The sequence below is a fragment of the Sphaerodactylus townsendi genome, linkage group LG04 (genome assembly GCF_021028975.2).
Source record: "Sphaerodactylus townsendi isolate TG3544 linkage group LG04, MPM_Stown_v2.3, whole genome shotgun sequence".
Taxonomy (NCBI): Eukaryota; Metazoa; Chordata; class Lepidosauria; order Squamata; family Sphaerodactylidae; genus Sphaerodactylus; species Sphaerodactylus townsendi.
In genome coordinates, this window is record NC_059428.1 from 151,803,734 (window position 1) to 152,048,717 (window position 244,984).

The following is a 244,984-nucleotide window of genomic DNA, read 5'->3' on the forward strand; positions in this document are numbered from 1 at the left end:
TTTAATTTTGTATTAACTTTTTCTCATTTTACACAAAAAGCAAACCAACAGATAACTAAAACATCAGAAATTCAAGAAACAGCCAGAGATCTTGCCCTAATACAAGTGACAACTCTTAACCAAAATTTAAAACCACAGCGTTGCCAGGAGAACCATGCAGGCATCTTTGGGTCCCCACTAGGGATAGAACTTAAGTTATTAAATAAATATACAAACAAACAAACAATCAAACAAATAAATAAGCCAGCCAGCCAGCCAGCCTTCATTGGGTGAATGTGATTTGAAACTAACAAATTCTGCTGGTTTGAAAGTCGAGCTGCCTCCTTTGTTCTCAGATTTTAACTTCATGAATTAGAACCTATCGTGCTTTCTCACCTTATGCCATGGCTGGCAAAAGCTCACAGCCTATCTCACGGTTGGGCTGGTGACTGTGGCATTCAGTCCCTGGCAACCAGGTAAAAGTTTCGTATGCAAGGGGGAAAAATGCATTAAATGGGTAGGAAACAGAAACTTCTCCCCACTTTATTGTTAACATCTTTCTTTTTGATTTTGTATATAACACTCATATGACACTACGCTGTCTGCCATAGCTGTGAAGCATTTCCTGCTGCTTCGGTCAACATTGCATGGCCTGACCACTTTTAGGACTGTAGAGAACAGGCATTCGTGCGCCTGGATTTCACCCTGGCTGCCCCGACCTGGATGGTCCAAGATAATCCAGTCTCATCGGATCATGCACCAGCTCTAATTAGTATTTTGGTTTAGATTCCATTCCACAACACACTGACAGAAGAAGAAGAAAAAGGAGGAGGAGGAGGAGGAGTTTCGATTGATATCCCACCTTTCTCTCCTGTAAGGAGACTCAAGGTGGCTTACAAGCTCCTTTCCCTTGTGAGACACTTTGTGAGGTAGGTGGGGCTGAGAGAGTTCCACAGAACTGTGACTGGCCCAAGGTCACCCAGCAGGAGTATAGGAGTGAGGAAACACATCTGATTCACCAGATCAGCCTCTGTCACTCAGGTGCAGGAGTGGGGAACCAAACCCGGTTCTCCAGATTAGAATCCACCTGCTCTTAACCACTATACCAGTGTAATGTGCAACATGTAGGCACATGAAACTACTTCCTATCCTAAACCCCAATGTCACGAGCATTCAGACATTATTGCTGATCAATAGGTCACTCATACATCCAGTCCTGAGCCACAATAAGCGGTCAAGGCTTTATGAACAAGAACCTGGGCAGCCTCTGCTGAAAATGAGTGCAATCCGCCAAAGATAGTTCTGTTTCTTCAGTCAAAACATTCATTCCGCTCCGGTGCGGCTGCAGAGATATAGATTGTGGATTCCTCTGTAAATAAATAATAAGCCCAGCTCTAATGGACTAGGCCTCTCGACAACACACCGTGCCATCTGCCTTGTGCAGGGAAGAAACCTCATTTGTCTGTGCGGTTATTAAGTTAAAATCTATTAGGCTCGCTTACATCAGCTCCTGCCCAGGACAAAGACCTCCCCTTTTTTGCCCAGAGAAAAAAGCCTAGGGAAGATGGTTCAGAGGGACAATTTGTGGTTGCCATAGCAATGACGTTGTCACTGGAAAGGCACATGTCAGTGACAGAAACACGTGAGGACCTGACTGAGAAACACAGACGCTTTCTTCTTCCACGATGGCTGCTCTCCTGAGCAAGCTCACAAATGGCAGAGCTCAAAAATCACAGAAAGGAGTGGAGAGGAGCAGCACCGATTACGCTTCGCCTTTGCTAGGATGCCGGGGCTGTTGCTAGGGGAAGTGGTTGCTAGGAGAGGCCCTGGGCCACACCTACGGGGTATTCAACTATGCTCTCCTCCACAGTGCTGACAGACAGACTTTTTGACTTATTTACCACTAAACGAAGAGGCAAAAATGTGCTTGGATAATTACAGTTTCGGTCCAACAGCTCAGTTTTGAGCTTGTCACTCATATTTGAGTCATCAGATCTACAAGTCAAGAGGAAGAGACGTTCCCCCAACATCTTTCATTTTAATAAACAAGAGGCAGAGAAGAAAAGTCTCTGTCAGTGTTCTTCCCCCCCCCTTTAGTTGGCAGTATCCGTGTTTCTGCTTTTAAATAAATTGGCCTCTTTGAAGGCACATTCTATTAAGAGCTCGGGCCAGCCTGCCGTTTCTAGCATTTTGGATTATTCTGCTCGAACTCAACTCTGATATAGGTGCGTATTTAAGAGTCTAGTCAGCAATCTTATATCAGACCATTAATCTTGTAGTAAAAGGCACAAGTCGGCAGTGTTTTGGGTTGGTTTTAGTTACGGCACACAAGTAAAAACATTCCCGGAGAATCTTGCTTCCCTGCCATCCTTGTTTAAATTAAAACATACTTATTTACAAACCTAACACAGATTCACTTGTTAAAAAAGGATAATACCATCCACTATTATTACATAGATTGTTAAAGGACAGCAGTTATTTGATCCTATTCCGATGACCTATCAAAAGTCAATGGGTTACAGGCAGATCAGTTTCCCATATTTATAGGTTTTCAAAACAGGTTTTTCCTAAAAATTTGGGGTTGGGACTTCAGCAGGCCATGCTGCCACCGAGTTCACCCTCCAAAGGAGGAATTTTCTCCAAGGGAACAGATCTCTCTAGCTGGGAAATCTCCCAAAATTACAACTGATCGCCAGCCACCAGATGAAGGTTTCGGAACCTGCCACTCAGCACCAAGCTTTTTTAAAAGTATGAAATAGTCTCTATTGCCCATACTTTTACGGATTCTGTCCTTGTCTGCATCTGAAAATGCTGACATATTTAAAGAAGTCGAGGCCCCAATCTATGAATCCACCATCGTATGAATAATGGAGGTTGGTGCGTGTTCCCAAACCTTAAGGTTCGCCTACCCCCTGACAGCTCTAATTCTATGGTCTTATACCCCATTGAAACCCCTCCCCTCCTGAAGCTCCAACCCCAAAATCTCTAGGCATCTCCCAACTTGGAACTGGCAATCTCTTCACTGCTCTTACAGGGCAAATGGGAGAAAGGTTGCGCAGTTTCCGTGGGCCACCAGGGGGACATGCAGGCTGTCCTCCATACATGCTCCAGCCAGCTCTTAGCAGCCGGAGTCGAGACAGAGGTCAGTCGCTGAATTCAATCACAGCCTTGGCCCTGCTATGCAGTCTAAGTGATGAGAGGGCCTGCTTCGTCCGTTCTCCGTCTCGCTTTGCACCGCCTGACATTGATTTTCCAAAGCTGGACCAACGCCCACAGACTGCTGCAGAAATCCCATTTCTTACGTCTGGCTCAGAGATGGGCATGGTAATAAACACTGACATCTCTAATAATTGTGAGAATCATTATGCAGCACTTTGCACATCTGAAGTGCACAAAATCAGCTTGGTGGTCGTCACAGCGACGCTGTAAGGTGGATAACGATGTTGTCTAGAGATAATTTTAACTCCTGGAAATCTCCAGGTCTCACCTGGGGATTATCAACTCTCATTCCTCACCTTGTCTGAAACGGGGGGAAATATTGCTGTGCATTATGAAAATGCCCATGATCATGGAAGCTTTTTGAATACTGGGCTCTAAGAATAAATGCTATTTGTTTGGAAGTACATGGAATTGCAGCTCTGACTTTGTAACCTCCCAATCCGTCCTGTTTGCTAGTTTTGTGTTTGGTGCTGACCGAACCTGATTTGTGCTGAACATTAAACAGCAACTGTTTGATTGCTTCTATCAGCTCTTCCCCATTAATAGCAACATGTTCTGTTCCTCTGTGGGCCAACTGTTTGTTCATTTCACAGGATCACAGGGTCGAGATGGTTTCAAGCTGATGATTTCAGTGCTGGAAGGCGGGGGCGGGGCGTTCTCACCTTGCTTAAATGAGACACACCACCCGGCAGAAACTGGGATGGGACATCTAATTAGGGGGAAACTATAGCATAGAAGAAGAAGAAGAGTTTGGATTTATACCCCACCTTTCTCTCCTGTATGAAGACTCAAGGTGGTTTACAAGCTCCTTTCCCTCCCACTCCCCACAACAGACACCTTGTGAGGCAGGTGGGGCTGAGAGAGTCCCAAAGAGCTATGACTAGCCAAAGGCCACCCAGCAGGAATGTAGGAGTGCGGAAACGCATCTGGTTCACCAGATAAGCCTCTGCCACTCAGGTGGAGGAGTGGGGCATCAAACCTAGTACTCCAGATTAGAATCCACCTGGTCTTAACCACTACACCATGCTGGAGTGCCTTCCCCTTTCACTGGTCCAAGGTAGGGGCAGACAGTGATCTAGGTAGGCCAGTGGTGGCGAACCTTTGGCACTCCAGATGTTATGGACCACAATTCCCATCAGCCCCTTCCAGCATGGCCAATTGGCCATGCTGGAAGGGGCTGATGGGAATTGTAGTCCATAACATCTGGAGTGCCAAAGGTTCGCCACCACTGAGGTAGGCCAATGCAGAACAGAGAGAGTCCATCATGTCTGCAGACTCCACTCTACCACAATTATGCCATGCATGCAAAAAAAATTCTTATCTGGCCCCCAAACCTTGGTCTTCTCAGGCTCCCCTCATCCCCCCAAAAATCTCCAGGTATTTCCCAACCTGGTGCTGGTAACTCCAGATCCTGTGCAGAGAGACAGCCCCACTGTCTCCCACAGTTTCTGTACAGAAGCCCTTTGATTGATCTTCCACATGAGTTCACTTCTGGCTTGAAAACTGCGGCTTAAAATAAACATCCAGACACCTTGCAAAATAGGTTCCCCCGGGGACGGCTTCCTCCAGGGCAGCTCAGGAGAGAAAGCAGAGCAAGGAGAAAAGGAGATTGGGGGTGGTTGGAGGAGGAGGAGAGGCTTTGCTGCAAAGCCAGATTCCCCAGCGAAGCTAGCTCGAGATGCAAAGAGGCCCAGCAGCTCAGATATTCATGAATTACTGATGCCTGCGAGGAAACGAACGCGTCGGAGGATTTGACCAACGCGGCTCGCTTGTCTCCCCAGGGGGTGGCCCAAAGTTAAGCTTAGGAAAGTTTCAAACCAGGACCTTAATCAATCGCTTGGTTTCCGATGCTAAACAGCCTAGCCCCATTCCCTTGCGTTTCAAGCTGACGTCCCCCTCACCCCCCATTGTGGCCATGAGGGTCTCTGCAGGCATATGGTTGCCAGCTCTGGTTTGGGAAATTCCTGGAGATTTTTGGGAGGAGGATCCTGAAGGGGGCGGGGCTTGGGATGGCCCCCAGCAGGGTATAATACCATACACCTTCCAAAGTAGCCATTTTCTCCAAGGGAACTGATCTCTGCAGTCTACGGTTGCCAGCTCTGGCTTGGGAAATTGCTGGAGATTTGGGAGTAGAGTCTAGGGAACGGGGGGGGATTTGGAGAGGGTCCCCCACAGAGTATAATCCCATAGAGTCCAGCCTCTAAAATTGCCATTTTCTCTAGAGAAAGTTATCTGTGGCTCATTCCGCACATGCAGAATAATGCACTTTCAAACTGCTTTCAATGCTCTTTGAAGCTGTGTGGAATGGCAAAATCCACTTGCAAACAGTTGTGAAAATGGTTTGAAAACGCATTATTTTGCGTGTGTGGAAGGGGCCTGTGTGGTCCCCTGTAATTCCAGGGGATCTCCAATTCAGCCTGGAGGTTGCCAACTCTACTGTAACCCAAAGACCAGTTATAATTTTGGGAGATCGCCAGTCGCCGCCTGGAGGCTCACAAAGGTGAAATCTATCCAACACTATGCTAGGATTGTACTGGGCACGGCTAGAAAGGGGAGAAAAAGAAAGCTTATTTGCTAAAAAAAAGTTTCTTAGCACACCCTTTTCTGCCAAAAATCTGCACACGGGCCAGGTCACACCAATGTTAAAAGAAAAAGCGACAGTGTCAAACATACAAGCACACAAGGATAACTATACACAAATAAAAACTGTTTAAAAAGCAGTAAAAACGTGAAACAGACGGGAGGGGCGTGCCATTCGCTCATGACTCAGTCCCAGCGTTTTCCTGAATTTGCCCAGAAGCCACAGCAAACAATACAGTTGTTACATAGTAAATACTATTAACTCACCAGAGGAAATTAAGTGTATGCATCAGTGATTCTAAATGTGATGCCTGGGGCGTCCTGGTCCCTGCCAATGTGTTTCAAGGCAGCTGGTTCTTTCTTCACTGAAGTATCAAGGTAACCCTGGCTTTCCTTACCTTACTGGTGTGGAGACGACGCTTCAGACACACGTCCATTTTCTCAGGGAATGAGGTTGTCCATAAATCTGACAGTAACTCATCCACATTTCTGGCAGAAACTCCGATTAAAAGGACTTTTCAGCATGTGCGTGTATCTCTACGTGGAACGCCCACATCGCCCATCAACTGAGGAGCAGAAGGACATCCTGTGGGATGTAGGACAGGTAAATGCATGAATTAATGCACACACACACACTCACACACACACCCGGTAGATATTTTCCTGCTTCTACCATAAATCTCATCAATTCGACACCAAATTAGTATCTCCCTCCCCTGGGACAAAGGCAACGAAATCACGAATCTTACACTCTTCAAAGTAGCCCGAAGTCTGAAATCATTGCGAAGCACAAATATGCAGTGACAATGTCTGGTTAACAACTAGAAATTACACTCGGGCGAAAACGTTATTTTTTTAAGTATTCCACCTCAGAATTCTGAGGGCAACGCTTCCTCTTTGTGCAAAGACAAAAACGTCAAAAACATTTCATTCCTTCCTTTCTTTCTGGGTGGGTGGAGAACAGAGCAACCCTGCTGGAGGCCAAGATTCATTGCGTGGGAGAGGTGAACTTACGTGGGGTTTGTTGGCAATTAAATTCCGAGAGCCTGCAAGTGTCTACAGCAGTTCTGTGTCTCTCTGCTTCGCTGGCTGCTCAATTCATTTCTAATCTCATCTAAAAACAGATATTTCCTCCCCCTTACCTCTGCTGTTACATTCCTCTGTCTTCCTCTTGCTCCTTCTCGCTGCTCATATTATGCATTTATTTAGGAGGAGCAGTGGCACAGTGGTTAAGAGCAGGTGCACTCTAATCTGGAGAACCAGGTTGGATTCCCCACTCTGCCACTTGAGCTGTGGAGGCTTATCTGTGGAGGCAAACTTCTCAAGTAGAACTCCTCACCCGTCCTGGTCAAATGTCCTGACTGAACTGAGACCAGAAGTTCCCAGTCTTTTGCAACTGGCGGGCATCTTTGGTATCCTGACAGTGCAGCGGGCACAGCACCAAAACGGCTACTGTTGAAGGCGCAGCCAACCACAAAATGGCTACCCCCCAGGGGGGAAACACAAGACAGGGTGTAGTGGGAAAATATCAGGACCTGAGATAACCTATGCAACAATACAACAATAAAATCACAACAGTAAAATCCAGCAACAGTAAAACCATGATAAAACCCCATCCTAAAAACCCCAAAACAATTTAAAAACTCTTAAAAAGTATGTGGGATACTCTGAACTCAATGGGGCCACAGTGGTTCTAGCAACCATTTAAGAAACCACTGGATCTTGTATGAAATCATAAACTCTGCCTCCTTCGTTAACATACAAAGAAAACAATGCAGCGTCTACCCCCCCTTCTCCTAAAAGGCAGGTCTCGCACATTCAAACTGAGTTTATTAAACCATTTGAGCTTTGGCCTGTCACTTTGTACAACGCACCCCAAAAAGTGTTGGTTTCTTTGGGGACGTTTCTTCCCATCCATATTCTTTTTGCTTACCATTTTCTCTTGGGAGAAACTCCACCCCACCCTCCCACCCCGGAAATGCTTATGTCCGTACACATTAATATGTCCAGCCATAGATCCTTGCTGTCTTCCCAGCACTGGAGTGACAAACCGAGAAACAGATTGCGACACGGCTGGCTCCAAATTCCTCATTCAAATGCCTTGATGAATCTGTAAGATTACAGTATGGCTGTCAGAAAGTTTAGGGCATTAGCTGTATGTCAATGGAAGAAGCTAGCCATAAAAGGGTGGGGTGGGGCATTTCAGGAGGTCTAACTGGTCAAAGTCTCCAGCGAAAGCAGCCAGGGCAGAGCAGAGAGGCCACGTCAGTCTCCCGAAGTTGAGTCTTTACCTCCATCCCTAATTAGCGTGAAGGCTAATTCCATAGTGTAAAGATTCAGCGCTCTCTGCAACCAACTCAGCTCCTTAAACGTCTTACTGGGGATTTGCATAAACGGCAGCGAGAGGGGAAAGAGGCTTTGAGAAATGGCTCTGCGATATCAGGAGGGGGAAATATGTAAATGCGTTAAAGAGCTTAGTGGAGAGGAAGGGGGGGGGGGGAAGGAATCTGATAAAGGAATAAACCAGTTAAGAGAATGCATTCCTGAATGCGCTCCTCTATTTAAATCTCAACTTATGGAAAATCCTCCTAAGCCATCGCCAAATCACGTGGTGAGATTCCTAATTGAATAGCGTATTCATTACAAACATATACATCCTTCTGATGCGCGTCAAACGGATTAGCAGGGGAAAGAGCAGGCAGGAAAGATTAAGGTCTGTAGGTATCTATGATTTTGCTGGCATGAACAACCGCAGAGAAAATGACAGGAATTCAGACCTCTGCAGCCGACGCCAGCCGGTTATCGACAGAACCCCTAAAGCCTGTCTATTACGGAAAAAGGTCCCTCTTTGCCCTGCGATGCGTAGTTAAGGCATTGTAACCTCCGCATAAGGTGATGAGAGGTTGTTGTTATTGTTTTAAAAAACCTGGAGGCAAATTTGGGTGGCGGGGCCCCCGCGAATAGGCTAAGAACAACATCAGTGAGCAAATAGCTGAAAGATGTTTAATCAGTCCCGGAGCCCATGTGGAGAATGGTTGTCAGTTCCAGGCTGGGAAACTGTTGGAGATTTGGAAGGCACAGACTGGGAAGGCAAAGGAGCTCAGCCGGATAAAATGGCATGGAGTTCTCCCTCCACAGCAACCATGTTCTTTTGGACCGCTGCTCTCTGTCACTCGGAGACCAAGTGTAAATCTGGGAGCTGTGGAGGCCCCGCCTGGAAATTGACAAGCTTAGGGAGTTCCCTGTAAACCACTCCATCCGTTCCCTTGGTCCATCATAGAATCCTAGAGTGGGAAGAGACCAGAAGGGCCATCGAGTCCAGCCCCCTGCAATGCAGGGACACACAATCAAAGCACTCCCGACAGTGGGCCATCCAGGCTCTGCTTCGAGCCTCCAACGAACAACCTCAGAGGCAGCGCACTCCACTGTTGAAGCCAGAATGGTCTACTCAGGCTAGCAGCAACTCTCCAGGGTCTCAGGTGGAGTTCTTCCCCACCTCTTCCTACCAGATCCTTTTAGCTGGAGATACCAGGAAGGATCTGCATGCATGGAAACAGATGCTTCCAGTCAGGCCTGCTGTTTGCAAGTCTTATGCGTCAGGAAATCCACCCCCGCCCCTCCCCAAAAAACCCCAGCCCTCTCTTTCCACAACGTAATGCCAGAGAGACAGCCTAATGCAAATATCCCTAAATATTAAGTACCCAAAAAATGTTCCGGCATTCAGTCAGAAAAAGATCTTGATCGGACAGCTGCTCAAGCTGAAAACACACATGCGGCTGCGTATGCCAACCTGCTGACAGGGCCACCGGAACAACAGCAGTGAGCCAAAGAGTACACTGAGCTGTGCTCACAGATAACGCTGCAGCTCGACAACAGGACATCCATCTTCTAATCTGCGGCACCCACGGGTCACTCTGGAAGACAGCTTTTGTAGAAACGATCTCGTTCGAGAGCTGGACTCCCATTTGCAAATCAGCAACTAACAAGAAAGGTTCAGTGTTAAGGGGGGTCTGTTTGTGTGTGCCCGGGAAACCCAACAGCACCATCCAAACAATTATGGCTTATTTTATCAGCTGCATTATTTTTTCTCTCCCCCTTTTCTTCTCTGATTTGTTGTTAATTTTACGCTTTAGGTTGTAAATCGTGCCGTCCCACGTTATTCCCGAAGAGAGGTTGCCAGAGCAGAAATTCAGTAATAAACACAGGCGTGGAAACAACGACAGGTGAAACACAGAGAGTTTTTGCAAATCAGGGTTTGGAACCTCAGGATGACTCCTGTGCAGCCTGCAGAGATCAAATTAACCTCGCAAGGGCCACTGAAGGATTATGGTGGGCCCGGGACCCAGTTATTCCGCCCTTACATGCTACACAGGACAAGTGGAATGAGAGGGCATGGAGGAGGACAATTCAAGGTATTTTGTCACTCAAAGTGAGGGACAGCCATCACCTTCTGGCCTCCTGTCTCCACCAGCAGGTTCAAGTCAAGCCCCCGCATCAATATAACAGGCGGCCAGAAGAGATGCAAGCCCAGATGTGATGCTAGCTCCCTGCCATGCTGATAATGGTTAGGAATGAGTAGGGAAATTCCTGGGTAGGGAAATTCCTGGCAATTTAAGGGTACAGCCTGGGGATAGAAGGATTTGGGAGGGGAATTACCCCATTGTGACTTAATGCTACAGAGTCCACTCACCAAAACAATAATTTCCTCCAGGGGAACCGATTTCCATTGTCTGGAGAACAGTTATAATTCTGGGAGATCTCCAGCCCTCACCTAGAAGTTGGCAACCCTTACAGTATACCAGTGCCCCAAGTGGGTAGATTGAGTGCCCTGGCTAGACTGCAGATGCTAGATATGTCCTGTTTACTCTGTGCCTATAACACATTGACACCTGCAGGTCCATAGAGCAGCAACGGTCAAAATACGCAGGATGAATGACAAAATGGAAGAAGAAGAAGAAGAAGAAGAACAACAACAACAACAACAACAACAACAACAAGAACAAGAACAAGAACAAGAAGAACAAGAAGAAGAACAAGAACAAGAACAAGAACAAGAAGAACAAGAACAAGAAGGAGGAGGAGGTGGAGGAGGAGGAGGAGGAGAAGTAGTTTGGATTTATATCCTCCCTTTCTCTCCTGCAGGAGACTCAAGGGGGCTGACAATCTCCTTTCCTTTCCCCCCTCACAACAAACACCCTGTGAGGTAGGTGGGGCTGAGAGAGCTCAGAAGAACTGTGACTAGCCCAAGGTCACCAGCTGGCATGTGCTGGAGTGCACAGGCTAATCTGAATTTCCCAGATGAGCCTCCCACAGCCTCAGAAGAAGCCGGTAGAGCTGAGGGAATCCAAACTCCGGAGTCCCCTCAGATTAGAATGTACCCTGCTCCTAAAGAACATAAGAACAAAGCCAGCTGGATCCAGACCAGAAGTCCCATCCTGAGTCCAGCTCTCTACTGCACTACTTGGTGGCCCACCAGGTACGCCTTTGGGGGCTCACATGGTGGGATGGTGAGCATAATGGCCCTTCTGCTTGGCTGTTGCTCCCGATCACCTGGTCTGTTATGATGAGGCATTTTGCAATCTCAGATCAAAGAGAAGGGATCCAAGATTGGTAGCCATAAATCCAACTTCTCCCTCCATAAATCTGTCAGAAGTACCTTTTAAAAGAAGCTATCCAGGTTAGCAGTGGCCATCACCACCTCCTGTGGCAGCATATTTCCAAACACCAATCCTGCGTTTAGCATTGAAAGAAGTGCTTTCCACTTTTATTGAATCCCTAATTCTTCCCCTAGCATTTTTCAGTAAGATGCCCCCCCTGGTTCTAATATTGTGTGAAAGAGAGAAAAATTTCTCTCTGTCAAGCGGCTCTACCCATGCATAATTTTGTAGACTTCAAAGTCCTTATCCCCCCCCTCAGCCCGCCTCCTCCTCCAAAACTAAAGAGTCCCCAAGCGGCTGCAGCCTTACTCTCCCTCATAGGGAAGGTGCTCCAGTCCCTCAATCATCCCTTGTTTGCCCTTCTCTGCACTTTTTTCTATCTCCATCAATATCCATTTTGCACAGATGGTCACGGTGACCGAGAACTGGACACAATTACTCCAAGTGCCTGATTAGCACCACTGCTTTATATAAAGGGGCAGCAGCCAATCTTTGCAGTTTTATTATCAATTCCGCTTTTCCTAATGATCCCCAGCATAGAGTTTGCCCTTCCTTCGCAGCTGCCATGCATTGAGTTGGTATTCCCACATGGAACTATCGCTTCGACGCCCTCAAATCCACTTTTCCTGGTGCTGTGACTGATAGCACTTCCCTGTAAGCGATAGCCTTCGTGAAGTTTGGATTTTTTGCCCCTATATGCATCACTTTACATTTTGCTACATTGAACTGCATTTGCCATTTCTGAGCCCACTCACCTAATTTATCAAGGTCCGCTTGGAGCTCTTCGCAATCCTTTGTGGTTCTCACCACCCTCTTAACTATCCGCCACCACTGCTCCCTAAGGTTATCAAAACACTGCTCCCAAACGGTTGCGTACAGGCTCAGTCATGTGACGGCCCATCACCCTAACTAAGTCAGGAAAATTAATTAAACACGAGTGCGACAAGGAAAAAAAAACACACCCCAATCAATCAGAAGTCCTCAAGAGCAGGCAGGCGACAAACTCATTTGGTACAATTCATCAAAGCTGCACAAAGAACGCTAATATTATTCATGAACTCTAAAGGCCCAGTATGGTTCCAGTATGGTTGAAAGTCTCTATAATTATTTTGCAATTTAAAAAAAAGGGGGGGGGGTTGAGAAACAAGTTTCACCCCACCACCACCAAGCCGGAAGGCTTCGGGGTTTTTTATCCCCGACATCTGTCTGGCGCGAGTGTCATATTTGACAAAGTTCAGAGAAGAGGGACGCAAACCCACTGGAGGGTTTGGCGCGTGACACAGAATTCCTCCCTTGAAGTTCAGTGGCAGCTTTCCTTTTTGTACCTGAGCGAGGCTGAGCGCACTCTCCAAAGGCTGGCGAAGTTGCACCTGGGACAGGTGCACACGGGCTAAATAATTAATGCCATTCCAGAGCAAGGGCTTTTCAGTTGACTCAGCCGGCACTTCGGCGGCTCAAAGGAAGCGAAGAGAGACAGCTGTTCTCTTATGGCTGGATCCCCCCCAGCACATCCCCACTGGCTTATTGTTTGAATTATCGCTGCAAACACCCGCCAGCCACCGGTGGACTCCGTGCTGCACTTGACAGTACATCCCACATAATTAAGAGACGGGGCTGCCGCAACTCAAACAGCAGCGGAGCAACCGGTGGAGCTTTTCCTAAGATGCGAAAACATCCGAACACGGGTGGGGAAGCGCGCCGCATTTATCTGTCACGCAGCGGCTTATTTGCAAGCCAAGAGTTCGGAACAACCGACCTACAGTGCGCCAGATGCCAGTTCGGGCGATCTGGTCAGGATCCGGCCACAATGTAGCTCAAGACTCGACTCACAATGTGAGGTAGGGGAAAAGTGCCTTCACAATCACGCCTGTGTAAGAGATACAAGACCTATTGTGTCGTGGAGGCCTTGTCGACTTTGCAGATTAGAAACTGTATTTCAGATCTGTATTATAGGGGTGGCCAACTCTGGGTTGGGAAATTCTTGGGAGATTTTGGGGGTGTAGCTGGGGGAAGGTAGGATTTGGGGAGGGCTCTCAGCTGTATATATTCACACAGAATCCACCCTCCACAACAGCCATTTCCCCAAGGGAAACAGGTCTTTGTTAGCTGGACATCAGTTGTAATTCGGGCACATCCCAAGGCCTGGTCAGGAGGTTGACAGGCCTGGGACAAACGGATCTCTGTCAACTGGGATCACTTATCAATAATACAGAGAGATTTCCAGGCAGGCCCTGGAGGTTGGCAAAATTAACAACAAACTGGCTGCCACCACAAAATGGCTCCCATGGACAGGAGTAACAAAATGGCTGCCAAGAATACTGGGATGGGTCTTGACACCTTTTCAAGCCGCCAACCAAGCATTTGGAGACTGGGACATTCCCCTGGAGTCTTATGAAGCATCCTCAGACCCAACAAAGGGAAGGAACACAAGGACTGGCTCTTTGCTTTGGGGAAGAAAAGCCCCTCAGTCTGGCGACCCCCTGACCGCAGTGACTTACCCAGAGGGTTTCAACATGGAAGGCAATTGATGGGCGGAGTCATAGCAGCACCAGCGAGCCACACCCCACTTGCCTCTTGAGAAGCTCTGGCAGCAGGTTCAGGTGAAAGGGTAACCAGGTGTTGCCAGGCCCTGTTTGTCTTCAGGGCAGGAATGTGTTTGAAACAACAGAGAGATAAAAGGGTGGTCGGAGAAGAGAAGGGAAAACAAAGGCAAGAGGGGAGGAGGGGAGAGGAGGAGGACGAATTAGACTTTACGCTCCCCCCCCCACCCCGTCTCAGCCAGGGAAACCCGCCCTATCCTCCTCACACCTGCCAAGATCCAGAAAATCTATCTCAGGGGTTCCCAACACCTGCCGACACACTTCCTGTTGCTTGCCAAGCAAGTGGGGTTTTTGCTCAGTCAGACTTCTGATGGACCACTGGAGGCCTGAGCAACTGTCCAGATGTTTGTTTTAAACAACCCACAGCTCAGCCAGCAGCTGCCCCCATAGCCCAAGGATCTTCACTGCCTGACTGAAGGTACCAGAAGAAAATATTGCAACACAACTGTGTGCATTTTCAAAGGCTTCCTGTTCAGCAGAGCTTCTGCCTGAAACGCTGAAGAGTGACAGCGATGCATGCTCTTCCTCCTTGACATTTTGTGGTCAGCTCCGCCTTCTGTGGCATCTATTCCGAGGCTGGCTCCATCACCTGAAGCAACAGTTTTGTGGCCGCAGCCTGCCACTTACGCGGAGGAGTGGGGAATCGAAACTCGGTTCTCCGGATTAGAGTCCGCCGCTCTTAACCACTAGGCCGCGCAAGCAAACTAAATAACACAAGAGGAGTGATTCTGCACCAATACACTTCATCTGCCCCTACACGCAATTGGCAAGCACTGCTATTTATTTCAGAACATTTCTATGCTGCTTCTCCAGGAACCTGCCTGAGGAGGCTTACAAATTAAAAACAATAATTAAAAGATGTCCATTAAAACCCAGCATTTATTTTTTTTCCCCCCCTTAATGCCCATTTTTGTACAGGGCGACTTTCCAGTTCTGCTCGGTTGCACCGCTAAGCTTTCCTTTCCTTTTTGATGTCTCGCTATAAATATTAAATCTCACCTGCAGGGCACTCCAGAGGTGAGCAAAGCACTCTCTGAAATACCCTGACCGCTGCTGAAGAAAACACTAAAAATAACTACAAGCCTTTCTCGCGTCCCCTCCTCCGCCTCTTACCACATCCCTCTCTGCAGATAATTTTTTTTTACCAGGAAGGTTTGCTTCTTAGCGTAGGATTCCACCCACCCCCTCTTCCTAAGGCAATGAACGTTCCCTGGCGCTTTATCTCTCCCTGGCTTCGGTTTTGCTTCTTGTATTTTTACAGCAAATCAAAACAGCCTCATTATTACAGCAACAGCTTGCACGTCGCCACGGCGCACAGCGGGCAACTGAGCAGTTGAGAGTGCATCTGTTAATGCCGTGCTCTGATCTAGCAAACGTGCAGCAATATGGCAGGAGGGGAGGTTTTACGGCTGTGCGGAAGGGGCTGGGTGGCTTCCAGAGTCAAGCATCTCTGGAGAACGCGCCCGCATTCGACTGTTCTTATTTTGAATATTCTGGCTTCCGAGATTTCATTTCCTGCATTCCCTTGTGGGAAAGTCCAACAGCACATCTCTGAGCGGGCACAAATGTCATGTTCTGAACAGCAGTTACGGGATTGTGATCCTCCCCAACCTAACTTGCGTGCGTGCATGTGCAAAGTGTCAATTTGCAGATGACGTATGATGATGTCGTAGGGTTCTCAAAGCAAGAGACTAACAGAGGTAGTTTGCTATAGCCTGACTCTGTCGTAGCCACCCTGGTCTTCCTTGGTGGATCCCCGTCCATGGGTTTTGGCAGGGATAAGGCAAAGCTCTGGATTTGACCTCTGACATATAGCCAGCATGGTGGCGCATCCCCCGTGGCTCATGTACAGAGAAAAGAGCCAGGATCACTCATGTTCTCTTGCTCTTCTTTCTTGCCACAGGAAGTCAGATTATCCTCCTCCAGGGCAAGTTCTGGGTTTTGAAGGGCCCTGTGAAGAGAGCTGCCCTCTCTTCCTTTCCTACCACACCCCCTACATGCCCACCTTCCCTTCCCCCACATGCCTGTGTGTTCTTCCCTTGCCCATTTGTGAACTCCAAACTGCCCATGGTCATCCCTGCCTGCAGCCCTTTTCCCAGTAGTACTGGGGAGTGTGTGTGAGTAGCTGGAAACATGGTGGACTTGACAGCAAATCCCTAGCCCTTTTTGAACTGCAATCTTCTGATTGGTGGAAAACTACAGAAGCCAAAAAAAAAATCTTCTTTAGGCCTCTCCTTAGAATCCTTCTCTATGCACTCTGCAAATGAAATATGGCAATTCCTGACAAGGAGGCTATTAGACCAGGAATGCCGGCTGCTGCTGAGTGCAGCTAGGACATCTTGTTCCCCTTTGTACTCTGCAATTTATCCTGAAATTAGCTTGACAGCCAAATATTTATCCCAACTACCCGAGACTGGGCAGAGACGGGCCATTACTGGTGCTAGATGCAACGTATTCCCTTCTGCCAGTCTCCAGGGTCAACAGCTGAACATCCTGCTCAAAGATAGAAGCTGTGCATGCTGTCGGGACAGATTGAGGCCCCTGAGCACATCATGCATTCTTGTCCAAGGTATGCATTACCTGGACTTTCATTGCTTGTCCCTGCACTAGGGAATAAAATAGGTTGTTTGGAGCGTATGAAGACTATACACCAGCTGAATAACAGTGACAGTGGGATAACTGGCAAAACAGCTCAATTTCTGTTAGAGGCGGTCAAGATAAGATCATCAGGGAAACTCGTTCACCTTTTCTTTTCTGGCCTGATGTGATTTGTCCTGGTTGCAAGTTTTGCTTCAAGAACCATGTAGTTTTTTTCCCCTTGCTCTGTTTTGTACTTTGTTTTATTTCTCGTGGGTATGCCTAATAAAGGACAGTTGAAGTTGAGTAACTGAGGGGGGTTGACAACCATTAGCCTTGCTGGAAGCCCTGAGTACTGACGGTTAGTTGCCCCACCTCAGGGTATGGCGACCCTGTTCTTATCAGCCAACCTACTTGGCACTCTTAAAGGCAGCACGACAATCGGCAGTTGTTGCGCTGTGGCTTTCATTCCCTCGTGAGGCAGGCTGGCAGCCTTGCAGGAAGAAATGAAATAAATGGGCGTGGCTGAACCCTTGCCAGGGCTACTATACAGACAGCAACCTCCTGCCACACAGGACCCCTGCCTGAATTTGTGGTCTTCCCTGCTTTTATTTATGTTGCCCTGGGAAAATAAATTACAGAACAGAGTTTATCCCTGTTTCAATTGAGGTAGTGAGATAAAGCTATCTTGAATAATATGTTCATTTTGTTAGGGCATACATGGCGGCACTTGCAAGCCATGTCTGGACTATCCCTGTTTGGCACCTATGGGCACTGACGGAATTTTTAAGAATGGGTAACAGGTTCCACCACCAAATGGCCCCAGGTGGTGGCGCCAGTCGCAAATGGCTGACAGAGACATTAAAAAATGGTGGTAAATTCTAGGCCAAACCACCTTCTACAGCCGTGGTGGCGAACCTATGGCACTCTAGATGTTCATGAACTACAATTCCCATCAGCCCCTGCCAGAATGGCCAATTGGGCTGATGGGAATTGTGGACCATGAATTTATCCTGGAGTGCCATATGGGTCACTTCCTACTGTCCCTACTGTCAATCGACAGCAGATACTTTTAAATGGGCCCTTCCTAAAGGCCCAAACCATCCTCCTCAGAAACTGTAGAAGAAAGGCAGGATGGGTTCTTTGGTTTGGGGAAGACACACTGTTTGGTTTCATTTCCAAGGAAAGTGGAGAGCTTTCAGCCAGCAGGGAGGGAGAGGCTGCCAAGAATAATGAACTTTCAATCCACTTTGCAGCTGTGCGGAATAGCGAAACCCACTTGCAAACAATGGTGAAAGTGTATTGAAAGGGCATTATTCTGCATGTGCGGAAGGGGCAGGGGCGAATCTAGGCAAACTGGAGCCCGGGGACAAAATCTGAGTTTGGTGCCCCCGCCCCAGGTATGGACGACCACCCTCCCCCACAACGACCAAACAATGATTTTTTTGTACCAGCTCACAAAACACCTCCCACCACCAGCAAAGGCATACATGGCTCTCCCCCACCAGCAACTCTGCTTTCCCTAGTTTTGTCCCTCACACCAACCCCTATGAGGGTAGGTTGTTAGCTTACTCAGAAACTAGCTCCAAGCCAGTGCAAGTGGGAGTGCTTTTAATGTAAAATCTCTCACAAATCCACCGCCCCATCCAGAGTTGGGGCCTTCCCCAAAGGCCGAGAAGTTTGAACAAAGAAAGAAAATCAGAGGGGAACAACTGTGAGTTGGCTGAAGTACTATGGATAGCAGGCTTTCCCCATTTATCTTTGTGGATCCTGATGTGGGGTAAAATCTCCTGCCACATTGAAGTGCCTCTACCTATACTCTACTCATTTTAAAACAAGTGTCAAGGGTTCCAGTGTTCTTTGTTACCAGACAAACCTGTGAGTAGAAGGGGGTGGGTGGAGGTATTTTTTAGAAACAGTGTTTATCATTCCACACGCAAACTCCCATGGCATTTGGGTAGGGGCGACCAGCAGAGATGCAGAGGACCTTCTAAGGAGTTAAAGCGCGTAAGGGGACTGGGCGGCCCTACCCCAAAGCCCCAGAGTCTGGGTGTGGGAGCCATGGCTTCTGAGAGCATGGATGGCCCCACAGCTGACAGGGAAACCATAAAGTGGGGGCTTGATGGGGGTGGAAAAAGGAAAACCAGGTCTTGCCCCCCAGTGCTGGCTGGAGGCATGTGGGGCAGGGGTGGAAGAAACTCTTGTCTTACCCTGGGCATCATTTTTTCTGCCAGTGTAATGCCTCACTAGAGTTTTTTTCACTTGACAGTATGCTGAGGAATGGGACTGCTGTAGCGCTCACAAAGGTCTGCTCAGGGGAGTTGGTCTGATGTATTTGGCACAGCTAATTTTGGAAACTAATTGCTGGACTAGATGGAGATAGGTCCCCTCTTGAAGGCCAGAAGAGTGGGCTCCACCACCACATGATGCAAGAAGATGAGACCTCGTACTTTTTTTGTCAAAGAAACCAAAGCAGCTTCGAGGAAGGGAAAAGCAATGGATGTTTGACCAGATTCCTAAAATATTTTTTGCACTACAAAATTGACTTTCTATCAGAGCTTCTATTTTGCTTTGTTGACCAACCCTGTCCCCTCCAAAATTAAGCAACCAGCCACTGCTCTGGAGAGGGACCTGCTCCCAACACCCATTGGCAACAATCTGTCTAAAACAAACATTCAAAGAGGAATCTAGGGGCCACTCCATAATTGATGTTATAGGTAATTTGAGTGCTAAGAATTAATACGGCAAAGAGATGAATGAATGTGCCCTTTTTCCCAGCCTGAGTGGCATCTAATATTATGGAAAACTGGGTTTTGATTCCCTTACTCCTCCACATGAGTGGTGGACCCGTATCTGATGAACTGGATTTGTTTTTTTCCCCCTCCTACACATGAAGCCTGATTGAGGTGACCTTGAACTGGTTCTCTTTTAGGACTCTCTCAGCTACACCTACTTTACAAGGTGTCTGTTGTGGAGAAAGGAAGGAAGGGGAGTTTTACCAGAAGCTAACAAGTACCTTCCAGCACCTCTCCCACTTTCTTCCTCTCCCTCTTTTCCTGCCTCACAGCTTGGGGTGAGGTGGGAACGAACAAAGGGGTGGGGCATCAAATTCACTCCTGCAGATTGTGCAGCCCACAGCAACAAAGTTAAAGCCAGGCTCCACTTTACCCCATATTAGGGCTAAATTCACAATTTGCAAAACAAGATTTGGGAATAGAAGGAACAGATTTGGATTCATACATTGCCTACAAGGAGTCTCCAAACAGCTAACAAGAGCACCCCTTTCCCTCTCCCTTGTGGGGCAGACAAAGTAGGGCATCAAACTCACTCTGCAGATTACAGCCCAACCCACAGCAAAGGGATTAAGAACCAGGCAGCTCCATCCCCCACCCAATGTGGGAGCTATTCACAATTTGCAAACAAAATTTTAGGAATAGAAGAAGAACAATTTGGATTCATACATTTGCCTATAAGGAGTCTCCAGAGCAGCTAACCAAAACCACCCCTCCTTTCCCTCTCCCCACAGCAAGCACCTTGTGGGGCAGAGAGAGTGGAGGCATCAAACTCAGCTCACAGATTACATCCTCAGCCCCACAGCAAAAGTTAAGAAGCCAGGCTACCCCATACACACTTAATCCAAGACCATTCACTATTGCAAACAAGATTTTATGGATAGAGAAATGCAGTTTGGATTTACATTACCTTTAAGGAGTCTCCAAACGGTTCACAAACGCCTCCCTTCCTCTACCCACAACAAACACCTTATTAGGGCAGGGATTGCCTTCCTAGCCAGCCTATGGACTTCTCCTGTGCTGGCTGGCTGCCCGATCTGCTAGGGAGAGAGGCTTGAGAGCAACATCAAGGACTTACTGGAGAATAAGGCACTGCACTCACAAGAGGGAGGAAGCGGAGAGCTCTCCCGTCCCTCCTCCTGGAGACACAATGGTGTTCTCCCTTCCCTCTGGACACTCAGGGCCACCTGCGTGGCAGTGAAGTGGGGCTATATCAAACTTCCTTAATTTTTTCAGCAGCAGCTTCCTACCAGATGCCGAGACTTGCTTGGAGGCTTCCAAAATCGAAGTCCTAACGTGAGGATGTTTAGAGCTACGTGACACAATGGTCACTTTCCAAGGGGACAAGAGGGGTACCCCACTTGTCCCACTAGGCAGAAATCATGATGGGGAAGGGGGCAGAATCTAGGCAAACTGGAGCCAGGGGACCAAAATCTGAGTTTGGTGCCCCGCTTGGGTATGGGCAGCCACCCACCTCCCCACAACGACCAAACAATGATTTTTTGTACCAGCTCCCAAAACACCTCCACCACCAGCAAAGGCATACATGGCTCTCCCCCACCAGCAACTCTGCTTTCCTAGTTTTGTCCCTCACACCAACCCCTATGAGGGTAGGTTGTTAGCCTCAGAAACAGCTCCAAGCCAGTGCAAGTGGGAGTGCTTTTAATGTAAATCTCTCACAAATCCACCGCCCCATCCAGAGTTGGGGCCTTCCCAAGGCCGAGAAGTTTGAACAAAGAAAATCAGAGGGGAACAACTGTGAGTTGGCTGAAGTACTATGGATAGCAGGCTTTCCCCATTTATCTTTGTGGATCCTGATGTGGGGTAAAATCTCCTGCCCATTAGTGCCTCTACCTATACTCTACTCATTTTAAAACAAGTGTCAAGGGTTCCATTCTTTGTTACCAGACAAACCTGTGAGTAGAAGGGGGTGGGTGGGTATTTTTTAGAAACAGTGTTTATCATTCCACCGCAAACTCCAGGCATTTGGGTAGGGGCCCAGCAGAATGCAGAGACCTTCTGAGTTAAACGTGGGGACTGGGCGGCCCTACCCCAAAGCCCCAGAGTCTGGGTGGGGAGCCATGGCTTCTGAGAGCATGGATGGCCCAGCTGACAGGGAAACCATAAGTGGGGGCTTGATGGGGTGGAGAAAACCAGGTCTTGCCCCCCAGTGCTGGCTGGGCATGGGGCAGGGGTGGAAGAAACTCTTGTCTTACCCTGGGCATCATTTTTTCTGCCAGTGTACTCTAGGTTTCACTTGACAGTATGCTGAGAATGGGACTGCTGTAGCCTCACAAGGTCTGCTCAGGGGAGTTGGTCTGATGTATTTGGCACAGCTATTTTGGAAACTAATTGCTGGACTAGATGGAGATAGGTCCCCTCTTGAAGGCCAGAGAGTGGGCTCCACCACCACATGATGCAGAAGATGAGACCTCGTACTTTTTTTGTCAAAGAAACCAAAGCAGCTTCGAGGAAGGGAAAAGCAATGGATGTTTGACCCTAAATATTTTGCACTACAAATTGACTTTCTATCAGAGCTTCTATTTTGCTTTGTTGACCAACCCTGTCCCCTCCAAAATTAAGCAACCAGCCACTGCTCTGGAGGACCTGCTCCCAACACCCATTGGCAACAATCTGTAAAACAAACATTCAAAAGAATCTAGGGGCCTCATAATTGATGTTATAGGTAATTTGAGTGCTAAGAATTAATACGGCAAAGAGATGAATGAATGTGCCCTTTTTCAGCCTGAGTGGCATCTAATATTATGGAAAACTGGGTTTTGATTCCCTTACTCTCCACATGAGTGGTGGACCCGTATCTGATGAACTGGATTTGTTTTTTCCCCCTCCTACACATGAAGCCTGATTGAGGTGACCTTGAACTGGTTCTCTTTTAGACTCTCTCAGCTACACCTACTTTACAAGGTGTCTGTTGTGGAGAAAGGAAGGAAGGGGAGTTTTGAAGCTAACAGTACCTTCCAGCACCTCTCCCACTTTCTTCTCTCCCTCTTTCCCACACTTGGGGTGAGGTGGGAACGAACAAAGTGGGGCATCAAATTCACTCCTGCAGATTGTGCAGCCCACAGCAACAAAGTTAAAGCCAGGCTCCACTTTACCCTATTAGGGCTATTCACAATTGCAAAACAAGATTTGGGAATAGAAGGAACAATTTGGATTCATACATTGCCTACAAGGAGTCTCCAAACAGCTAACAAGAGCACCCCTTTCCCTCTCCCTTGTGGGGCAGACAAAGTGGGCATCAAACTCACTCTGAGATTACAGCCCAACCCACAGCAAAGTTAAAACCAGGCAGCTCCATCCCCCACCCAATGTGGGAGCTATTCACAATTTGCAAACAAAATTTTGAATAGAAGAACAATTTGGATTCATACATTTGCCTATAAGGAGTCTCCAGAGCAGCTAACAAACACCCCTCCTTTCCCTCTCCCCACAGCAAGCACCTTGTGGGGCAGGAGATGGGGCATCAAACTCAGCTCACAGATTACATCTCAGCCCACAGCAAAAGTTAAGAGCCAGGCTACCCCATACACACTTAATCCAAGACCATTCACTATTGCAAACAAGATTTTATGGATAGGTGCAGTTTGGATTTACATTACCTTTAAGGAGTCAAACGGTTCACAAACGCCTCCCTTCCTCTACCCACAACAAACACCTTATTAGGGCAGGTTGCCTTCCTAGCCAGCCTATGGACTTCTCCTGTGCTGGCTGGCTGCCCGATCTGCTAGGGAGAGAGGCTTGAGAGCAACATCAAGGACTTACTGGAGAATAAGGCACTGCACTCACAAGAGGGAGGGCGGAGACTCTCCCGTCCCTCCTCCTGGAGACACAATGGTGTTCTCCCTTCCCTCTGGACACTCAGGGCCACCGTGGCAGTGGTGGGGCTATATCAAACTTCTAATTTTTTCAGCAGCAGCTTCCTGAATGCAGACTTGTGACCAAAATCAGTCTGCATTGAGGATGTTTTAGAAACCCCCGCATTGACTACAATGGATGCACCCGGGGGACAAGGGGGTACCTTGTCCCTGACAGAGAAATCGCCAGTGGGAAGGGGCCTTAGAGATGTAAAAAAGACTGCTTTTATGGTTACAAAGAGCGCACACAGCCGTGACTCAAGTGCCCGAGATAAACTCATGCACTTACTCGGTCAGTCAGCTGGTAGGGAACAACTCCAAGTCCTCCACTTCCACTGAAGATTTTATCCCCGAGGCTCAAGAAGTAGGTTGAAGTATGTCCCGTGGAAACTACGCTAGAAGGTCCTGCTCCGTTGTATAAGACAATGTTGTTTCCTTGTGCTAAATATCACAAATACAACTTTGAAATCTATTGTATGGGATTCCAGACTGAGAACCCAGCTCTCTAAGAATGGAATGGTAGGCCAAACATAACCACAGCAGGTTAGTCTCCCCCAATTAAAAGTGACATGAGAATTAAGAGGCCCTTTACCTAGTTGCTGCAATTTTTTCCTGAAAAGTGGACTCACAGAAAAAAAAGTATATGTTACCTATATACCAAGACTCATCATTATGATTCATCCCTTTATTTATTGACTTTTACTAAAGTTATTAATTGCCTCTCTGTTAAAAAGCACTCAGGTTGCAGTTTGCAACCAATAAAAACGTAAAAGAACCCAGACAATAAAAAAATATCGATAGTGTGCTAATAGCCAGCCAAAGTGGTACTCCGCTTGTGGTAGAAAATGCTAGTTTTTGGTCTTCTAGGTGGAAGAGGTACAAAACATAGGTGGCTGCCCTATAAATGCCAAGCAACACCACTGAACCATATGTCCAGTTTAGCACTTTGGCTACCAGCATCTCTGGGTCCCACAGTGAGAAGGGTCTCTGCTTGCAATCGGAAATCTTTTCCTTAAGTGAATGGGCGCTAAGATTTGCTCACCTCTGGAGTGCCTTGCAGGTGAGATGCAAAGCATGTAATCAGTCCACCGCTGAACCAAATTAGAGGAGAAAGCTTTAGAGAACAGGGTCCCTAATGTGATCCCCCACCCCCCGTGGTGTTTCCAAAAAGTGGGCATGGCCAGTAAAGGTAATCTGGGTATGCATTTTAGTGACCTTAAACGAAGAAGAGGAGTTTGGATTTATATCCCCACCTTTCTCTCCTGTAAGGAGGCACAGAGGGGCTTACAATATCCTTTCCCTTCCCTCCCCCCCACAAACACCCTGTGAGGTGGGTGGGACTGAGAGAGCTCCAAAGAGCTGTGACTAGCCCAAGGTCACCCAGCTGGCATGTGTTGGAGTGCACAAGCCAATCTGGTTCACCAGATAAGCCTCCACAACTCAAGTGGCAGAGCAGAGAATCAAACCCGGTTCTCTAGATTAGCATGCACCTGCTCTTAACCACTACACCATACTGAGGCCACCTTGAACTGGCTACCTGAAACAGACTTCCCTAGAGATCAAATTCAGGCCGTGAGTAGAGATTTTACTGCAGCACCGCAGTTTACCGCTCTGTGCCACGGGGCTGTTTTCTAATACATATGAAGGCCTTGAATTCATTCTAATGCGCCTACTTTTTTTGTTTACCACTAAATATGTACAAATGCATACATGGAGGTTTTTTAATTTCTTCATTCCCTGCTACAGAACATCTCGACCCGCTGAGCTTCTGTTTCCCTCCTCTGTTAAAGTATTTAAGCCTGGACGTGTCTTTGAACGAGCCTTATGAAGACAGCATTATATTATAAATCCATTTATACCGATTTGATTCTTGTGCCGTTTCTCAGAGTTGGAATGATTTTTAAGCTGGCCACTTCTGCTTTTATATACGTATATTTTTAACTGCTGGTTTCATTCTGCTTGTGTTTGATTTTCTGCAGGGTCCACTCTGCTGAATGGAGTGCATCTTCCTGGGCATAACGCAGCATTCTAACCCATTATTTTCCATAATCATCACCCACACCTCCCTCCCCCCAAACAAACCAATATCAACCATCCTTTTAGTAATATGTAGGTAGGTGCGCACTCCACTGCACCCAGGCTCCCACTGAGAAAATTGGCACTACAGGTCACGGTATGCGTTTAAGTAATAATTAAAAACCACCACAATGACACCGAGTGATCCCTAATTAAAAAAGCAAAATAGCAAACATAATGGAAATAGATCGGAACATAAGAAGGGGGAGTGGGGGGAAACGGGGGGAAATCAATTCATTTCTCTGCGCACATTTCCAGTTTCAAACGTTATTTCACAACTGAGGGGCGGACAAAAGCGATTGTTTGCACGCTGACCTCTTGAAATGCAAATCGCCACTCTTCTGGGAACACATGAAAGGCTGCTTCAAAATATGAAGTTTTAAAAGCCTTCCAGTTTTCTCCCTCCCACTATGTTAAGCAGCTTCCTCGGAAAGAGGAGTGGCAAGAGAGAGGAGACGGCAGCCATTTCCCTTGGCTTGCTGCGAGGCCTCTTCGTTTCTGCTCTGCTCTTCAGTTGCCTAGGCTGCTCCACGTAACGGCACTAAGTTGGCACGTGGGGCTCACATTGGGTGGGAAACCTCTGGCCAAGCACTTTGGGTCTTTTGTAACATGCAACTGAAATGTCACATGTGGCACCTTCAGCTTTTACAACCTGGAGTAGGAAGACCAAAGGGTTACCAACTCAGGGCAAAGAAAACATCTCCACAAAAGAAAAATTAGTTACCCAACCGTGGCCAGGCTGACCTAACCTTACACTGTTCTGAACGACCGGTTGATTTAGGTCCAATATATCCCAGAAGCCACCCAATCTACAATGCTGACGAACGCTGTTGAAGAAGCAAGTAGAGGCAAAAACAGCATTCTACCAACTCTACTTTAACTCAACTTATCTATGTAGATCTATACTATGGTTACCTCAAGACTGGACTACTGTAATGCTTTCGGCAGGGGTCTGCCTTTATAGTGCAGAGTTAAGATGGCCGCTCTTGTGGAATTTGAAACTCCTGATGTTATTCTCACTCGCTTCCACGGAAGAGCAATCTGGCTCGAACACAAATCTCTCCTGCAGCTGATACTGATTAGCTTGCAAGGACCTGGCGTTTGGCAGAGACCTTTACTGCCCGTGGTGCAACTGGATCCTAGATGTTAAGAGAATAAGGGATAAGACATGAGCTCTACGCTCCTTGAAGCAGCGAGAAAGAAAGGGGGCAGTGTCGAAGAGCAGACTTCTCCTCAGTTCAGTTATTTACTGTGCATTTGTTTTTGGAGCTGGTGTCAAGAGAAGGCAGGAGTCCAGGGTAATGCCTGAAAGGTGCTTTAGTCTTTGGCAATATTCTGTACGGGGCAGGATCTGCGCCTCAAGGGACTAGAACGCTGGGAGCAGGAGATGCCTTTCGTTCTCTCTTAGCAGTCAGGAGCAGAGGCTGCAAGGGAGAGTTTGAAAGGGCAGCAAGGAAAGATGGAGGACGCAGAGAGGAGAGATAAATAACGGCCCGGGGGTGAAGGAGCCTGAAAGGTTTGCATATTGATTTGCAATGGCCAGCCTGCCCTTTTGGCTGCAAGCCTCCATTCCAATTTCAAAACATCCTATTAAACGCATCCTAATTTTAGATAGCTGATGCTAGCAGAAACAACTTGAAGAGGACCGGATTTGGCGGTGAGTTCTGTAACCCCCAAGGTTGTGGCGAAGTTAACCAAAGCTGTGGATTTCTCCCCTGCCCCCTAATTTGTTCTAGGTCCTGCTCCTGCCTCACAATTTAAGTTAGGGCAACGATGCGTGTTTCTGTAAACCCTGGATGACAACGGAGGTTCAGCGACTTTTGCATGACAGGAATATTGCTTTCAGATCTGGTGATGAGGCAAAATACAGTGCGGCGAGAGCCAGTCTCAAGAGAGGTATTAGACAAGCCAAGATGAGTTATAAGAGAAAAATTGAGGATTATTTTAATAATAACAACATGAGGCAGGTGTGGCAGGGGATTCAACAAATCACCAATCATAAACCTAAACCAGGCTGACATCTCTAGTAGATGGGGATTGCTTCTTCTCTGGCAGAGCAGCTAAATCACTTTTTTGCCCGCTTTGAAACAGGTTTATCAGAAGGAGATGACACACAGCCACTAGGTGATTGCAGCTCACACCTCACTGTGGAGGAACATGAGGTGGGGAGGCAAGTTTTGAGGGCTGTGAATCCAAGGAAGGCTGCTGGACGGATGGTATTCCCGGTCGAGGTGTTAAAAGGAATGCAGCTAACCAACTGGCTGGTGTTTTACTGGGATCTTTAATGCGATCTCTATCCCAGTCCCACCCATCCATCATCTTGTTTACGAAAGCTTCCACCATTGTTCCACTACCAAAGAGATTTCCTGCTGACCGTCTTCAGGATTATAGACCAGTGGCACTCACCCCCATCATCATGAAGTGTTTTGAAAAACTGGTCCATAGGCATATTAGTTCTTGCCTTCCAGATACATTTTGATAAACATCCAGTTAGCATACTCGGACTAATAGATCTCACAGGAGGGGCATGCCATTTGCCATTTAGCCTCCCACACTGCTTTGACGCATCTGGAACATCAGGGGAATTGTAATGTGCGAATGCTTTGCGGACTTTAGTTCCGCGTTACAATACAATCTCGCCACAAGAGGCTAACTGGTGGCTTCGTGGATCTTGGACTCTCACATTCAATCTGTTTTGTGGATTAGGGACTTCTTGTCTGGGCCCGTTCCCAGAGGGTTAGCGACTGGGAAATCCCGAGGGTTTCCCTCAGTTCTTACTCCTAAATATGGGCGCCACAGGGCTGTGTGTTGAGTCCTTTACTGTTCACCAGCTATACATATGACTGTACTCCTGTCTATCCTTAAGTAACACCATTATCAAATTTGCTGATGACACAGCCCGGTGGTGGGGCTCATCTCTGGAGGATAGGTCTGCCTATCCGGAATAGAAGTAGGACCGACTGCTCTCCATGGTGCAGGGGAGAAAATAACCTGGTTCTGTAACACTAACAAGACAAAGGAGCTCATAGTGGACTATAGAAGGAATAGCTCAGAAATTCAGCCCTTGACTATAAATGAAGATCCAAGTGGAAGCGGGTGGCTAGTTTTAAATTTCTAGGCGTTATGATTAAAGAAGGACTTGACCTGGGGCGTACAGACTGCGGTGGTTAAGAAAGCCCAGCAAAGACTGTACTTTCTGAGACTTTTAAGGAAGCAACAACTAGATGGAAAACTTCTGGTGTCCTTTTACCGCTGTGCTATAGAGAGTGTCTTAACCTACTGCATCTGTGTATGGTTCTCCAGTTGCACAGTGGCGAATAGGAAGGCGCTCCAAGGGGTGATCACTACTGCACAAAGGATTATCGAGCTGCCCTCTTCCCTCCTTGCAGAAGAAATCTATAATTCCCGAAGCCTAAATAAAGCCCAAAATATTCTGAGGGACTCGTCTCATCAGCAGCACTCTCTTTTCAAACTGTTACCATCTGGCAGACGATACAGGGCTCTCAGAACTAGGACAAAGAGGCTTAGAGACAGCTTCTACTCTAGAGCTGTGGCTATGCTAAACTCCGCTGCTTCATATTGATGTATTTGGGGCTGTGTAGGGATGGGTGGAGGAAGGGGAAGTGAGGATGATGTATGAGTCTGAAATTGTGTGCATCGAGGAATGCTGCTGTAAATTTCGTTGTGCGTGCACAATGACAATAAAAATGCTTATGTTTACCTCCCCACTCCATTCTCTCGTACCAGCATTAGGCAAAACCTCCTTTCCTTCAGATTGCCCCACCCCACCCCCACACTCTCTACCTTTTTCTCCAGACCCCTCTTTCCTCTAAGCGGCATTTCTCAGAGGTGCCTGGATTAATTTAGCTGCATTCCCCCCCCAACGCAAGAAGCCAGAAGACGATTACCATCTAGTGGCTGCAAAATGAACACCAAGGATTAAGTCTGGCAGGTTCGGCCTGCTTAATACGACCAGAAAAATACTCTTCGCTCTTCATAAAGAACTCGACGGGCCCTTGCCAATCAGCAGGGCAGTGAAAACGGAGCTTCCCCAGCAATGAGATTTCCGCATAAGTGAAGGCACCCATTGGAAAAGAAACCCTATACATACGTTAAGAAGAGCCCTTTAATCAAATGGCCCCAAAATCACTGAACGATGTTGTTGCCTTCCCAAAACCACAGGATGTTGAGGGATAAAATGCATTTTGGAGAGGACCCCCCCCCCCCAATGATATTCCCATTGGGGAACCCCAAATAAACTTCCAGAAAATTCCACAGCTCCCCAGAGCACACTATCCCAACACAATCTACATGCCCAAGGACCATCTCTCTCTCTCTCTCTCCCATGGCTCACCCACTCCCCTTGGTTTAGATTCAAATTCTTTTAAGTTTGTCACAAAGTTTATTTCTTTTTTTCCTTTTGGGGGGAAGAGAATGCCACAAAAAAAGGGACAGTGAGTAATAATTTAATTGGGAAAAAAAACAGATGGCTAACAATCTAAGGAAACAAGAGGTTCATACTCAAAAGGGTTTACACATCATTGTTTTTGTTCAACAAAACAGATCTAAAAGGTTAAAAAAAAACACAAACTCCCCAAAAAGGCACATTACAGCTCTGTAAAAGCGGGTGGCAGTTTCGCCCAACTTTGGTCACTCTTTTCCAGAGTCCAGGCAGTTCCAGGAAAGGATCCGTCCCTTCTACGATGATCAAGAACCGCCGCTCGAGGCTGCTGACGTGGGAAGGGACGCAACACGTACAACAGAGAGACCTCAGGAGAGGTGGAGCAAGAGAAGGTGGGGAGCGAACAGCTCGAAACGGGGACACGCGGTGGCTCAACCTGGCACTCAGAATTCCAAAGGACAATGCTTGGCTCTTGAACAAGGGCGGAGTTACGTACCGTGAGGAATATAAGATTGCCCCCTTCCTCCCTGGGAGCAGCAGACCGGCATCTAATTCTCCCCCTCATTATGGACAACTTTTAAAAAATCCAGACTCTCACCCTACATTATCCTGTTCTGCACTTCCTCTTAGCAGCAGCCAATCACGGGCAGTGGAGAGGAGAACTGCCTCAGCTGTCACCAGAGGGTCAACATTTACCACCCTGGAAGAACTTGGCGGGGTGGGGTGGGGAATGCTGCTCACCTGCAAAACCTAACAGCAGATCTACAGATTCTGAAGGGACTGCTGACTAGCTGTTAGCACGGACGCCTGGCTTTTCGAGGATTTAAGTGAGCTCTCAGGCAGGATGGCGGTTAAGGAGGAGCATGCTTTCAGGTTAGTAATGCGATGTCTTCGACGCCCGACACGCCGGCTCGGTCCGTTGATGGGCGGCAAAGTTGACACAGCCGACAAAGAGAAGGCTTTTCTTCCTGATCCCCCTACCAAAGCATACGCTTGGTGCTGCGCCATCTGTCCGTCTCCTTAAGGAAAGAAAAAGCAGGCACAGTAGCCAGAGCAGAGACTTCTCCCAGCTCCGGAGAACACAACGACAAGTCCAACAAAAGAGGCAACGTTCAGAAGGAGTTTTAATTAACAAAGTGGTCCAGGAAAAGAAGGAGGGGGTGGCAGTGACCGGAAAGAGGTTGGGAGGGAGGGGTGCCAGCGGCGGGGGAAAGCCCAAAAGAATACAAAGGTCCTAAAGATTGCATTCTCTCACCATGTGCGCCCGCAAGGCCATGCACGAAGACCTGAATGTCTGAGCAGAACAAACCGCGGATCCCGGAACCGAAACCTCCCTGCTCCCGGATGGGCGGCCGGCCGAGTGTTATATGCACATATATTTATCTTTTTGTTTTGTTTTTAATGGAAAACGTTTATTATAAAGTGAATCTGCTCGCTTGGCACAAAGAAGGCATGCAAACCCAGGAAGTGTTCAGAGAAAGCGCAAGCCGCAGGTTTTGGCAACAGGAAGAGCAAAAAATATATATATATGTAGGTAGAGATATATCCTCACAGCTAAAAGAGAAAGCAGGCTTCAAAAGCCACCCAAGCGAAACCATGAATTCCCCACCCCCGCCCCGCCCCTCTCCTCGAATCGACATTGACAGCTAGGATGGGGTTATTTCCACGGATGTTAGAACTATCTGAGAGTCTGTCGCCCTCTCTCTCGTCTCTGTCGAGCCAGGTCGGAGTTTGTAGCAGCACAGGTGCGAGCATCCTCCAGAAAGGCTGGGCTGGCACTCGCTCCCCGCCTCTGGAGCTGGGCTTACAAGTCCGAGCTCAGTCTGTCCGGAGAATCATCGGCGGGTGCTCGCTGTCTTCGTCCAATCGCAGGGTGCTGGAGTCGTCTTCGAGGCAAGCACCACCCACTGCACCTAGGTCCTCGGTGTAGGCTGGGGAAATATAAAAAGGAGGGTGGGATAAGAAGAGAAGTCCCAAATGATCTTACGGCCAACTGACATGTGCAGAGAACATGCTTCCTTGAACAGCATCAGCAGACCATGAAGAAGAAGGAGGAAGAGGAGGTGGAGGAGGAGGAGGAGAGTTTGGATTTATACCCCACCTTTCTCTCCTGTAAGGAGACTCAAGGTGGCCTACAAGCTCCTTTCCCTTCCTCTCCACACAACAGACACCTTGTGAGGTAGGTGGGGCTGACAGAGTTCAGAGAGAACTGTGACTAGCCCAAGGTCACCAAGCAGGAATGTAGTAGTGCGAAAACACATCTGATAAGCCTCTGCCACTCAGGTGGAGGAGTGGGGAATCAAACCCGGTTTTCCAGATTAGAATCCACCTGCTCTTAACCACTACACCACGCTGGCTCTCTGGGGTTGTGTATTTGAATGTCTACCCGTGGTTTAAAAAAAAACAAAATACATATAAAAACCCAAAGACTCTTCAGACTACCAGAAAGCAGACACGAAAACAAGATTCTAGCACAGGACGACATAACATTAAAACGCAGGATGTCTAACAAAGTGAATGTCTAACAAAGGGGCAAGGATGTCTAACAAAGGGGCAAGTTGAAGTTAGGCATTCTGAAAAAGCCTTCACTTATGGTACTCGCTGCCACAGGATACAGCAACAGCTAGTAGCACAGAAAGCTTTCAAAGTACATAAGAACATAAGAACATAAGAACTAGCCTGCTGGATCAGACCAGAGTCCATCTAGTCCAGCATTCTGCTACTCGCAGTGGCCCATCAGGTGCCTTTGGGTGCTCACATGCAGGAGGTGAAAGCAAGGGCCTTCTGCTGCTGCTGCTCCTGAGCACTTGGTCTGCTAAGGCATTTGAAATCTGAGATCAAGGAGGATCAAGATTGGTAGCCATAGATCGACTTCTCCTCCATAAATCTGTCCAAGCCCTTTTTAAAGCTATCCAGGTTAGTGGCCATCACCACCTCCTGTGGCAGCATATTCCAAACACCAATCACAAGTTGTGTGAAGAAGTGTTTCCTTTTATTAGTCCTAATTCTTCCCCCCAGCATTTTCAATGAATGCCCCGACTTTTCAATGAAAGTAGAATGTGCGCTGCCATGTAAGGCAGGTGGTGACCAACTAAGAGAGCTACGCCAGATCGCCAGATTCAGAGAGGGAGTGTCATTGAATGCCAGTTACTAGGGTGGAGAAAGATTAATTGCCTTCAGTTTACTGGGGGGCTCCTCGCACTGGGTGAGGAATCTGTCAGTCGATGTCAGGAAACAGGACCTTTGGCCTCACCCCACAGGGCTGCTCTTCTAGTCTTCATACATCTCAGGCTGGACCACATGGGCAGGAGAAGGACAAGAGCGGACCGCACCATTTCGAAGTGCAGGTGGAAGATCACATTTGGGACTGCTTGCCCCCACTTGTGGACAGATCCCTGCAAATAGGAAGCTAGCACAGGAAGGAAAGGTGGGTAGAACTTTTCACCTTACTGTGCTAGGTTTCCCTTTTTTCTGTACAGAGCTTTTAATACTAATGAACATTCAGAACCGGAGTCCCCCAATTGATGTCAACAGTGGCGCGATCTGCTCACTCCCAATTCCTTCTTCCTTTACATGCAACCCAGTCACCAATCCAATTCTAACCATGCCAAAGAAACAGATCTAGAAGCTTGTGGTCAAGGCAGAGAATGCACCTCGGAAGTCATCTCTTAGGACCTTTCCTTCACGAGACTTCCGCCGTGCACCACTCAGCGACTCTGGCTGAACTCTTACCATGTCTTGTAGGGGAAGAAGGCACATAAGTACCTTTAGTCACTGTGAGACATGTAAGTCACAATGCTACCAGCTGACGGATCATCGCGGCGCCCGATTCTAAAATCTCGTGTGGCTGGCTCCGTAACGCTGCCCGTCCAGCCGCTCTGGGAAAAAACCAAACAGCGGGTGACCAATGAAAGTGGAATCGTTATAAAGCATGTTACTACTGCACTGACTGCTCGGGTCTGCTTGCAAGTGTGTGTATACACAAGAGCAAAAGCCGTGGCAGAAAATGCTGTGAGAATCCAAAGCCCACAGACACTGAATTGTAGTAGCTGTTCACACTTTTGGATATCCATTCAGGACCAGCCAACCATGGGTACAGAATGCTGCAAGGACACTTCATTAATGGGGAACGTGCTCTGGGTACAATATGCTACCTTGTGATTTATGAGCCAATCATAGTTCAGCAAAGGTGCAAAGAGCGGTGAAACAGAATGGTCAGAAGTGGACAGGCAAACTCTGATTCAGAGCTAGCCCAGAGCTCACCATAGCCATAACACGCAAACATGGTTAGCTCTGCACATGAAAGGGGATTTGAACACAAGGAAGGATGAGAAAAAGTAGAAGAAGAGTTTTGGATTTATACCCCACCTTTCTCTCCTGTAAGGAGACTCAAGGTGGCTTACAAGCTCCTTTCCCTTCCTCACCCCACAACAGACCCCTTGTGAGGTAGGCGGGGCTGAGAGAGTCTCAAAGAACTGTGACTAGCCCAAAGTCACCCAGCAGGAATGTAGGAGCGGGGAAACAACCCCAGTTCACCAGATTAGAATCCACCTGCTCTTAACCATGACACCACACTGGATCCTGGATGAGGAAGGAGCCTGAAGTTCATGAGGGGACACCTAGTCTTCCAATTGGGGATGAAATCCAAAAGCACTCTCCTTCTGCACAAGGCTACGCACATCTGGACATGTGCAGCAGCGGGGCCCAATGCGTGCTCATTCCAAAGTTCAAAACGACTCACTGGGGTAAAAGGGATGCATGATTTTAGCTGGAATTCCTGATACTATTTACTTTCGAGCCATGCTAAGTCATTGAAAGGCAGCGTCAGTTCCGACCACTGCTGGGGATCAAACCAGCCTGTGCTCCAACGGTTGCTTCTATTTCCAGACCTCCCCCCAAAACAGGGGCAACGAAAGCGAGGGCAGTACACGGGGAAGCCAGCCACGTGCTTACTTGTGCTGTTTCATCAGTGTGCATTCCCCTCCTTCCTGGGGGTCCAGGTTGTACATGTAAAGATATCCATCTGCGGCTCCCACTAACAGACGAGGGATCTTCTGAATCCTGGAAATTGCAGAATGGCATGGTTTAAGAAGCGCAAAGCAGAAACTCTTCCTGTCTTTGGTAGACTGGTAGCACATGCCACAAAACAGTGAGAACGCAGCTGGGTCAGAGCTTGGGGCGCCCGTTTCCAAAAGAGGCCAGAAAAATGCCTCTGGGAAGCTTAAGGGCCTCAAAAGATGTTGGCAGTTTCCCGTTTGATCCCAACACTAAGTATTTAGAGCAGGGGTAGGGAACCTGCGGCTCTCCAGATGTTCAGGAACTGCAATTCCCATCAGCCTCTGTCAGCATGGCCAATTGGCCATGCTGGTAGAACTTATTAAGGAGTAATTCTGAAACATCTGAAGCGATTCCTGACCAAAGTGTGGCTTCTTCTGTACACTGCGGCAGCCATTTTGTAGCCCTCTGCAGCTGCGCCAGAATTCCACAGGTGCCCAAAGGCTCAAAGAGATCGGGGACCCCGAAATTAGGCCCTGCAGTCCGGACGTCCAGAACCCGCCAAATAAATAACGTCCATCCTCTGCTAGGTTTCGCAGAGAAAACCCCCGCGACCATGAAAAGGAGACGAGTTCCAAGCACCCCTTATCGGTTCCCGTTTTCTCTCTAGCGACCTGTGGGTTAAAAAAAAAACACAGGGGCATTTCACAGTCCCGCCCCGACGCCCATACTCACGTGGCCAACGCGCAGATGTTCTTGTGCCCACAGAAGGGGAGCCGAACCGTCGCGAAAGCTCGGCCTTGGTTGAACATCTCCGTGACCTGGGCGGGCAGGTAGTTTGTGGAGACCATTAGCACTTTCCCGAAATAACCTGTCCAGGTTGTGGGCTCCTCCTGGGGTCTGGAAGTGAGGATGGAGAGGAGAATTTCAGTCAGACACCTGGTTACCGTTCACTGGCACTAAGAGCCCCTCTTGACCGCAGTCTGGCCCCACAGTAAAAGGCCATGCTTCAAATTACAGGGGGGGGGATAAAAATCAGAGGGTGAGTAAAGCTCCCAAATATTTTTCTTTGAAAGTGGAGCTGCGGGCAACCTTCTCCCTGCATGATAATTTAAGCTTGATGAAGCCATCATTGGGGCAAGTCTCCTCATCTAAACGATAGCATATGGCTCCTTGGGGCTTCTAGGGACTTACTTCTCTTTCACAGTCTCTAGTTTGAAAATGTGCACAGTCTCCGTGTTGCTGGACGCCGACAGAAACATGCCGTCCATGCTGAAGGCTAAGGAGGAGATGCTGACGCACCTGGAGGGAGGAAACAGGAGGACCCTCTGTCAGTTCCCACACTGCTGCAAGTAAGAAAGCACTAAGACAAAAATGAGTTTGTGCGGAGAAAACAAAGGTGACGGAGGTTAGCTCCTGCATGACTAAAGCGGGGCTTGAGAACTCTGGGGAGGAGACAGAGGAAACCTCTCCTAATAGCAAGGCAGTAGCCAGTTTGGGTTTGAACCCCTGTTGTTAGCTAGGCCTGATTTACAAAAGAACAGAGATAAGAAACAGCCTTCCAGTAGGAACCAAGTTTAATGAGGATCTGACCCTGCACCCAACAAGCAGGGTGAAGCAGAACAGTAAAATGGCTCAGAAGCTTCACAAAGTTGAGACCCCTGTGCCACAGGCCAAGCACAAAAATCAGAGAACAAGGCAGTGGCGTGGAGTTGGGAGTCCTGAGTTCTCTCGTTGTCTCTGGGCAGCAAGATCCTTTCACATAGGGAAGCATCCAAGAGAATAGAAGCTAGTGGAGTTGGCAGAGAGAGGTATAATAAAGCCCTTGAATGTGTGTGAGCTGCAGGCTTGAGATGATCGGGCAACATCGTGAAGGAGAAAGCTGGCTATTGGAACACCACCACAGTCACCAGAGAGCTAGCATAGTATAGTAATTAAGAGCACGATGGGGTTTTGAGATTTTGTATGGTTTTTATTGAACCCCACCCTGAGATCATGGCAAAGGGTGGGGAAGAAATGCAGATAAATAAATACCAGAGAACAAATGGATGCTTGTAAACGATGCACAGTTATCAAACACGAGGTCAGCCACAGAATACAGAGGCAACACACAGTAAAGCAGAAAGGGCTTCAGAGATGTGAAAGTTTACTGCACCTCTTCACTCCTCTTCGGAATTCAAAGAGCTTCTGCCCCTCTGGAATGGAAAAGACCCGGATCACTGTCCCCTAACAGAACAAACAGGAGGCAAGAGAGGTCACAGGGTTCAGTGTAAAGCAGCTGCTGGGGAACTCTTCACATTATCATGTATCTATCTGTCTTATCTATTCAAACATGATCGCATGCATACATGTATCTATGGCCCTTTCCGCACTGCAAAGGTGCGAGGGTGCGTCGGCATAAACAATGCCGACACACACACCCAGGACTGTTCGCATGGAGGCCCGGTCCCCAGGAGGCGGCGGCGGCGAAGCAGCCTTTCACACGAGCTCGCGATATGCTTAACGCCTACTTTCAACTGTACCGCAGCCTGGAGTGCTTTGCTCGACAAGGCGGAAGTCGGGGAAGGGGAGGGGGGGATGGTGCCTTCCAGCTGCTGCTGTTCGCATGGCAGCGGTTGGAAGCCGCTGTTTCTGAAATACCAGCTCAGGGGAGCCGAGGTTTGCGGAAAAACAACAGCAGGCGCATCCCACTTCGAGGGGTTGCTGGGCACTCAGCGCCGTGCAAACCCCTCCCCAGGGATGCTGTTTTTAGCATCCCTGGGACACTGTATTCTGCCCATGCGGAAACAGCCTTTCTATCTATATAACTATCTCTTTCTCTCTCTCTCTCTCCCTCCCTCTCTATCAATCTATATTTGTATCGATTAGAAGGTGCATGCATGCATATGTATGTATGTATGTATGTATGTATGTATGTATGTTTCTTTCTTTCTTTCTTTCTTTCTTTCTTTCTTTCTTTCTTTCTTTCTTTCTTTCTTTCTTTCTTTCTTTCTTTCTTTCTTTCTTTCTTTCTTTCATGTACGTAATATTGTATCTGTCTGTCTTTCCCTCTTTCTATCCATCTATATATGAATGAATGAATGAATGAATGAATGAATGAATGAATGAATGAATCCCCCCCCCACCCCCCCCCCCCCCCACCCCCCCCCCCCCCCACCCCCCCCCCCCCCCACCCCCCCCCCCCCCCACCCCCCCCCCCCCCCACCCCCCCCCCCCCCCACCCCCCCCCCCCCCCACCCCCCCCCCCCCCCACCCCCCCCCCCCCCCACCCCCCCCCCCCCCCACCCCCCCCCCCCCCCACCCCCCCCCCCCCCCACCCCCCCCCCCCCCCACCCCCCCCCCCCCCCACCCCCCCCCCCCCCCACCCCCCCCCCCCCCCACCCCCCCCCCCCCCCACCCCCCCCCCCCCCCACCCCCCCCCCCCCCCACCCCCCCCCCCCCCCACCCCCCCCCCCCCCCACCCCCCCCCCCCCCCACCCCCCCCCCCCCCCACCCCCCCCCCCCCCCACCCCCCCCCCCCCCCACCCCCCCCCCCCCCCACCCCCCCCCCCCCCCACCCCCCCCCCCCCCCACCCCCCCCCCCCCCCACCCCCCCCCCCCCCCACCCCCCCCCCCCCCCACCCCCCCCCCCCCCCACCCCCCCCCCCCCCCACCCCCCCCCCCCCCCACCCCCCCCCCCCCCCACCCCCCCCCCCCCCCACCCCCCCCCCCCCCCACCCCCCCCCCCCCCCACCCCCCCCCCCCCCCACCCCCCCCCCCCCCCACCCCCCCCCCCCCCCACCCCCCCCCCCCCCCACCCCCCCCCCCCCCCACCCCCCCCCCCCCCCACCCCCCCCCCCCCCCACCCCCCCCCCCCCCCACCCCCCCCCCCCCCCACCCCCCCCCCCCCCCACCCCCCCCCCCCCCCACCCCCCCCCCCCCCCACCCCCCCCCCCCCCCACCCCCCCCCCCCCCCACCCCCCCCCCCCCCCACCCCCCCCCCCCCCCACCCCCCCCCCCCCCCACCCCCCCCCCCCCCCACCCCCCCCCCCCCCCACCCCCCCCCCCCCCCACCCCCCCCCCCCCCCACCCCCCCCCCCCCCCACCCCCCCCCCCCCCCACCCCCCCCCCCCCCCACCCCCCCCCCCCCCCACCCCCCCCCCCCCCCACCCCCCCCCCCCCCCACCCCCCCCCCCCCCCACCCCCCCCCCCCCCCACCCCCCCCCCCCCCCACCCCCCCCCCCCCCCACCCCCCCCCCCCCCCACCCCCCCCCCCCCCCACCCCCCCCCCCCCCCACCCCCCCCCCCCCCCACCCCCCCCCCCCCCCACCCCCCCCCCCCCCCACCCCCCCCCCCCCCCACCCCCCCCCCCCCCCACCCCCCCCCCCCCCCACCCCCCCCCCCCCCCACCCCCCCCCCCCCCCACCCCCCCCCCCCCCCACCCCCCCCCCCCCCCACCCCCCCCCCCCCCCACCCCCCCCCCCCCCCACCCCCCCCCCCCCCCACCCCCCCCCCCCCCCACCCCCCCCCCCCCCCACCCCCCCCCCCCCCCACCCCCCCCCCCCCCCACCCCCCCCCCCCCCCACCCCCCCCCCCCCCCACCCCCCCCCCCCCCCACCCCCCCCCCCCCCCACCCCCCCCCCCCCCCACCCCCCCCCCCCCCCACCCCCCCCCCCCCCCACCCCCCCCCCCCCCCACCCCCCCCCCCCCCCACCCCCCCCCCCCCCCACCCCCCCCCCCCCCCACCCCCCCCCCCCCCCACCCCCCCCCCCCCCCACCCCCCCCCCCCCCCACCCCCCCCCCCCCCCACCCCCCCCCCCCCCCACCCCCCCCCCCCCCCACCCCCCCCCCCCCCCACCCCCCCCCCCCCCCACCCCCCCCCCCCCCCACCCCCCCCCCCCCCCACCCCCCCCCCCCCCCACCCCCCCCCCCCCCCACCCCCCCCCCCCCCCACCCCCCCCCCCCCCCACCCCCCCCCCCCCCCACCCCCCCCCCCCCCCACCCCCCCCCCCCCCCACCCCCCCCCCCCCCCACCCCCCCCCCCCCCCACCCCCCCCCCCCCCCACCCCCCCCCCCCCCCACCCCCCCCCCCCCCCACCCCCCCCCCCCCCCACCCCCCCCCCCCCCCACCCCCCCCCCCCCCCACCCCCCCCCCCCCCCACCCCCCCCCCCCCCCACCCCCCCCCCCCCCCACCCCCCCCCCCCCCCACCCCCCCCCCCCCCCACCCCCCCCCCCCCCCACCCCCCCCCCCCCCCACCCCCCCCCCCCCCCACCCCCCCCCCCCCCCACCCCCCCCCCCCCCCACCCCCCCCCCCCCCCACCCCCCCCCCCCCCCACCCCCCCCCCCCCCCACCCCCCCCCCCCCCCACCCCCCCCCCCCCCCACCCCCCCCCCCCCCCACCCCCCCCCCCCCCCACCCCCCCCCCCCCCCACCCCCCCCCCCCCCCACCCCCCCCCCCCCCCACCCCCCCCCCCCCCCACCCCCCCCCCCCCCCACCCCCCCCCCCCCCCACCCCCCCCCCCCCCCACCCCCCCCCCCCCCCACCCCCCCCCCCCCCCACCCCCCCCCCCCCCCACCCCCCCCCCCCCCCACCCCCCCCCCCCCCCACCCCCCCCCCCCCCCACCCCCCCCCCCCCCCACCCCCCCCCCCCCCCACCCCCCCCCCCCCCCACCCCCCCCCCCCCCCACCCCCCCCCCCCCCCACCCCCCCCCCCCCCCACCCCCCCCCCCCCCCACCCCCCCCCCCCCCCACCCCCCCCCCCCCCCACCCCCCCCCCCCCCCACCCCCCCCCCCCCCCACCCCCCCCCCCCCCCACCCCCCCCCCCCCCCACCCCCCCCCCCCCCCACCCCCCCCCCCCCCCACCCCCCCCCCCCCCCACCCCCCCCCCCCCCCACCCCCCCCCCCCCCCACCCCCCCCCCCCCCCACCCCCCCCCCCCCCCACCCCCCCCCCCCCCCACCCCCCCCCCCCCCCACCCCCCCCCCCCCCCACCCCCCCCCCCCCCCACCCCCCCCCCCCCCCACCCCCCCCCCCCCCCACCCCCCCCCCCCCCCACCCCCCCCCCCCCCCACCCCCCCCCCCCCCCACCCCCCCCCCCCCCCACCCCCCCCCCCCCCCACCCCCCCCCCCCCCCACCCCCCCCCCCCCCCACCCCCCCCCCCCCCCACCCCCCCCCCCCCCCACCCCCCCCCCCCCCCACCCCCCCCCCCCCCCACCCCCCCCCCCCCCCACCCCCCCCCCCCCCCACCCCCCCCCCCCCCCACCCCCCCCCCCCCCCACCCCCCCCCCCCCCCACCCCCCCCCCCCCCCACCCCCCCCCCCCCCCACCCCCCCCCCCCCCCACCCCCCCCCCCCCCCACCCCCCCCCCCCCCCACCCCCCCCCCCCCCCACCCCCCCCCCCCCCCACCCCCCCCCCCCCCCACCCCCCCCCCCCCCCACCCCCCCCCCCCCCCACCCCCCCCCCCCCCCACCCCCCCCCCCCCCCACCCCCCCCCCCCCCCACCCCCCCCCCCCCCCACCCCCCCCCCCCCCCACCCCCCCCCCCCCCCACCCCCCCCCCCCCCCACCCCCCCCCCCCCCCACCCCCCCCCCCCCCCACCCCCCCCCCCCCCCACCCCCCCCCCCCCCCACCCCCCCCCCCCCCCACCCCCCCCCCCCCCCACCCCCCCCCCCCCCCACCCCCCCCCCCCCCCACCCCCCCCCCCCCCCACCCCCCCCCCCCCCCACCCCCCCCCCCCCCCACCCCCCCCCCCCCCCACCCCCCCCCCCCCCCACCCCCCCCCCCCCCCACCCCCCCCCCCCCCCACCCCCCCCCCCCCCCACCCCCCCCCCCCCCCACCCCCCCCCCCCCCCACCCCCCCCCCCCCCCACCCCCCCCCCCCCCCACCCCCCCCCCCCCCCACCCCCCCCCCCCCCCACCCCCCCCCCCCCCCACCCCCCCCCCCCCCCACCCCCCCCCCCCCCCACCCCCCCCCCCCCCCACCCCCCCCCCCCCCCACCCCCCCCCCCCCCCACCCCCCCCCCCCCCCACCCCCCCCCCCCCCCACCCCCCCCCCCCCCCACCCCCCCCCCCCCCCACCCCCCCCCCCCCCCACCCCCCCCCCCCCCCACCCCCCCCCCCCCCCACCCCCCCCCCCCCCCACCCCCCCCCCCCCCCACCCCCCCCCCCCCCCACCCCCCCCCCCCCCCACCCCCCCCCCCCCCCACCCCCCCCCCCCCCCACCCCCCCCCCCCCCCACCCCCCCCCCCCCCCACCCCCCCCCCCCCCCACCCCCCCCCCCCCCCACCCCCCCCCCCCCCCACCCCCCCCCCCCCCCACCCCCCCCCCCCCCCACCCCCCCCCCCCCCCACCCCCCCCCCCCCCCACCCCCCCCCCCCCCCACCCCCCCCCCCCCCCACCCCCCCCCCCCCCCACCCCCCCCCCCCCCCACCCCCCCCCCCCCCCACCCCCCCCCCCCCCCACCCCCCCCCCCCCCCACCCCCCCCCCCCCCCACCCCCCCCCCCCCCCACCCCCCCCCCCCCCCACCCCCCCCCCCCCCCACCCCCCCCCCCCCCCACCCCCCCCCCCCCCCACCCCCCCCCCCCCCCACCCCCCCCCCCCCCCACCCCCCCCCCCCCCCACCCCCCCCCCCCCCCACCCCCCCCCCCCCCCACCCCCCCCCCCCCCCACCCCCCCCCCCCCCCACCCCCCCCCCCCCCCACCCCCCCCCCCCCCCACCCCCCCCCCCCCCCACCCCCCCCCCCCCCCACCCCCCCCCCCCCCCACCCCCCCCCCCCCCCACCCCCCCCCCCCCCCACCCCCCCCCCCCCCCACCCCCCCCCCCCCCCACCCCCCCCCCCCCCCACCCCCCCCCCCCCCCACCCCCCCCCCCCCCCACCCCCCCCCCCCCCCACCCCCCCCCCCCCCCACCCCCCCCCCCCCCCACCCCCCCCCCCCCCCACCCCCCCCCCCCCCCACCCCCCCCCCCCCCCACCCCCCCCCCCCCCCACCCCCCCCCCCCCCCACCCCCCCCCCCCCCCACCCCCCCCCCCCCCCACCCCCCCCCCCCCCCACCCCCCCCCCCCCCCACCCCCCCCCCCCCCCACCCCCCCCCCCCCCCACCCCCCCTCCCCCCCACCCCCCCCCCCCCATTTTTTTTTTTACCCACTTTCTGTATTGTTCTCTGCCTTCAACAGTTTTTTGCCCATTCCGTTTTCTGGTTCTGCAATCCTATTGCATTGTATGGATGTCTGATGGCACATTTTAACCTGCCTTCAGTCTCAGTGAAAAGGCGGGCTAGAAATAATATAAATACATCTGGATTACCCATAGTTGGTTGCCCTCTTTGGAAAAGACAACAGTTCCTTTGCGTTCTGCATGCCCATTTCCATAAAAGCTATTTCTACATGAGCAGTTGGGAGAAGGTGGGTGAGCGTCTAAGGAAAGAAACTGAGAACAGACCCCCGAGACAGGAAGAGTCTAGTCAGCCAAAACTGTTTGCATGTCAGCAAGAGGGCAGGAGAATTACAGAACAATCCATTTTTGCCCCTTGAAAAGAACCATGTAGCTTTGTATGAACACTGGAACGCTTAGCCACGCCAAGCCAAAAAGGAGATTATTTTACACTAGCTGCCCGTGCTGAGATTTATATGACCACCGGTTATTCAAGAATGGTTATCAACTCTAACAGATGCTACGCCAAGCGAATGGGCCAGCCCGCAATCCCTCGTGTCAATGGCCTAGCAAATGTGACTGCCTCTCAGCAAGCAAAGCAGATTAATAATAATCCTTCAGCTCGGCAGCCAGGGATCGCCAGTGGAAGGGCAGAATCATTTTTTATTACCTGCAAAGCAAATCATCTGTTGTGAGCCTACATCCACACTACATTTCATATATTAGAGGCCCCCAAATAAATTGTGACACGTACTTTTGACCGACAAGTCAGCCGAGGAAATAAAAGGGGATACAAGGTGGAAATTCAAATATTTTGCAAAAAAGCCTCCCTAGTCCAACGCCAAGCCTACAGTCCTCCTGGGGCAGAGAAAGGGACTGGACCTGACCCCCTTCCTCTCCACTCTCAAAAGAAGAGTTTGGGGATTGTGTAGGTGACACTCCCCCCCCACACACATTATTTATTTCATGGGGCTCAGGGTGGCTTCCAATAACCAGAGGAACTAATCAAACACCAGCATGAACAAAACGGTCTCCAGGGGACTCCTAAAGATCAAAAGTGAAAGGGCCAGGCACACCCCCACCCCCACCCGAGGAGGTTGCTCCGTAACCGTGGGGCTGCCACCAAAAAGGCCCTTTCCAACCAGATGAGCCCCTTCAGTCGATAGGACAGTCAGGAGGACCTCTCTGCAGGGATCTTAGTTACCAGGAAGGAATGTGTGAGAGAAGATTGTCCTCCGCTTAGCTGCATCAAGGCACACCCCTGGGCTCTGCAGATCTTTACGGACTTGGAAGGAGGGCACTCACCCAGCCTTCTGCTTTTGCACCTTAGAATCCTAGAGTTAGCCACACCACGAAACCCGTGTCAGCAAGATTGTATGAAATCCCGCGAGGTCTTGCAGCAACTGAGATAATCAAGCTGGGATTACTCCGATAATATGAATGTTACCGCTGCTGCCGCAATCTTGACAGGGCATGGAAGTGGAGGGAGACATCTTCCTGCTTCTCTGCCATGTGATCTTGCCCTCCATTACTCCAGCCATGCTCCCCAAACACCAGCGGGGATCAATTATTGACACGCTGAGAGATACCACCATTAATAATTAAAACAACATTTGTCGGAAAACCAGAACGCACTCCAGTTTGCAAGATGCTTCCTCGAAGCATCCTCCTCATGGCCAAATACAGCTCCTCAGGCGGAAGAATCGCCTGCCCGCAAGCAGACCCTTCCCACATTCGCTGTCCTCAGCACTGTCAACAGATCTTGGGGGCTTTTTTAAGCTGAAAGGCACCTCGTTCCTGCTCTTGTGTGTTGGTTACGTCCAGCGCTGTGACTGGAATTCATGGCCGCTTGGCATGTAAATAATAACCAAATGCATTTAAAAATCATCAGTCATAAGAAGAAGAGTTTGGATTTATACCCCACCTCCATTTCTCTCCTGCAAGGAGTCTCAAAGGGATGCACAAACTCCTTTCCCTTCCTCTCCCCATAACAGACGCCTTGGGAGGCGGGTGGGTCTGAGAGAGTTCTGAACAAACTGTGACTAGCCCAAGGCCACCCAGCAGGAATGTAGGAGTGGGGAAACAAATCCGGTTCACCAGATAAGACTCCACCGGTCAGGTGGAGGAGTAGGGAATCAAACCCGGTTCTCCAGATTGGAATCCACCTGCTCTTAACCACTATCCCACGCTGAGAGATTCATGGTAGAATTCACACTAAGCCCCTCGACTCTCCTCCTACCTCCCCAGTAATCTCCCCCATAAGAAGAATTCCCTCTATTGTCTTCCTTCCCATATCTATCTGACTTGGCTGTGACACCCTGACTATGGCTCATTCTGAAATGAGTATGTTTAGCCTTTCAATTGCCACTGTGAAAAAGGTCCTCTGGGCTGCCCAGATCCCCACGCCCACCTCCAAAGGGGGCAGGGCAGCCAGGAAGGCCGCACCCTGCAATCTCAGGGCCTGGGCAGGAATATATGGGAAGAGGTGCTCTCTCAGGGAAACAGGACCAATGCGGCTCAGATGGCCAAATACGGCTCTTATCTCTCTCCACTGTTCTGTTTGCCAAAACACTGACAGCAGCAGATGAGGGTTTTTTTCCCTAGCTCTTGAGAGAGGAAAGTGGGGTACTGCTGCATAGAGATGATGTGCTCAGACTGACATGCTGAATTCATCTGAGGCACAGGTCTCTTGGGCATTGCCTGAACCACTGGCATGACCAGGGAGACACCCAGCTGACAATCACTCACAATGGCACGCTCCAAGGGGAGAGAAGAAGCAATAGGCCCATTTTTCAGCCAAAGTCTGTCACTGCCGATCTGTCTCCTTGAGGAATCCCTGAAGCTCCCCGGAACACGTTGGAAAAATCGCTGCCAGTAATCTGTGATGAGCACGCAGGCCTTCCTCAGCAGGCAGAAGGGCACAGAGAGAGCTACTGAAGGCAGAAGTTTGAAAGCCCTTGGTTCGTGTCCTTACTTACCCAGCACAGAGACAAGTCTAGGTTCCACGCATGACGTTTCAGGATCGCTATGAGATCATTCCTGTCCCAATGCTATAGACTCAATCCCTCATATCCTGCTTTATTGTTCGAGATATAATGATATTAGAACCGATCTGGGCGCTTTACTACCTCTAGAATTTATGTTTCTCTCAGACAAACAAAAAATGTCTAAGCTATTGAACAGCCCTAATGTAGAAATTTCTGAAGCAGTTGCTACATTTTTAATCCATGTTCTACATGATATGTAACAATGATCCTGTTTTTGTATTTGGAATATACGGTACTTCTGGTTTATGCCTAGTAAAGGTTTTTGGATTGGATTGGATTGGAGATAATTCGGTTTACCCACTGAAGCCTCCAGCACAGAACAAATCACCTCTATCTCTGTAAAACCACTCCTGTGAACCAAACTTCACACACATGCATATGCTAAAAAAGCTGAAAGGGTTGTTTTTTTACCCGCCACCCCAAGAAGAGAGATTGTTGGCCATTCCCCGCCCCCTGCTAAAACACTGTCAAAGAACAAAACATGTTACAATTAACAATGCCGCTAACGATGTCGCTGCTGCAGAGAAAACATCAAGATAAAACATCTGCAGAACATGTTGCAGATAACTTGACTTCAATCCACAAAACCGACGAATATCAACACTACAGAAGCCACAAAGCTTACATCATCAGTGTTAAACTGTGGCTGCTCTGCCTGCCCTGGTTCTGAGCTTTTTAAAAGGCGCCAAAGAAGAGGGGAAAGAAAACCAAACGCTGATATTATTTCCATGAGGAGGCCCAGTGGTAGGATGGCCAGTGCAGTGGTTAAGAGCAGGTGGACTTCTAATCGGGAGAACTGGGTTTGATTCCCCACTCCTCGACATTACCCTGTTTCTCCGAAAATAAGACCTACCCCGAAAATAAGACCTAGCATGATTTTTGGGGATTTTTGGAGTGTGCTTGAAATATAAGCCCTACTCCAAAAATAAGCCCTAGTTACAGATTCCCCAGCACAGCTGATCTGGTCATGTGGGGGAGGAGGGGGGCAAAATCATGGGAAAAAATAAGACATCCCTTGAAAATAAGCCCTAACGCATCTTTTGAAGCAAAAATTTATATAAGACCCTGTCTTATTTTCAGGGAAACACGGTGACAGCAGACTCTAACCTGGTGAACTGGATTTGTTTCCCTGCTCCTCCGGATGAAACCTGCTGGGTGACCTTGGGCTAGTCACAGATCTCTCAGATTTCTCTGAGCCCGGGAGAAGGAGAGGAGTTTGTAAGCCACCTTGGGACTCCTTACAATTGAGATAAGCGGGGTATAAATCCAAACTCTTCTTCTTCAAAGCAGGGACCGTGCGGAAGTGCCTGCTTGGTAATAGTTTGCTTCTGAGAAAACTGTGCAAAACTAGAAACTTAGGATACCATCACTTTTCCCACTTTTGAATACAAACTGGATGGGGAGCCAAAAACCATTAGTTCTGATCTTTACTATGCAGTGGACAGAATTATGGCAAGCTGGCTCAGTTGTACAGCAGGAAACTAAAAATGCTTAGAGAAAGGGTAAGATTTTGAAACAGAGAAAGAAAAGAAAACCTGCCTCCCCCTACTCAAAGTAGCAGGGCTACCAAGTGCCCAGTTAGGAAAGGAAGGCACAACCCCCATCTTTATTGACAGCTAATGTTTAAGATTCTCTTAGTCTGGCTTTCACCCGCAGAAAAGCTACTTCAACTCTGTATTGTCAAAGGCTTTCACGGCCGGATTCGACTGGTTGTGGTGGGTTTTCCGGACTTCTCTCTGTGATACACCTCTGAAGATGCCAGCCACAGATGCAGGCGAAACGTTAGGAACAAGATCTACCAGACCACGGCCACACAGCCCGGAAAACCCACCACAACTACTTCAACTCTGGTTTACGGAGCAGACATTGTGTAATTTTTGTAGGAAAAAAAATCTAAGTCACACCCATTCAGGATGGGACAGAGATTTGCCTTCTTCAGTGGCAGGGCTATCAGTTGCTACTAGTCTGACAAGGTTCAGTTGCCTAATCAGTGTGTTTCAACTCCTGTACACAAGCAGCTGCCCACAAACCACCTGACTGCTTTTAGAAACCAAAGCGTGACCCTACGCTTAAGGCCTACGTTGCAAAAATACACATTTACGTGCCGTTATTAGTTTTAATGCTGCGATACTTGAAAATGTCACTGTACTCCTACTTTGGCCCTGAGGCGGCCAAGAAATTTAATGCAATTGCTCCAATTTTGGCTCAAGTGGTACCTTATTTTACTGTAAGCAGTTATTTGACGCCACTGCTTTTTAATTGCACATATAGTCTTTGTCATCCGCAAACTGCCACAAGTGACTTTTAGGGAGAGTGGGTTATAAGTGACTTGACAAAACAGATACTCAACAGTGATACAGAAACAATGAGAATACATTCAGTACTGCCTATTTTCCATGTCCCTTGCTCCAACACATGCCACAACCTCCAAAAGACCCTGGAGGGTGATTTCAAGGAGAATCTATGACAGCTGATCTCCCATCAGTTCCCAATACTAGTCCCAAAGGATCTCAAAAGATCTTATTACTAGCCTCAAAGGATCTTTGCTTGGCTATGTGCCATGCTGTTTCATTCCACTTATCCTCCACTAACTTAGATGCTCCCTTCTAATATACCAGTGGCAACCTTCAAGATCCCTGAATGTAGATTGGTTCATACACTGAAAACTGTAACCTCAAATAATACTGAATCCTTAGCATCATTCATTACTCCTGCTGTACTCACGAGACAAAAGCTTGAAGGAGGACAAATGCCCGCAACCTGAATAACTTGGAATCTTGTAACACCTAAGCCAAGTGTATATCAGCTATATGCCTGGGAGTGGAGTCAGATTTATGTGCCCATTTTAGTTATGTATTAATATTAGGAGTTACATATTATACTGTTTGCCATTTTGTGATGCAGTAACACTGTTTTACCTCTTTTGCACAAGTGTATGTTTAAATAACGCTGCGCGTTGATTTATCTTTTTATGTATCGCTTCATGCTCAAGAACTTTGGTCATATAAAGAAAAATAATAAGGAATAATAAAAGGAAAGGAATGTTCCAAACCTTAGCTGGCAACCCTGACTTTGGCCATTTATACACGCACTACTGACCCCCACGGCTATTTGCTTCAAAGTCGGGTTTCTCCACTATTTTTGTTTGGGATTCTCCTCCAGTTAAGTGTCTCTAGCTGAGCCATTTTGCCCACCTGCTGCTTTCTTGTTCTCTCTGTGCAACCTCCATTTGCCTGCTGCTTTTGTGTGTGTGTGAGACAGAGAGTGTGTGTGTGTGTGTGTGAGAGAGAGAGAGAGAGAGAGAGAGAGAGAGACAGACACACACACACACACACACACCCTTTGGTCTAGTATTACTTTACTAGACCGTGTCAATTTCATGTCAATTTCAAGGGTCTCTCACTACAGTGAAAGGCCTTTGAAGTTAAAATAAAATTTAAAAAGCCGTTCTGATCATTTTGAAATGACGGCCTGAAGAATGAGAGCAACTGCTGTCCTGCAGGCAGGCAGGAGTGAGAAAACCAGATCTCCTCTCCAAAAGGAGAGGGAAAAGTCACACTTCATTAGGTTTACAAAACTGCAGGGATTCTTTGATCTGTGAGTGCAGTGAGTTCCCAAGAGGGGGAAAACCTGTGCATAACAAGAATCAAACCCGAAGGAAATTAGATGCTCTATGTGAAGGAGACCACAAATGCATAGATGGTTCTTGAGAGATCAATAATCAAATTCAGGAGAAGGCAGCAGCACATATCACTCAGGGATGCACTGCCTCCGAAGGTTGAGCCATCATAAGTAACAGCCCCCAACAGACTTATCTAACACTCCCATATTCCTCCTCTAGTAAAGAAGTCCTACAGAATGAGTTTCACAACCCTGGAAACAATAACAACTTGCTCATGGTCCCGGGCCTGAAAGAGGTCCAGCTGACCTCAACCAGGGCCAGAGAATTTTTGCCCCAGGACCCAGCCTGGTGGAACGCTCTGTCAGATGAGACCCGGCCTTGCAGGACCTGATGCAGTTCTGCAGGACCTGTGAGCTGCTCCACCAGCCCTATGGTTATGGCAGCAACAATGTACCATCAAACAGCCTCCCTCTCCTCCTTCTTCTCATCACTTCCCCTCCTATATTGCAGCAACAAGAATAAGAATTTTAAAGCACAGTGCTAGTCGCCATCAGGTTTTACTATAATTTACTGATGATGATATGGATTTCAGTTCTTATTTTGTTGTATTTACATTGTATCTGCATATTACTGGAAGCCACTCTGTGCCCACTAGGAAAATGTAATAAATATTTGGAAGCGTGCAAGTCTCTTTATCACACTGGACACCAACACATAATTCAAAGCCGCCATTGCATGACCGGTCAGGGATCCCTTCTGCCCGCTCAACCCGTTTGTGTTTGATCAGTTGCGACCCACAATCGCTGAGCTCTTGGGGGATGTTGCAGGCGTATGTATTTGATCAGGATCTATTTGACAGAGTCAGATAGACAGATGCACACTGATGGACATGTCGTGCTTAATTTTATTGTAGCCACTGCATGTGAACAGGGAACAAAACAGATGACCTGAAGCACACTGAGGACTAGTGTGGTGCACAGGCAGGGAACTAATTGTCCAGCAAACCAATCACCAAGCGGTGCAAATCCACAGCTCCAAGTGGCCATTGAAAAAGGGGGGGGGGGGGTGCTTTGGAACGCAGTCATGACGTCACTGGCCGCCCTCCAGTCCTGCCCCACACCTGCCACCCCTCCCCCACGCCGGCTCCTCTGGCCACGCCCCCTCTTACGTGTTGTCCTGGTTGAAGTTGGCGAAGAGCAGTTGGCCGGCGCCGGCCTCGCCGCTCTGACTGGCCAAGTTCATGGCGCTTCCTCGGGCCCCCGGCCGGCCGGGGAAGGAGAGAGGCTCAGCCTCGGCGGCTCCCGGCCCCGCTCGGCTCCGGCCGCCTCCTCATCCCTCACGGCAGCGCCTTGTTTACGCTCCGGGAGCCTCTGGGTCCCGAAAGCGCCTGCGCCATCCCGCCCCTTCCCAGAAGCCTCCTCGGCTGAACGCTGGCCACCGTAGCGGTGTTGCGCCGGCGCAGCGCCCTCGCACGCATGCGCCCTAAGCCTTCTCCCCCCCCTTGGCGGGCTGCAATAGAGTTAGGTGGGTAGGAGGTCTCAAGAGAGTCAAGATGTGATATTTCAAAAGCTGAGCTGGAAAAATTAAATTAAAAATGAATCACTGGGTTGTTTTAACAGCTGCCAGACAGGTAGAAATTAAACAGGTGAGAGTGCAGGAGGGGTTGAAAGAAAGGAGGCTTTACCTGTTGACTGTACGCCTTTTGACAGGCTGCTATTCAATAGGTGAAGTCCCCTCCCTGGACGAGATTTTTCTGCACTCCAAAACTTCTACTGAATTTCTACTTGGCTGGCAGCTGTTAAAACATCTAGGTGGTTAAATTTCTGTTGATTTTAATTTTAAAAAAATTCATTTGGTAGGGAGCAAAATGGATTCCATGTTCAGCTGTCAGCGTAGCTCATATTTTAACACATGATTTCTCCGTTAATTTATTCTTTTCGTATTGATCTGATGGAAACAATGGAATCAGCATTTGGCTGTTGGGTATATTGCACACAATTGTGTGGAAGCGCTGCATAGAACAAGCCTAAACTCATGAATTGCTTCTAGAGTTGGGTACCTGGTAGGGCGCCTCTTGTTCTGTTTCTATGTTTTATCAGTCGCCAAAATCACATGAATCATCTTCCATTTATTCTCCATAATCCCTGCATCAGACTAACTGAGATTGAAATATAGCTGACCTGAGAGAAGGATACAACACAGAGATCACTTATAATCTATTGTCTTTTAAAAACTCACTCCCTGGACTGTAGGGGATTTATTCAGCACACTGCAGTCTAGAATTAAATATTTACTATCTACAATATTCTGTTTTCTAAATGGTAATACCTCTGTCCGGCAAAAGGTCCCAAACAACATTCACATTCATTTCCAGTAACTCTCAGACATTCAGAACATTCTAATTTAATTTACTGTTGAGCTGAATTGAATTATACAACAGCCAGAGTGAAAAAGAAGGGGTGGAGTGATTTAAAACAGACTCAACAAATTGCTCCTGGGAAAGGTTGCCTCAACCGGCTTCATCATTAGCTGATAAGCAAAAGGGACTTTACCCATGATCCTCTTCTGAGGACGTCAGGATCAGTTTTCATGAGCAAGAACAGACTTCAAAGGAAGAACTGAGCCCTCCGGGGATCGGGCGGTATATAAATTGAAAAAAAAAAATAAATAAAATAAATAAATAAATAAATATTAGTGCCCTGAACTCAGGGCACTGGAGAGGACTCCATTGGAAGACAGTTATGGATCAAGCTTTGCAAGCCCTGAACTATTTACTTTCTGCTCACTTTGCAAGGCCAGTCTCTTTGTGAGGGAGGGTTTTTTTTAAATCCCACATTTATTTATGTTTATTGTGCATATTATTTTACTTACAACGACCTTATCAGGTAGGCTAAGAGTGGTGACTGCCCCAAAGTCACCCAGCAAACTTTCATGGCAGAGCAGGAACTCAAACCTGGGTCACCCAGATCCTAGTCAATCACTCTAGCTAGCCACTACATCGCAATGGAAAATGAATTGGGGATGTAATTTGAGGGTGGGAAGTGTTATCTGTAACTGTAGAAAGGAAATTGCCCTATGTCTATAATAGACTGTTTCCCCATCTGATTACCTGAGGAGTGTTTCTAGCCCAGTACCCAGTCTTTCTCTCCAATGGGATCCCAAGAAACGTCGTTCTCCTGCCCTCCATTTTATCCCGACAACAACCCTGTGAGATAGATCTGGTTGACAATGTGTCATCCAGCAACCTTCCATGGCAGACTGTGAATTTGGGTATTAAAGAGATGTGATGGGTTGTTTAAAAGGTCTCTGATAACATGTTGCCCACCGTGACAACTTGGTGCAGGATTTTTTTGGTTTGCTTTGCCCATTTCAACTGTCATCGTCACTCTGGGGTTGGAGGCCAGTTTTCAAGGAAGTAGCATTAATTTCTGACATGTTGTGCCTGTGTTAGGTCTTGAACCTTGAAGCAATAAACACTCTGTATTGTCGATCAGGAGCGTTTATTGATAGGCATCAAAGCACTCAGCTTGGCAAAGCCAGTTCTGGCGAACCTGGCATTTGCCACCCCCTTCATTCCGGTTAGTTCCCCCCATCCCATTTTCCCAAGCAATGTGAGAAATAGTTAGTTTGGAGCAGAGGCACCCAAAGGTCAGCAAAAGAGATAATGGAAACAATCCAAGCCCAGTTATCTATTCAGTGCGTAAAGCCACAAAGTAAAGATCAAGGAAAGAATGTCTTAGAATGGCAGAGGAAATATATAGCAGGCTGGTTACATATATCTTGTAGCAATTACATTGAGTTAGGAATGCATCTCAATCGCGTAGATACAACCCCGCTGAAAGCCTGCCACAAACAAAGACCCTCGTCATCCTTTGGAAATAGCCCTGGAGAGTATTCCCAAGCCTCTCAGTTTTCGCCATGAAACTCTCATAACAATCCTGAATGTGGTAGCCAATTTTCAGCCTCCTTGTGTTACCGCTGCTGCTCGGGTAACGTTAAGTGATTTCAGCTCAGGCAACGTAGTGAGGAGCAGGAGGCCGGTGTTCTTCAAAAGCAAAGTATTTTATTCAGAAGTGGTTGCTACAGCTCAGGCAGGGGAATCGCCCCCTCGTGGCCAAGCGCAAGAACTTTTATACACACAGATCAAAGGGGGCAAGTAAGGGGGCAGGTCCCTTACCTTACAACAATAAAGAAAACATCAATACAAAAAAGAAAAAGGTACAATTACAACTTTGTGAATGGGATCCTGAGATCTTGCTGTCAGGCGTCTTCCCGCGAGACTTTACGATAGAGCAGAAGGGGTTGAAGAGTGTCCATTCATAAAACTGGGTGAGGCTGTTAACGCACCCAGGTATCTGGTTATCAGATGGGTTGCTTCCTTGGGTTATGTCCTGAGGCTCCCGCGCCTCAGTCCTGCAACAAAAGAAAGTTCAAATGGTCCAATGGCGATCTTGGCACATTCTTCAACGGCTGGGATACCTGGGCTGCCATCATCAGATTCAATTTGTAATCCAAAAAGGGTCTTTGTTCTTGCTAAAGAGATCTACCGGATGTTGGCCCAAACTGAATTCCAAGGCTAGCTTCCTTGGCTCTTAATATCAGCTGCTACAAGCTATTGCTTCTACTAACCGATACAAATATCTAAAATAACATTTCTAATTTAAACATTAGATGTAATCATACAGAACTTGTAATAAAAGAGCACAAACAAGAATATCCTAAATCACCATTAATAAACCTTTAATCAACTGGAAAACCTAGTTAAAATGTATGATTGACATAAGCATACATATTTAGGAAATACAATAAATCCAACACTGAGGGGCTTATACTAAGTTTTAACAGAAATAAAAGCAGGAAGAAAACCATGTAAAACATTGGCACACTCATATATATATTTTGTATATATATATATATATATATACACACTCATATATATATATATATATATATTCTTTCCAGGCCTTATGGAGAATTTTGGATAACACTGGTCTCTTTGTTCTGGGGCTATCCAGTGCAGCAGAGGCGTTCCTCCCATTGGGCAAAGTGGGCAGTTGCCCAGGGCACCCCCTTGTGGGGGGCGCAAAAACTGCAGGTTTGTGGGATTTTTTGTATTTTCAGTGTTTTTCTCTTTTTGGCCTGCAGAGGGTGCAGTTTTTAGGATAACAGCACCAAAATTTCAGGGATGTTTCGGGAGACTCTCCTGGTGCTATCACCCAGGTTTGGTGAGGTTTGGTTCAGGGAGTCCAAAGTTATGGACTGCCAAAGGGGGTGCCCCATCACCCATTGTTTCCAATGGGAGCTAACAGAAGATGGGGGCTACACCTTTGAGGGTCCATAACTTTGGACCCCCTAAACCAAACTTCACCAAACCTGGATGGTATCATTAGGAGAGTCTCCTAAAGATACCCTGAAGGTTTGGTGTTGCTAGCTTAACAATTGCACCCCTGACATCAGGCACCCCCCAAATTTCCCCAGATTTTCCTTTTAAATCCCCCTTCTTTGGCATGGATTTAAAGGGAGAATCTGAGGTCCCCAGTTTAAACATTGAAAGTGATGCTGTTTCAGGGTAGGGGAGAATCCACCCCAAAATAGCATCACTTTCAATGTTGTTTAAACTGGCACCGCCAGATTCTCCCTTTAAGGTGGATTTAAAAGGAGAATCTGGGCTCCCTAGTTTAAACACCATTGAAAATGATGCTGTTTGGGGGTGGATTCCAGCATCACTTGTTTAAACTAGATTAGTCCAGATTCTCCTTTTAAATCCACCTTAAAGGGAGAATCTGGGGTTCCCAGTTTAAATAACATTGAAAGTGATGCTGTTTCCCCCAACTGGGGGGACTGGATACAACACCATAAAATGTTTTCATAGCAGTAATAAAACATTTTGAAAGCATTTTGAAAATGTTTTCAAAAAATTATTTCTGCTGTGTGGCATGGCCTATTGCTGTGTTCAGATTTGTGAGTTGGGGCATGTTCTATAATGTGATGGTGACTTTGAAACGATCTGGTGTAAAAAATCATTGCTTGGTCACAGTGGGGGAGGGAGGCTGCCCATGGGGGGGCGCCAAACTCCAGTTTGCCTAGATACGCCACTGGGCGTAGCTACAAGGGGGCCATGGGGTGCACGTTGCAGTGGGCACGCACTTGGGGGGGGCATCAAACTCAGGTTTTGCCCAGAGCTCCAGTTTGCCTAGTTCCGCCACTGCAGTGCAGTCTGGCGATAGGTTTAGGAAAAATATTTTTATAATTTCCTGGCGGTAACACTAGCTTTATTCTCTGCCCTGAATTGACAGATGGACAGGCAGTCCGGATCTTTTAGCACTATTGACTCACAATAGCAACAAGCCAAGTGATTTGTTTTGTTATGATGTTTAGTTTGGCTCAGAATCATACAAGGGAGTAGGTGGAATCATTATCTGGGGGCCATGGTGGATCGTGGCAGCCACATATAAGGGGGTCTTTTCTGTCCTGCTTCAGATACATGAAAGGAAGGAATGCAGATCAAGAGGCAATCAGAGGCATTTATTCATTCTAAATCCTTTGAGGGTGGTCCTCCTGCCCCCAGTAGTTTCGAAAGAAATGCATATCCCCAACCGACAACTTCCCGCCTCTTGCTTTGTACCATGTGCGCTGTTTGTACAGTTCTGTGTGGAACCACTAGAGGTCAGTAACACTGAAGAAATATACTTTTTCAACGAGCATCAAGAAGTTATTAGCTTTTACAGATTTTGTTATGTTACGTCCATTGGAACATATTCTTGCACCCATTCCCCCTCGCAACTTTACACCTTTAGCACACTTGACCCCCCCCACCCCCCCCCCCCCACCCGCCCCCCCCCCCCCCCCCCCCCCACCCCCCCCCCGCCCGACCCGCCCACCCACGCCCCACACCCCCCCCCGCCCCACCCCCCCCCCCCCCCCCCCCCCCCCCCCCCCCCCCCCCCCCCCCCCCACCCCCCCCCCCCCCCACCCCCCCCCCCCCCCACCCCCCCCCCCCCCCACCCCCCCCCCCCCCCACCCCCCCCCCCCCCCACCCCCCCCCCCCCCCACCCCCCCCCCCCCCCACCCCCCCCCCCCCCCACCCCCCCCCCCCCCCACCCCCCCCCCCCCCCACCCCCCCCCCCCCCCACCCCCCCCCCCCCCCACCCCCCCCCCCCCCCACCCCCCCCCCCCCCCACCCCCCCCCCCCCCCACCCCCCCCCCCCCCCACCCCCCCCCCCCCCCACCCCCCCCCCCCCCCACCCCCCCCCCCCCCCACCCCCCCCCCCCCCCACCCCCCCCCCCCCCCACCCCCCCCCCCCCCCACCCCCCCCCCCCCCCACCCCCCCCCCCCCCCACCCCCCCCCCCCCCCACCCCCCCCCCCCCCCACCCCCCCCCCCCCCCACCCCCCCCCCCCCCCACCCCCCCCCCCCCCCACCCCCCCCCCCCCCCACCCCCCCCCCCCCCCACCCCCCCCCCCCCCCACCCCCCCCCCCCCCCACCCCCCCCCCCCCCCACCCCCCCCCCCCCCCACCCCCCCCCCCCCCCACCCCCCCCCCCCCCCACCCCCCCCCCCCCCCACCCCCCCCCCCCCCCACCCCCCCCCCCCCCCACCCCCCCCCCCCCCCACCCCCCCCCCCCCCCACCCCCCCCCCCCCCCACCCCCCCCCCCCCCCACCCCCCCCCCCCCCCACCCCCCCCCCCCCCCACCCCCCCCCCCCCCCACCCCCCCCCCCCCCCACCCCCCCCCCCCCCCACCCCCCCCCCCCCCCACCCCCCCCCCCCCCCACCCCCCCCCCCCCCCACCCCCCCCCCCCCCCACCCCCCCCCCCCCCCACCCCCCCCCCCCCCCACCCCCCCCCCCCCCCACCCCCCCCCCCCCCCACCCCCCCCCCCCCCCACCCCCCCCCCCCCCCACCCCCCCCCCCCCCCACCCCCCCCCCCCCCCACCCCCCCCCCCCCCCACCCCCCCCCCCCCCCACCCCCCCCCCCCCCCACCCCCCCCCCCCCCCACCCCCCCCCCCCCCCACCCCCCCCCCCCCCCACCCCCCCCCCCCCCCACCCCCCCCCCCCCCCACCCCCCCCCCCCCCCACCCCCCCCCCCCCCCACCCCCCCCCCCCCCCACCCCCCCCCCCCCCCACCCCCCCCCCCCCCCACCCCCCCCCCCCCCCACCCCCCCCCCCCCCCACCCCCCCCCCCCCCCACCCCCCCCCCCCCCCACCCCCCCCCCCCCCCACCCCCCCCCCCCCCCACCCCCCCCCCCCCCCACCCCCCCCCCCCCCCACCCCCCCCCCCCCCCACCCCCCCCCCCCCCCACCCCCCCCCCCCCCCACCCCCCCCCCCCCCCACCCCCCCCCCCCCCCACCCCCCCCCCCCCCCACCCCCCCCCCCCCCCACCCCCCCCCCCCCCCACCCCCCCCCCCCCCCACCCCCCCCCCCCCCCACCCCCCCCCCCCCCCACCCCCCCCCCCCCCCACCCCCCCCCCCCCCCACCCCCCCCCCCCCCCACCCCCCCCCCCCCCCACCCCCCCCCCCCCCCACCCCCCCCCCCCCCCACCCCCCCCCCCCCCCACCCCCCCCCCCCCCCACCCCCCCCCCCCCCCACCCCCCCCCCCCCCCACCCCCCCCCCCCCCCACCCCCCCCCCCCCCCACCCCCCCCCCCCCCCACCCCCCCCCCCCCCCACCCCCCCCCCCCCCCACCCCCCCCCCCCCCCACCCCCCCCCCCCCCCACCCCCCCCCCCCCCCACCCCCCCCCCCCCCCACCCCCCCCCCCCCCCACCCCCCCCCCCCCCCACCCCCCCCCCCCCCCACCCCCCCCCCCCCCCACCCCCCCCCCCCCCCACCCCCCCCCCCCCCCACCCCCCCCCCCCCCCACCCCCCCCCCCCCCCACCCCCCCCCCCCCCCACCCCCCCCCCCCCCCACCCCCCCCCCCCCCCACCCCCCCCCCCCCCCACCCCCCCCCCCCCCCACCCCCCCCCCCCCCCACCCCCCCCCCCCCCCACCCCCCCCCCCCCCCACCCCCCCCCCCCCCCACCCCCCCCCCCCCCCACCCCCCCCCCCCCCCACCCCCCCCCCCCCCCACCCCCCCCCCCCCCCACCCCCCCCCCCCCCCACCCCCCCCCCCCCCCACCCCCCCCCCCCCCCACCCCCCCCCCCCCCCACCCCCCCCCCCCCCCACCCCCCCCCCCCCCCACCCCCCCCCCCCCCCACCCCCCCCCCCCCCCACCCCCCCCCCCCCCCACCCCCCCCCCCCCCCACCCCCCCCCCCCCCCACCCCCCCCCCCCCCCACCCCCCCCCCCCCCCACCCCCCCCCCCCCCCACCCCCCCCCCCCCCCACCCCCCCCCCCCCCCACCCCCCCCCCCCCCCACCCCCCCCCCCCCCCACCCCCCCCCCCCCCCACCCCCCCCCCCCCCCACCCCCCCCCCCCCCCACCCCCCCCCCCCCCCACCCCCCCCCCCCCCCACCCCCCCCCCCCCCCACCCCCCCCCCCCCCCACCCCCCCCCCCCCCCACCCCCCCCCCCCCCCACCCCCCCCCCCCCCCACCCCCCCCCCCCCCCACCCCCCCCCCCCCCCACCCCCCCCCCCCCCCACCCCCCCCCCCCCCCACCCCCCCCCCCCCCCACCCCCCCCCCCCCCCACCCCCCCCCCCCCCCACCCCCCCCCCCCCCCACCCCCCCCCCCCCCCACCCCCCCCCCCCCCCACCCCCCCCCCCCCCCACCCCCCCCCCCCCCCACCCCCCCCCCCCCCCACCCCCCCCCCCCCCCACCCCCCCCCCCCCCCACCCCCCCCCCCCCCCACCCCCCCCCCCCCCCACCCCCCCCCCCCCCCACCCCCCCCCCCCCCCACCCCCCCCCCCCCCCACCCCCCCCCCCCCCCACCCCCCCCCCCCCCCACCCCCCCCCCCCCCCACCCCCCCCCCCCCCCACCCCCCCCCCCCCCCACCCCCCCCCCCCCCCACCCCCCCCCCCCCCCACCCCCCCCCCCCCCCACCCCCCCCCCCCCCCACCCCCCCCCCCCCCCACCCCCCCCCCCCCCCACCCCCCCCCCCCCCCACCCCCCCCCCCCCCCACCCCCCCCCCCCCCCACCCCCCCCCCCCCCCACCCCCCCCCCCCCCCACCCCCCCCCCCCCCCACCCCCCCCCCCCCCCACCCCCCCCCCCCCCCACCCCCCCCCCCCCCCACCCCCCCCCCCCCCCACCCCCCCCCCCCCCCACCCCCCCCCCCCCCCACCCCCCCCCCCCCCCACCCCCCCCCCCCCCCACCCCCCCCCCCCCCCACCCCCCCCCCCCCCCACCCCCCCCCCCCCCCACCCCCCCCCCCCCCCACCCCCCCCCCCCCCCACCCCCCCCCCCCCCCACCCCCCCCCCCCCCCACCCCCCCCCCCCCCCACCCCCCCCCCCCCCCACCCCCCCCCCCCCCCACCCCCCCCCCCCCCCACCCCCCCCCCCCCCCACCCCCCCCCCCCCCCACCCCCCCCCCCCCCCACCCCCCCCCCCCCCCACCCCCCCCCCCCCCCACCCCCCCCCCCCCCCACCCCCCCCCCCCCCCACCCCCCCCCCCCCCCACCCCCCCCCCCCCCCACCCCCCCCCCCCCCCACCCCCCCCCCCCCCCACCCCCCCCCCCCCCCACCCCCCCCCCCCCCCACCCCCCCCCCCCCCCACCCCCCCCCCCCCCCACCCCCCCCCCCCCCCACCCCCCCCCCCCCCCACCCCCCCCCCCCCCCACCCCCCCCCCCCCCCACCCCCCCCCCCCCCCACCCCCCCCCCCCCCCACCCCCCCCCCCCCCCACCCCCCCCCCCCCCCACCCCCCCCCCCCCCCACCCCCCCCCCCCCCCACCCCCCCCCCCCCCCACCCCCCCCCCCCCCCACCCCCCCCCCCCCCCACCCCCCCCCCCCCCCACCCCCCCCCCCCCCCACCCCCCCCCCCCCCCACCCCCCCCCCCCCCCACCCCCCCCCCCCCCCACCCCCCCCCCCCCCCACCCCCCCCCCCCCCCACCCCCCCCCCCCCCCACCCCCCCCCCCCCCCACCCCCCCCCCCCCCCACCCCCCCCCCCCCCCACCCCCCCCCCCCCCCACCCCCCCCCCCCCCCACCCCCCCCCCCCCCCACCCCCCCCCCCCCCCACCCCCCCCCCCCCCCACCCCCCCCCCCCCCCACCCCCCCCCCCCCCCACCCCCCCCCCCCCCCACCCCCCCCCCCCCCCACCCCCCCCCCCCCCCACCCCCCCCCCCCCCCACCCCCCCCCCCCCCCACCCCCCCCCCCCCCCACCCCCCCCCCCCCCCACCCCCCCCCCCCCCCACCCCCCCCCCCCCCCACCCCCCCCCCCCCCCACCCCCCCCCCCCCCCACCCCCCCCCCCCCCCACCCCCCCCCCCCCCCACCCCCCCCCCCCCCCACCCCCCCCCCCCCCCACCCCCCCCCCCCCCCACCCCCCCCCCCCCCCACCCCCCCCCCCCCCCACCCCCCCCCCCCCCCACCCCCCCCCCCCCCCACCCCCCCCCCCCCCCACCCCCCCCCCCCCCCACCCCCCCCCCCCCCCACCCCCCCCCCCCCCCACCCCCCCCCCCCCCCACCCCCCCCCCCCCCCACCCCCCCCCCCCCCCACCCCCCCCCCCCCCCACCCCCCCCCCCCCCCACCCCCCCCCCCCCCCACCCCCCCCCCCCCCCACCCCCCCCCCCCCCCACCCCCCCCCCCCCCCACCCCCCCCCCCCCCCACCCCCCCCCCCCCCCACCCCCCCCCCCCCCCACCCCCCCCCCCCCCCACCCCCCCCCCCCCCCACCCCCCCCCCCCCCCACCCCCCCCCCCCCCCACCCCCCCCCCCCCCCACCCCCCCCCCCCCCCACCCCCCCCCCCCCCCACCCCCCCCCCCCCCCACCCCCCCCCCCCCCCACCCCCCCCCCCCCCCACCCCCCCCCCCCCCCACCCCCCCCCCCCCCCACCCCCCCCCCCCCCCACCCCCCCCCCCCCCCACCCCCCCCCCCCCCCACCCCCCCCCCCCCCCACCCCCCCCCCCCCCCACCCCCCCCCCCCCCCACCCCCCCCCCCCCCCACCCCCCCCCCCCCCCACCCCCCCCCCCCCCCACCCCCCCCCCCCCCCACCCCCCCCCCCCCCCACCCCCCCCCCCCCCCACCCCCCCCCCCCCCCACCCCCCCCCCCCCCCACCCCCCCCCCCCCCCACCCCCCCCCCCCCCCACCCCCCCCCCCCCCCACCCCCCCCCCCCCCCACCCCCCCCCCCCCCCACCCCCCCCCCCCCCCACCCCCCCCCCCCCCCACCCCCCCCCCCCCCCACCCCCCCCCCCCCCCACCCCCCCCCCCCCCCACCCCCCCCCCCCCCCACCCCCCCCCCCCCCCACCCCCCCCCCCCCCCACCCCCCCCCCCCCCCACCCCCCCCCCCCCCCACCCCCCCCCCCCCCCACCCCCCCCCCCCCCCACCCCCCCCCCCCCCCACCCCCCCCCCCCCCCACCCCCCCCCCCCCCCACCCCCCCCCCCCCCCACCCCCCCCCCCCCCCACCCCCCCCCCCCCCCACCCCCCCCCCCCCCCACCCCCCCCCCCCCCCACCCCCCCCCCCCCCCACCCCCCCCCCCCCCCACCCCCCCCCCCCCCCACCCCCCCCCCCCCCCACCCCCCCCCCCCCCCACCCCCCCCCCCCCCCACCCCCCCCCCCCCCCACCCCCCCCCCCCCCCACCCCCCCCCCCCCCCACCCCCCCCCCCCCCCACCCCCCCCCCCCCCCACCCCCCCCCCCCCCCACCCCCCCCCCCCCCCACCCCCCCCCCCCCCCACCCCCCCCCCCCCCCACCCCCCCCCCCCCCCACCCCCCCCCCCCCCCACCCCCCCCCCCCCCCACCCCCCCCCCCCCCCACCCCCCCCCCCCCCCACCCCCCCCCCCCCCCACCCCCCCCCCCCCCCACCCCCCCCCCCCCCCACCCCCCCCCCCCCCCACCCCCCCCCCCCCCCACCCCCCCCCCCCCCCACCCCCCCCCCCCCCCACCCCCCCCCCCCCCCACCCCCCCCCCCCCCCACCCCCCCCCCCCCCCACCCCCCCCCCCCCCCACCCCCCCCCCCCCCCACCCCCCCCCCCCCCCACCCCCCCCCCCCCCCACCCCCCCCCCCCCCCACCCCCCCCCCCCCCCACCCCCCCCCCCCCCCACCCCCCCCCCCCCCCACCCCCCCCCCCCCCCACCCCCCCCCCCCCCCACCCCCCCCCCCCCCCACCCCCCCCCCCCCCCACCCCCCCCCCCCCCCACCCCCCCCCCCCCCCACCCCCCCCCCCCCCCACCCCCCCCCCCCCCCACCCCCCCCCCCCCCCACCCCCCCCCCCCCCCACCCCCCCCCCCCCCCACCCCCCCCCCCCCCCACCCCCCCCCCCCCCCACCCCCCCCCCCCCCCACCCCCCCCCCCCCCCACCCCCCCCCCCCCCCACCCCCCCCCCCCCCCACCCCCCCCCCCCCCCACCCCCCCCCCCCCCCACCCCCCCCCCCCCCCACCCCCCCCCCCCCCCACCCCCCCCCCCCCCCACCCCCCCCCCCCCCCACCCCCCCCCCCCCCCACCCCCCCCCCCCCCCACCCCCCCCCCCCCCCACCCCCCCCCCCCCCCACCCCCCCCCCCCCCCACCCCCCCCCCCCCCCACCCCCCCCCCCCCCCACCCCCCCCCCCCCCCACCCCCCCCCCCCCCCACCCCCCCCCCCCCCCACCCCCCCCCCCCCCCACCCCCCCCCCCCCCCACCCCCCCCCCCCCCCACCCCCCCCCCCCCCCACCCCCCCCCCCCCCCACCCCCCCCCCCCCCCACCCCCCCCCCCCCCCACCCCCCCCCCCCCCCACCCCCCCCCCCCCCCACCCCCCCCCCCCCCCACCCCCCCCCCCCCCCACCCCCCCCCCCCCCCACCCCCCCCCCCCCCCACCCCCCCCCCCCCCCACCCCCCCCCCCCCCCACCCCCCCCCCCCCCCACCCCCCCCCCCCCCCACCCCCCCCCCCCCCCACCCCCCCCCCCCCCCACCCCCCCCCCCCCCCACCCCCCCCCCCCCCCACCCCCCCCCCCCCCCACCCCCCCCCCCCCCCACCCCCCCCCCCCCCCACCCCCCCCCCCCCCCACCCCCCCCCCCCCCCACCCCCCCCCCCCCCCACCCCCCCCCCCCCCCACCCCCCCCCCCCCCCACCCCCCCCCCCCCCCACCCCCCCCCCCCCCCACCCCCCCCCCCCCCCACCCCCCCCCCCCCCCACCCCCCCCCCCCCCCACCCCCCCCCCCCCCCACCCCCCCCCCCCCCCACCCCCCCCCCCCCCCACCCCCCCCCCCCCCCACCCCCCCCCCCCCCCACCCCCCCCCCCCCCCACCCCCCCCCCCCCCCACCCCCCCCCCCCCCCACCCCCCCCCCCCCCCACCCCCCCCCCCCCCCACCCCCCCCCCCCCCCACCCCCCCCCCCCCCCACCCCCCCCCCCCCCCACCCCCCCCCCCCCCCACCCCCCCCCCCCCCCACCCCCCCCCCCCCCCACCCCCCCCCCCCCCCACCCCCCCCCCCCCCCACCCCCCCCCCCCCCCACCCCCCCCCCCCCCCACCCCCCCCCCCCCCCACCCCCCCCCCCCCCCACCCCCCCCCCCCCCCACCCCCCCCCCCCCCCACCCCCCCCCCCCCCCACCCCCCCCCCCCCCCACCCCCCCCCCCCCCCACCCCCCCCCCCCCCCACCCCCCCCCCCCCCCACCCCCCCCCCCCCCCACCCCCCCCCCCCCCCACCCCCCCCCCCCCCCACCCCCCCCCCCCCCCACCCCCCCCCCCCCCCACCCCCCCCCCCCCCCACCCCCCCCCCCCCCCACCCCCCCCCCCCCCCACCCCCCCCCCCCCCCACCCCCCCCCCCCCCCACCCCCCCCCCCCCCCACCCCCCCCCCCCCCCACCCCCCCCCCCCCCCACCCCCCCCCCCCCCCACCCCCCCCCCCCCCCACCCCCCCCCCCCCCCACCCCCCCCCCCCCCCACCCCCCCCCCCCCCCACCCCCCCCCCCCCCCACCCCCCCCCCCCCCCACCCCCCCCCCCCCCCACCCCCCCCCCCCCCCACCCCCCCCCCCCCCCACCCCCCCCCCCCCCCACCCCCCCCCCCCCCCACCCCCCCCCCCCCCCACCCCCCCCCCCCCCCACCCCCCCCCCCCCCCACCCCCCCCCCCCCCCACCCCCCCCCCCCCCCACCCCCCCCCCCCCCCACCCCCCCCCCCCCCCACCCCCCCCCCCCCCCACCCCCCCCCCCCCCCACCCCCCCCCCCCCCCACCCCCCCCCCCCCCCACCCCCCCCCCCCCCCACCCCCCCCCCCCCCCACCCCCCCCCCCCCCCACCCCCCCCCCCCCCCACCCCCCCCCCCCCCCACCCCCCCCCCCCCCCACCCCCCCCCCCCCCCACCCCCCCCCCCCCCCACCCCCCCCCCCCCCCACCCCCCCCCCCCCCCACCCCCCCCCCCCCCCACCCCCCCCCCCCCCCACCCCCCCCCCCCCCCACCCCCCCCCCCCCCCACCCCCCCCCCCCCCCACCCCCCCCCCCCCCCACCCCCCCCCCCCCCCACCCCCCCCCCCCCCCACCCCCCCCCCCCCCCACCCCCCCCCCCCCCCACCCCCCCCCCCCCCCACCCCCCCCCCCCCCCACCCCCCCCCCCCCCCACCCCCCCCCCCCCCCACCCCCCCCCCCCCCCACCCCCCCCCCCCCCCACCCCCCCCCCCCCCCACCCCCCCCCCCCCCCACCCCCCCCCCCCCCCACCCCCCCCCCCCCCCACCCCCCCCCCCCCCCACCCCCCCCCCCCCCCACCCCCCCCCCCCCCCACCCCCCCCCCCCCCCACCCCCCCCCCCCCCCACCCCCCCCCCCCCCCACCCCCCCCCCCCCCCACCCCCCCCCCCCCCCACCCCCCCCCCCCCCCACCCCCCCCCCCCCCCACCCCCCCCCCCCCCCACCCCCCCCCCCCCCCACCCCCCCCCCCCCCCACCCCCCCCCCCCCCCACCCCCCCCCCCCCCCACCCCCCCCCCCCCCCACCCCCCCCCCCCCCCACCCCCCCCCCCCCCCACCCCCCCCCCCCCCCACCCCCCCCCCCCCCCACCCCCCCCCCCCCCCACCCCCCCCCCCCCCCACCCCCCCCCCCCCCCACCCCCCCCCCCCCCCACCCCCCCCCCCCCCCACCCCCCCCCCCCCCCACCCCCCCCCCCCCCCACCCCCCCCCCCCCCCACCCCCCCCCCCCCCCACCCCCCCCCCCCCCCACCCCCCCCCCCCCCCACCCCCCCCCCCCCCCACCCCCCCCCCCCCCCACCCCCCCCCCCCCCCACCCCCCCCCCCCCCCACCCCCCCCCCCCCCCACCCCCCCCCCCCCCCACCCCCCCCCCCCCCCACCCCCCCCCCCCCCCACCCCCCCCCCCCCCCACCCCCCCCCCCCCCCACCCCCCCCCCCCCCCACCCCCCCCCCCCCCCACCCCCCCCCCCCCCCACCCCCCCCCCCCCCCACCCCCCCCCCCCCCCACCCCCCCCCCCCCCCACCCCCCCCCCCCCCCACCCCCCCCCCCCCCCACCCCCCCCCCCCCCCACCCCCCCCCCCCCCCACCCCCCCCCCCCCCCACCCCCCCCCCCCCCCACCCCCCCCCCCCCCCACCCCCCCCCCCCCCCACCCCCCCCCCCCCCCACCCCCCCCCCCCCCCACCCCCCCCCCCCCCCACCCCCCCCCCCCCCCACCCCCCCCCCCCCCCACCCCCCCCCCCCCCCACCCCCCCCCCCCCCCACCCCCCCCCCCCCCCACCCCCCCCCCCCCCCACCCCCCCCCCCCCCCACCCCCCCCCCCCCCCACCCCCCCCCCCCCCCACCCCCCCCCCCCCCCACCCCCCCCCCCCCCCACCCCCCCCCCCCCCCACCCCCCCCCCCCCCCACCCCCCCCCCCCCCCACCCCCCCCCCCCCCCACCCCCCCCCCCCCCCACCCCCCCCCCCCCCCACCCCCCCCCCCCCCCACCCCCCCCCCCCCCCACCCCCCCCCCCCCCCACCCCCCCCCCCCCCCACCCCCCCCCCCCCCCACCCCCCCCCCCCCCCACCCCCCCCCCCCCCCACCCCCCCCCCCCCCCACCCCCCCCCCCCCCCACCCCCCCCCCCCCCCACCCCCCCCCCCCCCCACCCCCCCCCCCCCCCACCCCCCCCCCCCCCCACCCCCCCCCCCCCCCACCCCCCCCCCCCCCCACCCCCCCCCCCCCCCACCCCCCCCCCCCCCCACCCCCCCCCCCCCCCACCCCCCCCCCCCCCCACCCCCCCCCCCCCCCACCCCCCCCCCCCCCCACCCCCCCCCCCCCCCACCCCCCCCCCCCCCCACCCCCCCCCCCCCCCACCCCCCCCCCCCCCCACCCCCCCCCCCCCCCACCCCCCCCCCCCCCCACCCCCCCCCCCCCCCACCCCCCCCCCCCCCCACCCCCCCCCCCCCCCACCCCCCCCCCCCCCCACCCCCCCCCCCCCCCACCCCCCCCCCCCCCCACCCCCCCCCCCCCCCACCCCCCCCCCCCCCCACCCCCCCCCCCCCCCACCCCCCCCCCCCCCCACCCCCCCCCCCCCCCACCCCCCCCCCCCCCCACCCCCCCCCCCCCCCACCCCCCCCCCCCCCCACCCCCCCCCCCCCCCACCCCCCCCCCCCCCCACCCCCCCCCCCCCCCACCCCCCCCCCCCCCCACCCCCCCCCCCCCCCACCCCCCCCCCCCCCCACCCCCCCCCCCCCCCACCCCCCCCCCCCCCCACCCCCCCCCCCCCCCACCCCCCCCCCCCCCCACCCCCCCCCCCCCCCACCCCCCCCCCCCCCCACCCCCCCCCCCCCCCACCCCCCCCCCCCCCCACCCCCCCCCCCCCCCACCCCCCCCCCCCCCCACCCCCCCCCCCCCCCACCCCCCCCCCCCCCCACCCCCCCCCCCCCCCACCCCCCCCCCCCCCCACCCCCCCCCCCCCCCACCCCCCCCCCCCCCCACCCCCCCCCCCCCCCACCCCCCCCCCCCCCCACCCCCCCCCCCCCCCACCCCCCCCCCCCCCCACCCCCCCCCCCCCCCACCCCCCCCCCCCCCCACCCCCCCCCCCCCCCACCCCCCCCCCCCCCCACCCCCCCCCCCCCCCACCCCCCCCCCCCCCCACCCCCCCCCCCCCCCACCCCCCCCCCCCCCCACCCCCCCCCCCCCCCACCCCCCCCCCCCCCCACCCCCCCCCCCCCCCACCCCCCCCCCCCCCCACCCCCCCCCCCCCCCACCCCCCCCCCCCCCCACCCCCCCCCCCCCCCACCCCCCCCCCCCCCCACCCCCCCCCCCCCCCACCCCCCCCCCCCCCCACCCCCCCCCCCCCCCACCCCCCCCCCCCCCCACCCCCCCCCCCCCCCACCCCCCCCCCCCCCCACCCCCCCCCCCCCCCACCCCCCCCCCCCCCCACCCCCCCCCCCCCCCACCCCCCCCCCCCCCCACCCCCCCCCCCCCCCACCCCCCCCCCCCCCCACCCCCCCCCCCCCCCACCCCCCCCCCCCCCCACCCCCCCCCCCCCCCACCCCCCCCCCCCCCCACCCCCCCCCCCCCCCACCCCCCCCCCCCCCCACCCCCCCCCCCCCCCACCCCCCCCCCCCCCCACCCCCCCCCCCCCCCACCCCCCCCCCCCCCCACCCCCCCCCCCCCCCACCCCCCCCCCCCCCCACCCCCCCCCCCCCCCACCCCCCCCCCCCCCCACCCCCCCCCCCCCCCACCCCCCCCCCCCCCCACCCCCCCCCCCCCCCACCCCCCCCCCCCCCCACCCCCCCCCCCCCCCACCCCCCCCCCCCCCCACCCCCCCCCCCCCCCACCCCCCCCCCCCCCCACCCCCCCCCCCCCCCACCCCCCCCCCCCCCCACCCCCCCCCCCCCCCACCCCCCCCCCCCCCCACCCCCCCCCCCCCCCACCCCCCCCCCCCCCCACCCCCCCCCCCCCCCACCCCCCCCCCCCCCCACCCCCCCCCCCCCCCACCCCCCCCCCCCCCCACCCCCCCCCCCCCCCACCCCCCCCCCCCCCCACCCCCCCCCCCCCCCACCCCCCCCCCCCCCCACCCCCCCCCCCCCCCACCCCCCCCCCCCCCCACCCCCCCCCCCCCCCACCCCCCCCCCCCCCCACCCCCCCCCCCCCCCACCCCCCCCCCCCCCCACCCCCCCCCCCCCCCACCCCCCCCCCCCCCCACCCCCCCCCCCCCCCACCCCCCCCCCCCCCCACCCCCCCCCCCCCCCACCCCCCCCCCCCCCCACCCCCCCCCCCCCCCACCCCCCCCCCCCCCCACCCCCCCCCCCCCCCACCCCCCCCCCCCCCCACCCCCCCCCCCCCCCACCCCCCCCCCCCCCCACCCCCCCCCCCCCCCACCCCCCCCCCCCCCCACCCCCCCCCCCCCCCACCCCCCCCCCCCCCCACCCCCCCCCCCCCCCACCCCCCCCCCCCCCCACCCCCCCCCCCCCCCACCCCCCCCCCCCCCCACCCCCCCCCCCCCCCACCCCCCCCCCCCCCCACCCCCCCCCCCCCCCACCCCCCCCCCCCCCCACCCCCCCCCCCCCCCACCCCCCCCCCCCCCCACCCCCCCCCCCCCCCACCCCCCCCCCCCCCCACCCCCCCCCCCCCCCACCCCCCCCCCCCCCCACCCCCCCCCCCCCCCACCCCCCCCCCCCCCCACCCCCCCCCCCCCCCACCCCCCCCCCCCCCCACCCCCCCCCCCCCCCACCCCCCCCCCCCCCCACCCCCCCCCCCCCCCACCCCCCCCCCCCCCCACCCCCCCCCCCCCCCACCCCCCCCCCCCCCCACCCCCCCCCCCCCCCACCCCCCCCCCCCCCCACCCCCCCCCCCCCCCACCCCCCCCCCCCCCCACCCCCCCCCCCCCCCACCCCCCCCCCCCCCCACCCCCCCCCCCCCCCACCCCCCCCCCCCCCCACCCCCCCCCCCCCCCACCCCCCCCCCCCCCCACCCCCCCCCCCCCCCACCCCCCCCCCCCCCCACCCCCCCCCCCCCCCACCCCCCCCCCCCCCCACCCCCCCCCCCCCCCACCCCCCCCCCCCCCCACCCCCCCCCCCCCCCACCCCCCCCCCCCCCCACCCCCCCCCCCCCCCACCCCCCCCCCCCCCCACCCCCCCCCCCCCCCACCCCCCCCCCCCCCCACCCCCCCCCCCCCCCACCCCCCCCCCCCCCCACCCCCCCCCCCCCCCACCCCCCCCCCCCCCCACCCCCCCCCCCCCCCACCCCCCCCCCCCCCCACCCCCCCCCCCCCCCACCCCCCCCCCCCCCCACCCCCCCCCCCCCCCACCCCCCCCCCCCCCCACCCCCCCCCCCCCCCACCCCCCCCCCCCCCCACCCCCCCCCCCCCCCACCCCCCCCCCCCCCCACCCCCCCCCCCCCCCACCCCCCCCCCCCCCCACCCCCCCCCCCCCCCACCCCCCCCCCCCCCCACCCCCCCCCCCCCCCACCCCCCCCCCCCCCCACCCCCCCCCCCCCCCACCCCCCCCCCCCCCCACCCCCCCCCCCCCCCACCCCCCCCCCCCCCCACCCCCCCCCCCCCCCACCCCCCCCCCCCCCCACCCCCCCCCCCCCCCACCCCCCCCCCCCCCCACCCCCCCCCCCCCCCACCCCCCCCCCCCCCCACCCCCCCCCCCCCCCACCCCCCCCCCCCCCCACCCCCCCCCCCCCCCACCCCCCCCCCCCCCCACCCCCCCCCCCCCCCACCCCCCCCCCCCCCCACCCCCCCCCCCCCCCACCCCCCCCCCCCCCCACCCCCCCCCCCCCCCACCCCCCCCCCCCCCCACCCCCCCCCCCCCCCACCCCCCCCCCCCCCCACCCCCCCCCCCCCCCACCCCCCCCCCCCCCCACCCCCCCCCCCCCCCACCCCCCCCCCCCCCCACCCCCCCCCCCCCCCACCCCCCCCCCCCCCCACCCCCCCCCCCCCCCACCCCCCCCCCCCCCCACCCCCCCCCCCCCCCACCCCCCCCCCCCCCCACCCCCCCCCCCCCCCACCCCCCCCCCCCCCCACCCCCCCCCCCCCCCACCCCCCCCCCCCCCCACCCCCCCCCCCCCCCACCCCCCCCCCCCCCCACCCCCCCCCCCCCCCACCCCCCCCCCCCCCCACCCCCCCCCCCCCCCACCCCCCCCCCCCCCCACCCCCCCCCCCCCCCACCCCCCCCCCCCCCCACCCCCCCCCCCCCCCACCCCCCCCCCCCCCCACCCCCCCCCCCCCCCACCCCCCCCCCCCCCCACCCCCCCCCCCCCCCACCCCCCCCCCCCCCCACCCCCCCCCCCCCCCACCCCCCCCCCCCCCCACCCCCCCCCCCCCCCACCCCCCCCCCCCCCCACCCCCCCCCCCCCCCACCCCCCCCCCCCCCCACCCCCCCCCCCCCCCACCCCCCCCCCCCCCCACCCCCCCCCCCCCCCACCCCCCCCCCCCCCCACCCCCCCCCCCCCCCACCCCCCCCCCCCCCCACCCCCCCCCCCCCCCACCCCCCCCCCCCCCCACCCCCCCCCCCCCCCACCCCCCCCCCCGCCCACCCCCCCCCCCCCACCCCCCCCCCCCCCCCCACCCCCCCCCACCCCCACCCCCCCCCCCCCCCCCCCCCCCCCCACCCCCCACCCCTCCCCCCCCCCCCCACCCACACCCGGCGCCGCACACCCCTACCCCCCCGCCCCCCCCCACCCCCCCCCCCCCCCCCCCCCCCCCCCCCCCACCCCCCCCCCCCCCCCCCCCCCCCCCCCCCCCCCCCCCCCCCCCCCCCGCCCCCCCCCCCCCCCCCGCCCCCCCCCAAACCCCCCCCCCCCCCCCCCCCCCCCCCCCCCCCCCACCCCCCCCCCCCCCCTGCATCAGTAAAATGGATAAATGTTAGGGTGGGCGGTCACCACAACATGAGGAACTGGATTAAAGGGTTGCGGCATTAGGAAGGTTGAGAACCACTGGCCTAACTCCTCCTCCAACTAATCTAGGGTGGCACAAAAAACTGTCAGCTGGCTTGGGAGGCTTGCATGGGTCTGACACCAGCCAGAGGTGGCAACAGACGCGGGGTGGGATCACCCCACTGTAGTGCCATGTACTCAATATCACACACGCACAACTTGTACTAATTACCTAAGATGTGCCCTGCTGGATGAGACCAGTGGTCCATTTAATCCAGCATTCCAGACCACATAGTGGCCAGTTTACTGTCCTGGATGGACAGCTGTCTCCTAATAATGCCTCTCTGATAGGGTCATGAACTCTGGGTGGGAAAATACCTGGAGATTTTGAGGGTCAAGCCTGAAGGACATACCATCATTATTCTAAAGCAAAACAGATAAGCCTCATTTAGGCAATATATATAATCATTGATTAGCTTAAAGCATAGCTCTTAGCTCAGCTTGACCACTTTTTGACCTCGGCACAGGAATTCCATATTAGTGGCTAGGGAAAGAATCGTAGTTAGGAGGAATACAAGGTGTTTTGACTCATGAATTAAGGAAGATGTGTAACCAGATGTGGGCCATCAATCCATCATAACTGTCAATTTGTTATGCTTGCTGTTTTGTAGTTAAAGTGTATAAATGGGAGGTGGGGGGAAAGAACTTTGGGAAAAAGCTGCCCTTTTGGTGTGAGCCAATCTTTTCCCTGCTGGCAAAAATAAATTTACCTTTAAAAAAAAATTTTTTTTTAAGTGATTTTAAATTCAAATAAAACAACAATATAAACAAAAAACATAGTTTTCATGCATCCATGAAGTAAATTTACCTTTTATATACACATTTACCTTTTATATACACATGCCTCAGTTTTGCTGACTGGATTATTCTCAGCAAGCCTGAGGAAGGTGGGGTTCAGTGGAGGATAATGCTAACAAGTCCACCTTCCAAAGGGGCCGTTATCTCCAAGCGAACAGATCTCTGTCGCTTGCAGATCAGTTTCAGAAGGAGATAACCAGCTGTCGCTTGGAGGTTGGCACCCCTCCTCTCTGCACTGGTATCCAGAGGTTTGCGACTAGGGACCTGGGGATCCCCTGGAATTATAGTTCATCTCCAAACTACAGAGCTCAGCTCCCCTGGAGAAAATGAATGCTTTGCCGGGGGGGGGGGGGGGCTGTACCCCACTGGGGTCCCTGTCCTTCACAGGTTCCATCACCAAATCGCCAGGAGATTCTAAACCTGGATTTGGCAACCCTACCACCCCCACCACCCCCATTTCACACTGGAGGCCGGGGGTGGGGGGAACCAGCAGCCGTATTCGCTGCATTTGTAGATTTGCATTTTCTTCAGTCGTCATGGTGAGTGTTCGTTTGTTGCATTAATATGCCGCCCTCAGCCCATAAGTGGAAGGGCAGCATATAAATGCAATAAATAAATAAATACTTACTAACCATCAGGTAAAACACAATAATGATCCTCCTTGAATGTGTCGAATCACCCTATGATTACAGTTGCCAACCTCTAGTTGGGCCCTGGAGATTTCCTGGAATTACAACAGATCTTCAGACAACAGAGATCAACCCCTCCAGAGAAAATGGCAGCTTCTGAGGTCGGACTCTATGGCATTATATGGCATTCTGAGGTCCCTCAACACAATAGAGAGCCAGCGTGGTGTGGTGGTTAAGAGCAGGTGCACTCTAACCTGGAGAACTGGGTTTGATTCCCCGCACTTGAGCTGTGGAGGCTTATCTGGTGAACTGGGTTTGTTTCCCCGCTCACACCTACATGTGAAGTGTGCTGGGTGACCTTGGGCTAGTCACAGTTCTTCAGCGCTCTCTCTGCCCTACCTACCTCACGGGGTGTTTGTTGTGAGGGGGAAGGGAAAGGAGATTGTAAGCCCCTTTGAGTCTCCTTACAGGAGAGAAAAGAGGGGGATAAAAATCCAAACTCTTCTCTTCTTCTTCCTCTCTTCCCTAAAGCCTGCTCTCCCCAGCTATACCTCTAAATCTCCAGTAATGTTGAAAATGGCACCTGAACCAATGTGTACATACTGAATTTGGGGAACTATTTCAACCTCAAGCCAAATTATCCTTTGGTTAAAAAAAAAGTCCCAGTTTTTCTTTGTGGAGTCAGATGTTATTGTGTTTCACACATCTCAAACACCCAGAACTTGAAAGCACACATGGGCGTGAGGCAGAATGCTTCTTTTGCACATAATCATCTCTCTCATTTTATATAACCGAATAACTCACACCATTGTGGTTCTTCTACAAAGCTTTTTTAAAAAATTGAAACAACCCAAAACTGTTTTGAATCTCAGCCAAATTCATAGAAACATTTCATGGAGTTTAAAAGCATCTTTTACACCTAGAATATGTGATGAGGCAACTATTGCCCAGTTTTCTGGAAGGTTCTTCAGGCTCTAGAGGAGGGCTGTGCCTCTTCAGAGGACTCCAAAATGGTTCCCTGGGAAATGAGGTGGAAAAACTAACCCCAATGGCAACATTAATAGATTCCTGAAGTAATTTTTCACCTCTCCTTTGTGTGAAGAAAGAAAATCGCTGGCATTGATTACTACTATATAGACAAAAATGTCTGAACTGAGAAAAATTTTAGAGCCACTTTTTTCTGTATTTTGCCAATCAAGTTTAGTAAGGGGGAGGGGGAAGCAAATTCATCTCAAGATTGATTAAAGACATTTATCCTCACTTTCAGCCTTTAGCAGGTGACTGAAGGACTGCATTTAACCAACAAAAGGTAAAGGTAGCTCCCTTGTGGAAGCAGCAGGTCATTACAGACCCATGGGATGACATGATCTGAAATTTACCAGGCAGACTGTTAGTATAGAGTGGTTTGGCATTGCCTCCCGCAGCCATCTACATTTTATCCCCAGGAAGCTGGGTACTCATTTTACCAACCTCGGAAGGATGGAGGCTTGAAACCGATTTCAGTCAGGATCGAACTCTGGTTGTGAGCAGAGCTTTTGACTGCAGCTTTCCACTCTGCACAACAGAGCTCACGTTTGATTACAGCGGTCCTCAATTGTGATTTTAACATTTTGGTTTTATGTTTCTTAATATGATGAAGGAGAGGTCGGTTCAGCCCTACCATGAGCTTCCTGGAAAGAGATGGTGTAGGGGTGAGCCCGCGAACCCGGCAGAACCGTAGAAGGAGCGCTAGGCATGCCGGTGCCGGCTACGGCCTTCCGGGCGCACACGCTCCCCCAGCCCCCGCTCCCCCGTGAGTCACGGGTCATGAACTGCCTGACTCGCGGTCACCAGGTGTCCCACACAAAGGGACACAAAGGCTCCTGCCCTCAGGTGAAGATTAGGCCCAGACATGGATGCTTCCTCCCGCACGTAGCAGCCCGATGAGATCATGCATCACATGATGATCTCCCGCTCTCCCGTTCTCCCGCCTGCCCGACCCCTTTTACACGCCCCCATTGAAACCCTAATAAAAGGTGCGAAGGGCGAGCGCACGGCAGAGTTGCCAGGATCACGGGATCCCGCGCTTCCTGCTTGCTGGCTCTCTCCACCAGATGAAATCTCCGCGTGTCGTCTCTTCCCTGGGACCTCGTGGGTACGACTACAGATGGTAAGCCCTTTGCTGGAAACAGAATGGTTGATCAGGGGATCCTTCCGTCAGATCCACCAGGGTTCGACTTATGTTCTGTGGTTTTATAAGACGGCAGGAGATCTGCACTGGATGATCATGGACCAGCAATTGAGAGCAGGGCTCAGGGTTGCCAACTTTGTGTTGTCAATTCCTGGAGCCTGGGGAGGGCAGAGTACAGGGGGAGGAAGACCTCAAGTGGGGATTTCGTTCCACAGAGTCCACTCTCAAAAGCTTCCATTTCCTTCAAGGGAACTGTGGTCAAGATCAGTTGCAGCTCCATGAGATCTCAAGGGCCCCATGTGGCGGCTGGCAACCCTCCGGCACAAGATTTCTCCCTCCGCCCCCAGATCCCTCAAGACTGTCTGCTGCTTGGCTCAACTGTTCTGCTCTCAGCATCGTGGGGCTCTGCTCTTCCGTGGTCCTGTTCTGCCGTCTGCTCCGAGAGATGCTCGTTGCCATAACAACCACATCCAGGATTTAAAAATAGCAGCTTATTTTTCATTCAGTTCGTCTTTTGCCCTTAAGGCTGATGCTATTTTTGTCCAGGTAGGTTTATTTCAGGTGTCTCTCTCAGCCTCAATGGTCCCTATAGTGTCTCCCTCCTCCTGACTCCTCCAGAGCTGGGAGATATGGTCTGACAGGGATACGGCAGTCCATTTCCTTTACCTCATCTTGTGTTACCGCACGGCCCAGAATCTGACTGGCTGGATTCTAGTCCCACTATCCTACTAACTCTCCTTTAGAGAGCAGCCAGGAAAACTCCTGGAGAGAGATGAATATGCTCAGACAGCCAACACTGTGCGCTGGTTAAGTGTGGCGGACTCTAATCTGGTAAACCAGATTTGTTTCCCCACTCCTCCACATAAAACCTGCTGGGTGATCTTGGGCCGGCCCCAGTTCTCTCAGAACTCTCTCAGCCCCTCCTACCTCGCAAGGTGTGTATTGTGGGGAGAGGAAGGGAAGGCGATTGTAAGCCATTTTGACGCTGCTTAGAGAAAAGTAGGACATGAATCCAAACACTTCTTCTTCTAATGGTAGGGCAGGTAAGTTTTACAAGCCCTGCTCCCAAATCTCCCAGAATATCTCAGCTAGGGATGGGGGAAGGAGATGCTCGTGCTAGAAGGGCAGATTGTGGAGGAAATGGTCAGCAAGAGAGCATGGTGTAGTGGTTAGAGAATCAGAGGAGGCTTGGGGAGACCTAGGACCGCTGAGTCACATCCCCCTCCCCACTAAAACCCAGCCAGTGCTGATTCTGCCATCACATGTCATTGAAGGGAGGGTGTGGAAATATAAGCTACAAATGGGCAATGGTTGAAAGAAGGGGCGAGGCCAAAGAGGGGGAGGATCTGCTGGTAAATGGGTGTGGTCAAAGAAAGAGGGGTGGAGCTAAAAGACCAGCAGATGTTTCTTTTTTCCCCTTCTGTCTCTCTGGCGGTAAAACAGCACGGTCGTTCCTTGAGACTGGCCTAAGAATTCAAGAAACTGTCAGGGGCTCAAGTCGCAGAAACCTGACTCTCCTGGCAATGCTGCCTGGCGGTTTGCAGCCAGGGTTCCCCGTCGTCTTGCAGGTCAAAACGCGGAGACACTCAAGCTGAAGAATCCCAGCACCCAGGAGTGAGGCCAGGTCAACCCGGCAGGTGCTCAGAATTCCGGCCATGCATGAGAACCTAAGGAAGGTTACTCCAGTCTAAGGCTATTCATTTCAACTGCCTTAAGACCGGAGTAACTCAGCCTAGGACAGTACTGCTAATCGCCCTGCTGATGTCCAGAGTCAAATCAATTTGAGAGTCTTAACGCTGCGCTGAGCTCTTGGCAGCAGCTGCGCCACAAAACTGATGTGGGATTTAGTGTCCGCTGGAAAGAAGTCTGGTGCAACGAGAGTAATGGTGTTGTGGGTATTTTTAAAAAGCACTCTATCCTTAATTATTACTTTATGGTTTTCCAGCATTTGCCATATGCTGGAAGCCGGCCAGAACCCGCAAGAGAAAAGGGCAGCATACAAATTGAATAAATCATGATAATAACAATGTTTTGTACCGAGGCCTCCCCTTACTTGGCACTTTAACAGGACAGCATAATGAAGAAATGTCTTTGTCTTCCTGGAACAACAAAACTTAACTGAAAGAGCACACAGGAGAAAGGAGAAGAGGATCCAAGGTGGTCAAATCTTATCTGGTGGGCTGGATTTGTTTCCCTGGGTTTTCTGGGGGTGCCAACCTGCAAGTGAGCAAAATCAGCAACTGCCTGTGGACGTGCCTTTTCTGTGGTAGCCCCCACTTTGTGGAATGGCCTGCCTGAGAAGCTCAGGAAGCCTCCCACTCTGGGGACTTTCTGCAAAACAGGCAACACTGTGTTATCCAAGAAGGCTTTCCTGTATAGGACACAGAGTGTATCCCTTGCAGAAATCAGGGTCCTTCTATGTAGTTTTTGCTCTGTTTAATGTGTCATGTTAACACTTATACTTTGCTTCACTTCTGTTTCTAGGCTTCTGGTTAGTTCCACAAACGTAACTCCTATTGCATTGTTCACTGAATACCCCATCCTGTCGATTCTATTGGCTCACTCTACATAATCTGCTTTGTCAGGGTGAGAAAGGTGGACAGACAGACAGACAGACAGACAGACACTGAAAAGTGTGTAGTAATCCCTTCTTCCTGTGAGAGGTTCATTACCAGGCGGTGTTCCTCCTGCCTGGGAGAGACTGTGTCGGTGACTGAGCCAAAAAAGCTAACCCCTTTTGCAGAATGACTGGAGACTGCCTTCAACCTGCCTGTCTTCCTCCTCCTATGTTCTCAGCTCCAGTCCGTACCGTTTTGTTCCGGGTTTTCAGGCTAGAACACGCATTTCTGAGCAGCCTGGGAAGTGGAGAGAAGCAACACTGGCATTCTGCGTTTGTCTACGTGGGGAGAAGCGTCTTATTCCCAGATGGGATGGCCTGGCTAAGATTGGAACTCAGAGCATTTTCACTTCCACTCTTGTGTTCAGTGGGCACTGAAGTGGAAAGGAGGGAGAGAGGAAGAATTCAAAAACCTCCAGTGCGTTCAGAATGGGCACATGTGTCCATGTACACTTACATAAGGGCTATTTAGTTGGCACAGAAAAGCAGCCGGCGTGAATGTGTGAGACTTCAATAGGTGTGTGTGGAGGGAGCGGGTGTTGCTCACAAGCTGCGCTCTAAGCATGGTTGCCAACTCCCGCTGGAGAACGACCTGGGGATTTGGGAGTGGGGCCAAACAGGTGACACTCCCAGCTGAACCTTGACATGCCAGTTCCCTGCTGGTTTAACTATGCAGACGGGAACCACGTTGAGAAAACCTGGGTGTAAGGAGGCAGAGGAGATGAATTATAAGCCAGCCAGCCTGAAGAGTGACTCTGTCCCCCTGGAACTGATTGTCCTCAAGTAAGTTGAAGAAGGAAAGTAAAAACTTCCACACTTTTTAGGCCCCTTCCGCACATGCAGAATATTGCACTTGCAATCCACTTTCACAATTGTTTGCAAGTGGATTGTGCTATTCTGCACAGTAAAATCCAGCTGCAAAGTGCATGGAAAGTGAATTGAAAGTACATTATTCTGTATGTGTGGAAGGTGCCTTAGCTGTCACCTTTAATCTGGCAATGCTGGCTGAAGATCAGGGACCCCAGCGGGGAGGTGGCCCTTAGCCCCGGAGCCGGAGGCCTAACGGTAACTTTATTGTGCATTTCCATGTTTCTATATTTTTGTCTTTTGTTTAATGCATATTATTATCCATGTTGGCTGTCTCACTAATTGCTCTGTGAATAGAACCTGGTGATTACATAAAGTTATTGGTTCACCAGGACATGTTTTCGGAGGTGGATTTGCTATGATTTAAATTATAGCGCAGGAAAAGGGGTGGAGTGGGGGGGGCGGTGAACAGTGATTTTACTCTCAGTTTACTGCGGAATAACATTGGTCTGTAAAGTTTAAGAACATAAGCAAGAGCCTGCTAGATCAGACCAGAGTTCATCTAGTCCAGCACTCTGCTTCTCGCAGTGGCCTTTGGGAGATCACTGGTGGGCCACTGTGAGTAGCAGAGTGCTGGACTAGATGGACTCTGGTCTGATCCAGCAGTCTGATCCAGCAGTCTGATTAACTATTATGTGTGCCCTTAAGAACGTGGGGCTCTTTACTCCTCCGACAAAGAGGTAGGGTAATGAGCTCGGACCTGTATAGCATTGCACCAGGACTATTACTCTGCAATAACCCAAAAGAGGTAATTGTTGTGATGAGAATTTGGAACAGCTGTCTCTGGATGCGCGTGACAGTTACCGTTTCCTCCTTCCGCCCACATCCCTGGCCGTAATCTGATCAGCTAAAGAACTGGCAGAGCCGACGTCTGGTTGGCAAGCCTTCCTCCGGAGGCTGACATATGGAAGTACCCCTCCGCTGCCTTCGAGGAAGTACCCCTCCGCTGCCTTTCTCCTCTCGGGAGGGTTTAAGAGGGATATTGGGGGCATTGTTATGTTATGTATTAATTGCTGCATTTTAATTTATATTATTTAGAGATTAACTTATATTTGATTTTATGTTTATCTGTATTTGAATGTCATGTTGTTCACTGCCCAGAGCCCTTCGGGGGTTGGGCAGTATATAAGTTGAAAAAATAAATAAATAAATATGAAGACTACAAAGGTTTTGATGCAGTGTAACTACGAGTTGGCTACATCCCGTCAAGCATGCCACTGTCCCTTTTAAGCGTGCAGCTGAAAATACTCAACGTGCACCCTAACTAGTTTAAACATTTTTAAAAGTATAGAACAAATTTCAAAATGGAAATCATCTTGTGAGGTTTGCATGCGATGACTTTTGCTTCAGAGTTCACATTTTCCCAAGGTGCGGCAACATGGTATCATCCTCGGGGGGGGGGGGGGTCAACAGTGCTGGCATTTGCTCTGTCATAATGTCTTTAGTCTAAACATTTTATCAAAACATTTTTAGAAGAAGAATAGTTTAGATTTACACCCCACCTTTCTCTCCTGTAAGGAGACTCAAGGTGGCTTACAAGCTCCTTTCCCTTCCTCTCCTCACAACAGACACCTTGAAAGGTAGGTTGGGCTGAGAGAGTTCTGAAGAACTGTGACTAGCCCAAGGTCACCCAGCAGGAAGGTAGGAGTGCGGAAATACATCTGGTTCACCAGATAAGCCTCTGCCATTCAGGTGGAGGAGTGGGGAATCAAACCCAGTTCTCCAGCTTAGAATCCACCTGCTCTTGACCACTACATCACGCTGACTCTCAGTTGTTGCCCAGTACAGTAAACAGTACAATCTGTTGTTATTCAGTTGCTGCCCAATACAGTAAACAGTACAATCCGAGTTACTCCAGTCTAAACCTGTTCATTTCAATGTGCTTAGACTGGAACAACTCTGCACAGGATTGCACTGCTAGCAACGTATCGAATGATTGAAATCTTTTCTTCAGGAAGAATTACATTATATGTTATACTTGGGATCTGGGATCAGGTCTCCTGGCATAATAGTTCAAGTTCATTCCTTTACTGACAGTCTGTCTTTCTAACTGAGGCTCAAAGAGGACTACGACATGTTCACACTAGAGAATAACATCCAGGAGGATTCCCCAACAGCAGAGGTGGGATCCAGCAGGTTCTCACAGGTTCCCGAGAGTAGGTTACTAATTATTTGTGTGTGCCGAGAGGGGGTTACTAATTGGTGATTTTGCCATGTGATTTTTGCCTTAGTTACGCCCCTCCTCTCAGCAGTAGCAGAACTTGAAGCAGTCTAGCAGGAGGTGCACCGGTGTGCGAGGCAGCCTGCGCCTGCGTGCATTCGTTTCCCACCCAAGGACCAGAGCAGCGGCTGCATCCTTGCCACAACCCCGCCCAGGAATGCCCCGCCCCAGAATGCCCGGCCATGCCCCCGTCGTGCCCTGTCCAGCCCCATTGGCGCTACGCCGCAGTTTGAATCCCATCACCATGGGAACCTGTTACTAAATTTTTTGGATCCCACCACTGCCCAACAGGGCCACTGTACTACAGTGGCAAGGGAATCTGTAATACGTATGCTCACCAGAAGCCTCACCTGCTTGACTTACTGCAAACTGTGCAAAAGTGAATTGTTACAGAGGGCTTTTTTGGCACAGAAAATAGAGCTCTACTGTACCGCTATGCATTGTTCGTACAACCTGTTCCTGTAAGTAGGTTCCTACTACTACTAAAAAAAAAATTAATATGTCATATTAATACTTAAGCTCAACTTCACCACTGCCAGTTCCAGATTTCTAACAAGTCAAATCCTATGGCCTTGTCTATTAGATGTCCCATCCTGTGGATTGCATTGGGCTTATGCTGCGTAATCCACCCTCAGCCCCAGTGGGAAAGGTGGGCTATAAATAAAACAGCTAAACAAACAAAGGGGTTGAAGAACAGGTCAGGATATCTGCCCAGAGATCCCAGGCATAACATCCCACAGCCCATGAGAGTCGCTGAATTCTCTGTAAATAAGCATGAATTTCTGGGCACGCTCGCATCGCGCTGGGCTTCTATGCCACGATCCCAAGCTCTGTTGGAAGCACATGCTGTAGAACTTTCTTCTGAGAAAAAAATGAACACTGATGAAGGCTATGATTTTCTGTGCAGTTGATTTCCTGAGTGAGTGGGGAAGCCCTGTCTGTTGGAATTGGCAATGTCTCACATATAAAGAAATGAATAGAAGACAGTGGCCCTTTCCGCACATGCAGAATAATGCAATTTCAATCCACTTTCAGTGCAGTTTGCAGCTGGATTTTGATGTGCGGAATAGCAAAATCCACTTGCAAACAATTGTGAAAGTGGATTGAAAGTGCATTATTCTGCATGTGTGGAAGGGACCAGTATGGGGGAGGGGGCAGTGGTCATCTGGATAGAACTGTAAGGGACCTTTCCATCCTTTTCACATGTCACCTGTGTGTCCTTTGTCTTTCATCGGACAGTGTGACATTTTGCTGTGTAGCTTGCCCTGTGCCAACAGCAGAGCCTACTTACCAACAGCAGAGTTTACTTACAAGTAAACCAGGATAAGCTTACACTGCAGGGTTTGGGCCTCTCGGCAGGCATACTCGGAACTACGTTGCATGGCTTTCTCCTGTGGCCAGAAAGTGGGACTCCCGTGCAAAAGAAGAACAAGAAGTATTGGTATTTGGATTTGTACCCCACCTTTTTCTCCTGTAAGGAGGCTTACAAACTCCTTTCCCTTCTTCCCACAACAGGCACCTTGTGAGGTAGGTGGGGCTGAGAGAGCTCCAAGGAACTGTGACTAGCCCAAGGTTGCCCAGAAGGAATGTAGGGAATGCGGAAACACATCTGGTTCACCAGATAAGCCTCTGCCACTCAGCTGGAGGAGTGGGGAATCAAACCCGGTTCTCCAGATTAGAATCCACCTGCTCTTAACCATGACACCACATTAGGCTTCACGTGTAGAAGTGAGCAGGAAACAAATCCAGTTCACCAGATAAGAGCCTGCCGCTCGAATGGAGGAGTGGGGAATCAAACCCCATTCTCCAGATTAGAGTTCATCTGTTCTTAACCACCATACCACACTGGCTCTCCATAGATAGAATTGAGGAACTAGATTATTCTAATCCCATGCATGGTCTTGCTTGGCAGTAAATATAATGTAAATGTAAATACTTGTTGTGTTATAGGCGCAAAACCATATAAGTAAAAGAAATACAATAAAATGAGTGATACAATAAGATAAAACACAATAATCAATTCTGCAGACAAAGCAGGACTGATAGGACTATTTGTGAGGGATGGCACAGGGGTCTGCAGACCCCTCACATGAACCTTTTCCTTAATTTAATCGATAAATACATAAAAGAGGCAATCTTATGTGTAATCACTGGGTTTACATCTGTCAAAAGAAACCTGACATGATCCTCATCTGACCCCAAAGGCTAGGGGATGACCTGGTTCAATCTTGATCAGATATTGTCATATAGCGGGCAAGAGGAAAAAATAATGGGCGAGGTCTTCTACGCGATTGGAGGCAACGGGAAGAAATGAAGATCAGGAGAAACTTTACTATATCGGCCCTGAATGTAAGCGGAGGGCATTGCCTGAAAACGGGTGCTGGCAAATGCTCTCCTTGGTAATGCACCTGCAAGCTCAGGTAAATATGGTGAGAATGTTTTTTTTAAAACTGGCTTGGCAGTAAGTCCTCTGCTCCTAGGGGATGCTTACCTGTGAGTAAACTGTGCAGACTGCCAGCACCAAGGTGTATAAGGGCCAGGCTGACAGTGTCGCCTCAACTCTTTCTGGAAGAGGGGAGATACCTGGGGTACCTGGGCCTGCCCTCTCTCTCCCTCTCCCTTTCCCTCTCTCTCTCTCTCCCCCTCTCTTCCAAGATGCTTTAATTACATTTCCAAATTCAAATCCGCTGCCATTTGATCCCCGCCAGGAGAGGAGGGTATTTATAGCTGAGCTTGTTGCTCAAGCTGCCTGTTGGCTGAACCAGGCGTAGGGACCGGTGGCTCTGGGGTGCCACTAGGAGCCCACTGAGAGCTGTCAAGCTGGCTCCCCCTCCTCCGCCACGACAGAAGCTGACGCGGCCTCTTGATTCCCCCTCTTCTCTCCCCTCCCTTCCACTTGCATTTGGAGTGCTGCCTTTGTCTCCCCCTCCCTTCGCTCTTTTCCAAGGGAGTCCAATGTGCCTTGAATGCCTCTCCTGCTTCTCCCGCAGGTGGCTTTCCCCCCCTCAGCCTTCCCCCGGCAGACCCATGCCCAACTAGAGCCAGGCTTTAGGGGCACCTCTGGATCCAGCTGCGGTGCCCACCTCCACATGCCTGCATCTGGAGACCAGGCAAGAGCGGATGAAGTGGCAGCCGGAGCGGCTCAGGGGGAGCGCCACTCCTTCTTCTTGGCAGGGGCTCCCCGGGAGCCCCACCAGAGACTTCCAGCACCCCAACCTCTTGCCTGACCCGCAGGCTTCAGGGGAGGCACCGCTGCTGAACTGCTGACCTCCGTCCCCTGCTCCTCTCCCCCCAAGCTGGCTTCTGATGGAACTGCCAAGATGTTTGTGTCCAAACTGCTGGATTTTCAGAAGACCAGATATGCCAGGTAAAGAGATACTGCTGGGTTAAGGTTAAGTGGAACTATCGGGATTTAAAAACCTTTTTTTGCACTTTTAAATTGTGATCTTTTCCTATATGTTTATGGGACTTGAAGTGGGTATTATTTTAGGGATTATGGGTGACTGGCAGCTCTGGGGATTTGTGAAATTGACGCTGGCCAGCGACTGCTCACCAATAAATGTGAGTTGGAACGTGGGAGGTAAAGTCTTTTTAAAAGAGAATATGTTCTAACATTTTCTCAACAACTGTCGTGCCGAATGTTCAAGGGGCTTCGCTTGCGTTAAGTTGAACTTGAAAGCTTGCTGTCTTGCACTGCTTGAGTTGGTCCCGATAAAAAACATATTGTGGTTAGATTTTCTTTTCTGATTTTTTTTCTTTCTGTGACTTGTCTTTACAACAATCCTGCAGGGTAGGCTAGAAGCATGCCTTACAGGTGATCTGAGGCCACTTGTTGAGTAGCTGGTAGCAGAGGTGAGGTTTGGGGCTGGTTCCTTCGTGGTCTTGTAGACGGGCAGCTGGGGTGTGCTCTGGGGATCAAGGGACCCAGCTACAAAGAAAGATGAGGAGGTGTACGGAAACAGACATGTCTGCCACCAGGGCATCTTTTCTCCCAGCTATTTTCTCATGCTTTTCTCACAACGGCACAGCAAATTTCAGCAGCCACACATTTCCCTCTCCTGCGCACCCATTCGCTGCAAGTATATTCCCTCTTTGCTTCTGTTCTCCTCTTGTTGAGCTGACCCCATTAACTTTCCTGACTTCTCCATCTCGTGGCCACCTTGGGATGATGGAGAAATGGCATAGCCCATAAGCCCAATATGTCACCCAAGGATGCTGTGAGATCTGCTATTGTACTTTCTGGCGTTTGCTTACATCTTGAGGATAAAACCCACAGGGGTCTCAGGATTTAAAAAAAAGATACCTTTGGGTGGTTTCCTACCAAGTGACTGATGAGCAAACCGGTGAGCACATCCTGGGCAGGCGAATTAACAGATGGGTACCCTTGGCTTGGCCACAGATTTCCATCTATTTAAAATCAAGCTCTGGACTTAAGGGAACACACACACCACTTCTTTGTGGGACAGTGTCTCTTTCCCCCCAACCTCAAAGCTGATCCTGGCTCCTGGAAGGGGTGGGAAGAGAGACACTGAATGAGTTCGGTTCCCAGGATCTTCAGCAGAGCCCAGAAGAGATCATTTCTGTGTTGGCAGAGAGCACCTGTTGAGAAGCACACAGGGAAGACGCTTGGTTTGGGGCTCCCAATACTTTGACAGGCCCCAGCCCCACTGTTTGGGGCTGCCTACCCTTCCAGGCTGGGGGCCTGTGCTGTAACCAATGGTGAACTTACAGTCTCTAGCAAAGTTCTCCAGGAATGTAACAGATTGGCCCATGGCCCATCTAGTGTGGCTTCCTCTTTTTGACACCTGAGAGCCGGAGGCTTTTGGGCAAACGGCAGAAAAGTGACCTTCCCCACGTTTTCCTCCAGTCTGAGGACATGGAGGTTCCAGTTGGCTGTCGTGGCCAACAGCCCTCTCTGCTTGTCAAACCTTCACCCACCTGCTTTTGTGATAGTGGGTTCTGCACCTGAACTGTGCTTTAAGATGGTGACCCCACCCCCACCCCCACCCCCATCAGGCAGGGCGGTAAGTGTCCATCAGTGGTCAGGGCAGGGATGGCTCCAACACGTTTGATTCAGAGAAACTCCACAGGGAGTATAGCTTAGCGAGGAAGAGATTAGGAAGTCCCCTGTCCAGACTTGCCCTCAGCCACAAAGTTAGTCGCTAAGGGCAAGCTGCTGATCTCTTGGCTCTCTGTCAGCCAAGAAGTAGTGAGGCGGTTCTCAGTATAGAGCAGTGGTGGCGAATCTGTGGCACTCCAGATGTTCATGGACTACAATTCCCATCAGCCCCTTGCTGGCAGGGGCTGATGGGAATTGTAGTCCATGAACATCTGGAGTGCCACAGGTTCGTCACCACTGGTATAGAGAATCTTGCAAATGCAGAGGCCCAGAGGTGCTAGCTGGCAGCCACAACCAGGGCTGGCCAGACTGTATGGGCCATGGAGTGATTATGGAGAGGCGATCTTTTGAGCGTAGTCCCTTGGCTACATTTTTATACGACCTAAGAGCTTGGGTATGTAGCTCTCTTGGCAACCTTTTCTACCAGCATGGACTGGTGGTCACATGGCCTAGCTGTCATGGATGTGGGAGACCCAGATTCGAATTCGCAGTCTGCCATGGCAGGTTGCTAGAGCCAGTCACACCCTGAGCTACCTCACAGAGTGGTTAGAGTAAAATGAAGGAGAAGAGAACAACATAAGCCTCACTGGGTTCCCATTGGGAAGAAAAGTGGCATATAAATGAAGTAATTCAAAATGGCCCAGGAGCAAACCAGGCTGAATTGCCCCAGCAGAGGTATTTGGCTGGGCTTTGTTTGCTCCTGCTGGCAGGCCTCCTGGACTGGGGGCCCCTGAGAACTTTTCCCAGTCTGTCCTGGGTTGGTCTGATGTGAGACTGCAACAAAGTAGTATGTAGGTGGAAATTCTGGTCCCATCAACCACTGCAGCACTGCCCATGGGGATGTTGGCTGAGGGTTTATGTAGAGAAGAAATGGCAAGCAAGCGAGGAAGAGAAGTTCCTAGAGGGTCAAGCGTCTGAAACTGACCAGCATGCATAGCCTGGCTGCCTTTCCAAACAGTCTTCGTAGGATCCTGCAAGGGACTCCTCAGGGGAAATGCTGGGTTGCTGTCTAGGACTTGTCTAGGACTAGGAGAAGAGAAGAAGAGTTTGGATTTATATCCCACCTTTCTCTCCTGTAAGGAGACTCAAGGTGGCTTACAAGCTCCTTTCCCTTCCTCTCCCCACAACAGACACCTCGTGAGGTCGGTGGGGCTGAGAGAGCTCCAAAGAACTGTGACTAGCCCAAGGTTGCCCAGCAGGAATGTAGGGCATGCGGAAACACATCTGGTTCACCAGATAAGCCTCTGCCACTCAGCTGGAGGAGTGGGGAATCAAACCCGGTTCTCCAGATTAGAATCCACCTGCTCTTAACCATGACACCACATTAGGTGCAGTTACGATCCGTTACTTCCTTTGGTGCAGCCAGGATGTCAAAGGGGTGTGTGAGTCTGATTTTTTGTCCCTCCCCCTTTTTTTGGCAAGCTTTGCTACAACCTCAGCTCTGAAAAGAAGAATGTAGCAGACATCTCTGTGGAGACAGACAATGGCTGCAGTCGAAAGGAATCGAAGACATGCATGCAAAGCAGTGCCGGCTGCTAACTGTGGGTTCAGATTTTGTAGGGGGATGCCTGCATTCTGACCCTGAATAAATTGCACAGGTGTGGATACCCAGGTGAGGTTGCTGCCCCCAGCGGCTGGAGAAACATCAGGCTCTGCATGCAAAGGAGGCAACAGGTAGCCAAGTTTGTCTAGAACCACTCTCTGCATGAGGTTGTCTTTAAAGATGTCACAACCTCAAGTTCTAATCCAACATTTTGCGCATTTGCCCTTTGTTGTACATTTCACAAGCACCAACCTGTGCACACTTACATTTTGACAAATGATCTGAATCAGTTATCACAAATAAACAAATTAATAAACCTATCAATAATCCACAGGTACAAAATAAAAAACAGCAATCGATACAAATGGAATTCCCTGATGTTTTGCCCACTAAAAACACCGAGAAAAACCTCCTTTCAAAAAACAAACTTCCCATTAGAACACAAACCTGACATTTTCAATTCCTTTACATCTATGTTGCCGATTCAAATAATTATTACATTCTCTCTACATTCTATGTGCCATTTCTAACAAACAATTTCTCTTGGGTGCTGTGTGGTTTCCGGGCTGTATGGCCGTGTTCTAGCAGCATTCTCTCCTGACGTTTCGCCTGCATCTGTGGCTGGCATCTTCAGAGGATCTGATCCTCTGAAGATGCCAGCCACAAATCGAGGAAAAATACTACTAGAGGTAACTAAACCCTTAACTTTCAATACAACCTAAATCGACGTGAAAGCCTTTGACAAAACAATTTCTCCTTTTAGTGATGGAGACTTGACAGATATTGAAGATAAAAATATAGTGCACGCATATTATGTGTGTGTTGACAGGTATTGAAGATAAAAATATTATGAAGATTCAATGTCTTCAATACATACCCTGTTTCCCCGAATATAAGACATCCCCTAAAAATAAGACATAGCAGAGGTTTTGCTGAAGTGCGAAATATAAGGCATCCCCTGAAAATAAGACATAGCAAAGTTTTTGTTTGGAAGCCTGCCCGACGAACAGAACACAGAAAAATAAGACATCCCTGAAGAAAATAAGACATAGTGCATCTTTGGGAGCAAAAATTAATATAAGACACTGTCTTATATTCGGGGAAACACGGTACGTAATATTGTTATTGCATACACAGGGGTCTTGCATACAAGTGTTGAGTTGAGTGTGGGTTGTGCCAAATACAAATACAAGAGGGCATGGAATGTTCCCCAACATTTCAATATTCACCCTGGAAATAGCCCATTCTGCCCAATGAAATTACTGCTAAGTTCATTGCAGAGAGAGACCAGTTTCATTCAGTTAACTGCAGTGTTAAAAGTGCATTGTCCCATTAAGTGCCTTGGAGCTGGGTATCTGGAGAGGTCGGCCATCAGTGTGCTTAACGAATAAAATATTAATCTCTCAAGACACCTTCACTGTCTCAATACCCTTTCCATCCTCCTCTGCTTTCCGACTTTTTGTAGGCACCTGTGATGTCAGATGTAGCACTGTGATGCAATTAACGAAAGTCATGCAGCTTCACCCTGGTCCGTAGGCATGATGAAAGCCATTGCAGGCAAATGGAGGGCTGCGGGGAGCAATGGGATGGAAAGGGGCCTGGAAAACCAAACAACAGCTTGGCGCTACACTCAAAAAAAAAATGCTGGGCTTCCAGTGAAACAAAGGGTGTGTGTGTGTTTCTGAAGATTGTTCAGCGGCTGTGATGCCGCCCGTCACTCCTAGTTGGGTGTTTCTGCAGCGTGATTCACTTTCCCCTCTTAGGGGGGATTATGGCTTACCTTCTGTCCTGTGGGCCCAAATTCAGCCATGACGTCAGTGGGACGGTGGTGTGGATTACTCGCTAGGACAAAGGGGATCAGGTTCCTTCGGCTTTATCTTTCCACCCCCGGTTAGCAGTTTTTCCTGTTGTTTCCTCCTCTTGGTCTTGCCACCTTGAAGAGATAAATTACATGGTTTTTGCATGACCCAAGAGCGCCTGCCAGAGTGTAAGCTGTCCCACTTCATGGCTGAGCCTCTTTTGACACTCTCCCTTGGGTGTAAAGTGGTTTGCAGAAGTTTGTAATCAGGGCTACTGCAGCAGAAGGAAGAGTGCACTTTTCTTCCTCTCCCCACCTTTGGAGCTTTGGAACTACACAGGGACTAGCAACTTGAACATTTTCTATTTAAGGTGGCTGACGCTTAAGTTGCTTAACTCTGAATAGAAGAAGAGTTTGGATTTATATCCTCCCTTTCTCTCATGTCAGGAGACTCAAAGGGGCTTACAATCTCCTTTCTTCCTTCCTTCTCCCCACAACAAAACACCCATCCTGTGAGGTGGGTGGGGCTGAGGAAAACTCCAAGAGGACTTTGACCCCAACCCAAGGTCACCCAGCCACGGCATGTGTTGGAGTGCACAAGCTAATCTGGTTCACCAGGTAAGCCTCCACAGCTCAAGTGGCAAAGCAGGGAATCAAACCTGGTTCTCCAGATTACAGTGCACCAGCTCTTACCTGCTACCCCACACTGGCTCTCCATAGACAGGATTGGGGAATGAGGTGAGGCCTAGAGAGGGCAGGGTTTGGGGAGGGACCTCTGCAGGGCACAATGCTATAGAGTTCGCCCTCCAAAGCAGGCACAAATCTCTGTAATCTGAAGATCCCTTGTAATTCTGGGAGAGCTCCAGGCCCTACCTGGAGGTTGGGAATCCCAGTCCATGGAGGCGTGGCACTCACCTGCCACACAAGAGAGGAGCAAATGAACTGGCCTGCAGCAATCGCTTGCTTGAGAGAATTCCCTCCCCCGCCTGGACCTGGGTTTTGTGTTTCTCTTCCAGATTTGGGAAGAGAATCCCGGGGGAGGCGGAAGGTGCACAGATCTCATCTTCCACAACCTGGCGTTCCATATGGGGGCGTAGGAACTGGCGTGCAACTAACATGAACTGAGAAACGTCTTCTTTCTGGGAAGCAGCAGGGGTACTGCTTGCTCACGTTTAGCATGTGTGTAGGTGTTCCCTGGTCATTGACTTCACGAAAGGAGAGGCAGAGCTGGGGTTATTGAATTAGTCATTTTTTAGTTGTTGTCGCTGTTGGAAAATCCTGAAAAACAGGTGTTGGGAGAATCAGCGTTAGGGGCTTGATTCAGCAGCCTCCCAGTTTGAATGGTGCACAGCAGGGGTCCCCAAACTTTTTAAACAGGGGGCCAGTTCACTGTCCCTCAGACTGTCGGAGGGCCGGACTAAAAAAAAACTATGAACAAATTCCTATGCACAAATGATTGTAAAATGTTTGATTTCACCTTTCCAGCCTTTCTGTCATGGTCTATTTTTAGAACAGTGACCAAAAGTATGTCAAGTACAGGGTGGGCTCCAAATATTGTTGGGGAGGCTGTGGAATACCTTCCCCTGTAAAAAAAAGCAGAACTTTCCCTAAATGAAGCATTCCATCTAACCCAGGATCAGGTATCTTCCTGGGTTCTTTCCTCCTAGCAGCCAGGCTGCAGTGATTAGCCAGCCTGGCTGGTGATGCCAATGGGAGTGAGGCGGAACAGAAAGCCTGAGAGCAACACATGGAGCAGCCGAGAGGGAAGGGCGGAGCAGGCGTTGCCACATGTAAGGTTTCCAACTCTGGGTCAGAAAATGCATGGAGATTTGGGGGTGCCATCATGTAACTGCAATCAACAGCCGTTGGGGCCAGTTCCTCCTCTCCCTCGAGCCCCCACTGCACATGAATGGAGCCATTGCTGCCATGCCTGGCGGGCCGGATAAATGCCTTCAGGGGGCCACATTTGGCCCCTGGGCAGTAGTTTGGGGACCCCTGGTGCACAGTCTTCCAAGAGCTGTGTCTGCTTTTGTCCTGGGGTACATTCAGTTGCGACTGGGGCCCGGAATGATGCTGCCTGCAATTGGCAAGAAGATGAAGGAGAGTTTGGATTTATACCTTCCTCAATCATAAGGAGTCTCAAAGCAGCTTATAAACTCCCATTCCTTCCTCTCCCCGCAACAGACACCTTGTGAGGTTGGTGGGGTTCAGAGAGTTCATAGAGAACTGTGGCTGACCCATCACCCAGCAGGCTTTATGTACAAGAGCAGGGAAACAAATCCGGTTCACCAGATAAGAGTCCACCACTGTGCGGAATAGCAAAATCCACTTGCAAACAATTGTGAAAGGAGACTGAAAGTTCATTATTCTGCATGTGCCGAAGGGCTTATGAACTTATGATTTATGAACTCATTCTCTTCCTCTCCCCATCACAGACATCTTGTGACATAGGTGGGGCTGAGAAAATTCGGAGAGAACTGGGACTGGCCCAAAGTCACCCAGCAGGCTTCATGTGCACGAGCAGGGAAACAAGCCCAATTCGCCAGATAAGAGTCCACCACTCATGGGGAGGAGTGGGGAATCAAATGTGGCTCTGCAGATTAGAGTCCGCCGCTCTTGACCACTACACCACGCTGGGACTTCAACATACATCCTGACAGTTGGTCTTCTGTCCTTGCACAGTCGACCAAGCAATATCAGGCACAGATCTGGTTCTTCTAACAGCATTCTATTCCTCCCCTCCAAGCCTGGAAGGGGAACTGTTCTTCCTACACCATCACGGAAGACAGCTATGCCGCCTCCAATCCCGCATCGGGCATGTTCAAAATAATGTATTCTGAAAGCTGCATGCACCACCATCATAGATGGCGAGGACTACGGGGGGAAAATGGGGTTGCCAACGTCCATGTCCCTGGAGAGCTCCTGCTATTACAATTGTTCTCCAGGCGACTCAGTCAGTTCCCCTAGCTCAGTGGTGGCGAACCTATGGTACTCCAGATGTTCATGGACTACAATTCCCATCAGCCCCTGCCAGCATAGCCAATTGGCCGTGCTGGCAGGGGCTGATGGGAATTGTAGTCCATGAACATCTGGAGTACCATAGGTTCGCCACCATGGCCCAACTGCTTTGGAGGATGGCTTCTATGGGATTATATCCTGCTGAGGGCCCTCCCCTCCCCAAACCCCGCCCCCAGGCCCCGCCCCAGAAATCTCCAGGTATTTCCCAATCAGTTATGGCAAGGTATTTTCTACTGATTTCTACCCATGTGCTTTTTAAAATCAGGTTTGTGGGACAGACTGAATCTTTATCCTGCTTGACTGACAAAAACCCTCCTGTTGGCTGTAGTGGGGTTGTGCAAGGTTGAATCTAAGCTGAATTTGGACTCTCCTCGTGAGTTTGTGTGTGTGTGTGTGTGTGTGTGTGTGTGTGTGTGTGTGTGTGGGTGTGTGTGTGTGTGTGTGTGGGTGTGGGTGTGGGTGTGGGTGTGGGTGTGGGTGTGGGTGTGGGTGGGTGGTTCATGTGGCCCAAAGCGTTTAACTCCCCGCTGCCAACAGCAACCAGTTATGTCATAGGCCCTTTCCACACAACCAAAATAAAACATTTTGAGGCAGGAATTTAATGTTTCCCTTTGAAGAAACAGACCATTTGAAGACAAGGAAGACCCTCCATCTTTGAGAAAATGCATTCCAACATTCTCCAGAAGTGACCTATTCATTAGAGCAGGAGGATAAGAAGGCAGAATCCTATTACCAGAACTTGTAACCAGAGCATTATGGGATTACAGCTGGGAAGCATACAGAAATCTAGGCTCCTGCTGGTCAGAAATTCACGCAGGGCAAATTCTTGGCCGTAACCCATGTGGTTGCAGGCCAAGAGTTATTCTCTAACATAAATCAGAAATGTTGTTCTAGTACCTGGCATGTAATAAGTGGAGGTTGTTACAAAAGTGAGAGAACCCAGCTGACAGCTGAAGGTGTAAACCAAAACCTGGTTCAATCCAGTCCCAGCCTTGCTAACCAAATACGACGAGTGTTACGAGTGCTTGTGTGAACATGAAAATGAACCAGAGCTGGCAGCTGCTAAATCTGAATTGGTAATGTCACCTAACTTAACAGGGGGAAGGATTTCTTTTGGGGTTAGCAATGGGGAAGAATAGCTCGGTTTGGCAAATACGTTGGGGAAAGAGCTTAGCTTGGCAGAGCAATGGGGAGAGCAACTTAGCTTGGCAGAGCTTTGGGGAGAGCAACTCAGCTTGGCAGTGCAAGAGGAGGCTAGGTTGGAATCTTTGAGACTATGTATATGGGGAAATATGGCATGGAGGGTTCCACAGAGTAACACAAGGAGTCCAAATCAAGTTTAAAACGTTTATATAAATTTGGTTCCAAGCACACGTACAGTAAGTTATGGAGGCACATACCTACAAGTTCCTAGAGATACAAAAAGGTGGGAAAAATAGGTTTGGATGATAGAATGGGAATTGGGAGGCAGCAGGGTGATACCTTACCTAATGGTTCCAATGCAGCAGACGAAGGAGATCTCTTTGCCAGCACAGAGATCCCATAGAAGGATGATATCATGTCTCACACCAACTTGACCAAGGGAGTGGGGTGGAAGGGGAGCATAACAGTAAATACCTGGAGACTTTGGGGTGAAGTCTGGGGAGGGTGGGGAGTATAATGGCACAGTGGAGTATAATGGCACAGAATTTACCTTTCAAAGCAGCCATTTTTCTCTTGAGGAACTGGATCTCTGGGGCCTGGGGAGCAGTTCTAATTCTGGGAGATTTGCAGCCCCCACCTGAACAAAGGTCATCCTAAACAGGGTGCCTGCCCTTATCATCTCCTGTTGTGCCAAAGGGGGAATTGGAGCAGATGTGACTGGCCATAACACGTGGCAAGAAAAAAGGCATCTGTGGACATAGAATCATAGAGTCGGAAGAGACCCGAGGGCCATCAAGTCCAACCTCCTGCCATGCAGGAACGCACAATCAAAGCACTCAAGACATGTTCATCCAGCCTCTGTGAATTCCACTGCTGAACAGCCCTGACAGTCAAAAAGTTCTTCCTAATGTTTCTTTTCCCCTGGGCTAAATCATGATCCCCTTCATCCATCATAGCTAGCCCTTCTGCTTGCCTTCCCGTTCCCACTCTGAATCCAGCGGCCAAAATAACAAAGAAAAAAACCTCATCAGCTGGGTATTCAACCTATGGTCTTTCTTTCTGAATGGAAGTAAGCAATACTCTGACACACACACAAAGGGAAGGGGTGTGGGAGACGGGCTATGGGCTTCTATTTGATTCTGCCAGACAAACATCTCTTTGTTTCAAAGTCCAGAAAGCTTGGGGTGGGTGGAGTTGGGATCATTCATTTTTAAACCTCTCTCTCTCTCTGGGAAACAGAGCTAGGAAAAGCCCAGCACAGAACAGGGTTGTGAGAGAAGGCCTTTGGTGGCCATTCACGACCTGCGCATATTAATGCCAGCGCTGCCTGGTGCGACTGCCAACTCTCCAACTGTCCTTGTGCCATTGGGCAGCTGTTTGAGGTGCAGATATTAGCTGGCTATCCTGCTGTCTGGCCTGCGGCTGCAGTTTCTCCAGCTGAATTGCGTAGATGTTGAAGGCACAAGATCAAGTTGGGTGAAGAAAAAAAGTTTGGATTTGTACCCGCCTTTCTCTCCTGTAACGACTCTCAAAGGCCCCTTTTGCACATGCAGAATAATGCGATTTCAATCCACTTTCAATGCACTTTGCAGCTGTGCGGAATAGCAAAATCCACTTGCAAACAATTGTGAAAGGGGACTGAAAGTTCATTATTCTGCATGAGTTTATTATTCTCCCCATCACAGACATCTTGTGATGTAGGTGGTGCTGAGAGAGTTTGGAGAGAACTGGGACTGGCCCAAAGTCACCCAGCAGGCTTCATGTGCAGGAGCAGGGAAACAAGTCCAGTTCTCCAGATTAGAGTCCACCACTCATGGGGAGGAGTGGGAAATCAAACCTGGTACTCCAGATTAGAGTCCACCTCTCTTAACCACTATGCCACAGTGGGTGGGGGATTTTGTGGTCAGTTGACATCTAACCTATTGGGAGATGGCCACTAGCCGGCATTTCCATCAGTGAAACAACAGCACCCTGTAGAGCAGTGATGGCGAACCTTTTTGAGACCGAGTGACCAAATTGCAACCCCAAACCCACTTATTCATCGCAAAGTGCCAACATGGCAATTTAACCTGAATACTGAGTGTTTAGTTTAGAAGAAATGGTTGGTTCCGAGGCTTGCGTTGGGAGTAAGCTTGGTGGTAGTCGGTGGCTTTGCTTTGAAGCAACCGTGTAATGCTTTGATTGGGTGAATCACAACCCTAGGAGGGTTTACTCAGAAGCAAGCCCCATTGCCAGCAACCGAGCTTACTCCCAGGTAAAGGATCGTGCTTTAGTTCTTTGCATGAAAATCAGTGGGGTTTAACAGCACTTAACAGGGTTACATAAACAGCTTCCCCAAAACAAGGTCTTAGGTTTAATGCTAATAATCGATCCCAGCAGCCCAGGTCAGCCTAGATGTATGTGTGGGGGGGTGGGGGCAACTCTGTTTGTGCGTGCCCACAGAGAGGGCTCTGAGTGCCACCTCTGGCACCCATGCCATAGGTTCGCCATCACTGCTGTAGAGTATGAACAGGTCACAAAAGGTTAATCTCCCAATACTCATCACCAACCAAATGATAGCCAACCAGTAGGCAACTGATATGTGTGTACTAAAACTTCAATAACCTGGATTTGTGAAGATATTGTCCAAGGTTGCATACAGTTGCGTACAGTTCTGGGCACTGCAATTCAAGAAGGATATTGACAAGCTGGAACGGGTCCAAAGGAGGGCAACCAAAATGGTAAAAGGTCTGGCATCCATGCCTTATGAGGAGAAACTTCGGGAGCTGGGGATGTTTACTTTGGTGAAGAGGTGGCAAGATAGCCATGTTTAGATATTGGAAGGGATGTCATGTTGGTGAGGGAGCAAGCTTGTTTTCTGCTGCTCCAGAGACCAGGACCAGGAGTAATGGTTTCAAGGTGAAGGAAAAGAGGTTCCACCTAAACATCAGGAAAAACTTCCTGACAGTGGAATGCACAGCCTTGGAGTGTGATGGAGTCTCCTCCTTTGGAGGTTTTTAAAGAGAGGCTGGGTGGCCATCTGTCAGGAGTGCTTTGATTGTACATTCCTGCATTGCAGGAGATTGGACTTGATGGCCCTCGGGGTCTCTTCCAACTCTATGATTCTAAGAGCAAGCTTTGCTTGTGGAAGATACTGGGCTCAGTTCCCAACCTCTCCAGTTGAAAAGTTCTCAGTAAGCAGGTGTGGGGACAGACCTTTCTCCACCTGTGACTTTAGACGGCTGCTGCCAGCCAGGGCCAAACACAATAGAGAATCCCAAGAGGCTTTGAAAGGAAAAGACCAGAAAAGACCACTAAACCAGAAAAACCACGTGGGGCTGGTGCTCCTAGCCTCCGGTGAACTTTCCATGGAGAAAAGCATGCATTGGGTAGGTCTCCAGAAGGAGCTGGGAGAGGAAGATGAGGGAAGAGGGGCTGGTTGTTTGTGAAACTAAAATGAGGAGGCCAAGCCCACGGGCACCCCTCTTTCTGTGCTCCTCGAAGGGGAAAAAACTGTCTTAAAAGAGTCCTAGGTCCCTCCCGCACATGCAAAATAATGCACTTTCCATCCACTTTCACAACTGTTTGCAAGTGGATTTGGCTATTCCACACAGTAAGATCCAGCTGCCAAGGGCATGGAAAGTGGATTGAAAGTGCATTATTCTGCATGTGCGGAAGGGGCTGATGAGAGAGATCGAAAGAGACTGTGCTGCTCAGCTCCGCAGGCTTTCCAAGCAAAGAAAGTCAATGGGGAATTTGTGGCAGTCGTGTTCCCAGGCCTGGGTCACCATGCCATTGTTGGGGATCTTTTGTGATGCTGGTTAGCCATTTATTAATTCTCTCCACAGCTGAAGCCCAGGGAAAGAGCCAAGCAAGGTTTTTCTTTGTATGCGTGGGTGTATTTAAAAAAATGTCTCCCGTGTGTTTCTGTGGAAACCTTGACATCATTCTAGTGCCCAGGATGTGCGAAAGGGCTCTGATTATTTTCTCTTTTAAAGCAACAGATGAAAAGCACCCGATTGGGGGGGGGGGGGGGGCGCGGCAGAAAGGCAGGTTCTGGATAGATGCCAAGCAACCACTATGGGAGAATAATGAACTGTTGTTTGTGGGATATGGTTGGTCTATTTTGAGAAGGAATGTACAAATCCAGGCATGGGGTGGTAGCAGTGTTTGGGGGGGGGGGGGGGGGCAAAGGTTTCTTTGTTAGATGGAACCTGGATTCCAGAGGGAAGAAGTTAGTGAGATGGATGAAAAGGGTTTGTAGGGTTCTTGGTATAAATTGACATTCTGCTGTCATTTCAGTTTGGGGCACAATGCAGTGGGGAATGTTGTTATGCACCCCCACCCCCCAGGAATAGGAGTTGCATCTCACTGATTCTGGGATACAAATATGTTGTTTTACATGACCAGGATAAACCGGGCACACGCCAGAGACATGGAGCCAGCCGCCAAATGAGTGAAAAAGTTTTCCAAAGTCCAATGAAGGCAAGGAGATTAGAGCTCCCAAATCTGGGTTGGGAAATACTTGAGAGATTCAGGAGGCGGAGCTTGGGGAGAGCAGGGTTTGGGAGGGGAGGAGCCTCTGGGGGTGGGGTATGATGCCATAGAGCGCACCCTCCAAAGCAGCCATTTTCTCCTGGGGAGTTGATCTTTCTCACCTGGAGACCCAGCTGAAATTCCTTGGGATCACCAGGTCCTACCTGTGCAAAGGGAGAGGGGTGTTGGGGAGCAGCCAGGCCAAGAAGGAACGAGTGAAGAGAAATGCAATGATCAGGATTTAGAAGAAGAAGAAGAGTTTGGATTTATATCCCCCCTTTCTCTCCTGTAAGGAGACTCAAAAGGACTCACAATATCTTTTCCTTCCCTGCCCCCCCAACAGAAACCTTGTGAGGTGGGTGGGGCTGAGAGAGCTCAGAAGAACTGAGACTAGCCCAAGGTCACCCAGCTGGCATGTGTTGCGGTGCACAAGCTAATCTGGTTCACCAGATAAGCCTCCACAGCTCAAGTGGCAGAGCGGGGAATCAAACCCGGTTCTCCAAATTAAAGTGCACCTGCTCTTAACCACTACACCATTTAGGCTTGGCTTTGGCTCAGGATCAGGACCCTCAAGGGCTGCACAGTTAGGAATCTGTCCCAGCAGGTCAGCGTCCGATGCTGGACATAGGTTCCTAGATCTCCTTTCTTTCTGCAGAGTGAAGAAGGGATTCATAATCAGCCAGTGAAGCATTTTTTTTACAGAAGCCTCTCCCAAAATTTATTTCCTGACAGACTAGTGAGTTCCCTTTCACATTCTGGTGCTCTAAATTTGAATGGGGTTTCCGGCAGTCTGCCATTGGGGAAATGCATTACAGCCCAGGCGCCAATTCAATGTCTTGTCTTTGTGTGCTGATTTTCCTTCTCCTTCTTCTCCATCCTGTCAACTTAAGGTTCATGAACCACCGGGTTCCATCCAACTGCAGGTACCAGCCGACGGAGTATGAGCACGCCGCCAATTGTGCCACACATGCTGTGAGTTTGCGCTTGCATTTCCCCAGGGAATAGAAGATGGGATGGCAGATACAGTCAAGTGGCCTAGTCTCTATTACAACGAGAACATTTGTTGGCGGCCATTTGTCTTTGAGGTTGTTGTGTTTACTGCTGCTTTGGGCTAAACTGATGCCATGATGCTGTCTTATGCTTGAGTCATGCCATTCATCCATTAGCTCAATGCTGCCACCTCTGATTGGCAGCTCTCCAGAACTTCAGGCAAGGATCTCTTACATGAGCTCCTTTATTCTCGAAGGGTGGATGCGTAAGGGATTGAATGCTGTTTGTGTGCAAAGTATGTGCTTTGCCCTGCTAAGCTACAATCCCATTCTCCATGCCTACAAACATACAAACTGCCGTGCTTCAGGGCTGGCCTGACCATTAGGCAAACAACAGGCCACTGGGGGCTTTGAGGAGTCTGGAGAACAAGGTTTGATTCCCCACTCCTCCACGAGAGCAGTGGACTCTAATCTGGTGAACCGGGTTTGTTTCCCTGCACATGAAGTCTGCTGGGTGACCCTGGGTCAGTCACAGTTCTGTCCGAACTCTCTGAGCCCCACCTACCTCATGAGGTGTCCATGGTGGGGAGAGGAAGGGAATGAGTTTCTAAGCTGTTTCGAGGCTCCTTAAAAGTAATCAAAAGTGGGGTATAAATCCAAACTCCTCCTCCTCAACTGCTTGCAACATTAAAAAGTCTCTTTGGCCATGTTGGCAAACACCTTGCTATCAATCAAAAGTATACAGTGTTGTGTTATATCGATGATCAGTCCATCTGCTGGGTTACTGAAAGACTCAAGGCAGAGTATGGATCTCAGTTCAGAGCAAGATGGACCAAGGCACCTGAATAGATCATTTATACCAGGGGTATACCAGGGACTGTTGGGAATTGTAGTCCATGACCATCTGAAGCACCAGAGTTGGACACCTCTGACTTATACAATGTAAAAGCCAAGCATGGACAGAAATCTGACCATAATAGCCAATTCAGAAGAAAACAGGTCTCCACCCCCACCCCCTTTTCTGTCCCTTCTAGTTATGGATTATCCCAAGCATTCTGGGAAGTTCTATGCTCCATGTGCTGTCTGACAACCAGTGGGAGACCATTTCAGCGTGGATCTATGGCTTTGGTCTGACAGGACTGTTCATCGTTTCCACCATCTTTCATACCATTTCGTGGAAGAAGAGGCACTTAAGGTAAGCTCAGCACCCCTACAATTTGCCACGAGCGTGTTGTGTGGCCGCTGCAGTCTTTCCGATGCATTTGGAGGAAGTAGAACATAGCCGCAACATCACATGTTGAAAGCAAGTGGACAGTTCACTGGACAAAGAGATCCACCCCCACCCCCATCCCAAAACTCTTGCACAGTAAGAAAGTCCTTGTGACTTAAGTTAATACAGTCGGATGCTGCATTACATAACATCCAAACTGCAAGGTGTCATAGTTCTGCTGTTGACCGCACTAGTCAAGCCACACCGGGGCTTGACCAGCATGGTGTAGTGGTTAAGAGCAGGTGACCTCTAATCTGGAGAACCGGGTTTGATCCCCTGCTCTGCCACTTGAGCTGTGGAGGCTTGTCTGGTGAACTAGATTAGCTTGTGCACTCCAATACATGCCAACTGGGTGACCTTGGGCTAGTCACAGTTCTTTGAAGCTCTCTCAGCCCCACCTACCTCACAGGGTGTTTGTTGTGGGTGGTGGGGAAGGGAAAAGAGATTGTAAGACCTTTTGAGTCTCCTTACAGGAGAGAAAGGGGGGATATAAATCCAAACTCTACTTCTTCTACTACTGTGTGAAGGTCCAGGGGCCTCACTTCACAAAGGAGTGATATCATAACTAGTAATTATTAAACATGCACCCACTTCATTGTGTCAACATCATTTTTGAAGCAAGGCCCCCGGAATTTCATATACTCTGAAAATAAGCTCAATTGACAATATTTTTAAAGACTGCTCACACATTTGGTGAGTAAAACTTTGCATCTATGAATCAGCACTTTCTCTCTCTCTCTTTTTTTGGCAGGGTGGTGGAACATTGCTTACATATGTTCGATAGAATGGTAATCTACTTTTTTATAGCCGCGTCCTATGCCCCTTGGTGAGTTCACACAGGCTGCCTATAGGCTGTACCTTTCGAGAGACAGAGGCAATATTGCAGAACCGTCACTGCCACGTGCTGAGAGCCAGCGTGGCGCAGTGGTTAAGAGAGGCAGACTCTAATCTGGAGTACCAGGTTTGATTCCCCACTCCTCCCCATGAGTGGCAGACTCTAATCTGGAGAAGTGGACTTGTTTCCCTGCTCCTACACATGAAGCCTGCTGGGTAACCTTAGACCAGTTACAGTTTTCTCCAAACTCTCTTAGCCAGTGACTATTGGAGCCAGGATAGTGTAGCAGCTAGTGAGTCACACTAGGAGCTGGGGGTACTGGGTTCGAATCCTCAGTCTGCTGCCAAGCATGCTGGGTATCCTTAGGTCAATCTCTGTATCTCTTTTTCTGTCAACCTCATACAGTTGTTGTGAGGATAAAAAAAGAGAAGGGGAAACCATGCACACTGCCCTGAGCTTCTTAAAAAATGCATGGGATAAAAGCGTACCCAATAGACAGATAAGAAACTGGGCCTTTTTGGAACAGTGGTGACCTGACTGGAATTGCCCACCCTAGGGAGGTTCGCAGGGTACACTGGCCTTTAACTTATTGGGAAAACTGTTGTCCAAGAGCGAGCCCCTTCCTCAGTGTGTTTGATTTCAGGTCTGTTCCTATCCAGCTACCCTTTCTCTCAACAACTCAGTAGTCTCTGTTATACTCCCAGGCTGAACCTACGGGAGTTGGGCCCCTGGGCTTCCCACATGCGCTGGCTCATTTGGATCATGGCCTCCGTTGGGACCATCTATGTTTTCTTTTTCCATGAGCGGTGAGTGCTAAGCTGGTGGGTGCTCAGTTCTCCTCTGGGGGTGGGTGGGGGGGCTTCAGAGGAATAACTGGGAATGTCCACAAACATTGCTTCGGGGAAAAATTGTTAAAATATTTATATCTCACCTTTGCCCAGTTTCAGTTGGTGCGTCAGTTGCATCCGTTCCTTGTTCAGTCAGATCTAACCACAGTGATCCATGCCTTAGTAACATCTAGGCTGGACTACTGCAATGTGCTGTACATGGGGTTGTTCTTGAAGAGTGTTCAGAGGCTGCAGCTAGTACAGAATGCTGAGGCTAAAGTGTTGGTTGGGGCCTGCTATCGGGAGCATGTGACCTTGATATCACAGCAATTACACTGGCTACCTATCTGCTCATGAGCACAATTAAATTTGTTGGTTTTGACCTTTAAAGTCCTACATGGCTTGGAACTTGAGTGTCTAAAGGACCGTCTTCTCCCATACGCTAATGTCCTGGAATTAAGATCAATTAAAAGTCCCTTCTGAGAGTCCCATCAATCAAAGAAGTTCATTTGGTGGGCACTTGAGAACGGCCTTTTTAGTGACAACCCCAGGTTGGCGGAACAGTCTCCCCAAAATGGTACGGATGGCCACCTCACTTTCAATTTTTAAGAGGCAGTTGAAGATGACTATTTAGGACCACATTTGGTTACGTTTATTATTTAGTCCAAGACTACAGTTCTCAATATTGGGTTGCTTTTATTACTTTATGTATTTTATTCTATGTTGTAAGCAGCCAGGAGCTTCATAAGGAAGAAAGGCGGCTAATAAACGTTAAAATAAAATAACATAAAAGTTTCATAAGGAAGAAAGGCGGCTAATAAACATTAAAATAAAATAACATAAAATAAACAAAGAATTCCTCTTGGCTCAAGTTGGCTTAAAAATGATTATTAAAATGTTACAAATTAAAACCAAACGAGAAGACTCAAATGCATCCCTCCTCTCCTTATGACATGCCCATCATGCATACATTCTCAAAAGCCCAGGCAAACAAGCAATCACTGTGCCTCTGTTATATCCTGGGTCCCAGAGGTATGCAAATATAATTGATTCCTTGACCAAACACCCCCCCCCCCAATACCCCAGCACTTACCTGCAGGTGGTTTTGAGGTGAGCCCAGGGTCAGCCAGGGCTGGAATCATCATGGAATCACAGCTCATACAGTTGGATGGGGACCTGGAAGCATCCGTTCCTTGTTCCTGTTCAATGCAGCATCAGATATGTGTTTGTTGAAGACTGGGAGAGCTCACCACCTCCCTAGGCAGCCAATTCCACTGCTGAACTTCCCTCACTGTTAAAAAAAATCTGACTGTAATTTAAAAACATTATTGCAAGTCTTCTTTCTGCTGTCAACAGGAGCAGCTCCTGCCCTCCTCGAAATGCCAACCCTTCAAATACTTAAAGAGAGCAACCATGTCCCCCCCCCCCGCCCACTCCTCTTCTCCAGACTAAACGTTCCCAAGTCCCTAAACTGGTTTCCCAGCCAATCTGACAGCTTAGCCTTTTGCCTGCCCTATTGGGGAAAAATATACAGGAATGCCTTTTTCTTTCTTTTTTGCCCCTGCAAGTAAAATGCAACGCTGTCTCTTTGAACATCCCATGCACAATTTACATTGCTTTGAGTCCTTCTCATGTTATTAATGCTCGCGTCTGGTTGCTGTACAGTATAAGAGAGGCATTTGGACAATGTATATCAGATGTTTGCATTAAACCACTGGTTGAATTAAGCCAGAACTGTTTTCAGCTGATAAATGCCTCTCCTTTGAGAGCAGGTCCTTGGCTGGTAAAAAGTTGGCCTATAGCACCCTCTTGTGGCATGAAACGGATTTTCATGGCTTTTTGTTGCTGATAGTGGAAGGCAGGTTGAAAAGATAACTTCCAAGTCCTTTGGGCCTTCAAAGGCCGTCAACAAAGAACTAGGTGAGCCCACCGTCTAGCCCCCATTCTTACAGTAAAATCCTAAACAGACGTATGCCCTCCTAAATCCACGGCCATCAGCGGGCTTAGAAAAGTGAAACTCTCTTTAGAATTGCACTGGTAGAGTGTATTCTATGTGGGATGAGGAAGAAATATTCTCTGTGCTTTATTCTATCTCTCACTTCTCTTCGGCAGCGTATTTTTAAAACTTACCCCTCTTCTGTCCTGTGTTTGAGTTTCAAGTATGTGGGGGGAGTGGGGGGCCTCCACCTCCAATGTGGTGGTGCCCATCACGCTGTGCCAGAATTGTAAAGGTGCCCAAAGACTCAAATGTTTGGGGACCCTGAACATCATGTGTTTTGAGTCTGAGGGGTTTTTTGTATGTTCACAACTGCTGGGTTGAATTAAGCTGAGAGGCCATGGTTTTCCTCCAGCAATGGCTGGGCCAGAATTGGAGCCTGGCTTTCTCAGACGCCACTCCAACACACTAACTACTACACCACACTGCTTCTCAAAGGGGGCTGTCTTTCCTACTCCCAGGTACAAACTGGTGGAACTGGTGTGCTACGTAATCATGGGCTTTTTCCCTGCGGTGGTCGTTCTTTCCATGGTAAGTGACCGAGCCCAAATGCTTAAGGGGGGTAAAATATTGAGGACTGATTTGGAGATGCAATTCTTGCATTTGCATCGCTAAAGGAAGGCCTGTTGGGGAACCAATTAATGCTGAAGCTAAACAGAGTTGGACTGGATCAGTTCCTTGGATGGGAGACCACTAAAAGCCTTCCCTGCACAGCACAGAATACACACACACACACACAAGTTCTTCTCCCAAACCAGAGCAGAGCAGGCTACCAGTTAGATGGCCCACGCGTGATTCTGACAGAATGGTTACTCCCAGTGTGATGCTCACAGAAACCACACGTCCCATCAAGGTGTTTTCTGGCATCCACCACCTTCTTCCTGAAAGCTGATCTTCTTGGCTTTTCTTTGCCCCTTTGACGTCAGAATTACTTCAGAAGAACCCAGGAAGGCATTGCCTTTGTACGTTGCCTTGGGCAGATTCTGGGACAGGTAGCATAAACACGTTCTACGTAAATAAATGACCTCAGGGAGCATCCACTTTGAAACAGATGCCTCCATAATAGGAACACGTTGAGATTGCAGCCTCCCAACTGTTTGTGATAAGCCCCCCAAAACCATGGTGGCCATTTTGAGGTTGACCACACTCCCTGTGGTGACTATTCTGTGCTGGTGTCTACTTAGGGAGGTCAGCTCTCCCGCAATGGCAGGAGATCTCCCAGAATCCCCTCTGTTGCCTGCTGACACCTCAACAACCAGTAGGGGGAGATGAGAGGATTGGGGTATGCCAGTGGCAAGCCAGCACTCAACATCACTTTTGGCAAAAACAGGAAGTGACATCATGACATAGAGGGCAACACTTAAGAACATAAGAACATAAGAAAGAGCCTGCTGGATCAGACCAGAGTCCATCTAGTCCAGCACTCTGCTACTCACAGTGGCCCACCAGGTGCCTTTGGGAGCTCATATGCAGGAGGTGAAAGCAATGGCCTTCTGCTGCTGCTGTTCCGGAGCACCTGGTCTGCTAAGGCATTTGCAATCTGAGATCAAGGAGGATCAAGATTGGTAGCCATAGATCGACTTCTCCTCCATAAATCTGTCCAAGCCCCTTTGAAAGCTATCCAGGTTAGTGGCCAACACCACCTCCTGTGGCAGCATATTCCAAACACCAATCACACGTTGTGTGAAGAAGTGTTTCCTTTTATTAGTCCTAATTCTTCCCCCCAGCATTTTCAATGAATGCCCCCTGGTTCTAGTATTGTAAGAAAGAGAAAAAATTCTCTGTCAACATTCTCTACCCCATGCATAATTTTATAGACTTCAATCATATCCCCCTTCAGATGTCTCCTCTCCAAATTAAAGAGTCCCAAACGTTGCAGCCTCTCCTCATAAGGAAGGTGCTCCAGTCCCTCAATCATCCTCGTTGCCCTTCTCTGCACTTTTTCTATCTCTTCAATATCCTTTTTGAGATGTGGCGACCAGAACTGAGCACAGTAATCCAAGTGTGGTCACACCACTGTTTTATATAAGGGCATGACAGTCTTTGCAGTTTTATTCTCAATTCCTTTCCTAATTATCCCCAGCATAGAGTTTGCCTTTTTCACAGCTGCCATGCACTGAGTTGACATTCCCATGGAACTATCAACTAAGACGCCCAAATCCCTTTCCTGGTCTGTGACTGATAGCACTGACCCCTGTAGCGTGTATGTGAAGTTTGGATTTTTTGCCCCTATGTGCATCACTTTACATTTTGCTACATTGAACTGCATTTGCCATTTCTTAGCCCACTCGCCTAATTTATCAAGGTCCGCTTGGAGCTCTTCGCAATCCTTTGCGGTTTTCACCACCCTACATAATTTGGTATCATCTGCAAATTGGGATCTTTAGGATCTGTCAGAGTCTATGGCTTAACCAAACTCCCCCCGGGGGTACTACGCAGCAAAATCCCTGTTCTTAAAATTTCAACGATACCCACAAGCTTGAGATTCTCTAATGTTGGAGACGTGGACAAATGGGGTCCCTGGTCTCCTTTCTCTGCCACATCCTCTCCCCAGTGGCTTTTCTCCCATCTGTCCATCATGAGGTTAATAATGTGGGGTTAGGGATTCTAGTTCCTTCCTACCTGATATATATTGATCTTCCTGACTTGTTTCTTTTTCCGGACACCAGCCCAACACAGATGGCCTCTCAGAACTGATGGCTGGCGGGGTCTTCTACTGCCTAGGCACCGTCTTCTTCAAGAGTGATGGACGAATCCCCTTTGCTCATGCCATCTGGCACCTATTTGTGGCAACTGGAGCTGGTATCCATTATTATGCCATTTGGAGGTACCTCTATCGGCCTGACACTCTTGAGGGTAAAACCTCCCGGTAGACAAATGCCTTAAGGATTCAAAAACACAGGGTCGGGATCACACAGTCATGTCTCCTTGTTCAAAGGGGAAGACCGTTCCCATTCTGCACGGTCCTCAGATGGAGAGACAGTAGTCTCACGTGGCCAATCTTGCAAAAGCTTGGTTTTGAGATTTCTTTTAATCTAGAAAAGAACCATAACAGTGTTTCTTTTTAGCCAACAGTTTTGAATTGGACAAGCAACAGACCTTAATGATGAAAGGGAATTAATGGTCGACCTTTTTCTGGTGAAGCTTAGAGTATATATAGCATTGTTCTTGGGGGCATAAGAATTAATTGGCGTGGACACAAAGTAAGCCATCTCTATTCTGGCAGGAACACCCATTTGGCAGAAGTCCTTGGGGCTGGGCTGCCAGACTTTAATGCAGGAGGCGGATGAAAGAGTACTGTGTCAGGCTTGGCTGTGATATCATTTCCCCAGCAATCTTGTCCTTTTCTTCAAAGTTTCTGCCACCTCTCTTATGATACCATTGGCTGAAACGCTCTGAAGTCCTACAGGTGTTTTATAAGTTCAAGGAGTTGCTCAGTCCCTCTGTCTGCCATTGGTTTAATTCCAAATCAAAAATGTCTAAGCTAGCTTTCTGTCTTCCCAACGTGCTTGTGTTCTGAGGGAACTCCTTTTGTAACCTGAGCTCCCCTTTGTGGTCTGACATGATACAGCCCAGACACAAGTTCACTAACCTGCTCTGTTGGGAACATTCGGCTTTAATTTTCACCAGAAAAATCCATTAGAGTCCACATGGCCACAATGCAAAATCTGAAATGAAATGAAACGCTTCTATAAAATACTGGGGATGTAGGTAGGACTTATCTTGCATAGACTGACATTGGAAGACTTAGGGCTTAGATTTGCAGGTGTCACTAGCAGCATTTCTACCAGCAAGGTTAGGAATGGTATAAATCAGACAGCATCCCAGAACAACTGTCCGGTGCTTCCCCGTATTTTATGCACTGCCACTATTTTGTTCACGCGACCATTCGTCCAGATGTGAGAAGGAAATGTTGGCTGAGTGAAGGAAAAAACTGACACAATGCACTCCAATGCACTTTAGCGCTGTTCACAGAACTGTAATGCACTTTGAACCAGGCCATGAACACTTCAGGGTAATACGTGAACTGCTATGGAATCCGGAAGGGGGCCTGTGACCCTCCTCCATCACAAAGAATGGAGACCATCCGAGGTTCGTCCCAGCCAATTAAGATTGCTGCACTCCCCATCTGGCATTGCACGTGGATTTGGAATGGAACAAAAGGACAGATTTAGTTTTCAATTCAAACACATCTCAGTTCGTGACAAGCAGACGAGGGGAAAGCACTGTTGGTCTTGTGAGTGAATGGATCTGATTACTGTCACGTTCATTGGAGATTCCAACGAAGCCTTACGTGTTACAGAAACTTGAATCTACTCCAGAACCCTCCAGAATTGGAGTGCTCTGGAAATCCTTCTCTTTCTTTCTTTTTGAAGCCACTGTTCGGCAGCCTACTGTGTACATTCCATGTAGAAAGGTGCCTGGAGCCCCATAAGGCCGATGTTTTGGTATAGCAGTGCACTTCACTTGCGTTTTTACACTCCATCTCAGCTGTAGTTCCAAAAAACAAACAAACACCACATCCCAAGAGACTGGGTCTCTTATACTTTTCCTCAGATAAAAGGAAAGGGACAGTTTCATTTCTGACAGGAATACGGACTAGTTCAAATGTTTGCACAGCAGTAGGACGTACCAAAAATAATTTTTCCATGGTTACACCTTCCTCAATTCTGGACCAGTCCAAGATGTAATCCTGGGGAGAGAACAACGTAAGCCAATAAGGAGAAAAGCGGAGTATAAATGAAGGAAATAAATACAATCTCATCCCCAAACAAATGCACAGCGAAATCTTTCCAGCATGAGCTGGATAATTCCGTAGTTGCGCACTTACTTTGCACACGTTAGATTCAGGGTTCAGTTTCTGCCCCCTCCAGTTCCAGGCGACCCCAATCTAGACAGGCCTTGTATCGAAAGTGAGACAGGCTTTCTTGCCAGCGAGTGTGGAGCTACCATGAAAGAGAGGCTGCTGCACATACAGCTTCCAGCTATGTTTGTAATAGGCTTGGGGGTGCTCTTGAAATTTCCTGCTCTAGCACCAAGATGACACTGTGGGTCAGGTTAAGCACTGCCTGAATGGAGTGGAAGCTTTTGCAGTGCTCCAGTTGTGTAGCAGCTGGAATAGCCCAGACCAGCCCAAGCTGGACAGAGCTCAGAACTGTAGAATCACAGAGTTGGAAGAGACCAGAAGGGCCATCCAGTCCAACCCCCTGCCTTGCGGTAACACACAACGACCGTAGAATGCACTATCGCAGAGTGTGGTAGAGCCTTCTTCTCTGGAGGTTTTTAAAGAGAAGCTGGATGGCCATCTGTCAGGAGTGCTTTGATTGTGTGTTCCTGCATTGCAGGGGGTTGGCATTGATGTCCCATGGAGTCTCTTCCAACTCTATGATTCTATGATCATCCAGCCTCTGTTTAAAACATCCAAAGAAGGAGACTCCACACTCCTGAGGGGCAGCATATTCCAGACCTTGCACTTCTGCTTTTCCAGTTTGGCTATTAAACACCATTTCATATGGATCAGAAATCCAGGGGTGATCAGAAATCCAGAAATGCTCAGTGCTCATCTTTACCTAATTTGCCACAGCCTCTCAAACTCCACCTGTTGACAACAGGTCACACCTAGGCGATGATGATACTTTGGGACTTCCCTGACACCACAGCAAAAAGAACAGAGGAAAACATAGACTGTGACAAAAGGTGGACAAGTAGAAGTCCATCCCTTCAGTACTCCAATGCAACTGTACTGAAGGCAGGGGATGAAAAAGAAAGGGGGGGGGGCTTTTTTGGTGTTGTGGAGGCATTCAGCCATCAATCCATTCTGTTCATGTCTAGTTTGGGTTTGCTTTCTCATCACTGCGCATAAAGAATGGAGTTTACTCTTACCCCGTGCTCCTCCACAAGACCTCTCGTTTAAAAAAGTATGAACTAATATTGCACATCTTTAAAATTAACAGTATTTCAGATGTAGACACTCTGTGTATCACACAGGACTATGAAATATGTGAATCGTGTTACAGTCAGCAAATCTTTCTACATCTCATGAAACTTCTCGGTTTTTCAGAGAAAGAAACGTGGTTTTTTTCTATATTATTTTGATAACTGCGCACACCTCTGTGTTCTTTGCTTCGGGCCAAGAGGTTGGGGGTGGAGAAGCCGTTGCCAATGGCTGTCATTGTGGGAACTGCTGGCTGGGATGATCCCTGATTACCAAGGTCACGCATCACAATTGTACATATGAATGTGTATCTGAGGAATTCTAGTGCGAACTGACTTTCACTGAGACCGGCTCTACATGTGGAGCAGAGTGCGGTACCAGAGGCTTGAGGTAATAACACGAACTGTACCACTTCACTTTTCAGAATGCCTAAAACAAAACAACAACCCCTGTAAGTGGAAAGCTAGCCAGACAGGGAGAGGTGTGAAACTTTACCATTGAGGTGTTAGCTTTCATCTTGCAAAGAGCTTTTTTGTTCAGGGGAATGTTTTGAAAAATGGTATCTTCAGCTACCGTATTTATCAAAGAGGTACAGTCCTCAGTCACCTATTGCTGCTATGTGTAGGCCACATCTTAGTGGGACGTTTCTTTTTAATCATGCAGTCTACAGATCATGCAAGAGGAAAGGAGTATTTCAGCTATTTGGGACATGTATTGACATATGTTAGATCAGAAGAACATCCCACAGAGTGCAGTAGGGCTTAATTCCACCCAAATATTCTTAAAACAGTTGTGGCCTATCGTTCGATGGACGATCTCTCCTGCTTCTGACTTCAAAATTCTCCCTCGTGTTATAATGGGACCCTGGCATTTGAGTTTCCAAAAATCTCAACATTTGGCTATATTAAGATATTTCGATGCTTTTTAACATCTTTCTGCTATATAATCGGGGTGAGGACTGGGTCATTCTGATTGTACTAACGTTTTCTACTAAACTTTTCACCAAATTTGTATCTCTAGACGAATGTTTGTGAATTACTCTTTTCTTAGCAATTTCAAACGAGGAAATGTCCTGTATTTTGCACCACTGGCTGTTGTTAAAATGTTTTATATTTAACAGTGTTATTTAATACAAAATGACAATTAAAAAAATCATGTTAGTGAACGCTTGTTTCCTGTGGACTACGGTTTACCATTAAAAAGGGATGCCTTTCTTTGAGTTTGTACTTTGGCAGTGTCATACTGGGCCAGGGGAAACTAGGACTGTTGGTAGAGTTGCCAATCTCCCGGGGTGGTGGGGGGGTGGGGGTGACTGGAGATCTCCAGCTATTACATCTGATCTCCGGAAGAAAATGGCCACTTTGGGTGCAAAGGAAACAAATGAATAATAGGTATAACTAAAGCTGGAAGGGAGATAAAAGGTAGGGAGGGAGGTTGGTGGTTTTGGAAGGAGAGAAGGAAGCAGGGGAAAGTGAGGAGACAGGAGTTGCCAATAGGAGGGAGAGAGGAAATTGTGTTGGGAGGGTACACAGAGTAACATGAGATAACCTGCCTCTTGTGGGTTTTCCACCATGCCATGGGGCTCGGGCCCAGCCTGTTGCTACAGGACCATAGTTTTCCCGGACAAAGGCTGTCAGGGAGAGAGAAGAAGGAAAAGGTGAAGATTGAGGTGCCAGGGTGGGGGTGGGGGGGAGAGATACAGGTAGGTTGTCAGGTGGGTGGGAAGAAGGAAGTAGTTGAGGAAGGGGCAATGAGATGTCCTTGCTGGTCCCCTACTTGTACTGTTTGGGGATTGCCTTCTCTCTGGGATGGGAAGTTTGTCTCAGGAGTAAACCGCGGCTGGGGAGAGAGGAGGGGGACAGAAGATAAATGAAGACCCCGCTTCACTCAACTGGGCACGGGCTTTGAATCATCTGCTGCCAAGTCACCTTGGCGCAAGTTCTGTCTATAAAACAATGTGTCCCGACAGGGCCGGCCTTAGGAACTGCCCAATTGGAAGAAAAGAAATTGCAGCATGCCAGGTCCACAATAAACATCTGCAATAGCTTGCAATACATCTGCAATAGTTGTTGTCACAATAAACATCTGCAATAGTTGTTGTCAGACATGTCGCCACGGGTCTAATTGGAGCCCTTGAGGACTCTTATCTGGCCTGAGCTTTTTCATCCCTGTACAGGTTGAGCCCAGATTTGAACTGAGGTCTCGATCTGGCCTGGGTCCAGCATTGCACTGTGCCCAGCAGCATTTCCCAAGTCCACGTGGACGTTGCAGGTGGGCTGGGCTTGGCCTGGCCAGCACTAAAAAAGCTCAGGGCAGATGAAAGCCAAAAAGGGGCTCGATCGGGCCCGGGCTGTATGCTTGACACCCACGATGCAAATGGGGCTTTGACGACACAAGAGTAGATTATCTTACCTGCAGAGCCCCATTAGGTGCAGGGCCAATTGGGAGCAACTGGTCCAATCTGCTTAAAGCCGTCCCTGTACCCTGAGCATGTGCAGAGTGCCTTTTACCCCCAAACGAATAACCCGTCAAAACTCTTGCTCAGCATTTAGAATTGTGGCTGAAGGACCAAACAGGCATGATGCTGAGGAAAGGTTAAACTAGACACCTCAGCGTGACGCAGAAAAGAAAGCATTCTTGTGCCTAACGTGAAATGTTCTTGTGCCCACAGGCGTAGCTACCATGGGGACATCCGGGGACAAGCGCCCCGGGTGCCACCTTGTGGTGGGCGGAAAAATTGCAGGTTCGTTTGAAGCTTTCTGTATTTTTTACTGTTTTTTCCAATTTTGGTCTGCAGGAGGCACAGTTTTTAGGCTAGTGGCACCAAAATTTCAGGCTATCGTCATGTGACTCTCCTGATGATATCAGCCAAGTTTGGTGAAGTTTGGTTCAGGGGGTCCAAAGTTATGGACCCCCAAAGGGGGTGACCCCATCCTCCATTGTTTCCAATGGGAGCTAATAGCAGATGGGGCTATCATTTTGAGGGTCCATAACTTTGAGCCACCTGAATCAAACTTCACTAAACCTAGGTGGTATCATAAGGATAGTCTCCTTCTAATTACCACAGGTTTGGTGAAGGTTTTGGTTCAGGGGTCCAAAGTTATGGACCCCCAAAGGAGGAGTCTCCATCCCCATTGTTTCCAGTAGGAGCTAATAGTAGATGGGGCTACCCTTTGAAGGAGTCCATAACTGGACCCCTAGACAAACTTCACTAAACCTGGAGTATTCTCAAGATAGTCTCCTAAAGATAGCCTAAAATTCTGGTACTGTTATCTTAAACATTGCTCTCTCCTGACAAGCACCCTCAAATTTTCCCAGTTCTCTCTTTAAATCCACCCCTTTGGAGTGGATTTAAAGGGAGAATCTGAAACTCTGATAAAAAAACATTGAAAGTATTGTTGAAGGCTTTCACAACCAGATTCAACTGATTGTTGTGGGTTTTACAGGCTGTGTATGGTCTGAGTAGATCTTGTTCCTAACGTTTCACCTGCCTCTGTGGCTGGCATCTTCAGAGGTGTATCACAGGGGAGAAGTCTGTTATAAGAAAGTCTGGACACAGTGTATAACAGACTTCTCTCTGTAATACACCCTCTGAAACCTAAACACTCTGAGCTCCTCTGAAGATACCAGCCACAAGATCTACCAGACCACAACCCGGATGCAGCTTAGAAAACCCACAACAATAACTGACAATGGTGCTGTTTGCAGGGTGGATGGGTGGAAATCTACCCTGAAACAGCATCACTTTCCAATGTTGTTTAAACTAGAGAGCCAGAGTCTCTCTTTAAGGTGAATTTAAAGGAGAATCTGAAAGATACTCTAGTTTAAACAACATTAAAAGTGATACTGTTTCAAGGTAGATGCTCAAAAATAGCATCACTTTCAATGTTGTTTAAACTAAGGGGGGGGGCACTGGGTGTGTTCAGATTCATGTGTTGGGGCATGTTCTATAATGTGATGGTGTTTGGTCATGGTGGGAAGGGGCTGCCCATATGCAGTATAAAACTCAGATTGTCCCGGGCTCAATTTTCCCTACTTCATACTGCAAAAGCCTGCAAGGAAGCAATATGGGACAATATCCGGGACAAGCGCCCCCGGTGCCACTTGTGGCGGTAAAATCTGCAGGGTTCGTTTGAAGCTTCGTATTTTTTACTGTTTTTTCCACTTGGTCTGGTATATATTGTGCTTTAGGCTGGGGTGGCACCAAAATTTCGTGCTTTATCGTCAGGACTCCCCTTGATGATATCAAAGCCGTTATGAACGGTTCAGGGGCATCCAAAGTTATGGACTCTGTACAGACTCCCATCCTCCATTGTTTCCAATGGGAGCCAGCTAGCAGATGGGCTATTTTTCATTTTGAGGTCCAGCAACTTCAACTCGAATCCCAAACCCTACCAAACCTAGGTGGTATCATATAAGGACACTCTTGATACTACCTCCAGGTTTAGAGCAGCAGCCTAGGGGCTATTAAAGTTATGGACCTCAAAGGAGGTTCATCCCCATTGTTTCCAATGGGAGCCACCGGTAGATGGGCTACCTTTGAAGGTCCATAACTTTGGACCCCTGAATCACCAAACTCCTCACTGAACCTGGTGGTATAATCAGGATAGTCTTCAAAAGATAAAGCCTAAAATTCTGGTACTGTTATCTTAACATTGCTCTGACAAGCACCCTCTCAAGGCCTTTCCTGATTCTTAACCAACCCCTTTGAGTGGGATTTTAAAGGTGGAGAATCTGGGCCCCTAGATTAAAAAAAAAAAAAAAAATACGAAAGTATTACAGCGCTTTCGCCAACCAGAGTCTGTCCGATTGTGGTTTTGCGCCGTGTGGCCATGGTCTGGGTAGATCTTGTTCCTTTAATCGCTTCATTTCGCCTGTGGCTGGTGCATCTTCAGAGTGTATCACAGGAGAAGTTCGTTATAAGAGAAGTTCGGGATCACAGCGTATACCACAGACTTCTCTGATACCCTGAAGATACCACCGTGATACACCCTTAAAGATGTCGAAATAAAGCATCCACTAAGTGCACTCACAGCCGATTTTTAAACAGAAAACTCAATACAACAAATCCCCGAAATCTTGGACAACGGTGTTGTTTAGTGGATGTGGTGGAATTAGAACCGAAATAACAGCATCACTTTCATACCGTTGTTTAAAATCCAGAGAGCCCAGCCCCTTTTAAGCGGGTGAATACCCTAAAGAGAATTCGCAGCTCTTCTTAGTTTAAACATTAAAGATGCTGCTCAGGGCGATCTCCAAAAAAATAGCATCACTTTCAGCATGTTTAAACTAGGGAGCACCGGGGTGTTCCGTAGGGATCTACGTAAGTTAAAGCATGTTCTATAATGCGATGGCAACAGTCATGGTGGGAAGGGGAGGGCTTCGCCCATATGCCGGGGTAGGCGCAAAACCCGTGATCTTTGTCCCGGCTCAATTTTCCTAGCTACCACCGTTTGTGCCCCTACGCATAAAAGCGGCCGCCATTAGGAATATGAGAGAACAGAACAGGTGAGAATGAAATAGGCCACCTTGGGCTCCTCGTGGGAAGGGCGGGGTAAGGAAAACATAGACAGTAAATCTGGACTGGCTCTTTACTTGAGGTAAGAGACCCAGGACGTGAAGGAGGAGCAAAGTGGGCATCAGGAAAACACACTGAGGATCACGGAAGAGATTAAGACCTTTCGAGGCTCTAAAATACCTCAAGCTGCAGAAGACCCATAAAATCCCCACGATACAGCAGTTTTGACATGTTTATGCCCTGGCAGCCTTCTCACGATGTGGTCTATTAAGTCTGTCCTCTGAACAGAGCCAGCGTGGTGCAGTGGTTAAGAGCAGGTGGATTCTAATCTGGAGAACTGGGATTTGATTCGCCACTCCTCCATCTGAGTGTCAGAGGCTTATCTGGTGAACCAGAGGTGTTTCTGTGCTCCTACATTCCTGCTGGATGACCTTGGCTTAGTCACAGTTGTCTCTGAATTCTCTCAGCCCCACCTACCTCACCGGGTGCCTGTTGTGGAAAGAGGAAGGGAAAGGAGCTTGTAAGCCACCTTGAGTCTCCTTACAGGAGAGAAAGGTGGGATATAAATCCAAAATCATCGCCTTCTTTTTCTTGCCACGGGTGGATGTCCATGGGTGCATGGGGAGAGAATGCCCGTGCTCATTTCCCTCCCAATACATAGCAGAAGAGAACAAGTATTGTCCCAACTTACGTGACAGACACGCGTAACATCTGAGGCGGCAATGCAACCTGTGGCAGGATAGCCATGCTTTTGTGCCTGCGGACGCTCGTGCAGCCACCAGGTGGTGCCTCGGAGCTGACTTTGCTCCCACCTCCGCTCATAACATCTCCGCCCCAGTTGCCTGGGCGAGCAGAGGAAGAGAAGCGCGCTGGGCTCGTCCAAGCTGTGATCTGCTGCTTTGCCTGGAGAGGAGTTCCTGCCGACGATGCCCCAAGCACGGCTGGAGAGACCTTGGAGAAGGTGAGTGTGAACTTGTTACACTTTGCAGCTGGGCTGGCTGGGGAAGAGGGACGAGGGGACCATGCCAACTGACTGCCGGGCACCCGGCTGCAGATGACAGGGGCACCGAAAGACACAGTGAAAAGAAGACACAGTATGTGAAACTGGGACGGGTGGGAGGGAGTCACTTGCACTGTGTGCTTGACACGGATTAAAACCGATTAGCTGTTGGCAGAGCGCACTTTTGTGCCACCGGCTGTATAATTGGGAGGGGGTGGGTGGGCGAAAGAGTGTTTTTTCTTTATGTGAATTCCAAATTTCGTGGCTCAGTTGTGATCATGACTAGGGAACCAGGGCTTATGGGAAGGAAGGAACTGCCCCAATGTGACAGAGGTGCTAAATGGTCACACGCCTGACAGACAGTGACTTTGAACATGTTTGCTGTGTGTAAAAAAAAGCGCGTCTCAAGGACACCTTGAGAGCGTGACAGCGGCAACTGAGGCTGGTCGCAAAGACCATGTGTGCTTGGTGGTGAATGTGGGTTTTGTACGGGACTCAAAGCACGTTTTGCGGGTTTTTCTGAATTTTCTGGCACTTCTGCTTGGTTGGTGCGTGCTTCAGTCAGAGCTGAATATAGACGATGACCAGAATCACTGAGCATATTTAGTGACATGTGGTGTTAAATGAGTTTGTGGCACTCACAACATCTTTCGCTGCTTGGCACCAACCCATTGTGGCTGGGACATACCTTCATCAACGATAAATATCGGCTGAAAATGACCTGATATTTTCAATATCATGTGTTAGACTTTAGCAGTCAATATGAAGGGAATCTGTGTGGGACTGGATCATCTAAAAGGTTCACAGCGGGTCGGGCACCTTTGAAAGCATCCTTGGTTTTCCACATAAACCTACCTCTCAGGTGACTGAGGGCCCGTTCTTCTGTTACTGGAGTGTCATGACAGGCAGTCATGTATCATGGACACTGCGGTCACTGTTACGCCTCATGCCATGTGACACACAATATTAGTTATCCCATGATTTTCCTGCACGTGGACGATCACACATGAAATAGAGCTGTTGGGTTAAACTGCAGAGAACAGACGAAACCAAGATCTGGACAAAAGAGGAAGCCAAGGGTGTTGAAATCTGCTTAACTATTTATTTTTAAAAGTTCAGTTCAATCTTTGTTATGGCCTATGGGCGATTGAGAAGCAGAGTAAACACATAAAAACACTAATATATAATTAATTAACTACACGAAACATTTTCATACGTTACTTGTCTCAAAATATTTACAGTTAAAAAAATCTCAGTTAGAATCTGAGTAAATTATGCACCGGACGTTTTCTCAGTGTGTAAAACGTTTAGCTACCTTGTGGAACTCGAGGCGGTTTAAAATATAAATAAGACTATTCTAAAAACACCGAAAGGCCACACTTTAATTAGGTCTGCCAGTAAATAAAAGCTAAATGAGTCTAATGTGGTCCTAAATAAAATTGTCTGGCAAATGGCAAAGGAAGATGAGTCTATAAATTGCATGAGACTAAAGTCTCTCCTAAGCCCTATTGAGCCCAAGATCAATAGTGAATTTCATTTACTTCATTTATAACCTGTCTTCTTCCCCAGTGGGGACTCAAAGTGGCTTACTTCATTCTCTGTTTTATCCTCTCAACAACCCTGTGAGGTAGGCCACCCTGAGATTATGTGACTGACCTGTGGTCACTCAGTGAGCTTCCGTGGGAGAAACTTTGGGAGTTTCCCTTTCACTGTCTGCCAACTACTATTAAAAGACACCACTGTGACTGAGGGACAGACAGAAGTGCTTGCGCTGAAAGCACAGAGATTGGACAGGCAGGTATAGTGATCGAGAAAGGCAGAAAAACAGGGCCAAGTGCCTGGAGACCGGCTGGCAGACTTAGGTGCAGACTGGAACGCCTGACCTTGAGGCGGGTTGGACACCGAGACGGGCACCCTGCAAGCGACTGTTAGAGTCAAGAGAGACGGTGAGCCACAGTGAGGTTCCAACGACTGAAAATGAGATGGACTAATGTTGAGAGGGGGGTGGGGGTGGCACTCTGATGACCTGCTTCGGCACTTCAGCCTCACAGGAAAGTAGGCACAAGGAAGGAAATGGGAAACATATACACATGACCCATTTGGTCAACATGGGGACGCAGCCGAACCTGGATAAAGTGTCCCTTTTGGTGGCAAAAGCAACTTTTCTTTCTTCTTACTTTCAAAGAAAGAAAGAAAGAAAGAAAGAAAGAAAGAAAGAAAGAAAGAAAGAAAGAAAGAAAGAAAGAAAGAAAGAAAGAAAGAAAGAAAGAAAGAAAGAAAGAAAGAAAGAAAGAAAGAAAGAAAGAAAGAAAGAAAGAAAGGCGACACAGGACTGTAATAAGGCTGCCGTATTTATTTTTTATGCCCTCCAAAAGAGAGCGTGAGTCGAGGCTTGTCTGGTTGCCATTGGTGACCAAAGCTGGCCTAGCTGCAGCAGGCAAGCCTGCCGCCAGCTGTCCTGGGTTGCAAACCACAACCTTTCTTCCCTAGAGCAGGAACGGCAGGATGGATATTCACTGGCTGTATAGTTTCCAACCCCCTGAACAGTGATAGGATTCAAATAATTTAACAACCGGTTCGAAAAGGACTCAGTGGTGGGATTACACCGGTTCTCTGAACTGGACAAAAAAATTAGCTACCGGTTCTACCGAATAGGTGCGAATAGGCTGAATCCCACCACTGCCCCTGCCCAAACCCAGACTTTTGGGGGTCTCCTGATGGGACAAGAGGAGAGAGAGAGGGCTGTGGAGGGAAGAGCCATAGACAAATGTTTGCTTTTGTGGTAGGAGTGTAGAAGGTAGCTGTGCCTTCAGCAACTGGGCAGATATTCAACAGGTGAGGTTTTCTTCAGCATCACAGCCAGGATGGCCCACCGTGGCCTAAGTTCATTCTCCTACCATCCATATCAATTCCAGAAGGCATCACTTTGTTAGACTGCAGCCCCTTTCCCCAGAATTTGCCCCCCTGGTCCCCCTGCCATGGTTCAATTGCCTTTGAGCTGGAAAAAGCTTTACCTGGTGAATGTCTGCTTGCCATACTCTTGTTAAAGGCCCAGGACCCTTGCAGGGTCAGGAAGGTGGGAACTCCCACAAGGGAGTTTTCTCCCTTCCATAAGTAAAAATTTGTCGAGAGGTGCTGAAGAGAATCAGGGCTCTGTTGAGCGGGATTCTAGAGAGGTGGCTATATACTTTTCTTAAACATTAAAGAATAAAAACAGCAAATCAAGAAACATATTTCAAGCATGTGTACACAAAGTATGTAAGAAAAAAGGAAGGCAGTTGGATAGAGTTTCAGGGACGGGTGACAGTTGTCTGAAGGGACATTCAGGAAAAGAGCTGAAGAGAAAAATAAGCATTTCCAGGAGCATTTCCAGTGTGGACCATTAAAGGGAATGGTCCACACGCAAATGGAGCAGTGCGGACATAAGAACAGAAGAAAGAGCCTGCTGGATCAGACCAGAGTCCATCTAGTCCAGCACTCTGCTACTCACAGTGGCCCACCAGGTGTCTTTGGGAGCTCACCTGCAGGATGTAAAAGCAATGGCCTTCTGCAGCTGCTGCTGCTCCTGAGCACCTGGTCTGCTAAGGCATTTGCTGTCTCAGATCAAGGAGGAACAAGATTGGTAGCCAGAGATCAACTTCTCCATATATCTGTCCAAGCCCCCTTTAAAGCTATCCAGGTTAGTGGCCATCACCCCCTCCTGTGGTAGCGTATTCCAAACACCGATCACATGTTGCGTGAAGAAAATTTTCCTTCAATTAGTCCTAATTCTTCCCCCCAGCAGTTTCAATGTATGCCCCCTGGTTTTAGCATTGTGAGAAAGAGAGAAAAAATTCTCTCTGTCGACATTTTCTACCCCATGCATAATTCTATAGACTTCAGTCATATCCCCCCTCAGACGTCTCCAAACTAAAGAGACAGATCCAGAATACAATGGCCAAAGGACCAATGTTTATACCCTAAAATGGTCTTGAGGCGGGATGAGAGAAAAGCTGACAGGAAAGCCAGAGACAAAGAATTGATTGCTTTTCCAGGGTTTGAATAGAAAGGCAGGAGAGACTTGATGAGTCGGCAGGACCCAAGAGAAGTCCTGAGCTATTCTCTTGATTTCTGGGATGGGTGCAGGTTGGCTAAGTAATGGTCTGCTCAGAGCGTTTGAATTGCCTTAGGACCATGGTGGCGAACCCATGGTCCTCCAGGTGTTCATGGACTACAATTCCATGGACTAAGCCACCTCGAGTCTCCTTACAGGAGAGAAAGGTGGGGTATAAATCCAAACTCTTCTTCTTCTGTTCAGACAAACCTGCCTAGTGCAAAGACCGGCAGAATAAACAACTAAATGCCTAACGATTCATGGATACAGGTGTGATTGATTTAAAGGGGTAGACCGGCATGGCTTACTGTCCCTCTTCGCCCTCTTAAAAATCCCTCCTGTAAAGAGGAGCTATGGCTCAGTGGAAGAACCTCTGAAGGTCCCAGGTACTATCCCCGGCCTCTCCAGTTAAAAGGACCAGGTAACAGGTGATGTAGAAAACCCTCACCTAAGACTTGGAAGAGGGGCTGCCAGTCTGAGTAGATGATGGACCGAAGATCTGACTCAGCCGGACGCAGCTTCATTGGTTCAGTCGGGGGAAAGCAGCTTTGGGGTGAGCGTGGGTGTTGATTTTTAGTGGGGACATCAGGGTGCAGAAGGGTTTAAACAGCCCCTCTCTCCATGCCAACCTGCAGGCTTTTGAAGAAAATGTCAGTCAGAAGAGCAGGAAGCTTCCCTGTTGAAGCGTGAAAATATCTTGGGAAAATACTCCTGCTGCCTTTGGGTCACAGGAGTGATTTCTCCCAGCATGTAGCAACTCTTTGGCAAAGCCAAAGGACATGGCAGGTAGTTGCTTGTGGGCACCTCCCGTTCCAAAGTGCGGGGCGATCAACTAATTACTTCCAAATACATTACTGCTATAGTAAAACCTCCGCCAGGGCGGCCTCAAAGCAGAGACCACTTCCACTGTGTTTGGGAAGAGTCAGCCAGTGCCAGTCCCAAGCGCATCACTTTGTTTTCGTGCGGGTCTTCCAGAACGGCATCACACAGCAACTTTTCAAGTCACACCAGGTCTGGCAAACCATTTAAAATTCCTAGACCCTGGCAGGAAAGTCTGAGTAGCCCACGTTAAATTCCAAGCATCAGCTGGGCATTAATTTTCTTTTCAGATATCTAGATATCTGCATCCAATTTCAAGAAACCACAAGAACTGGGTTTTTTTCCCAGGCTTTCTTATGAGGTAGAAGGAATAAATTCCTTCCGTCAGGATGGGTCTGGGTTTTCCCTGCCCCTTGCCTTCAAACCCACCCTGCTTTCTAGCAACCGAGAAAGTAAAGGTTTTACAATATCTCCGCGCATATCGCCGTTTGTATCTCCTCACAGGAAAAGTGTTGCAGCAAAGTGCCAAAATAAACCCGGCCTTCCCTCCCTCCATCCCTCCTGTGGTTTTTTCCTGCAGGCGAAAACGTACAAATACCACTGGGAGGGGGACTGGCAGAGCATTTGCTCTGCCCACGAAAAGTCTCAGGTTCGATTCCCAGCATCTCCCATTAAAAAAAGGATCAGATAGGTGATGTGGAAGACTTCTGACTGACACTCTGGAGGGCTGCTACTGGCCAGAAAAGACTGATTTTGATGAACCACAAGTTTTGATAGACCCTGTATAAGGTTTGTGTTTACTTTAGGAATGCCTGCGTGGGTATTTCTGAGAGGCACACAGCAGTTGTGGTTGGCAGGGGACCACTGAGCATAGGAACACAGCATGGAGGAAAGGGCTCAGACTTTCTTCCCTCTGTGCCAAAGCTTCCCCAGTATTAGCCCCCCCCCCCCCTGCAATTTATGGTTTAAAAAGCAAAGGAAGGGGGAATCATTCACTAAACTGTTGCTACGGCCGTCTCATTTCTACATCATTAAAATTAAAAGAGAAAGTCTTCTGGTCTTTCATTCATTTCCTGTTAACTGCAATCTTCCAGAAGAGCTTTAGCAAATGTTTCAAAAATAGGGTATCTCTTAGCGAACCAGTTTTCAGATTTTGCCCTTGACAATTAAAACTGGACCTGGGAAAACCTTTAGTGGATTTACCACCCATTTAAAGCTCACAGCCTTAATGGAAACCAATCCTAATTCCATTCTGCGTAGCTGAAACTTCCATAGACTGTTGATAATTACACTTCTAATCCCCTCGCTGTGGAATTAACTATTAGTTCAATATGCTGTGCATTTGGCTCCCTGGGCTCTGTTTGATGGTTCTCTTGGTGGTCATGTTCTGAAGCAGAGGGCATGAAACTTAATGGTGTATCTGTTTTGCATGCATAAAGTCCTGGATTCAATTCCTGAGGTCTCTACTTAAAGAACTGGGTGCTGGGGAAGACATTTCTCTACTGGAAACTTGGAGAGCTGTTGCAACTCGTAAGAAGAAGAGTCGCGCTGGATCAGAGCAAAATGTTAAACTCAGGCCCTCCAGGTGTTCATGGACTACGATTCCCATCACCCCATGCCAGCAAGGCCAATTGGCCATGCTAGCAGGGGCTGCTGGGAATTGTAGTCCATGAACATCTGGAGGGCCCGAGTTTGACACCTATGGGTCTAAACCAGCACCCTGTCCCACACAGTGGCCAACCAGTCACTCCGGAGGGCCAGTATCAGAGCACACAGGCCTTTCCCTGATATTGCCTGCGTGCGCATTTGGCATTTTACTTTTCAGATCTCAGACAAGACAGCACGGAGCTCGACGATCTGAGTGAGTACGGACACATAATGGTTAAATAGGAGCAATTCACCAAAATAGCCCTGAAAAGTTTCCGACTCTCGCTGCAGGGCCGGCTGATGAATCCACCGCTATTTCTCGCCTCACTCAACTTTCCATTTGTGCTACTCTTGGCTCGAAACTACACCCGCCTGCCGTGCGCAGGGAGAGGTCCTTTTCGTTCTAGACATTTCTGCAGATAGCCAACCAGATGTGCAAGGTATGGGGGTGAGGATGGAGAGACTCGATAGTGCTTCGGACAAAGTGGCCGACTGGCATTGGGCGACACTGCAGTCGAACTTGGTTAAGAAGAAGGGTGACGCTCTGGGGCCTGTGATTTTTCCCATTCCCTTTGTCGTTTGGTGTGATAATTTCTTCCACATTGCTGTATCAGGACGGCTCTGTGCTCCTTCCCTCTCCGTCACACACAATCTTCTCTGCCTGCCTTTCAATGACATTAAGATGGTCAAAACTTTAATGGTTTTCCGTACACAGCTGGAAAGCCGGGGTGGGCTGTCTTTTACAAGAGATCAGAAAGGGAAAATATTGAACCTGGTATGCAGCTTTTCCAAATGCATCCACCCTCACTTTCCTCTGTTTGCCAATGGCCATGTGTTCAGTTCCCTTGCTTTTTTCTGACATGTGTCACCCAGACGCGTCTGAAACCAGACACACATGGCGCTTCCCTTTGAGAGCCCATTCTTTTCTTTCCTAAAGACATGCACCAAGGTCCTCTGTTGTATCTTCCTTTCCTCGCGTGCTGTCGATAATTTAGACAGTGCTTTTTAATTAGCAATCTCGCTTCTGCGTTCCAACAGCCGTCGTAACCGGCACATCTGCAGGGTTTCTGCAGCATTCCGTTCATCTCCAAGTTATCCGCTGGCTCCTAGTCAGCACTCTCTGAATTAGATAAGATAGTAAAGTACGGTGTCATTTGGAACATGGCAATGTGGACCGAATTGGGCCTGGATTCCTCCTTGGGTCTCAGCTGCCTCCAAAATAATCTAAGCACCCCCCCCCCCCCACCTACCGCAGTGCTAACGCAATTAAGGTTGCTTCTTTTTCCTGGTGCAGCCATGTGGAACATTCCTTGTGTGTCCTTTGTAGAAGATGCCTCCCATGTAGAACATACACTTGGGGATGGGCCATGGCTCCCTGGAAGAGCCTCTGCTTTGCCTGTGGAACATCCCAGATTCAGTCCCTGGGATCTTAAAAGGATCAAGTAGTAGGTGATCTGAGCGACCCATTCCTAGAGACCGGCTGCCATTCTGAGTAGATAATACTGACCATTACGGACCAGTGAGTGGTCTGAGTCACTATAAGGCACCTTCGTGCGCATTCAGATTTGAGGGGAGTTCATGGCTCAGTGGCAGAGCACCTGCTTTGCATGCAAAAGGTCCTAGGCTTGATCCCCGGCATATCCACATAAAAGGATCACGTGGTAATGGAGGTGAATTGAGTCCCTGGAAAGCGGCTACCGGTCTGAGTAGACAATGATGCTATATTTATGATGCCATGCTTATGATGTTTATGATGCCATGTTTTCATTGATGCCATGTTTACTGATGGTTGTTGTATGATTGTTATGATTACTGGTGCTGTTTTATATTTGTTGTGCACCGTCCTGAGCCTTTCAGGGGAGGGCGGTATATAAATTAAATGCATAATACAATACTGACCTTGGTGAATCGGTGGTCTGATTTGGTGTAAGGGCAGCTTCGTAGGTGTACTCATGTTCATCCACGTTCCTTGCCTGACCCAACTTGATCTGGGAGTGAAGGAAAGAGGTCGATGCGCCAAGAAGCAGCAGCACGAAGGAATCCGAATAAATGTGTACTCAAAAGTGGGACAAGAGCCAGCGTGACTTGGAATCGAAAAAAAGCATTCAGGTTTTCTTTCTAGGTTAGAAGGTGACCTTGCCTGTTCGCATCGCAAGCGCTTTGGGGAACTGGTTTGGAGTTTTTCCAGCTCCAGAGGAGGAAACTCTCTCTGATAATATAAGACCAGCAGGTCCCCAAAGCTATAATAAAAGGCTAAAGTTCTTTGTGCAGCTGGGAAGGTGACTTGGGAGACCGTGTTGTGTATAAAAGAGCCATAATAAAAATCTGAGCCTGGCAGAACACGTTTACTGCAGACATGTTCCCTGTCCCTTGCATTCTATTCTGACCCAGGCTAGATTCTGCTCTGTGATGCAGTCTAGGGCCTTTTCCGCACACAGCGCTTGCCCTATTTTGAAGGTGTTTTCGACCCCATCATACCCTGATGTAGGTCCACACTTCCCTCCAAAACGTTTTCTGGTCACCATAATCCCCACCACCACCACCACTTTTCCCCACACATATACTGCAGTGGTGCTACGTAGCTTCGCTGACTTGATGATCCGTAAAAATGAACAAACCGAAAGGAAACACATGAAAACAGGAAAAATTGAGAGGAGGGGAGAGAAGTGAAGATGGGGACCCAAAAAATGGCATCGGAAGCATCAAAGGGGAGGTTTGGTGACCCCACAGGGAACACAGTCATCACATGCATGTGAGAACCGGTCAGTGGCTTTAATACACATGACGTTCTTTGAGCTAGAGGACAGCCAGAAAAAAAATGACAGTCCCCTGTTTTCTCTGGGCCTCTAGTTTTCTCTCGGTATTGTTTTAAAGTTTTTGTGTTCTCATTTCAGGTTTCTCCCTGCAGCCAGAAAGGCAAAATAGATTAATCTTCTTTTGCAAAGACAGGTTTTGATGTAATTGCAAGTCACCACAAGTGGTGGCTTTGAGCAGGTCACAATAAAGCATGAAGGACTGGCGAACAGCTGGCCCTCATTCACAGATTTCATTAACCTCCCGGCCCGCTCTGGGGAAAGAGGGTGTCCGTTATGTCTGTGAATGGTGCATCCTCGGCTTCCCTAAGGATGAAATGATTGATGAGACAAAAAATGTTCTTCAGAAAGGTTGGCAGACATCTATTTGCACTAAATGCCCCTGCCCAATTGGATGTAATAATAACCCTGCGCGTGCATGTATGTGTGTGTGTGCGCGCATGTACCATAAGTTATAATGGGTTGAAAAAAATTCTGCACCAAGAAAAGACAAATTCTGCAACTTGCATAAATTGTGGGAATTAAGGAACAGCTGCCTAATTTTGGGTCTAACATTTTGCATCATTGATTTTGATTCTGTGAATCATGGGGCAGCCAAGGCTTTGAGAGTTTGAGAGTTGGTACCTGTCAGAGTAAACAGTAGGTGGAATGACCAGCGGCTTGACTTGGTCACAAATCACAGTGCGGCGGAAAGTTTTCAGGGGCACTGTGGACTTGTGCAGACACCTTATGCCAGTGGTCTGCATCAAATCAACTCCTGTAAGTTCCTTGATCACGACAGGTGCTCAGTCCACAGTCCCTTCTGGTCGGGTAACGCTTCACATGTATAGGAAGCCAAGGGCGACCAAGAGAAAGGGGAAACAGTTTGTCTCTGTGAAGCCAGGCATTGCCTCCACCCCTAGCAGAGTGACGGCAGGCCTGCACACCACTTCCTTTTCACTTGGCTTGTCAGCTGTGAATGGACGTGTTTGGAGCTGTCTCAAGGGGAGGGGAAAGGTGGTGTTTTCTCCACGCCTCTGGGAAAGACCTTGCATCTTCAGGCAGCCCTCCTCCCATGGAAGGGGAGAGGCATCAAAAAGGCTGTCTGGACGATGGGGAGCTTGCAAATAAGCAGAGGGCTGTTCTGAGGGCAGGCTCGCCAGATGGCTACGTAATTGCGGCTCACATCCCAAGCAAGCGAACCTTGCGTGATGCCCGCTTAACTCCAAGGCCATTTTAACATCTGACTAAAATAACATTTGGCCGGCTGCTGTAGTTTTGCAGCATCTTGTCTTACTGGGACGCTAGCCAAATTGACAATACTGAAGTCCCCCCATGCCCGAGTTCTTCTTTTCTTTACGGAGGGTTAGTAGCACACACTCCCCGTTGGTTTCTTTCTGGGCTGTAAGGAACTCTGACTCTGTGTCCCCCCTTTCTCGTTTTCCAGCCTTGACTCATGACGTCCTCACGGGCCTTGTTTTATGGCTCGGCTCCAGCCATGTCCCCGCCTTCCAAAAACAAATTCAAGCGTCAGAGTCGGATATTTTCTCAGGTCTTGTACCGAACGTTGAGCTACAAGGATCGCAGCTCGGTGGCCGCCTACCCTGTGGAGAGCAAGGATGATCCGGCTGAGCTCTCCACCCAGATCTCTGCCCCGGGGATCCTCAAGGTGTTTGGGTGCCACATCTGTGCAGGCACCCACTACAAGAGTGTCCTGGCGACAGCGAGCTCTGGCGCCCAAGAGCTGGTGAAGGAAGCGCTGGAGCGTTATGGACTAGACAAGGCGAACGCTGGCCATTATGTCCTCTGTGACGTCATTGGGCGGTTTGTGGGTTCGGAGAAACAGTGGCAGATGGACGGGTTGCGGGTTCTCCGGGACAACGAGAAACCTCTCGTGATCCAGGACCTCTGGAAGCCCCGGGAAGGGTTTTCCCGGCGGTTTGAGCTCCGGAAACGATCTGAGGTGGAGGAGCTGGCAGCCAGGGACAAAGACACCCTCACGGCAGGTAAGAAACGAAGAGGGCTTTTTTCTTCTCCAGGATTCAAGAGGTAGCATTCAGGATAACCTCGTCGGGTCTGGCGTAGCTGCTTTAGTTGAAGAAGAGCTTGGACTTATACGCTGCCTTTCTCCCCTGTAAGGAGTCTCGAAGTGTACAAACTCCTTCCCTTCTTCTCACTTTGTGGGGTAGGTGAGGCTGAGGGAGTTTTGAGAAAACTGTGACTAGCCCAAGGTCACCCAGCAGGCCTCATGTGTGGAAGCAGAGACACAAATCCAGTTCACTAGGTAAGAGTTTGCTGCTCATGTGGAGGAGCAGGGAATCAAACCCGGTTCTCCAGAACAGAGTCCACCGCTCTTAACCACTACACCACGCTGGTGCGTCCAGCCTAGTTGTTCAGTATCATCTGGGGCGAGGTCTCATTTTAACATTGGCTTGTAGCTCTGTAGTATGGCATTTACTTGTTATGCGGAAGATCCCAAATTCAATCCTTCATCTCCAGTTACAAGGCTCTGGTAGAAGGAGAAGCGTGAAACCTCTGCCTGAGACCCTGGGGAGGGTCATGCCATAGGGTCAATAAAATCTAAGACTGTCAGGTCTTAGATTTTATTGACCCTATGGCATGCCCTCTCCCAGCAAATTAATATAGGGCATTTGTCTTGTCCATGCACAGTGCCTGCTGATTTCTTGAGCAGGAATTGCACTCCAGAGGCTCTGATTAGTCCCCCAGGCAGGAATTGCCAGCTCTTGACAGGGCCCAGCTTTCTCTAGAGGACTCAATGAGGAGCCGCAGGGGTGCGTCTTGACGCTTCACTGGCCATGGGTGTGCGTCATCCATGGTGGCGAGGTCTGCATTCTTCCATTTTCTCCAAGCATGTCAACTGGCCCCCTGTGTGTCTCAGCTGTCACGGGCCACAGTGATCCTGCCACTGTTACTTCCAGACTAGACTGCTGCAACTTGCTCTGTGCAGGGCTGCCCTTGAAGATGATTTGGAAACTGTTTTCCAGGATGTAAGCTTCCAGACTGTCGACCAGTCTATGCCTATCTGTACTGGCAGCTGGTTTCTGAAACAAATGTAGATGCAAACTTCCTGACAGTAAGGGCTGTTTGACAGTGGAATGCACTACCTCGGAGTGTGGTGGAGTCTCCTTCTTTGAAGGTTTTTAAAGAGAGGCTGGATAGCCATCTGTCAGGAGTGCTTTGATTGTGTGTTCCTGCATGGCAGAGGGTTGGACTGGATGGCCCTTGGGGTCTCTTCCAACTCTATGATTCTATGCCCTTTTTCACCTTTGAAGCCCTAAACCAGTGATAGCGAACCTTTTCAAGACCAAGTGCCCAAACTGCAACCCAAAACCCACTTATTTATCACAAAGTGCCAACATGGCAATTTAACCTGAATACTGAGGTTTTAGTTTAGAAAAAATGGTTGGCTCTGTTACACGGGAGTAAGTTTGGTGGTAGTCGGTGGCTTTGCTTTGAAGCAACTGTGCAACTCTTCGAATGGGTGAATCACGACCCTAGGAGGGTTTACTTAGAAGCAAGCCCCATTGCCAGCAACTGAGCTTACTTCCAGGTAAAGGATCACGCTTCAGTTCTTCGCATGAAAATCAGTGGGGTTTAACAGCGCTTAACAGGGTTACCCACACTGCTTCCCCAAAACTAGGTCTTAGGTTTAATGCTAATAATCGAACCCAGCGACCCAGGCCAGCCTAGATGTGTGTGTGTGTGAGGTGATTTCCCCCCCACATGACGAACTCTGTTTGCGTGTGCCCACAGAGAGGGCTCTGAGTGCCACCTCTGGCACCCATGCCAGAGGTTTGCCACCACTGCCCTAAACAGTCTGAGGACGTCTTTTCTGAAGGGCTCCCTCTCATGTTATGATCTCCTTTGCTGCCTGCATTTGACATCTCCCAGCTTGCTGATGGCACTTGGAATCTTGATTTGTTTGGCTTTCTACCACTAGGGCGAGAGTTTTTTTCTGTAGCTGCCACATAATTCTGGGATGCTTTGTCGGAGAAGACTCATGCCCCGTGGGACCGAGGTTCTGCAGGGCACGGGCACACGATACTGAAACTGGTTCAAACTCCACAGGGACTGGCAAACACTCTCCCAACCCACATCTGCCTTCTCAGGTTGCCTCGCAGGAACATCTGGAAATGATAACTGAGATGTCGGAGGTGTCTTTCTCAGCTTTTGTGGACCAACCATTCAGATTGGGATCTGTGTTTTGTAGTCCCACGAGGTCCAGGGTGATGGCAGCAGTGAAGAGATTTGGGCCAGATCAGGGGAAATCTGCTCCCCCCACCCCCCGCCCCTGTGCATGTATCAGACACAAATTGGGTGCCCCAGAGCTGTTGTTAGCCTTGGTAAGGATAGGTTTCTGTATTGCCTCAGTCCTTTGTCTGTGCAGGAACTCCTAACAGCTTGAAGGGAGGGAGGGATGGTTTCTGTTAGGGAAATGCCTTGACGGGAAAGAAACAAGCAGCTTTGTCCCCGTGCTGTGGCGCTGGTTCAAATCAGATAGCCTTGAAACTTTAAAAAAAATTGAAGTACATGTTTGAAGAAGAAGAAGAAGAGTTGGATTTATATCCCCCCTTTCTCTCCTGTAAGGAGACTCAAAGGAGCTTACAAACTCCTTCCCCTTCCCCACCTCCACAACAAACACCCTGTGAGGAAGGTGGGGCTGAGAGAGCTCCGAAGAACTGTGACTAGCCCAAGGTCACCCAGCTGGTATTTGTTGGAGTGCACAGGCTAATCTGAATTCCCCAAGCAGCAGAGCGGGGAATCAAACCCGGCTCCTCCAGATTAGAGTACACCTGCTCTTAACCACTATGCCACTGCTGTTCCCTTGAGAGATCTGAACTTCAGTGTCAATGTGGAGTTTGGCTCCAGGTGGCTGGTTTTCAAACAGTTGGAAATTTCCCTTGGGAGGGACTGTGTCTCAGCAGCCCCTGCTGAGAGACGGCAACAAAGCATCTGCTTAGCATACAGCTGGTCTCGGGTTGAATTCCCAGCATTTGGAGTTCAAAGGATCAGGCAGCAGGTGATCAGAAAGCACTCTGCAGGCGACCCTGGAGAGCGGCTGCCAGTCAGAGCGGACAATACTGACTATGATATGCCAGGAGTTTGACTCAGTCGAAGGAAACTTCATGTGTTCATTTCTCAGTTTGGTGAACTGGAACCCTCAGCTGCCAATCCTGAGCCAACATCTGTGAACTTCACACTAGAGAGGTTTCCTGCAAAGGCTTCGCCCCTCTCCACTTCTTGTGGAAGGGATGTTGGGAAGAACAGGAACCCGTTTGTTGATTTAGAAGAAGAAGAGTTTGGATTTATATCCCCCCCCTTTTCTCCTATAAGAAGACTCAAAGGGGCTTACAATCTCCTTTCCCTTCCCCCCACCCACAACAAACACTCTGTGAGGTGGGTGAGGCTGAGAGAGTTCTGAGAGAACTGTGACTAGACCAAAGTCACCCAGCTGGCATGTGTTGGAGTGCACAAGCTAATCTGGTTCACCAGATAAGCCTCCACAGCTCAAGTGGCAGAACAGGAAATCACGGTTCTCCAGATTAGAGTGCCACTCCTGTAAACCGCTACACTGAGATTTTTTCAGAGTGCAGGGGATAAAACTATCCCATAATTAAATTGAATTAAAACGTTTATTATCCCACTTTGTTTCCTTGGATTCGGAACAGGTAACAGTGCAAGAACAAAGATTGCCACCCCCTTGTGATCCAAAGTTTGAGACCTGCAGTTCTAGATGTTTCTCCCATTTCTGAAAGAGTTTGACGCTGTGTCGGCCTTTTGGCCGTTCCTTTATTGTACAGAAGCTTGGCCAGAGGCAACAGAGCCTCGAAACGCCTCCTGCTCTTAGAAAGTGCCCACTGCAGGAATGCAGAATGCTGCCTGCTTGGGTGTGCATGCAAAACATAAGCCAAAGGACCTCCTAGCTGAGGCCCAACATGCTAGCATAGAGCCTTGCGCACAAGGCATAGAGCAATTTTATTCCTCCTGGGCATGTCGTCAGCACAACTGATGGAAGTTTTGCAGCCGTGCAGCCGGCATGCGCAGTCCCAGCTTGGCCTGAAATGGCTACGGGCCATCGGGTTAGAACATTCCCCTTTTCTGTCCACCTCTCGGTCCTAATCCGGAGGCATGTAAACAATTGGAACAGTCCCCGTCTTCCCCAGGCCCTCTCTTTAATTTTCCCAGCAAAAGGAGGATAGATTTAAACCAAACAAAAAATGTATTTCAGAACCCTGCAACGGTTCGTCACCAAATAAGGCAGGTTGCTGGTTAAGGGTCTAATAGCTGGACCATTGAAGCAGCTGACCGAGGGTTTTTCTTTTTCTTTTCTTTCCTTTTTTTGGGCTTGTAAAAGCTTGTTGTTGGGTTGACAGAACAGCCTCCCTTCAGACCCCGAACAAAAGTGAGAACCTCCAGTTTTTTGGATTCTGTGTTCTGCTTACACGCAGACTGCAGATTTTTTAGCACTGGGCAGGAACTTGCTGTAGAAAGCCAAGAAAAAGACTTGCTTGCATTTTGCTGGAAAAAGACACGGAAATGGAACGCTGCAGCAATTGTCCAGCAAAGAACTCTGCTATATAAGACCCTTTTGCCCTATAGAAAACTGGGGTCGTTGGATGTGTGGCTTGCCACCAGGGCTGGAGCTGGCAGGTAAGGGGTAGCGATTCAGTTTGGGGTGACAGTGGCAGATTTCGGGGTGTTGCAAAATGCGAGTGATGGTATTTTTTTCCTGTCAGCAGATGATCAATTTTTTGCTTCAGGCACCTGAATTACCTGGGGGCCCTTCCTGATGGCCTCAGCATCCTCAACTTTGCTTCCTCAACTTTGCATCCTGCTTGCCTGCAGCAAAGATTTGATTCTGGAGAGGATCGTTCCACCTTGGGGAAAGGAGTGGGGAGGAGACGATACCACTCAAGGCAGGGAGACGTGAGCTTTTGTGAGCTTTTGTTCCGAAGTCAGCAAGCCCTTAGAACGCCCACCAGCCTCTCTGGCAGCCTCTTTCTGTCCTTTTTGGAATAGAGCTTTCAGAGAAGTTAATAGCCTTTTCACTCTGCAGCGAGCGGGCTCAGTCCTCGCTGCAGTTGCAGGAGTCCCAGCAGCCAGGGAACAGTGCTGGCAGGTGCCTTCGGCACATGTCACAGGCTCCAGGGCACTCTGCAGACCCCTGCTGCAAGGTAAGGCATGGATCCCACGCAATCCCTCTTGGCTGGCGGAGTGCACCAGCCTCTCTGCTCTGCCAATCGCGTGCAATTTTTCATTTTCATTCTTTGGGGAAAGGCACTTTAGGTGCAGTTGCAGCACGAGGGAGCCAGCAAAGGATGTTGCAGAAGATCCGGGAAGGGATTTTCGGCTGTAAGAAGAGGGAAGATTTGGAGAGATTGGTGTGGGTGGGAAAGGGAACTCGGAGACAGCTGATGTCGGAGGAAAGGGAGGGGTGGGGAAAGGGGGTTATTTTCGCACCTGGGCTATGCAAAGGATTAGCTGGGGTGTAAAAACTGTGTTTTTCCATTTGCTTCCTAACTTGACTTTGGTGATACCCCCCAAACCCTATTGGTCTCTAAGGTGCTGCTGGGCTCGAACCTTAACTTGGCTTTGATGAGATTATTTGTTTTGTGTAATTTTAGCGCATGGTTTGGGAAGAACGCAGAAATAGGGAGCAAGCAGGTGGGGCATTTTGCGCTGGTCGCTTTTGATGGGAATTAGTTATTCCCCCTGCTGACCATTTCAGAAGGCTTGTGTAAGTTTCAAGAGGGCGTAAACCTGCATTTCATCCTAAAAAAAAACGGCAGTGGTATCGGTGGTGGGTGTGAGAGAAAAGGAGTCAGACCCCTTGAAACATTCCCTTTAAAAAATCCAGTTCCCTCAGAATCAGTGTGACTTTACTTCCACATTTATTTATTTATTTATTTATTTATTTATTTATTTATTTATTTATTTATTTATTTATTTATTTATTTATTTATTAGGTTTATAGACCGCCCTCCCCCGGAGGGCTCAGGGCGGTGAGCATTAATGCATTATAGATAGCAAAGCCAGAAGACTCAGATCTGGGCAACCCAGGTTTGGATCCTGACTCTGCCACAGAAAATGATGGGGTGACCTTGGGCAAGTTACAGTGAAAGAGATTCACATGGTGGTGGTTTTGAGGATATGGCCAAGGAGGGGGAAGCTATTTCGTCTTTCACTTTGGGTCTCCCTCTGGGAAGGAAACAGCTGTGGGCAACGTTTTGATTTTTTTAAAAATCCACATGGAAGGAGATAAAAGTCTCTTCTTCCCATTCTGCTGCTTGAATCGAATCCAGAGGATCCTGGGTTCTATTTTAGGGTTGTTTTTTAAACAGCCAGTCCGGACACACTGCGTCTATCTCTTGTAGAGTTCTGTCTCACAAAGCGGCATCTAAACGTTAATTTTCATTACTGATCAGGAGATGTATTAATCAGGGATATGTATATTTGGCTAGAAAGACCAGGCAATTACGATCAGGAAAGATATTTCCAGTAAGGGTTAAGGAAAAAAAATGGGCAGATTTGTAAAAGCATCCAAAATTGTGTGTAAAACAGGGTGGAGCTTAATAACATGCATAACAATATGTTTGTGTTGTGATATTTGCCATTGTTGTGGGGTGGGCAATATGAAATTGCTGTTGGTGTTCACAGAAAATAAGGGCAGATCTGTACTAGATACTGGTTTTAAGGTTTTTCTCTGTCCTTGGGGAACTTGGGAGTTTTAGCTCTGACAGAACATTCCTCTCCCTCACCAAACTACAGTTCCCAGGATTCTAGGGAAAGCCGTAACAAACTGTCATGACCTCACTGGATACCTGTGATGTAGGTATATCCTTAGCTACATCCCTCAAGGGGAAAAGGATACTCTGTACACAATATTTCCCCATCCAAATCAATAGATGGGAGAGTGGTTCCGAGTCAGCGGTTAAAGGAGGGTGTCGTTTCAATGACCAGCATTTAAACCTCTCCTGTCTTCTGCAGGTATAAATGCCCAGGCTCGGAAACTCCAGCGGAACCGTGCCAAAGGAACCATGACTCTACTGACGGGATGCAAAAGCCACTCCACACCGCCGCCGCCGCTCCGGCGCACCGTCAGCGAGACCAGCCTAAACCAGGCTGGCCCCCAGGACGATGGAGACGAGCAGCAGCAAAAAAGGCATTACTCCACATTGCCAGAGGCCCTTCGATGCATGGAGAGCACGAGAAACGGGCAGCAGGTTCCCATGGAGGAGCAGGGAGGCAGCATCATGCGCCACTCGCTCTACCAGTCTCCACATTTCCTGCTCTTACAGGGCTACAGCCAGCAACATGTAAGCACAGTGCTCTTGCTCATTGTAGGTGATTCGCTCTGAACACCACGAGGTCTTCCAGCTGTGGTCTCCAACGTGGCGCCCATGAGCTGATGTGTTTCCTGGGGCCCACTTGTTGCTTGAGTCAGTTACATCACACTATACAGTATAACATTAGGGGTGCAGAAAGAGCAAAGGCAGACATGCTTCTCTCTCTTTTAAAGCTAAAACTTTGGGTGGCCGAGAATGATTGACTGGTGGTAGATTCAAGCCAGAGTCAAAAGTCTGCCCCAGTGAATGAAGTTACATGTTTTGCTGCTGGAAGATGCAGTGGCAGCTGCCATTAGACATCACTTTTTCGGGGAAGTTGGAAACATTTTGGGGTTTTTTTCTCCTCATCCCTGAACCTGTAAGGCCTCCATTTATTGTCCTTGCGGCTACCATTTGGTAGCGACAAAATGAAACCGCTCTGCAGAGGAGGCATAGCTATGCCTGGGGTAAGGATGGGATGATTTGCAAAGATGAAATGGGTGGGAAAGAATTCAGCCCATTTAATGCTGTTTTTCTGCTTTCCCCCACATCCTTCCAACATTTAGCATGAAATGTCACACTAAGAACGACTGGCACCCGGTATCCTTTTGCTATCTTTGTGTGTGTGTGTTTTCTTTGCAGGACAGTTTAGTTTACCTGCTGAACCGTGATCAGCACACCGTAGGCCAAAGAACTCAAGCTAGCAAACCCAGCATTAGCTTGTCAGCGCCGGATATTCTTCCTCTTCACTGCACCGTCCGGAGGATTAAGGTGTCCGGTCGTTCCCACCATCGTTCAGAAGAAAAGCTTGTTCTTGAGCCCATCCCGGGAGCCAGCGTCTCTGTCAACTTCTCCGAGGCGGGGCAAACAGTCGTCCTCCACCACGGGGATCTCATCTCCCTTGGCCTTTACTATCTGCTTCTCTACAAGGACCCCTTGAAAACCCAACCACTTCCGGCTCAGACCCTGATGAGGCTCAAAGCCGTGCGCCGGGCTTCAGAGCCGGAGCTCCCTTCTACCTGCAAGAGGTGCGGCAACCAGGTGAAAGAGAAGTCCTCCTCTTCCAAGAAGCCAGGGCTGCAGCCTGCTTCTGGCCGGAGAGCCGGACGGCGGAAGCCGCAGCTGGAGTTCGACAAGGCCAACGAGGACGTGCTGCTGAGGAGAATCATCTCCCTCATCGAGCCCACGGGGGATGACCACAAACTGACCCCCGCCTTCCTGCTGTGTCTCTGCATCCAGCACTCGGCTAACCGCTTTAAGCCGGGCGAGTTTGGGCAGCTGCTCCTCAAGTTGGCCAAGATGATCCAGAAGACAGTGTGGGTCAGTAGCTTTATTTTTTTAGGGGTGTGGGAGGGACAGGCTGTGGGTAAAAGGTGGGGTCCTCGGTGCCCCTGATGCAGTCAAGGAACTAGAAAGGTAGGGGAAAGGTGGAAGGGCTTGGGAATGTTCAGTCTGGAGAAGAGGAGGTTGAAGGGGGGGGGGACGTGATCACTTATCTGGTGAACCAGATGTGTTTTCGCAGTCCTTCATTCCTGCTGGGTGACCTTGGGCTAGTCCCTGTTCTCTCCAAACTCTCTCAGCCCCACCTACCTCACAAGGTGTCTGTTGTGGGGAGAGGAAGGGAAAGGAGTTTGTAAGCCACCTTGAGTCTCCTTACAGGAGAGAAAGGTGGGGTATAAATCCAAACAACTCTTCCTCCTCTTCTTCTTCTTTAAGTAGCTGAAAGAATGTCTCTTAGAAGTGAGCAGGGAACTGATCCTGTTGGCAGCAGAGGGTTTAAATTACAGGCAGAAAGATATTAGCTGGATATTAGGAATTTTTTTACAGTAAGAGCAGTTCAGCAGTGGAACTGACTGCCTGGGAAGGTGGCGGGTTCCCCCTCACTTGCAGATTTCAGGCAGTGGCTGGATGAACACTTATCAGGGATGCTTGAGGCTGACCCTCCATTCAGCAGGGGATTGGACTAAACAGCCTCTATGGCATCTTCCAACTCTATGATTCTGTGAGAAGACATTAGACGTGTGGTCCCAGGGCAAGCCCCAAAGGCCCATCATGCCAAAGTTCAGGCGGGTCAATATGAGGCAACGTCTGTTCAAGTTAGCAAAGACCACTAGCAGAAAGAGGATTTCTGTTTCTCTCTAATTTGGTACATTCCGATGCCACCGCTCTAGAAGGACTGCGTGTATGCGTCACCTTAACACTGCAATCACACTTAGCATTTGTGTTGCTAGCTACACATCTTTAGAACAACCTTGTAAGGTAGGTCACATTGCATTTTTGGGCACATGCTGCAAACCTCTTTGGTATGTCCACCTTTTTAAATAAAAGGGAATATCTGAATTAACTCTCAGAGAGTAAGGCACTTTGGTGGTCTATGAATCTTCTAGGCAGAGTTGCCAACTTCCAAGTGGACCATGGATATCGCCAGGAATTACAGCTGATCCCCAGACAATAGAGCTCCATTCTTTTGGAGAAAATGGCTGCTCAGAGAGCCAGCGTGGTGTAGTGGTTAAGAGCAGGTGCACTCTATTCTGGAGAACCGGGTTTGATTCCCCACTCTGCCACTTGAGCTGTGGAGGCTTATCTGGTTCACCAGATTAGCTTGTGCACTGCAACACGTGCCAGCTGGGTGACCTTCGGCTAGTCACAGTTCTCTCCAAACTCTCTCAGCCCCACCTATCTCACAGGGTGTTTGTTGTGGGGGGAGAAGGGAAAGGAGCTTGTAAGCCACCTTGAGTCTCCTTACAGCAGAGAAAGGGGAGGGGGGAAATATAAATCCAAACTCTTCTTCTTTGTAAGATGGATTTTATGGCATTATACTCTGCTGGGGTCCCTGATCTCTACAAACCCCACTCTCCTCAAGAATTTCCAGGAATTCCCCCAGGAATCTCTGCGGATTTCCCAACCCAGAGCTTTCTCATTCCCACTTCTAGGAGATGTGTAAAAAACTGCAAAGATAGCAGAACGGTGCCTGGTTCAGCAGAACCCAGCATTTTGCTTTTGTCTCCCCACCTCTGCATCTCGAGTGACAGAAGTATGCGCTCATCCCTGTTTTCCTGTTTCTTTTGTTTCCTGACTGCAGGAGAAAACGAACGAGCTCGCTCGGAAGCAGAGCCAACAGTAAGTTTGCCGTGTCTCAAGGGCATCCCGTCTTTCGATACTCGGGATCACCCGAACTGAGGGAGGCGTTGTTCTGGATGAAATGCAGCCTTATCAGAGAATGACTTTTTTCCTAAAAGGAGAAGGGAGTCTTTTTTAAAAAAATCTGACATGTGTCTTCTTTATTCTGAAATCTGACATTTGTATGCCTAACGAGAGCAGAAAAGTCACACAGCTGCAGAAGTCAGCCTCCTGAGAATCTGTGTTGGTTAAGAGTTTCAGTTTAGGATCCGGGAGACCCAGGTTCGAATTCCCTCTCTGCATGGAAGCACACTAGGTGTCCCTGGGCAAGTCACGCACTCTTGGCCATATCGACCCTACAGGGTCATTTTGAGGATAAAATGGAGGAGAGGAGAGCAAGGGGGAAAGTGGGGTGTAAAGGAAGTAAATAAATAAATATACCACAGGTTTCCAGTCCTTCATGCCTGTTGAAATTTCGGCAGCTGGACAGGAGAGCACATAGTAGAATCTCCAGGTGGCAGGTCTGCAGTGCCCTGCGCAATTCTGTGCTGCTGCCAATGCCAAGCGAAGAGAAATTATGCTGATTTTCTTAATTTGCATGATGCATGCGGGCTGTCGAATTCAGCTTTCCTTGGCGCAAAGCTCGAGCCACAGTGTTCACTTTCTTTGCTGTTTGCAACTTCGCAGAAGGGAACAGGGCTGATTTCTCCACGACACAACGCAAGCTCCGTCGCTTCCAAGGGTTGGCCTTGTGGGTACAAAGACATAGTGTGGGAATCTGCCCTCAGTCCTAGCAAATAGTTACCAAATTTAGTTCCAAGAGAGGCATCTGCCCTCGTTTAAGCAAAACGGGTATAAATAGAGCACGCGAGGACTGCTTTTGTGTCGTCATTTAGGTTGCGGGAGGGGTGGCTTGGCTCTAGGTCTGAAGTTGTGTTGGGTACACAATTGCTGTGACTGGATTAACAATCATTTTATTTGGGACCCAACCCGCGGCATCCCAGAAGGATGTTTTTGGCCATTCTTTCTCTTCTCCCTCCAGCGTCAAAGAGGCTAATTGAATGGATTAAGCCTCCAAAAACTTTGATTCTGCCACTTTTCCCTCCCTCTTCTGCTCGGAGTTTCGTGTGTTTGCGTATTTGTGTATATAATCTCCATTTAACTCTTCCTTGTTTGCAGCTCCAGGATTTTCGTGCCAAAGACTCTGGCTGTCATAGACTTCTGGGAAATCAGCCAAAAGCTCCCTTTCCCCAATTTCGAAGCCTGTCAAACTTGCGGCCCTCCAGACGTTATGGACTACAGTTCCCATCATGCTGGCAGAGGATGATGGGAACTGTAATCCATAACATCTGGAGGGCCACGAGTTTGACACCTATGCAAGTCTTTACGCTAAGGGTGCAGTTTCGAAATACGAGCCCTGATTGCAAATACTGTAGGGTTAGGCTATCTCAGTGATGGCGAACCTTTTCGAGGCCGAGTGCCCAAATTGCAACCCAAAACCCACTTATTTATCACAAAGTGCCAACATGGCAATTTAACCTGAATACTGAGGTTTTAGTTTAGAAAAAACCGTTGGCTCCAAGGCGTGTGTTACTTGGGAGCAAGCTTGGTGGTAGTCGGTGGCTTTGCTTTGAAGCAACCATGCAACTCTTCCAACAGGTGAATCACGACCCTAGGAGGGTTTACTCAGAAGCAAGTCCTATTGCCGAGCTTACTCCCAGGTAAAAGATCGCGCTTTAGTTCTTCGCATGAAAATCAGTGGGGTTTAACAGCGCCTAACAGGGTGACCTACACTGCTTCCCCAAAACTAGGTCTTAGGTTTAATGCTAATAATTGAGCCCAGCGGCCCCGGCCAGCCTAGATGTGTTGGGGGGGTGCCACCTCTGGCACCCGTGCCACCTCTGGCACCCGTGCCATAGGTTTGCCACCACTGGGCTATCTGGATAAATTTTGGTGGATTGATGCTTAGTGATTACTGGAAACCCATTCCCCTTCCTCACTCCCCTCTACCCGATAAAAATAGACAATAAACACGAGAAGAGGAGGAACCCTTATCTGACAGTAATTAAATAATGAAATACTGCTGCCTTGCTAAGCAGATAGATCTGTTGGCATGGACGAAAATCATAACTAAATGGAGGAGCCTCAAATAGATAATGAATTCCCCGGGAGTTTTTGTGACGTGTCTAATTCAGATTGAACTGTAATGGATTGCTGGATGGCCAAGTGGTTAACAGGCACGAAAGGGGGCACTTTGATTATTAGATATTTCTCTTGATTAAAGCTGCGATGAAATTGCTATACATGAATGAATGCGGTGTATTGGTTAGCACGTCAGACTAGGATCTGGGAAACGCATGTTCGAATTCCCCTGGACAAAGGCAGCTTGCTGGGTGACCTTGGGCCAGTCCCACATTCTTAGCGACAACAACCCTGTGAGGTAGGCTGGGGGCCTAGAGTCAAGCCATTAAAACTTGGCAGTGAAGTAGAGTTATGACACAAGCCCTCAAGCAGAACTGTAGTCATGGTGCTATGTTGGCTTTCAGCCTGAAGTTTTTGGAAAGGAAGAGCTAGACTGTCTGCCCAGATCCAGTCCCGTGGCATCTTCCATTAAGGGATCTACCACAAGGGTTGGGGAAAAAATCTGCTTGAGATCCTGGAGAGCCACTGTCAATTAGGACAGGCACCGTGTTGTATGGATCACCTCAGCCACCTCAATCTGATTTTCCTCAGGCTGTCTCTAGAGATGTAATTTCTCAGGGCAGCCATGTTGGTTTGCAGTGGAAAAGGTAGATTTGAGTCCAGTAGCAACAAGATTTCTGGATATTTATTTTTCCTGAGTCAAAGATTCCGTCATCAGGTCTGCCACATGTCTGACGAAATCAGCTTTAACTGTTGGAAGTCACAATCTTGTCGGTCTCCCAAAAGCATGACTGGATTCAAATCCAGCACTCCACAGAGGCATTCACTCGTTAGGGCCTTATCTTGTCTCAGCTGTGGTTGCTCATTCTCCTTCAGTGAGACAGCTCTCTCTAGCTGTGTCAGTATGAATAGGATCTTAGCCAACGCTGAAGGAATGCATTCAGGCAATCCATCCGGGAAGGGTTTTTATTGCTCTGCGTGCATTTAAAGTTGCTCCACTGCAGGAAAACGGATCCAGATTTTCTTCTTTCGATAATGGGAGAAACTTCAGGGGTGAAAACTGGCTCGTCCAGTGTTGTTGGAGGAACATAGCACAGGGAAGGAGAGATACCTTTACATGATCCTACATAGTTTCCTTGGGGAAAAGGCCCTGCTGGAGTTCATCAACTGGGGGAAATTTTCCTCAGCTTTAGGAAGTCTCCTTAAAATAGAGAAAGGGGCTAAAAACAGGTTGTTTATTTTTAACATGAACATCTCCTAAGAAGCTAGTACTAGCCCACAGTATATGTGCCTCAGGTGATTGGTGACATTTTAATAAGTGCTTTGAAGCAACCGCCAGGGACTCTGGATTTGATTGGAGAAGTGCTGTGAAGGAAATCTAGAAAAAAAAACCCTCCAAAAACTTCTATTAGCTCTTTGCAGGGGAAAAAAGGTCCTCCCCAGAAATTTTAATACCCCAGTCTCATTGAAAACCTTCTGGTAGTAACAGCTTTGGCAGGGGGAAAGATTTAAACTGAGGAAAATGGGAATGGAGGAGAAAGTGTTGTGGCTTGCAAACATGGTTTTCGCATATTGCTAAACCATGGTTTGTCAGTGCAGGAATGAGTCAGGGGACTCTGTTGGCTTCAGTGCTCCCAACTCCTTCCTAACTGGTCAAGGAAACAAAACATTTCAGCCTCTGCAGCAAGAAGTGATTGGTTGTGACGTCCAAAGAGCCAGCGGTGGTTTGGTCTTTGCCTTCCAGATTGGGATTTCAAACCACAGTTGAAAACTGGTTTGGAGAGCAGGGAACAAACTGTGGTTTGTAGTTCATATGTAATAACATATGATGGCTTGCTTTTTAAAAAAAGGTTTTTCATGCTTGTATCATGCATGGGGAGTAGGTGGAGTACCCAGCTCTCATTCTTGTAATGTGAATTTTGCTATCAGGCCCAAAGTCATCCAGTGAGTGTTGTGGACATGGCCATTTTGAACCACATCCCTCACCGTTATCATCTGCTATCCCACGCTGGCTCTGCCCCCCCCCCCCCCAATTTGTTCCCATAAGATTGTAAGGAAATTTTTATTCCAGAAATTAATTCGTGCTTGTACTTGAGCCACGAAAAGAGGCACAAGAGTGGTGATATACTTCCCGTTGCACGCCAGAGCCGAAGCGGAGCAGCAGACGATAAAGGAGAGATTGCCGTTATGCTGATGGCGAGAAATCAGAGGAGGAAAATCTATAAACGTGACACCTTTTTCCACACCCAGCAGCCCTGCAATTAACGAATAATTAAACAGTGGGATTCAGGGCCACAGGCAGTTGTGATGGTCACTAGTTTAATAGGCTTTAAAAGGAGATTATTCATGGTCCGTGCAGGACTACTGCCATGTGCTTGGAGCTCTGTCGGCCCAAGCTCTGCTTCTGCCCAAGGCTAAAGATGAGTCCCTAGGCTGGAACAGCTATAAACTATGGAGTTAAAAAGGTCTTGGGCAAGGGGCTGGAGGAACCTTTTGTTCCTGAGACCGGCAAGAACTGCCGTCAATGTCCCGAAGAGCCTGCTGTAGAAGGGAGCTTTGGCATATGGAAAACAGGGGCTCTGCCACTGTGCTGCAGCCCATACCCACAGCAGAGGAAGCTATTCTTATTCAGGTGTCAGATTGCCGATCCACGTAGCACTGTCTCATTGTGGTTGTCACCAACTGGCAGTCCCTTGCCAGCGTCTGGGGATCGTGACCCCGCTATCTGAGATCCTCTTGGGGCAGCGAAGAGTCGTTCGGGATGATGATTCAAAAAGAAGAGACAGGGAATGCTGTCAATAGTTTTTGGGTCAAAGGGTTTGGAATTAGACCACTTGGGTGGCCATTAGCAATTTCTCTGGGGCTTTTTTGGCAAATGAGTCCCAAGAATTTGGCAGCAGAAGGAGAGAAATTCCAAACTTGAATTGTGCAAGCAGATGCCGTTGTTCAAAGCCATGGAAACGGGTTTAGTTTTTGTAACGCGTCACGCATCCTGAGCAGAATCAAATGATTTGGCAGAGAACGAGGGTTGAGTCAGATATCACTAGTGTCGTATGGATTGGGGTGGGGTGGGGGGGACAGGATCAGTCCGAAGTATCCAGACACAAGGGGAAAAAATGTTGCACGAATCGGGGCTTCCAGGGAAGATGGCACTTTGAAGAGATCAAGCTTCCTGGAGCTCTCTGCCACACATGACTGAAAAGGACAATTGCTTGCAAAGAGCAGACTCTGGCCTCCCCAGGAAGGTCTGAGGACCTTCAGTCTTGACAGTGGACTAGCTTGAGTTCCTCTTTAACCCACTGGTTTTGATAAAATTTAGGATCAGAAAATGTGAGCCAGCTATTCAGTTTTTAGAAGCAGCCTCACAAGACCCCTTGTGAGGTAGATGAGGCCGAGAGAGTTCTGAGAGAACCGTGACTAGCCCAAGGTCACCCAGCAAGCTTCATGAGGAAGAGTGGAGAAACAAATCCGGTTCACCAGTTTAGAGTCTGCCACTCGCTCAGGTGGAGGAAAGGGAATCAAACCCGGTTCTCCAGTTCAGAGCAGCAGATTTGCAATGGTTTACTTGAACAGGGTGGAGGGAAATTGCCTCCAGGCCTATGATGAGATTTGCCAAAGACAGTTCCCTCTCAGCAATTTGGAGACATGTGGTTGACCCGCCCTGGCCACAGGCAAGGAACTTGAGTGCTTGTGGACACTTCGTGCAAGCTTCCCCCGTCTGTTTAAATTTTGGTATGTTTAGATTTTGGCTTGGGTGGGGAAAGAATGCCATTTCACATGTGACCCCCAGATGGTATATCCAGAAGAAGAAGAAGAAGAGGAGGAGGAGGAGAGGAGGAGTTTGGATTTATATCCCCCCTTTCTCTCCTGTAGGAGACTCAAAGGGGCTTACAATCTCCTTTCCCTTCCCCACCCCCAACAAACACCCTGTGAGGTGGGTGGGGCTGAGAGAACTCCAAAGAACTGTGACTAGCCCAAGGTCACCCAGCTAGCATGTGTGGGAGCGCACAGGCTAATCTGAATTCCTCAGATAAGCCTTCACAGCTCAAGGGGCAGAGCAGGGAATCAAACCTGGTTCCTCCAGATTAGAATGCACCTGCTCTTAACCACTACTCCACTGCAGAGATCAAAATTTTCCCAGCGAGACAATCTTTTGCTGTCACCGAGAGGCCAGGATCCCAACTGGAGGCATGAGTTTAATATGGGGCATGGGTGGAGGAAAGGATGCCAGCTTTTGTCCTTAACAGATTTATTTTTAACCCCTCTCCTGTCTCGTCCAGCCAGGATCCAGCATCCCTTTCTCATTTCACCATCGCAGATCTGCTGCCGGACCTGCAACATGTGATCTTCTGGATGTCTAACGCCATTGAAATCTTGTACTTTGCACAGCAAAAATCCCCCATTTACATCCAGAACATGGAAGAGGAGATGGACATCAAAGGTAAATCAAGACCTGCGCTGTGTCCAAACCTGCCAGCAGTGTTTGCCAGGCTGGTGGGGTGTTGATTCCGGGCACAGCCCTGTAACGTGGGCTGCTTGGAGCTCACGGCTCAGGAAACCGAATGTGCCAGCTTGAGGAATGGGAAGTTGCGAGTGCTGATTTCAGTGTGCTTAGTTCCTTTGTGCTGCTGCAAAAAACTGCTTGTGGAATTCTCTTAGAAGAAGAGGAGTTTGGATTTGTACCCTGCTTTCCTGTAAGGAGACTCAAAGCAGCTTACAAGCTCCTTCCCTTCCTCTCCCCACAGCAGACACCTTATGAGGCAGGTGGGGCTGAAAGAGTTCTCAGAGAACTGTGACGAGTCCAAGATCATCCAGCAGGAATGTAGGAGTGCGGAAACACGTCTGGTTCTCCAGATTAGAGCCCGTCTGCTCTTAACCACTATGCCACACTGTCTCTCTACACCATGCTGGCTCTCTAGCATTGCACTTTGTAGCGCTGCGCTTCATAGCTCAAGGCCACCTAGTTCCTCTGTGACATTATAGCAGGGAAGCCAATAGCAGCCAGAATGGTTGTGATTGTGACAGCATCCATCCGAAGGCCTCCTCAGTGCCACATCAGCACTGAGGCCAGCTGTCTGGTTTCAAAGAGCAGGGTAGCAAATTTAATAAAACGAATAAATAAAAAGTCTAGCGCCTGGGATAATACTAATAATAAAATAGCTGTATTTATTTCCCATACTTCCACCCAAACATGATTTTCAGAGCGCCTGAATATTCTACTGAAAATGTCTAAAATTTGGTGAATGCTAGCTGTCCTAGTTGAATATCGTAAATGTCTGGAAACAGATAATGTTTCTCCACATTCAACCAAGTGAATGCTGCGGACGGCATTCTGGCAAATGGTGACATTCACTGGTGTTCTGGGTGTTCACAACATTTGCTGGGATCGGAGACATGTGCCAGAGGGCTGACATCCGCTGCAACATCGCTATATCTAAGAGTAAAATAGTTGCCCCCCCCCCTTCCCGCCTCGCAACCATAAAAGTAGCACTATGGGCCACAGTCTATGCAAACTCAGGGGAGTCCTCCAGATAGGCAGGAAGAAATATGACTTAATAAGTTCAGCAAAGACAAAAAGAAGATGACTTTGGATTTATATCCCTTCCTTTCTCTCCCGCAAGGAGACTCAAAGGGGCTGACAATCTCCTTTCCCTCCCGCCCCCCACAACAAATACCCTGTGAGGTAGGTGGGGCTGAGAGAGCTCCGAAGAAATGTGACTAGCCCCAGGTCACCCAGCTGGCATGTGTTGGAATGCACAAGCTAATCTGGTTCACCAGAGAAGCCTCCACAGCTCAAGTGGCAGAGTGGGGAATCAAACCTGGTTCGCCAGATTAGAGTGTACCTGCTCTTAACCACTACACCACGCTGGCTGAAGGAGGACTGAGAAGGATGATTGAGCATGTTTTTGGAGGATTGGAATATTGAGAACAACTGACTATCAGCTGAAAGAAGGGGGAAAGAGAGGCCGGATGACCCTGCTGGGGCAACATAGGGTCATATACATTTTGTATCAGGTTTGGATTCCCCAGACCCCACTTGCATTTTATGTGCTGCGACACAGCTGATGGGAAGGTCATTTTTTAAACCTGTAGGAACCCCAGTTTGGCTCCGGACGGTGGTGTGGAAAACAAAGGGGTCCCAGTCACTTGCAGGCTTTTGGGAGAAATGAGTTGGGTCTGGGAAAGGGAATGTATTGTATAGTTTGGCCCTGAGAAGTCACAGAATCCTAGAAGGATTAATTAAGAGAGTTGCAGGGTTTCTAATTTGTTTCCCTCCTGCAGGATTCCTGGAGTTTACATACACCTAGCCTCCCCCTCTTCAAACCTCATTATCCCGCTGGTAATGTTTCCCAGGTATAATCTCTGGCGAGAAAAGTGCAGCTGCGGGCTGCCTGTAAGGGCGTTCACTACTTCCTGAAAGCTTTCACAGAATTTCACAGGCCTGGATGAGAGGAACGGAACTCTGCCAAACTTGGCTGTCCCATAACTGTCCCCTTGATGCAAGTGAATTGTGCAGATTGCACTTTCACTCGATATCCTGGCTGTTTTGTAAAAACACAAACACACACACACCAAACCTCACCCCTGGTGCCCTTGAGAGGAAAATAATCCCCCTTCTCAAATCAGCAGTGACAGCTCACAGTGCTAGGGAGGCTAACCCAGTGGCTAATTCCTCAGCAATGTGTGGCCTCATTTCCTTTCTCTGCCTCCCTCCCTCTTTTCCACCCTCCGCCCTGTCATCCCATCGGAGGAAAATAGCAGGCGCAGATCAAGCCAAGTTTTAGAAGCTTTCCAGATTCTGCCTTATCTTCATTCCCATGCTGATAGCTAAGCTGAAGGGTCAAAATGGGGTAGGGACAGTAGGAGGAAACCCACCCTCCATTTAACAGTTCTGCTCAGCGTTCGTTCTCTCTTAGAAGCTAGTGTTGTTCTGGCCAGATGACAAGCATGTGCTCCAAGCAATAAACTTTCAGGATCCGCTTCCACATGCAGCCTTTGCATGCAGAAAGCTAGCATCTCAAGGAGAGGGCTCTAGCTTGACACGCTACATTTCTATGGGCGAGGAGTTTATTGTGCGGCCAACCTGATGCTTTGGCTCAAACTGGGCTTCGTGTTTAGGGAATCTGCTCAAACTCTTTGTTGTTGTTTCTTTTTAGGTTCAAAGGAATCGCTCTTTTCCTTAACCATCACAGCCAGCGAGGAAGCCATGACTGTCCTGGAGGAAGTCATCATGTATACCTTTCAGCAATGTGTCTACTACATTTCCAAGGTACCTCTGCCAGGTTGATTTCAGACAGAGAATGGCAAGGTTTGCCGGGCTGGAGAAGGGGCCACTGTCGCCATAGAGCGGTGGTGAGCATTGTTATTTTGAATGCACCCCTGTACCTCTCCTTTCTAGAAGAAAGCAGGCATGGCAGGGAGACATTTTTCCCTGAACTGCTAATTTTCTACAAGCAGTATTAAAAATGGTAATCCTCAATCTATCTGACCACCTCAACCCACTACAGGTGGAGGATCAACCTTAATTTTTGCCCTTCTCTAACTCTTGTTGGACGGGGAGATGGGAGGCAGTAGCCGGGGAAGAAAGGATGATGAAACCTGGTGGAAATGACACGCAATCTTAAGGAACTGCTCTCAATAGACACTTCATTCGAGGCATTCCCAAGAGCTGTCAAATTTATGAATTTATTTAGAGTTCTCTACTGGCCTCTGACAGCCTGGAATTTGAACCTGGGTCTCTCTGATCCTACGTAGCCTGAAACTCTACCACGTAGCCTCTGAAGTGGTACAGCCCCTTCTTACCACTTCAGAACTTTTACCACCCCAAATTTTATTTAATATGGCTGAAGAGAAAATTTACATCCAACACAGAATCTGGGCAACAGATCAGGGATGTACCACTGGTGGGGGGTGTCTGTAAAGGTATGGCTGTTCCCTGTCTCTGAATGCTGCCCAAATTCTGCTGATGGGCCAGCATGGTGTAGTGGTTAAGAGCAGGTGCACTCTAATCTGGAGAACCGGGTTTGATTCCCCGTTCTGCTGCCTGAGTGGCGGAGGCTTATCTGGTGAGCCAGATTAGCTTGTGCACTCCAGCACATGCCAGCTAGGTGACCTTGGGCTAGTCACAGTTCTTCCAAGCTCTCTCAGCCCCACCTACCCTACAGGGTGTTTGTTGTGAGGGGAGGAAGGGAAAGGAGATTGTAGGCCCCTTTGAGTCTCCTTACAGGACAGAAAGGGGGGATAAATGCAAACTCTTCTTCTTCTACTGGCAGATCTCTACATTTCTGTTCCTGGAGAACCTCAGGGATCACCCCCTAGTTTGAACTCCATCCTGCAGCACAAGTATAGCCGAGAGGTCTGTGTAGCACGAGGAAGACTCTGGCTTAGCACTGCCTGCAAAGAAATAAAAGGGGGTAGGGGAGGGGTAGAGAAGAGGGATGGCCTGTCTCACCAGCCCAGAACTCAATTGCACAGATGGCTGCACCACACAGGAGAGAGCAATTCTCGGCAATTCGCTGCTGCGGCAGTGCTGCGTAACCTGCCCGGAAGCCTGCAGTGCACCACGGGCATAGCCGCCCATGTGTAGCCAGCGCAACTGTCACTAACGCTGAGAAATGGTCCAAGCAACTCTCCAGGGGGATTCTCTGGTGTTCACCCATCCCCCTTCTCTGCCATTTTGCCAGTGGCTGCAAGCCGACCTCTGGGTTCTGGCGGGCCTCAGTGCACTTCTGAGGAAACAGTTTTGAATGGGAGAAGGACAAGAAGAAATGAACACACAAATGACCTACCCAGAAGAAAGAGCTGGCCAGCTAATTCTGGATCCCGCAAGGCCGTTTGAAAACGTTCGATTTTTATTTGATTTTACTTCATTCATATCCTGCCTTTCCCACCCCAAAAGGAACCCAAAGCAGCATGTGTTGCTCTCCTCTCCTCCGTTTTATCCACACAACATTTTATCCTGTTAGGTAGGCAAGGCTAAGAATGGGACTGGCCCACTGGCCCGTTTCCAGCACAGAGCAGGGATTCGAATGTGAGTCTCCAAGAGCCAATCCCAGCCCAGGATTGTGGCCCACCAGATGTCAAGACAGACCCCCCCCTCCCCCAATTTTACCAAACAAGAAACAAAACCTGATGGACTGTCTCACATATGCTGGTCCGGGGTAACCATCTTCCACCCAACTGAAGCTCATGTGTGTGAAGTTGCACCTGGAATTGAGTTTCTGTAGCATCAGCCTTATTTTTCCTGAGTGGTTTTTGGGTGTAACCCCCCCCCCCTTCTGTTCCCGTTCAAATCGCTGTGTTCAAACTGCCAGCGTGTCAATAATAATGCCCTCTCATACCCCCCACGCAAATAAAATGTCAAGCACCTCCCGGCTCGCTCGGGGGGAAGTCAAACAGAGCTTGCAGTGTGCGAGCGGAGAAAGAGCGCTTGTGTAGAAGGGTGGAGACCACTTCCCACCTCCGAGGAGCTAAAACAGGCTCAGTGACTCTGTCTTTTTCCCGGCATCCTTTACCAGCTCTGGGACTTGGAAAGCACCCCCGCCTCTTTCAGTTGGGAAACCGCCTGTTTTTCTCCTCTTGGCTGTTCCGTTTTTCCTCCTCTTCTCACTCCCCCCCTCCCTTTTCCCTCTTTGTGGAAAGCTTGGTCCTGCAGGCTCTCTCTTGCCCTTCTCTGGGTGGTTTCTGATCAGGAAACAACAGTGATCTAGTTTTGCAGGCCAAGCGGGATAATAAAACGAAGGGAGGGTTTTGTTTTGTGCTCTCGTCAGGTTGTAGAATGATGGAAGGGGGCCACACAGACCATCTAGCCCAACCCCCTGCTCAATGCAGGGCCAGCCTAAAGCATCCCTGACAAGTGGTGAGCGACTTTACAGCATGGCCCCCAAAATGATGGTTCTACCTTTCCTGTGGTACTGACCCGGCAGATTTCTTGGACAGCTTATCTTAACTAGAAGATGCACATGAGGGACCAACTTTTCTCTGAAAGACCATGTAGCCGTTGCTTCTGGTATTCTGCAATGTGCCACTTCAGGAGAGTGACAGGTGTGTTCTGGCACACTGTTCCAGGAGGGGACAAGTTCCCTGAGGGCAGACATTTTGGATTCAGGCAGTCAGAAGTACCATTTCAGTAATCCCCATCTGTGCGGTCCAGGTCTGCAGGGTGCTGTTTCCTTACAAGTCCATGCAACTGACAGGTGCTAATGGCCTAACTAATGAAGAACAGGTGCTAATGGCCTAATTAATAAAGAACCCAACCTCATTATTCCGAGTTGTCAGCAAAGCTCAAGACACAGAAAATCTGGGTCAGAAAAGACCCAGGGTTTCCCTGAACGTCAGAACTGGCTTTCAGCCAGGCATTCTGTGGCTGTCGTGTCAGTGGACTCAAGGAGATATTCCAAAGAATATCCTCAATCAAGGGGAAATGGCGCTGGCCAAAAATACATGGGCACGGCTCTTGGCCAAAAGAAGCACTTTTCACTCCTATTGATTGAAGGCCCGGCCTTAAATCTCTCCTGCTGAAATCAATGGAGCAGAACAGAATTTAACTTTGGGCCAGAGTCGTTGATTAAGTTTAAATGAAAGCTATCCCGTTTATCCGCACATTTTAAATGGGAACAGATTCAATTCAAATGCAATTAAAGTATTGTATGTTTGTTCAGGACCAGGCACTTGTCAATCGTTCAAGTTTCTATCACGCTTAATTGGCCAGAACCCTGAAAAGTGGGATGATGTTCCCTCCTACCGGCCAATTGTCTGGAAAGTTCCCTCTGCTTTTCTGCAGCACTCCCTGTCTCATTCTCAATGCCAGAGAGTTCACCTGTCAAAGCAGCCATTTTCTGCAGAATAATGTTCTGTCATCTGAAGTTCAGTTGTATTACAGAGATCTCCAGGCCCCACTGGGACACTGGAAACTATGTTTCTTTCTTTCTTTCTTTCTTTCTTTCTTTCTTTCTTTCTTTCTTTCTTTCTTTCTTTCTTTCTTTCTTTCTTTCTTTCTCTCTCTCTCTCTCTCTCTCTCTCTCTCTCTCTCTCTCTCTCTCTTGCTCCCTCCCTCCCTCTTTTTTTAGGAAAGAAATATGAAATACCATAAGGCATACATAGCAGAGCCCCACACACCCTTCCCCTAGATATGCCTCTGGTGTCAAAAATCTAGAAGAAATGCCAAGAAATGAACTCAGAATGGCTGTTGCCTTGAAGCCCTTATTTCTTCGCAAGTGCATTTTATTCCACTGGCAGCGATGGTTTAGACCAGTGGTTCTCAATCTTCCTAATGCCGCGACCCCTTAATACAGTTCCTCATGTTGTGGTGACCCCCAACCCTAACATTTATCCATTTTACAGATGGAGAACACTGATGCAGAGAGTCTTAGGCGACCCCTGTGAAAGGGTTGTTCGACCCCCAAAGGGGTCCAAACCCCCAGGGTGAGAACCACTGGTTTAGACACAGGCACTTGAGGAGCAGGCTAATAGCTTTGATGCTGTACCTTAACTCTCGAATAACAGAACTTACAAACCAATGACGGCTACCTCTCTCCTTTCCTCCCCCATTCCTCGGCACTCAGTCGCTGTACGTATCTCTCCCCATCCTGCTGGAGTGCAACCCGTTCCAAAGCGAAGGCCGCGACAGCTGGCTGTCCTCCCCGCCACTGCCGGAGGAAATCCGCAAGGTTGTGCTGGTCTACCAGGCCACCCTGGACCTTCTCCACCAGTATGACGTCCACCAGGAAATCGCCTCCCAAATGTTCGCCTACCTCTTCTTCTTCTCCAACACTCTCCTCTTCAACCAGCTTATGGAAAAAGGTGTGTTTATGAACGTGTCCACTTGAGGCTTCCCTTCGCTTCTGATAGAGCTGGGGGCCTGTAAGTGGGAACAGCCACAAGTTTGCTTCCTGTATGCATCATGTCTGAGTGCATTTCTTTTGGTTTGTTGCTAATTCCCCCATCTCTCTATTAGGTTGCAGCAGCACAAAACTAAAGCTTTTGCATCCTAATACAGGATGTAGAGGCTTTAAAGATCGGGATGGATGGAGGTTGCTCTGCGGGCAGCGGACTGACCAATACTTGGTGGTGATTGTTGCTTTTAATTGAAATTGAACCGAATGGCATTTTAAACAGGGAAGGGTTCAATTAAAATAGTTCTCAGGAAGGAGGAGCGGGCAGACCCTTCTCTGCCTGAGACGTTGGAGAAGTTTGAGCTTGGGGGCATCTTTCTGATGCAGGGTGGTGGAGGCAGCGATAAAGTGGCTACCACAGGTGATGGAGCCGGCAACAAAAATGGCTGCCACACGGGGTAGAACCACACACACAGAGGAAGCCCAAGTGCAGGGAGACGAGGCACAATTTTAAAACATATGCTGGGAAGAGAGTCAAGATAGAATAAAATAAACTCTATAAAGGCAGCAGCCACTGAAAGGCATACAAAGTTACCTAGGAAGCTTGTTTACCAGCGGAATAAGAGGGCTACAAAGATTATGTTCTACAGTCTGGGATGCTCTAGGCTGATCCTGTATCAGGAAGGGGGTTAGACTAGGTGGTCAGCACGGCCCCTTCCAACTTTGTGATTCTTCTTACCTCTGGTGTAACGTTTCTCAGATCTATGCAATTCAAACCCACTCCAGTTTTAGTAGCTCTTCTGTACCTACCCTTCCTGGGCATGGAGTCGACCTACCTCCCAGATATCTAACTGCGCAACCCCTGCCTTCCCCCAGTGCTGCTTCATTGCAGAATTTGCTGCCCAGCCTTTTGATACAGCAAATGGTGAAACACTGCCGCCTGGTGCGGTTAATTGAGAAGAAATGTTTGGCTTAGCTCATTAATCATTCCTGTTCACCACAGTATTTCAGCATACATGTTTGCATTGCTCGAAAGGTGATCGATGGGCCGGCTTCCTTTTCTGTAAATTGAGGGCAGGCAGATAATTTTCACTTTTCGAGCCTCCCCACACTGCCGGGAAGCCTCCTTGGGGGTGGTTCTCAGATGGGGCTGCCCGGTGCACCTATCCGACAGAATGTATCTAATCCCCTTTTAAAACATATGCGTTTGTGGCTGTTGCTACGTCCTCTGGCAATGAATTCCACAATTACGCATTGAGTAAAAAAAGAAAAAGTGCTTTGTCCTGTCCTGAATTTGTTGCCCACCAATTTCATCGAGTGCTCTCGTGTTCGAGTATTATGGGAAGGTGAAAAACCTCTCTCAGTGGACTTATTTGCTGAGCTGAGTGTAACTTTTATGAACCTCTGTCCTGATCCTCTCAGTCATCTCCCCCCCAACTGAAAATGTCCAGCTGTCTAGCCTTCCCTCATAGGAAAGGTTCTCTAACTCCTTGATCATCTTGGTGGTTCTGCTTTGTGGCTTTTCCAGCTCTGAGATGTCGTTTTTGAGATATGTTGTCCAACTCTGCGTACTGTATTTTAAATAACTCCACCAAAGATCTACACAAGGCAATAAAATGTTGCTTCTTTTCCTTTCAGTCACTTTCCTAATAATCCCCATTTTAAAGTCTGCCTTTGCCTGAGCTGACATTTTCACAGTTCTGTCCACTGTGACACCCAGATCTCTAAGTCCCAGCCAGTTCAGACCCCATCAGCATCTATTTAAATTCTGGAACAACAGCAACACCTCCCTATGCGTACACCTTATGCTTTGACCTGCGCTGAGCTTCATTTGTCATGTTGCGCATTCACCCAATTTAGAGAGATCTCCCCTGAGCTTCTTGCACAATCTGCCATCTCCTTTTCTCCATCCTGAGTAACTCGGGGTCATCTGCAAGAGCGGCAATTGGAAACTGAGGGTGCTTGGTATGGCTGTCCCTCTTTTGTCGCTCCCCCCTTCCTGGTTTCATAATTAGTTTTATTTGTGGACCTGTGTTGAAAGCTGGTTTATAAATACCATTAACAAATTAAAAAACAACAACGAACAGACTTGTGCTCGCAGTCATCCCTTCTGGCGTCTTGTTTTCTCCTCGGCCTGAATTTAGTTTGTACTGTCTCGGAAGCCAAAAAGTGCTGCGTGCTTAAGCCCCCCATTCCAGAGAGTACACTGCTCCCAGCCAGTGCTGCACAGATAAACACTGCATTGGTCCCATTAATGCTGAGAAGAGACAGCAGTTCAACCAGGATGGTCTAGTGGTTAAGAACAGTGCCCTCTAATCTGCAGAACTGGGTTTGATTCCCTCACTCCTCCACATGAAGCCTGCTGGATGACCTTGGGCCAGTCACGGTTCTCTCAGAACTCTCTCAGCCCCACCTGCCTCACAAGGTGTCTGTTGTGGGGAGAGGAAGGAGAGGTGATTGTAAGGTGCTCTGAGACTCCTTGAAGGTGGAGAAAAGCAGGATATAAAAACCAACTCTTCTTCTTCTTCCCCTAACCCTTCAGGGTCCTCCCTGGGCTGCTTCCACTGGTCAAAAGGTGTGAGGGTCCGGGCCACCTTGCGGCTTGTCCTGGAGTGGGCCCAGAGCGCGGGCTTTGGCCAGCAGGCGGACCAGTTCTTCAACAAGCTCTCCAGCGTGGCTAGCCTGCTGGCCATGCCGAATTCTCAGCTGGTCCAGGTAAGGACTGTAACCACATGAGAGCTTCCTGCCCCCTTGGGATGGAGAGGAGCTGCTCTGCTCATGTGGTCTGTGACTTCAGAACTCCCACCGGGAGTGAGGTTTGACATGAAGAGCTGCCTGTCTCTGAAGGTTGCTTACTAGCCAAAAGTTGGCTGCTTGGAAGATCCGAGGGCCAGGCCCTCAAAGAGGGGTGGGTTGAACATTTTATCTATCTCGCTGGCCTAGTATAACTTCAGCTTATCTCGAAAAAACAGAGACTTAATCCTGTGGTGTTTGTGAAGTTGTGTGGGTATGATTTCCATACCTGACCTCTCTATCTCAGCCACATGGCAGCTGGGACGGCTGAAATCCTCCGTCTTCTCTCACTGCTACATGGATCTTCCCAAATGTATCCCATTGCATTTTATTTCTATTTATTTTTAATTAAGTTGTTTACAGTCCACCTTTCTCACTTGGATTCAAGTCAGGTTACACAGAACGGGGCGAATCAAAAATCACGGAACGTCCTCCTTAAGAGGACATGCTGACTTGGCCACAAATTGAGAGACGGCTTCGGGCTGGGGACTGGGTGCAAAATTAACAACGGGATCATAATACTAGAGCGCTAAATCTGGCCCTCAAGTTCCGTTTCGATTTGGAGAATCCATCCCTCTCCGCTTGATCTGTGGCAGGCACCCTTCCCACCAGCCCCTTCCCCCCCAAAAGGCGGGACCATAATGGCTCAGAAGTTTCCCATCTGGTCCTGGTCGACAGCCACCGCGCAGGGAAGTCGTCTTGCAGAGAATTTCCCAGGAAGCTTCACCTAACCCTGTCCACTCTCACTCATTCTCAGATGACCTGGTCCATGTTGAGGACAGAATTTCCGGCCCTGAACGCTGCTCAGCTGCACCACATCTTGACCCAGTACCAGGCCTCCTCCAACATAGGATGCGTACCTGGCTGGCAACCAGGCAAAGAGGATAACCTGGGGGCCTTCAAGACAGGTAAGGCATCTCTACAGTGGCTTGGTTAGCAGTGGCAGAGAAATTTGAGTCGAGTCTCAGTTGGCATTCCTTTTTTCTCCTCAAACCCCCTGACTGCTGAGGAGCAATACACAGAGGTTCTCTACTCTGGCGAACAGACACCCCCGTCCTCTTGAGAATATGTTATACTGGGTGCAGACAGTCATCATGTTGTTCCCAAGAACACAACACTCAGAATACACTGGCAATCCTGTTCTGGTTTTTTGTCTGTCAGTGCATTATGGAAGTATTCTTCCCAGCGAGGAGTTGTGCAACTGGAAACTACGCATACTCTGTGTCCTGAAATGTATGTGTGTATGTCTTTATTAAAATATTTATATCGTGCCTTTTCTTTTAGTGCTGGCTGAAAGATGGGATTCATACAATAGGCTAGCAAAAGCCCTTCCGAGGTCTTGCAGCCCCATCCCCTCAATCATTGAATTCAAGTGTCCGGGGACACATTTAGGAGAAGTGGGGAATTTATTGAGCTCCGTATAGGTGTCAAGGGAAGTTGTAATAGCCGCAGCCTTCCGCGTTAATGGTTTTTGCATTAACCGTCTCGAAATATGAAAGTCAACGGTTCTCTGGGGAGCCGTTTCAGGCAGCAGGTTAGTGGAATGGGAGATTGCTGAAATAGCACTGTTATTGAATCTGCGTTTTCCACGAGCAAAGACAACCTTTTTAATAAGCATTGCCTAAGAGTAATTTTGTGTCAGATCTCCCAAGCTAATCCACAGAGTGAAAGAGACGGAGACTGAGATACACGGTACTATGCGAGGGAAAACGGTGGCCCTCGGTGCGCCACCCTGTTGTGTGTTATTTTATTCCACAGGTGTGAATGACAGGCATTATTTTATATGGAAGAAATGGGTTCACTGAAGGTTAAATGATTTGGGGGCGGGGGTGGTTTGAAACCCTATTCACTGCTGGTCTCCAAGGGACATACGCTGCCTCCTTAAAACTTGTAGAAATCATTCAGTCCTGAGCCAGTCTATCAGCATGGCTCCACCCCTTCATTTGCATAATTCCACCCTAGGATGGACCCTAGAAACTGTCTTGGACAGGTTGAGACGGAAAGAACTCCATGTGTTTGCTTTTAGGAAAGACAATTGGAAGATCAGCCTAGCTACGCTCTGAAACCACTGGAAGAGTGACACTGAATACCCCTGAAGGCAGTTTCAGATGGTAGGCTTGTTGTTCTCAAGCAGAACAGCTAGATTCGAATCCAGTAGCACCTTAAGAGTCCAACAAGGTTCTTGGTGTGTGAACTTTTAAGAGAAGTGATGGCTCTCGAAAGCCCATACCCCCCAAAATCTTGTTGGTCTCTAAGGTGCTACTGGACTCGAATCTAGCTATTAGATTCCCAAAGAGACAGCGATGGAGATGGGCCAGTGGATGAAACTAGAGTTGTGTGTGTCTTGCAGACGATATCCTGGAGTCATTTGACAACCACCCCCCGATCATGTTGCCCAGTGGGGGGTTCAAGGTGGACCTGGAGGTAGAACACGTGGACGACAACATTTACCGCCACCTCCTCTACATCCGTCACTTCCTGTGGAGCCTGAGCAGCAAAAGCCCCCACCCCAGCGACTCGTTGGAAGCGGAACCCCCAAAGGTATTGCTCCCCCACCGGGTCAGAGCCAGAGAAATTGTCCAGGCTCTCTTGAACAAGTACCTCCACAGCCTTTCCTCCTTGGATCTAAGTTCTACGGAGCAGAGTGGCGCAGGAGGGTTTTGCGGACTATTTTGCCAAGAGAGCCCCAGAGTGAGAAGAATATTCAGGGAGGCAAATACACAGGGCAAAACCAGAAGTGCAAACTTTCCATGCATTGTGGGTCAGCAATGTCCCCACCAACATCCATACTGCATTCCGGGGAGCCCAGGGCCCAGGTACTTTATTTATTTTAGTTGGCATCTCCCATTATTCAAGGTGAGCATGCATGGATGAAGGGAAACCTGAACTAGGAGCCCAAGAAACCCCCCAGCTCGAATCCAGAATCATCCTGTATTTCATAGTGGCCACCCACACATACCTTTGGAGCCTCATAAGCACATCATCTGTTATACATATATTTTTTTTAAAAAATTGCCCCTTTTCTCAGAAGCTCAGGGTAGCTTACATGACCCTCCCCCTCCCTCGCTTTCCCCCCCTGACTCTTTCTTTTGTTGTTTATCTCCCAGCATAGAATCAGAGAGTTGGAAGAGACCACAAGGGCCATCTATTCTAGTCCAACCCCCTGCCATGCAGGAACACAATCAAAGCACTTCCATCTTGTGCTCTGAGGTAGACTTTCTCCAAATGTGGAGGTTCCACTTTGTTACCAAGGCCAGAGGCCATCTAGGTCTGTCCTTTGTGAAAACTGGAAGCCAGCCTCTCTACCCTCAAGCTAACCTTTCCAGTGAAGTTGGCCTCTTTCTCGTCGTAAGCGTTTGGCTCCAGACCCCTTGCATTTCCTACCAGGCCAGGGGCTGCTGCCAACCATTCACTTCAATCCAATCTCATTAGCTGGGACTTCCCTGATGAATGCCTGCTATACTTTTCCCCGCCGTCCCTTTGCTGCTGCCGAGCCAAGAAGGAGCTGTGAGCGATTCATTTGCTCCGCTTCCTTCACAGACATTGACTTTGCTGTGTCCTCTTCATCCTCCAGGAGAGAGAGAGAGACACTTAAAGAGGCAGGCAGTGAACGAGTGCTGGACTCTGATCTGGAGAACTGAGTTTGGTTCCTCACTCCTCTACACGAGCAGCGGACTCTAATCTGGTGAACTGGATTTGTTTCCCGGCTCCTACACATTAAGCCTGCTAGGTGATTTGGGGGTGGTCAGTTCTTCCGAACTATCTCAGCCTCACCCAACTCACAAAGTGTCTGCTGTGAGGAGGGGAAGGGAATGAGTTTGTAAGCCGCTTTGAGACTCTTTATGGTCAGGAAAAGCGGGGTATACATCCAACTCTTCTTCTTCATCTAGGTAGGAAGGTAAGAAGACGGATAGGCAGACAGACATCCTAGGTGCAGAACTGTATATTGTTTTTTAAACCATCATGGGCAGCCTGGCACATCTGTACTTTTCAGCAGGAGGTGTTGTCTGAGAGGTAGAGCTGTTTGCTTACTCCCCCTATTGGGAGCCAGAGGGCCACCCTTTGCAACTGGCAGTAGGAGAAGCAGCTAGGAGGCTGCCTTCCTTTTGCTTTGGGCCCTGCGTTTAAAAGCTCCAGAGGAAAAGACAGAAGGTCACTGTAAGGGATTAGCCCTGTTCTAATCTCATAACCTGACAGGAAGGGGCCAGGAAGGCGAGGGCCCGACAATCTCCTTACGGAGACTGAGATCAGGAGCAGAGGGAAGATGTGGGCGTAGCAGTTCGGCAGGCATTCACAGCCAGCCAGAGGGATGCGACAGGTCAAGCCTTGGAGCGCTGGGTTCAAATCTTTGCTCAGTCATGAAGCTTATTGTGTTCCATTAAGCAGGGGGAATGTATTCCCACACAGCATAGCTCCCCTTTGCAATGAGGATGAAACGTGTTAAGGCCGGGTTCTACAAACCTTTTTGAATTTCTAGGCACCTCTGTAAGTTTGAGGAGGGTGGTGAGCTCTGCCCCTAACTTGCTGTGGCAGGAGGCGCATCTCTCTCCTCACACCTCCTGGGATGCAGGAAATCCCACAGGGGGAATGGAACCACACAAGGGCAAGGAATCAGGGAAGCTGAGGGCTCCTCCCACTCTTGCTGGTTCCAAATTCGCACTCTGGATTATTGGGAAGCTTTTGGTCTAAGAGTCAGATGGACCCTTTCCAGCTGAGGTACAGGGGGTGATGATGCTACCCGCAAGAATCCGTTCCCTGGAAGCAGAAATTGGCCTTTCTGCAAGGAATAAAACTATCCCTGGAAATTGGCCTTTCTGCAAGGAATAAAACTATCCCTGGAAGGAGAAGGGTACCCACTTCCTGCCTTTATGTCTCCCCTTTACAGACAGAAACAATCAGCTGCCAAACTACCCCCCGAGTGGCTTCAGGGACTCCGCCAGCTTCGCTGCCACCAGGAAACTCCCTTGGCCAGGTCAACCACCGGCGACCAATGAGTTGTGCCGAGCCGAAGGTGGAAAGCGGTCTCCCTGCAGTTGTGGGCACAAATGGATCAGCCCGGGATTACAACCGCTGCGAGACGCAGGTCCAGCAGGTGCACCTGCAGGCCCCGCAGGGGAAGACCGGTCCCTACCCTGCTGTGATAACAGCCGACCCGTCTTGCTTGCTGACCCCGCCGAACACGCCCCTCACCGTTGACCGCACAAGCCTCGACTTCACTCCCGAGGGCATCCCTGGGAAACTGGTGGCAGATTCTCGGAGAAACGGGCTCAGCGTCGCCAAAACCACAAGCTCTGAAGGTAAGCCAAACCACTGTGTGTGTGTGTGTGTGTGTGTGTGTGGATGCGCACGTGTGTGTTAGGATTGGCCTTAACTTTTTTGCCCTGCAGCTGGATATTTAGGATGAAGGAGTTTGAAGCAACAGTCCGCCCCTGTGGATCAACCTCCCTCCCTTTTCCGTTCAACTCCACAGCTAATCATCCAGGCGCAGGAAAGAGAGCGGAGAGGAAGAAGAGTAATGGGTTTATACCCCACCTTTCTCTCCTGTAAGGAGACTCAAGGTGGCCTACAAGCTCCTTTCGCTTCCTCTCCCCACAACAGACACCTTGTGAGGCAGGTGGGGCCGAGAGAGTTCAGCGAGAACTGTGACTACCCCAAGGTCACCCAGCAGGAGTGCAGAAACACATCTGGTTCACCAGACAAGCCTCTGCCACTCAGGTGGAAGAGTGGGAAATCGTGTCCCCTTCCTCAATCAGCTCATGACATGTGTGCTGTACACAGGCTTTCTAGAGGAGAGGTGGTCTTAGTGATTCTGGGACCTGGGGGAAAATGGAATATGGGATCTGAGAATCACTCCGGCACTGCAAGGGGCAGGCTCCTCCCCTGCCTGAATCTTGGGCATCATGGGCAATTAGCAGTGACTCTACAGCAACAGGAGCTTCAGGAGAGCAGCTGGGGCAGTTGGCTGCGGAAATCAGCTCCCAGTAGGGGGCCTGAGACAACTGCCCCAGATCCCCTGTGGTTAAGACCGCCCCAATGCTCGAGGATTTATATATGTGTAGGAGCAGGGAAACAAATCCAGTTCACCAGATAAGAGTTCGCTGGTCATGTGGAGGAGTGGGGAATCAAACCCAGTTCTCCAGATTACAGTCCTCCACTCTCAACCACTATACCATGCCGGCTCACAGGGGAACATTCCAGAACAGTTGGTGTGTGCCGCTCTGACACCTTATTCTGCTGCATGTGCAAATCCAACTTGGTCTGTAAAGCCTGAAAGGAAGAGGCCCAGTGAGGCAGGATGAGCGAAGGCCACGGGCAAAGGATTGGCTTGTCCACATTTTGGCCCGGCTCGCAGGACATCTGCAGACAGAATCAATGTTTGCCCATCTTTCAAAGGCGGCCCCTGTGAAGAATTTGACCGAGGCGACCCGGCTTGCCAAAAGCCGTTGTCCCTCTGCCTCCAAGGCTACAGCTAAGAAATGCAACGTGTTGCAATTTCTGTCCTCTCCACATCTCTGAGGTGGAAGCAGCTGGGTGGAAGCCCTTGCCAAATTCATCCGAAGCAGCATGAATCTAGCCTCAACGCAGGGCTGGGCTCTGTGGGTTTTTTTAGAAGCGCCTCCAAACATCCACTAAAAAGATCTGGGGTGGTTTTTTGTGTATTTTTTTTTTGGTTCTCTGTAAGATGCTTGGAGGCTTCCTCACCCAGAACCAGAGCTCCAGCTAACAGACGTGACCTTTCTCCCATCAAGGATGCAAACTCACCAGAAGTGCTGGATTTAGATGAAGAGAGAGACCCTAGGCTATTCCGCTTGTGAGGCTCCTCCCAATCCCCCCAACTAGAGGAAGACGGTAGAGTGTTTTAAACAAAACTGAGTAAAGCCGAGGATGGTGATAAGTGTTTAAAATTCCGCCATTCACGATTCCTTTTCAGAAGGACATGAGACATTATTGTTAAATACTGTGGCAATTGAAAGAAATGCATAAATTAACACCAAACTTTTGTAAACATTTTGTGGAATAAACATGATTTTTTAGGAAAATGAAAGTTTTACAGCATTATCCCAAAATGGAGTGCAAGGAAAATTACTGAAAGGTTGCTTAGAGACTGCGGTGCATTATGACAACATGTCAGAAATCCCTAAGACAGTGTCAAAAATACTATACACCTTGGCTTAAGACCTCTTAGATTTTGAGGCTCTAGGTGTCGACCTGCCAAGCCTAGCGGTAAATCCAGTACTGGTTTGAAAATACAGAGGGTTTGCCATCAAGCCAGATAGGTTCCTCAGTCTGTGTGTCTTATCTATGATGTAAGAGCTCTATAAGAAAGAAAGGCAGCTTATAAATACATTTGAAGACCTCGCTGTATTGGTTGGCTGCAGGATGGTTTTTGTGCATCTAAAATGAACACGATTTTGAAGGCCAGTTTATGCGTGCGTGTGTGTGTGTGCGTGCATGCCCAGAGAAATGTGGGGAAAGGAGCATCGTGTCCATCCCAGAGGGCCCAAGCTGGAACAAGAACAAAGAGGGACAGCCAAGATTAAGGGGTTGGAACGCATTTCTGATGAGGAAAGGCTGAAGTGTTTGGGACTTTTCAGTTCAGAAAAGAGATGATCAAGGCGGGGGGAGGGGGGGGAGAGGTTGGGCAGGAACACAACGGAGGCTTCTATAATTATGCACAGGGTAGAAAGAAAGTACGGAGATAACTTGATCTCCTTCTCCCTAAATTCTAGAATTCGGGAGCATCCACTGAAGTCTAGCTTTTTACTGGAGTGATTAAAATGTGGAATTCACTGCCAGGGGATGCAGTGATGGCCACAGGCATAGAAAACTTTAGAAGGACAAGAGAGATGCATGGAGGAGAGAAGGGACCCTCCACACTCAGAAGCAGACAACCTTTGGAATCCCAGACCCAGGAGGCAACATCAGGAGAGGGCCTCAGCCTCTTTGCCCTGTTGTTGGACCTCCCAAGGAACTGGTTTCCCATTGTGTGAGATGGGAGGCTGGAATAGATGGACCACTGGTTCATCTTATGTTTTTATGAGAGTGCTTGTACCCCTCTGCAATCATGGCCCTCCATGGCAGTCAGATTTGGATGGGCAAAATGGCTTCTTGGAATCACACAGCTCCTGCTTTTTCATGCATGACTGCACATGCATCATCTGGGAGAGGCTGGTTGAGACTTCAGCTAGTACCTGGGAGGCTGGTTGAGACTTCAGCTAGTACCTGTAGAGAAATGCAAGGAGAGCCCTCAGCAAGCCCACTGTGCAGAGAAGAATCCCGAGGTAAGTGTTCCCTGCGTAATCAGCCACTGATCGTTGATGCATCTCCTCAGTTTGTTTTCTTCCCGTCTAGCTATTGCAGTTCCAATGCTGGGCAGCTTCAGGTCAGAACTTATTGGAAGCCTCGTGCTCGTTTCCTAGTTGGTTGTCTGAGGCAGAAATTGAGGCAGCACTTGAGGTGATCTTCTTCCTTCCTCCCTTAGGCACTTCTCCGACCCCCTATGATTTCCCCACTCCAGCCTCCTCCAGCCGCAGCTCAGCAACCGATGACTTCTGCTACGTCTTCGTGGTGGAGCTGGAAAAGGGACCCATTGGACTGGGCATGGGGCTGATTGATGGCCTGGTGAGCAGCGCTGTTCCGAACCACACGGTTCCAGTCACCTTTGCCACATTCAGAACAAACTGGCTCCAAGACCCAGCACATAGGTCTTGTAGGGGTTCCCTAAACAACTCCCATAAGCACCATGTCTCCCACCAGCAACGACTTCTGATGGGCCACTGGAGATGTGATTGGCTGTTCAGACTGTATAAAAAAAACTCTTTGGCAGCAGTGGCGGCCACAGGACAAGGATTTTCACTGTGTGGCTGTTGGTAAGCCATGGCAACTATTTTGTGGCTGAGACCACCGTGTTGCGCAAGAATTCCAAAGGTGCTTGAGGTCTCAAAAAGGCTGAGGATCCCTGATGTAATACATTGACCTCAGCTGTATAAAAGAAGCATGCAAGGAAGCCATGGCACTTCTGCGCAACAGATTATTGTCGCTCCGGGATTATAGATTGGCTTCCTACAGCACGCGTGCCCAGTCCCCTTCACATCTCACTTCACGGAAGCTAGCCCAAATATTGTTAGCTCAAAAAACCTCTGGTGGGTGAGCTCCATCCACTGCCTATTGTCTTTGGTACTTCATTTTATGGCTGCAGAATAGGAAGACCAGTTGCTTATTTTAACTTTGGGGGTTTCCAATTTGAGTTTGGGGGGAAGTTTTGTAGGTTGCTGGTTGAGTTGGGCAGAAAGGCAGACTATAGAGTTTTCAAAATAATAGCATATGTTGCAGTATTTGACACTTTAACTGTTCCTCGCCACCACCCTCGCCAAAGGCAATGTGGTTTAGCTTGAATTGTGGAACCAGAGAACGGAATTTCAGCCACCACCCCTCTGCCGCTTTAGTTTGCCCCTCCTTCCCACTATGCCACTGACTCCCATTTCTGCCTTTCACAGCACACTCCCTTGAACTCTCCTGGTATCTACATCCGAACCGTGATCCAAGACAGTCCAGCAGCTGCTGATGGCAGGCTCTCCATTGGGGACCGCATCCTGGCCGTCAATGGCACCAGCCTCATTGGTTCTGACTACCAAAGGTAAAAAAAGAGAAGAGCTAGACAGGTGGTGACCTGGGAGCTCTCTGGATTTACAAGGCTGATAAGAGACATGTTGAGGGGGGCATAATTCCAGATGGAATTATATTTGGCTTTCCCGCCTCTGTCCAGCATCAATGGATGTCAAAGTAATTGTGAACTGGCTTTTTGCCTATGTCTAGGGGACTGCACAACACATTGCATTAACAGTCACAGAATCATAGAGTTGGAAGAGACCACAAGGGCCATCAAGTCCAACCCCCTGCAATGCAAGAGGGTTGCTTGACACCCGCATGTTCACTGACCAGTAACGAACCACACGTATGTGCAAAATGTCGCACAACAAAGAACCTCAGAGAGAAAAAGCCTTCCCACCCCCACCAAAACGTATTGTTCTTTAGGAAAATCTGTTCACACATTCAACTGCTCCTAAGAACATAAAAGGAGTCCTACTGGATCCCACTAGTGGTCCATCTAGTCCAGCATTCCTCTCTCACACCGTGGCCAACAACACTGTTGTTGGAGGGCAAACAATAGGGCATGGAGGCCGAGGCCTTCCCCAGATGTTGCTGGCTGGCATTGGCATTTAGAGATTGACTGCCTCTGAACATGGAAGTTCCTTCTTGTCACCATGGCTAGTCTAACCCCCTTTTAAAGCTCACCATGCCTGGGGCAATGCATGCTGTAGTGGTTAGGAGCAGGTGGATTCTAATCTGGAGAACTGGGTTTGATTCCCCACTCCTCCACCTGAGTGGCAGAGGCTTATCTGGTGAACCAGATGTGTTTCCAGACTCCCACATTCCTGCTGGGTGACTTTGAGCTAGTCACAGTTCTTTGGAACTCTCTCAGCCCCACTTACCTCACAGGGTGTTTGTTGTGGGGTGAGGAAGGGAAAGGAGCTTGTAAGCCACTTTGTGTCTCCTTAGGGAAGACAAAGGTGGGGTATAAATCCAAACTCTTCTTCTTCTCCTTCTACAACCACTGACTGCATATTGAGGGTGGAGATGTTAGTGTTGAGACTAAAAACCCAGGTCCGCATCCTGGCTTGTGCCATGGACTGATGCTGGGTGACTCTAAGCCAGTCTCACAGGCGCAACCTAACCCACCTCACAGGGTTGTTGTGAGGATAACATGGTGGAGGTAAAGACTAGGTAAGCTGCTCTGGGGAGAAAAACAGGGTATAAATGAAGTCAATAAATAAATAATGTACATCCTCCTGTGACACCTACTGAAGATTTTCCACACACTTTTTCTCTCCCCCACCCCCCACCCCCCGCAGTGCTGTGGACCTCATCCGATCAGGAGGGAAGAAGCTGAGGTTTCTAGTGGCCAAATCTGACTTGGAGGTCGCGAAGAAAATCAGCTTCAATTCTTCTCCTACCCCATGAAGTGCTGTGGTTGAGAAAATGCTCCCGGAGACCCCCCTCCTTCAGATGCGGCAACAACAAGCCAAGCTGGTGGGGCAGGGATGTGACGAGCCCCGGACATCATGGACACCGCATGGGGTATTGCCTGGTCAGAGCAGCGATGGCAGCTGGTGACCTGGGCAGGTTTTCCGTGAGATGCGTCCCAGCACAGATCATAAAGTCACTTTTGGAGCAGCGGGTGATGATTGTCACCTTCCGGCAGCCGTTCGTTCATGAGCACAAGGACCTGGACAACCCCAGCTGCCGTCTTTTTTCCCAGAGGCGCATGTCCTTGCTTGCTGGACATCCAAGGGTCAAGCATCTTAGAATCCCACCCCCCACCCTCCTGGTCATAATGCATATCATCTCCTGCTGGACAATGGGGGGGAGTATCCCAAAGTTTTTAAAGGACAGCACAGACTCCCTGTAGATCTATTTCACACTTGCACTTTGGACTTGCGTACATTATTTTAGCAGTGGGATGTATTAATTTGGATGGGGGGTGGGGTGGGCAGAACCACAGATTCTGCTGTCGAGGTAAGTTGACTTCACATATGTCTCTCCCCAGTTCCTGGCTTGGAGGCTGGCGCAATCGAACGACCCTTCAGCGCCCTTCTATTTCTAGAGCCAGCTGGAATTGTGGGCTATGTGGAAGTCGAAGGAACACCTTTGAAAAAAGGTTCATCCGTTCACCTATGGTAAAACAGGGTAGCTTTAGGAGACACACACACACACACACCCCTTGAAATCACAAATGATCAAATTATCTCTGAGGGTAGGTTGGGGAGATAAGTAGGCCAATGTCAGCATGTTTTGCATGTTTTCACATCTTCCGAGGACAAAGAGTTCTGTGTTTTTAAGCGGCCTGACAGGATGCAGCTTTGGAGGGTGATCTCACGAGAGTGTCCAAAGGCCACAAGGACATCTGCCTTGCAGTCTGATAACTTGTTAAATGTGAGGTGTCTGTGCTGCTTCCCCAGCACAGAGGTGCAGAACTGGGACAAGTTTCACTCGCTGCGTTGTGCCTGCTGATGGAGAGAAAGTTCCTTTGCCTGTCCCAAAGATCAGAAAGTGGAAAAGATCGACCACCATCCTAAGGGCTAATGTCCAGTTTTCTGGGGTTCTGAGCTGCGGAGATGGGGAGGGGGAATGTGGCAAGGCATCCCAGGGTGGGCTCAGAAGCGCCTGCTCCCTGCTATGTCTGACCTCCAAACTAAAACGTCCTCCCCCTTTGGAATGGGCAGCTGGTTTAAATTGCCGACATCCCCGGAGCCAAAAGAATGGCTCAGCTCTTCCAGCCCCGCCACCCGTGCCAAGAGCCACCGTGGCTGAGAAGCTCCTTCGAAAAGCAACAGCTCCACCGTGTGGCCCAGAAGGTGATCTTATACCGACTGTGATGCCTCTCCTAGTCGATTTCCAGCTCACTCATTTGTAGAACCGGCCTAGCCAATAGAAGGCGGCGGGGATGTTCGCTCCACACTTGCCTGACAACAATAACCCAGGCGAAAACCACTCCGCTGCTATCACTTTCCTTCCGGTGGCAGTGACCTCCCCATCCACCCACCCCAAAAAACCCCACACACAAACTGGTACAAACTGAGTTATGGTTGTTCTGCAACCAAATTATTCACTAGCCTGACTTTGTCACCACTGAGAGTGGCTCTTTGCCTCCAGGCCAAGAAAGATGTACACAGCAAGAAGAAAATGAGGCCCCTGAGCCCGAATTTCCTGGCTGTTGATTACTCCGAGCCCCCAGAGGCAAAGAGGGGCATCTGTCTTGGTCTTGCTAGCCTTAACCAGCTGTTGCAAAAACCTACTCAGGGAAGGCGGGGACTGCTGACAAAATCCTTCGGCATTTGAACTGGTTCAACTTGTCCCCCGTTTCTTGCTCAACAGAGGCCGCTAGGCCCTGCTTAGGATCAAACCAAGGACTAGTTCAGGGTCCATCCGGGGCTACCTGGACACACCCAAGCAAGTCCGCAATTGAGGTTTGACTGCCTTTGGCCGACAGCTGAAAGTTTTCTTTAGCTGTTGAACAGCTCCACCCTGCAGGGGTTTTATCTACTCCCTGGCTAAGCCCTCTGTGCCAGCTGATGTAACTATATGTGGGGGAAGAGTCACTTGAAGGTCTCAAAGAGTCTGGATACAACTTACACCAGCATCAACCCAGTATCTCAGGCAGTAGGACCAGACACTAGTTCAAACGATTCCAGAAACGAGATTTTGAGACTACTGGAATTGTGCCAGTTGTTTATAAATTCTCATTTCAGGCCCTCCTATCAGTAGGAGACCTCAAGGCTAAGGGCCATCCCTGGCGTTTATCTAAAACCAGAATGCCAGTAGAGATTCCAAACCCTTTTCTATGTCCCAAGCACCCTTGGCCTAGTTTGGATGAAGGAGGCCTGCTTGCTCTCAGGAGTGAAGAGTGGCAATGACCTTCTAGTTCTTTTTTTATGTTAATACTTGCATCTTTAAACTGTATATAGTTACAATATTGCACATGTGTTATAAATAAATAAGGCCATGAGTATGGAGTTGGTGGGTTCAAACTTCAGCCTTCCTGTGTCAAAGAACACAGTGGACATAGTACAATTAGCGTCTGTTGTAACAACTCATGGCTGATGTGTTTGATTCTGAAGGGTCAGATTCCACCCACATAACAAAATTGAGGGATGGGGGTGGAAAAGGGACACAGATTTTGAATGGTGCCGGAGGTGAAGGTCATTTCCTCCACAGATGCCATTTCTTGATTACTACGAGAGCCACAATTTTTAAGCTGCCTTAAGACTCCTGGCCCCAATGCTGGAATGAACCAGTGGCTCCCCAGGTTGCTCTCTCTGACGAACCTTTTCCATGTTACCCTACCCTGAAACACCTCTGAGTTGCGCTGCTGTGGGTTGGGGGGGGGGGGGACGGTATTCTGTGACCCGCAATTCAGTTCATGCAGAGCTCTGGGAGTTGGTAATGCGTTAGAGTTCACAGTTGCTCTGTGTGAATTGAGATTGGAGGCACAGTCAATACGCTTTGGGGGCTGCGTGGGGGAAGGGGTGGTCAGGAATTACCAAGTGTCTGCTTGGTGGAATGCTTTGTGAAGTGACACCAAGGCCCTGTGGGAATTATTGTAATTTTGCAGGGTCTGTAAACTGGAGCTTATGGTTGAGGGCTGCAACAGTTTCCAACTAACTGGTCTCCTACCCCCGCCCGCGCTTTCCCCTTGTTTTCCTCTCCCTTTTCCCAGTCTCTTCCCTCCCCCCTTTTCCCTTTTGCTTTCCCTCTCTCTTCCCCTTTTTCTCTGAATAACACATGAGTCTGGTTTACAAGGCATTTTGAGAATGTACCACCCCTCTGGTTGACTTGAATGGCGCAGAGGTGTGGTCAGATTTGACTGTTGCCGGTTTTACGTGGATTGCTGTAAGCCGCCTTGAGCCCATATGGGGAAGGGCAGCCCAGAAGTCGAACGAAATAAACGAATTGACACTTTTTCAAGTAGGAAGGGGGCCAGAGCTTATTTTTAGTTTTATCGTGTGGCGCTTTTCGCCCACCTCTCTTCAAACGCTTTGAGGCCCAGCGGGGAGCAGGAGGAAATAGCTGTAGGAGGAATATTTCACCTGACCCCGCTGGAAGAAAATAAAACAGCCAGATCTTACATCCTTGATACTTCTAGAGAATTGGGTCACAGTTGGCAGTGAAGGGGAACGCATTCTATTAATTCTGCAAATCAAAGAAGGAGAAGACTTCCATATCCCTGAGACAGAAGCAGGAGAAAGGAAGGAGGGGAGACCACCCAAGCAATCAGAAAAACTCAAACTGATCCAGTCTTGGAAAGCAATTTGGCTTACATGTTCTGTATCATACCCAACCCTATATCATCTTTATCCCTTTCCACTTCCCAAGCATAGACTAACAGTGGTAGCAAAGATGTCCCCACCACCTTCGCCTCCTACCGTTCAAGCTGGAACAGAACCTGTCCCTCCCTCTAAGAGCTGGCTGGTTGTTTTCATAGCGAGTGGCAGGGAGACATGTGTGTCGCGGTGGAACCGGGGGCTGCAGACCTCGTCCGATGGCGTCAGCACAAACTGAGCCACACTGGGCATTTTCAGCAGGTTCATCAGTTCGGTGGCTCGTGTCAGAATGGCTTCTGTGTCCTCGGCGCTGTACACGGAGGAGACAGTAGGGCTCTGGACAAAGAGCCTCATCTTGGACAAGAAGAGGGACGTCCTGGGGCATAGACAACAAACGGTTGCACTGAGTGGGGACCGAAATTCAAGAAAGAATGACACCTTAAGCCCATAGAAGCTACTCCCTGCCACCTCTTCTTCTGGCAGGTCAGAGTTGGGAAGAGATCTGAAGCCCAAAGGCCTGCTGCCAGGGAGAAATCATCTGGGTGTGAGGACCACCCTCCCCTCCCCTCCCACCTCCACACTGGATCACAGAGCCAGAATATGCTTCAGCCAGAAAGCAGGACCCAGAAAGAACAGTAAGTCAACCCCTGCCCTCTGTGTAACATTACCAGTCTCTGGCCCCTTCCTCACATGCAGATTGATGTACTTCCAATCCACTTTGCAGCTGTGCAGAATAGCAAAATCCACTTGCAAACCATTCTGGAAGTGGACTGAAAGTGCTTTATTCTGCACGTGCGGAAGGGGCCTCTTACTCTGCAGAATTTATTCTTGTTTTGCTAGCTATGTGTCCTTGTGTCAAGAACCGTCAAGTTATGGCACTCCCACAGGATTTTCAAGGCAAGCAATGAAGGAGAGTCAGTTTGCCATAGCCTTCCTTTGCTATCTTCCTATCCAAGTACCAACCCTGCTAAGCTTCTGAGATCAGGCTATCCCAGGGGTAGGGAACCTGCGGCTCTCCAGATGTTCAGGAACTACAATTCCCATCAGCCTCTGTCAGCATGGCCAATTGGCCATGCTGGTAGGGGCTGATGGGAATTGTAGTTCCTGAACATCTGGAGAGCCGCAGGTTCCCTACCCCTGGGCTATACAATAACATTCCAGATCCCTTTGTCAGGTATAGGGGAGGGGAATGAGCTATGTAAGGGGAACGAGCTATGCAAGAGCCCAGAAAGATCACTGCATTCAGTTTCGGATTAGCTTGCCTAGTAACAAAGACTGAAAAAATCTGGAAGCTGAATCCTCCAACCCACACCAGAAGCCACCTGAAATCACTAGCCCTGACCAATCAGCCTTCTTTCACATAAGAATAAGAAGAGTTGGATTTATATCCCCCCTTTCTCTCCTGTAGGAGACTCATAGGGGCTTACAAACTCCTTTTCCCTTCCCACCTCACAACAAACACCCTGTGAGGTAGGTGGGACTGAGAGAGCTCAGAAGAACTGTGACTAGCCCAAGGTCACCCAGATGGCATGTGTTGGAGTGTACAGGCTAATCTGAATTCCCCAGATAAGCCTCCACAGCTCAAGCGGCAGAGTGGGGAATCAAACACGGCTCCTCCAGATTAGAGTACACCTGCTCTTAACCACTACATTATCTGTGCACACTGGCAAAATGTTCATTTCCCCACAGTCCCGTTTCAAACCTTGGGATCAAGTCCTGGCTGCGTGACGCCAGTTTGGCCAAGGCAGTCATGAGGACGGTGATGACGCGGGGCGAGTGCTGGGGGAGGCTGGCGGAGGGCCGCAGCTGTGTGATCTCGAACAGCATGGCCTCCAGGGCCTCGAAGAACTTGTTGATTTGTTCCACCGTGCACCTTCTGTCGTGCTTGACCGAGGCATACTCGCCAATGGCCCACACCTGTTGGAGAAACACAGTCACGTGGGAGGGAGTGAAGGTTTTTAGCCTCTCTTGGCTAAGTTTATCTGCTCAGGGGCTGTTAACCTGTCCGTGGTGACGAAGCTTCTGCTGGGTAACGTTTAGAGGGGACGCTGTCATTATTCACAATCTCCAAAAAGACCTCCATGTTGAAATTTGGTGTTGTGCAAACTGCAAATGCAGTCCGTTCAAAGGAAGGAAATTGAGATGACAGCAATTGCCTTTGGCATGCCCCCAGTGCTAGTCTGCATCCTAGCGGATCTGAGAAAAACTCCAGAAGAAGAAGAAGAAGGAGGAGGAGGAGGAAGAGGAGGAGGAATTTGGATTATATCCTTTCTCTCCTGTAAGGAGAGTCAAAGGGGCTTACAAACTCCTTTCCCTTCCACCCCTCCACAACAAACATCCTGTGAGGTAGGTGGGGCTGAGAGAGCTCCGAAGAACTGTGACTAGCCCAAGGTCACCCAGCTGGCATATGTGTTGGGAGTGCACAAGCTAATCTGGTTCACCAGAGAAGCCTCCACAGGTCAAGTGGCAGAGCGGGGAATCAAACCCAGTTCTCCAGATTAGAGTGCACCTGCTCTTAACCACTATACCATGCTGGCTCTCTAAGGAACATCCTTGACATGCCTCCCACTTGAAAAACAGGGGGAGAGGACCTGTGCAGATGGCATCTTACCACATGGGTGAAGATGCCCTCCTTGGTCTGAATGTTGGTGACTGTTCCTGAAAACTCCATGAGCGGCGAAGACAGCTCCACTACCAACGACGGATGCCGTTTGCACAGAACAGGCAGCTGGGCCCCCATCACTCTGCCAGGGAAAGAAGAGAGTTGAGATGTTGAAGAGCCTCCATTCTGACTTGCATTTGAAACCCTTGTAAGTCTCTAACAAAACTTAAATCTAGCTGTTCCACTGCAGACCAGCACAACGACCCTCTGAAACTATCTGCCTGGCCTGGGAAAATGGACACGACGGTGCAGAATACGGCTCCCGAAAGAGCACCGGGTGTCTTCCACAGCATGTCACAATCTTGTTTCTGTTTAGCGTGGACAACAGGAGAGGCCCTGGGGAGACCATGGCACAACAAGACAAGACAAGAAGACATGCAGAAGACAAGAGGCCCTGAGGAGGCCTTGGCGTTACAGAAGACAGCCCCATGCTTCTGGATAGTATTTTCATACACTGTCTTTCCACAACCAGACTACTCAGTATGCATTCATCCTGAATTAATTCTTCCCACCTCCACTGTATCACAACCTACAAACTTTTGGATGAACAAGGAGTGACATTCACCAACTCCTGGAAAATGAGGGGCCATTTTTTAAAAAGTTTATATGTAGTGCAATTTCAGGTTTTAACGTGATACAGTATTGAACAGTTCAGTCTCTTCTCATCACACAATGATGCAACCAAGAAAGAGACTCCAAGGCAGTGCTATATAGACAAAGGAGTGTTTGGTTCTCCGCATAGCCTCAGCACAGTGACAGGTGCTCAGTTAGTTAGAACTGGACAGCAATTATGCCGCAGCATCTCCAAGTGCTGCTACGTATAGAGGGGGAAAAGGCATTAACAAATGCTTCAGGACAGAAAACCACCAGGAAAAGGTAAGAAAGATGCACTGCATATTAAATCAGCAAGAGGTATAGAGAGAGAGGAGGGGAAAATCAATGGCCAACACTACAATGCTGCTTGTGCTGCTGGACGCGACAACCACCCAGCCTTCCTCTTGCAAAGCTCCTGTGTGTTAACACACCCAGTCCCTTCCCAACTTAGACTCACTGGTGCATTTCAGCCTTGAACACTGGAATCTCGTAGAGTTGGCTGCTTCTCTCCAGAAGAGCCAGGACCAGCTTGTTAGCGAGGACCCCGTCTGCAAACTGGAGTGGAAGAAAGAGAGGAACAATCTTAGTTCTTACCTGATCGAAAAAGCCAGGGATTTTCTGATGTTGCGTGCTCACCCCTCATCCTGCTAAATACACTAACACTGCCCTTCTTTCAGTCTGGCGCAAACGTAACGCTTGAGCCTGTGGCTTGTGCCACCTCCCAATTGTCATTTCGGCCTGACGTTTCTGCACAAAATGGAATGATACCTCTGCCACCACTCCGAAAAAGAGCTGCAGTAAGACGGGGACGCTCTCGGCGCACTGCACCACGCGAGGGGAGCTGGCCATGGATCCCAGGAGCTGTCGAAGGGGAGTCACCCTGCAAGTAGAAAACCAGCAAAAAGTTATCAGCCTCGAGTCTCCTTACAGGAGAGAAAAGTGGGGTATAAATCCATCCTCCTCCTCTTCTTCAAGGGAGCCCCAAAAACAAAGAATCTAATCTGCCCATTTCGGCAACTTTTTTTTTCCAACCTGCTGGGGTCTCCTGGAGCAGACTCGGCCCGGAGGAGATATTGGAACAGGCCCCGGTATTGCGGGTGACGGAAGGCTTCGAGGCAGGTGGCTGGCTTCACCGCTGCGTCTAAGGCCGCTCGCTCAGACATTGGAGCCTGGGCGCACCTTGGAATAGGTTGGGAACAAACACAAGAGCTTGGATTACTTGCCCTGTCTGTAAAAACCCTAAAAGGAATAGAGTTGCATGTAGCAATCCAGTTTCTGCTAGCCTGTAAACACAGACTAGATCCCCCCCCCCCCACCTTTTGAATCAAGTCTTAGGCCTCCATGAGAATGCAACCTGGACAAAACTGGAAGGAGGGAAGGGTGCTCCTACTTCAGCTGGATGTCCAAGGCAGCTGTTAGACAAGGCAGGTCCAGCAGCAAATGAAAAATCTCCATGGCGGTGTCTGCTCCAAGCAGAGCGGGTAAAAGGTCCATGAATTCAGAGATTAGGGCTGGACTGTTCCATGCTAGGAACTGCAGGGGGGAAACAAGACACAATTGCCAAAAAAAAAAAAAAATAGGACAGCTCTCCCTTTGTATCCCAAGCAGATTTCCCCACCGAGGCCAGAAGGATAAGCTGATCAGAACTGTTCTTCAGACAGCAGAGGATAAGAGTTACGGTGAAGTTAAATCTGTGCGTGGCGTTTAATTTAGTATCCATCAGCTTCCGGGCCAAAACAGATCTAGGTTAATGGTTTCCAAACTATGCCAGGGATTCCTGTGTAAAACTAAGCCCCCTTGTGTAAAATAATAGTTGACCCATGCCAGCTAAGCTTCCACTATATGCTGCAGGGGTGTCTGTGTGGTGGTCAGGGCCAGATTCCCTCCAGAGACAGATCCACAACGAGGCCCGGTAGAGAACCGGGGCACAACGTACCTTGAATAGGTTCGGGGTGCTCTGGCGGAAGACACAGAGGTTCTCCGTGAAGAACGAGACGTTGTGCCGGCAGAACTGGATGAACTCGTAAGCCAACATCGGGCTGTGGAACAGCTGTGCAGGGACTTTGGTGAACAGGTGCTTGTAAACCGCTTCTGAGTCGATGGCCGCCGTCTCACCTGTGGGGTGGAGGTAGGGTTAGGTTGCTGTCCAAAAAGGTTGCTGTCGATGGCCTGACCCAACGCAAAATCCTGATTTACGTCAGCCTTAAGGGGAGGGGAAAGTCAGCACTCTCTACTAATGATTTTGAGCCTGCGGCACCTTTGGAATTTTGAGATGGCAGGGTGGGCACAAAATGGCTGCCACAACATGGTTGCTGCAGAAGGCAGAACCAGCGACAAATCAAATATCCACTGGCCAATCAGAAGCTGGGCAAAGTCCCACATGGCCCTGCCCATTTTCTGAAAAGGCTTGGCAGGCACCAGGAAATATGTCGACATCACCACGGTGGACTCCTGCTCTACTTACTGTGGTTCAGAAAGAACTGGGCAATCGGTAGCAGCACTCGAGCGTAGGAAAGATCCCCGCTGATCCGGTCGTGCAGGATCTTCAGGCAGGAGAGAGAGCGGTAGACGTACGAAGAGTCCTGCTTGCAAATAATGTCCATGATGGTGACTGCCTCAATCAGACACTGTGTGGGGAAGTGAGAGAGAGAGGGAGACAGCTGCTGGGTCAGAAGCTCCCAGCCTGTGGCTCAATCCCAAGCCCCCCTTCTTCTCTAGCCGACTTACAGCTTTTTGCAACTCCCTGTCTGCTTTCTTCAGGGCCCCTAGTAGACAAAACAAAACAAACTCAGAGACCTTGCGCAGAAACTGACATGCCCCACAGTGACAGACCTAACATCAGCCCCAGTGATTCCCGATCGAAACTGGGTTGCAAGGATATCATAGCGTGTTGGTGGAGGGAGGAAGAAGTCAGAATGGGGGAGCGAGAAAAGGAACCCTTTTCTTCCTGGTATGAACCAGGCATCTGGTTCTCCTTCTAAGCCAACTCCAGCCAAGGGTGGTTGACTTGTGAGCTTTACAACATCTTTTCTCACCCCAGGCTTCATAATGTCAAAGTCTGAAAGGCTTTTTTCTTCCTGGGCACTAATCAACAGAATGCCCCAGGCTGCGCTCATCTGGGGATCTGGAACTTAAGCAGAAATGGCATGCAGATTTGCATGGTCTTCTCTGCAGCCATGAGGGCCAGAAACAAACGTCTTTAGAAGAAGAAGAGTTTGGATTTATACCCTGCTTTTCTCAACCATAAGGAGTCTCAAAGAGGCTTACAAACTCCTTCCCTTCCCCTCCCCACAAGAGACACCTTGTGAAATAGGTGGGGCTGAGAGAGTTTGGAGAGAACTGTGACCAGCCCACGGCCACCCAGCAGATTTCATGGGGAAGAGTGGTGACATAAACTTGTTCTCCAGATCAGAGTCTTCTGTTCATGTGCAGGAGCAGGGAATCAAACCCGGTTTTTCAGATTAGAGTTCACCACTCTTAACCACTACACCATGCTGGCTTTAAGTATCTTGAGTTTTTAGCCCCACAAGAAGGCTTGCAATTTGGGGCCCATAAGTAACCAAGGTCTGAAGGAGATGGGAAAGACAAACGGGTGAGAGCTGTCCCCTTTCAGCCCCTTCCATCCCCCCCAGGAACTGGCCCAGTCTGTGCACAGAGAAGAGACCAACTCACGGCGGTTGCTCTGCTCCAGAAGCCGCTGGCAATACTCGAAGGCCTTCTCCCTCAAGCGCTCTTTCGGGGGGAGCAAGCGGCTGGAAGTGGAGGTGACAGAGACCATGGACATGATAGAGCCATCCACCTCTGATTTATCGTCTGCAGGAGAGAAGTGCCAGAACAACTCACGTATGAGATGAATTAGCAAAATGTCGCCCAGATTTAGGAAGCTGTGTCACAATTCCCCCCCAAAATGATTAGAGAGCCATTTCACAAATGACATATTCCAAAGCGGATTTACTTTTCAAGCAAGCAAAAGGTAAAATTCTCAAAGGACACCCCCCCGCCACACACACACTTCTATGCCCCCTGTTTTCACCTGACCTTTCTCCCAGAGCTCAGAGTGGCGTTACACTGTTCTCCCTTTTGATCTACACAACAAACCTGCAAGATAGGTGAGATCAAGAGCCAACCAGCCCAAGGTCACAGTAGGGATTTGAACCCGGGTCTCTCAGGTCTTTGCAAGATACACTGGTCACTATACTACGCTTGCTCTGCTGTGCGTCTGCAGAGGGAAGGACCGAGCAGCAATACAATCACACTGGCTGCCAAAATGTGACGGAACTGGCCATGTACTCTGCAGAGTAGTATTGCATGCAGAGGGGCAACAAGTAGCCTCCTCCTTTAGTCTCATAGGAACATTGCTTTTATTATGCCAAATGGCTCCCTGGCAGAACCAGAGAACCACGGACAAACACGTCCTGCTTCGTGGGTGCTGCAGTGACTACCACGTTTTGAAATTAACATCAGTGCCCCTAACTCAGCCATCCATGGCAGAGAAAGCTCTGGCTTCTCCTGTTTCCCTGTCAGGACATTCAAGCTGTCTGGAAGGAAAAGATTGGCAAATGACATATTCCACAGTGTGTAACATACTTCCCTCTATGATACACCTCTGAAGATGCCAGCCACAGATGCAGGTGAAACGTTAGGAACAAGATCCACCAGACCACGGCCACACAGCCCGGAAAACCCACCACAACCAGACATATTCCACCTTTGGTTCCTTTTTCTGCTCAGCTCTCAGAGACACGTGTGTGTTTCAAGTCAAAAACCTGGGCTAAACATAAGCCACCTGACAAGTAGTGGGATTCAAATAATTTAACAACCGGTTCTGGTGATGGGAATTCAAATAATTTAACAACTGATTGTTTACAAGCACCATTTTAACAACCAGTTCTGCTGAAGTAGTGCGAACCTGCTGAATCCCACTACTGCACCTGACCCATGTCATTTTAGGCAGAGATTGCATGGTTCAAAGCTTTGCTTAGCCGTGAACAATACTGAAGTAGCCAATTCTTTCTCTCCACGAGAGTCTTCAAACCCTCACCTGAGTTTGTGCCACTCGTCCCGCCGCTCCCATAGCACAAGAGCCACTTCCGCAGCATGGAGAAAGCCTGCATGTTAAACCACTGGTCATCTGTGTAATGCTGCCCGATCGACAACACGGTGAAGAAGTCAGTGGCGACGGTTCCGTCCACCTCCGTGATGGGACCAGGCTGCGAGGGGGCGAAAGAGAAGGCAGGATCAGTGGCGTTATGGCTGGCCACAAGCATTTTCAGAGCTGAGACCCACAGCAGTCAAATCGCTTCCTGTGTTTCGTAAAGGTTTCAGAGGGCAGCCATGTTGGTCACTAATTTTCAGTCCGGCAGGTCCTTAGAGACCAACAAGCTTTTGGGGGCATGAGCTTTTGAGAGTCAGGACTGCTAGGAGAAGAGGGAAATGGACAAGTTGTCAAAAGAAGATCTGCATTTAACTTCCATGCTTTGGGCTAACCTTCTCTTGTATTCTCATACAGCCACCAAGCCCTATGTCCACATTCTCTCACAGTCACTGAATAGAAGAAGAGTTTGTATTTATACTCTGTTTTTCTCAACCATAAGGAGTCTCAAAGTGGCTTACAAAATCCTTCACTTCCTCTCCCGCGACACTTTGTGTGGTTGATGGGCCTGAGAGAACTGTGACTAGCCCAATGTCACCCAGCAGGCTTCACATGTAGGAGTAGAGAAACAAACCTGGTTCACCAGATCAGATTCCGCTACTTGTGGAGCCGTGGGGAATCAAACCCTGTTCTCCAGGTTAGAGTCCACCACTCCTAACCAGTGCACCATGCTAGCTCCTTTTTATGTATCTTCTCTTACAAACCAATCTCAAGGCCCAGTGACTCTGGGACCTGACAATGGAGAAGTGAACTCTCTGGAAACGTTGTTTGGCTTTTCCTCACCTGCCGTGCTCGGGGATTGAAGAAGCCTCCCGAGGACTGGGGAGTTCCTTGCTGAACACTGGCATACCTTAGCCAGTCCACCATCCGTTTGCTGAGGAGGTTGATTTGATCTGCGGAGTGGAAGCAATAAGGTTCGTCAGAAGGCACACCATTAGGTGACCTTCAACATTTCTAGGCCCAGGAGATGCCACTGAACCAACAAGCAGTAGCAAGGGACCCCACTGAGCTGCTGGCAAAGTGACATCACAGTCACATGACAGGAAAAGAAAGAATCAAGAATTATTATCTCAATGTGTCAAGAGCCTGAGCAGTGGGCCATGAAAACGTGGACAGGAAACACCAGCCAAGCACCAGAAGATCTGCCGTAGTGAGGGTGAGAGATCTGTGGCCTTGTTCTGTATTTGTATTCATTAATTAAACTATTTATATTCCATCTTTCATCATGAAGAAGAAGAAGAGTTTGGATTTATATCCCCCTTTCTCTCCCGTAAGAAGCCTCAAGGTGGTTTATAATCTCCTTTCCCTTCCCACCCCCCACAACAAACACTCTGTGAGGTGGGTTGGGCTGAGAGAGCTCTGAAGAACTGTGACTAGCCCAAGGTTGCCCAGCTGGCATGTGTTGGAATGCACAAGTTATTTCTGATTCCCCAGATAAGCCTCCACAGCTCAAGTGGCAGAGCGGGGGATCAAACCCGGTTCTCCAGATTAGAGTGCACCTGCTCTTAACCACTACACCACTCTGGCTCTCAAGTTACATAAGCTACAGCAGCAGGTCTGTCTGAAAAAGAAGGCAGAAATAGCCACTGTGAGTCATGCTGTACCCCATGTGAGGTTGCTGATCATGTGTTGCAGACCAATGCGACCAGATGGGGACTGTGCAGCATCCAGGCAACTCCTGGAGCCAGACTTGGATCATCAAGCTCGATCAATCACTGGGCTTAAAAAGGTGAGCTCTTAATCCTAGCACTGCCCAGTCCTAGGCTGTGAACTACTTTGGTGTGTGATGCCACCTATCTGCCTCTTTCTCCGTGGGCTCTTCCTAGGAGTGGGGTTTGTTTTTTAAAACAGGCAGTGTCTAAAAGTTTGCTTCTGGGATGAGACAAACAATCAAACCCACTGGCAGGCCTGGGCTCAAAGTAAACCAAACCCAAACAGCTTGGCAGGTGGGCAGCCTTCGGATTTCTCAACCCCAGCCATGAGGTCTATGCTGTCAGAGGCTTGGCCAGGAATGTTACAGCTCCAATAAGCTTCACTGCCATTCTCTGCAGGGTGTTTAATATTCGCACACTTACCTTCGTTAAGGCTCGTCGGCACCAGGCTAATGACCTTTGACAGGAGAGGCAGGAGATGCCGCGCACTCTGACCTTCAGGAAGTCTGCCTTCTAGGACTCTGACCAGACGCTGTCCCATGGCTTCTGTCTCCGTCTTTGCACTCCTCTTTTGAATAAAGCAAATGTTTGAACACTAGGGAGTCACGAGGGACAGAGCAAAAAGAATCCAGGCTCTTGGGCAGAGCTTGTGCGTTTGGTCATCCAGGAGCAAACTGTGTCTCCTCTGCTGCAAATTGTCCTCTGGTGCAAATTCTATCAAATGGGAGCGCTACACATGGAACATCAAGTCTGCAGCAGTTCCAAAATGGAAGAGAGAGCCACCATCATTCCTTCGTGGTAAGGGGAAGTGAAGGGAACTCTGCAATTGACACCTCACTACAATCATACACATGGCCAGGATACTGAATATAGTCACATGGTATGTGCATTTCTAAACCAAGGGTTCATTTCATTCTCACATTATACTTCTATGTGTACTCTTAAACCCCCTAGGGTAAAGTTTTGTAATCCAAGGTTGGAATTTTGGGGAGGTAAATCATGACACTCTTTTATTGCGTCATCTTCTCATTCTGTAATCGGTCTAGAATCTCAACAAGAAAGGTGGACTACAAAACAAAGTCAATAAATAGTTTTCAGTATCACTGCAGAACTCTGAAAACCCCAGAACTTACCCTATGGGAAAGCATTTATTTAAAGGTATGCTATGTGAAAATGATAAGAAGAAGTTGCACTGGTTTGCCTTTACTGTGTCCAGAGTCAATGATGAAAGTGGACTGTAATGGAACGGAAATGTTTCTGAGCACATGTTTATTTACCTGCGTCAGTATGATGGGGAACGTTAGACTCAAGAGCTCCATGTCCTGGATCTTATCCCAAGACAGAGACAGATCGTCGCTTGGCAGCATTTCTCTCAGGATGGCGGAACACAGAACCTGGACTTCCTTGGACGACTTGGGGAGCTGCAACACCCTCTGTAGAAGGTCCACAAATGTGCCGTCCAGTCTGCAGAAAGTAGGGCAAGGAAGAAAAAACCAATCTGACATGCTTTGACTTTTTTTAACATGCTTTAGATACAAAGGATGATCCAGGCTAGCCCAATCTCATTAGATCTTGGAGGCTAAGCAGGGTCAACCCTGGTTAGAAGTTGTCTAGAAGACCACCAAGGAAGTTCAGGGCTGCTACACAGAGACAGGAAATGGAAAACCACCTCTGTTTGTCTCTTGCCTTGAAAAACCTGTGGGGTCACCATAGGTCAGCTGTGATTTGATGGTCCTTCCCACTACCAGCACAAATAGAACACTGGCTCTGAACTAGACACAGTGTGTAACACACTTCTCTCTGTGATACACCTCTGAAGATGCCAGCCACAGATGCAGGCGAAACGTTAAGAACAAGATCTACCAGACCATGGCTACACAGTCCGGAAAACCCACCGCAACCAACTGACTCTGAAACTCTCATTCTGTTGGCAACTCCTGGGCACAGCTCATTTTGGCAGCTTATACCGGGCATATTTTAGGGTAAGCCGAAGTGATGTATTTAATAGCCATGAGTGTCCCACTCATGCGTAGACCAAAAACACCTCTTGACAGGACCCCCAGGATTGTAGGGGAAAATGTCTTTTAAACATATATATTTTAAATCAAAATTGCACTTAACCACTGGAGGCGTTATGGGGGAAAAGGTGAGTGTTGGTAGAGTTAGGGGTTTAGGGAGAGGAAGAGAGTTGACAAGAGAGGAGACAGAAAAAGACAGCCACAGACAGGACAAGAGAAGAGAGAGAGAGAGAAGTTAGCAAAGCCAGTGGGGATGGCAAGCCAGGGGTTAAAATGGGAGCCAGAAAGGGAACTGGGCATAGCAGGGGGAAGGGGCAAAGAGACCCAGTTGGAAGAGAGGGAAGACAGGCAGAAAGATGGACCAATTGCCAACAAGGCAGAGGTGGGAGGAATGAGATTCTTGCCCCCGCCCCCTTCTTCTTATCTTCTATCATTCAAGTGTGGGCATTCAAGATAAGATAGCCACATAGCAGTTAAGACACAATAACACTTATTTAAAATGTAAAAGTACATTTTGAACAGTCAATTAATTAAATATCTAGGAAAGATCACCAGCCCAAGCTGAAAAGACAGAAATGCTGCATTTCTGCAGAACTGCTTGGACTGCTTGGACAGCATTTCTGCAGAACTGCTTGGACAGCATGGGGAGAGGGGGCAGGGCACAGGCTTCTGCCTGAATCTCCCCAAAAGATCAGCATTTACTCACTTTCGACCATATTTGGTAGCTGAAACAATAAGTAATAATCTTTGCAAGCAGTCAATGGTTTCGTTCCCAAAATCCTGATTTTGGAAGAGGCCTGTGATCCGAGAAGTGAATTTTTTCAGTTCTTCATCCTGGATTTTCCTAATGAGGAAGAACATGGGATTGTTGTTTGTTTTTTATTAATTAAACAAGCACTAGCAACAAAAATTAAGAAAGGATACAAAATCCCAATTGTTCTGCAATTGGCAAACGTGTGGCATAGATTTTTGATTAGCAGATTTCAGGTAGTGGAATAAGGAAAGAACGCCTGAGGTGTTGGGGATCCAAGATGAATCTGCATTGTGGTTCAGGAGAAAGCAACTCTGTAGAGTCTTGCACCTTCTCAGTTTCATTATGAAACTCTATTAGTGTTGGAGCAATCAAAACCCAGGACATATCGGGATTTTGAAAGGCAGATGAATAAAGCTTTTCAACTAAAAAATTGGGAGTGAAAGCAGCTTTGTAAAGGGGAGGGAGGGGGAAAGAAACAGAGTAATGCAACCCCAACTTGCTTTCAGTGTGGTGGTGGTGGGGAAATTGAAATTCCATGCCCGTGGCAAAAGTCATGGCCATTTTCAGAAGGTTCCTGAGCATATGGAAGAATCTTTTCAGATTTCAGCTCTCAGGTATCAGAACCCTGCAACTTCACTGTGAACCCAATTACGCCAAAATTATGGCAGGAAATCATTGGAATTTTTTTTGTATGACAAGCCAAAAACAAAAGGTTTGGATACTTTTGCATGCACACGGCATTGTTCCATTTGGTCTTGATCAGAAGTATGTGGATTGTACAGTTGTACTTGAGATTTTTCCCAGAGATTTTTTTCAAGCTGTCACAGCAGCCAGGATGGTGCAGGGCTGTTGGACTGAGATCTGAGAGATGCAGTTTAAAACCCCTACTCTGTCATGAGATCCCCAGGCTGTTTCTGGGACCCGTCCCTTTCAGTGTCTGTCAGCCTGCTGCACAGGGTTGTGAGGCTACAAAACAGAAGGGCAGAAACAAGTGTGTCATAGCGAACACACAGATCCCGGCCGTGGCACTTTGTCTGAGCTTGATCTAACCAGGCAGTCCTTGTCATTCAGACAATTACACAACCATACAATTAAACTTTTAGCTAGGGATGCCAGCTTCCAGATGGGACAACTCATTTCCAGACTGCAGGAATCAGATCCCCTGGAGAAGTGGATGGTTTGTAGGGGGGCTGTGTGGCATTGTACCCCACTGAGGTCCCCGTTCTCCCCAGACTTCATCCCGAAATCTCCAGGGGTTTCCCAGCCTGGATGTGTAAATTCTAACGCTCCATCCCACACACAAACAGAATGGGTGCCAGTGCGAGCATGCAAGAATCATGCATTCCTTTCTCCAAGCAACCATCAAAAAGAGAATTTTATCTTCCTTTCCTACCTGGCCTGGTGCAGGAAACTCTCTGTCCCTGCGGTGTACATCTTGCTCCCTTTCCCCACACCAAACTCTTGGGATTCACTAAGAGAGATACACTTAGCTTCCCTGCCCCTCCTCCGATGAGTGGTTGCAGAGTCGAAAGTCGCCCGTGTAGAAATCTGATCCCTTCTCCGATGGTTCCAGTTGGAGCTGACATGCAACCGTTTCCCTCCATTCTCATGGGCCAGTCCTCAACCAAAAGCTCTGCCAATGCTCAGAGACGCATTACTCTAAAATTGAGCACAAGGAAAATTGCCGAAGGGTTGTTTAGAGACTTCAGTGCAATATAACAGCATGTGTAAGAGAAACCCATGACAGTGTCAAAAATATTATATACCTTGGCCCCCAGTTTTTGAAGCCCTGGGCTTCAGCAAAGCAAGCTTATAGGTAAATCCAGCACTCCCTCCCGTTTCAATCTTCTTCCCACCCCTGGCTCACTGCCAATCCCAGAAGCAAACGTTTGAGAAACTGGATGTTTTGTTTATTTGTTTGGAACTCTTATTGAGCAGGGGAAGGCAAATGAGTGTTTGTCAAGAACATGTTATTCTTGCATGAGAGATGCATTCTGTGAGTACATGCACAGGCATATTTAGTGGGTCCTTTATCACTAACAGTGGAATCCCTTTGCAAAAGGCACATTGGAATATGTGGTTCCACGGGATATGTACATTTTATCAGCCCTCTGCCCATCCTGGCTGGTCTCGATTATGTCACCTGAACTGGCAGGCTTTGATACTGACCACTGTCAAACTCTTTTTCAGCTAAGCAACAAAATATTAAAGAGCACTGAATGTTTATATGCGGCCTTTGATTCTATGGATAAAAACAGACTTTGGGCAAAACAGGCTGGCACAAACATAAACACTATTTCTTCTTCGTGAACTTCATCCCAACAGCTATGTTAAATTGAGGGTTCATCATCAGAGGATATCCCAGTTGCTGGAGGTGCGTGTGTGTAGCCATATTATAATAAATACTTTATTTTGGTCAGTGACTAATAATAACAAATAATAGTGACAATTGAGTGTACATTGGTTTTATGTTGAAGACCTGGGTGCAAATTGTATACAACTTTCTAACAACTGATCTCTGCCTGAGATAACCGTTGAACAAAATACGCATCTACTTAGGGCCTCACACAGAGAAGGTCCCACAGATTTTCTTTCCCCAGTGCTGGATTTATCATGGACCATGGCACAATGTTGCAGCTGAACCAGGGCCATTAAAAAGGGGCCTCACAATAAATGAAAAGAAAATTAATTATAGTACTGAAACGATTCATAATATATTTTAATTCTGTAAGTTAAAATGACATGTACATTCCAGGCAAGAAAGCAATGGAATAACAGGTGTTTTGTTTCATACAAATGATGATGTTTATTCATTAGAACGTGTATTTTACTGCTTACCATGGTTTTTTATTCCGAATTACATATTCAGTATATGGGAGCATGGCAACCTTTTCAGTGCTTAGGGACTCCAAAAGTCTTAATCCGGCCCTGCATCCAACACATACTCTCACCTCAGGCTAAGCTCCCCAAACCGGCACCCCACAGAGGGATTAATCCCAGGCTAAGCCCCACAATCCCACCTCAGGCCCTCACCTCAGACTAGGCCCCACAATCCCACCTCAGGCCCTCACCTCAGACTAGATCCCACAATCCCACCTCAAGCCCTCACCTCAGACTAGGCCCCCCAATCTCACCTCAGGCCCTCACTAGGCCCCCCAATCCCACCTCAGTCCCTCACCTCAGACTAGGCCCCCCAATCCCACCTCAGTCCCTCACCTCAGACTAGGCCCCCCAATCCCACCTCAGGCCCTCACCTCAGACTAGGCCCCCCAATCCCACCTCAGGCCCTCACCTCAGACTAGGCCCCCCAATCCCACCTCAGGCCCTCACCTCAGACTAGGCCCCCCAATCCCACCTCAAGCCCTCACTAGGCCCCCCAATCCCACCTCAGTCCCTCACCTCAGACTAGGCCCCCCAATCCCACCTCAGGCCCTCACCTCAGACTAATACCTGCCCACTGGTTCTGAGGTACCCCAGACTAGGCACCACAACCCCGCCCCTGCGACCAACAGTCACCTTGGCATGAGCCCCGTTTTGCCCCGCCCCGCCCCGCCCCGCCCCGCCGCCAGCAGCCGCCCACCTCGCTCTTCCTCCGCCCCTTGGCAGGGCCGTCGCCGGGCGGCGCTTGCTCGGAGGCCCGCCCGGCCTTTCCTGCTCCTGCTCGGTCAGTCTGGTGCTTCTGCCGCTGCTGCCGTTGCTGCTTTGACGGGCGGCGGAGGCCGGAGCCGGGCTGTGGCGGTGCGGCGAGGCCGGGGCGATCGGGGCCCGCCGGGCTCCTCCTCCTCCGGCGGCTGCTCGGGCTGCTTCTGCCTGGGCGGCATGAAGGGCAAGGAGGAGAAGGAGAAGGAGGGCGGCCTCGGCGGCGGCGGCGGCGTTGCGGGGCTGACGGGGAGCGGCGTCGGGCCCGGCATGGGTCCGGGCAGCGGCGGAGGCCTGGTGGGAGGCAGCCCGGAGAAGAGCCGCAGCGCCCAGGAGTACAAGGAGCAGGGGAACCGGCTCTTTGTCGGCCGCAAGTACCCGGAGGCGGCCGTCTGCTACGGGAGGGCCATCGTGAGTCTGGGCAGGAGGGGATCTGGGCCTTTACGGGGAGGAAAGCAAGGGTGCCTCTGAGCATGGGCAGAGGACGGGGGCTGAGAGGGGAGCGAGCAGGCTGCTTCCCTGGAATAGGCGCGGGGGGCTTCTGACCATGGGCAGAAAGAGATCTGGCAACTGGGCTGAGATGGAGGGAGGCATAGGAAAGGGAGCGAGAGGGTCCCGGAGCATGTGCAGAGCTGAAGCTATATTCATTTCCCATCTGTGAACGTGTTTTAAAATCCGACCCTCCGATTGTGTATTATACGGTTATTCTGTGCAGTGTTTGTAATCGTTTGTAAGTTGCCCCCAAGCCTGGCTTTGGTCAGGGATAGGCGGGGGTGTAGCTATAATGAAATAGAAATAAACATCTGTCGTCTTTAGGGCTTTGATCAGGGATGGGCAGGATAGAAATATAATAAAATAAACAATAAAGAGCTGTCGTCTGTAGCAGCGTCGAACCGGGAGGAAAAAACACCTCTTGCTGTGATATGCCTCTGAAGATGCCAAGCATAGATGTGGGCAAAAGGTTAGGAGCCAAAAGTGGCAGATCGTGGCCACATGGTCCGGAAATCCCAGGACAGACAGACAGTCAAACCAGATGCTTGGTTCTCAGTAGGATGGGAGGGAAGGAAAAGAATCAGAGAGGCCCTGTTTTGGCCTCACCGCCCTGACAGAGTTGTTGTGGTGAGAGATATGGGACCAATGCAGGTTGGCCAGGAGCTCCTTGGAGGAAGGGAGGGAGAGAAGTAAACAGGAAAAAGGATGCCTTTGAGCATGGGCGGAGTGTGGCACTATCAGTGACCTATAGCTGACATCTACAGATTTTGCCAGAGAAGAAAGGACTTTTGCGGGCCTGCGTGACATACCTGCAGGGCTGCCCGGAGTCTATTTCACCAAAAGAGATCGCTCCCTAGATGGCGGACAATGAGGAGGAGAGGCGAGTTGGTTGGATGGTGGGGTCTATTGGCAGGACTGGCTGTAGCCATGTCTGAGGAGGGGGCAAAGAGGAAGATGGAAAAAGCATTATCAAGTTGGGATGGTAAATGGCCTGACGTTTAAGGGGGTGGGACCCCAGATTCTGCTATGTGCTTTCTTTCATTTAAGATGACATTTGTCATGTACTTTTCCTCCAAGGAAGGCAGCATACACAGTGCACCCCTTCTTCCGTCGATTCCTTACAGAGTTCTGTGAGGTCGAAGAGGCTGAGATAATTGTGCCTAGGCCAAGATCTCCCAATGAGTTTTGCATCTAGCGAACTTCTTGCTTAATTGGAAGATTTAGTTGGAAATCTCTGCTTTTTCCGGAAAAAAACTCAGCCCACAAAAGGCAAAATTTCCCCATAGTTCAAATGATTACTGTGCAATGGTATAAATCAGGGGTTAAAATAGTGGCCAGCACCCCCCATTAGCAGCGTAAAGCGATATCAAAGATGCAAAGAAGACTTCAACCTCAGAAAAAAAATTTATAAAGCGCCCAAGAAATGGCGTCAATTGACTAAATCAGGCTAGTTGCACCATTACAGTTCTGGAATCTGGTGGGTGATCGCCACAGAAGAAGAGTTTGGATTTATATCCCCTTTTCCCAGCAGGAGACTCAAAAGCGGGTTTATAATCTTCCTTGCCCTTCCCCTACAACAACAACAAACATCTCGTGAGGTGGGTGGGGCTGAGAGAGCTCCGAGAAGCTGTGACTAGCCCAAGGTCACCCAGCTGGCGTGTGTGGGAGTGTACAGGCTAATCTGAATTCCCCAGATAAGCCTCCACAGCTCAGGCGGCAGAGTGGAGAATCAAATCTGGTTCCTCCAGATTAGATACACGAGCCCTTAACCTCCTACGCCACTGCTGCTCCTTTGAGTATCCTTTGAGTATCCTCAAAGGAGGTCCTTTGAGTATTGATATTTTCTTGCCGCTATTAAATTGGGGCAAGAGGCACAGGCTTGTGTTTTATCCTCACAACAACCACGCCAGGTAAATAAGCTGTTCTCTGAATAAGGCTTTTTGGCCACATGCACACGTGTGAAGGGTGTCATTCACCCGGAGACACCTGAACTGTTAACATCTGAACACTGTTAATCTAGACTCGGCTGTCCAGACAGTATAGGATGTGACTCAACTCTGTGGGCATTGGAATTCGCCTGCTCAAATTATTCAGGAATTTACATGAGAGCCCCGCGCGCAGTGAGGGGACAAGCTCTACCTCACCGGTAGAGAACCTGTTTGGCGTGCCTAAGGTCCTGAGTTCAGTTCCTGCAGTTGCCAGTTAAAGGATCTTCAGCTGCAGGTGTCAGGCAAGACTGTTCTCTGCTTGTAGCCATGGACAGCCACTGTCAGTTGTATAGTGCTGAGCGGGATAGGCCAAAGGCAAAACTGGCCTTCATCCTGAGGTCTGAATTAAGTCCAAGCCTTAAAGAGGTGGCTGAAGGTTCCTCCCACTCAATCCAAAGTGTGTGTAAAGGACCGCATTTTCGTGACCTGGACAACCCCCTAGTCATAGAAGAAGAGTTTGGATGTACACCCCACCTTTCTCTCCTGTAAGGAGACTCAAGGTGGCTTACAAGCTCCTTTCCTGTCTTCTCTCCACAACAGACACCTTGTGAGGTGGGTGGGGCTGAGAGAGTTACGAAGAATTGTGACTAGCCCAAGGTCACCCAGCAGGAATGTAGGAGTGCAGAAACACATCTGGTTCACTAGATAAGCCTCTGCTACTTAGGTGGAAGAGTGGAGAATCAAACCCGGCTCTCCAGATTTAAATCCACCTGCTCTTAATCACTACACCATGCTGGGTAGGATGGGTAGTCTTGTAGCTAAGACGGACTCTGAAGTAAGCTGTCATCTGTGGAAGCTTATGCTGGAACGGAGTTAGTCTTTTAGTGGTGGCACAATATTCCAGTTCTCTTTTGTCATCAGATCAGTAGGCGAACAGGATGCTATGGGACCAATTCCCACCATCAGCCCCTACAATTGGCCATGTTGGCAGGGGCTGATGGGAATTGTAGTCCATAAGATCTGGAGTGCCAAAGGTTCGCCACCACGGCTCTAGACAATGCAACTGTCATTTCGGAGTCAAGACAGAAAAAGATCCTGGTTTGAATCTTCCGACTGCCACTATCTCCCTAAGCGGCCTTCCCTGTCATCGGTAGCCTAACTGGGCATATCAGACTAAGCTAAGAGCCCAGTCAGCCTAACCCACCAGCCAGGATTGGTTGTGGCGAGAATAACACAAAAAAGGGGCGGGGAGGAATCATGTTTGCCGCCCTGAGTTCCAGTGGTGCCGCAGAGACATCACATCAGTTTCTGGTTTTGACATTCTTCATTGGAGGGTGCCACCCATTTTTCCTCTTCCTTCACAGGTAGCTGAAGGTGTGACCTGAAACCAGCTCCACCCAATCTCTTCAAGTCTGCCTCGAGTTCAGCACAAGGACACAGACATGTAGCATTTATTAAGTTCAGGCTCTGAAACACATGCACACACCCATTTCTTTATATCCCACCTGATCAAGAGTGCTGGAGAATTTACTCCCTTGGGTGGTATTTTGTGTGATTTGGGGTTGATTTCACCTCGGGGCATCGTGGCTACCTGTAACCTCTGTCTTGATCATGTGGCCCCTTGAAAATTTACAATGCCTTCGGCTTCCCCAAACACATAATTTTCCCCACCTTCACAGACCTCCACCCTTCTGTTAAGCTTTGTAGCGTGACCACGTTTTTAGCTTTCCATGTTTCACTCGCCTCTGTGGCTGGCGTCTTCAGAGGCACATCAGAGGCACAACAGATGGGGGCAAAACATTAGGAACTAAAACCAACAGACCATGGCAACACAGCCCAGAAAACCCACAACTAAGCTACTGGAGCTTACCACATCATGTGGTATTGAGTTCCACCAGGGGACTTACCCATGACGTGAAGGAATGCTTCTCTTTGTCTTAAATCTGTTGCGGTTTCTACCGTGATGGTCCTTTTTGCTTCATCTTCGTAACTTGAAACTTGTTGGGACTGTATCCTGGACACCTCAAGGAACAGGTTGAGCTTCGGCCGGGTTGAACGCTTCCCTCTTTCTTTCAGAACCGGAACCCGTTAGTGGCTGTTTACTACACCAACCGTGCCTTATGCTACCTGAAGATGCAGCAACACGACAAGGCGCTGGCTGACTGTAAGCATGCGCTGGAGTTGGACAGCCAATCGGTGAAGGCCCACTTCTTCCTGGGGCAGTGCCAGATGGAGATGGAAAACTATGATGAGGCCATTGCAAACCTTCAGAGAGGTGAGGGTTGGAGGGCTTGGCAAGGCTGTGACCTGGGGCTTCCAGCATAGGGGGCGTCCACAGCTGAGCAAAAGCAACATTGCTTGGAAAAATTAAGGGATAGTAGTCAGAGTGTGGGACTAGTATTTTGGAAACCCATCTTCAAATTCCCCAAAAGTCATAGGCTTAGAGTGAATGGGTGGTTCATTGTGAAATGGTGAATTTACTGGCTGTGTGGGGATCTGAATGCAGAGCTCCTTGATCCTAGCCTGGATGAGTAGATACGAGGCATCAAACCCTGGGAGAGACCCCAGAGTTTGTTCTCTTGTGCGTAATACCCCTGATCTGATCCTTCAAACGTGGGGCATATCTAGGAGAATTTCCACCTCCTCTTCTGAGAGCAGGACCCGTGTCTTTTTCAGCGTATAACTTAGCCAAGGAGCAGCGCTTGAACTTTGGGGACGACATTCCCAGCGCACTGCGGATTGCCAAGAAGAAGCGCTGGAATAACATCGAAGAGAAACGGATTAATCAGGAAGATGAGTTACATTCCTATCTAACCAAACTCATCATGGCAGAGAAGGAGAGGTAAAACAGAGACCGATCGGCCAATCGTAGTGGGAAGCTCCAGTTTTTGAGGGTTTCAGATGTTATCTCTAATACCAATAGCCCTCATAGGTGATCCTAACATTGCCGTGGGGTGCTGAGGTGGGGGGGGGGGGGGCTTGGCAAAAATCGTCTAGGGGAGCTCCTAGCCAAGGCTGAGAGAAAGCAGGGACCTCCTGTTCTCATTGTGGTGGGTCCCCTTATTCTTTGACACTTTTTTCGGATGTTAAATGCCTGTGGCCTCAGGAGCACAAATTGTATGTCCTCTCAGAGGCCACAACCAGAACTCGTGGGAGTCCAGAAAAGCAACGCAAAGTGTGTCTAGTCAAAGTATGTCTTGTACTGGTCAGTGGGTTTCATTTCCAGGGAAATGTGGATAGGGCTCTCGGGGAGGTTAATGGGTTTCTAGACTGACCTGCTTCAGAGCAAAGCTCTGGGAGGGTGCAACTAAATGTTTAATAGCATACTAAAGAAAATCCCCTCGCTTAGAGAACGAGCAGATTGGACTGGTAGGCTTTGACCTTTCTCCCTGATACTTAATTTTCTGAATGCAGGGATGCTTGTTTGCTAGGGTCGAATGGGGGGAGCATTTGAATCCTGACCCCCTTTTTTATTCTGAAATGGTACAATCCAGAAACAGCTGTACTTAACCTCTGTGCAAGAAAACTTTTAAAGTTGGGACTCTGTAGGTCCACAGCAGCTGTTGAAATGCACCCCAAATCCTGATAGCTGGTGTTTCTCCAATTGTATGGTGACATTGGGTGAGGCCAGCCCACCTGTCTGCCCATCCCACCTTCTAACACAGTGGCTTGTGATCCCGATCCGCATCTCCCCAGGTGTACATTCTAACCTGCCAAATGATGTGCATTGCTGTTCTCACCCTTCCATTTCTCTTGCAGGGAGTTAGAAGAATGCCGGCAAGTACAGAAAGAGGAGAACACAGATGAAAACCGAAGCCGGGCACAGCTGGCAAACATCGAAACCAAACATGTGAGGGTCTTTCTCCATCTTGGTTCACTGGATTGAAGGTTTTATTCATTCTGGTACTTGGCAGCAGCTGACAGCTTCCTCCTCCCTTGGCTTCTTTGGCCAAGCTGTTACAAGATGCAGGCTCTTTGACCCACCAGCTGGGCTAAACAGTATTCCGATCGTGAACATTTTCACCAAAAACTGGTGGCAGTTACAACTATGAATCCCACACTGGTTCCATTTTCAATCCCTGTTTTGCTGCTCTGCTAGCGCCAGGAATGCTGCTTTGAAAGGGATTGTTTTTCCTCTTATTTTTCTGCCCTGGAAGACCCAAGTAGGTTCCTCCCTTCTATGTGGAGTCAATGGATGGTTTGGAAAAGAGATGTAGCCACACACTGCCTCTGTGACCATGGCCCAGATGAGCAGCCAGCGAGGATCATTTTATTGCATTGTCCCTTCCTGCTCAGGCTTCTGTTTCTCTCTCTCTTTCAGGAAAAGTATCTGGCAGACATGGATGAGCTGTTCTCCCAAGTGGACGAGAAGCGAAAGGTGAGAGAAAGCTGAGGTCAGCAAAGGGAGGGTTTGGGAGCAGAGGGCCCCAGTCTCCTTTCCCCCAGCAGCATTGCACTAAAGTCCTTTCTCCGTCTGGGGCAGAAACGGGACATCCCTGATTATCTGTGCGGGAAGATCAGCTTTGAACTGATGCGAGAACCTTGTATCACACCTAGTGGGATCACCTATGACAGGAAAGACATAGAAGAGCACCTCCAGGTAAGGGGATTTCTTGGTAGAATGGGTGCACACACATGGAAAAGAGATTCCACCTAAACATCAGGAAGAACTTCCTGACAGTCAGGGCTGTTCAACAGTGGAATGCACTACCTTGGAGTGTGGTGGAGTCTCCTTCTTTGGAGGCTTTTAAACAGAGGCTGGATGGCCATCTGTCAGGAGTGTTTTGATTATGTGTTCCTGCATGGCAGGGGGTTGGACTTGATGGCCCTTGGGGTCTCTTCCAACTCTAGGATTCTATGATTTCTACGTACTGGTGTTGGGTTTGGAAAAGGTAGAGCCACCTGTAAACACACAACTGATGAGGCTGCAGGTGGAGCCTGGCATTTGCTGTGATTCCACAAAAGTATGGAGTCATCCACGAAACTAGATCTCCAAAGCCTCTCGAGTTTCTTGCCTTTGGGGAACTGGGGAGATACATGGCAGTGCCATGACACTCGCTTGACACTGGCTGTTTCTCAGGCAGAATTTTGTCACCCATCTGATTGGCCTCCTCCCTCTTTTTCTTTTTTAGCGCGTCGGCCACTTTGACCCCGTGACCCGGAGCCCTTTAACCCAAGACCAGCTGATCCCAAATCTTGCCATGAAGGAGGTGATAGATGCATTCATATCAGAAAACGGCTGGGTAGAAGAGTACTGACATCACGAGGGGAGAGGCCGGGCCCGCCTGCCCGCCCCCTCGCAGCAGCCCCAGCCGTGACAGCGAAGGCATGTTGCGGACTGCTCTCTGAGCTAGCTGGGCCGGCAAAATGCCTTACTCACTATCTGTTCTGCTGTTTGTCTCTCGTTCCTTTCCCCCGTTTTGAGACCAGAGCTGCATTGCCTTTGTTAGATTAGAGCATTGGCTCCGTGGAGGGCAAGGGTCATACAATGGGCTTGTTCGCTCCGCTTCCAGCCAGCTTTCCAACAGGGTGAGCACAAGCAAGGCCCCCAGTTTGGCCTTCAGAAAGGTAAGGAAACCCAGCCCCTTAGGGGACATGCCCCAAGAGGGTCTCTCCAGCAGCTGCTTTTGCCGAGGGCCCTGAGGAGCTCTCTGAAGTCTGGGACTCCTTCGGAAGCGGTCTTGGCATCTCAGAACGCTCAGGAGGAAAGTGCTTCTGGCGGTCTGGCGAACATCTGTTTCCTCCTCAAACTGCTGCCACAGGCCCATCTCCCGCAAGTGAAAAACTCGCGCAAACAGGCCGCGCGCTTTCCCTCGCCCTCTCCCTCGCTTGCTTCGAGCTGTCATTTCTTGCCTCCTCTCTGTCTGTACAAAGTTTTGCATTTCCAAATTACATCTCCTGTCTGTCTGGAATAGCTGTTGTAATCTTTGTAAATAAATAGTCTCTTGTTTCAGGGGAGGAATATTGAGTAATTATTATATCAACAGTGACTGGAATTGGGGCTTGTGCTAGGGAGGCAGTCCACCTGTCCAGGGGCAGGAGAGCGGAAGGCAAATTTGTCCGACTCCTTAGCCGTTTCCACAGAAGTCCGCTCAATGACGCCACCTTGTCTGAATTAAAACTAACCTCCCTCCCAGAATAATGCCAGTATTTCTGGGAGTGTTGTGGAGAATTGAGAAGATTCTTGGGGGAAAAAACATTTTTTGAAGGAGGAAATGGCAGGCCCCACTGCTTAGCTTCTGTGAGCTACCTGCAGTGTTATCCATACTGGCAAATACCATTAAAAATAAGGGCTGTTTCATAGCTCCGGGGGCTTATGTTAGAGGAGGTGGGGAGTCTTTCCCCAGTTTCTGCTGGAGGAGCCTCCTTTGCAAATAGAGTAGAAGAAGAAGAGTTTGGATTTATATCCCTCCTTCCTCTCCTGTAAGGAGACTCAAGGTGGCTTACAAGCTCCTTTCCCTTCCTCCCCCCTCCCTCCACAACAAACACCCTGTGAGGTGGGTGAAGCTGAAAGAGCTCCGAAGAACCGTGACTAGCCCAAGGTCACCCAGCAATGCAGGAGTGTGGAAACACATTTGGTTCACCAGATAAGCCTCTGCCACTCAGAGTGCGGAATCGAACCCGGTTCTCCAGATTAGAATCCACCTGCTCTTAACCACTACACCACACTGGCTCTCAAATAAAATCCAGACTCTTTAGGACACTCAGCCCTTCACTATCCCAGGCCAGGCCTTTTGTTCCACCGGGCATTACATTTTTCCTTTCAAAAGCAGGGAGGGAGGTCATCACACAAGACGATGAGCAGCCTGCCATGGCTGAGGTTTGCACTGCCTCAGCTTCATTGTAATTGGCTACCCTCAAATTCCAAACTTCAGAGCGACAATTGCAATTCAGCTACAATATGAGACTCTGTTATAGGACTCATTGCTGGATTAGGTTGTCCACATTGCGGGAGCTGTGGTTTTGCACATGAGAGAAAACTTTCTCCGAGGCTGCATAGAAAAGCCCCATCTGCCTTGAGAAAAAACATGTTTTCAGAGGACTGGAAACCTAGCTGGCTAAAGTTTACTTGAGGAGGAGGGGGTGGTGGTTTCTGGGTTGAAACTTTTCAAACCAGGATGAACACTCAGGAAACATTTTGTACTATATTCTATACGGCTGCCAAATGACACAGAAAGGCTATATCTGTTTTAAGCCCCACCTTTGTCCCTTTTTAAAAAAGAAATTGAATCAGGAATGGTATCTTTTAACTGCCTGTGGCTCATGTCTCCCTTGCAAGGAAGCACCATTTCTGTATAGTTTGGGACTTTTTGGTACAAACAGCTCTCTCATAATGATAAAGGTAACAAAGATGTAGGTAATGTCTGAATAAACAAAAATATTATATGTTAATACAAACAGCTCTCTAAAAATTGCTCTGGCAGCCAGTGCTATTGTTCGATGGACCCCTTGCCTGTCCCAAGTGGATATTTTAAAGAATAATTCATATTTATATTAACGTGTAGAGTGTTCAAAGTGCTTCAAACAACCACAGCGGCCTGCCTTACATGACTGTTCGGTTCTCACCAAAGTGTGGATTGTGGCTTACCCAAAAGCCACCTCCTAAGTTTGTGGCAGCAATTTTGAATGGACAACGTCGAGGATCACAGATCACTTTCTGAGTCACGGTGTTACAGCATCTCCATTTAATAATAAATAAGACAGGACTTCTCCCTCTGCCCCCATCCCTAGTGCATATTTTTGGGAGATGGTGCTGGGAATAAAATCCATGAACAGTTCAAATGCAAAGTTAGCATTTCCTTCATTGCTGGTACTATCATCAGCTGGTCCTACTACACTTTGGGGTGAGGGGCTTTGGACGTAGGCTGTCGGGTCAACGCAAAATTTAAAAGTGCTCCCCCACCTGGGCCTGACTCATAAGGTCCCACTTCTTGAATCAAGCTTTGTAAAATCTTAAACGGGCATTTCTAATCGCTGCCCTATTTCAAAACCTGGGGAAATGGACGGATTGCTACTAAATGCCTTTGGCCTAATATAGTTCCTTTTTTAAATGACTCTTCCTGTTTTCAGAATTGTTGGTTTTCTGACCATATTTTTAAAAGTACAGAGACCGACCTCTGTATGACCACAGTTAAGACACCTAAAGGGGTTTTTGAAGAGTAGGGTAATGATTTCTGCTAGCAGCAGCCCTGTAAACCTCCCAAATTGTAGTTTGAGGGGCGGGGGCAGTGTCTCTCAGGAATAGAATAGCGAGGGGGTCTGTAATGCGAGAAAGAGATGCAAACGGTTGTCCCTTTTTAAGAAAACATGTGCCCTGAAATTTTGAGAATGGGCTTGGATTGAGTCCCTTATTTTTTGGAGAAGGAAGAGTTTGGCGTAATCTCAGTTCCTGCTTTTGAAACTGGGAGAAGTGTTTAGAAATCCGTTCTTCAGCCTCTCTTATGTAGGAGACCAGCGTGAATAAGCAGGACAGTTTGAACCTCAGACCAGCACCAAAAATTTCACTCTGGGAATTTGTTCCTCCCCTGGCTGTTCTTTATAAAATGTGGAGACACCGTTATTGGGCCTTGTGGTGATACTTAATGGGAAGCAACGCTTAGCCAATTAAGGAAATTGGTGGTTGTGGGTTTTCCGGGCTGTGTGGCCGTGGTCTGGTATCAGCCAGGAAAACCCACAACAACAGTTGAATCCGGCTGTGAAAGCCTTCAACAATAAATTCAGGAAGTGCCCATCACTTGGACTGGGTCTGAGGGCTCCTGGAAAGTCAGTGCCCACTGGGCAGGGTCCTTTGTGTGGTCTACCTTTTGGTTACCAGCACTGTGTTTTTAACTGATAAACACAAATGTACTTACATGAGGGCTTGACTGTCAAGGGATAATGAACTTACACTGAAGGCCACTCTGGATTCCATTTTGGTTACGAGCACTTGTGCTGGATCAGGTCAAGGACCATCTAGCATTTCCACAGGCCCTAGTTGGTCCACTGGAAACTGGCCAAATACCCACCCATTGATCACAGTTTTCCTTCTCACACCGGAGCCATACACAATGCCACACGAGAGAGTCCAGTAGCATCACCAGGGCTGTCCATGTGTACCAAAAAGAGAAATCAAGTGTCTTCCTTCAGCTGCCGGAGTAACTAGTGGTGTCCAGAAGAGGGGACACCCTAACCTAGGAATGTGGAGATGAAAACGCTGGTGTCCAAGTTGAGGGTGGCATGCCACCAGCGGTCTGGGAAGAATAGGACCTGCAGAGGGAAGAAGGTTGAAGGAAGGTGATTGGAGAAGGTGGGGTATGTTGGTTTTTACCTGTTACCTATCTGAGACCCGAGAGAGCTGCAAGTCATTCAGAAAAAAACAGCATTGAGCTAGATAGGACAATGCAGCAAGCAGCAGCTTTATACACTGGGGTCAAAACAAGGGGCGGTGTAGTGGTTAAGAAGAGCAAGGTGCACTCTAATCTGGAGAACCAGGTTTGATTCCCCGCTCTGCCGCTTGAGCTGTGGAGGCTTATCTGGTGAACCAGATTAACCTGTGCAGTCCAACACATGCCAGCTGGGTGACCTTGGGCTAGTCACAGTTCTTCGGAGCTCTCTCAACCCCATCTACCTCCCAGGGTGTTTGTTGGGAGGCAGGGGGAGGGAAAGGAGATTGTAAGTCTCCTTGAGTCTCCTTGAAAAGGGCGGGGGGTATAAATCCAAACTTCTCCTCCTCTTCTTTTTGAGTATAATTTTGAATCAAATTCAAAAATTGAAGCACTTGCCAAAGAAGTTCTATTCCATTCCTTCTCTAGCTTGCTAAGCTAAAATGCCATGTATGGCAATGCTGCAGGGTTTGTTTTTTTCAAGCCAATTTTTTGGTGGTTGCAAGAACTAGAACCATGCTGCTGAAACAAACCAGTAAACCAAACATGTTGCTGGGATGTCTGAGATGCTGAATTTTGCAAGGAAACCAAAGGGCATCTTAGCTCCCCAGGCAAGCAACCAGCTGCAGAAACACTTGAAAAAACATAGACCCCTTGCAAACAGTCTCTGTGGAACCTCTCCTCTATAGAGGAGATAACCAGGAAGGGAAGCATGGAATGGGTTTAAAGTGATTTACAAGAAGATACAACCAATACAGAATGAGTGTAATCCTTGGGGTTTAGAAGGAAAAGTGCTCTCTTAAGCACACCATCTCTCAAGCACGGGGACAATGTAGATCCTAAAACACTGATGTGATTTGATTCTGATGACTGAAGAAGAAGAGAAGGAGGAGGAGTTTCGATTTATACCCCACCTTTCTCTTCTGTAATGAGACTCAAAGGGACTTACAAGCTCGTTCCCCTTCCTCTCCCCACAACAGACACCTTGTGAAGTAGGTGAGGCTGAAAGATTTCGGAAAGGACTGTGACTAGCCCAAGGTCACCCAGCAGGAATGCAGGAGTGTGGAAACACATCTGGTTCAACAGATAAGAGTCCACTGTTCATGTGGAGGAGTGGGGAATCAAACCCAGTTGTCCAGGTTAGAGTCCACCTGCTCTTAACCACTACACCACTTTGACAGTACCAGACAAAGCTCATGAACAGTCATTAAGGGCAGTCCTATATTTTAACACATAGTTTCATTAGTATGTTTCTCTCAGGGCTCAGGGAATTATAATTCCTGACAGCATGGCCAATTGGCCATGCTGGTAGGGGCTGATGGGAATTGTAGTTCCTGAACATCTGGAGAGCCGCAGGTTCCCTACCCCTGGTCTAGCATCAAACATGAAGGCAGAAGTAGGTTGCTGAATGCTTTAAAATTCTTAAAAATATATGCTTCTGTTGTTTGACAACAGCCACAGTTACCTCTCCAGGGTGAATGGTGCATTCAATTGGCCTCTCCCAGGGTGGCAGAAAAGGGTAGGTGTCCAGCAGCCAAGACAGAGTAGTCTTGTTGGGGTGGAACTCTGGTGTTTTCTCCGGGGGATACAGAAACCAGTGCTGCCGAGGGAGTGCAGAGATGGAAGGAATCATAAATCTCCTAAGACCCAGGCAGGAGCACTTGCCCCCCAGCCCCAGGATACTATCTAAACCACAATGAGACATCACCCACAAGACTAAACCAGTCCAGAAGTCTCAAACAAGAGATGCAGCCAAGCCACAGGAGCAGCAAACTGATCTACCCAGGACTGTTCAGCAATCTAGATACAAAGACAGCCCCAAATCTGACCAAAGAAGAAAAAGAGGAGTTTGGATTTATACCCCACCTTTCTCTCCTGTAAGGAGACTCAAGACGGCTTACAAGCTCCTTTCCCTTCCTCTCTCCTCAACAGACACCTTGTGAGGTAGGTGGGGCTGAGAGAATCCAGAGAGAACTGTGACTAGCCCAAGGTCACCCAGCCTCTGCCAGTCAGGTGGAGGAGTAGCGAATCAAACCCGGTTCTCCAGATTAGAATTCGCCTGCTCTTAACCACCACACCATGCTGGCTCTTAACCACTACACCACCACAGGAAAGCCCTAATCAGCCCTCCCAAGAGAAATTATCCTGTAATAACTAAGGATGCTGAAAACGGCACCCTTCGAATCACAGCTGCAATTTTGGAAAAACAACAGGTTGGCCACTTCTGTGAGAACCAGGCTCCCGTCTCCATCTAAAGTACCTTTTGACCAAAGATCACCTCGGAGTATCCCGGACCATGCCAATGAAAAGGCACACCAGAGCCAGACCCTGTAAAAGATGAAGAGGAGATGAAATGAGAAATTCCACGGAATCGTCACTTCAGTCCGCTGCAAAAATAAGGGGTGAAAAGAATGATATCCTAAAGATTTAACAGATTTATCAAAACTTTTTTGGGGGGTTAAATTTTTCCTTTTGTCAGATGCACAAAATGAATTCTTAGTCAATAGATTAAGCAATGGGTGGGAGGAGTGGAGCTGTATATCTTGGGAAACTGAGGCCCCTTCCGCACTTGCAGAATAATGCACTTTCAATCCACTTTCACAATTGTTTGAAAGTGGATTTTGCTATTCTGCACAGCTTCAAAGTGCATTCAAAGTGGATTGAAAGTGCATTGTTCTGGAAGGGGCCTGAGTGCCAAAATTAATCTTCTCAAAAGATCTGGAAGCTGTCTTTCAATGAAAAGGTTTAACTATCAATTGAGTCTGATTATTGCATGGATCAGAGACAAGACACCCAAAAAGACACCCTCAGCGTCCCTGCCCTCCCACTCCCTTGATACACTGGAACTCACCAGCAATCCCAAAACTGTACGCTCCGATAGTGCCTGGAAGCTGGAACGGAGGGGGCCGGTACTTCTGGAAGAGAGGACCCCACTCAGTGAAGTTATTGTCCCCAAAGAAGTACAGTGTTTCTGTGGAGAATGAGACGACATTAACCCTTTTGTAGGTGTTCTTTGCCACCTTAAAGATCAACAAATGAGATCCAATCAGATGTTGGGTTTAAAGTGTAAGAGCAGAACTTGGGAGACTCCAGTTCAAATGCCTGCACTACCAAGAGAGCTCACTGGGAGGCCTACCTCACAGGGTTGAGGTGAGGACAAAACAGGACAATGGAGAATGCTCTTCACCACTACACCACACTGGCTCTAGAAACAGCATCATTTGAGAAGAAGGAATGGCCAACTCACCACTCCCCAGAGAAGCTGTGTCCTGAGGTTCCAGCAATTGCTCCACATAATCCTGGAAGCGCAGGTCAACTGGAATGGGAACAGGGAGTGCTCAGCGAACACAGCAGCCGCTGAATCTCCCCCAAAGGCCGAGAGGCACTCTCAGTGACCCTTTTTTATCTTTGGAATCACTGGATTTCTCAGCCACTGTAAAGAATATTGTCTACAGTTGTTCCACAGGCTGTAGTTCCAGGTGCTTATTTTCCTAATTCCTGGGAGAGTTGAAATTGACCAGGCCAGATTACAAGGGGCTTGTAGTCCCGTCAATTTCACTCTTCGGGGAAATAAAATAAATTATGTTCTTTATATAAATGTTCTTTATAGTAAATCCCAGAAGTGCTCATCCTTTCATTCACTTGGGGGCAAATGTCTTTGCAGACTACTTGCCCCCTCCCAATCTCGTTGCCACCAGGAAAAGGACTGTCATGACCCCCCAAATGGCGTTCAACAGAACCCTGGTCTCTAAACATAGAGCCGCCACATCAATTGACAGACCCTGGCTGAACTTGCCTATCACTGCTAAATCCCTGCCCTCACCTTTGCGATAGGAATGGGTGTTGGCGGTGCTCAGGCGAACCAGCCGATCTCCGAACGTGGCCAACAGGTTCTCCTTAGTGCAATAAGTCTGAAATTCCTGCAAGCACAGAAGGAGATACAGGAATAGAATAAAGATTGGAAGAAAATGACCTCCAACTGTCAAATCCTGGGGGCTGCCAATAGCCAGGGAGGGAAGGCTTGGGGCTCCATGTAAGTTTCAGAGGGAAATCTGACTGCTTGCTGTTGGGACACAGGATACTACATTTGACTTCTCATCTGGCTTAGCAATAGCTTCGCAGCTACTTCTGGAGAGGAAGTGCTCTGAAAGAGGTTTAGTCTACTTATATCCCATCTAGGTACATACTCTTGGCACAGGTTGTAGAATAGTGGGTAGTCACCAAGTAATGGTGGGTAGTCACCAAATACTGATGGTTAAAAGACAGATTGGAAAGTTTTCTATTTTTTATTAAAGAAGTGTGGTGTTTTTTTTTAAAGTTTCCTTTCTTGGGTCACCTGCAGATCCAATAACATCCTCAAAGACAGTGACACCCACACATCAAAGCTGGATCTCAGTGGGCGTCGCAGGTGGAAGATCCCTGGTTTGGATTGTGCCACTTCAAGTAGCAGATGCCGGGAAAGCCCTTTCCCCGCCCAAGACCTTGGAAAACTTCTGCTGGCTGGAACATACTAGATCAGGGATGGCCAACCTATGGTGCTCCAGATGTTCATGGACTACAATTCCCATCAGCCCCTGCAAGCATGGTCAATTGGTTCATGGGCATCTGGAGAACCATAGGTTGGCCACCCCATACAAGATAGACCAATGGTGTGCCTCGATACAAGGGAGTTTCATATGTCCATACCAAACCACCAGGTTGCTCACCCCTGCCGGTCCCAGCCTCATTTAACCTAAAACGACAGTATTGGGATACTTACCGTATTGTCGGTTATTCCTTGGAGAATAACTGGTCTGGAGAAGGCATACCTGGGAATTTAAGAAGAAATCCACAGTGCTATATAATACATGACAACAGTGAATTCCTAACTTGTGCTCCTTCGCAGCGCTCAGCCCTCCTGTCCTCTAGAGGGCATGTGTACACTGCCACTTTCAGGTAGAGGCATGAGTGCTAACCAGGTGGGGGTACACGTGGGGACACCTACAGAGCATTGTTTTTAATCCAAACCTTCATCCAAAGAGCTCAGGGTGACATTTACTGGCATCTCCCTGCCTAACTTACCACACAAAAGTACTTGTGAGGACAACATGCAGAACCAGATGCACTACCTTAAGCGCCTTGAAAGAAGAAGAAGAAGAAGAAGAAGAAGAAGAAGAAGAAGAAGAAGAAGAAGAGTTGGATTTATATCCCCCCTTTCTCTCCTGCAATGAGACTCAAACTCCTTTCCCTTCCCCCCTCACAACAAGCACCCGTGAGGTAGGTGGGGCTGAGAGAGCTCCAAAGAACTGTGACTAGCCCAAGGTCACCCAGGTGGCGTGTGTGGGAGTGCACAAGCTAATCTGAATTCCCCAGATAAGCCTCCACAGCTCAGGTGGCAGAGCGGGGAATCAAACCCAGTTCCTCCAGATTTGGGCGTCTTAATTGATAGTTCCATGGGAATGTCAACTCAATGTATGGCAGCTGTGAAAAAGGCAAACTTCCATGCTAGGAAAGGATAGGATAAGGAAAAAGGAATAAAACTGCAAAGCTAGTCAGAACTCTGCAAAGACATTAGTCCTCACACTTATAAAGCACTGTGTGGGTGCACACACTCTGGAGAGTACTGTGTTCAAGGCCCCACAATTAAGCATCCTCAAAAAGACATCAAGAGATAGGAAAAAGCAGAGAAGGGCAACGAGGATGATTGAGGGACTGGAGCAACCTTCCTTATGAGGAAAGGCTGCATTTCTGGGGACATCAATTTAGTTTGGAGAGGAGACGCCCTTGAGCAGGGCAGATGATGTGAAGCACACATAAAATTATGCATGGGGTAGATAAATGCTGACAGAGGAAATTTTCTCTCTCTTTCTCACAGATACTAGAACCAGGGGCATTCAGTGAAAAATGCTGTGGAAGAATTAGAACTAATACCCCAAGGAGGAAAGCACTTCTTCAATAAAAAAAGGGGGATTGGTACTTGGAATATGCTGCCACAGGAGGTGGTGATGGGCTACATTAAGCACTAACTCTGATAGCTTCTTGCAAGGGCTTGACAGATTTTATGGAGGAGAAGTCAATTTCTTTATGGCTACAAAAATCTTGATACTCTTTGATTTGGATTACAAGATCCTTGTATAATAGCAAGGGGCAACTGTCTAAATGGAGAGACGGTTAACAGTCCCCATGATTCTTACCCAATAAGCATACTCGGCCCCAGCTGATAAATAACAGATACACAGGACAAGATGGACTCTGAGTTCGATAAGTCGGCTTGTTCTGGAAGTGGTTCTATTAGAGTACACCTCTAGGGCAACCTTCCCAACTTAAACCTGGTCAATGAACTCTGGGCATTATAGGTGATGCACTGTGGGCGCATCTCTCTTTCCTTCCACTGAGCACATGCAAGAGTAAGTGCATTTCTACTTCCAGTATAGCTGGAGGTGCTTGCCAGGGCAGAGATGTGGAGAGCACATATTGGTGATACAACAAGCTTTACCCTCATAGATTAAAAATCCAGTGTGTGTGGAGGTCAAACATACCCCAAAAGCAGTAACCTAAAACAGGGAAGGAAAACACATCTGAAATACAGCCTGGTGAACTTTGGTTTGTTTTTGGTAGTCATGAAGCTTTGATACGTTAAGGCCAGTTAATCTAATTTATGCCTAAATAACATTTAAAAAAACCCTGCAGTCTGGACTATACAAATTTGGAACAGCAGGTGGAAGATGAGGGGGGCTTAAAATGTTCTCTTCTAGGAAAAAGAGGAATTTCCTGCAACCTAAAACAGGGAAGGAAAACACATCTGAAAGGAGAAGGCTCGGGGTAAAACCTTCTTTATCAGTCAAGGCAGCTTGATAATGCTAAGGCCAGTTTTTACTTTATGCGCCTAAGTAATTTTGTAAAAAACTGTAAACTGGGCACTATTCAAATTCATGGAACTACAGGTGGAAGATGAGGGGCTACAAGTTTCCCTCTTCATACAAGAGAATTCCCTGCATGGGTGAAAACCAGAAAGGAGAAGGCTCGGGGTAAAACCTTCTTTATCACAATGATGTTTTTACTTAGCAAGTAATTTTGTAAAAAAATTGTAAACTGGCACATTCATTCATGAACCACAGACAAGTTTCCCTCTTCATACATTAATGGCTGTAATGAGGAAGGCTACACAGAATGAGATTTCTGAGACCGGGCCTTCTAGGCCAGCCAAGCAGAGAGTGAAAACCGGCCTTTCTAGGCTCGGGAGGGGACAGGCATAGCAGCTCTATGGCGCACTGAACCAGAACCGGAGAGATCCCAAGTTCAAATCTGCTCTGTGCCACAAAGCTTGCTGGTTGATGTCGGGCCAGCCAATCTCTCTCAGTGCCACATAGCTCAAAGAGCTGTCGAAAGGATAACAGGCATAGAGAAGTTGGGCTTTCTGGGGAGAAAAGATGGGATGAAACCAACTTTTGGTCCACTTACCAGCCTCCATCTGATTCCAGGGATGCCAAAACTCCAGGAAATACCAGGAAATTCTTCAATATCAGCAACAACAGGAAGAATGGGTTTCTCAGGCCCATTTGTTCCAAGATCCTACATGATGGGATAACACAAAAGGATAACTTTCAAGTACAGGTAACAACGATCACCAAAAAGAGATATCTTCTTGCATAAAAGGCTTCAAAACCCAAGTGCTCAGCCGCATCTGAAAATTTATAGATATTGTCTGGAACTCTCTGATAAAATATCTGTACATCAACCCAGCCAATATTAGTCACGTTGCAAATAATTTAGAAAATACAAACTCTATTATGCTGCTTTTTTTCTTTCTTTTCATTACGTGTAGGTATACATATAATATGCATGTATTGTAATAGATTAGTACAGAAAATTTACTATATTTCTAGATTTTGAAGATATTGTAACCCAAATATTCTTTTTTCTTCTTCTATTTCTTTTTTGCGGATAAAGAAAACACCCGCTCTTGGCTTAAATGGCGTACTTAGAAATCAGCGTAACAAAGGAGAAGTCTCTTTTCTCAAAATTTGCACTTTTTCTTGCAATATCAACATGAACGATAATGTATTTTCTTTTAACTTTTTTCAATAAAGTATTAAAAAAATTGCAGAGCTTGGCAGAGGGAGGAAGGTTAGACAGTAGAGACAAGGGATGTATGATACTTGAATCTGGATAAAGTTGTCTTCTGGGGAAGAGACAAGCCTGGCCAAGACTAACAAACGCAACGTCAAGCAAGGAAAGAACCAATAATAATATAGATACTGTATATTGATGAACACTGTAACATCAACAATATTCTTCTAAACCGTATATCTATAGTGTGCAATTAAAGCAATAGTAGTGACAGAACTAGTACATAATAGAGTACAGGTGCAAATCATGAACGCGCAGCCATATTATGAAGACAACCCAAAAGTCCGGCAGGTGTAAACGATGAATGATTAAACCACAGAATCTTCTTCCAAGAAGTCTTATGTTTTGGAAGTGGTGACTGGCAAGGGATGGCTGACAGTACTCACAAACGGTCTGCAATATCAACCGGCTTGTAAACCCTCAAAAAAGGTGCAAATGTACTTATAACCAAGAAGACTGTAAATTCCAACAGCAAAACACCTGCACGCTGAAAAGCGTTTTTGACAAGAATTTTATGTTCATTATGTTTTCATTATGTTCATTATGTTCTGTATGTTCTGTAAATATGAATTTCTGTATGTTCGGTATGTTCTGTAAATATGAATTATGAAAACATAATGAACATAATGAAAAGAACACCCATAGAATCATAGAGTTGGAAAAGACCCCAAGGGCCATCAAGTCCAACTCCCTGCAATGCAGGAACACATAATCAAAGCACTCCTGACATATGGCCATCCAGCCTCCCTTTAAAAACCTTCAAAAAAGAAGACTCCACCACTCTCCGAGGTAGTGCATTCCACTGTCGAACGGCCCTTACCGTCATGTGGAATCCCTTTTCCTTCACCTTGAACCCATTACTCCTGGTTCCAGTCTCTGGAGCAGCAGAAAACAAGCTTGCTCCCTCACTGAAATGACATCCCTTCAAATATCTAAACATGGTTATCATGTCCCCCCTTAACCTTCGCTTCTCCAGACTAAACATCCCCAGCTCCCTAAGTCTCTCCTCGTAGGGCATAAATTCCAGACCTTTTACCATTTTTGTTGACCTCTTCTGGACCCTGTAAACTAGGGTCTAAGGTGGAGTGTGAGGTTGTACCTAGCCTAAACCACTTCTGACTTGCATGGCTAAATGTTCCTCCTCTTTTTAAAAAAGTTCCTTGCAGGCTGAAACTCAGTGCTTAAAATTAAAGGCTGGGCAAAAAAGCCCTCTTCTTGCTTTTCTAACAGCAGGGATTCCTTCCCACTTGGAGCCTGAAACCCTCCGCCCCAGAAACGGGGCTGCTGATACTCTCTGAAAAGAGGATTCCAAGTGGATCATCTGCCCAAGACTCTCTAGCTCTTTAATGTTACTCGTAATGTACGCGGGAGCACAGTTATGCAACGCGAGGAAGCCCATGAGTCACATCTGCAAATTTAGGACATAGATTAGAGAATCTGCTGGCAAATTTAGGACATAGATCAGAGAATCTGCTGGCAAATTTAGGACATAGATCAGAGAATCTGCTGGCACAGAAGGCAGACAGATCAACTGGAGCCCAGAACTACATAGAGCAGTTCTCCCTAATCTCCAGTGAAAGAAGATGCTGGCCATACCTTTATCCACACCCACAGGCATTCCCAGCTTTGCATCTTAGGCTGTTTTACTCACTGGATCTGAGTAGGGGATGGTTTCGGAGGATTAGGGAGACCTTCAAGTTTCCTGCAGCAACCCCACTCTACCCCCCCCCCTCGGACTGCAATTCTCAGCATTCTGGGAATTGCAGTCCAAACATCTCACCTGTGTCTAGGAAACAGCCTCACAGTGAAAACTTCCAAAAGCATCCACCCCGGCGCCAGCACGCTTTGAAATTTCTCCAGGCAGCCGGCCAGCCGCTTTCCGAGCCAGGAGGTTTCAAATTTCCAGGCACCCTTCCTGGAACTGCAACGCTTTGAGGACTACACTACCCAGCAGGCACAGGGCACGAACAGCAGCAGGCCTGGTATCTAGAGAACAAAGAGGAAGGGATGTCAAAAGCCACGGTTGCTATTGGTTACAAGGGCGGGAGACTGCTGTACCCAGAATGCACTGCTGCTGGTGGAACATGAGTTCAGGGTTTGCAGGATTTAATGCAGTTCTGCAGAGCCTGTAAGACAGAGCGGTGTCACCAGGCGTAAGCTTGAGGCAGCGCTACCATCTTCAGCCTCCCCCCAATCCCCCCCCCCCCCACTCCCTCTACTAGGGATATTTTTATCATCCTCCCCCTCTTTTAAGATGGTTTGAACTCACTGGAAATGGGATATTTTGCCATCCTAGCTTAGTGGTGTCAAGAAGCACAGCTTTTAAATTGGATTATCTTTCTTGCTCCACAGTTTGTTTTGCAGTGATGGTATTACAATTTCATGAACGGCTTGTGAACCTCCTTGAGCCGGAAAGGGGAGGGGCAGCATAGAAAAGTAATAAAATAAATAAGTAAATATTGATATGCATATGTAGATTTCTGTGGTGTTTATATTGCTATTTCTGTGTGACCCACTTGGATGCTTCGTGCCTTCCCCTCTCCCGATTTGCTGTGGGGTGAAGGGAATGTTAGCAGCTACGGCTCTTCTCCCTCCTAGATGAGCCGAACAGGTCATTTTCTTTGGCTACATCAATTTCAACTGAACAAAGTGCTCTGTCACTCTGTGTACCTCCCACAAAGTTCTTATCAGCACTATGGTATCTTGGGGGTGGGGGAGAACACTGCGGAGCTTTCAGATTGTAGAAAGGAGACCCCTAAGAACATAAGAAAGAGCCTGCTGGATCAGACCAGAGTCCATCTAGTCCAGCACTCTGCTACTCACAGTGGCCCACCAGATGCCTCTGGGAACTCACGTGCAGGGTGTGAAAGCAATGGCCTTCTGCTGCTCCTGAGCACCTGCTGCTGCTGCTGCTGCTCCTGAGCAGCAGCCTACAGGGATCCCCCCCCCCCATCAAGTCACATCTGACTTACAGCCACCCCTGGTGGAATTTTCGAGGCAAGAGAAGTCCAGAGGTCATTTGTCATTGCCAGCCTCTCTGTCGCAGCCCTGGCATTCCTTGGAGGTCACCCATCCAAATAGTAGCCATGGTCAAGACTGAGAGTGTGTGACTGGTCCAAGGTTATCCAGAAAGATTCCACGGCAGAGTGGGGATTCGAACCTGACTTTCCCGGCTCCCGCTCCGTCTCTTAAAGAGGATGCACGCCTACTTTTAAATGTTTAGTATTCCAACAAATTTCATGCATATTCTTCTATGGAAGAAATCAGCCAGCTTTCTCAAAAGCGTGGCCTTCATCCAGACCAGAACTAGGTATGAATTTGGATGCGTTCATCACAGGAGGAAGTGTGGACAAACATTTCAAGAGTGCAATTGGAGATGGAATGCTTTAAGTGCCAGTGGAAGACAGTGTAAGACTGGGAGGGAAAAAACTTGCCTTGTGATGCCATCATTGAGCAGTATCCTACTAAAATGGAAGGAGGGGGAGATGCCCTGGCGTAGCAGCTATACGTCCTTCAAAATATCTCCTACCTGCCTATTAGAAAAGCTTAGCTCTCGGTAACTTGCTGGAAGTAAAGTGGCACAGTTTCTTGACTCCTTGTTTTAAAAGACACATCCTTCTGGAAAGAAGTGACATGGTTAACTTTTCCTTTACTTACACAAAATTGCAATTAAGAGAAATCTATAAAGAAAATCACAAAATTACAAATTTGTCTTGTGGAACATCTAGGAAAGATAGTTGTTTCACATAGATGGCTGCAGTTATCTCGAGCCTGAACAATAAGAAATGCAAAAATGAGTACTCTGGATGAGTGAAGTTTTATTGGATCCACTTCTTTCAATGCAGGATTGAACAAGCTTACTACTCATACAGGGTTCTTCATCAGAAAGACCAGAAGAACAGTGATATCCTCTGGTGTATATATACACATAGCAAGATTGATTTACAAGAAACATTTGCCTCTCAGACAGCAGCCTTAGCATACCAATTGGTGTTTCTGAATATCTCAAGAACATTCCTTTTGAAACAGGACTGCAACAGCAGACGCAAAGTAATCCTAGCTCTGAATCCTTGTCACAATTTCATTAACGCCTTTAGATCCCCCTGGATCTAGGGCTATCTGTGGAAATAGGAGAAAAGAACGAATAAACAAGGTCCTGGGGTGAGGGAAGGACATATGCCTTTTGTGCACATCATGAGGGCCACTCTCAGGGTTATATTTGGAAAGTGGGGTGGGGAAAAAAGCAGAATGCACCTGTGAGTACAGTTCTTGCTTAGAGGGCTTTATTAAGTCAAGCAGAACTTTTCACACCGGTAGTGTGCTTGTGGATGAGGAATATTTGACCTCATCCCTTTGGGATGACCCCGCGTAATTGTCCCTTCTGGCAGCGAATTCTCCGACGTTGGGCAGCCCTGGCACCACGCAGCAGCTCAGAGCACTGCGGTAGATGCTCATGTCGTGGGCGTCGTACCACTCGTCCGTTTTCTCATCGTAACACTCAACGTTGAATGTCGTCGTGAAGCCATTGAATCCGCCCACCACGAACAGCAGGTCGTCCACCACTTCGATGCCAAAATTGCTCCGGGGGTTGAACATGGTCGGGATGGTCCTCCAGGTGTTGGCGATTGGATTGTAAGCTTCTGCGCTCCGAAGGCGGTTGGCGCCATCAAATCCTCCCACCTGGAGACTCCAAAAAGACAGGGGAGTTGGTTGGCTTAGGAAAGCCGCTAGACCACTGAAGAATCAGTCCGTACCACTAAAAACTTCCCCTCTATCAGTAAGGCACTTTATTTGTCACCATGAATGGTTCTTTGGTAGCCTTGCTCTGTTCAAAACTGCCACCTCGGCCTCTTGCAGTTCTTTCCCATTTGTTTCACCTGTTCTCCAAAAAGCTCAGAGCTTGGCACACACTCAGCACATACACTGTTTTTAGCCTCAATTAAATGTACGGTACTTCTGGTTTTATGCCTAATAAAGGTTTTTGGATTGGATTGGATTGGATTAGCCTCAAATACTGGAACCTCACATAAGGGATCTCATATATCAGGGGAAAACCCATGTCCTCCTCAAGCCCTGGAGAGACATCAAGAGTCAGATCAGTCAGTAACGAGCTGAAGAAACCATGAACTCCAGGGCTTCTCAGGCCGCAATATGCCAACTACCTCTCTAGAAAAACCTTCTAGTTATTCTGCGTTTATCGCTGTTCACACACCACAGCTCAGCTGGCCTTGTGTTTACACCCAACTAAAGAAGGAGCAAACGCCATTCTCACCAATTTACTGCGGAAGAGTTACCACCAACGGCGCCTGCCCAAAGTCCAGTAAGAAGTCTGGTCCTACCGCGTAGACGTGCTCTCCGTAGGCAATGACGCCGATGCCGCTTCGCCTGCTTCTCATGGGCGCGATCAAACTCCACTGATCTACTTTAGCGTCGTACACTTCGGCTGTGAACAGGCACTCGTTCCCGTTGAACCCACCACAGATGTAGACCTTTTTTTTTTCATTTTGAAGCCAAGCAAGGAGGAAAGACAGAAAATTACAGCGCTGTGAAGAATCAGAAAGCGCAAAGGAGTCGACTGCTACAGCATTGCCTTAAAGCAGTGATGGTGAACCTTTTCGAGACCGAATGTTCAAATTGCAACCCAAAACCCACTTATTTATCACAAAGTGCCAACATGGCAATTTAACCTGAATACTGAGGTTTTAGTTTAGAAAAAACGGTTGGCTCCGAGGCATGTGTTACTTGGGAGTAAACTTGGTGAAGCAACCGTGCAACGCTTCGAATGTGTGAATCACGACCCTAGGAGGGTTTACTCAGAAGCAAGGCCAGTGTGTGTGGGGGGGATGATTTTCCACTCCCCCTACATGATGAACTCTGTGTACGTGTGCCATAGGTTCGCCACCACTGCCTTAAGGTGATGTCTGATCAAAGCCTGAGATTAGACAAAAGAAATCTGGCAGGCATCAAGGTATATGTTTTAATTCTGTTGTAAATTTTTTAAAAATATCACTTGTTATCTTCTTGTCCAGGAAAATCTATAGGCCATCATAAGACTGGATAATTAAAGGGACTCGGCATGAAAATCTGGGATTGGGCCAAAGATCTAATTGTGTGGGTATATGAGAGTGACAGGGCCTTTTCAGTGGCAGACCCACAGTTTTGGAACAACATGCACCCAGCCCCCGCACTCTTGGTCTCTAGGAAGCAGCTGAAGCCTGTTTGATTCAAAGCAGCATCCGATTAGTTCTTCCTATCAGTAGTTTCGAATGATTGATTTTAACTAGTAGTTTTCACGTACTGCAATGTACTGTACTTGGGGCTACCCTTGAAGGGTGTTTGCAAGCTGTGACTAGTGCAGAATGACGTTGCTGTGAACACACCGGCTACCAAGCTGCTCCTGAACCCAATGTAAGGTTTTGGTTTCGACTGACTTGGGAATGAGATATCTGAAGGACCATCTTCCCCTCTATGTTCCTGCCCATGAATTAACACAGGGAGAGGTCTCTCTTGACTGCCAAACAATAAAACAAGCTTGTTTGGTGGTACACGAGACAGGGCCTTCTCAGTGTCAGCCCCAAAAGACGTGGCCAATGGTGTCAAAGCATGAGATAGGGCAGCCCTGCACACACACTTCCACTGGACCCTTGCTCATGACCGGGTTACCTTTCCATACAGGGTGGTGGCGCTTGCATCGCTCCTCTGCTCATGCATGGGGGCAATTAGTGTCCACTGGTTGGTCTCGGGCTCGTACCTCTCGGCCGTGTTGAGACGCACGTAGCCGTCAAAGCCACCCATGGCGTAGATGAAGTTGTCGAGGACGGTGACGCTCACGTAGCAGCGCCGGGAGTGCATGGGGGCCACTTGGTGCCACGTCTTCTTGACAGGCTCAAACCTTTTGACGCTGTTGAAATAGTCCACGCTGTCGAAGCCGCCGATGATATAAACATAGCCCTTTAAGTAGGCGGAGCCATGGTACGCTCGGGGACTCTCCTGCTGACACGTGACGTTCACCCAGCGGTCAGCACGGGCGTCGTACGTTTCAATGGCATTTGTGGGGCTCCCACCACTCCAACCGCCGATGGCGAACAAGATGGCGTACGGCAGTCGGGGCCTCGTCAGTGGGTTGGTGAAGTCGGAACTCGACGGGCCATTCATATTGAGGTCGTACATGGCTTTCAGGGCATCAATGATGATAGGTTTGCACTCCTCGCTGTCTTTCACGTAGTCGTGCATTTTGACATTGTTCATGAAATATTCGGCATGCATCAAAGCCAGGCGGACCTACAGGAAGAGAGAGTGATAGTTGCAAACGAGGGAGGACGAGCACAAAGCACAGCTGGAATATGGAACATGGGTATGTAAGTAGATGTAGGCAGAGTGGTGTCGTGGTTAAGAGCAGGTGCAGTCTAATCTGGAGAACCGGGTTTGATTCCCCACTCTGTCACTTGAGCTGTGGAGGCTTATCTGGTGAGCCAGATTAGCTTGTGCACTCCGACACATGCCAGCTGGGTGACCTTGGACGAGTCACAGTTCTTCGGAGCTCTTTCAGCCCCCACCTACCTCACAGGGCGTTTGTTGTGGGGGTGGAAGGGGAAGGAGATTGTAAGCCCCTTTGAGTATCCTTACAGGAGAGAAAGGGGGGATATAAATCCAACACTGCTTCTTCAAAAAATGTCAGACCTTCCATGTTAATCCCTCCTCACCTTGCCTTGCTCAGACATGTAAGGCCGCCCAAATAGTTGCAATGGATAAAAGACAATATCTTGATCCCTCCCAATCTCGCTTGTATCCAAATCTCCGCCTTCACCATGAGCAGCTAAGTGAACGCTACTCCCTGTACTCACAGTGTGTCAGATCTTAAGTCTGAAGTCAATAAACAGGCACTTGATGCTTGATCAGAACACTTTATTGAATGCAACGGGTACCTGGCTTTTGCCAAGCCAGTTCTGCTGGGCTACGGAAATGCAGTTACATTTATCCATTTAGGTTTCCCGCCATAAAGCCCCCTCCTGTTTTCCCACGGTGTATGAGAACCACACAACAGAAAGAAAGATATTTGGGAGTCGAGCATCTCAAGGACAGTGTCCAGCCACCTGCCGCCTCCCCCGTCAAGGAAGGCGGCAGAGTTGTCTCTAGTTAAACTACAGTTGCAAGCATCAAAGGAAAACAAAAGAACAGAAAAGATCCATTAACATATCAGAGGTGAAGACAGCTTCCCCCTCTGCATAGGCAGGTGTGAATTCTTGCACCTAGTCTCCATAATTGATGTCAAGCCCCATCCTGACACACTGACTGCAAAGACCACACAGACCAAGGGATAAGGGTGAGGTCTCAGTGTCTTGCTGAGATCATAAATCATCCTACAGTCCAGGGGCGTCCAACTCTGGCTCTCCAGATGTGCATGGACAATGATGTCCAACAGCCTCTGTGAGCCTTCAAGCATTCAAGAGTCACTGTAGTGCAGTAGTTAGAATGCTGACAAGGATCTTGAAGACCCAGGTTCAAATTCCCACGGTTCCACAGATGGTATGGTATAGTAATTTAATTTCTATACCACCCTCCCTGGGAGGGCTCAGGGAGGTAATCTTAGGCCAGTCTAACCTACCTCAGAGAGCTGTTGTGAGGATAAAAATGGAGCCAGGGAGAATGTTGTAAACCATTTTGAAGTGTGGGAAGTGGGGAATGAAGTGAATAAATAAAAACATTCTTGTAAAGCTGGCTGGGAAGTGGCTATTGTGGGTTTTCCAGTCTGTGTGGTCTTGTGCCAGCCACAGAAGCAGGCAAAACATTAGAACCAAAAAGTACCAGACCACAGCCACACAGCCTGAAAAATCCACAAAGTCCAGCTGATTCCAGCTGTGAAAGTCTTCGACAATACATTGGCTGGAAAGATTCAACCCGCAGGCCACAAGCAAGGAAAATTGAGCCAGTAGGAAGCACTAACCTTGGGTAGTAGAAATGCCATGTGCTGTTTCCTGTTCTGGGGATCGTGAGTGATCCACTTGAGGATGGCTTCGAAAACCGCGTCTTCCTGCTTCACGTTGAGTTCGTCCTTCTCAATGATGTCTTGAAACTCACTGACCGAGAGCTCCAGGAATTCAGTTGACGCTTTCACCATCTCCTCGAAGTTGTGCAGGATGAACATGTAGGCTGTCTGCCGCAGATCGGGGCAGTAGTAGTATTCCGTGAACTTACAGATGCCGATACAATTCTCCAGGCACAGCTGGCTTTTCATGAAGTCGGAACAAGCCCTGACGATGCCCATCACGTTGAACTGGTCAGCGGCCACGAAGAGCCTCTCCACGTTATCCACGGTGATAGGCACTGTCCTTGTGTAGGCATACTCAATTATGAGCTTCATCATGTCTGGAGTGATGCCAGGGATATTATAAACCCTCTTCTCTGTATTGTTCCAGCTACTGGTAAAGAGAGCTCTGGAGGGGGAAAGGACACAACTGCTGCTCATGGTTTTTGGTCACCAGGAGATTCAGGGCAGGCAGAAGCAGTGATTACTTTGCATTGGTGATTACTTTGCATCAATTCACAGTTACTACTTTGCATCAATTCACTTTAGGAATATGCCTCCATGAAATGTGAGGAAGATCTATAGGCTTAGATGGCTTTAAAGGGGGATTAGACAAATTTGCAGAGGGCAGACCAACTAAAGGGAATCCTCCCACCCCCAATGCAAAGGGAAGGATTTCTAAATGCTGGACAAACCATGTGGCAGGGGGAAATTGTTGCGTTTCAAGCTTACTGGGCTTTCGGGGAGCTGAGCAGACCTTCAGCCAGATCCAGCATGGCTCTTATGTTCCCCGAGCTCATTTCCTCTGTACAGGTGACCGGAGGAAGTCAATGGGCCTGCTAAGTCCCTCCCCCAAGATGCCAATCCCCATTCCTAACCACTCTCATCTTTGGTGCTCCATCTCTTGAGTACTCCGGGGCACTGACCGAAAATAGGAGCTGCAGCTGCAGAGGATGTTCTTGTGGGCGTTGAACTCGCAGCCGTTGACTTTGATGATCACGTCGCAGAGTTTCCCTTCCAGCCGCAGCTCGTTGAAGACCGTACAAGCCATGGCACTCATCTTCCTCTCCATGTGGCAGTGGGAGTACCCCGCTGAAGCAGAGGCATCGTCCATTTTTTTTTCGAGGTGGGGGGAGGGCAGAAGAAAGAGCGGCCGGGCTTTCCACTTAACCCTCCCCTTGGGGAAAAAAACTGTGATTGGTTCAGAGGTTCCAGAACCCTTCTCATAATGGGATCCCCCTTGACAATGACCACCTTCTAGAATCTCAGCTGCCCTGTTCAGAGGGCCTTGCTCAGAGTAGACAACTGCGAGTGAGATTTGGATACCCTTTCCCATGCGTTTAAATAAAAATCACATCCTCGCAAAGGCAAATTGTTCTGTGGCAAACTGTGGTGCACAAGGGTTGCAGTGCAGCCACGAGTTTTGTCAAAAATACTGAGAAGCCGTTGCACGCAGCCCACGCCCTTGGTGTGCCGTATATCAAGTTAAGAGTGGGCCCAAACATAAATTTTGGCGCAACTGCTTTCATTTGCACTGAGCAATTCAGAACCTTTTAAATGTGATTAGATATTGCTCAAATGCTGGAATAGTGGTTTTGAAAATCCAGTGTATTCCCTTGTCTCTCTCAAACATAGCCACTGAATAGGTACAGAGTACTGAAGGGGTACGGGCAAGGCTACTTTCTGGATAAAGAAGAAGAATGGATTCATGTCCCCCCCTTTCTCTCCTGTAAGGAGACTCAAGGTGGCTTACATGCTCCTTTCCCTTCCTCACCCCACTACAGACACTTTGTGAGGTAGGTGGGGCTGAGTGTCCTGAAAGAACTGTGGCTAGTCCAAGGTCACCCAGCAGGAATGTAGAAGTGTGGAAACACATTAGGTTCACCAGATAAGCCTCAGTCACTCAGGTGGAGAAGTGGGGAATCAAACCCGGTTCTCCAGATTAGAGTGCACCTGCTCTTTACCACTACACATGCTGGCAAGGGTATTCCATGAGCCAGGGCTGTGCAGTACCTATTCTGATCTCATGCACACTTCTGTTTTTCACCCCACTTCAGGACATTATTTTTACACTGCCATGCATAGGATTCAAGAGACACATTTATAACAGCAGCGCTGGTGTTAGGTGGGAACGTTGGACTGCAAAGTTACCAAGCGAAGGCTAATAGCTTAATATTATAAGAATGCAAGACCAATTCAGACGGGGTTTCCAAAAGAACAGTTACAAGAAGTGACATCGTAATGCTGTGCTTCGTGGTGCTTATTAGATCTCACACACGACATGCTTTTACTGAGATGCCCAGCATGCCGTTCACCTCTCATACCCCTACGGATTTGCAAGGTAGCTAGTTCTATGCAACACGGTTTGGTAAGAATACTAAAGATCTGGCAAAATTTGGCAGAAAGTTACCAGGACGAAAGATGAAATTGAAGGTTTCACAGAGGTCGATGTAGTTCCCTTGAAAGCTAGCACATGGTCACTCTTTAAAGAAGGCAGGCTTTGTAAGCTGAAAAGATGAATTTATTGTCTGGTGACAAGGAACCGGGGATTACAAAGCATTCCAATTTCAACCTTGTTTATGCAGCCGAGACAAAACATCCACGCGATTCAAGCACAATTTCAAGTCCTACAACCTGAAAACATTGCTTTAAGAAGGGTGTGACAGCAGAGTCAGGCTGAAGGAACTAACTGTGTTCAACAGAGAAAGAAAGTGATTAAGGGAAGCCGCGCATCTTCGAACACTGCCTAGATGGACCGCCAAAAAGCCCACTTTCAAAGGAAAAAAAAATATCAGGCCAACTTGGAAGAGAACTAAATGATCCTGCTTCTGGTTGCTATGTTATGAAAAGATTATCAGAGGGAAATGTCAGAACTTGGCCACTCAGCAAACTAATTTGCCAGCTGCCATGCTTTCTATCTTCATTTATTCTTCATGGGACTAGGAAGACGGTCTATGACTAGGATGGTGTAGTGTTTACACAAGGACTGGGCACACTTAGATTCAAAATCCCCACTCTGCTACTAAACTCAGTGGGTGACCCTGGACCACTCATTGTCTCTCCAGGATTGTTGGAAGGATAAAAGGGGTATTTGCCACAAGGAACTCTTTGGCTGGGACAAAAACGTACAAGATAGGCAGATCGATTTCCTTGGAAACTCCCTGTTCTAGTAAGACATTTTCCTTAGACTGGCCCTGAAGCCACTGTCTCCTTCTTTAACCAGTAGTCTTCGCTCCACAGGGAAATTAATATAGGAATCTGGCTTGGAATTACACGGCCAAGAGCAGATTTTGCCGCTTCCTTTTTTGAGGAATAAATCCAGGTGATGCTTTGAAGTCTATGGATTACAGTTGGAGTGCATTTATGCCAAACCAATAAGGAAGTCCAGACAAAGCACCAAGAAGTAAAATCTGCTTTGTTCTTTTAATTCAGGATATACAGAGAGAGGGATGGAAAAAGAATGGGCTGCTGCTCAAATCAGACTTCCCCAAGCGGCACTTCTTTCTGACAAAGAAGTACATTTTGCAGGAGCACAATAAGAACTCTTGATACGGCGACCTTGAAAACAGAAATAAATTGGAGAGACTCTCCAGGATGGGTTTTGCACGCATACAAAAAGTTTCCCTGAGCATTGTAAGTTTCATTTCTTTTCAGGCAGTGCAGGAAGATCCCTTTTCTTGACACTATCAGCCCCATCGAGCTCTTTTATGCAACCTTCCACAACACCAGCAATTATAGCTTCACACCTCTCACCAATACAGAACACTGTCATTCCCAGCCCTCAATAACCTTGTGGATGGAGCCCTCAAGAACCTCGTGGGATACAATTTTGCAGCTGCAAGCGCTCTTCTTGGCTTCAGGTGTACTCGCAGAGATGGCCGCATCCTGCCGGGCAGTGTGAGCTGGTCTCTAACCATTTCATGATGTGTTGCAGATGCCCGCCATGACTGCAGCCCTGGCACCACACGAACAGGCCCTTCACCACATGGTGGCACACGGCACACATGCTGGCACACTGCCGACACCTGAAGAGAGACCATAGGATGAATCAAATGAACAGAGAGACTGGGCCGCATCCTCCTTCAGATACAGCTCAGATTCCAGAACAATCAGCAAGACTGCCAGGGTCACTGGGGAAGCAAAGGGAACCGGAGGCAATCTAACCAGTGAGGTCCCATCCGAAGTAATGCAGAAGAGAAGAACAAGAATTTGGATTTATACCTTGCTTTTCTCTTCTGTAAGAGGACTCGAGGTGGTTTACAAACTTCTTTCTCCCCTGCCCCCCTTCCCACAACAGACACCTTGTGAGATCAGTGGGGCTAAGAGAGTTCTGAAGGAACTGTGGCTAGCCCAAAGTCACCCAGCAGGAATCTAAGAGTGGAGAAAGAAATCTGGTTTACTAGATAAGAGTCTGCCACTCAGGTGGAGGAGTGGGGAATCAAACCTGGTTCTCCAGATTAGAGTGCACCTGCTCTTAACCACTACGCCATGCTGGCTCTCTGCTGAGCAACTTCACATATCCAGGGGACTATGAAACTAGGCCTCTTTTCCCAGACATCTCACCTGTCACAAATCCAGCCCTTGTTGCTCATGGGCCGCTTACAATTGCTGCAGTTGATGTGAAGCGTGGTGGAAGCCTGGTTGAGGCAGTTGATGGCTCTGCACGTGCTCAGTTTGATCACCTCATTGGAGATGTTCCACAGCTGGAAGCGCTGTAGCAGGTCAATGTAGGAAGTGTACCAGTGTTCCTGCAGAATTAAGGCAAGCCTACGGTCATTTTTCCGCCTCTAAAAATGTCCCTCCATCTCCCTCTTGGGACTCAAGGCTTCCTGCTATAGTGACTTTTCAAACACATCAAACACAGAATGTACAACCTGTAATTAATTTATGCACTATAACATAGGTTTGACACATTCATTCCCTGGGGGTTAAAAATGTAGAATTGTAGAATCATAGAGCTGGAAGAGACCATAAAGGCCATCCAGTCCAACACCCTGTTATGCAGGAATAAACAATCAAAGCACTCTTGACAGATGGCCATCCAGCCTCTGTGTAAAAACCTCCAAAGGAATCCACCACACTCTGAGACAGCATATTCCACTATCAAACAGCCTACACTGACAGAAAGTTGTTCCTGATGTTTAGGTGGATCTCTTCTCCTATACCTTGAATCCACTGCTCCTTGTCCTAGTTTCTAGAGCAGCAGAAAACAAGCTTGCTCCCTCTTCAACATGACCTCCCTTCAAATATGTAAACATGGCTATCACGTCACCCCTCAACTTACTCATCTCCAGATTAAACATACCCAGCTCCCTAAGCCATTCCTCATAGGCACTGATTCGTTCGTTTCCTCATCCACCCTGCAGGATATCTAAATCTTCCTGTTTCTAATGAAACAAGTGGTTTTCCACAGCAGGGAGCCTACAGGAGTCTATGTGGAACATAATTCAAAACCAAAACACAACACCTATTACAAATTGAAGATATATATATAACTCCCTATATATAACTCCCTAACTCCCTATAACTCCGTATATACAGGGCTAAAGAGGATTTATTTTCAGATTACTTATAAAATTTAATTGGATGAATTAATTTTAGGGCTGCATAATTATTATTGTAATGAATTTATGTTTTTTTAGGATGTGTCTTTTTTCTTGGAATTGGGATTCCAATAACAATAAACTATTACTCTACTGTATATAAAGAGAGAGATTTAAAAAGAAATAAGCAGGAGCCAGAGTGCGATGCTTTACTAGGCTTCCTCAAGAGTCCACCTCTCCTCTGGATGGGGAAAGAGAAGAAGAAAGGATCGCATTCCCATCATACTGCAGATCTGGCAGGCTGGACTTGGTCCACAGAAAGACGCGACCAAGGTTCCCTGAACCTGAAGTTTGAACAAATTCAGCATTTTTTTTAATAGGATGGATTTCATTTGCATAGAAAATAATCTTTGGATTTGTGCTGTGAAAAAGCTCCACACACGACTAGGTCAGAAAGACCTTTGGTCCTGTTCTTTCAAATCCACCGCAGAGGAACCTGGCTGAAATTCAAACACCTTTAAAAGTCATTCTTACAGGTTCAGTTGCTTTACTGCATGCGACTGTTACCCTGCTGTTATTTTTTAAGTTGTTATTTTGCTCGTAATCGTATCATATCTCCACTGTTATTCAATTGCCTTAAATACACCAGTCATGGATGGTCCTTTTTATTCTCTTTTAGCTTTTATACTTTTTCTTCACATCCTCTCTAATAATTATATTTGGTCACTGACCATAAATAAAGAAGAAGAAGAAGAAGAAGAAGAAGAAGAAGAAGAAGAAGAAGAGGAGGAGGAGGAGGAGTAGTTTGGATTTATATCCCCCCTTTCTCTCCTGTAGGAGACTCAAAGGGGCTTACAATCTCCTTGCCCTTCCCCCCTCACAACAAACACCCTGTGAGGTGGGTGGGGCTGAGAGAGCTCCGAGAAGCTGTGACTAGCCCAAGGTCACCCAGCTGGCGTGTGTGGGAATGTACAGGCTAACCTGAATTCCCCAGATAAGCCTCCACAGCTCAGGCGGCAGAGCTGGGAATCAAACCCGGTTCCTCCAGATTAGATACACGAGCTCTTAACCTCCTACACCACTGCTGCTCCCTCTTCTCCTCTAATAATTGCATTTCAAAAATAAAGTCCCTCTTCTTCTCCTCTGATAATTGCATTTCAAAAATCTACCTATTTCAGTTAAGCTACTTGGTCTGTGTCCTCCTTACTGCTTTAGTACCATCCACTGGGCTAATCTACAAAGGAGAGGCACCCCAAATGCTTGTGTCCACACCTTCCCATCTAAGGTGGTACCTGTGCCTGGTCATCAATCTCCTTCCGGATGCGGTCCCCCAACACGATAAGCACAGACACTGCCATCTGCACGTCCCCCTGTTCGGCGTAGAAGAGCAGCATGTCACGGACAATGGGATTGAAGAAGTCGGTGGGCAGGCGGTTTTCATACAGCGAATGAGAGATGGAGATAAGGGAGAAGGATTCTACAGGTGTCAGGGACACGGTCTCGGCCTCGTTGCCGCTGACGTGAGGGGAGTCTGCTTTGTCCTGCAGATGATCTAGGGCTGAGGGGTTGTCCACGATCTCGTGCCGCAGAGGAAAGGCTTCCTGGGGAAGGATGTACTCTTGCTCCTCTGTTGTGAGAAGACACAGATCCGTGAGAAGTGGGGAGGGACCACCTGGCAGCTCCAACAGCACAGAGCAGGGGAGGCATACTTTTCCCACACTAAGCATTGAAGGGAGGGAAGGTGACCTGGTATAGCCCAATCTGATCTGATCTTGGAAGCTAAACAGGATTGGTACTTGGATGGAGGACCCCCAAGGAAGACTTGTCTTGAAAGCCCTTGCTGGGTTTGGCATAAGTCAGTTGCAACTGCATTTCTTTACATCCTGTTTTTCTCCCCAGCCAGGACTCAGAGTAGCTTTCAGAATCAGAAAATCATAGAGCTGAGAGAGACCTTAAGGGTCATCAAGTGCAACTCTCTGCCATGCAGGAACACATAATCAAAGCACTCCTGACAGATGGCCTCTGTTTAAAACAGATCTAGCCTCTGTTTAAAAACCTCCAAAGAAGGAGTCCACCACACTATGAGGTAGTCGAACAGCCCTTGACATCAGGAATTTCTTCCTAATGTTTAGGTGGAATCTCTTTTCCTGTACTTTGAATCTCTTACTCCTCGTCCTAGGCGCTGGAGCAGTAGAAATCCAGCTTGCTCCCTCTTCAACAGGACATCCCTTCAAATATTTAAACGTGGCTAGCATGCCACCCCTTAACATTCTCTTCTCCGGACAAAGCATTCCCACCTCATTCTCCCCGTCTCCATTTTCTGACAACAAAACCCTGTGAGACAAAGACAGGCCAGGCAAAGAATGTGATGGGCCCAAAGTCATCCAGTGAGCTTCCATGGCAGAAGTGGGGATTCGAACCCACATCACCAGGATGCTAACCCACCACTAAGTCGACTACAGCACGCTGGCTCTCACACATTATATGTATGCAGCTAAAGGCCAGCACTGGGGGGCAGGGGAGGGGGCACGCTCACCATGTGGGTTGTCATGATCCATCATGTACAGGTCGTCTTCATCTCCTTCCACATCCCCCAGGAGATAATCTGCAGGGACGTCACTGCCTTCTGTTTCCTCATTCTCTAGAAATAAGGGGCGGGGGGGAGGGGGAGAGGTAAGCGGAGAAGAAATTGACAAGACCGTTCTTCCCATCAGGTAAGTTTCAAAGCAGGCTCATTTCCACCCACTGCAGGCCATGTTGGCTGAAAAATGACAGGCGCAAAAGAGGGCAAGAAAAGCGTTTCAGGGTGTGTGCCTGTACGTGGAAGGACTAGGAGAGAACAAAAGCACCTAAGAATCCCTAAACAGCCAAATCCACGGGACTTCCTTGTAAGTTTTCACACCCAAAGTAGCATTGAAAGTGGGATCAAGGCTTTCCACCTCTTACCGTCATTGTTGATCAGGGTGGAGGAAGAATCCATGAGGATGTTTTCAGGCCGGCTCTCCCCTTTGCTGCGCTCCAGCCTTGACTCGTTGCCAATCCCAGAGGGAATATCTTTCAAGTTAAAGCTGGGAAACAAGCATACATTTCAGTTGGCCCCTGGCAAAATACGAGGCTTATATCCTGGCTCCCATATTTCCACTCACGCTGTTTTAAATTTGGTGGAGAAGCTGGTTGCCTTGCAATTTATATTTTTAATATAACTTAGCTCACTACTCAAGCAACCCTTTAGTATACGTAAGAATTTACAGAGGGACAAATAAGATCTTGGGAATCTCAGAAGAATGAGAAGGGATTCTTCTTGGTAGCCGGCCTCATTCCCAAGGGCTGAAAATTGCTAGTCAGAAGTCAGTACAAACAGAGGTTTGTCCATGATGACTGTAGACACGACCGGCTGGCATTGTTGTGTGCTCCAATCCTCCCTCTAATTAAAATTAAAAGCTTCCTGGTTTGAGATACCTCTAATAAAACTCCAATTTGCCTTGAACTCCTAAATCCAGGTTGTTTCCAACTCACAAACTAAGATTCACAGAGGAAATTATGAGCTGGAGGAAACCAGACACACAAAACAGAGGGAGCAATGTCAAAGCTTGTTTTCTGCTGCCTCAGAGACAAGGACATGGAGTAGAGGATTCAAGGTGCAGGAAAAGAGATTCCACCAAAGCATTAGGAAGAACTTCCTGACGGTCAGGGTTGTTCGACAGTGGAATTCACTGCCTCGGAGAGTGGTGGAATCTCCTTTATGGAGGCTTTTAAACAGAGATGAACATATGTCAGGAGTGCTTTGATAGTGCATTCTTGAATGGCAGGGGGTTGGACTTGATGGCCCTTGGGGTCTCGTCCAACGCTATGATTCTATTCTAAGAAGTTTGAATGTGCCCATTTTTAAACTCAAACCCCAACCTCAAAAGAAACCGACTATCATAAACGGCACTTGGGGTACATAAACAGCTGGCCTATCTATCAGCTTGCTTTCCGCTCCACGGTTTACATCACCCCGTTGCTCTTCCATCCTCTGCTCGAGGATGTTGCAGCTATTTACCTGTTCATGAGAGGGAGGCTAGAGCTACTCTTCCCCAAACTGTGATTCAGGTTTGCAGAGGACACAGTGCCAGGGCTAGAGTAAATAATCCGAAGCATCGTCCATGTCTGAGCAACCTGGAAACAAGAGAAAAGAAGGAGCTGAAAATCCCCAGTTGTGTTCTTTAGTAAAAGAGAAAAAAGAGAAGGAAAGGGGGAGACACAGGGAATGGACTCTTTGGCCCTAGCATCACTTAAGTTCTCGGTAAGGTTGAGGGCTGCTGCACATGCTGTACCACCACCCTGGCCTCCTGCTCGTGACAGCATTCCCTATTTATTTATACCCTCACCTGGTTCCGCCCAAGTTCCTTGGCCACCTTGGCATTATGGTCACACAGATCTGCCAATGGTCTTCCTGCCAGCGCATACTGCTTGGCGGTTCTCACAAACCAGTCCATGTTCCCGACATCACATTCTGCATCAGCTTCAAAGACGCTCAAGGCACTGGAAGAGGAGATGCACTCAAATTGCTCCGTTGGGTCCAGCTTGCGCTTGAAGAAGATCGGGTGGCGCCTGTCACCGGCATAGGGCTTGCGGTTAGAGTCTGCGGAGATCAAGCTCTCCTTAGCGGCAAAAGCCAGGTCCCCAAAGAGGCTGTAGCAAAGTCCCTCGGGGTTAGCGCGGTCGATAGGCTGGCTGGCATCCTTGAAGATGTGCTGGTAGAGAGTGCTATCCTTGGAGCCAGACAAGAGGAAGTAGGGGTCGTGGAGGTGACGCCACACGATGCCCGTGGTGACGTCTTTGTGCTCCTCAAACATGGCGGAGGGGATGAAGGGGCGGCGTACATCCCACACGTAGATGTTGTGGTCCACCATCATCGAGCACGTGGCGATGTGGTGCTTGCATTCGGGCCGCCACTTAACCCTGGCCACCGAAGCTATTGTCTGCACACAGTAGATCTCTTTGGCCCGGGTAGTGTTCATGTCCCAGACTTTCACCATCTTATCCCGGCCCCCTGTTGCCAGCCAGCCCCTGGCCAAAGAAACCACAAAAAGAAACTTAATGAGGCATGAAAACAATAGAGGAACTGATGCACAACTCACAAATAAGTCTACCGACATTCCCAATCAACAATTGTATTTCCGGTTTAGAATCCTGAGGATTCAGTGACGTTCCCAATTATCATGACTGTTGCTCCCTCTACAAACTAACCCTTCCTCTCCCCACAACAGACACCTTGAGAGGTAGGTGGGGACGAGAGAGTTTCGAGAGAACTGTGACCAGCCTGAGATCACACAGAAGGCCTCATAGGTAGGGATGGGGAAACAAATCTGGTTCACCAGATCAGAGTTCTCCACACATGCGGAGGAGTGGGGAAACAAACCTGGCTCTCCAGATTAGAGTCCACCGCTCAAGTGGAGCAATGGGGAATGAAATCTGGTTCTCCAGAGTCCACCATTCTTAACCACTGCACCACGCTGGCTCTGAGCAGCATGGAGATTGTTTAACGAGAAGATCTTAAACTTGAGAAGAAAATGTAAAAAGGATCCCTTTTGGGGACTGTCTGAAAACTGGGAGCTGCGCCTAAGTTAGGATGAAAGGTGTTCCCCAGAAAGGAAGAAGAATAAGAGACAGGATACAGAACATTAAAACAGAACTTTATAATGCTGGAGGTTGTGCTTGCTAACCTTACTGCATTGGTACTGAAAATTGGGCTGAAATTTTAATGACTTCTTTTTGATTGATAGACCCCTCAAGCAAGGTTCTAAAGAGGCTGTATATGAATGTACTAACCAAAACATAAAAGAAGCAGGTGCAAGAGGATGGATGGATGGATGGATGGATGGATGGATGGATGGATGGATGGATGGATGGAAGGAAGGAAGGAAGGAAGGAAGGAAGGAAGGAAGGAAGGAAGGAAGGAAGGAAGGAAGGAAGGAAGGAAGGAAGGAAGGAAGGAAGGAAGGAAGGAAGGAAGGAAGGAAGGTTGAATAGGAAGGAAGGAAGGAAGGAAGGAAGGAAGGAAGGAAGGAAGGAAGGAAGGAAGGAAGGAAGGAAGGAAGGAAGGAAGGAAGGAAGGAAGGAAGGAAGGAAGGAAGGAAGGAAGGAAGGAAGGAAGGAAGGAGGAGAATAAATACAGAGTAAATAATCAATAAAGAGCTAAAAAAGGGATAAATTTCATACCTGTCCTCTGGATGCCAGTCACAACAGAAAACAGGCCCGTTGTGGGCTGTGAACATCCTCTCGCAGCGATCAGGCCGGCGGATGTCCCACAGTTGAACGTTTCCATTCTCAAAGGTTGCAGCGAATGTGAAATAATCGCGGATGCTAAACTGGACATCCCGCACACTTTCCGACTGACCTGGAGTACAGCACAAACAGCAAGCATGTTCAGCAAGCTACGGTGAATGATGCTCTCCCTCTAGAGCATAGGTGTCAAACTCAGGCCCTCCAGATGTTCATGGACTACAATTCCCAGCAGCCCCTGCTAGCGTGGCCTCCATTGGGCTCCTGCTAACATATTGATGGGGAATCAGCTGACACCTGCATGCTCTAGACTCAGCTGCATTCCCCACGGAAGAGCCTTTTTGTAGTACTCTGGGGTGCCCTGAACACGTCCCAGGGGTACCACGACAATTCTACCGCCCCACCTCACTTTGTGGTGTCTCCCAACGGTCCAGGCAGCCGCAGCCCCCTGTGCCTAGATATGCCTCTGGAGGGTGGCAAGCAGGGGCACTGGGAGGGGAAGGTGTGGGGTGGCAAGCAGGGGCACTGGGAGGGGAAGGTGTGGGGTGGCAAGCAGGGGCACTGGGAGGGGAAGGTGTGGGGTGGCAAGCAGGGGCACTGGGAGGGGAAGGTGTGGGGTGGCAAGCAGGGGCACTGGGAGGGGAAGGTGTGGGGTGGCAAGCAGGGGCACTGGGAGGGGAAGGTGTGGGGTGGCAAGCAGGGGCACTGGGAGGGGAAGTGGGGGGCAGCAGGGATGTACCGCCCATGGGGTACTGTGAGATATGAAGAGTGAGGTCAAGGGTACCGGACACTGAAAAGGTTGGGAAACACTGCTCTAGAGGCTGACTCCTGGCACAACACAACAGATGAGAATATCGAGGAGAATATCACATGCTCCTCATTTCTATCTGCACTCTTCAAATTTATCACTTGTCTCCAATAATCTGGTCAGTTCTGCCCTTTGACCCTGCTGCTGAACAATAAACGACGACCGCAAGAGCAAACTTTCACACTGCCTCCAACTAGAGCAAATGCAAAACATATATGTAAACGTGGGAACCTGCCAGGACCAGATCACAATGGTTAAGGAATTAGCAAAGTCTGACTCAGAAAAATAAAAAGCAATCCTTTGACAAGAGTCGGCAGTTGTTGCTAAAAGTGTCGGTTCCAGTCTGAGGCCAGAAATAAGTCCTTACCTGAGAAGGTGCTCACAGAATCTTTCTTGCGCAGATCAAAGCATTTCATGTAGCCATCCTGCGACCCGCTGAGAAGCATGTACACCTCAGTGGGGTGGAAGCACACCTTGTTTACAGTCCGCTTGTGCTCAGTGAAGAGTTGGTCCTGTTTGTTACGAGACGGCTTTCCAAGGTTCCAGGTCACAACCACGCCATTGGTGGCCGCCGTGGCCAGCAAGTTCTCGTCCATCTGGTGCCACACCACATCTGCGCAGCTGAAGTTCAGGGACGGTTTGCGGCCCACACGCAAGTTCAGTTTCTCCACAAACTGGTCTTCTTCTATGGAATAGATCTTAAAGATGTTGCGCCCCGCTACTACCACCTGGGCCGCATCGCGACACACACTGACAGCGTTGGCAGGGGCATCCAAGTGGCAGAACATGGTGCGCCCAGTGATGGTATTGCCACCGAGGGCAGTGGTCACCCTGGCCATTTTCTCCATGTCTGCTTTCTGTGGGAACTCCCTTTAGTACATTTTCACAGTGACCACTCTGCAAGAATGCCTAGCTCTGTACTTGGAAGCAAGCCACTTCAAAATCAATCCCATTTCCATTCTCTGTTCATTGTGCTTAGTAAGGAAATTAACCGATTTCTACAATGCTTCACCTGAGTGTTCTAGATTGCCAACCAAACATGGGCGTCGTCTTTGAATGGAAGCAAAGTCATTTAATCCCATCCGACTGATGCTACTTGCCCAGGGTCTGTTGCAGCCACTTCAAATTTGCTTTTCAAATTTATTCTGCTATCCTTGTCTGCTTCTTAAGAAAGTTTCTCAGTAATTATTTCCCTTATTCATGCAGAGAAGCTTCTGACTGAAGAAATACAGCGACATCCTGTAAAGCAAGACAACATTGTTCAGGAAGCACAAAAACTCAACTGCACACAGAAGTGAAACAATCAGATGAACAGAAACTATCTTTTCCAACTCTTTGGACCTCGAAAGGGAAACATCCGAGTGTACCAGTGTAGATAGTTTTAAAGAGTAGCCATATTGGTCTGCAGAACTGTTAGATACAAGTACACACACACCTTAAGGGACCAACAAGACTTTCAGCATATAAGCTTCCGAGAGTCAAAGTTCCCTTCATCAGACCCAAGTCGGAATGGAGATCTCAGAATCTTTATATCCAAGGTGGAAAGTGTGGAGGAGGGTGCAGTAAAGCTTTACGTGGAATAATTTTTATTGGAATAATATGTGGTTTAAATTTAAAAGGGGGGGAGGGCACACAAAACTGTCAGGATAGTGATTTTGGCACACACGGGGGCGAGAGTTGTGCATGAGATGGCATATGATATATGCACCTATTTAAACATAACTTAATTCCCTTCAATAAAAATTACTGGAGCACCTCAGCTGTCCCATCAGTTTCTTACAGAGCAATCCTAAATTGCTAGTTGTTCGGGGTGGGGTGTGTGTGTGTGTGTGTGTGTGTGTGTGTGTGTGAAACAACAGAATCTATAGATTCACGTATGAGAGTGGAAGAGCCTTCCCATGAATGCCCACCCGTACATTTATACATACTGTTGTTTAATTCCCTCCTAATACTCAGATATATGAACATATGGATATATATGAACATATGGATGCATAAACACACACACACACACACACACACACTATGGTTAAATTTCACACCCACCTAAGCACATATGAAAATCTGCAAAATGCATTTAGCTGCACCCCGAAACCCCCTCTCCTCACATACAATGACTTTAATGGAGGAGCCCCCCAGCCTCTGAGCATGTCCATCCCCGGTCCAAGTTTTGGGACCTTCCTGTCCGGGAAGGAGGCGCTTTTTACATGCACAGAGGCCTTGCAAAAAAGAAAGCACACACACACACACACACACACACACACCCCGGAAAGGGCTCCGGGGGCTGCAGCGAGAAGCCCCTTTCTTTCCCCTCAGGCGTCTTACTTGCGGTTTCTGCTTTTGCCTCCCGGGCGAACAGGAAGGCGGGCCCGGCCGGCGCTGAGGGAAACTTGGGCGACGAAGGCGAGGCCGGCAAGAGAAGGAGGCGACCCGCCACCCGTCCCCGGGCCTTCAGTCCCGTCTCCTTCCGCCACAGAGACCGGCTCGCCCAGCCCTTTCCGAGGCGAGGCCTGGCCGCTCCGCCCTCGCCCGCCCGCTTTGCCCGCCTCCTGGCACCCCTCGACAGGAGATCCAGGTCCGAACACACGCAGTTGTCGTTTGAATGTATTAATGGTCGAGCTGTTCGCTCGAGAGCCGGACGGAGAAATAATCCAGAGTTCACTGGAGAAGAATAAAGAACTGAGAGTGAGCCTCTTTTTAAAATAAAATGCAGATTGAAACAAAGCAATCGGACTGTATCGTCTACATATGTATTTATCTATCTATCCACACTAGGTACAGCTAAGTATCTCTGTATATACAAGTTCTCTATCTATCTATGCACACTATTTACAGCTAAGTCCTCTATCTGCATATCTATCTATCTGTCTGTCTGTCTGTCCGTCCGTCTAATCTAGGTCAATTACCCCTGCAATAATAAATAAAAATGTATTTCTTTACTTCATTTATACCCTACCTTTCTCTCCAGTGGGGACTGAAGGTGGTTTACATCACTCTTCTGTCCTGTATTTTATTTATGTGACGCACTTTTAAAAAATTCCATCCATCTTCCAAGGAACTCAGGGTGATGGCATGCATACACAGTTATACTCTCCTCAGTTTTACTCTCACAACAGCCCTGTGAGGGAGGTTAGGCAGAGTTGCTAGCAGAAGACTTCATTCAGTAAGGTTCACGGTTCTCTCTCTTTTATGGTTCTTCACTCTGTTTCGTTTAAACCTCACAATAACCCTGTAAGGTAGACCAGGTGACGGGACAGACCAAGCAACCCAAGATCACCCAGTAAGCTTCAGGGTTCTTCTCTATTTTATTGTCCCTCACATCCCTGTTTTGCTTACTAGAACCGTTCCAGGCTGTGTGAAGTAGACAAGAATTATACAGTTTGTGTAGCAGAGCGCAATTCCCTGCCAAGGCACCTGCGTTTGATCCTTCTCTACAGCCTGGCAAGTGGCTGTTAGTAAAGTCTGAACTGTTCTTACAATCATTTTTGCAAAGGATGATACTAAAAAGGATGCGGATCACCCTCAAAAGGCATCGCTTGTACCATTAAAACAACACTCATTTATTGAGATAATTTTTAACATTATGCGGCACTGTCCGAGTTTACTCATTCAGAGGAATGGTCTGCTGAGGGTATCCTTGATGCTTGTCGTATCTTCGAATAGATGCATGCCAAATTCGGTTGGCCAAACTCTATGACAGGTCTCTGTTCCTGGAACCCAGCAATGCCAATGAACAAATCATATTTTCCGGTAAGGTTTCATAACATGTTTCTAGCTTTGGTGAGTTTGGGTAGATCTGAGATTAATAAGTTATGAAGGTCAGTTTTCAGTTTCTTTATAGGATTGGAACCATCACTAAACTGTTCCCAAACAGCCTCATTGTATAGCTTCCTCTTGTATCTTGTTTTTTACTCTGCTACGTGCATGTCCGTCTCTAAGGAAACAATGCCTCTCTATAATATGTCTGACAACAGAAGTCCCCACTAGCAACTCCCATATAAGATACAGCATGCAGTCCTGCGCTATGCGCTCCCAAAGAAAAGGGTGAAGATTTAAACACTTTGTTTATAGACCAACCCTTCTTCACACTGGCTTTAACTGATGGCTAATCTTTTTGAGCGTTAGTTGCCAGAATTTCTTCCAGTTTTTACAATTAGTCCCTCATTTTCGTTTTTGTTCCTTGAACTGTTTTGGCTGTGTGGTTGGTTCCTTCCCTACTTAGGCCGATTTTCTCACCTTGTAAATACAAAAATGAAGGCTGCAATGAATAAATCAGACTGTTTGTATTTTTAAAATTTTAATATATATTTTTATAAACAGATCACATGATAAAATAGCACAAGAAACACTTACCAAATATAAGGTTATATCTTCAGAATATACAGGAGAATGAGGCTGTATGTACAGTAAGAAAGGTTTTTTTTTCAGATTTTAAATATTTATCTTTCCCTCTTTTATAGCAATTTGAAATATCACAGCTTCAGTAGCTTTAATAATACTTTGGACCAGTGGACACTTTAAATAGGGGTGCTAAGGAGACAACAGAAATGTCTCTGGCATAAGCCTCGCCAAAACGAACAGGCAATTTCCATTTGAGGCTTGTGCCGGAGAATTTCCTGATAAATGGACGCACGGACCAAGATCCTGAAGGAAAATGGAGTCCTATCTCTCAACCTCTTCTACAACATGAGTGGTTTTGTTGTATTGCTGTAGTGTTGCCAGCACAAGACCCACTCCTCGGTCCTCAGGCTCTGTATGGCTGGCTTCCTCTACCCCTTCCAAGCCCCCTTCGTTGCCGCTCACATGTTCTTCTTAGATTGTGTGGCCCAGGGTTGATGTCACAGCCCTGACTGCCAAACCGTGGTTAGCAGCACTCTGCTTGTATCCATCCCTCCATGTTTGTATATGATTTCTCCGTTCTCTTTCCAGAGGAAACCACGGTGAAGCATTACACCAGGATCAATTTTAGCACTAAACAGAATTTGCAAGTTTCGTTCTCACCATAGCTGCAAACTCTATTGTGGGCACTTACGCACATGCAGAATAATGCACTTTCAATCCACTTTCAATGCACTTTGCAGCTGGATTTTACTGTGCAAAAAAACAACATCCATTTGCAAACAATTGTGAAAGTGGATTGGAAGTGCATTATTTTGCATCTGCTAAAGTGTCCTTTGAAGCTAACTGTAGCTTGTTTCAAAGGTACAGACATACCAAGCTACCGATGTTAGCTCTGAAAAGGTAGACAGGAAGATTGTCCTAATGTACTTTTCTTTCTCAGATTTGGAAAAGTATGACTGTACAGGACTGAAGCGTATAGGTGAGCTATCATTCATTGGATTAAACTGATCCTGAAAAACTCTACCCATTATTGACTATTTTGATATTACGGCAATAGATAACTAACAGGATTGTTAGTGATAAATGTCATGGTTATAGCAGATGAGAGTCTTATTAACACAGAAAGGTGCAGATGTGGCTAAGAAAAAGGTTAGAAATGAATATTACTTAAAATTATTCTGGCAGCAACAAAGATAAGTAGGATTCTTTAACAATGGGTACACAATCCATGAAGAAACTCCTCTGCATACATCTAACTGAAATGAATGGGGACGTTTAAAAAGAATGAATTGTGTGAATCGTGACTTATTTATATGCCACCTTTCTTCCCTCCTGGAAATCGAGCCGGTGAACCCAGGCTAACCAAAAGCGCTCCCATATTGGAAATGACCAGATCCAGACTTTAATTATAGCCTGAGGATTAGCATGAAAATGGGAAATATATTGTTTGGGTTTGCACCACTGGGATTAAAATGTCTTCATTCACCCCAGATTTTAATTTTTTTCCCCCACTAATGAATTTTTTTCTTTCTGCTCAGCACAAAAATGCTAGTCAAAAACCTCTCTGCTGCTCCGGGAGATAGGGTCTCTATTTTATGCTCCCCAGGCATTCCCTGAACATTTCCTGCGTTTTCAAGGTTACAGTCTAAATGAGTGCAGAGACACTGCATTGAAACAATGTCACCACCAAGAGAATAATAAATCCTTTTATGGTTCCCACGAACATCAATTAAAGAGGATGTGTTTGGCCTGTGAATGACATATGGCTCGATTAAACAGTTTTATTGGCTCATTTTGACCTTCAAATCTATTGGTTTGAATAGATTCACCATCCCCTCGGCTGTCCTGACCTGGGGGGCGGGGCAGCATGAGGAATCTTGGGGGGACTACAATTTGGATTCTCCAACCCACACATACATCCAAATTTCCCCCTCAAGGATTCTAAGAAAAAGAAGAGTTTGGATTTATATCCCCCCTTTCTTTCCTGTAAGGATACTCACAGGGGCTTCAAACTCCTTTCCCTTTCCCCCCCTCACAACAAACACCTTGTGAGGAAGGTGGTGCCGAGGGAGCTCCGAAGAACTGTGACTCACCCAAGGTCACCCAGCTGGCATGTACTGGAGTGCACAAGCTAATCTAGTTCACCAGATAAGCTTCCACAGCTCAAGTGGCAGAGCGAGGAATCAAACCTGGTTCTCCAGATTAGAGCACACCTGCTCTTCACCACTATCCCACGCTGGCTCTGAGCAGAACTGAGCAGGCCAATATTCTTTCTGTCCCACTGTTAGTTGACTTCCAAGTGCTTTCAACTTTGCTAGGGGGGGCATGTTCTTTCAGCTAATTTACAATATAAATATAGTGCCCTATATTAGTTCCATCTGAGGCGCTGCCAGTCCCTCCCAGTCTTAAGACTGGGTGCCGCTAAGATGGGTTGTTATGCTGCATATTGATTTTAATGTTTTTAGAGGTATTTTAAGTAATTTATTGGTTGTTATATTGTCTGTGTTATGAACCGCCTCAAGCCCTTTGGGGTTGAGGCGGTCTATGAAGTCCAATGGAACAAACAAACATTATTATTATTATTCTGGACCACTGGGGCGTCTCATTGAATAGTTCAGGATCCACAATTTTTGTGATTGGCGCGGGCAACTCAGTTTACTGTGACAGACAGATGAAGAAAGTGATGAAACGGGACAGAAATGAGAAGAATGGAGTTCCGTAAAAATATAATGGACTGGAGGAACATGACGAAACTCAGGCGGGGAAGGGGCTCAAACCACACTTGCATCCCATACAAGACTTTGGCCTTGACTCCCATCAGTGGAGGGTTATTTTCCATCTATTGCCAATGAGCGGTTGAGGCTGAGAGATATGGACTCGGCTAAGGTTATCTAGCAAGCTGGCAGCTGAGGTGAGACACACTGCCAGGTACAGGCCACAAGGTTGTTTTCCTATAGGTGTCAAACTTGCAGCCCTCCAGATGTTATGGAGTACAGTTCCCATTACCCCCTGCCAGCATCATGCTGGCAGGGGATGATGGGAACTGTAGTCCATAACATCTGGAGGGGCGTGAGTTTGAGGCATTGTAATCATGTCGGTTCTTGCCATTCATCCATTTTGATCACCCATCCATGTTCCAAAACAACATTCCAGGGGATTCAGTGAGACACGCCAAGACAGTGTTCGAAACCCGGTCGGGTGGTGTTCAAAAAAGTTTGATCTTTGCCTGGAACTGGACCCAGAAGGTGCTTTGCGACCAGCCCCGGTCTCGCATATCACGGCTGACTCCTACAGGGCTGGGGGTGGGGTGGGGGGTTCTGTAAAGCTGTGGTCCAAGAATCAGTCTTGATAGCACCCCTCACTTTTTCAGAAGACATAACAGGAAAATAAAAACAACAACCCCCCAAATGACCCTTTCTTGAAGGCACTTACTGCTCAATGGCTTCTGCACCTGACCCCCCCCAAGTCTTCCTCGCACTTCCCTCCTCTCAGTAGCCTCAAATGGGACCCACGGGAAAGTCTGGACATCATGAAGCATCTAACCCACACATAACAGGAACGCTATACCCCAGGGCTGATTCACACATCACCTTTTTTTTCTGTTTAGGCGAACACTTAAGATAGTTTAAGTGTAAAATGTGAAGACCAAGCGAGGATAAATATCTGAAGAAACATGGTAAACGTGCTGTGTGGCCCTGTCTGGAGCGCCTTCCATAGCAAAGATCCATGTGCCACTGCGTAACATGTGGACAGGTCATGCAACAGCACAGTGTTTCATTTGGAATGGAGTGTTGGACAGGCCCCAGGATTTGTGAACTTGAGATCTCCTTAACATCTATTAAGCTAACAGTGCAATCCTTAGAAGGGTGCAGTGACTCTGCTTTGGATTGCATTGTACGTGCAGGGTGAGGGTTAGCTCTGGGAACACAGTCTTCTTTGAACACACGCAGTGCATTCCTCTTTGTACCCCCAAATCGGCATTCTTTCAGCTCTGGGAGTTGACGTGTATGTTTCTGCACTTCATAGGAAGCAGTGGGAGTTCTCACTGGGAGTGGGGCTCAGTGGAAGAGCCTTTGCTTTGCGTGCAGAAGGTCCCAGGTTCAATTTCTGGCATCTCCAGTTAAAAGGACCAGATAGGAGGTCATGGGAAAGACCTCCCACGGAAAATCCTGGTGAGCTGCTGCCAGTTTGAGTAGACAACACTGACCTTGTGGGGTGAAGGGCCTGATTCAGCTTCATGCGTGGGATATCTTGATGATACCACCGGCCACAAAGCTCTTCCTTCCTCATATAGTCCGAGGGCCAGTTTCATCCAGTTTCTCTAAACAGGCATTTCACTCATTTCAACATGTGAACCAAATCCTTCGAAAAGGACTGTGAGTGAAAGGATATGAAAACCTACATGTGCCATACCCCTGCTGGTTCCTCTATAACACAGGTGTCAAACTCGCGGCCCTCCAGATATTATTTATTTATTTATTTATTTATTTATTGGTTCCACTTTTATACCGCCCTCCCCCAAAGGGCTCAGGGCGGTTTACATCACAATAAAAGCGGATAACAGGATAAAATACTAAAAATTCATAACAGTTAAAAGCAGCGTTCCTAATTCATACTCAGTTAAAACAGATGGCGTTCAGCCATTAACTCCTCAGCTCCCTTAAGAGGGGAAATGTTGATCTTTAGTTGTGCTAATGGGCACCTATCAGCAGCCGGGCCTCCCCAAAAGCCGCGGCGGTAATAACTCAGTCTTACAGGCCCCAAGGAACTCATGTACCCAAGAGGGGTCTCGGATACAGTTTGAGGGAGAGCATTCCACCAGGCAGGGGCCAGGGCCGTAAAAGCCCTGGCCCTGGTGGAGGCCATGATGCTGGCAGGGGATGATGGGAACTGTAGTCTCCATCACATCTGGAGGGCCGCATGTTTGACACCTACGCTCTACAAGAGTCATCGTCCCTTAATATTATGGTCACCAAGCAATGATTGCTCCTGCATGAACCATTCCTTGATGGTCTAGACCACGGGTTTGCAACCTGCTGCTCTCCAGATGTTCATGGACTACAATTCCCATCAGCCCCTGCCAGTATGGCCAATTGGCCATGCTGGCAGAGGCTGATGGGATTTGTAGTCCATGAACATCTGGAGAGCCGTAGGTTGCAGACCCCTGGTCTAGACTTCAATTTGAGAACAGGTGTCCACTGAAAAGCACCATGGTTGCTCTGGTTAGGACCAGATTTCTACTCGAGGTGGTGTAATGCGATCTGGAGTGGCCTGTTCCTACGTGCAAGGTGGCGCTGGAATTTATAGGGGCTTCTATGTCCAGAGTTTTCCAAAGATCCCAGCTTTTGGAAAGATCAGAGCTGACCAATGGCGAGATCGAGGGTCAGCTCATCTCCCGATGTCCTTTCCCTCCCGCAAAGCTTTTACAAGGGAGGTCAAGGAAGGACCTCTACTATGACCCATAGCTGTAGCCCAAGATGGGCCCCTACCCCGTCCCATGCATAACCCAACCCTCTCAATCATGCAGTTCTGTGGGATGGGGAAGAGAGGCCGAAAGAGCAGGAAGCTGTAAAACATTATCCTAAAAACAGGCTATTTAAAGCTTTACAAATATGTTATGGCAACCAAAAATCTCGTAATTAAAAAAAGAAAATAAACCAAAAGTTGTTGTAAAACTAAGTTCGTTGGCAAGTTCCTTACAAAACGAAGAATCCTGTGTTCAGGCACATCTTTTAGACGTGATGGGCCCAGTTCGTCGCCCACGTGGCGGGAAGTCCAAAGTCCAGCCCAAACTGTGCTTGCAGGGAGAATCTACACCTCTGTGTGTGGCAGCAGAGCAGACAGCTTCTCAGGAAAAAAAAGAGCGACGATTTTCCTGTTCACAGAAGATTCATAAACAGATTGAGTCTCCCCCACCCCATTACCCCCCCTCATGCACTCCATGACCCCATTTGTTCCACCCCACCCTTTCCCCAACAGCCTAATCTTTATATCCTTTGTATCTACTTGGATTTATTCAGTGAGCCACATGGGATTTCTTTTGGCCTTGATTATATGAACACGGGCCCCACTACCAGGCTTCCGGCACAGGTTGCTTTGCGCAAAGACGCTTGCAAGTATGTTCCTTAGAATGCTGACGCAGCTCATGTACATCTTAAAGTCTTGTGTTTCCCATGTGATAACCGAGAGGTGAAACATTAGTGGCTTTAGAAAGCAGGTCAATACACTGAAGACAGATCAGTGTGGCTACTAGCCACAGGAAGCAAAATGTGACCTCCATGTTCACAAAAAATATGCCCCTGACTAGAACTCTCTTAGCGAAGAATGCTTATTATGAAACTACAATTACCAGGATGTTACCTTGGCGATAAGAACTTTGTCACTTAAAGTGGAAGGAAACCACAATAAAAAATTTATTGTAGATAGGACCTTGGTCTGCGGTATTTTATTACTATTTTTAAATAGTTGTAATTTGCTGAGCAGCTAAGGTCCATTCCACGCAGTCTAAAGAAGATGGCTTGGGGATGCTAAAAAAATCGCCCTGGGAAGGCACATGGACAGCTTTCTTCCCAAGATGTCCTCAGAACACCTTATTTTAGCTCAAGGCATCTTTTTTAAAAAATGGTTCAAAATGCTTTTCAATGGGAGTCCGAGTGGCTAAGATTCTCTTATGTGTGTATCTTCGAAGATAGCACCTCCAAAACTATTTGTTGCTCGAATCGGCAGGACCAGCTGAATACAACTATGTATTTTTGGGGGTGAAAAGATGTCTAGGATCAGAGCCTGCAGAGCAAATATCCTGGGGCAACCTTCAGCAAACAGAGATAGGGAGAATCCCTTCAGCTACATACCAAATGTCAGGTGCAAGCTAAGGATGAAAAGGCCAGGCGGGATACAGCCTCTTTTCCCCTCTGCTGTCTGGAAAGCACACCAGAAGTCACACCAACTCCTGGACAAATTATTTTGGGTGTGCAGAGTATAAAGGGGCAGAACCAGCATGGTGTAGTGGTTAAGAGCAGGTGGATTCTAATCTGGAAAACCGGGTTTGAATCCCCACTCCTCCACCTGAGTGGCACAGGCTTATCTGGTGAACCAGATGTGTTTCTGCATTCCTACATTCCTGCTGGGTGACCTTGGGCGAGTCCCAGTTCTTCAGAACTCTCTCAGCCCCACCTACCTCACAAGGTGTCCGTCGTGGGGAGAGGAAGGGAAAAGGAGCTTGTAAGCCACCTTGAGTCTCCTTACAGGAGAGAAAGGTGGGTTATAAATCCAAACTCTTCTTTTTAAGACATTCTACAAATGCCTTTTTTTTGTGCTGTGTGGAACAGACCTAACACTTTCTAAAGCAAAGCTATAAAACAAAGAGAACTGGGCCAGCCCCATCCGGAGCTTCCTTGAACACAAAGGAACTTCAGTGCATATATGGAACTCCTGAATGTCCAAAGCCTCTCCTCGCTTAATCTGTCTCTCAGAGTCTATTCTTTCTTTTAATTTATTATTAGAGAGTAAAGTATCTTGAAGAATGCAAAGTTAGAATCCACGTCACTGTGTCAAAAGCAGAATTTTACCACAGGCTTGTAGAGATCCATTTGTACTGGCTTATCAATACAGGCTATAAAACCACTGGAAATATAATAATAAACCCCAGGGGAATGAGTGCAGAGCTTTGCAAATGATTGTGCTGCCAGTTTTTGAAATAATACATTCTACGGGGCCTGGGATGGGAGTCTAGAGGGGGTCTGATAGGTCCAGATTGGTCTAGAGCCAGACTTGCACATTTTTTGGATGGTGTGGACACAAAAAATTGCTATTCCTGTGGAGTATAAAAATAACATAACACTTGGGGGGGGGGGAGGGGGGAAGATTGATTTACACCTTACTTTCCTGGCAACTAACCTGAAGGTGAAAATGGATCTGTCCAATTGAACACTGTTGGAAAATCCTGCATTACACGTAGGACTTCAGCCGCACACCACTACATGGTATCAAAACCACCAGGGCAATGTAAGCCACATAAAAAAATCCATGGAAGGGGGGAGAAGGTGAGTCATGCCCCCACTTTCTCCCCACCATTCATAGGGTCCCTTGGGTAGCTTCCAATCTGAAGAAAAATGTTTATAAGGTACCATCAACATGGAATCAAGGAAAAACCGTTTCTATTGCTCTCCAGCAATCAGATGCAAAATCAGATACAAAATGGTTCAGAAATCAGAAATTAACACCATAAGATATCCACTGGGAGTTTCTTTTTTTAATTCAGTTCTTTGCATTTTTTGTCACATTGCAGTGAGCCTAACCTATTGGTTTTGAGAGGTGGTGGGTTTTTTTTTTTTAGAAGTCCGAGGTTTTATTTTATCAGTTTTAAACTTTAACATTTTAACAGCAACTTGTAAGCTACCTTGAGCCATGTGAAAAGAAGGAACATAAACATTTAAATAGATAGATAGATAGATAGATAGATAGATAGATAGATAGATAGATAGATAGATAGATAGATAGATAGATAGATAGATAGATAGATAGATAGATAGATAGATAGATAGATAGATAGATAGATAGATAGATAGATAGATAGATAGATTGCAAGCAAAAATAAATATTTTGGGGACATTTTCAGTTGTATGGAACAAGTCTCAGTTCCATATAATCCTCAAATTATCTTCCCAGATTATTCACAGGATTTTTTCCCCAGTGCACTGGAGAAACTGACCCAATCTGATGCCTGCTTACTTGGAAATGTGTTTAATGGGACATAGTCAAGAATGGAAAAGAACTGTAGCCTCCATAATGAATTCCATCACCCCTGTAAATTTAAAGTCTGATTTTGAGGAAGGCCACTGATTTCCTCAATAAATGAAAGCTTGATGGGGTAGGGTGAGGGGGAGAGCTACTCAAGTGTTTGATTGATGGCGATCTTGAAATCCAAATAAAACAGTATGGTATTGCAGAGTAATGCAACACATCACAAAAAAAATCTGCTCCAAGAGGTCGTTTCAAACCTTCATTGTCCTGCTTTTGTTTTACATTACGAATAGCGCCCTGGGGCAGGGGTCCCCAACCTTTTTGAGCCTGTGGCTCATGGTCAGAGCAGCAACAAAACGGTTGCCACCAAACGGATGCCACAGGAGCGAACCGCAAAACTTCACAGCTCAACTTCAGCGTCACAGAGTAGATGCTTGTGCTGTGGTGGCAGCTGCTGCCGAAGCAGCATTTAAAAACATCTGCACAGGCAATCAAATCTCCATTAGAAGCCTTGCTGGGCAAAAGCTTTACCTGGCCCCACCCGCTTCCTAAAAACACCTGGCAGGCACTGGCGTAATGCCCATTGGGCAAGGTGGGCAGCTGCCCAGGGCATCACCTTGTGGGGGGCATCAAGATGCTGGGTTCGTTTTGGGGTATTTTAGTGGCTTTCCATTTACCTCGGTTTCGCAGGGGCGCGGTTTTGTTAAGTGGCACCAAATTTCAGTATCATCGAGACTGTTCCAGCACTTTCAGTTTGCGGAGGTTTATTCAGGGAGTTAGAAAGTTATAAGAAAGCAAGGGGTGCCCTTTATCCCCCATTGTTTCCAAATGGGGATGGGCACTCCTTTGGGAGTCCATACTCTTTGGGACTCCTTAAACCAAACCTCACCAAACTTGGGGAGTAGCATAAGGACAGTCTCCTGATGATATTCTGAAACTTTGGTGCTGATATGTCTAAAAATGCACCCCCTTCCGGCACCAATGTCCTGGTGCAAAAAAAAATTTGGTCGTGGTGGAGGGGCCGCCTCATGGGGGGGGGGGGTGGGCATCCAACTCAGGTTTTGCCCAGGGCTACAGTTTGCCCAGGGCTGCCTCGTTACGCCCCTGCTGGCAGGTACCAGAAAAGGTATTGGGCGGCATCCTGCTGGGGACCCCTGCCCTAGAGAATCAGTTAGACTTTCTCCTTAAGATGGATCTATATCCACAGCTTGACATTTTTTCCCAAACAGGGTTAGGAACTCAATCAGGTAGCTTTGCCCTCGGTCTTCCTCCAACAACTACCCTCAGCGTTCCATGGTAGAGGGCTTTGATAATGCCCAGTGCCCTCTGGTCTCATTTTCAACTTCTTTTAATGTTTGAAAGCTATTTTTTCCCTGCTTACCTGAAGAGTCCCCTGAGTAGGATGCAGAACCCCCTATTTTTCTTTTAATGCAGGTGACTCTCTTTGGCTGCCCAGTTTTCTCTTAGCGCCCATGATTTCTCTATGGCTGTTTGCCCTGAAATAAGTTACATGTGGAAGTTTCTGAACCTTGTAGAAATGGATAGCATAATCCTGCTAAAGAGATCCATTAACCCATCCCTTGCTGGATAAGGATCCTCTGCTGCAAATGGGACCCTTCCTCAGACACCCACATTTATGCTTTTCTTCCTTCCTTTGTGTAAATGAATGAACTGTTTATAACCTGATCCTAAATTCCATGGTAGCAATGCTTGGGAAAATGTTGTTATTGGATGTTTGTTTCAGGTCATTCAGAGAAGTGCAAGGCCTTGCTTTTCGCAACCTGTGCCTGAATAATCCCCTTAGCATTCTGGCGCGAGCAGTCACACACAAACACCTTTTTAAAGAGCAGCGGGGCCAGAATCGGCAAGACAGAGTAAGCAGCCAAGGCATGCATGAATCCAGCTCAAAAACACACATGCTGCCTCAGAGTTTGTGACTGTCCAGACAGGATCGACAGTCCCGGGACTCAATTCCCTGTCCCTCATTGTTAATTTGGGAATGAACAAACTGGGCTGAGGCAAATGGACACTGATTTATTTGCTCATTGGCAGATTAGATGGCAAAACGGTCTTTTGGTATAAGAAAACCCCCGCTCTGTATATTGGCATCAGAATGACAGGTGTCATTTTGAGTTCCTGCGACTGGTACAATTTTTAATAGAGAAATAAAAACAAGAGTGGAGCGTCTCTAGAAAAAGGGCAGTCAAGGGGAGCAGAGACCGTCCTCCTTTAGCAAGCAATACTAATACAAACGCATAACTAGTTTTGAAGCAGAGCTCTCGGCTGGAATGAATCCCTGAATGGCAGGTGAGGATGACGCTGATGATGCTGGGAAGACTGAAGAGAGGTAGGGCGGGCAAACCCCGTGGCCTCTTTCTGCTGGTATCGGGGGATGATGGCTTAGCTGCTGGAAGAGCCGGCAAGGGTTTTCAGAATCAGAGACTGCTCAGGTTGGAACAAAGGGGAGTACCAGATCATTTCTAGGCGGGTCACCCCAAAAATCAACAAGGCCACTAAAAACACCCCTAAGTTGAAAACTGCGCAAGGGGTGATAAAAAGATCTCGAGATAACTCACACAAGCAAGCAGACTGGGCTGTAGATATCTAGGCATGCCAGGCTAATCGGAGAAAATCCTCCAGATTTTCTGGAGACATGGGGACTGACAAAACCCTCCTTTTCTCCCCACCTTATGGGTGCACAGAAGCAAACTCCGTGTGTTGGCCGCGTCCCTTCCCTTCGCCCTGTTTCACATGGACAAAAGATAAAAATGGGGCCGGAACCAAGAAAATTCCAGTGGAGGGAACTGCCCCGTTTTGCCCCTTGCCATACACAAGCTTCAGGAATCACGGGGCAATGGCAGTGAAATTAATCCGCCTCTTAGGCAGCTAAAGAGTTCGGAGCCTGTTCCTGAAAAGAAAAAAACAGAGCAGATCCCCCCGCAAGTTCTACAGCAGTCCGTTATTAAACAAATCATGGCTTACGAAGCTTCGTTACATCGACAGGTCGCCCTGGCCAGTGAAGCACTGCAAGGGGTCTCCTGTCTTCCTGCAAGAGGTGAAGGCACCTGGTGCCCAGGTTTGTTCTTAGAGATGGAGAAAAGAAGAGGCACCCCGGGGGAACGTTTTCAGTGGCTTGTGCGAGAGATGGAGCCCATGTATGCTTCTCGAAGATGGGCTGGGAGCTGATTTACTCCCTGCAAGTGGCGCTTAAATGTACAGGCACTAAAGCGAGTGGGGACGGCAAGTGAGCTTTGCTCACTGGAAGCATGAAGGGCGGCGGCTCTATCTGTACCGCTTGCCAGTTCTGATCAGATGACGGAGCCGGGATAACATATGTCTCGGTCGCTTCGAGGGGGGTCACATGCATCCAGGTCCTGGTGCCTGACGCTCAGCCCTGGAGGGACAGCCTCGGAGGACCGCACTAGCACTGAGTCATATTATCGGAGCCACTCTCCAGCACCCTAACAATGGCGGGGCCAGAAAAATGGATTCCAAAAGCAAGTCAGCAATTGTGACAAAGAAAGAGCCTAGGACCATGGGAAGACGGGTCGGCAGCATCTTTAGCATCCAAGGGATGGTAGGATGATGTGGGTCTGTGTACGTCAATTAAAGATGGAAAGTAGAATGGGAGGGACAAATGGTATCAGCATGGAAGAGGATAAATTGAGGACCGTTCAGGGACGGAGATCTTCCATCTCCTCTGGGCAGAAGCAGAACTCACAGCTTAAACCTGCATCCCAGTCAGTGGAACCACAGATGAGATATGAAGCCACACCAGCTGAACACTGGAACAGACAAGCCAAGCTGGAGCCAGGACTGCCGCATGCAGCCCTGCCCGAGCCGAAGCAGAATCCAGAGTCTACCTTACCACAAGACGGAAGTAAAGCTTTCAGCATGCCATGCCGCGAAGTTGTTCCGGCGAGGGGAGAAAACACACACACGCACCCTCTTATTCATTAGCAAAATAATAAAGGTTGTCGTCATTTCCAAACGTTAAAAAGAAAATAAAAACGGAAGGGAGGTGGAGGGCGATAGGCCAAGAGTCATGTGACCTCCTCCTTGTTCAGGCGAGTTCATTAAATCCATTTCCTGGGAAAAGGTGGCTCCCCGGTCTGTTCTTCCGACGAAGGCAAATTATAGTCAACG

The 244,984-nt window shown here is 51.3% G+C and overlaps 9 protein-coding genes and 1 long non-coding RNA gene across 22 annotated transcripts in view; 3 read left to right on the top strand and 7 right to left on the bottom strand.

Moving 5' to 3' along the window:
* SLC29A4 (solute carrier family 29 member 4) overlaps positions 1-6,350 on the bottom strand; it is a 37,072-nt gene extending 30,722 nt beyond the window's left edge. For both annotated transcript variants that reach the window (XM_048493932.1, XM_048493934.1), the window contains exon 1: positions 6,177-6,350. The gene's annotated coding sequence lies outside the window, so the exon portion shown is untranslated. The remainder of the gene's footprint in view (positions 1-6,176) is intronic.
* A 23,455-nt stretch (positions 6,351-29,805) lies between these two features.
* WIPI2 (WD repeat domain, phosphoinositide interacting 2) lies at positions 29,806-50,984 on the bottom strand. Its single transcript, XM_048494171.1, is given in 10 exon segments — positions 29,806-31,688; positions 33,490-33,586; positions 33,589-33,631; positions 34,711-34,818; positions 35,488-35,652; positions 35,947-36,054; positions 36,908-36,978; positions 43,042-43,151; positions 44,573-44,637; positions 50,726-50,984. Coding segments are annotated over 10 exon segments (954 nt in total). The 5' UTR covers positions 50,800-50,984; the 3' UTR covers positions 29,806-31,575.
* A 33,032-nt stretch (positions 50,985-84,016) lies between these two features.
* MMD2 (monocyte to macrophage differentiation associated 2) lies at positions 84,017-110,928 on the top strand. Its single transcript, XM_048495269.1, has 7 exons — positions 84,017-84,142; positions 98,802-98,883; positions 99,935-100,095; positions 100,922-100,996; positions 101,710-101,811; positions 104,290-104,359; positions 106,498-110,928. Exons 1-7 carry the CDS (start codon positions 84,096-84,098, stop codon positions 106,699-106,701), a joined length of 741 nt encoding a protein of 246 aa, XP_048351226.1. The 5' UTR covers positions 84,017-84,095; the 3' UTR covers positions 106,702-110,928.
* On the top strand, positions 84,052-165,976 carry RADIL (Rap associating with DIL domain). Of its 4 annotated transcripts, XM_048495258.1 has the most exons (15): positions 116,131-116,242; positions 127,080-127,638; positions 134,642-134,970; positions 135,622-136,299; positions 138,062-138,099; positions 144,522-144,682; positions 147,399-147,511; positions 151,806-152,043; positions 154,618-154,790; positions 155,626-155,776; positions 157,219-157,409; positions 159,754-160,165; positions 163,351-163,490; positions 164,366-164,505; positions 165,782-165,976. In XM_048495258.1, the coding sequence occupies exons 2-15, from the start codon at positions 127,089-127,091 to the stop codon at positions 165,888-165,890; spliced, it is 3,423 nt and encodes a 1,140-aa protein (XP_048351215.1). In that variant the 5' UTR covers positions 116,131-116,242; positions 127,080-127,088; the 3' UTR covers positions 165,891-165,976. The 4 variants fall into 4 exon arrangements, with proteins under 4 accessions (XP_048351216.1, XP_048351215.1, XP_048351217.1 ...); XM_048495259.1 differs by lacking the exons at positions 116,131-116,242; positions 127,080-127,638 and adding an exon at positions 84,052-84,142; XM_048495260.1 differs by lacking the exon at positions 127,080-127,638.
* LOC125431990 lies at positions 88,344-106,569 on the bottom strand. Its single transcript, XR_007244374.1, has 4 exons — positions 106,451-106,569; positions 102,926-103,123; positions 89,218-89,370; positions 88,344-88,395 (listed from the first exon to the last, which is right to left on the bottom strand). It is a non-coding gene; the product is annotated as an uncharacterized LOC125431990 (long non-coding RNA).
* On the bottom strand, positions 116,095-184,085 carry AP5Z1 (adaptor related protein complex 5 subunit zeta 1). Of its 7 annotated transcripts, XR_007244373.1 has the most exons (19): positions 183,976-184,085; positions 182,535-182,672; positions 181,088-181,274; positions 180,234-180,378; positions 178,942-179,051; positions 178,048-178,216; positions 176,679-176,819; positions 175,734-175,771; positions 175,471-175,633; positions 174,943-175,121; positions 174,397-174,539; positions 174,039-174,185; positions 173,775-173,886; positions 173,464-173,561; positions 172,362-172,494; positions 171,453-171,667; positions 169,853-170,126; positions 117,137-117,337; positions 116,095-116,232 (listed from the first exon to the last, which is right to left on the bottom strand). XR_007244373.1 is itself a non-coding variant. In XM_048495267.1 (18 exons), the coding sequence occupies exons 1-17, from the start codon at positions 184,014-184,016 to the stop codon at positions 169,856-169,858; spliced, it is 2,430 nt and encodes an 809-aa protein (XP_048351224.1). In that variant the 5' UTR covers positions 184,017-184,085; the 3' UTR covers positions 138,349-138,847; positions 169,853-169,855. The 7 variants fall into 7 exon arrangements, 6 of the variants coding, with proteins under 6 accessions (XP_048351224.1, XP_048351222.1, XP_048351220.1 ...); XM_048495267.1 differs by lacking the exons at positions 116,095-116,232; positions 117,137-117,337 and adding an exon at positions 138,349-138,847; XM_048495265.1 differs by lacking the exons at positions 116,095-116,232; positions 117,137-117,337 and adding an exon at positions 151,976-152,101.
* Positions 184,086-186,183: 2,098 nt separating this feature from the next.
* STUB1 (STIP1 homology and U-box containing protein 1) lies at positions 186,184-194,599 on the top strand. Its single transcript, XM_048495020.1, has 7 exons — positions 186,184-186,632; positions 190,718-190,916; positions 191,318-191,483; positions 192,401-192,491; positions 192,963-193,019; positions 193,125-193,241; positions 193,774-194,599. The coding sequence occupies exons 1-7, from the start codon at positions 186,402-186,404 to the stop codon at positions 193,897-193,899; spliced, it is 987 nt and encodes a 328-aa protein (XP_048350977.1). The 5' UTR covers positions 186,184-186,401; the 3' UTR covers positions 193,900-194,599.
* Positions 194,600-196,303: 1,704 nt separating this feature from the next.
* On the bottom strand, positions 196,304-204,329 carry JMJD8 (jumonji domain containing 8; the record flags this gene model as incomplete). Its single annotated transcript, XM_048494172.1, has 8 exons — positions 196,304-197,887; positions 199,469-199,603; positions 200,264-200,331; positions 200,855-200,974; positions 201,251-201,319; positions 201,827-201,923; positions 202,763-202,810; positions 204,312-204,329. Coding segments are annotated over 8 exons (636 nt in total), but the record flags the coding sequence as incomplete, so codon positions are not given.
* A 5,584-nt stretch (positions 204,330-209,913) lies between these two features.
* KLHL10 (kelch like family member 10) lies at positions 209,914-216,942 on the bottom strand. Of its 3 annotated transcripts, none has more exons than XM_048492347.1 (5): positions 216,064-216,942; positions 215,057-215,546; positions 212,776-213,393; positions 211,452-211,601; positions 209,914-210,792 (listed from the first exon to the last, which is right to left on the bottom strand). In XM_048492347.1, exons 1-5 carry the CDS (start codon positions 216,471-216,473, stop codon positions 210,418-210,420), a joined length of 2,043 nt encoding a protein of 680 aa, XP_048348304.1. In that variant the 5' UTR covers positions 216,474-216,942; the 3' UTR covers positions 209,914-210,417. The 3 variants fall into 3 exon arrangements, with proteins under 3 accessions (XP_048348304.1, XP_048348306.1, XP_048348305.1); XM_048492349.1 differs by having other exon boundaries at positions 210,656-210,799; positions 211,385-211,601; XM_048492348.1 differs by having other exon boundaries at positions 210,682-210,792; positions 211,385-211,601.
* Positions 216,943-217,640: 698 nt separating this feature from the next.
* WDR24 (WD repeat domain 24) lies at positions 217,641-230,233 on the bottom strand. Its single transcript, XM_048495225.1, has 10 exons — positions 230,081-230,233; positions 228,123-228,994; positions 226,885-227,062; positions 225,051-225,732; positions 224,723-224,838; positions 223,627-223,748; positions 223,217-223,321; positions 221,973-222,307; positions 219,701-219,885; positions 217,641-219,162 (listed from the first exon to the last, which is right to left on the bottom strand). Exons 2-10 carry the CDS (start codon positions 228,601-228,603, stop codon positions 218,994-218,996), a joined length of 2,373 nt encoding a protein of 790 aa, XP_048351182.1. The 5' UTR covers positions 228,604-228,994; positions 230,081-230,233; the 3' UTR covers positions 217,641-218,993.
* Between the last annotated feature and the right edge of the window lie 14,751 nt (positions 230,234-244,984).

What these genes read in the sequence shown, in the direction of transcription:
- MMD2 (XM_048495269.1), top strand. Translation starts at nt 84,096, where the DNA reads ATGTTTGTGTCCAAACTGCTGGATTTTCAGAAGACCAGATATGCCAG. An exon ending in GTTTTCTTTTTCCATGAGCG is followed by an intron (nt 101,812 to 104,289) that starts GTGAGTGCTAAG and finishes TCCTACTCCCAG; the next exon opens with GTACAAACTGGTGGAACTGG. An exon ending in CGGTGGTCGTTCTTTCCATG is followed by an intron (nt 104,360 to 106,497) that starts GTAAGTGACCGA and finishes TCCGGACACCAG; the next exon opens with CCCAACACAGATGGCCTCTC.
- RADIL (XM_048495258.1), top strand. Translation starts at nt 127,089, where the DNA reads ATGACGTCCTCACGGGCCTTGTTTTATGGCTCGGCTCCAGCCATGTCC. An exon ending in CAAAGACACCCTCACGGCAG is followed by an intron (nt 127,639 to 134,641) that starts GTAAGAAACGAA and finishes TGTCTTCTGCAG; the next exon opens with GTATAAATGCCCAGGCTCGG. An exon ending in CCTGGGGGCCTTCAAGACAG is followed by an intron (nt 155,777 to 157,218) that starts GTAAGGCATCTC and finishes TGTGTCTTGCAG; the next exon opens with ACGATATCCTGGAGTCATTT.
- AP5Z1 (XM_048495267.1), bottom strand. Translation starts at nt 184,016, where the DNA reads ATGTACACCGCAGGGACAGAGAGTTTCCTGCACCAGGCCAG. An exon ending in ACAGGGAGTTGCAAAAAGCT is followed by an intron (nt 175,634 to 175,733) that starts GTAAGTCGGCTA and finishes TTCCCCACACAG; the next exon opens with TGTCTGATTGAGGCAGTCAC. An exon ending in TTCAAGGCTGAAATGCACCA is followed by an intron (nt 172,495 to 173,463) that starts GTGAGTCTAAGT and finishes TTTCCCTGGCAG; the next exon opens with AGTGATGGGGGCCCAGCTGC.
- STUB1 (XM_048495020.1), top strand. Translation starts at nt 186,402, where the DNA reads ATGAAGGGCAAGGAGGAGAAGGAGAAGGAGGGCGGCCTCGGCGGCGGC. An exon ending in CAAACATCGAAACCAAACAT is followed by an intron (nt 192,492 to 192,962) that starts GTGAGGGTCTTT and finishes TCTCTCTTTCAG; the next exon opens with GAAAAGTATCTGGCAGACAT. An exon ending in ACATAGAAGAGCACCTCCAG is followed by an intron (nt 193,242 to 193,773) that starts GTAAGGGGATTT and finishes TTTCTTTTTTAG; the next exon opens with CGCGTCGGCCACTTTGACCC.
- KLHL10 (XM_048492347.1), bottom strand. Translation starts at nt 216,473, where the DNA reads ATGGGAAAGGGTATCCAAATCTCACTCGCAGTTGTCTACTCTGAGCAA. An exon ending in AGCTGCAGCTCCTATTTTCG is followed by an intron (nt 215,547 to 216,063) that starts GTCAGTGCCCCG and finishes TTCCCCCTCCAG; the next exon opens with AGCTCTCTTTACCAGTAGCT. An exon ending in CCACCACCCTGTATGGAAAG is followed by an intron (nt 211,602 to 212,775) that starts GTAACCCGGTCA and finishes GAAAAAAAAAAG; the next exon opens with GTCTACATCTGTGGTGGGTT.
- WDR24 (XM_048495225.1), bottom strand. Translation starts at nt 228,603, where the DNA reads ATGGAGAAAATGGCCAGGGTGACCACTGCCCTCGGTGGCAATACCATC. An exon ending in TTCTGTGAGCACCTTCTCAG is followed by an intron (nt 227,063 to 228,122) that starts GTAAGGACTTAT and finishes GCTGTACTCCAG; the next exon opens with GTCAGTCGGAAAGTGTGCGG. An exon ending in AAGGGCTGGATTTGTGACAG is followed by an intron (nt 219,163 to 219,700) that starts GTGAGATGTCTG and finishes GTCTCTCTTCAG; the next exon opens with GTGTCGGCAGTGTGCCAGCA.